A 243,793-nucleotide genomic window follows, 5' to 3' on the forward strand; every position below is an offset into this window, starting at 1 on the left:
TCCCAGGTATAGTCAAAGCTATGGGTTTTCCAGCAGTCATGTAGGGGTGTGAGAGCTGGACCATAAAGAAGGCGGAGTGCCAAAGAACTGATGCTTCCAAACTAATGTGATGGAGAAGACTCTTGAGAGTCCCTTGGACAGCAAAGAGATCAAACCAGTCAATCCTAAAGGACATCAACCCTGAATATTCATTGGAAGGACTGTTGCTGAAGCTCCAATACTTTGGCCACCTGATGCGAAGAGCCATCTCATTGGAAAAGACCCTGATGCTGGGAAAGATTGAGAGCAGAAGGAGAAGGGGACAAGAGGATGAGATGGTTGGATGGCATCACCAACTCAGTGGACAAGAGTTTGAGCAGACTCTGGAAGTTACCGAAGGACAGGGAAGACTTGGATGCTGCAGTCCATGGGGCCACAGAGTCGGACATAACTTAGCAACAGAACAACAGCAACAACCGCCAGGAACTAAGATCCCACATTCCATGGGGCAACTAAGCCTGTGCACTGCAGCTACCGAGCCCATGCACTCTGGAGCCCTTACGTCACAACCAGGACCCGATAGAGCCAAAAATACATAACTAAACCAGTTCCTCTCTTCATCTACCAGCAATGGAAGCCAAGCAGAAGGGCCTCCAGGCTGATGCTGGAGAACAAGCAGAGAAGGCCTTTTCTGCAGGATTCCCGTTCTCTGATTATGGGCCTCCCTCCCCTTCCTGTCTACCCCACCCCAGTTTTCTCAAAGGGCAATTAAGCCCCTCTCTCCTAACTGTCAGGGAGGCTGCAATTGTCATTCAGGTCTTTGAATTTCAGGTCTGCTTTCTCCTCCCTTGTTTGGCAATGAGTCCTTGTCTAATTGGAGTTTTACAGTCATCTATAATTAGGCCCCTTCAGTACTATTGAATAGGACCTATTTTGCCTTGTAATTGGAGGCCTCCATCCAGGTGTACACACATGGAAGCAGGCATAGGTGAGGGTAGAGAGTAAGGGGGCTGGTCAAAGGCACACAGGCCTATATACACATATGCATATACACATATATGCATATGCATAAATGTACATAAAAGCACACATATTCATACATGGGACTCTAGTTGGATACATGCATGGGGTGACTGGGGGTATGACAGACGCATGGCTGCCTCGTGTGCATATGCTTAGTTGGGTTCTATGGTACAAGGGAGACACTTGCTCTCTTTTAACTGTTCAGATGCACCTGCGAAAGGAAAGGGTGTGTGTGCAGAGAGTGCTAGCTGTGAGTATGTTAAGCAAGGGGAATAGGACATAGTATATTGTTGGTGAGCTCCTACTATCTCTTTCCAGTGAAGGAATTTATTTTTAATAGATAATACATGTACATGGACTTAAAAAGTGCAAAAGATACACAGTCAAAAGAGAGCTCCCTCCCACCGCTGCCCCCAGCTATCCAGTTCTCTTCCCCAAAGGTAATCTTCATTACTAGAAATATTCTATGCCAGCACAGTATATATTTACAACACTGATAGCTAAGAGGACACATTGTTCTGAACCTTGCTCTTTTCCTTTAAAAATAGATCTGCTGCCTGTTACTATTAACAATCTTGGTCAGTGTTCCACATCTATCTAGAGAGCTTTTTTTCCTATCTTTTTAGTACTACAGTGTTTTGTTTTCATACTATCATCACTAAATTAACAATACATTTGTGTAAGGACACAAATGAACTTATTTACAAAACAGAAATAGGCTCACAGACATAGAAAACAAACTTATGACTGTCAAAAGGGAAGTGGGGAGAAGAATAAATTAGGAGTTGGGGATTAACAGACACACTCTTCTATATGTAAAATAGGTAGCCAACAAGAACCTACTACATAGCACAGGAAACTCTACTCTTCTGTAATAACCTATAATGGAGGAGAAAGTAAAAAAGAATACATATATTTATACATATTAATATATATGTATAACTACTGTACACTTGAGAATTTAACATTATAAATCAACTATATTTCCATAAAAATAAAATAACTTAAATTGGGCAAAAAAGCATGGCCCATATTTTAAAGAAACAAACAACCAAAATGCTTGTGAAGTAAATATGTTTCTTTCCACTCAAAAAAAAAACAATTTTATTTCATCTTCCTCCTAAGGCAGCTTAGTTTGCTTCCTTTTCCTTAAACTGTATTTATTTATTTTGGGCTGCACTGGCCCTTCAGGGCTGCGTGTGGGCTTTTCTAGTTGCCGTGAGCAGGGGCTGCTCTCTAGTCGTGGTGCATGAGCTTCTCATGGCGGGGGCTTCTCTTGTTGAGACGCACAGGCTCTGGAGCAGGGATCGAACCCGTGTCCTCTGCATTGGCAGACAGATTCTCAACCACTGGACCACCAGGGAAGTCCACCTAGTTTGCTCTTAAGCTCACTCACCAGAGCAACTCAGGCAACTCTAGATTCTAAGAATCCAAGGCAGGAATTCCAAGGCGAGGCTGAGGAAGGGCAGCTCCCACACTCAGTGGCTTTCAAGCACGATAATAATTTCTTGTGATTTCTGTGAGTCTGGAATCAGGGAGCCGCCGCTTGGGTGGGTCTGCTCAGGATCTCTTGCGAGGCTGCCATCAAGATGCTGAGGTTGCACCAGAAGGCTCACGCCCATGTGGCAAGTTGATGCTGACTTACACCTGGAACCTTAGCTTCGCTCCATGTAGGTCTCTCCACAGTGCTGGCTGAGTGTCTACACTAGGTTTTTATTGCTTCATAGCAAACTGGATTACACTTGGATCCAAATTCTTACACTTGGATTAAAACAGCTCCCACTTATTCTCTTATGGTTCTATAGTCAAAAATCCAGGCAAATTGGACTGGGTCCTCTGCTAAAGTCTTGTAAGGCTAAAATCAAGGTTTCTGCATATCTGGGCTCCTATCTGGAGGCTCTGGGGAACAAGGGATGGGATTGATGGGAAAGCCCCTGAAGCTGGGAAAGATTGAGGGCAGGAGGAGACAGGGATAACAGAGGATGAGATGGTTGCACGGCATCACCTATTCAACGGACCTGAACTTGGGCAAACTCCGGGAGGTAGTAACAGACAGGGAGGCCTGGCATGCTGCAGTCCATGGGGTCACAGAGAGCTGAACACGACTTAGCCACTGAAAGACAACAACAAAGTAGATTTATGTCATCCCCGCCGACACCCCTGGCTCCTGAGGGATTTGTGTTTGAGGCCACAGAATTTGGTAATCCCTTAATCTTACACATAGGAAAACTGAAGTCCAGGACAGCTCAGTGACTCCTCAAGGAGGTACAGATAGTGGTGGAGGTCCTACATGACTTTCAGCCTCTTGAAGTCCTAGCTAAGCTTTTTCTGCAGAGGCTAACAGACCAAAGCCCACAGTCACACTTACCACTAGGTCCCGCCACTCCCCGCAGGTAAACCATTATAGCTGCTAACAAACAAGAAAAGTTCGTTTTTCCTTTTGGAGGAAGTTTTAACAAAAGGAAAAGGGAAGGAGCCCATGGTTTCTAGGCAAAGACTGGACAGAGACTTTTTTGCTTTGTCGAGAGCTGAGATTAAGACCTAAATGGCAAGAAATTTTTTAACTAAGTTAAAAATACAAAGAGAATGTCTCTCCCTCTTCTCAGGAAGGCCATTGTTTCCTAAAGCCAAACTCACCGCTCCAGAAGCACTCTTAAAATGTGACTGCTGTGGACTCAGAGGCGCCACCTGGTGGCTCGTCAACTCAAGATAAAGGAAACTGGAGTTGAATTAAGATGTTTGATCCAGGTAGGACTGATGCTGGATATGGAAAGCTCCCCACAAATGAAGGTGATATTACAGGTATCAAAAGGTTTTACTCGGGCTGAGGCCAAAGCCTCGGGGAGCTCAGAGGGTAGACCAGATTGAAATTCAGGACTTGAAAGCACCTCCCAGAGCATTAAAGAAACAGGCAACATGGAAGCAGAGTCTGGTATGGGTGAAAGAAGGAGGACAGGAAGTGATCAGGGTTTGAATTTCCCTACAGAAGATCCTGCAGGCATCTTCCTAGGAGTAGCCAGCCTCAGCATATTTCTCCAGGCTTTCCAGGTTATGAGAGAGAAAACCCATATACATCTTGCTTTTTCAAAATATTTTTACAAATATTGTTCCCTTTTAAAAGACATGTGTTGACTTTATTACAAGTTAATAACATAATCACAATAAAGGGTGTGAAGAAAAAAAAGTCACCCTAAGTAACTTTAGACAGTAATTTAAACTATATACTCTAAAGCTAAAGCAGAGAAGGCAATGGCAACCCACTCCAGTACTCTTGCCTGGAAAATCCCATGGACGGAGGAGCCTGGTAGGCTGCAGTCCATGGGATCGCTAAGAGTCGGACATGACTGAGCGACTTCACTTTCCCTTTTCACTTTCATGCATTGGAGAAGGAAATGGCAGCCCACTCCAGAGTTCTTGCCTGGAGAATCCCAGGGATGGGGGAGGCTGGTGGGCTGCCGTCTATGGGGTCGCACAGTCGGACACGACTGAAGCGACTTAGCAGCAGCAACTCTAAGGCTAAAGAGTACGTGGTATGGTACTCAAAGTTTGTTTTTCACACAGGTTGTAGGTTAGGAATTCTAAAATTGCTTTTTGTATAATTTAGGGTTGAGTAAATAAGTAAATATATTGTTATTAATAAGCACCAGGTTTTTGTACTGTCAGAGAAAGTAATCACAAATAGAAAGGGAAAAGGTATGAAATGAATGTTAAGTGTTGGAATGAGATGGGAGGTACCAGTAAAAAGTCATGTTTTTAATAGACAGACAGATGTGAAATAAGTAGAAGTGTGTGTATATCGCATGTGTGTATATTCCTAGCTCTGCCCACTGAGTGAAGAAACAACGACACTCTAGTAGCAGTAAGCCCCTAGTGTTCAGAACTTTATTTCTAAATATTATTCTTCAATAAAAAGGGATCAGGCCTACTTAAAGAGATGGAAGATGGTATGATTGGAGCAGGGGAAGTACAGAGTGAACATGGGACATCAGCAAGTAAGGAAGGACTCAAAAAATCATGGGGACATATTGAAATGACACAAGCTAACTTGATGGAGTTTCAAAATCTTGGATAATGTGGGCAACAAAGAAAGAAATGATAATAAGCAATTATAATCTACAGAAAAAAACACTATTCAAGAGTCCATATTAATATGAACAGATCACTGAATAAATAAATAGATAAATGGAGGAAATGGGACAGTTCTTTCTTACTATGCCCTCCAGTTAATAAACGTAGAAGAAAGGATGGAAATGGAGCATCACCAAGTGCAAGCACCATAGTAGTAACTGTTTCAAGGAAGCATCATCAATGGATGCTAAAATTTGCAGGTCAAAATATGACTGGGAGCAGGATATTTACATAGTCTCAAAGTATCTCTCCACAAGACGCTTATTATTATAATTACAGTCAGTCAGCCAGTTTTTTCAGTAATCTAAATAGGAGAGGGTGGCAGACTGGACAGAGAGAAACAGACAGATTTGAAAGATACTTAATAGCCTGAATCAATTTACTTTTCCCTAAGATATCAACACTATACATCTTTATTGAGATATAATTCACATACACACAACTGACCCATTTAAAGCGTATAATTTGGGACTTCCCTGGTGGTTCAGTGGCTGAGAGTCCACCTTGCGATGCAGGGGACATGGGTTTGATCCCTGGCCAGGGAACAAGATCCCACATGCCACAGGGCAACTAAGACCATGCACCACAACTACTGAGCCCAAGTGCCAGAACTGTTTCCATGTGCCACAGTGAAAGAGCCCACATGATGATGCAATGAAAGTTCCACATGTTGCAACTAAGACATGATGTTGCCAAGTAAAAAATAAATAAAATAAAAATGAAGTATAAAATTCAATGACTTTTAGAGATGTGCATCTAACACCACCATCAATTTTAGAACGTTTTTGTCATCCCATACGCTTTAGCAATCACTCCACATTTTTCCCCAGACCTTTTCCCTCAAACTCCTCCCTCAGTCCTAAGCAACCACCAGTCTTCTGTCTCTACAGATTTACATAGTCTGGATATTTCATATAAATAGAATTATATGTGGTCTTTTGTGACTGGCGTCTTTCACCTAGCACAATGTGCTCAAGGTTCATCTATGTTCTAGCACATCATTCCTTTTTATGGCTGAATAATATTCCATTGTGTGGACAGACCACGTTTTATTTACCCTTCATCAGTTGATGGGTGTTTGAGTTGTTGACACGTTGAGTTGTTGACACTTTCTAGCTATTATCAATAATACTGCTATGAATATTTGTGTACCGATTTTTGTGTAGCATATGTTTTCATTTCTCTTGGGTATATAAATAGCAGTGAAATTCCTGAGTTATATGGTAACTCTATGTTTACCTTTTTGAAGTACTGCTAGACTGCTTCCCAATGCAGCTGCACCATTTTATGAGAACTTCCTGGTGGTTCAGTGGTTAGGACTCAGTTTTTTCATTGCTGCAGGCCAGGTTCAATCCCTGGTCAGGGAACTAAGATCTTGTAAGCCTCAAGGCGTGGCCAAAAAAGAAACAAACTAAAACAAAGTGGCTGTACTATTTCACATTCACACCAGTGCATAAGGGTTCCAATTTTTCAATATCCTAGTCAATATGAAATGGTATCTTGTGGATTAAAGTGCATTTTTCTGATGGGTAATGGTGTTGAGCATCTTTCCATGTGCTTTTTGGGCATCTGTATATCTTCTCTGAAGACATGTCTATTTATATCTTTTCCATATATTTAAATTGGGCTATTTTTCTTTTTATCACTGAGTTGTTAAGAGTTCTTTACAAATTCTTGATACAAATCCCTCATCATATGTATGATTTGCAAAATCTCTTTCCTATTCTTTTGGTTGTTGGTTGTTTTTCATTTTCTCGATAATATCTTTTAACATGCAATAGCTTTTAATTTTGATGGTGTCCTGTTTGTCTACATTTCTCTTGCTGCTTTTGTTTTTGGTGTTATAGCTAAGAAACCACTGACCAAATCCAACTTCACAAAGATTTACACTATGTTTTCTTCTAAGAGTTTTACAGTTTAAGCAATTATATTTAGGACTTTGATCAATTTTGTGTTAATTTTTGTACATGGTGTGAATTAGGGGTCTAAATTCATTATTTTGTGTGAGTATCCAGTTGTCTGGGCTTCCCAGGTGGTGCTAGTAGTAAAGAACCCGCCTACCAATGCAGGAGACATAAGACATGTAGGTTCAATTCCTGGGTCGGGAAGATCCTCTGGAGAAGGTCATGGTAACCCACTCTAGCATTCTTGCCTTGAGAATCTCACGGACAGAGGAGCCTGGCAGGCTGTAGTCCATAGGGTCACAAAGAGTTGGACACGACTGAAGTGCCTTAGCATGCACGCATTCAGTTGTACACCTTGATGAAAGTTGAATAGGAATTGTTTTGGAGTCACTGTGAAGAAGAGTGGGAAATGGAATCTAGCAAAGTACCCTGGGTAACATTGTTGGTTAAGGATCAGTGTAGAAATGGTGGCATGCCAAAGAGTTTGAAAAGTAGGAAGATAGAAAAGAGGAGACCCAGGAAAGTGTGATGTCAGAGAATCCAAGGGAAGAAAAAGTTTTGGAGAGAAGAGAGACTCTAACAATGTCAAAATTCTCAAAGAGTTCAAGCAAAACAAGAACGGAGAATATTCATTGCATTTAGTGACTAGGTGGTCATTGGAAATAACCAGAGAGCAGTGTTAGTGACAGCAGGGTTCACACCAACCAGAGTCAGGAATGAAGGCAAGGAGGAAGCAGAGATGGCAAAAGTAGACAAGTTTTCAAAATACTTTGACAATGATGGATTGAGAGTCTAAAGTAGAGCAACTAGTATTTATCATGCATCTACCATGTGCCAAGGATTTTCGTAAATATTCTGTTATTTATTCTCTTCAACCACTCTATTACGTCAAGACTTCCTCTGTCTAGAGCATGTCCCTGTTAGATAACAGTCAGAGTAGAAATTATACCTCATTCTTGTTGTTCAACCCCTAAGTTGTGTCTAACTCTGAGGCTTTGTTGGTGAGAAGGTTGTTTTTGTTTAATCGCTAAGTCGTGTCGGACTCTTTGTGACCCCATGGACTGTAGCCCACCAGGCTCCTCTGTCTGTGTGGATTTCCAGGCAAGAATACTGGAGTGGGTTGCCATATCCTTCTCCAGGAGATCTTCCTAGATCGGGGATTGAATTCATGTCTCCTGCATTGACAGGTAAATTCTTTACCACTGAGCCACCAGGGAAGCCCCTAACTCATTCTCAGTGACCCATCTTCTTTCAAAGACATGTCTTCTTTAGAAAATGTCACAAAACATTTTTTTCATAATATATTCTAGAACTTTTCCATGATCAGTTTCATTATTGGTCTATACTTGGAAGGATCTTTCCTCTGCCATATTTGCCTATCTTTTGCTTTCTAGCATCAATTTCTTTTCCTAATTCTTTGGCCAGAACTGATACAGTTTCCATATTAAGTGGATTCAAGAATATGCTTCAGAAATACACAAGATCTAGACAAAACACCCTAGGCCCCGCTTTCTTCGCTTTCCATCCCCTGAAACTTCCACCTGCCCCCATTAGCTCAAAGAACACACATAGCACTTCACAGACAACTCTCACAAAAGCTCCTCAGCTGCTCCCTCCTAACGTTAAATACATTCATATGAAACCCAAACCGAGAGAATCTGGACAAATTCTGTTACTTGGTTTTATCCATTGCCTGTCTCCCCATTTCCGTGAGCTCCACTGCCTGGCTTTTAAATGGGGCCCACTCTGACTATTTTTAGGCATATGGGGCCAGGGCTGATTTTCTGAACTTGTTTTCAGCACAATAGGGCATTCTCACTTCAAACAAACAAACAAAAAAACCCATCATGCTTTCTTCACCTGCTCAAAGATGCAGCCCCACCATCCGCATCTCCCTAAAAGCTTTCTGCAGCCCACTAAAAATATCCAATGTTGACAGATGCAAGCTATCAATACAGAGACTCAAGATCCCAGGGTGAGAAGGGGCCAGAGGCGAAGTCTTGATAAACAGCTCAAATTGGCTCTTACTCCACAGGTGATGCCTAGTTTATCTGGGTAATTGTAAAGGGCATTTTACAGCAAATCAATTAAATGAAAATCTTTTAAATCCTTTTTAAATGGGGGACAAGGGGGAGGGTGGAAAGGGCCAACCTTTGTAAGCTAACAGGTGATTTTAATTGGAACCAGCAGTGTTATACCATGGTTTTGACCCATTCGGTAAAGGCAGAAAAAGAAATCAATAAATTTCCATCAGCATTTGCCCTCCTGGAGTCTTATAAGTAGAATGGAGACACGAACCCCAGTTAATGGCTTCATCAAGCACCTCACTGATTCTCTAACAGAATTAAATAGGTTGCAGGTCTCTCGCCATTGTCCTCTACCAGTGAGACTCAAAGACCCCAGCGGGCTGGGTGCTGCTCGGTGACACATCAGGGACCACCCTCCTCTTTATAAGCTCAGGCCCCCCATACCCTCTGCCAGGCCCAGTCATGGCAGAACCTGCTAAAGCAGCCCTGTGTCAGGGATGTGACATCAACATACTGACCCTTTATTAAAACCAAAATCCTGGAGCTCCAAATTTCACTCCTGGAAATATATCCATAGAGGATCTAACCGGTTGGACAGTTAGGGGCGTGACTTCAGTTACACATTAGCTGTGTAACCTTGGGTAAATTACTTAACCTCTCTAACCTGCTGTTTTCTCATCTTTATAATGATAAATATAATAAATATTCATTTATAATAATCATTATAAATAATGATACCAGTCCCTTACCTCACTGGCTTACCTCACAGGCTAAAATGTTAGGGAAAAATCCAAACGAACTTTTTGGCCAACTCAATACTTAAAAGTCCATGCAAAGATCTGAACAGGCAGAAAAATCAACACCGTCATCAATACACAGTAAGATTCACTATAATGAGACATGGCTTTACATCTATCAGATTGGCAAAACCCTCAAAGTTCGAGAGTATATTCTATTGATGAAGTGGTAGGGAAATAAGTACTCATTTGTTGTTATTGGGGGCTCAAAAAGGCATCACTATGTTATTAGAAGCAGATTTGTAAATATGTAGAAAAATATGTGCATTAACCCTTTGACCCAGAAATCTCACTACTAGGAATCTACCCTAAAGATACATTAGCAAACATTCCAAATGACTTACACAAAGTTAATCTCTGCAGAATTATTTGGTGGTGTTGTTTAGTCACTAAATCGTGTCCGACTCTTGTGATCCTGTGGACTGTAGCCTGCCAGGATCCTCTGTCCATGGGATTTCCCAGGCAAGAATACTGGAGTGGGTTGCCATTTCTTTCTCCAGGGGATCTTCCCGACCCAGGGATTGAACCCTTATCTCTTGCACTGCAGGTGAATTCTTTTACCGCTGAGCCACCAGGGAGGCCCTTGCAGTATTATATATCATTGCAAATGATCAGAAATGATTCAAATGTCCATTAATATCTAGTTAAATAAGTATGGTACATGCATGCAATGGAATACAGAGAAGCTGTAAAGAGTAATGAGATAGATCTGTATATGCTGACGTAGAGAGAGATTCAGGATATACCAAGTGAAAAAAACAAGATGTGGAACATATATATATATATATTAAAAAGAATGCTACCTTTTGTGTGAAAAAAACTTTCCATTTACAAATTCTGTTAGAAGAAGTTTTTTGAGGGGAGACAGTATTGCATAGTGTTTAATACTATGGATATTAAAGAGTTAGACTAGTCTTCTCATTTATAAAATGGGAATAAAGTGTATTACCTAAGATTCTGGGGCAGACTAAAATAAAAAAGTACATACAGCCATCCCACGGTATCTGTGAGAGACTGGTTCCAAGACCCCCGTAGGTACCAAAATTCATGGATGCTCAAGTCTCTTATGAGCTTCCCTGATGGCTCACTGGATAAACAATCTGCCTGCAGTGCAGGGGACACAGGAGACTCATGTTCAGTTCCTGAGTCGGGAAGATCCCCTGGAGAAGGAAACCGTAACCTACTCCAGTGCTCTTGCCTGGAAAGTCCCATGGACAGAGGGCTACAGTCCAAAGTGTCACAAAGAGTCGGACACAACTGATGACTAAGCAGAGCACAGCAAGTCCCTTATATAAAATAGCCTAGTACAGCAGGTCCTCCACACCGGGGATGCAGAATCTCTGGCAAGGAAGGGCTGACTCTAACAGTGTTTATCTTAGCTGGCAAACAGAAAGTGCTCAATAAATGTTTACTGCTAATAATAAACTGAGAACAGCTTTTAGCACAAGGACTTGCTCATCATTCATCTTTGTATCCTCAGCATATCCGAGGCGTTCAATAAATGTTCACTGAATGAGTCAGTATATCTGGGGGTTGGGGCGCACACACAAGGACTTCCAGCAATAGAGTCATTTGCTCAAGGTCACCAGGCCACATGGCCACTTCAAAGCAGAGCTTATCAATCTCTCCAGTGTGGGTTTTCCTTTAAGTTTCTTGCTTCCTGCGTGTTTAGATCGTACCTGACTGAGCATAAGTCTTGGGGAGAAAGATTCAATCAAGGTTCTAAGTCTGATTCTATTCCAGCCAGAGCTGAGCGTCTGTCTCTCCTTCTCCCTGGGCCTGCAACAATCTCGACAAATAGGCTTTTAAATTAAGTAGTGATTTGGAATGTAAGTGAGTGCATTTAAGATGATAAGAGACAGAGAGATCCTAATGGCTGAAATATTTGTCATATCACAAGTAAACGGAGTGTTTCGGGGAGTCACTAATATAACTAATTTCTCCAAACCCTCCTCTGCTCCGTGTAAGAAGATGAGGTCAGCACGGGTTGAGCCAGCCGCAGTGAGCAGCTGTCGGGGGACTGAAGAGAATACTGATGGATGGCTGATGGGGCCCGGACTGTTTTCCTTAGGAAACCAGAGCTCAATCGCTCAAATTAAGCTGCGGCTGCCCAACAACCAGCGGCAGGTTGCTGCAAATGAAAGGACGGGAGAATGATGGTGCAGCCCAGACAGCCGCCCCCAGAGAGCAGAGATGCTGATGGTTTGGGCTCAGCCATGTGCTGCGAGGTCTGAAGGAAAGGTGGAAATAATCTCATGCAACTCCTTCCTTCTCACTCACACCCCCTACTCCTTTTTTTTTTTTTTAATTTACGAACATTTTCTATTTCTTTTAATTTTACACACAGTATCAATAGTGTATAAGTGTCAAACCCAATCGCCCAATTCCTCCCACCCCCTCTTTTCCCCTTGGTATCCATATATTTGTTCTCTATGTCTGTGTCTCTGTTTCTGCCTTGCAAATAAGGTCATCTGTACCGTTTTTCTAGATTTCGCATATATGCATTAGTATACAATATTTTGGTTTTCTCTGACTTACTTCATTCTGTATGACAGATTCTAGGTCCATCCACATCTCTGCAAATGGTCCAATTTCGTCCCTTTTTATGGCTGAGTAATATTCCAGTGTGTGTGTGTGTGTGCGCGTGTGTGCGCTGAGTAATATTCCAGTGTGTGTGTGTGTGTGTGTACCATCCTGTTCTTGATTTTCCTCTGTTCTGCAAACCTCTTCTTGATTGCTCCCAGAGCCTGAGGTCTCAATACCTTCAAGATAGCCCATTTCAACAAGCATGTTCAGCAGAAACCAGCAGCATCCTTTACAGCAACCTTATTAACACTCTACTGTGTTGTCATGAACCCAAATGTGGACAGCCCTGGTCAGTTAGGCTTGGCGCTTGGAGTGTTTAGGATCTGAGCTCAGGTCTGAGTCAGGTCTTGACCCCACCACCGAATTTGCTGTCATATCATTAAGTAGGGACTGTGTTTCCTGACACTCTTCCAGTCTGTAAAAATGGGGATGACATCTGCCCCATGGACTTTCCCAACATGAAGGGTTGGAGAAGAGAAAAGACAGGGTCATTTCACCTGAGCCTCACATGAATGATGTGCTCCACATTTAGATCCTGACATTATCTCAAAATGAACATACATTCAACTGCAGAGAAATGCTGTCAAGAGGGAAATGTTCATCCTCCACTTTGAAACCGATGGGTAATTTCTGTGCCACCTTCTGTAGCACATTCTAGATTTTTAAAAATAAATTTTGTCTGGGCCAAGCACAGGGCATTGCATTTTTAAAAGCATTCATTTATTCTATGTTATAAAAATTTAAATATACCACAATTGTTATCATCTCAGTTTTTCATTTCTTAATATCTGCAGAGCCTAAAAAAAAAAGGAAATGGTTCAGGCTTCTAAAAGGCTCTGTCATACCTGCTTATAAAATTAGTGTTGTAGTCAAATAGGATTAAGAACGTAAAATTAGCTAGTTATGCAAAGGTCATATATATTATATGAGGTTTCTAGAAGAGTCACTCTTAGAAACAAAAAGTAGACTAGTATATCTATTTCCCCAGGGGCTGGAGGGAGTGGGAAACAGGGAGCTATTCCTTCATGGACGCAGAGTTTCAGTTTTGTAAAGTGGAAAATTTCTGCAGACTGGGTGCACAACATCGGGAATATACTTAACACTGCTGCACTGTACACTTCAAAATGGTTAAGATGGTAACATTTGTTATATGTATTTTATCCTAATTAAAAATATTTTAAACCTTAAAATCTTTTTAATGATTAATATAAATATTAGTTGTTGCTGCTACTATGAATACTAACAGTAATTATATACTCAGCCTCTCTTTAAATGCATCTTGGAGTATCCAATCTGCACAGTGCCAGACATCAGGCAAGGCCCTGGGGAACTTTTAACTATAGGTGGTAAATGAAGATAACATAGTACTTCTTGAGGTAGGTGACAGGAAGTTTATAAAAATGTAATATAAGTTAGCATCCACGTGTTGGAATGCTCATCAAATGAAATCCAGCCCAGAGTGGCAATCTGCCCTCCCTTCAGCATGGTAGCAGGAGAATGCTAGAATGTAGTCATTGTCCTAGACTCCAGTCTGGCCACTGCTGCTAGTCACAGCAACAGAGAGAAAATGGGTGAAAGCAGGAACTCAAGCCAGAAATCTTTGGTCCAAATCTTAGGTCTGAATTTACTATCTCCATGACTTCGGTTGGGGCTTCCCATGTGACATTAGTGGTGAGGAACTCGCCTGCAATGCAGGAGACATAATGAGATGCAGGTTTGATCCCTGAGTCAGGAAGATCCCCTGGAGGAGGGCACAGCAATCCACTCCAGTATTGCCTGGAGAATCCCATGGACAGAGGAGCCTGGCGGGCTACAGTCCATGGGGTCACAAAGAGTCGGACACGACTGAAGCAACTTAGCACACACACATGCACGCACACACCATCTTGGTCAAATTATCTAACCTGTCTGTATCTTGGTTTCCCACCTGAGGAAAGGGGGACTAACAATAGTACCTACCAGAGAATGTTGTTATGGTTTAAATGAGCTATTTATCAAAGAGTTCAAAACAATGTCTTCCATATAGTAAATACTATACATAAGCATTAAATGAAACTTTCTTGATAGTAGCTAAGTCAGGGTCCAGTGAAAAAACCAGAATCCACACTAGGGATTTCAATGGAAGGAATTTCCTGTAAGAAACTGGATAAATAGGTATCAGATAACAGACAAAGCTAAAAGGGGACTCTGAGGTAGCACAGATAATAACTTCAGTCACCTCATGCAAGGCTGGGACACAAAGGGAAAAGGAGGGGCTACTGAAGCCTACAGGCTTAGATGATTCCCCAATAAGCCCAGGACTGAGACCTCTGAGGAAGGGTCGCTGGGACTTCATGAGCTTGGAGGAGAGCCCTGTGGACCTGAGATTGAGATGTCCGGGGAGGCAGTGTCACCCAGTGCTGACAACCTCTGAAGGGCCATGATATTTGCTCTGGGAGGGCTGGAAAAAGCTAGATGCTAGAACCAATTGCTACTGTCACGGTGGAGAGCCACTGCTGGATGATGCTATCAGTAACAGTGAACCAGACTGCACATCCCTATCCTTCCTCCTGCTCTTCAGGCTCCCTTCCATGCCCCCTAACAGAACTTAACAGGAGAAATATGGTTTTCAGAGTCCCAGACCCTTCATCAAAAGGCAGAGTCTTAAAGGATGAGTTTGGCACTAGCAAAAATAACTTCATAACTGACATGCACGTATGCATATTCAGTCACTCAGTAGTGTCTGACTCTTTGCAACCCCATGGACTGTAGCCTGCCAGGCTCCTCTGTCCATGGGATTCTCCAGGCAAGAATATTGGAGTGGGTAGCCATTTCCTCCTCCAGGGGATCTTCCGAACCCAGGGATTGAACCTGTGTCTCTTATGTCTCTGCATTGGCAAGCAGATTCTTTACTACTGCGCCACGTGGGAAGTTCTCATAACTGATATAATAGCCCCCAAACTGCTTTCTGTTATTTCAACTCAGGAAGAGTGAACATCAACATTTTAGGAATCAGTGAACTAAAATGGACCGAAATGGGCAAATTTAATTCAGATGACCATTATATCTACTACTGTGGGAAAGAATCCTTTAGAAGAAATGGAGTAGCCCTCATAGTCAACGAAAGAGTCTGAAAGGCAGTATTTGGATGCAATCTCAAAATTGACAGAATGATCTCAGTTCGCTTCCAAGGCAAACCATTCAATATCACAGTAATCGAAGTCTGTGCCCCAAACACTAATGCCAAAGAAGCTTAAGTTGAACGGTTCTATGAAATCCTACAAGACCTTCTAGAACTAACACTCAAAAAAGGTGTTCTTTTCATCATAGGGGACTGGAATGCAAAAGTCGTAAGCCAAGAGATACCTGGAGTAATAGGCAAGTTTGGCCTTGGAGTACAAAATGAAGCAGGGCAAAGGCTAACAGAGTTTTGCAAAGAGAATGCACTGGTCATAGCAAACACCCTCTTCTAAGAACACAAGAAATGACTCGACACATAGACATTACCAGATGGTCAATACTGAAATCAGATTGATTATATTCTTTGCAGCTGAAGTTGGAGAAGTTCTATACAGTCAGCAAAAACAAGGCCAGGAGCTGACTGTGGCTCAGATCATGATTTCCTTATTGCAAAATTCAGACTTAAATCAAAGAAAGTAGGGAAAATCACTAGGCCATTCAGGTATGACCTAAATTAAATCCCTTATAATTATACCGTGAAAGTGACAAATTGATTTAAGGGATTAGATCTGATAGATAGAGTGAGTGCCTGAAGAACTATGGATGGAGGTTCATAATATTGTACAGGAGGCGGTGATCAAAACCATCCCCAAGAAAAAGAAATGCAAAAAGGCAAAATAGTTGTCTGAGGAGGCCTTACAAATAGCTGAGAAAGAAGAGAACTGAAAGGCAAAGGAGAAATGAATGCAGAGTTCCAAAGAAGAGCAAAGAGAGATAAGAAAACCTTCCTAGGTAAACAATGAAAAGAAATAGAGAAAAACAATAGAATGGGAAAGACTAGAGATCTCTTCAAGAAAATTAGAGATACCAAGGAAATATTTTATGCAAAGATGGGCACAATAAAGGACACAAACAGTATGGACCTAACAGAAGCAGAAGACATTTAGAAGAGATAGCAAGAATACACAGAAGAACTAAACAAAAAAAGATCTTAATGATCCAGATAACTACAATGGTGTGTTCACTCACCTAGAGCCAGACACCTTGGAGTGTGAAGTCAAGTGGGCCTTAGGAAGTATTACTATGAACAAAGCTAGGGGAGGTGATGGAATTCCAGTTGAGCTATTTCAAATCCTAAAAGATGCTGCTGCCAAAGTGCTGCACTCAATATGTCAGCAAATCTGGAAAACTCAGCAGTGGCCACAGGACTGGAAAAGGTCAGTTTTCATTCCAATCCCAAAGAAAGGCAATGCCAAAGAATGTTCAAACTACCCCATAAATTGCATTCATTTCACATGCTAGCAAAGTAATGCTCAAAATTCTCTAAGCTAGGCTTCAACAGTATGTGAACTGTGAACTTCCAGATGTTCAAGCTGGATTTAGAAAAGGCAGAGGAACCAGAGATCAAATTGCCAATATCCACTGGATCATATAAAAAGCAAGAGAATTCCAGAAAAACATCTACTTCTGTTTCATTGACTACACTAAAGCCTTTGACTGTGTGGATCACAACAAAGTGTGGAAAAATGTTAGAGATGGGAATACCAGACCACCTTACCTGCCTCCTGTGAAATCTGCATGCAGGTCAAGAAGCAACAGTTAGAACTGGACATGGAACAACACACTGGTTCAAAATTGGGAAAGGAGAATGTCAAGAGTATATCATGCAGAGTATATCATGCGAAGTTCCAGGCTGGATGAAGCACAAGATGGCATCAAGATTGCTGGGAGAAATATCAATAACCTCAGATATGCAGATGACACCACCCTTATGGCAGAAAGTGAACAGGAACTAAAGAGCCTCTTGATGAAGGTGAAAGAGGAGAGTGAAAAAGCTAGCTTAAAACTCAACATTCAGAAAACTAAGATCAGGGCATCCGGTCCCATCACTTCATGGCAAATAGATGGGGAAGCAGTGGAAACAGTGACAGACTTTATATTCTTGGGCTACAAAATCACTGCAGACAGTGACTTCAGCCATGAAATTAAAAGATGCTTGCTCCTTGGAAGAAAAGCTATGACCAACCTAGACTGAGCATTAAAAAGCAGAGATATCACTTTTCCAACAAAGGTCCATATAGTCAAAGCTATGGTTTTTCCAGTACTCATGTATGGATGTGAGAGTTGTACCATAAAGAAGACTGAGCATGGAAGAATTGATGCTTTCAAATTGTGGTGCTGGAGAAGACTCTTGAGAGTCACTTAGACAGCAAGGAGACCAAACCAATCAATCTTGGAGGAAATCAATCCTGAATATTCATCAGAAGGAATGATGCTGAAGCTGAAACTGCAATACTTTGGCCACCTGATGCAACGAGCAGACTCAGTGGAAAAGACCCTGATGCTGGAAAAGATGAGGGCAGAAGGAGAAGGGGACGACAGAGGATGAGATGGTTGGATGGCATGACTGACTCAATGGACATGAGTTTGAGCAAATTCTGGGAGATGGTTAAGGATAGGGAAGCCTGGTGTGCTGCAGTCCATGGGGTTGCAAAGAGTTAGACATGACTGAGCAAATGAACAACAACAGCTACAGATGCCAGTTCTGATCCTCAGAGTAACCCTGGAATATATTCACACTCGTCAACTATCAAGGGTATGTAGCCCACAGATTCAGTGCAATCCCTATCAAATTACCAATGACCTTTTTCAACAGAACTAGAACCAAAAAATATTTAACTTTTTAAGTTAAACACAAAAGACCCTGAATAGCCAAAGTGATCTTGAGAAAGAAAAATGGAGCTGGAGGAATCAGGCTCCCTGACTTCAGACCATACTATAAACCTACAGTATAAAACAGTATGGTACAGGCACAAAAACAGAAATACAGATTAATGGAACAGAACAGAAAGCCCAGAAATAAACACATGCATCTATGGTCAATTAATCTATGATAAAGGAGGCAAGAATATGCAATGGAGAAAAGACACACTCTTCAATAAGTGGTGCTGGGAGAACTGGACAGCTACATGTAAAAGAATGAAATTACAACATAGAGTCTCAACACCATACACAAAAATAAACTCAAAATGAATTTAAAACATAAATGTAAGACCATATACTATAAAACCCTTAGAGGAAAACATACTGGTAGAACACTTTTTGACATAATTCACAGCAAGATTTTTTTTGATCCATTTCCCAGAGTAATGGAAATTAAAACAAACGGGACCTAATTAAACTCAAAAGCCTTTGCACAGCAAAGGAAACCATCAACAAAATGAAAAGACAACCCACAGAGAGAAAATATTTGCAAATGATGTGACCAACAAGAGATTAATCTACAAAATTTACAAACAATTCACACAATTCAATATTATAAAACAACCCCCACACAAACAACCCAATCAAAAAATGGGCAGAAGTCCTAGTTAAGACATTTCTCCAAAGAAGACATACAGATGGTCAAGAGGCACGTGAAAAGATGCTCAACATCACTAATTATTAGAGAAATGCAAACCAAAACTACAGTGGGATATCACCTCATACCAGTCGATATGGCTATCATCAAAAAGTCTACAGATAACAAATACTGGAGAAGGTATGGAGAAATGGAACCCTCCTAAGCCATTAGTGGGAATGTAAATTGGTACAGCCACCATGGAGAACACTATGGAGGTTCGTTAAAAAGCTAAAAATAGAGCTACCATATGATCCTGCAATCCCACTCCTGGGCAAATATCTGGGGAGAGTCATGGTTCAAAAGGATACAGGCACTCCAATATGTTAGCAGCACTATTCAAATTAGAAAAGACATGGAAGATACCTAAATGTTCACCAACAGACGAATGGATAAAGATGCGGTATGGTACATATATACAATGGAATATTACTCAGCCATGAAAGAGAATAGAAATAATGCCATTTGCAGTAACATGAATGGCCCTGGAGATTATCATACTAAGTGAAGTAAGTCAGACAGAGAAAGACCAATATCATACACTACTACTTATATGTGGAAACTAATAAAACAAAATGATACAAATGAACTTATTTACAAAACAGAAACAGACTCTCAGACTTAGAAAACTAACTTATGGTTATCAAAAGAGAAAAGAGGTAGGTATAAATGGGGATTGAGTTTGGGACTGACATCTACATACTGCTATATTTAAAACACATAACCAATAAGGACCTACTGTATAGCACAGGAAACTCAGCTCAATATTGTATAATAACCTAAATGGGAAAAGAATCTGAAAAAGAAATATGTATAACTGAATCACTTTGTTGTACACATGAAATTCACATAACATTGTAAATCAACTGTAGTCCAATATAGAATAAAATTTTTTAAAAAATAAGTTTTTAAAAATTAAAAAAGAAGAGCAGGTAGCCTAGCCACCCCAAACTTTCCTTTTCCAGCCTAACAGAGCCTTACACTGATTTCTTCACTGTGGGCTCCTTAAAACAGAGAGTCTCTGGCTCATTTCTGTGCCCCCTTGCATGCAGCATAACACCACAAACACACCTGGTGCTTTCTCGGCATTGATGTGAGTTGTCAGATGGCTGTCAATGTTGGGAAATTCTTTGTATTGAGCCCAAACCAGCCTGTCCTCAAAGCAAGTGACCTGTGCAATTCAAGACACCACCTCTCCCACTTGAGGCTGTGGCATGATTACAGTTAGGACTCCCCAGAGAACTCTCCACCCCACCACACGGGGAGCCGGGAGCGGGGTTGGGAGGGAAATGCAGAGGGTGGGTGGGTGTGTCCTTTGCAACTTCTCCCATCACCTGGCCTAGCTGCCCTCTCCTCCTCAGGTCACCTGAGACCTCTAGAGCATTAGCTCATGGAGATCCTTGTAAGAGCAGTGAGCTTTCAGGAGGGATCAATCTTGGCCAATTGCAGGGATAGAGTCTTGCCTGGCACTGTTCATGGTAGACTCAGTACAGCATGAAGAGGAACCAAACCAGCCTGGGAGTCACCCGTGGTCATATTTCTGCCATTTCACTTCCTATGTGACCTTAGGCAAGCAACTTGGGCCTCACTTACGCAACAGAAAATTAGAGTCAATAATGGCACTGAACTCAGAGGGCTGTTACTATTCATGACACATAATAAATGTTCAATATATATTAGCTGTTTCTGAGCACTGGTTACTTGACATTGTACAGAGTGTCATTGGCTACCCTGTCATTTAAACCTTTACACACCTTGAGACTGGGTATATCACCTGCTTTTTACACTGAAAATAAAGTGGCCATGTAGACAAGAAGAGGCAGTGCTAGGGTTCTTGAATCCAGGGCTAACTTCAGAACCAGGGCTTAGGGATGGTACTGCCTCCTAAAGAGCACTGGGAAAATTGGTGGGAAGTTTTTGTTGCTGCTGTGATTGGAGGCACTGTGGCTTTCAGTGAGGAGCAGGGGGAAGTGGGGGTGGGGGTTTGATTCTTTGCAATACCAAGGTGGTCAGGTCTGTACATCAAAGAAATTTCCTTCCACATCCCCAGTGATTTCCGAATGTCTCCTGGATATTCACATAGGTGAAAAAGTTTTCTATGATGTTATACAAAAATAACACGAAGTCTTTTTTAATTTAAAAATAAACTGAATTTTTCCTGAATGTAAATACTGTGTAAAAGGAGAAGTGAAATGTCCTTGTTTCAGTTAGGACAATACAAAGATTTGGTTTCAGAAGAGCCTGTCTTGACAGCCATGCCAGTGATGTCTGAGGCATCAAAACAGTGGGCTGAATTCTGCTTTCACAGCGATTCTGCAGAAGGGGTGAGCACCCTACAGTTATGCCTTCCAGTTTAACTGAACATGAGCATCTGTCTATTAAAACACACATCAATTTATTGCAAACAGTTTTTCTTTCACTTTTTCAGATTTATAATTAGAGTATTAAATGGAATATTTTGGTTTCCTATGAATTTCATTCCAGAATAGTAAAGAGGATATTACAGAATATTTGTTATAAAAAAGAAATTCAAGCTCTAATTGGGTTAGTAACTCCACTGCATTGTAGTATAAGCTTTACAAAGACTGGGAGGATTTAAGTAATCAAGTCTCCACTCAAATTCACACCCTGTGTCTGAGCTCATGCAAGATTTTCCTTTTGTTCATTTCTAAGCCACACCTAGAAACTATGTCCCTTGATTCCACACACATACACTAGGTGCCTACCCCCAAAAAAGAGCATGTAGCAACTACCTCTAAGATAGGTATTAAGTGAGAAAACAGAATCTCCCAGAAGTCAGAAACAACTTTGGTACAACTTCTTAGAGGGAAATTATATTTTCAAGAAAAGCATTTTCAGGGACTTCCCTAGTGGTCCAGTGGCTGAAACCCCACACTCCCAATCCAGGGAGCCCAGGTTCAATCCCTGGTCAGGGAACTAGATCCCACATGTCGCAACTAAGACCCAGCTGAGCCAAATAAATAAATTAATTCAAAAAAAAGAAAAGAAAAGCACTTTCAGAAGGAAAACTTATTGAGGTTTGCACAGTGGGGGGGAACATGCTATGCAGACCCTAGAGCTCTGACTCTGCTGATTCCCAGGGAAGGAGGGTCTAGAAGGAGTGGCGGAGGAATGTGAAAATGAAGAAGCCACAGTCCGTACCTCAGAGGATCTCACTGTGGAGAAAGAGAGCCAGACACACAGACAGCTTCAAAATGTGTGCAAAGTGCTCTACTGAAGGTGCGGAATGATTAGGGAGTACTGAGTGGGGGAGCTACCCACTTTGCCCAGAAGAATCTGGAGAGGGAATATTTCAGCTTTTGAAAAATGAATAGAGCACCAGGTGGAGAGGAAGAAGGAAGCCATTCTAAGCCCACAGGTCCCATCTTGATGACTTCATTCTCTCTTGGCCTTACCTATGCCCATTTTCCCCAAGCTATCTCTGAAAACCACATCTTGCAACACTTCCTGCTTTTAGTTTCAGTCATTTCCTTTAAATTGAGAGCACCTGTGTTTCTTGCATTAGTCTTCTTCCTCCATCTTGGTCTCTGCTGGCAGTTTTACACTGGAAAGATTGCCATGCTCAAATTTACCCTTAATACAAGCATGATACCAAAACCCAAATCATTAAAGAATATCTATGAAAAACCCAAAGTTAGATGTCCATCAACAGATGAATGAATAAAGAAGTAGTGGAACATATACACAATGGAATATTACTTAGCTATGAAAAGGAACACATTTGAGTCAATTCTAATGAAGTGAATGAACCTAGAGCCTATTATACAGAGTGAAGTAAGTCATAAAGAGAAAGATAAATATTGTATATTAACACCATATATATGAAATCTAGAAAGATGGTACTGATGATCCTATTTGCAGGGCAGCAAAGGCGATGCAGACATAAAGGATAGGCTTTTGGACATGGGTGGGTGAAGGAGAGGGTGGAATGATTTGAGAGAGTACATTGAAACATACATATTACCATATGTAAAATAGATAGCCAGTGGGAATTTGCTGTATGATACAGAGAACCCAAATCTGGTGCTCTGTGACAACCCAGAGGGGTGGGATGGGGAGGGAGATTCAAGAGGAAGGGGATATATGTATATTTATGGCTGAATCATGTTGATATATGGCAGAAACCATCACAACACTGCAAAGTAATTACCCTCCAATTAAAAATAAAAGAAAACTAAAAAAAAACCCTCAAAGTTAGTATCATACTTAATGGTGAAATATTAAGTGCTTTCCTCCTAAGATCAGAAACAAGGCAGAGGATGTCCACTCTCACCATTCTATTCAACATTTTTTGTTGGTCTCAGCCAAAGCAATAAGGAAAGAAAAAGAAGTAAACTTTTCATACTGGAAAGGAAGAAATAAATCATCTTTCCTTGCAGATAACATGATCGATTATGGAAAAAAAAGCTTAAGAAACTCGGCAAAACCAGTACTGGAATTAATAAGTGAATTTAGCAAGATCACACAATATGTGGTCAACATTTGAGTTCCACTGTAGTCTTGCAAAGTAGAAGCAATTAATTGGAAAATGAAATTTTAAAACTATTCTATTTACAATAGCATTAAAAAATGTAAACACAAATCAATTTAACAAAAGGCAAAAGATTTTTTCATTCTAAACTACAAAACATTGCTGACAGAAATTAAAGAAGACCTAAATAAATGACAAGACACGCCATGTTCATGGATTGGTATTTAGTAATATTGTTTAGATATCAACTTTACCCAATTTAAACTATAGTCATTAAAATATCAAGATCCCCTGGAGATGGAAATGGCAAACCGCTCCAATAGTCTTCCTAGAAATCCCCATGGACAGAGGAGCCCGGCAGGCTACAGTCCACAGGGTTGCAAAGAGTTGAAGACCATTGAGTAGCTAAACAACAACAACAACATTAAAATATCAATTATAATATAAGAAGGTAATTTTTTTTAAGAAATGAGTTGATTTTTAAAATATACATGGAAAATAAAAAGATCTAGAAGAGTCAAAACAAACTTGAAAAAGAAGAACAAAGTTGGGGAACTCAGAGTGCCTGATTTGAAGACTTGCTATGGAGCTATAGTAATCAAACTTAAACACCAACTTAACCAAGCTTAACTGTTCCAATCATCTATCACCACATAACAGATCACCCTAAAACAGTAGCTTAAAACAATAACAATCATTGATTTGGCACATGGTTGACTGGGCTCAGCTGACCAATTCTCACTCAGGGGCTCTCTGAATGAAGATATAGTGGTTGATGGCTGGGGCTAAAGTCATCTCCAAGGCCTCTTTACTCACATGTCTGGTGCCCAGACTAGGACCATGCAATCCCTGGGGCTCCTCAAGCTTCTCTCATAGTGGTCTTTCCACATGGTGGACTCAGGATCAGACTTCCTACAGGGCAGCTGAAGAGTCTACAGTGAATGTCCAGAGAACTAGGTGGAAACAGCAGAAATTTAATAATCTAGACTTGGAAGTTACTCAGAGTTACCTGCTCCACCTTCTATCCATTAGAAGTCAGGATAGCCAGCCTGCATTCATGAAGAGAGGAATTAAGATTCAATATCTTGATAAAAGGAGTGCCCCCCCCAAAAAAAAACTGCAGACATGTTTTAAAACCACCACATAAACCAAATAAGGGCCTAAAATAAAAATCACTCTCAGCCTAAAAGAAAGTATGGTAGAAATAAGAAAGCATCTGATAAAATAATGAGAAATACCACCTGGGACTATTTGAGCTTCCTCAAGTTCCTGATGAGCTTCATCAGCAATGACAGGCAGGTAGAAGACAAGAACCTGGCTGAGAGAGGGACCTGTCCTGACCTCATACAAAGTATGGTCTTACTCAACTACATGAGGTCTTCACCTTTCTTGGACCTGGCTCTCTCTCATCCCCGGGCCTCTCCAACGTACTGCTCCACTGACTAGCGTGCCCTTCCTCTTTCCTGTGGCTACTTCTGACTTATTCTTCGGGTTCACTTTAGGCTTTTACCCCTCCAGGAAGCCTTCCCTGATCCCCAAGCCTGGGTCAAGGCCCCTCCTGTGGAGTGCCATAACATCTCCTCCTTTGCCTGTTTTCAAGGGCTCATTAGTGTTTTGTTGCTACTTATTTACGTATTGATACCTCTACCCGTTACTAGAGGTGAAGTTCCCTGAGGGCAGAAGGGAAGGTTGATGAACTTCAGTGTGGGCATGGAATTTTCCTGAGCTGTAACAGGTCTCAAAGCCACACAAGCAAGTGGCTGCTTTGTCCCACGACAGCGTGCACCACCTCCTCGCACAGGCAGACTAGAGCCAGGCCGAGCAGGTCTGACAAGTGATTAGCTCCGCTGTGTGAACAGCGGACAATGCAATCTGCTCAACCATGGCCTCCCCAAATCAGGAACTCCCCTTCCCAGCTCCTCTCTGAGAGTAGATCGACCTGCTTCGCACTAAAACCACAGACGCGATAATAGGAGGAAAAAAATAGGGTTGAGGGCAGGACAATTGGTGGCAACGAGATGAACACAGATTAATGATGCGGGCCTCGCCCTGGCTACCCCAGCCTGGGCTGGCGAAGGTTCATAGTTGATACCCATTAAAGAGCTTAATGAAATAATTATAATTCACACCCCAGAGTATCAAAGAATCAATACTGGGGAACTTTGGGCCACTCTGGGGGTGGCATCCCACCGGCTTCACAGTTCAGCACAGCGGGCAGAGCCGGTGGAAGTAAATGCAGTTGACACGGAAGTTACATTAAAAGAGGGCAATAATAGATTAAGAGCTGCCAGGATCCTGGCAACTGACCGTCAATATCCTTTATCCCCTACCTCGCCCCAATTCTGCCCCCTCCATGCACTATTAGTCCAAATCGATGGGCTGTCAATTGACATCACCAGCTCCAGCATTAATGCGAGCTCACAAAAGAAGCCCGGCCCTGTATTATCACTCCTCTCGCTTCCAAATTACCACATAATGCAGGCCACGGGCAGCTTGTGACATGTTAACACTATACACTATTTGTTGGGATTGGACTAAATATTTCATGGCTAAAGATTTCATCAGAGACTTGATGACAGAAATAAACTGCTGCCCACGGGGAAATCACTGGAAATAATAGAATTAGGCATTGTTGGAAAATCCAGAGGGACCAAGGGCTGGTAAAAGGATACAAGCGAACACTGTCCACAGCTGGTGGCCTGTGGTGGGCCTGCTTCTGAGAAAGAGACTGCAAAGAAAGGCCTTTTTGTTGGTCCCCCATAAGAACAGGTATTCAGATTTCAGCTGGTTTACTTTCTATTCTTGCGGTAAAGCTGGGGAGGGGATTCCTCTTCTGTGATGACCAGGAATGTGGTTGTCATGGGGTGAATTGTGTCCCCTTCACCCCAATTAAAAAAAAAAAGGTTAAAAGTCCTAATCCCCACAACCTCAGAATGTGACCTCTTTTGGAAATAGTCATTACAGAAGTAATTGGTTAAAATGAGGTCACTATGGTGGGTCCTAACCCAGTATGACTGCTGTCCTTATTTAAAAAAAAAAAAAGGAATTTGGACACAGTAACAGACATGCACAGAGGGAAAAAGATGTGAAGACATACAGGGAGAAGATAGTCATGTGACTGGACTGATGCATCTTTAAGCCCAAGGATGCAGGCAGCCATCAGAAACCAGAAGGGAGGAGCCGGACCACTCCCTCCCTGAGTACTCCGAGAGCATGGCACTGCCAACACCTTGATTTTTGACTGCTAGCCTCCAGAACTGTAACAATACATTTCTGTTGTCTATGTTTTTGGTACTTTGTAGGGGTTTTGGGGGGCAGGGAAGTAGGATTTATTGCTAGGCATGCATGAGTAAGGAGGGGACAGCTCAAGGATCTCATGAGTACAGGGCCTGCCATTTGTCCAGAGGACCACGACTGGGGATCTATTTGACCCCCAGCCATAGGGGAAGAACCACTCTTCTGCCACCATGTTTTCAAATTTATCTGCATTAAACTTTGAAGATCCCCACTTCTGGGGACCTTCTGGCGTCCAGGGAACTTAAACTTGGCCCTGCAGAGGGCCTCAGTCACATGCTTCTTGTTCTGCAGCTTGGCGCGGATGGACATCGTGACTTGGCCAACGTGGACCCTGGCCACTGTGCCTTGGAGCTTTCCGGAGGCACTGCACATACCTGTCTGGAGCCTGTCGGCTCCAGTACATGACAACACCTTGTTGATGAGGATGATGTGGAAGGATGGAGCGGCACTTGGATGTGAAAGCCACCTTTGGCACAGCTTTTCACCACTTTTTGTACTTGTTGGCACAAATATGGGCAGCCTCCAGGGCTTTGGAAGAGAGCTGCTCATACTCATCTGACCCCATGTGGCCACAGAGCAGGAACTCATCCAGTTTTGCCTTCCGCACCACATCAAAGATGCACATCTCAGCATTAGGGACACCTTGGCAGAAGCGACTTTGGGTACGGCTTGCTCTTACAATAACGGTAACACTAGGCGGGGCAGTGGCCCATGGTGACACCAGGATCTTCAACGACATGCAGAAGGGAGAGTTACAGATTTTTGATGTGGGTCATTTTAAAAATCTTTATTTAATTTGTTACAATATTGCTTCTGTTTTATGTTTTTGTTTTTGCTTTTCGGCCATGAGGCATGTGGGATCTTAGCTCCCTACCAGAGATCAAATCACACACCCTGCATTAGAAGGTGAAGTGTTAACCACTGCATTACCAGGAAAGTCCCCTAAGTTTTTGGTACATTGTTATGGCAGCCTTAGGAAATGTTAATATTATCTAACTAATAATAATACTAGCTCTTCTAACACTTACTCTATGAGTCAGGCACAGAGCTAAACACTCCACATACACTGGCTCATTTAATCCTCATAACAAGCCTAATGGTCGATTACTATAATCCCCATTTCATAGGTAAAGACACTTAGTTTCAGAAAGAGTAATTTGCCCAAGGTGACACACCCAGTAAATGGCAGAGCAGGTCCCAGACAGACACTTGAGAAACGCTAAATCGACAAAAAGATTTCTGGTAAATATTTGCAGTGTCTCTCAAGTGGTTGCTTGCTGCTTGCTTTTTCAGCCCACCAACTTAACTGTTTCAACTCATGGGTTTGGAATCTCTATCTGCTTGGTTTGAGAGTCCACAATGTCTCAAAGGGAAGTGTAGGCATTAGAAAACAATAGCACAGGACTTCCCTTGTGGTCTAGGTCCAGCAGTCAAGATTCTGCACTTCCGCTGCAGGGGGCGTGGGTTTGATCCCTGGTCAGGGAACCAAGATCCTGCATGCCACAGGTGTGGCCAAAAAACTGAAACAGCACAGGGCATTGGGGAAATGGGAGAGTATGGCAAAGGGGTCTAAACTTTCAGTCACAAGATAAGTAAGTTCAAGGATCTAATGTACAGCCCCATGATTATATTTAATAATATATGTACTGAATACTTAGAAATTGCTAAGAGAGTAAATCTGTTTTTTTTTTAATTGGAATATAACTGCTTTACAATACTGTTAGTTTTTGCTGTATAATGAAGTGAATCATCTCTATATATATCTACACCCCCTCCCTCTTGAGCCTCCCCACTAGGTCACTGCAGAGCACTGAATTGAGCTCCCTGTGCTATACAGAAGCTTTCTATTTTACACATGGTAGTATATATATATATTCCAATCCCAAAGAAAGGCAATGCCAAAGAATGCTTAAACTACTGCACAATTGCACTCATCTCACCCGCTAGCAAAGTAATGCTCAAAAATCTCCAAGCCAGGCTTCAACAGTACGTGAACCGTGAACTTCCAGATGTTCAAGCTGGATTTAGAAAAAGCAGAAGAACTAGAGATCAAATTGCCAACATCTGTTAGATCATCGAAAAAGCAAGCGAGTTTCAGAAAAACATCTACTTCTGCTTTATTGACTATGTCAAAGCCTTTGACTGTGTGGATCACGAAAAACTATGGAAAATTCTTCAAGAGATGGCAATACCAGACCACCTGACCTGCCTCCTGAGAAATCTGTGTGCAGGTCAGAAAGCAACAGTTAGAACTGGACATGGAAAAACATACTGGTTCCAAATCGGGAAAGGAGTACGTCAAGGCTCTATACTGACATCCTGCTTATTTAACTTATATGCAGAGTACATCATGAGAAACGCTGGGCTGGATGAAGCACAAGCTGGAATCAAGATTGCCAGGGGAAATATCAATAACCTCAGATATGCAGATAACACCACCTTTATGGCAGAAAGTGAAGAAGAACTAATGAGCCTCTTGATGAAAGTGAGAGAGAGAAAAAGTTGGCTTAAAGCTCAACATTCAGAAAACTAAGATCATGGCATCTGGTCCCATCACTTCATGGCAAATAGATGGGGAAGCAATGGAAACAGTGACAGACTTTATTTTGGGGGCTCTAAAATCACTGCAGATGGTGACTGCAGCCATGAAATTAAAAGACACTTGCTCCTTGGAAGGAAAGTTAGGACCAACCTAGCCAGTATATTAAAAAGCAGAGACATGACTTTGCCAACAAATGTCCATCTAGTCAAAGCTATGGTTTTTCTAGTAGTTATGTATGGATGATAAAGAAAGCTGAGTGCTAAAGAATTGATGCTTCTGAACTGTGGTATTGGAGAAGACTCTTGAGAGTCCCTTGGACTTCAAGGAGATCCAACCAGTCCATCCTAAAGGAAATCAGTCCTGAATATTCACTGGAAGGACTGATGCTGAAGCTGAAACTCCAATAGTTTGGCCACCTGATGAGAAGAACTGACTCATTGGAAAAGACCCTGATGCTGGGAAAGATTGAAGGCAGGAGAAGGGGACGACAGATGAGATGGCTGGATGGCATCACCAACTCAATGGACATGAGTTTGAGTAAACTCCGGGAGTTGGCCACGGACAGGGAGGCCTGGTGTGCTGCAGTACATGGGGTCGCAGAGTCGGATACAATTGAGCAATTGAACTGAGCTGAGTGTATATATGTCAATGTTACTCTCTCAATTCATCTTCCTCTACTTTTTCCCCCCAACCCATGTCCACATGTCCATTCAAGAGTAAATCTTAAATGTTCTCTCCATAAACAAAAAGGAAATGGCAATTATGTGAAGTGATGGAGGTGCTAACTAACCTTACTGTGGTAATCACTTCACAATATGAGTGTATCAAACCAACACGTTGCACCCCTTAAACTGACACAATATTATATGACAATTATGTCAGGAAAGCTGGGGGTAAAAAGAAAAACCAATGCACAGCCAACATTACTTGGTTCCTTGAGAGTAAAAATCTTATCTTCACATACATCCTTTCTTCCTCCCTCCCTCCCTCTCTCCCCCCACTTTGTGGAAGCCAGCTCTGTAACTTCTTTTCTAACCCCTCCCAAATTTTTAAGTGCTTTGTTGAAATACTATAATATCCGAACCACACAATTCATTAATTTGTCTATTTAGTGTGCAATTCAGTATTTTAATATATTCACAGAATTATACAACTATAGCCACAACTAATTAGAATGATTTCATCATCCCAAAACAAAACCCCATACCTGTCCGCAGTAACTCTGCATCTCTCCCCAACTGTCCTTTCCCCCAACGTTATGAAACCACCTATTTCTACTTTCTATCTCAAAAGATTTGCCTCTTCTGGACATTTCATATAATCAAGGATCATCTACGTGAGAGCATGTATCAATACTTCATTCCTTCTTATAGCTGAGTAATATTCCATTGTGTGGATATACTGTTTCATTTATCCATTCATTAGTTGATGGACATTTGGGTTATGGTCTTTTTTGAGGTATTGTAATACTGTGTGTGTATAAGTGCTTGTGTGGATGTATATTTTAATTTCTCTTGGGTACATAACTGGTAGAATGCCTGGGTCATATGTTAATTAATTCTAAGTTTAACTTTTGAGGAACTGCCAGACACATTTCCAAATGGGTTGCCACATTTTACATTCATATCAGCAGTGTATGAGGGTTCCAGTTCCTGTACATCCTTACCAACTGTTCCTGTCCAGACATCCTAGTGAGTATAAACTTCTCACTGAGGTTTTGATTTCCATTTCTCTGATTGCTAATGGTATCGAGCACCTTTCCCTGTGCTTATTAGCTATTTGTGTATCTTCTTTGGAGACATACCTATTTAGATCAGTTGTCCCTTGTAAACAGTGGTTTCTCTCTTTTGAGTTTACAAAAGTTTTTTAGTACATTTTGGATAGCAGTACTTTATTAGGTACAATAGAACCTGCTTGTAATGCAGGAAATGCCAGAGATATGGGTTCAATTCCTGGGTTGGGAAGATCCCCTGGAGGAGGGCATGGCAACCCAATCCAGTATTCTTGCCTAGAGAATCCCATGGACAGAGGAACCTGGTGGGCTACCGCCCATAGGTCATAGTCAGACATGACTGAAGCAAATGAGCACATACACACACAAGTATTTTCCCCAATTCTGTAGGTTGCCTTTTTTCACTTTATTGATGGGTGTCATTTTAAGCACATTTTTAATTTTTATGAAGTCCAATAAATCTATGTTTTCTTTTGTTGCTTGTTGTTTTGTGTCTAATCTAAGGTCAAGAAGATCCGTAGCCTTTTCCTTAGGGCCCTGGGGTTGGCTGCATCCTATGAACTATAGCCCAGCTTCTTAGGACAGGCCTCAGTCTTCCTGGCAAGCCCTGACTGTGCTCATACTGCTCAGCACACTCATTCCCCATATCACCCAGATCTCAGGGGCAATCTAAAGATACCAAGTGGTCCCTTAGGGCAAAGATTGACAGCTCTGTTACTGCCAACTCTCCTTTGGCTAGAGCTGCTCCAGGCTTGATCGTTTCCTCACCTCATGCAGCTCTAATTTGGCTCCCCAGCTCTGCAAGGAGCAACTGTAGCAAAGATCTGTAGGGAGCCTGAACCCAGCCAGCCTCTCACCACTCCAAGAGCCACGACCAAACCATCATAAAGCTCAAAGAGAACACATTCTACCACTCACCGCTTGGGTACCTGCCTCACCCCTTCTTATTCATTTGCTATTACACGTTTATGTAACGTGCCAGACATTATACGGGAGTGTGTGGATATTCTTACGTTCATTCATGAGCTTGAGTTTAGTGAGGAATTCAAACATTTCATACAGGTGCTGAGAGTCTAAGGAGTCAGAGTGATGAGGGAAATAACGTTAACAGCTTAAACTAGGAAAAATGGACCATGAAAGGATCAGGAGAGACTATTTTCTCTTCCCACGGAGACTCCCCTTTTTTCCCTTCATCCCTGCACATTTCAAAGCTCTGTGTCTGACCTACCTGTCTCAAGTACCCTAAAATCTCTACTTAAACCCATACACCCCATCAGAGCATCTGCTAAACTTACTCAGCTGGGAATGCTTTGCCTGGAACGTGAATGTGAACATCTGAGGCTGACTTCCTTCCTCAGCATTTGCTGTGCTTCCAGTTAGGCAACTTGTGAAACAAACAAAAAGCATAAACCTAAGTGAAAATGTTCCAGCGGCCTCCCTCAGCTGTCATTTTCTAAATTGCTTACTGCCATCTAGTGGATAAAGATGTCCTTACAGCCATACATAGACTAGGAAAGGAAAGGGAAGTCGCTCAGTCGTGTCCGACCCTTTGTGACCCCGTGGACTGTAGCCTACCAGGCTCCTCCGTCCATGGGATTCTCCAGGCAAGAATACTGGAGTGGTTTGCCATTTCCTTCTCCAGGGGATCTTGCCGACCCAGGGATCGAACCCAGGTCTCCCACACTGGAGGCAGACGCTTTAACCTCTGAGCCACCAGGGAAATACATAGACTAGTGAAAGGAAAACCCTCAAACCTTTCCAGTCTGTCCCACCAATCACTCCATTCCACCTGGTTGTTGTTCAGTTGCCCAGGAGTGTCTGACTCTCTGCAACCCCATTGATTGCAGCACGCCAGGACTCCCTCTCCCTCACCATCTCCATTCCATCTTAATAGAATTGAAAAGGCTATTTTTTCTATGAAGGTATATTGTAGAGCAATATTGTTGAATCAAATACTCAGTCCTGTTGGAGCAAAGCATTGTTTGCAGGCATCATTTTCTTTATAGTACATTTTAAGTACAAAAGACTGCAGTAATATTTTTGGGAGTAAATGTATGGCTGTGGCTTTTAAGACAAAAATTATTGTTTAGTAGTTCAGAAGTACAATTACTGTTACTCAACTACAGTAATAAAAATACATTTCTAAACACAACCATAGCATTATTAAGTGTTAGTAAGTCCAGCTGAAACAAGCATGTAACTTAAAAGTGGACATGGAGATTGAGGGACCCTGAACTTTTTGCTCTCTTCCCAAGTCAATGATGCCCTGTGCAAAATTTAAAAGCCAGGCATCCAGAGGCATGACTCTTCATAACCACATTACAATAATCCACACAGAAGTTGCTTTGGTCATCCTGAAGAGACTCACGCATGCACAGACAGACGACCCAACCATCCTACGGTTGTTAATAGATGATCAAATAAGGTAAGATTAAATGGAAACCACTTACCTTCATCTAAACTGAATGGAAAAAATGCTGTTCTTATGGCCGCCTTCTCCACATCTTTTCCTAAGCTGTAACACACAACCTTATTTATACACATTGCTAGTGTCTTCCCACAATAAGGATGCCACCATGTAACCGTCTTCATCCTGTGCATGGCAGTCTCTCCTGCTCCTTTAGACTTCTATAAGGCTGGAACACATTTTTACCAGCTTCTGCACCTACTGCTGTCAGGGCTTAGCCCACAGCACGAAGTTAAAACACACTAACACAAAGTGAAAGACAAAAATTGACTTCAGTCATTGGGTTTCTTAAAACCCCAAATTACTTCAACTTCCTGCAAAAGTCAAGTCTCCAAGTTTGAACACCAGATGGGCGAGGGGGGAAAACATCTGACAGTGAACTTTGTAAGTATCTGATGAACACTGGGACCAAAATCATTAAGTGCATGCCAAATCTGTTCAGTGGTATCTGACTCTTTGCAACCCTACAGACTGTAGCCCCTCAGATTCTCCAGGCAATACTGGAGTGGGTTGCCATGCCTTCCTCCAGACCTTCCTGACCCAGAGATTAAAGCTGTGTCTCTCCATCTCCTGCACTGGCAGGCAGATTACCACTAGTGCCACCTGGGTACATTAACTCCAACTTTACTCAGAAGATTACAAACTGATTAAAAAAAAAAATTCCTCAGTAAACGTGAAGCCCAGCTCTACATTGAGATGAGCCAGTGCCGCTACACTGGTATGCAAGAGCATACCAATTAAGTCGACCCAATACTTAAATGCCTGACTGGCTCTCCTCACCCAGCCTAAGTTTACTCCACCTCTCTGAACTTCTCAAGAGTCCTCATATGCATTCTTTTCAGACTAAATATAGAGAAATCAGTATAACTAGTAAATAGGTAATCCCTAGCTTCTGCCAGAGTTCTTGCCTGGAGAACCCCAGGGACGGGGGAGCCTGGTGGGCTGCCGTCTATGGGGTCGCACAGAGTCGGACACGACTGAAGCAACTTAGCAGCAGCAGCAGCTTCTGCCAAACCCTATTATACAAGCCCTGCCATGCATTATTTCTTACATGTGTGTAAGGGAAATAGTACATTTTATTTCAGTCTCATTGAAGAAACATGTATTTTGTTCAACTTGTAGTAATGGCTACCACCAATAACCTTTCACTGGGCTAGGTCTTGCGCTTCACTATCAATTTCATCTCCAAGTTTCTTGCCAAGTTCACAGACAAAAGTATTTCGAGTGATCAAAAAAAAAACCAAACCAAAAATAATCCAAAAATGCCCCATAGGGTTTGCACCAAACCCAGGTCACTTTTGACTTTCACTGTGGGCTCAAAACTTCCTGGAGCAATGTCAAACTTTAACACCTAAGTCACAAAATAGCCAATGTGATATGCACTCCTGTTGTTTTACTGAATTATCTTACTAAACTGTTTTACCAATGACAGCCTACTGGCTATACGCACTAACCTGAAAATAAAACTGTTTACTTAATGCAGAAACATTCTTTTGAACTCCAAACTGTGTTAGTTGGGTTACTCAAGAACCAAAAGCTACACAAGGTAGAACCTGAAGCAGCCTGGGATTACTGGTCACTCTGCTGAGCTAAAACTGACATAGACCACCATCCCTGGCCTAGTTTTTCCTAAATGACCACTAGGTGGCACACTGGTGTTAAGCAGGAATCATAAGCACATGGATGGTGCTAGTGGTTTGAGAACCCACCTGCCGATGCAGAGACCTAAGAGACATGGGCTCCATCCCTGGTCCAATAAGATACCCTAAGAAGGGCACTTGATAGTCAACCCGCTCCAGTACTCTTGCCTGGAGAACCCCATGGACAGAGGAACCTAATGGGACATAGTCCACGGGGTTGCAAAAGTGGAACATGTATTATCTCACAAAGATGACTTTACAGGCTTCACATTCCCAGATGCAAGAGCTTTGACCCATAGCCCAACATTCATTTGATTGTCAACTCAAGCTTAAACAGCCAAGGTATACTGAGATCTTTGTTCCCAAGAAAGCTTACCTAAAGGCAATCCAGTGTAATTAGGCTTGATAAGCACAACTGTTCAGAATCAGCTTCTGCCTCTCAAGTTCCTGAGTTAAGGTTGGCTATGATTTAAAATGAAATCAGAATTAGATGCCCAATTTCTTAAACTTGATTACATGATGGGCAAAGGCCCTCACTACGCCAGCCTTAACAGCCAGCTTCACAACACCCAACTCCTAAGCCTCTGCCAGTAGATTAACAGGGCTTCACAGTAAGATGGTCTAGTTGTACAGATTGTGACCTGTTATCCATTTCCTTGCCCAATTTTTGCCTCAATGTCTCCTGAACTGTTTCAACCACAAGGTTTACTGAATATTTGAGATGCCTGTTCCCAACCTATGACACTGCAAAGCATCAGTGTCTACAGTTCAAACCACATTAGTAGTAACATAGACTTAGCACTATGTAGTGCTGGAAATGTTTCCCACTTTACCTTAATTCAAAGCCTTTAAGCATTCACTTAGGTTGAACAATCTGACAACTAAGACACTGTTATAATACTTTGCCAGAGAAATAATTCCCAAAGCCAAACACTTTTACTACCCTTGTAAGCAGAGTCAGACAAGTTCATGGTGCCAATTTTAAATACAGTTTTATTTAAGACATTGCATTTTTCCACTTACAATACAGTGCTTGTAAAGTGCAATGTTTTTCCATGTGCACACACATTCCATGTTCAAGTATCAAGAATGCCCAGTTATTTACTATAGCAGCTCAACTTCATAACTGCCACGGGATTTGCTACAAATTTGGGTCCTTCCATGTTTTGTGTGGAACAATGCTGAACCTATGCTAGGCTGGCTTAATCAACCTCTTCAATGGTGGGCCCAGAGGAGGCACCACCTGATGGAGGAGCTCCACCACCAGGGAAGCCTCCAGGCATTCCTCCTGGCATTCCCCCGGGCATGCCTCCTGCACTCTGGTACAGCTTGGTAATGATGGGGTTGCAGACTTTTTCCAGCTCCTTCTGCTGATGTTCAAATTCTTCCTTCTCTGCAGTCTAAAGAGAAATAAAAAACATTCTATTACCATAAATTCTTTAAATGAAACATTAAGTTTGATGCAACCAACCTGACACTGTAACAAAACATTTAGGTTACACTGGAGGTCTTGGGTCACTCAGACATCCAAGGAAGGAATTGCCAACATCTAGTGTTCTGGTGGAAACCGCGAATGTTCTGGACCATTCATCATTGTGACCTCAATTTATAAAAGCAACCTAAGTTTTTGCTAAAGCCCTTAACACACAAAACCCCACACCCTCAAGTTTCAAGCAATAATTACAAACCTGGTTCTTATCCAGCCAGTTGATTATTTCATTACACTTGTCAAGAATCTTCTGTTTGTCTTCATCATTAATCTTGCCCTGAAGTTTCTCATCCTCAACAGTAGCTTTCATGTTGAAGGCATAGGATTCAAGTGAATTCTTTGAAGACACCTTATCCCGCTGCTTCTCATCTTCAGCTTTGTACTTCTCTGCTTCTTGAACCATGCGTTCAATGTCTTCCTTGCTCAAGCGGCCTGTAAGATTAACCAGTGTTTTAGGTGCCAAGAATAAACCCTGCAACTCCATTTAGTGATTAAGTGTGAAGTGTGATCTTTTAGCTAAATGCTTCTTAGGGAAGCTGAAACACTTAGGAAATAAAACCCAAACTCCAGCCTCAAAAAACCAGATCTCACTGCACACACAATATGTAGCCCAAACTCACCCTTGTCATTAGTGATGGTAATCTTGTTCTCTTTTCCTGTGCTCTTATCCACAGCAGAGACATTGAGAATGCCATTGGCATCAATATCAAAAGTGACTTCAATCTGAGGAACACCACGGGGGGCAGGAGGTATGCCTGTGAGTTCAAACTTGCCAAGCAGGTTGTTATCCTTGGTCATGGCACGCTCACCTTCATAAACCTATAGAAATCACATTCAAATTACAGAAGTACTACAAAAACAGAAAACTCAGTTTTTCTGCTAGCTTAAACTGGATAAGCTTGATTAGGCAAGACTGATCGCTCAGACATCCAAGGAAGGAGTTGGCCAACACAGGAATTCTGGTGGAAACTACGAATGGTTTTGGAATCCATCATCACAGCAGAACAAATCCTGCCCAATTTTATAGCAGCTCAAGCAACCCAAACTGAGCCAGCTTACCTGAATGAGCACACCAGGCTGGTTGTCAGAGTAGGTAGTGAAAGTCTGTGTCTGCTTGGTAGGAATGGTGGTATTGCGCTTGATGAGGACAGTCATGACTCCACCAGCAGTTTCAATTCCAAGGGAAAGAGGAGTGACATCCAACAGCAGCAAGTCTTGAACATTTTCAGATTTGTCTCCAGACAAAATGGCTGCCTGGACAGCTACATTAAAAAGGAAATAATTTTTTAAAGAAAACCACAGTTGAACTCATTATCTTACTAACAATTCTCAATCGCTCAGACATCCAAGGAAGTTTTGCCATCATTAGCTAAAGCTTTTGGTGGAAACTACGAATGTTTAAAATCATTCATCACAGCGAAATCTAACTTAGGCCTAACAGCTGTTTAACTAAAGAAATTACCTGCACCGTACGCAACAGCCTCATCGGGGTTGATGCTCTTATTCAGTTCTTTTCCGTTGAAGAAGTCCTGGAGAAGTTTCTGAATCTTGGGGATGCGAGTTGAGCCACCCACCAAGACAATATCATGGATCTGAGACTTGTCCAGCTTGGCATCCCGAAGGGCTTTCTCCACAGGGTCCAGGGTGCCACGGAACAAGTCAGCATTCAATTCTTCAAATCGAGCACGGGTAATAGAGGTATAAAAGTCAATTCCTTCATAGAGGGAATCAATCTCAATACTGGCCTGGGTGCTGGAAGAGAGTGTGCGCTTAGCACGCTCACAAGCAGTACGGAGGCGACGGACAGCCCTCTTGTTCTCACTGATATCCTTCTTGTGTTTGCGCTTGAACTCTGCAATAAAATGGTTGACCATGCGGTTGTCAAAGTCTTCTCCACCCAAGTGAGTATCTCCAGCTGTAGATTTGACCTCAAAGATTCCATCCTCAATAGTGAGGATTGATACATCAAAAGTGCCACCACCTAAATCAAAGATCAGCACATTTCTTTCTGCTCCAACCTGAAAGTCAAAATACAAATAATTTTTCATGTTTGTGATGGCTCAAATCAGTTTTGACTCAGACATACATAAATAAAACATGTATGTACCTTTTTGTCTAAACCATAAGCAATAGCAGCAGCAGTTGGCTCATTAATGATTCGAAGTACATTGAGACCAGCAATAGTTCCAGCATCTTTGGTAGCCTGACGCTGAGAGTCATTAAAGTACGCAGGTACTGTAACAACAGCATTGGTAACAGTCTAGCAACAAAAAAGATTAAAACTTAAGTTGGATATACAGAAATACATTTTCACCATTCCAGTTTTACTACTCATCCCTGAGTCAGCCAGAACCCCACATTATCAAGAAATTTGGTAACCGCCACATCCTCCTGCAGTACGGTGCTCACCTTCCCAAGGTAGGCTTCTGCGATTTCCTTCATCTTTGTCAGGACCATGGATGACACCTCCTCTGGATAAAAACTCTTTGTCTCTCCCTTGTATTCTACTTGAACCTTAGGCCTGCCAGCATCATTCACCACCATGAAGGGCCAATGTTTCATATCAGACTGGACAACAGCATCATCAAATCTCCGTCCAATAAGTCGTTTGGCGTCTATCAAAAATATCAAATACAAATTGTTACCTTGCATTTCATTATACAACATCTTTTCAGTAAGAACTTAAACCCACCATCCTACTGTCAAAGTTCATACAATTAAACAGATTCAACTTCTGAATGGCCACCATACTACATTTTAAAAGGATAATCAAGTTTCCTACAGCTTATCTTTTCTTCTTTTCAAGGATTTCACGGCCGCCTCACACTTTCACACTTAACAGCTTCTCAAATTACACACTGACTAAATCCCTCAAATTCACAACACAATTAAGGCTTACCAAAAACCGTGTTGGTGGGATTCATTGCGACTTGGTTCTTTGCAGCATCACCGATCAATCGTTCGGTATCAGTAAAGGCGACATAGCTTGGGGTGGTTCGGTTCCCCTGATCATTGGCAATTATTTCCACCTTTCCGTGCTGGAAGACACCCACACAAGAATAGGTGGTGCCAAGATCAATGCCAACTGCAGGTCCCTTAGACATGGTTGCTAAAGGGAAAAAAAAAAAACGTGGTTAAAAAAAGCGGATTAAACACTAAGACATTCACCAAGTCAACGCAACCTGGTATGACCACTCTGAAAATTATACTTAGCACCTCATTCAAGAAACTCGGCCCCTGTCAGAAATTATCACGCGGGAGGGTCACAGCAAGTGTGTGAAGTGCTGCAGTAACATTCCCTTGCCAACCAGCAAGGAGGGTCTGTTCTGCGGCATTGCTGATTGCTGAACACGTGGTCCCGTGCCCCGGGCTGAACCTTAGCCCTGCCCCCTACCCGTACTCAACACCGCAAGGCCTGCAAATGCCCTGAAGCCCCCTCCCCCATCTTGGGGGCTCGCCAATGATGACTTCCTTCTTTAAGAACACTGGGTCTTAAAACAAGGAAACAAGGAAACAGGGAGCCGCCGACTCTTAAGACGCTGGCTCCACGCCCTGTAGACGGATGCGGTCCCTTTCTCACCGCATGGCCTCCCACCCCGCCTTCCCTCCGTGCCCCGCTTCTCCGTCGCGACTGGACCCCTGAACTGCCGCCTCCCCTCGACAACAAAGCCCCCCAACCCAGGCAAAACAACTGCCACACACCCCCTGCCTGAGATGCTCAGAAAGCCCCGGGCCGCCGCAAATCCATGCAGCCTGCAGCGGCCTACATGCTCCCAAGAAACCGTTGAAGGCTAAAATACGTACGCCTTACTTACCAAAAACGCAGGCCCGGCTCTGCTGAAGGAGAAATCAGCAACTTGGAATGCTGCCGGCGCGTCCAATGAGACCGGTTTCCGCCCGCCACCCTGTCTCTTATACCCTGCCTCAGAACCTTCCAGAAGGGGCCCGCCCTTGCCGGTGCCCATCATATCTTCCTCAGCCAATGGGGGCGCGGCCACCTCCACAAGACCCAATGACGAACCCGGCTCTACCGCCCGGGCCTCCCTCTCCCAGCCGCAGCCCGCCCCTCCTCGCGATGACGCACTCACCGCAGCGTTCTGGAACTTTCATTCTCGCCCCCGCTCTCCGAATGGCCCCGGGGAAAGGGAGGGTGGGGCCGACGGAGCCCGCGCGCGGGAGTCCTCAGTCACCCCTGGCGGAGGGCTGCGGTGAGGAGGAAGGGCGCGTCTGCCGCTGCGCATGCGTCCTCAGAAAGCTCAGGCGGGAGGGACGGAAGGAGGGGGAGGAAGCGGGGCGGGCCAATCTGGAACCAGCCAATAACAGCAGCGCGACCCGCAATCCCGCTCATGCGGAACCCCGGGAGCTAGAGCGCAGGCCTGCGGGGAGGGGTCCGGCCGCGGGAGCCGGGCAGAGAAGACGGAAGTGGAGCGAGGACAAAATGGCGGCTAAGGTTGTGCCCCTCCCCCACCATTCTTTTGCCCGACTCCCACCCTGGCCTTATAGGTGATTTTCTAGGACCTCCCGGAGGCCACACACCCACATAGCCAGCGCGGCTCTAGTCTAGGGCTGACCCAGAGCGGCGGAGTCGGACGTTCCTACCCCAGGGCTGGAAGGGTAACTTGCCCAGTGGCACCGAGATCTAGGGATGGAAGGAGCCGGCCAGTCGCCGTGGTGGAAGGAAGGGAGGTTGGGGGTCTCGCCTCTGCGCAGGGTGCGACAGGTTAGCCGGGCAGGCCCCTAGCACTTCATTTCACGGAAGCTGGAGGCCGGCTGACCCCCACGCAGAGATTGGAGGGGTTCGACTTCTCAGCCACCGGGGTCGGATGCTGTGTCTGGACCCTCAGCGAAACAGATGGCCAAACTCGCTTTTTGGAGCGCTGATGCCTCCGCCGCCCCTAATCTCCCGCCGAAAATAGAGCTTCTTGGCTTGGCCCCTCCTCCACGCCCCTCGAGCCCCCGCACTTTTCAGTTTTGTTTTTTAAAAGAAAAACTAGGGAGTTCTTTCCTTGTAAATGATCCAGGCGTTAGGAACCTCGCTTCCGGTAGCCCCGTGTCCTTGTATTTAGACTGCCTGAGCCTCCTGTTCTCAGCAATATGAGGTAATCTATTTCCTGCCTTGACTTTCGTCAAAAACTAACCGAGCGACCTGGCAGAGAGGCCTTGAAAATGTTACTGAACGAGTGGAGTGCATAAAACAGGGTACCTAGAATTTCAAATTGTGGTGCATGGTGTGGTGTTTGGGGCCTTGTTAAGCCTTTCTCACCACGTTGAATGCGTTCCAGTGTGCTCTTTCAAACGGACTGTACTGTTCCTGTTTAGTAGATGAGTGAGCACAAACAGGTGAAAAGGGTTTTTTAAGACTACCTAGCAGAACTTTCAGTGGTGTGGCTGGAATTAGAAACGTCTCCAGACTTGAGAGAGGCTGACAGAAAGGGGTTACCTTGCCCTTGTCAAAGCCAGTAAAGCCTAGAGACATATTCGAATATTGGATCAAAGGATTTTCTTTCTGTATTTGCCTTCTGGAGGGAAATGTAGGCTTGAGTCCATGGAGGTACACACCTAATTTCTCCCCATTTTTCAAGGAGCTCGTTTTATATGATGCTTTCATGGGGTACAATGTGCTTTCATTTGTTATTTCATTTAATCATCAAGACAGTTCTATGAGACATAGCATTCATTCCTGTGTTAGGAGAGAAATGAGGTTCAGAGATGTAATTTGTGGGAAGCTAAACAGCTGGCTGAGTTCGAGTAGAGCCTAGCTCTTAATTCCAGATTCTTTGGTGTTTTTAAATTAGTAATTTCCTTCCTGGAAGCTCATGTAACTCAAACTGCAGAAACCGAAAGATGTGTGCTGAGGCAGCCTTTTTTCAATTTTCTTTATCATCTGCAGACTTCCTCTCCCCACCCAACTTACCAAGTACATTGTGAACCACACCCTACGTTTTGCAGGTTTTTAAACTCAGCTCTGAACTACCTACAATATATAAAGCAGTGGAAAATAGAACGAAGGCTCAAATCACGGGTTTGGGGAATTGCACCTAATAGCAGTGATTGCAGAAAGCTGAGCAGATAAGCTTCCTTTATGGTCTCTGGTCATTTTCAAAACATGTTCTAGGATTCAAAGACTCTTCTTTTTAACTAGAATGAGTCAGAGTTTATGTATTTAAAGTTCAGATTGTGATAAATGTCCTGTCTCCACCTCTTTTAAATACACAAGGTTTCAAGGGCTACAGTACTGGAGTCTGAACCCTAGGGCTTCTGGCTGGGGAAAAGGGTCATGATTTACATTTTTTGAGTTCCTGTCACAGGCCAAGCACTATTCTAAGGGCTTTGCATATATTACATCATTTAATTTCGTAACTTTTTTTTCCAGATTTATTTGAACCCCTTAGTGTGTACTTTTTTATTGGTACTTTACCTTGGGATGAAATATTACTTCATAAATACTATGTTATTTTGATTAAGTCCTTAAGGGCAGAAGCTGTCATGAACTTTGTCATCACTTTGTATGTCCAGGACTACTTAGTATCTTGCCTTGTGAGAAAAAAGTGCTTGATATATTTGTGACTAAAATCAATAAATAATACATCATATGCAGTCTGAGTTCTTTTCTTCACTTGGCAGCAAGCTAATAAATTTCCAGTGCAGATTATATGAGCTTCATCCTCTCCTATAGTGTCACCTTAACTTATTTATTTTTAAATTGCTGACACACATGCATCTGTAATAAATATTTGGTTTTTGTGATCAAACACAGTCCCACTGACAAGGCAACTTGAAGTTAAAATTGAAATATAAACAGCTTAACACCAGAAATCAAGCAAAGTTATGTTTTTTTGCAATGGCAGTTTTGAAATTCTTTTTATACAGTGTAACAAGAAAGGCATCACTTCTTTATTTTACAATTTTAAATTTAGTGTATATATATTTTATTGAAATGGCTATTCTCTAAACATCCACATCATTCCATCTGTATCTTCTTTCTACAAATACCTTTTCTTCTACCATCTATTTTATCCTTTTTTGTTCTATACTAAAGAATCAAATGTATTTGACTTACAAGGTTAATGGAATATGGTTTGACACCAGTAATGGTTCAAACTTTATTTTAAACCCAGAGCATGTCATATCTGAACCCAAAACCCTGACTGAAAGAGAAGCAAGCACACCATCACTATTAAGACTTCAGTGTCAAAAAAAAAAAAAAGACTTCAGTGTCTTATCTCAGAATCTTCAATTCCTAGAATTTCTGATTTCAGGTAATAATTTGTGGCATTTCTGTAGATCTCCAGTGTGAACAGATTTCCAAAATACGAATATTCAACTGGTATTTTAGTCTTCTAATAACTAACCTGTTTAAATAATCTAAACCTTTTCATGCAAAGGGGACTGACGCCTGCCTGCAGAGGCATAGGCAGGAAACCTTAGGTTCAAAGGTAATAAATAATAATAAGAGCAAATTGCTAGTGATGGCACTGCTGCAGCTGCCACAGAATACTTGGTTTGGCTCAGATACTCTTGGAATGAGAATTCTCTCAATTACACAGCAGAATTGATACGTCGCCTGGATACCACACGACCAGAAGAATAAGTTGGTGAAGTAAATAAATTTATATCTTACAAGGAAGCAGTGTTAGTATAAGAAGCATTCCAAATATGGTAACCCTCTTAAACTAACGGCAGACATTCTTTGCTTCCTCGGTGTCTCATTTCCCAACTTATTTTTGGTGGAGCTGTGCTGCTTGTGGGATCTTAGTTCCCTGACCAGGGATTGAACCAACACCCGTGGCAGTGAAAGCATAGAGCCCTAACCACTAGACTGCCAGGGAATTCCCCCCAACTTTTTTTTAGAGGAAGACAAAACTCGAAACGTTTAGTCAAGGGTAAAACCCGCTTCTTAAAGGACTTTAGAAATGCATTTGTACTATGTGATAATTAGATGTAAAACTGAAAACAAAAATGGGACAAAATCCTAGGTCAACTTTTCCCCTTTAAGCACTTGATTCCCATTTTAGAAACAGGGCTTTCATTGGGACTTTCCTGGTGGTCCAGTGGTTAAAGACTCCCTGCTCACAATGCAGGGGGTACAGGTTTGATCCCTGGTTGGGGAACTTAGATTCTCAAAACAAACAGGGATTTCATCACCACATTTAGCACTACTTTTCCTTTCTCATAGCCTGCTGCCTTTTTAACAAAAATTGTTCATTAATTAATTTATTTATTACTTTTGGCTGCCCCACTCACCTATCAGGACTGTAGTTCCCTGACCAGCGACTGAAACTGCACCCTTGGCAGTGAAAGCAAAGAGTCCTAACCACTGCCCTGCCAGGGACTTCTTGGCCTTTTAATAATAATAAACATTTTGCTCCACCAATGGTGACCTGTTGACATTTGCTTTAGAATCTTTGAAGAGCTATTTCAGGTTTGGTATTCTTGCCAAAGAATGAATTGTAGGATGAATTTGACTAGCAGAGTAGTCAAAATTATTAAAAAGGCAAGTTATTGTATTGGAGGCTGCTTTCTTTTTATTTCGCAGACACCTTTCTTCTCCCATGAGTCAGCTCTTGGGAGAGCTATCTTGGTGAATCATTTCCGCGAATCTTTCCAAGATGTCGACAATATTTAACAGGCACTAACCCAGATCCCCCCGCCACCCACTAGTTATCCTCACCATCTCTTCCCTAAATGTTCATTTCCTTTCCTTCCAGCCTAGAGCTAGGCTTCCTTACAGGCTAAACTGGGAAAGTACTGAATTTCTGTCTCAGCCTCTCAGGAGGGAATGGTATGATATCCATGCAGTGCCACCAGGAAATGTTGGCAATCCCTGATCTCTTTGATAATTTAAGGCCTAGAATCAACAAAAGTCCCACGTTCACATCCTTCTCCTGAAAGGAAAGAAATGGACGAAACTCCCTAGTTTGGTGCAATACTGAACTTCTGATGTCACTCCTTGACATACTAAGAGAAAACTGATCTAATCTCCCTTTCTAGTTTAGTCAGTCTTGAAATTCTGATTTCATATGTTCACAGAAAGAAAAGACTGTAATGGTTTGTTGGATGATCTTCCAGCATCCTGAAAAGACCTTTTCTCTCAAAGACTTACTTCTAAGGAGACTGTTAAATGTTAAAATACCTAGTTTTGTTGCTCCACAGATACCCAGCAGAAAGTCCTTAGAGACATCCACTTTGAGGGAAAAGCCACAATTATTCCAGCATATATTTCTGATATTTGTCAGTGGCCCTCTGAACATCAAAATGGAAAGTTATTCACAGTCCCTCATTACAAATTTTGAACTCCTTTTTTAGTTCTTTTATGGTTCAATATAAGTAGGAAGATTAATAGTGGATTGTTGGTGTTCAACCGGTAAATTGTGGAAAAATTCAATCATTTTCCATCTCCCACTATTTCAACTCCTCCTCTTGAAATTAATACCCAAACTTTGTGAGTAAATGAAGTCAAGTCAGGATAGAAGAGACGTGTTTCCTTTTTTGGAGTTTCTCATGGTGCAAATAGGTGTAATATAAGGCTGTAGGTTCTGCTTGACTCTGAATAATCATAATAATCCAGTAGGTTTGCAGAAATGCATAGAAAATTTATGAACAACACCTCGTTTCTTGACAATGGTGAGTCAACGTGCTGATACAAAACTGCCCAAGTGAGAAGTTCTAAGTGTGTTCACTTCCCCTTTCTCCAACTCTCACCACAGCTCCTGGTCCCCAAACACCCAGATTTGGGCCCCCATTTCCCCCCCACTCTGGTCTAAAGGCACAGTGAGGTGCCTTTTTGGAGATGATCAGCTTACATCCTTTTCCTCGTTTGGTGTCATGTAAGAAAAGTGTTCATTTTAATCTGTTCCGTGCAGTGGTCGCTGCTACTTAAATGACCCCTCGTTGGGCTCGAGGCGGATCGTGTGGCTGGTGACTGAGCGTTGATGACCAGAAGCGTCCTGACGCCTGGGAAAAGCCGGCGAGTCAAGTCCACTCTAACTCAGACAGTTTGGAAGTCTCTGCTCTGGCTGGGGATCGTGCTGGGGGTGTTTTCTGCTTTGGTCAGGGTAGCGTGGGGGGCTTTCTTTGGTTCAGAACCTTTAGCCTCGGGCCCCACCGGGCCGTAGCCGTGGGCGGCCAGCCCCGACCGCCGCGCCGCCTCGGCGCATGGGGTCCGCTGGCTGCGGGAGCCGCTGTTGGCGGTGGAGCGCGTGGAGGAGGAGCCGGAGCGAGAGCTTCGCGAGCCCGAAGAAGAGGAGCTGGGCTTCACCAGGCGGGCTTTCGGAGCTTCCGCATCTTCTCTGAAGAGGAAAAACACCAAAGATAGATTTTAGGATCACAGGATTGTGAAAGCTTCCGCTCTGGCTGCGGCTTTCGGAGGCTGCCCTAGCCATCAACTCCTCAAGCTGGAAACCTCGAGTTACCACTCAGGGAAATATGGACTCCCCTGCCTCCTGAGCCCTCGCGTGGGCCCAGGTGGGTGCACATCCCCAAGGTCAACCCTGTGACTGGAGGGTGGGGGGTGGGACAGGACACTCCCCACCGGATGTCCACACAGCACTCCCCTGTCTGTCTGCAGAAACTCAAGGCCCATGAATGGGCTAAGCCCATTCTTTATTGTATGGCTTTTATAAGTGGAAGGCAATCAGAAGTAATGTAAAGTTTATCTATTAAGTCTCTGTTCCAGATAGTTTCACAAGACAGTCAAGGTAAACCATCCTTCTGCCCCTGGGCTGCAAGTCCTTACCTACCAGAATAATCCTTGTAACAGATTCAAGGTTATGAGGAAATGGGACAGTTTTGTTGGCTGGTCATTATGGAGCTGGCCCTAGAAAGGTAGCCTAGGTGAGGAAGGGGATTCTGTGGGAGGTTTACCGAATTTCATTTGGTCTCTCTTCTTCCTCGTATCTCTTTTTGTCTTTCCGTCGAATCAACAGCCACACCAAGACGAAAATCAGCAGGGCTCCGGCCACCATACCTGTCACTGCTCCTGCAATCATGCCCACGCTCTGTACATCTGTTTTCTCAGAAATAAAGCAAAAGTAAAACCAAACATAAGCTACGCAATACATAGACTTAAAATACATAAAGCTCTGGATGAGTATTTCCAGATCTTCATGTCTGTCTCCCTGAGTTCCCCATTTACCCTCTCTGGGTGTGTATGACTGTCCCTCCTGATATCAATGGGAAGCAGGAGAGCCACCCTAAAATATGCCTGTTGACAATAGGATTATTTGCGGCTGATTAAGTCTTTCAACATTTATTATTTATTTGGCTGTGCTGGATCTTAGTTGCAGCATGCAGAATCAAGTAAATAGTTCCCTGACCAGGGATGGAACCTGTGCCCCCTGCATTGGGAGCACAGAGTCTTAGCCACTGGGCCTCCAGGGAAGTCCCTAAGCTGATTATTTTTGAACAACAGCAGACACTAGAGAAGTTCTGAAAACAGTAAAAGTTACCCTGTGTAAGGGAAATTTGCATTTATAAAGGAAACCTCCATTTGGTTCCCTCCTGGATAAAATAAATTTCTTCAGGGGGCCGTAAAATTCACACATACTTGTAGATTTAGTTAGCTGCAACTGTTGAATAGTCCTGGCAACTACTGAATTTATTTCAATGATAACCATGTCCTTCTGGAGATGAAACTTTTGACCATACTCTTACCTGCGATTAAAAATGTTTTACACTGAACCACAGTGCAGGGACAAAACCACATCAACACTCTGGGTACTTACATCGTACAGTCACTCGCACCACACAGCTCTCCTTCCCAGCCTCATTGCCCGCTGTGCACTGGTAGAGCCCAGAAGAGGACATGGTGAGATTCTGCAGCAGGACACGTCCAGGGTGGTTGTAGTCTACACAAGCAGAAAGATGACCATGATCCCCCAGTGACAGGTCTGTATTTATCATTTACTTTATTGTGTCACTGACCTAAGATCCTATGATACAGTTTGCTAAGGATGAGGTGATAGAACTGATCCAGAATGTGGGAAGAAAGGTGGTGAACATTCTTTTAAATTGCAGTGCACCCTCAAAAGTCACAAAAGATTCTGAACATTTAAGGGATACTGAACACAATAATTAGAATGGATTTATAGAGTACATTTATTCCTAATCTCCTTACCACTTTTATTTTTGCCATTTGGGGAAAGAAAAGACAGATATTTTTCTGTCCCTAATTAGGCGTGAAAAATAGAAACAGTGAGGTTCAGCAGTGTATTCAAGATCCTTGTGAGGTGCTGACAAAACCAGATTCAGAATTCACGAAGAGAGGACTGACTGTCCTGTTGTCTCCGTGGACCGGAAAAAAGATGACTTACCAATCTTAGATTTGGGAGGCAGACGTTCATCCTCTCCCCCCTTCTCCTGAACTCGCTGCCAGGAATACACAATGGGCTCTGTGCCAGAGGATGACTCACACTGCAAAGTCAGGTCACTTCCTTCTGTCAGTTCTCCTTCCAATTCACACTTGGGCTTTGACGGTCTCACTAGCAAACAAAAAAAAAAACTCAAAGATCCCCTGACACCCGTGAACAACATCCTGTTGACTTGTTTTTCCTCCATATGGTCAACTTTTGAGTGTGGGTTTAATACTCCTTTGTGACCTCTCCATGCTTTACATCTCACTCCCCAAAATATACCCACTTCCATCCCCTGCACACATACACACCCAATTCCAGCTGTTTCCAGTAGTGCTGATGTAATTTAGAGAGGTTGCCTCAGAAACTCCCTCATCACTTCTCAAAGAAAAAAATGTTTTGGTGTTTTTTTCTAATTTCTGGGGCCCTACTTGGACTTGGTGGGACTCACTGAGGGCCCAGGAATCTGCATTATTTGGGGGGGGCCATGCTGCCAGGCTTGTGGAATCTTAGTTCCCTGACCAGGATTGAACCTGTGCCCCCTGCAGTGGATGCTCGGAGTCCTAACCACTGGACCAATGGAGAATTTCCAAAAACCTTTTATAATCGAAATTTTAGGAAAGTTGAGTGTGATTTTACTTTATTTTTTAAAATATTTATATATTTGGCTGTGCTGGGTCTTAGTTGTGGCACATAGGATTTAGTTCCCTGACCAGGGATCAAAGCCAGGCCCCCGCACTGGGAGCAAGAAGTCTTAACCACTGGACCACCAGGAAAGTGCCAGTGTGATTTTATTAACACTGAAACAGGAACAGAAGTTCACGAACTTGGAAACAATTAAGAAGTTAGGAACTCTTGCTGTCACAAAACAAAGAAATGGATTTGAATCGGATCTGAGAGATTTGTTTCACTATGAGGATACTACTTAAACTTGAGAGGACATTTAACTTTTATAATGAGCTACCTCATACAGCTACCTCCTGTCTCTCTCACAGGAGACACAGGAGATGTAGGTTCGATTCCTGGGTCAGGAAGATCCTCTAGAGGAGGAAATGACAACCCACTCCAGTATTCTTGCTTGAAAAATCCCAAGGACAGAGGAGCCTGGCGAGTTACAGTGTGTGGGGTCACAAAGAATCAGGCACAACTGAATGACTAAGCACAGTACAACGAGCTACCATGGAAAATTGATTCTCTTCTTTCATTATGGCTAAAATACAAAATATACACACTTTTCCCCAGGGAACTGGACTAGATGATGTCTGTACAATACGCTGTATTGGGGGCTTCCCTGGTGGCTCAGTGGTAAAGAATTCTCCTGCCAATGCAAGAGGCATGGCTTCGATCCCTGATCCAGGAAGATCCCACATGCCTCGGATCAACACGCCATGTGCCACAACTACTGAGCCTGTGCTCTAGAACCCGGGAGCTGCAAGTACTGAAGCCCTCGTGCCCTAGAGCCCGTGCTCTATAGCAAAAGAAGCCACTGCAATGAGAAGGCCACACACCGAAACTAGAGAGTAGCCCCTATTCACTGCAACTGTGGAAAAATCCACACAGCAACAAAGACCCAGCACAGCCAAAAATAAATAAATGAAATTATTTTTTAAAAGTATGAAGTATTGAAGATATTTTGTACCACTGTGATGCATTTGCCTATCCCTTATTAATAAGATATAGGTACTTACTGGGGCACTCTGTCTTACCTAAAACTTTTAAGATGACATAGCTCCACACATAGCGCCCTGAATTCTTCACCTTGCAGGTGTACCGGCCCTCATCACTGGGCTTCAGAGGCTCAATCTGCAGGGAGGCATCTCCCGCCAGGAAATTGGAAGCGAAGGCCACTCGGCCCTTCTGTTCCTCAGTCAAGTTATTGTAGACGTGACGGCTGGAGTAAGTGATCACCTGTGGGACAGACAGAGGCAGAATCACGCTGTGTGGCTCTCAGCCTCCCCTCCTGCTGCAGGCAAGATGAGGAAAGGAAGTGGAGCAGAGCAGTCAAGGCTGGGGCTGAGTCCAGGAGACCTCTGCTCTAGACAAAATTAAATACACTGTGTTTGTCTAGGCCTTCCAGCTCTTGAGAATAACAGCACCTCATATTTGTGTAGCCTTTTAACTATAAAGTAGTAATTGTTCCATTAAATACTCAGAACGTTTCCATTTTAGAGGTAAGGAATTTTATTTTTATTTTAAAAATTTCCTGTGTATTTTTTTTATTGAAGTATAGTTCATTTACAATATCGTGTTCGTTTCAGGTAGTACAGCACAGTGATTCAGTGATTTTATATAATATATAAATTTAATATGTAGATTTATATTATATATATTCAGTGATTTTATATATATAATTATATATATTTTTAATATATAAGTGTGTGTGTGTGTGTGTGTTCGTTGCTTCAATCGTGTTTGACTCTGTGTGACCCTATGGACTGTAGCCTGCCAGGCTCCTCTGTCCATGGGGATTCTCCAGGCAAGAGTACTGGAGTGGGTTGCCATGCCCTCCTCCAGGTGGTCTTCCTGACCCAAGGATCGAACCCAGGTCTCTTATGTCTCCTGCATCGGCAGGCAGGTTTTTTACCACTAGCACCACCTGGGAAGCCCATATTTTATATATATAAAATATATATTTATATAACTTAATAAATATATATAATGTGGGCTTATATATAATATATATTTATATATATATTAAAAATCTCCTTCAGATTTCCCTATAGGTTATTACAAAATACTGAGTATAGTTCCCTGTGCAGTAAGGGATTTTAAATTTGAATTACAGACTCTAGTTCTCACAGTTGAGCCCAGGAAAGAAGAAAATGCACAGAATGGTCTCCAGAGTTGACTCAGGGAAATGGGAAGACTGGAAGCTAGGGAGGGGAGGAGTCTTACCCTTCCCCTGCATACCTTTCTTCCTCACTTTGCATTTCCTACCACTTGCACGTGATCTGGTCAAAGTACATACACTCCTTGTGCTAAGTGCTTTTACATTTAGTTTATTACTCACACAGTTTTTCCAAGCAAGCATTTTATCTGTCCCCATTTCACAGGCAGGTAGCAGAACCAGGGTTTGAACGTGGCCATCTGAAGCCATCCTGTTCACTGTTCTTGTTACCACGGTTACCTCTCCTTTCCCCACCTACATTCATTTCAGCTCATTAACTGCTCTTCTATAAAGTTTGGAAATGAAGGAGAAAAGGTGAAACAAAAAGATGTGTTTTGCCTTTACAAAAGTTCAGAGTCCAGCTGAAGTTAAGGAATAGAAGTTAATGTTACAGTCCAGGTCTGATACTGAGGGAATCATTGGTGACTTTCTTTCTTTTTGACTTCACTGTGGATTAGTAAGAGTAAGCTAGGCGGGAAGAAACTGTGTCTTTTCCTTCCATAAAATACACATGTGCTTCATGTCATTGTTTTCACTGCTAGGGAGACCCAAGTTTAGGTTTCCCCAACAGAAAAAAATAATCATGATTTTTCCTGAATTTTCATCTGCCTGCATCATGACCTGTACAAGGGCTTCCCTTGTAACTCAGTCAGTTAAGAGTCTGCCTGCAATTCAGGAGACCTGAGTTGGATTCCTGGGTCTGGAAGATTTCCCCTGGAAAAGGTAATGGCAGCCTACTCCAGTATTCTTGCCTGGAGAATCCTATGGACAGAGGAGTCTGGCAGGCTACAGTCTATGGGGTCGCAAGAGTCGGACATGACTGAGCGAAGAAGCACATAGCATCATGATCTGTAGTTCTTGAAACTTTTCCTGGTTCTGTTATCCTGGGTTGTTTTTATTGCTGTTTTGTGTTGGTTTTTTTAGGCCAAGCTGTGCAGCATGTGGGGTCTTAGGTCTCTGACCAGGGATCAAATCCATGCCCCCTGCATTGAGAGCACAAAATCTTAACCACTGTACCACCAGGGAAGTCCCCATCACCTCCTGCTAATCACAAAAACCATGCTGATCTTGTCTTCCAAGACTGATAACTTCAGTTATGCCCTTGCTGCCGCTCAGCAGTCATATTCCTAAACTTACTTGATTTAAACATCAGCAAACATTTATGGAATGACTGCTCCCCACCAGGTCAGGAGGAGGCTATTTAGATGAAGTAAAACTCTCTTCTGATCTTCAAGTAATTTATTATCTAGTGGGATTAACAAGGAGAGAAGTATACACATAGAAAAAGGAAAGACTAACTTGAAATAGTATCAAGAGAGAATGTTCCCAGAAAAGTCGGGGGCATTTGAGTTAGCCTTTGAAAGATGAGTAGGCCAAGTACGAGATGAGAGAAGCAAGGCAAAGGTTGCCAGAGGGAGCATTCCAGACACAGGGAACAGCCCTAAAAAAAAAAAAAAGCAAGCACATGGGAGTCCCCTAAGCACATTTCTGGCTTCAGCTGTTGCAAACTGTTTTCACTCTAAGCCCTGAACCCTGTTGTCAATCACATGACGCTCAGCAGCTCAGGAAATGCCTTCCTGAAAAGACTGGGAGCCATCCAATAAAATGGCCATAAATTCTCTCACCATTAAATTAGAATGTTTCAGCATCATCCATTTTGCCCTTACCACCTCTCTGAAAGAAAAAGTGTTTTCTCCTTTCTCGGTATATTCTTTTTCTTCACCAAATATTTACTGAGTGCCCACATCAGGTACTTTGCTAGGCTCTGGAAAACAATCACGAATAAAACATAGTTCCTACCCCAAGGGCCTCACAGTCTTTTGAGGGACAAAATTCGGGAGAATCAAGTAAGAGAAAATTAAGGTAATAGATAATATGACTTAAAATGTTTTCAGTATTTGATTTTGTCCCCTCACTTCAACCAATACAACTATTGTGATAATTCTGACATCCTTATCTCTAACACATTTTTTAAAAATATGTATTTTTATTTATTTATTTGGCTGTACCAGGTCTTAGTTGCAGCATGTGAACACTGAGCTGTGGCATGTGGGATCCAGTTCCCTGATTAGGGATCGAACCTGGGCCTCCTATATTGGGAGCGTGGAGCCTTAGCCACTGGACACTGGGAAGTCCAGATGTCAACATATTTTTGAGCTCCATTTTTATACTTCCAGCTGTCTGGCCACTATAGATGTCTGTCCTCTCCAAACTACCCTACATAATAATGTATTAATAAGCTTTTTGTTGTTGTTTAGTCACTCAGTCGTGTCCAACTCTTTGCAACCCCATGGACTATAGCCCACCAGGCTCTTCTGTCCATGGGGATTCTCCAGGCAAGAATACTGGAGTGGGTTTCCATTCTCCTCCAGGGGATCTTCCCGACTCGGGGATCGAACCCACGTCTCCTGCTTGGCAGGCAGATTCTTTACCGCTGAGCCCCCTGGGAAGCCCCAAATAATCCCTATTCATTATTTTAAACCCCAAGTTAATGTTAAATTTCCTTATGAAACCTTCCCTGATACAACACAAGCTTAGAATGGTCTCTGCTGTCATCCATAGCATGTCTTGGCACCATTTTTATGTGAGGAAAAATTGTGAAAGTCAAGATGTTGGGCAGACAGTTTGCTGGATCCCCTTTCTGTAATTCTGGGCATTGTCTGGGAGATCCTTCAGGCCATTCTGATTTTATTTATTTATTTAATTTAAAAATAATTGTATTATTTATTTAGTTTTGCCTGTGCTGGGTCTTTGTTGCTGGGTGGACTTTAACTCTAGTTGTGGAGAGTGAGGGCTGCCCTCTAGTTGCAGTGCGTGAATGCCTTCTCTTGATGCAGAGCACGGCCTCTAGGGTGGTCAGCCTTCAGTAGTTGTGGCTGTCGGGCTCTAGAGCACAGGCTCAGTAGTTGTGGCGCATGGGCTTAGTTGCCCCTCAGCATGTGGGATCTTTCCAGCCCAGGGGTCAAACTCATATCTCCTGCGTTGGCAGGTGGATTCTTTACCATTGAGCCACTAGGGAGGCCTCACACTGATTTTATATATGTCTGTTGTCCAGTTTTGCAACCCTGCAATCTTTTATTTAATAAACACTAATTGAAACATACTCTACACTTGGCATTATTCTAGAGATGATAACAATACAAAGAAATGAGTTTTATAATTTTGGGGACCAGGACATGCCATCTCCAAATACATCACTTTGCATATGCATAAGGATTAATTTCAGCTGAAGGCACTTGAGTTCCTGAAATCCCTTATCTGCCTAAAAGCAGAGCCTCCCCAAAGAATCTGAGTGTCCCTAAATCCCCTTTCCCAGGGCAACTCTAATCTTCCCTTCTGGGAGAGCAGAGGTGGACATCTCACCCAGACTGTGTCACAAACCAGCACATCTCCCATCTGTTCTAAGTGTCCATTTGCTCTTCCGTAAGTGCCCTTTCTACTCCTCCCTTCCCCTACTAAATTAGGTAAACATACAGAGCCCTAGTTCTAACCACCTCGTTGAGTTCCTCATCACTGGGTACGCCCAGGTGTTATTTACACAATACTGTTTGCTTTTTTCTTGTTTACCTGCCTTTTTTCAATCTAACTGACAGTACCCCAGCCTGAACACTTAGGTGAGTAGAGGGAAAAAGATATTTTTTCCTGCCCTAGTTTTCCCCGGTGCCTCAGCAGTAAAGAATTGACCCACAATGTGGGAGATGCCTGTTCAATCCCTGGGTGGGGAAGATCCCCTGGAGAAGGAAATGGCAACCCACTCCAGTATTCTTGCCTGGAGAATCCCATGAACAGAGGAGCCTGGCAAGCTACAGGCCTTGAGGTTGCAAAAGAGTCAGTCACACCTTAGTGACTAAACAACAACAGTTTTAAAGGACAACTTTTTCTTTTTTCAAAAAAAAAAAAAGTAAAATCATCATGCTCATATACAAAGAGAATAAACACATATCAAAAAGTTTAACTCATTCATTCATGATGGAACCAGAACGCTGTCACAAACAAGTTCAAAGGAGAATTAGACTAAAGAGATTTACATTCTCCTTTAACAAAATTCATTTGCATCTCTATAAACAGGAACCATCTGCATCCTATGGATAGGAAACTTGGCATCACTATCAGCATTGCACAAGGTAATTTCTATTTCTACAAAAGTTAATAAGTGAGGAAAATTAGACCCTAATTCATCTCCAGAAAACTTGGACTCTAAGCATAAAGCTGACGTTCAGGAGACACTTCCCTATGGTGTATTACAGGGAAGGGGCGAGTCCTCGGGCTTGGGCAGGGGGAAATGCACTTTAGTAGGACAGTGAAGGGAATCAGATCCCCTGAAGGCTGTTTCCTGCTTCGGGGCAGTCCCTGTCCCCCTACTGCTGCCTCCCTTAGGGCGTGGTCTCCAGGTTCAACTTGCTGAGTCTGTACATTAGAGAAACAGCACTGTGGGACTGTCTCCTTCTTGTTGGAATGAGGGTGGAGGGGGAATTGGGACAGCTTCATTAGGACAGCACCATTCAGCTTCTCCCTAAGGCTGAGGTGAACTCTGCAAAGACTTTTTAAAGCAAACTGGGAGAATTCCCTGGCGGTCCAGAGGGTAAGGCTCCAAGTTTCCACCGCAGAAGACATGGGTTTGATCCCTGCTTCGGGAACTAAGATCTTGCAAGCCAGCAGCGCAGCCAAAAAAACATAAAGCAAGTTGGCAAGCATGGCCAGTTAGAGAATATTTAGGAGAGTGAAGACAGGGTAGGAGGAAGAGGAGTTGTCATCCATTGGTAAGGCTGGGCCTGTGACTTGGTGAGTCACTGGTGAACTCAGAGTGACCACAGACCTGGAGGAGGCCATGGAGCAGTGGGGGCAGGGAAACTGCCTACAGGAGAGCTAATTCTCATTCTCATTCCAGTAGAGGCTGTCTCCTCACCCCACAACTTACCTCCTAGGGAGGGGTATCCTGAACACTGTCTTCAAGCTGAGGAACATTCTGTAAAGTACAGGAACTGTATGATTTCCATCAAAGGTCCGGTATTTACTCCCAGGCAGAGGTTTTATCTTGAATGCCTACATTCTTTTCAACAGAAGCTGCAAGCCATGGGGGAGGGGCAGAGGGCTTTAACTCTGGGAAGCTTGGGTTCAGATCTGAACTCTGAAATCCATCTTGGGCAAAGCCTTCACTGTTGAAAGTCTGAAAGGTTTAGAATCCAAGTTTTCTAGAGATGGAGGTCTAATTTTCCTCACGCATTAAAAGAACTATTGTAACAATCCTTACCTTACTGACCTCCCAGGCTTATAACAAGATTTAAATTTAAAAGACAGCTTTTGAGCAAGGGCACAGTTCCTTCTGACAATGATCATTTAGATTTATAGCACAAACTGGGTTTCCCTGGTGGCTCAGATGGTAAAGAATCTATCTGCAATGCAGGAGACACAGGTTCGATCCCTGGGTAAGGAAGATCCCCTAGAGAAGGAAACGGCATCCCACTCCAGTATTCTTGCCCGGGAAACCCCATGGACAGAAGAGCCTGGTGGAATACAGTCCATGGGGTCTCAAGAGTTGGCTACAACTCAGCGACTAACCCACCAGTGGTTAAGAATCTGCATGCCAATGCAGGGGACATGAGTTCAATCCCCAGTCCGGGAAGATTCCACATGTCTGGAAGCAACTAAGCCTGTATGTCACAACTACTCAGCCTGGGCTCTAGAGCCCAAGTGCTACAACTACTGAAGCCTGTGTGGCTAGAGCCTGTGGTCCACAACAAAGAAGCCACCGCAGTGAGAAGCCCATGCGTCACAGCAAAGAGTAACCCCAATCACCTCAACTAGAGAAAGCCTGCGTGCAGCCATGAATACCCAGCATAACCAAAAGTTAAAAAAAAAAATCTGATTCCTTATGATCCACTACTGAGTCCTAATTTTGAAAAACGCTATACCTGGGACAGTGATGGAGAGAGCTGGCTGGGAAGTCAGTAGTCTTCTGTATTCAAAAGGGAGCTCCTCCACGTGCTGCGTGCCTTGGTTCAGCTAATGCACTTTGCTAATCCCTAAGGTCCTCAGCTGTCACACGGGGACAAGCTACGTCACAGGATTTTGGGGGGAATGAGATAGTAAGCCCTCACGATCACTTTTATTAGATGGATTCTGGGTTCTAGGAAGCCCCTAAGGTTTCCAAGTTGTTCAGCCCATGCATTCTATTCATTTGATAGGGAAGCTCCCCTGGCTAAAAACCTCTACTGGTTCCCTCACCTGTGGTCTATATCAAGCTGTGGTCCACAGCTTGACCCTCTGAATGTGGCCCCTAAGGCCAGTGCAGCCTGGACCACATCTCAGCTTTGGCCCCTGCCCTCGGATCTCTGAATAGCCTAATCCCTAAACTCGAGTCCTGTGATTCTGAACAGTGTCCTCTGATGTGTCTTTGTCTTGGATCATAAAGTTTTCTCCTTCTGAAATGCCTTTCCTTTTATTTTCATCTAAACACCACCTCTACAGGTCTCAAGATCAAGCATGAGGGTCACCTTCTGCGTATACAGGCTTTTCTGGTGTATCGCTTTTCCCTCCCTTTCCTCTAATTCCTATCATATGTATGTATGGATGTATATGCTGCTGCTAAGTCGCTTCAGTCGTGTCCGACTCTGTGCGACACCATAGACGACAGCCCACCAGGCTCCCCCGTCCCTGGGATTCTCTAGGCAAGAACACTGGAGTGGGTTGCCATTTTCTTCTCCAATGCATGAAAGTGAAAAGTGAAAGGGAAGTCGCTCAGTCGTGTCCGACTCCTAGCGACCCCACGGACTGCAGCCCACCAGGCTCCTCCGCCCATGGGATTTTCCAGGCAAGAGTACTGGAGTGAGGTGCCATTGCCTTCTCCAATGTATGTGTGTGTATATATATATATGACATATAGGCTTCCCCAGTGGCTCAGCAGTAAAGAATCCACCTGCAATGCAGGGGCCATAGGCAACTTGAGTTCGATCCCTGGGTCGGGAAGATACCCTGGAGGAGGGTATGGCAACCCACTCCAGTGTTCTTGCCTGGAGAATCTCATGGACTGAGGAGCCTGGTGGGCTACAGTCCATAGGGTCACAAAGAGTCGGACATGACTGAAGCTAATGAGCACAATTATATATATGTATATATATCGGAGAAGGCAATGGCAACCCACTCCAGTACTCTTCCCTGGAAAATCCCATGGACGGAGGAGCCTGGTAGGCTGCAGTCCATGGGGTCGCTAGGAGTCGGACACGACTGAGCGGACACGACTGAGCGACTTCACTTTCATTTTCACTTTCATGCATTGGAGAAGGAAATGGCAACCCATTCCAGTATTCTTGCCTGGAGAATCCCAGGGACAGGGGAGCCTGGTAGGCTATAGTCCATGGGGTCGCACAGAGTTGGACACGACTGAAGTGACTTAGCATATATATATATATATATATGGATATATATATATCCATATCTCTGCAGCATATGGGATCTTCCACAACCGGGGCTTGAACCCATGCTCCCTGCAGTAGGAGCATTGATTCTTAACGACTGGACTACTGGGGAAGTTCCTGTCCTAATATTAAATGAAGAAAAAAGAGATAACTACAGGTAAATATTTAATATTTTTGGAAAGCAGAATGTATACAACTTCAAAATAATATAATTAAATGACCCTTTTTTAATATGAGAATTTCAAAACACTTCTGACAGGGTTGGGGTTCAGTGACAGCCTTGCAATTTGACTTTTTTTGTTGTTGGCTTTTTTTTTTTTCCAGACACACATTTTTTTTTCCCCAGACATACACTGAATAGCAGATGCTTGTGTGCCTCTCTGTTTTATTTTGTTTTTAATTCTAAGGAACGTAGTGCTGAGACTAAGCTGAGGGTCAATAGGAGTGTGATGGGGGAACAGTGAATATAAATCTAACCCTTCTGCAAACAAACAGATTAAATATATGAATTGCAGCTGTTGTGGGACTGTGTCTCATGACATTCCTGGTGTCCTGCTCCGGATGTGTTTTTAGGGAGACAAGGCAGGACAATTTGTTAGGACTCAGATGGAACAGATGGATCAGCTCAACCTTCTGGCAGTTGCTCGGCTGTGCCAGGTCCTATGTAGCAGTTGTGAAACTGCCCTGAAGGAGATGGATGTAAGTCCCTCTCTCTGTATTTTAGATCAAGATTTTTCTTGCTCAAAGCCAAAGAGAAAGGGGAAAGGGTGAAAGAGTGGCCAAGATAGTTGGCATTGGAAATTGAGCATCTCTGTCCTAATTTTTCCATCTGAAAAATACAGGGGAAAAGTGTGTATTGGGAGTTCCTGACTCTTCTTCTGAGCACTCTTTGGAAATTCAACCGAGTTTCCATCCTACAACCAGGAGGAATGCTCCAGAATCCTAGTGACCCTACTGTCTAGGCTGAAATTCAAATATTCCTGAGGCTGCCTACTCACCCCTAAATGTTTCCTGCATATCTGAGGGTCCTAGACAAGAGGGATACAATGTTTCTGCTCAGATTAAAGTGCAAAGCTGACCTTGGGATCTAGGTCATTGGCTAGCCTGTTTTAAGCACCTCATCCAGGTCTTTCCTGGCAGTTTAGTGGTTAGGACTTTGAGCTTCCACTGCAGGGGGCACGGGTTTGATCCCTCCCTGGGAAACTAAGATCCCATACACTGAGAGGCGTGATGGAAAGAAAAGAAAAACAAGCAACATGTCTATTCCAACCCTCCCTGTATTTTCTTTCTCAGTTCCCCTCACTCTCACTCCCAATACCCTGGTAATTAACCAGCTCAGGAAGCTCCCAGCCACCCACGACTGTACTTTAAGCCCTTATTGTATAGCTGGAAACTATTCAACTAATCTTGATTCTTCTACTTGAGTCCTCTTTAAATGAGTGTGCCTCACAGAGTGCCAGTGTTTGCTCTAAGATGCAAAGATGCCCTTTTCACTCTGAAAATCCTTCAAGAACACCATGACATCATAAGAAAAATTCTCAGCTCCGTGGTATGGTAGACAAGACCTTTCAGTTTCTGGTCCTGCAACCCCACAAGCTGAAACTTGCACTCTACCTGGATGTGCTGCTTAGAAGTTCCCAGAATGGGCCCGCCTGTGTCTTTGCTCTTGTGATTTCCTGAGGGCAGCGCCTTCTATAAACATGCAAATCAACTGTGCCTTCTTACCGGAAGCACACCTCGATCTCTCCCCAAGGACTCTCAGCCAGCGGCTCCTCATCTGCTTTCCTCTAGAACATTCTGCTTATCTCAGTCTTGATATGTATCTCTTCAAGTAGCTCCTTCATGAGAGAGTGTGTGTATTTTGGAAATCCAATATTTATTAAATTTAACTAAATCGATTTTATAAAATATTGATTTATTTACTTGGCGGCTTCGGGTTCTTAGTTTTAGCATGCAGCATTTCTTTAGTTGTGGCACTGGGGATCTTTAGTTGCAGCATGTGGGATCTAGTTCCCTGACCAGGAATGGAACCTGGGACCTCTGCCTTGGGAGGGCAGAGTCTTAGCCACTGGACCAACAGGGAAGTCCCAACTAAATTGATTTTTAATGTTTCAGAACTTCCAATAGCGCCAAGCTTTTTCCAGCATCAGGGTCTTTGTATAATTACTCTGCTGGAAAATTTTTCTCCCCATATTTTCCTTATTTCCTATATAGCAGCACTAATTTTCTAATTTCTAACTATTTATGAAGATAACACAGCTAGTGGTTAATAGTCTAGGTACCAATATCAGAGTGCCCAATTTCAAAAATGTGTGACTTTAAGCAATTTTCTCACTTTGTGTGTGTACATGCCTCAGTTCCTTATCTGTAAAATGGTACCAATAATCTTGGTTATGAGCAGTAAATTAAATGAGACAATATGTGCTAAACAGATTTGTGCCTGGCCTGCAGCTGGTATTTATTGCTCTGTACTTAAAATTTTTAAAAAAATTATTAAATGTCATTTTACTTTAAGTTCCTAGAAGGCAGAGATTCTGATTTTTTCTTCACTGCTATACCCCAGTGCCTACCATGGCATACAGTAAGTGCAAAATAAATTCATGCCATCTGGACTTCCCTAGCGGTTCAGTGGTTAAGATTTCAGGCTCCCACTGTAGGAGGCATGGGTTCAACCCTTGGTGGAGGAACTAAGATCCCTCATGCCACATGGCTCGGAAAAAAAAAAAATCATGCCATCTGAATTAGTGAATAAATGGCAATCCTTTCTTTAGAGCATTCACTGAAGATAAGTAGGGAACTATGCCTGCTTATTAGGATGAGGACAGAAGCTGTATCAGTGACCTTCTTTATTTTATTTAGTTTTTGGCTGCACCCCATGGCATCTTAGTTCCTGGCCCAGGGATTGAACCTGAAGCCCCTGCACTGGAAGGGGGAGTCTTAACCATTGGACCACCAGGCAAGTCCCTCAGTGGCCTTTTTAAATCAATCCTTATATTCAACTGGCTATAAAACCAAGTAACTTTTTTTTTTTCTTTAGTTTAAATGAAACAAACCACTTGGGTGAAAGTTAGATCAATAATGTCATTCTTGGATTTTTATTAGAGGAACATGGGCACTTATTTACTTCATTCAGAACTGAGAGTATCAGGTCTAGGATTGATTATGAAACTGTTGGAATAAACATGCTCAGGTTAAGGTGACCTTGCTCTGGAGAACAGACTGAGTCTCGAGATAGTGCACTAGGAGAAGAGTGACAAGCAGTATCAAAATAACAAGGTGATGCAGGCAGCTCTGTAAGCAAGTTCAATTCCAACTGTGATCTTGAATTTTATTTTCAGTGAAAACCTTAGCTTCCCTCTGCATAAACCACCTTATGAAATTAGTAGCATAGACACTGGAGAGGAAAGGACAACTTTATCCTTTATAGTAGGGAAAGAAGTAAAGTTCTGAAAAAGAAGGAAAGTCTAAAATCAGCTTCCGTAGGATGTAGTTTGTTTTTTTAACCACAAAACTTTCAACAAAGAGTTTTAAAAATAAGTCAATAGAAGGGAAGGGTGGAAAGAGGAATAGTTAGGGAATTTGGGATGGGCATGCATGCCCTGTTATATTTAAAATAGTTAACCAACAAGGACCTACTGTATAGCACAGGGAACTCTGCTCAATAGTCTGAAACAGCCTAATTTGGAAAAGAATTTGAAAAAGAATAGATACATGTGTATGGATAACTGAATCACTTCATTGTACACCTGAATCTAACACATTATTGTTAATCAACTATACTCCAATATGATATAAAAGTTTAAAAAACTATAAATTAATAAAACACTTGTGTAAAAAAGATACACCAAAATAAAAGCTAGCCTATGATGTTGGGGGGAAAAAAAAGTCAATGGGTAAAGGCTGTTAATTCAATCTCTGGATTGGGAAGATCCCCTGGAGTAGGAAATGGCAACCCACTTCATGGACAGAGGATTCTGGTGGGCTTCAGCCCAATGGGGTCATAAAGAGTTAATACAACTGAGCACGCACAAACATGCACAAAGGCTATTGAAGAATAGTTATGCCAGAAAACCTAGGTTGAGCCAAGGTACAGTGGTTGAGTGAAGCCAAGGCAGAAAGGATGGTAACAGTAGGTTACCTAGTTCTCATTCTCTAATGAATGTCATGCCAGGAGGTCATCAGGAGCAGAGTGTGACGAATCTGTTTATACCGCCAGTTCAGTTCAGTCATGTCCGACTCTTTGCAACCCCATGGACTGCAGCATGCCAGGCCTCCCTGTCCATCACCAGCTCCCAGAGCTTACTCAAACTCATGTCCATCGAGTCAGTGATGGCATCCAACCATATTATCCCCTGTCATCCCCTTCTCCTCCTGCCTTCACTCTTTCCCAGCATCAGGGTCTTTTCAAATGAGTCAGCTCTTCGCATCAGGTGGCCAAAGTATTGGAGTTTCAGCTTCAGCATCAGTCCTTCCAATGAATATTTAGGACTGATTTCCTTTAGGATGGACTGGTTGGATCTCCTTGCTGTCCAAGGGACTCTCAAGAGTCTTCCAGGTGTGGTTCTGGCCCACTAGACTAGGCGATCAAGCTACTGCATCCTCGAACCCTTCATAGGAAAGACGCCACTAGCATAGATTCTCTTCTTGGGCAAATGATAGATTCTTGTAGTTCTTGCTCACTCCCAAATAGAATTAGGGTTAGGGTTAGGTTTATACCACCAGAAGCTTATAAAAACCAATGGGCCACCCTGGTGACCCTTCCAAACCTCAGCACTGCAGACCCAGCGCCAGCTCCTTTATTTTCCAACTGTAGAATCAGTATCAGTTCTTGCTTGCCCCCAAACAGAATCTCTTATCCTCACAACCCAGTGCCCTTTCTTGTTATAGTATTGTCTCTAGAGTCTTCCAACTCTAAACCAGATGAAAAAGCAATTCTAGAACTTTCTTACACAATGAGAAAGATGCGGGACTAAGGCAAGGCGTGGGAAGACAAGGGAAAAGGAGGCAAGACTCCAGTCAGACACACACTCACCACTTTTTGGTTCCCTTCATTATCGGTTAGCAGCCATTCGATATCCAGGGTGTCTTTTTCTGGGAGCCCCAGTTGATGGTGACAGGGCAGAGTGACCTTTTCCTCTGCCACTTTCTTGATCTCAGTGTGAGTCCCCAAGGTTCCAACGTAGTAGGAAACTGGAAGAGGAAAACATCCAATGAGTCGTGCAGAAACTGGATGACAGTGTGCCGGAAACAAATACTACAACTAATAATTACTGGATGTTTCTGTGGGCAAGAGGCACATCAGGTGTTGGAGGAACCCTGGTCCAAAAGTACTGGAAGTCCCTGGTCTCACACTGGTTCCTACATTAACTGAATTCATCATATCTTCCATACCTGTCCCCCCCAATTACACTCCTGCTAATTCCCATCTTTCCAACCCTCCATGGTTTTTAGAAACAATGAAATCACTCAGGTCAAAAACAACTTTGTTTTTTGACCTTTCTCTCTCCTACTAGCAAAGGCTTCTGAAAGGATGGAAATGAACAAGGAGGACAGGATTAGCTTCCTCTCAGCACAGGCTCCGGATACGGTTCACTCCTCAGAGCCATCTTGAGGTCGGGCTGCCCTCACAGAACTCTCAGTAAGTGCAGCCGTTTCTCCGGAACAAGTGGGCTCTTGTGGCAGCCCCTGCTCCCTTAAGGGACACACAGTCTCCTTCTCCCCCAGCTTCCATCTTCATTCTCCATAGTTTCATATCATATGGCTGCAAAATAGGAAGCAGCACTTTCTACCCAAAGCAAAATTCCAAGTTACCACATTTGGATCCTGTCCCTTCATCTGTCCAATATTCCTTTGGCCAATAGGAATTCAGATCTACTTTCTTTAACTTTCATCTTTTTCCAGAAATGGTATTGTGTCAGTAACTTAATTTTTTAATGTTTTTGGCTGTGTAGCTTCTGGGATCTCAGTTCCCTGACCAGGAATGGAACCAAGGCCCCCAGCAGTGGAAGCGTGGAGTCCGAACCACTAGATCACCAGGAATCCCATCAACTTGCCCAGTATCACATAGCTAGAAGTGTCAGCGCAGGGCTCTACCCAGATCTGTCTCCCTGCGAAGCTCACCCTGCTAAACTACTGGTGCCCTTGGTTTTATGTGGCTTCCTGAGTGTCTGGTTCTCCCATTTGCCTCTAAGCACCTTGAGATTAAGTTCCATTACCACTGCATGCCCAGAGCTCTCAGTCAGGGTCTCACATGCTTCAGATGCTCAATAAATACGTATTGGATGGATTCGAATCTAACCCATGCACTGATTTTACCAATGACCAAACTGAAGTCTGGGGATAAAGGAGTTGGTCCAAGGTCCTACAATGCATTTAGTGGCAGAACTAACCCATATAAAACCCATCCTCCTTCAGTTCCCATAAAGCAGAGCCTGTACTAAGCTAAGCTTCTATGGAGGAGCTCTGGCTTCCATCTCTGATCGCTTTCCACTGGACAGGGCAGTGCTCAGATGAAGCACCCCTGGCAAAGCTAGAGAACCCAGCACCAACTCGGTGCATACAGTAGGCACTTACTATATATGGAATAAATAAACGCAAAGAATCAGCTAGGAAAGTTGCCAATTTGAGCCACTAGAGGGTATCAGAAGCTCAGAGTTGGTTGATGTCCTCAAAGGAAAGGAACACAGTGGTGGGTGGTGTGCTTTGCCAGAGCACCAAATTCTATTTATACGACACCCAGAATTAACACAGCAGTGCAGGGCCTGGCCACTCCATGCATCACAAATGGTTTTACCAAGGCAAGGAGCCTCAGGATCAGGGTGCATGCACCTCTAGTCTTCCCTGAACCTGAGGTCCCTAGAATCCCTGCAGAGTTCTCAGGTACTTCTGTGCTTTTTAACTCAAACTCCTGAAGTCTACGTGCAAAGTGCCTGGGCTCTCCTTACAACCTCCAGGCTTGGCAATGCTCATGGGGGCTGCTGAACATGTGTCTGCTGCCTGGCAAGAAGGGGCAATTCAACCCCCAGGGGCCAGCCTTGGGTTCCCTGGGCACTGAAGGGTTCACTTTCATTGAGACCTTGCTGCTGCTGCTGCTTAGTCATTCAGTCATGTCCAACTCTTTGCAACTCATGGACCAGAGCCCGCCAGGCTCCTCTGTCCATGGGATTTCCCAGGCAAGAATACTGGAGTGGGTTGCCATTTCCTTCTCCAGAGGATCTGCCAAACCTAGGGATCAAACTCGAATCTCCTGCTTGGCAGGCAGATTCTTTACCACTGAGTCACCTGGGAAGCCGGAGAAAGACTTGTTCAGTGGCTAAGTTGTGTCTGACTCTTTGTGACCCCATGGACTGCAGCATGCCAGGCTTCTCTGTTCTTCCCCATCTCCCAGAGTTTGCTCAAACTCATGTCCATTGACTCAGTGATGCCATCCAACCATCTCATCCTCTGTCGTCCCCATCTCCTCCTGCCCTCAATCTTTCCCAGCATCAGGGTCTTTTCCAATGAGCTGGCTCTTCGCATCACATGGCCAAAGTATTGGAGCTTCAGTTTCAGCATCAGTCTTTCCAATGAGCATTCAGGGTTGATTTCTTTTAGGATTGACTGGTTTGATCTCCTTACAGCTGAAGGGACTCTCAAGAGTCTTTGGCACCACAATTTGAAAGCATCAATTCTTTGGGGCTCAGCCTTCTTTATGGTTCAACTCTCACATCTGTACATGACTGCTGGAAAAACCATAGCTTTGACTATACAGACCTTTGTCAGTAAAGCGATGTCTCTGCTTTTTAATATGCTGTCTATGTTTGTCATAAAACATTCATAGTTGAAGTCTTTCTAAAAATGTTATGTCCAAAGAACTGGCATTGTTTTGGTGGTCAAATAGATGCCTTGGATGACCCTTTCATGGAGGCTTACTTAGTCCAAATAAGTGAGACCTATATTTTTCTTGCACTGACTTTCCCTCACATATTGAGGCCCAATTTTCGGATCAGACTGTCAGTTTGAGCAGATGTGGTAGGATTGAGAACCCTGGCTGAGTTTTTTAAGATGGCTCCCTCTTCTAAGGCCACTGGTAACCTAGCTTGTTTTTATGGATGCAAAAAGACAAATGGCCCAGGGTAACTTTTTCAAAAAATATATTTTTATTTATGTATGTATGTATGTATGTATGTATGTATTTTAACGGGTTTCCCAGGTGGTGCAGTGTAAACAATCCACCTGCCAATGCAGGAGATGCAAGAAACATGGGTTAAGAACCCTGTGTTGGGAAAATCCCTTGGAATAGGAAATGGCAACTCACTCCAGTACCCTTGCCTGGAGAATCCCATGGACAGAGGAGCCTGGTGGGCTACAGTACAAGCAGTCACAAAGAGTTGGACAGGACTGAGCACAGCACACAATTTATTTGGCTGTGCTGGGTCTTAGTTGTGGCCTTTGAACTCTTAGTTGTGACATGTGGGATCTGGTTTCCTGACCAGGGATCAAACCAAGGCCCCCTGCACTGGGAGGGCAGAGTCTTAGCCACTATTCCACCAAAGAAGTCCGCCCAGGGTAACTTTAAATAGAAACTAGGATCTGCATATAAAATATCTTATTTCTCTCTTATTTCCCTAGCAGAGAATTTTCTACTTCTCAAATATTTACTGAATGCCTATGAGGCACAAGTTGCCCAGAGTCTGCATGCTATTCCCTCTAAAGAATGGATCCTTTATTGCTGCCATCATTAACTCCGACACCCCACGTTCCCCCTAGGAGAGGCCATAGTGCTTTCTGGGTCATGTTTTAGAACTGAGTTGTTGGTTATCAGGCTGTGTAGGCATACTGTTTACAAGTAACATAGAGAGCCGTAGCAGTTACTGTCTGAAGTCACGTGCAGGAGCTGCTCCATTGCCACTATTTAATGTACAGTGGGGCACCTGTGAAGGGCGATGGAGGGGTGCAAGCACCTGCTTTCCACTCAGTGGTTACACTCTTTTCAATGGACCTGTTCAATTTCCTAAGTGGGAGGAACATTTCCTTGTGTTTTGCTTTACAGGGAATATTCAAGAAGGCCTCAGGAAAATCAAAATCATCAAATGTCATTCAGAAAAATAAAAAGGATTTTGGAATTTTTATTTTTTAAAATAATTTATTTTTAGCTGTGCTGAGTCTTCACTGCTTCACTCAGGCTTTCTCTAGTTGTGGAGAGAAATGGGGGCTACTCTCTAGTTGTGGTACGTGGCTTTCTCATTGCTGTGGCTTCTCGTTTCAGAGCACAGACTCAGTCTCTGTGTGGACTTCAGTAGTTGTGGCTCATGGGCTTAGCTTGTCCTTGGTATCAGGAATCTTCCAGGACCAGGGATCAAACCTGTGTCCCTTCATTGGTAGGTGGATTCTTATCCACTGTGCCACCAGGGAAGTCTGGATTTTGGAAATTTTAAACTTCTCTTATAGATCAAGAAGTCAAGGCTTGGAGAAAAGTGACTCACCCAAAGGCCTTCCAATTTCTAGACTAATATATATGTAAAATTCTGTAGGTGTAGGGGTGTGTGTGTGTGCGCGCGCGCAGGAATGTACCTTCCAGACTGTTTCTGGACACTGCATGCAGTTCAAGATATAATAGAAAGACCATGAGTTTGGAGTCAGATAGATGTGGTGTGGACTTAATTTGTTCTAAGACCAATTAATTCCCTGACTGCTCTGAGTCTTTTCTCTGTAAAATGAGTATAAAAACATCAATCATGAAAGACGATTGTCAGGATTATTAAGATGTATATAAAGTGTCTGACACTGGCACAGGATATACAGTACATACTCAACAAATGGTCATTATTAATAGTTGTACACACCGTGCGAAAGACAAGGAAAACGAGAAAAACATGCTAAGGAGATGAAGCAGAATTGTGAGGAGTTTGAAAGTCACTTTGCTAGATAACTTAATGTTTGGCCACATTTGTTCACTCTCTCTCCATATATATGTATGTATATATATAGACGGGCTTCCCAGGTGGCGCTAGTGGTAAAGAACCCAGCTGCCAATGCAGGGGATGCTGGAGACAAGGGTTTGATCCCTGGGTCGGGAAGATCCCCTGGAGAAGGGCACGGCAACCCTCTCCAGTATTCTTGCCTGGAGAATCCCATGGACAGAGGAGCCTGGTGGGTTACAGTCCATAGGATCTCAAAGAGTAGGACACGACTGAAGCGACTTAGCACGCACGCAGGCAGGCACACTAGTCTTTATTGTTTTGGTGGAGGGGAGGGGGGTGCTTCCCTGGTGGCTCAGATGGTGAAGAATCTGCTTGCAATGCAGGAGACCCGGATTCGATATATATATACAGATATATTTTGTCACATATTTTTGCTGCTATATTTCAACATCATGATCACATCCAGGAAAAGTAACCACATTGCGTGATTACTGGAAGATCAGTCATTTCTGACAAGAGTGGTTAAGGGAGACTCCGAGGAGTAAGTGGGACTAAGCTAGTTCTGGAGACAGACAGGTTTTTCCTGCAGACCCGAGGGAAGGCGGAGAGCGTCCCCAGTGGGGGAGCAGCTGCAGTAGACGCAGAGGCAGACCCTCCCCCACCCCATCAGCCCCTCAGGCGCCCTGGCTGTAAACCAGGGGAGCTTTCTATTTTGCCTTCCCAGCCCCATACTAGCCTGACCCCAGAATCTCTCCAGCCAATGGCCTTTATGAGGTCTTTGGAAAAGGAAAACCACATTCACTCTGAGCTGCTAAATGATTCATTTTGCTGTTTTCTCAGAGACAAATGTATATTTGATAGTTAGAAAAAGACTGGAGCTGAAGGAACACAGCTGTGGTTATCAGTGGAATTTCAGGCATCTGGGAATCAGTGTGGTGCCTTGTTATCTTTTCCCCCAAGGAGGTGAATATTTGTTCCAGAAATCCTAAAAATGAATGGTGTGGGTGCAAGGTGGCAGCCTTGGCTTCAGTGATGGTGGTGGCAGTGGGAGCCAGGGGGTGTATAGAGCTTCCTCCTGATTTCCAATCTGAGGGTTGGTTTTAGAGGAGGCGAAGGAAGGGAAAAGCAGGGAGAAAGATGGAATAAAGGAGGGGGGGGAAGAGAGGAGGAGGGGGAAGGGATGAGGGGGAGGGGGAGGAGGGGGAGCGGATGAGGGGGAGGGGAGGAGAGGGAGGGGGAAGAAGAAAGGGAGGGAGGGGAGGGGGGAGGGAGTCAGACTAGACAAAGAGGAGAAGAGAGGGGGAAAAGGGAGAGACGCTGATAGAACATAGTTGAAGAAGCTTCCAGACTAAACACAGGCTGATTAAAAACTATCAACTCACCTCCCTTCCCCTCTGTGAAAAACTGTCTCAATATGTACTTCATGTGTATTTACCCATATTAAAAAATCGTAAGGCGCTCTTCACCTATCAGGTAGAAAAGAGGTACAAAAGAGGATAACAGTTTCTCCTCCCTCCTCAAACCATTTGAAAGCTAATGATTAATAATACTTTACATTTATTTAGCAATCAACACTTAACTCAGCCTATTCAAATGCATTTTTTCATGTGAGCCCTAGGAGCACCTGAAAGCTCATGTTATCACCTCTGTTTCAGAGAAGAGAAATTGGAGGACCACACAGCTGAGGCCACATGGCTGATGGGTAGCCCTTCAGGGACATGGGCCCACCTCCAGTGTTTTCTAATCTCTTTTCTGAATCAAAGCTTCTGCCTTGAAATTGACTGGTTGGAAACGCAGAGGTCATGTTTATTAAATAAGGATGGCACAGAGCTAAGTAGCAGAACTAATCTGAGTAGACACATTAAGATATACAATTATCTGGGACTTCCCTGGTGGTCCAGTGGCTAAGACCCTGTGTGCCCAATGCAGGGGACCCGAGTTCAAAATCTGGTTAGGGAACTAGGTCCCACATGGCACAACTAGGAGCTCACATGCCACAGCCAAACATCCTGCAAATTAAGATAGAAGATTGTGCTGCAACTAAGACCTGGCACAGCCAATAAATAAATATATATTTTTAAAGATATAATTATCTTGCTAGCTGAGATTCTGAGGCAAAAGCAAGATGAAATTTAATAACAACAATTGTTAAAAGTTATAGCTAGGCAGAAGTACAGGGTTAGGAAAGACCTGGAGGACCTGGGGGGTTACAAGATTTATACTGACCAGTAGTATGATATAATTGCTGAAAAATCCCAAGGAGCTTGGGCTGCATTAAAAGAAGTTTAATGTCCTAAGGCATAACCACTTCATTGTTTTCTATCCTAGACACAGGAGCATATCCAGACATCTGTGTTCAGTTCTAGAAGCTGCACATGGGAGGGATGCTCACAACAAAGCTGCCATCCAGGGTTGTAACTGGGAGATGATGGGATCTAAAAAACATGTCATATGAGGAGTAGTTGACAATTATCGGTGAAAAGTTGGCAGGATGGAACTTACTGAATGTTGTTTCAGAGAGCAGAATTAGGTCCAGATGGTGTAATGGATTCAACCATAAAAGGATAAACTGGGAGATCTCCAACACCTCTTTCCAGTTCTGAAATGATATGATTCTCTGACAAAGGATTTATTCCATTTTGGTTTTATATATATATATATATATATATATATATATATATATATATATATATATATATATTGTTGTTTGTTTTTTATATTGAAGTATAGTGGGCTTCCCAGGTGGCTCAGTGGTAAAGAATCTGCCTGCCAAGCAGGAGGATTTGATCCCTGGGTTGGGAAGATCCCCTGGAGAAGAAAATGGTAACCCACTCCAGTATTCTTGCCTGGGAAATCCCACGGACAGAGAAGCCCGGCAGGGTACAGTCCATGGGGTCACAAAGAGTCGGACACGACTGAGTGACTAAACCACCACCACCACCAGAGTTGAATTGCAAGGTTGTGTTCATCACTGCTATACAGCAAAATGACTCAGTTATACACATATACATTTTTTCGTATTCTTTTCCATTATGGTTTATCACAGGATATTAAATACAGTTCCCTGTGCTATACAGTAGGCCCATATTGTTTATCCATACTTTGGCTTAATATGCTGATAGACTTTCTAACGGTTAATCCCTGCCTGATCGGAGAACAAGCTGTATCATTTAATGAATTTTCCATTCCTGGAGTCACTTGAGTGGGGGTGTATCAGGAGCTATGAAAGGAATTCTTCTATATGGATGTTAAACCCAATATTTCATGTTTCTCCTAACATTCTATGAATATTTATCTAGTACTTGGTATAGTCAAGATACAGATGTATATTATTCGCTGTCAGTACATTTTGTCATCATCAATCAGCTCTTACACAATTTATACAAATAGTCTAATTTTGTTCCATTGTATATTATTTTAAAGATCATTGAAGAGCTGTTTGATAGAACTAAAAGGAACTGGCCCCATGCAACTAGTTGTGGATATTTTAATCCACAAGGGGGCAGAATTTACTTAGGATTAGCCACGCCTCATATTAGTAAAACGGATTACTAACATTGATGAAGAATTATAGATTACCTTGGATTTAAGTACTTTGCTGCCATTTGTGGTTACATGCTAAATTTCAAACTGTATGCATTTAGTTTCCAGAGGTCATGGGAAAAAAATCCATTAAAGAAATAGAAACACTTTTTAAAATAACTTAAGGTCACTGGTTTAACTTTTTCCAGCTGAAATGGATGTTTATTTTGTCTGAGGCCAAAAAAACTTATTTTCATCGCAGAATTTCTTATGAAACAAATTGATTACTCAGGTGTTGTGAAGTGTCATCTGCAGAGAGTCAATAAAGAAAGGTAGGGACTTCCCTGGTGGTCCAGTGGTTAAGACTCTGAGCTTCCAATGCAGGGTGCCCAGGTTCCATCTCTGGTCAGGGAACTAGATCTCACATGCTGCAACTGAGTGTTCACATGCTGTAACTAAAGATCCTGCCTGCTGCAACAAAGATCAAAGATCCCAAGTGCTGCAACTAAGACCTGGTACAGCAAAATAAATAAATAGATGGCATCACCGACTCAATGCACATGAGTTTGAGCAAACTCAGGGAGATAGAAGATGACAGGGAAGCCTGGCGTGCTGCAGTCCATGGAGTTGCAAAGAGTTGGACATGATTGAGTGACTGAAAAACAACAAAAAAGAAAGGCAAAGAGTGAAGGAGTAAATATCCATTTGAGGTATTTTAGAGGGGAGGAATTAGCAGAAGAACCCTTAGGGTCCTTTTAATCTTGATGTTTAGCTTTTGTTCTAGGCCAGTAATTTACTGAATTACAAAACCCTAGAATGGGCTGGTTCTCTGTAATCTAGAATCTCAAACTTGAGAAGGCCCAGAAGATCATTTTGGTTATTATCTTACCTTCAGGTAAATTTCATATTTAAAACTAATCTGCTAAAACATATCAAATTGTTCATAGTCTCTTATTATCACTAAATCTGAAACCACAGCAAGACTGTTACATGATCTTGACAGGTCTGTTAGTGTGTGTGTATGCTCAGTTGTATCCGACTCTTTGTGACCCCATGGACTGTAGCTCACTAGGCTCCTCTGTCCAGGAGATTTCCCAGGCAAGAATCCTGGAGTGGGTTGCCATTTCCTTCTTCAGGGATTTTCCCAACCCAGGGATCGAATCTTCATCTCCTGCATTGGCAGGTGGATTCTTTACCACTAGCGCCACCTGGGAAGCCCACTCTAGTTTTAAAATATATTGAGTGACAAATTTGTACTATAATTTTGTTGGTTTCATGGCTCTTCTGTCTGTCCCTAGAGAGGGTAATGGAGGGTGAAACAGATGAAGTTCAGGACGGTCATCTTCTCTTTGTCATTAGTTTTGATGGGAAGGTGGAGGATGAAGGATAAAGTCAAAGGCTGAACTGAGGCTTTAACTTATCAGTGGATTTTAATTATCAACATAATCTCAAGTCTCCATTGCCATGAACCCCTAAAAATTGATTGCTACTCTCTCAATAGCCAGTCTGTATCTATTTTTAATTTCCCCTCTCTGGTTGAATCTCTGCTGAAGGTGATAAAAAATTTAGATTTAGAAAGCGACTTAGCATTTGGAATGAGATAGAAGCTATAAATAGGCATGTCAATGAAATAGGTTAGTTCTTGGAGTGTCAGCATCAAAGGCATACATTCTCATCTGATCTGCATATAGACATGGGCAGGCTTGTAGGGGTCTCTAGACAGGTTCGTGTATTTGTATGTTCCTGCATATGTGAACACAAATACACGCGTGGAACATGTACAAGCAAGCATACTACTGAGAACAGAATTCTGAGGAATAACTGGTGTCTGTCCGAGTCCAGAGCGATCCATTTAGACTGGGTTTGTAGCTTTCCCCTGACCTGGATAAACCATTACTCTTAGATAGCCAACCCCCAGGTGTAGGCCAGTGGTAGAGCTCACATGCTGTTTATGTGATATTAGTGACCAGTGTGTGAGACCTCACCAGGACTGAGGGTCCACAGTGATGATCTGATCTGTCAAACACTGAGGGCAGCTTGGCAACTCATTTCCTAAGCAGTCAGACTGCTGTTCCCAGTCTTTGGAATGTCATTACCTATCAATCAGAGATACTCAAAGTCCAACCTATTCTTCAGGCCCAAGTTAAATATTCAATAGTTCCTTTCCTTTTTTTAAAAAAAATGTTCTTGTTTTTGGCCATGCCCCATGCAGGATCTTAGTTACCTGACCAGGAATTGAACCCGTATCTGTGCCCCCTGCATTGGGAATGCAGAGTCTCAACCACTGGACCACCATATGAAGCCATCCCTGATCACCTTGGTGATCTTCCTCTTTTAAATTCCTAGAGCACATTCTGACCCTCACCTTCATATTGATCACACATTGCCTTGAGATAGATTTGTTGGATGCTTGTATTGTTGCTCTATTATTGGGATGTCTTCATAGACAAAAAGACAATGTCATTCATTTTTGTAGGCTGACACCACTTAGGGTGGGAACAGGAGGGCACCTCATATTCCTCGAACAACTATCCACTCCTAGTTACCACTGTCGACTTAAAAATATTCACAACCTAAAAACTGAGTGCGTGCATGCTCAGAGCCACCTGAGAAGCCCTTAAAAGTTGAGTTATGTTTTAATCTGTGGGAATTTTTAGGACTTCAAGCCCTGAAGACAGCATTACAAGTAACCCTGAGAGAATTGCTCTGAGGAGGCAGGGTAGGAGCCAGGTTATACAGAAGTTTTCCAGCAAAGGGCAGGTAGTCTGAACATCAAAAGATTATTGTTAATTAAAGAAAGCCAGTATCCCAAGTTAAGGAATTTGGTGCTTTTCTGTGTATAGGAAGATGCAAGAGTCTGGGCGCACTGAAATCATTCCTTTCATATGCATCTCAGCTTTCCTAGGCCAGTATCTCCTGTTTTCCACATCCTGAGCTCCGTTGGGGCTCACCCTGGGGCGTGGCCACAGCCTGCTGGCTGTTAGATTGCAGATATTATTCTCCTTCCTGAGTGCCCTGAGGGCTTACCAGCTCACACTGGAGGGAGGGAATCCCTGATGACTGTGACATCCTTGTTTATTGATATCGCAGGAAATATTTCATTTCTCACCCACCTCTTCATGCCAACTATTCTGTCAATGTTGCTGTTAGTTTGTGACACCCAGAATCTGAAGCATCCTGGATAAGGTGTTAAAGGAAATGCTATAGACATCAGTTGGAGCAGGAAATGGCAACCCACTCCAGTATTCTTGCCTGGGAAATCCCATGGACAGAGAAGCCTGGAGGGCTACAGTCCATGTGGTTGCAAACAGTCAGACACGGCTGAGTGACTAAGTGCAAGAATACTATCCTTGCTCAGAGTGGTGCCAGGCCCTGCTGCAAATGCTTTTGTGTTTGCTTGAAGAGAGACAGCATGGCATAATGAAAAGTGCATAGGTTTGGTCTGAATCAGTCAGTCAGTCAGTTCAGTCACTCAGTCATAACTGATTCTTTGCGACCCCATAGACTGAAGCATGTCAGGCTTCCCTGTTCATCATCAACTCCTGGAGTTTACTCAGACTCATGTCCATCGAGTCGGTGATGTCATCCAACCATCTCATCATCTGTCATCCCCCTCCTCCTCCTGCCTTCAATCTTTCCCAGCATCAGGGTCTTTTCCAATGAGTCGGTTCTTTGCAACAGGCGGCCAAAGTATTGAAGTTTCAGCTTCAGCATCAGCCCTTCCGATGACTATTCAGGACAGATTTCCTTTAGGATGGACTGGTTGGATCTCCTTGCTGTCCAAGGGACTCTCAAGAGTCTTCTCCAACACCACAGTTCAAAAGCATCAATTCTTTGGTGCTCAGCTTTCTTTATAGTCCAACTCTCACATCCATACATGACTACTGGAAAAACCATAGCTTTGACTAGACGGACCTCTATTGCCAAAGTAATGTCTCTGCTTTTTTAGTATGCTGTCTAGGTTGATCATAGCTTTTCTTCCAAGGAGCAAGCGTTTTTTTAAATTTCATGGCTGCAGTCACCATCTGCAATGATTTTGGAGCCCCTAAAGATAAAGTCTGTCACTGTTTCCATTGTTTCCCCATTTATTTGCCATGAAGTGATGGGACCGGATGCCATGGTCTTAGTTTTCTGAATATTGAATTTTAAGCCAACTTTTTCACTCTCCTTTTTCCCTTTCATCAAGATGCTCTTTATCTTATGATATACAATAATAAACAATTTGATATTAACAGACCTGTCAAGATTGTGTAACTGATTTTGCTGTGGTTTCAGTAGGCTTCTCAGGTGACTCAACTGGTAAAGAACCTGCCTGCCAATGGAGGATTGACAAGAGACAAAGGGTCCAGCCCATACTCAAGCATAAGGGAATACTAGGAGGCAGGAATTTGCAGGATAATCTTAGAGGCTGCCAACCACATCCTTTAATAAAAGTTTTAAAATTTATACATTAGCTTCTTCTGCCTCCCCACTCACAATGATAATCACTATCATAGAATTAAAAATACTTTCACAAGTTATTTTGGTAACCACAGTATCCCTAGGAGTTAGTTATGATATGAATTCTTTATTTTGTTTTACAGAAATGCAATGATAAGCTCAACAGTATGACTTTTATGTTTGCATAGCACTTTTTAGATTTCACAGTTCTTTCCCATATGTATTTTGAGTTTTGTTATGCAGAATAAGCGGAGAAGGCAATGGCACCCCACTCCAGTACTCTTGCCTGGAAAATCCCATGGACGGAGGAGCCTGGTAGGCTACAGTCCATGGGGTCACTAAGAGTCGGACATGACTGAGCGACTTCACTTTCACTTTTCCCTTTCATGCACTGGAGAAGGAAATGGCAACCCACTCCAGTATTCTTGCCTGGAGAATCCCAGGGACAGCGGAGCCTAGTGGGCTGCCATCTCTGGGGTCGCACAGAGTCGGACACGACTGAAGCGACTTAGCAGCAGCAGCAGCAGCAGCATGCAGAATAAGTAGTTTAGTATTAGCTTATCTTAAAATACCCTGCAAATTATAAAATGCTTTATAATATTAATAATAGTAACATTCATTGAGTGCTTACTATATGCCAGTTGATAAGGAATATATATATAATATATATGTGTGTATATATATATATACACATTATATGTAGTATATTTATATTCCAATAGTCATGTGAGACTTGGACCGTAAAGAAAGTTGAGTGCCAAAGAATTGATGCTTGCAAATTGTTATGCTGGACAAGACTCTTGAGAGTCCCTTCCACTGCAAGAAGATCAAACCAGTCAGTCCTAAAAGAAATCAACCCTGAATATTCATTGGAAGGACTGATGCTGAAGATCCAACACTTTGGCCACCTGATGTGAAGAGCTGAAAAGAAAGTGAAAGTGAAGTCACTCAGTCCTGTCCGACTCTTTGCGACCCCATGGACTGTAGTCCACCAGGCTCCTCCATTCATGGAGTTTTCCAGGCAAGAGTACTGGAGTGGGTTGCCATTTCCTTCTCCAGGGGATCTTCGTGACCCAGGGATCAATCCCAGGTCTCCTGCATTGCAGGCAGATGCTTTACTGTCTGAGCCACCAGGGAGATGTCTGATTGGAAAAGACCCTGATGCTGGGAAAGATTGAAGGGAAAAGGAGAAGGGAGCAGCAGAGGATGAGATGGTTAGATAGCAGCACCATTAATGGACATGAGTTTGAGCAAACTCTGGGAGATAGTGGAGGACAGGATAGCCTGGTGCGCTGCAGTCCAAGAGTCAGCCATGACTCAGTGACCGAACAACAACAAAATATGAATAAGTTCATTTAATCACTTAACCCTGTGAAACAGGGTTTACCTCATCTCAGGTTAGGTAATTTGCAAAGATCTCAGAGCTAATAATGTCAACTCAGTCTGACTTCAGACCGCCTATGCTCTACAAATGATATAAACTATATTCTTCATATCATTCTGGTAATACATTTTCCTGGAATAGGTCATGGAGAAATTTTTATAGAAGCTGTGCCATCCTAATGTCAAGGAGGAAAAAAAAAATTATCTTCACTTAGAACGTGAAAGATAGTAATTCCCCCAAACACTATTTGTATCTAACATTTAAGGATACAGTCTTTCTTCAAGAGGCTGATGCTACTGACCTATTAACATTTGGATAAACTGTCTTAATATACCCTTACTAATATGTTCATTCATTCATATCATTCATTTAACCCAGACTTTTTAAAAGGGTTTAAACATAATTAGCATATCAGATAAGTTCTTAAGGACTGCAGTAAGCTTTAATATGCTTCCTACATCAAATGTGTGAACAGACCTATAATCAGGCTTAGCTAATGCTTCACAAGAAACATCTCAGAGCTTCTCTTCTCCCAGAGACAGAAAATGGCAATTAGAAATCTGGACCTTGCTCTGTATGCTACTTAATGATGGTATGCAGCCAAATCAGCTACATCAGACTTCAGTTTATCATGTTAAGGTGGCAGGAAGAGACCCAGCATGGCAATTTGGCTCCCTGCACCCAGGATACATCCCTGCAGAAAATGGCAGGTCTCAGCAAGGGAGGATTTACAATGCCAAAGAATTTCCCCTAATTTTACTTCCTTCCTGTCACTTACCCACACCCAAATGACTCAAATGACTGCTTCATGTTCATTTATCCTTTCATTCAATCATGTATTTATTCCAATGACCTAATGATGAGTCTTTCCTTTGGCTCGCCAGAGGATTGTCTTCTAGAGAATTTTTGCGTGTTCATCATGCAGCAAATAGGTTCTGGCGGACCTCTCTTTATCCCTGCCTACTTCATGTTTACAGGAAAGATGTAGAGAACTGGAAATCACCCAAGGGCTTTTGGTGGTTCCCAAATCTAATTAATTACTGGCATTACTTAAGTGATTTTTTGATTCTAAACTTTTTGGAATAATGTGATATAAGCATATGGTAAAGATTCAAAGAGGACAAAATGGTCTACTGAGAAAGGTGTCTCCCCCACACCTGGCCCTCAGTTTCTCTCCTACAGGTAACACTTGCTACCAGTTCTTGTGCACTCAGCATCTCACACCTGACTCCTGGCTTGGCTGCTATGGAATATTAGGTTGGATGCAGTTTTCACTCAAATTCCAGAAGACATTGCTCCACTGACTTCTAGTTTCCAGAGTTACTGTTAAGAAGTCTGCTGCTGTTTAGTTGCTAAGTCTGATGCCAATTTTAATTTTGATCTTTCAAAAATGACCTCTTTTTTTCCCCCTCTGGATGTTTTTAGGATCCTATCTTCATCCCTGGAGTTGGAAACTTTGGCTAAGATGGGTTTGAGGTTGTAGGTCTTCCTCCCCCCTCAACCCCATTCATTTATGGCTAGTAATCTGAAAGCTCATTTCATTTAAATGTCAAGAAATGTTATTAGACTACTTAAATATACAATCATATAATTCCTTCCATTTTTACTTCTTCCTCTTTGTATGTAATATGTTAGATTTTGGATTTCCTGGGTTGATTCTCTCATTTTCTTATCTTTTTCTCATATTGTTTGAGTTGCTCAAGAGTTTTTGTTTTTTTGACTGCACAGCATGGTTTCTAGGATCTTAGTTTCTCACCAGGGATGGAATCTGCACCCCCTACAGTGGACCTTAATCCCTGGACCATCAGGGAACTACCCCCAAAGTTTTTTTTTTTTTCTCCCAAAGGATCTCTTAGATGTTGTCAAAATCAGCAATACAAATACTTTTAGTGCACACTCCTTTCTGGTTGTATAACTTTTAACAAGTTCCTCAGCCTCTCTGTGCCTCACTTTTCTCATCTATAAAATGGGGAAATAATCGTACCCCACTCATGGGCATTAAATGAGGATTAAAAGCATGTTATGAGGATTAAATTAGTTTAAATACATACCAGGTACAGAGTAAATGTTCAATAAATATTGCTATTATTATCATTCATCTGTTCCTTTTGCCTAATGTTCCATAATTTCTTCCCTTAGGATACTGATCATAGGGTTCCTTGCAGAGTCTCTGTTTCTGTTTGTTTTCCTCTTACTTTTCTCAAGTGTGCCATGTTGGAGGGAGAGAAACAAAAAAGTTCTTTGGAAGGATCGCGAGTGAGCAGGGCTTTTTACACCACAGATTTCTCTGTGCACTTTTTCATCCTGGGATTCCCAAATGTCAGTGTTCAGAGGCTTTTTCTCTGTAACTCTTCTCTTTCTCCGGAGAAGAATTCTCAAGTCACCCATCCATTAGTGGGAGGTGGGTAATGGCTGCCAGCGATCTCTAAGCTGTGGGGCCGGGGTGGGGGTGGGGGTGGGGGCCAGGGGAATCCCATTCAGAATGCAAATCCAACAGCCTCAGAGAAGAGGCATCCAGGCCTGGACTTTGGGAAGCCCCATGTTTCCAGTTTGACCCTTTGCTCTCTTCTGGGTCTGAAGTCTCCAGGTTTGGTCCTCCAAACTCCCTTCTCCTGTGGGGTGGGGTGAATTGGGGCTTTTCTGCAGAGGGTGTGGAAGGAGACACGTAGGTCTTTTAAAACAGATTGTCACTTGAGGCCCCAGCTTTAAGAACATGCCCCAGCTCATGTTTTTGCTGCACCTACAGACTGGCTTCAGCTCCTGAGCCTTTACTCTGTGAGCAGTGGGTTTCAGTCCCTGGGACATGGTGAAATCAGTTCTCTCCTCATCTGCTTCCCTTCATCCAAACGTTTGTCGACATTTCTCTTTCCCCTCAATTTCCTCCCATGTTCTCTAGTCCTTGGTGGATTTGCAGCCATTTTATTCCTTTACTTTCATTTTAATGGGATTTAAAAACACCTGTATTCAACTCAGTAAGTGACCGGGGGAGGAGAGCAGGCATTGTCTTCAATGTCCTAGATATTGTCTCTGCTGCATGTTTGAGAACAACTAACAACTTGATAACACCTGTGGCTTTTTATCCTCTCACTTCTCCTGTTCAACAGATAGTCATCTTTGCAAGGTGAGCCCCACAACTGTGACACTGTCCCATAGGACAGTCTTTCAGGACCAGAGCTATATGTTCTTGCCCTCAGGTCGCTCATGATGTCACAGCCCTGCTGGAAAGCATTTCTGATGCAACCTCCTTTGTTCAGCCCGATAGGAAAGGAGAAAGGACGTTTCTGTGGGGTTTCCATAGGACCGTGCCTGAGAGCAGGGTACTAGAATGATGTGAAACCAAGTCTCATCTGGAGTGAGGAAACTGCAATCACTTTGCCAGTTCTGACCTATGGAACCCATAGAGAAAAACTATGTGGGATTTTTTTTTTTTTAATGTCTTGTTTTCTCTCTCCTTCCTCTCTTCTCTTCTTCCTGTTCACCAGGAATATTGTATTTCAGCTATTTTGGCTCAGATTGGGGAAAAATGAATCAAGGTCTTCAGAATGCACTGAAGCGGTCCAGAAACCCTGGGGACCAAGCCATTCTGCCCAATGTAAATGAATCCCTGTTCTGCCCAGCACCCGCTTTCATCCACCCTCACCTCTTTTGCTGTGTTTGCAGCTTAGAAACCCTACAAAAGAGCAACATTTTCCTAGGAAAAATATTTGTTTAAATAAAGCTTTCATTTTCTCTGTGGTCTTTAAAAGCCACTGTGGTTCTTAGTCCCAGAATCAGCTTTTCTGGGCATATGACTGGCCTCCAGCTGTGATGTGAGGGCATGAACTCTACAGAACTCTAGCAGAGATCTGCAGATTTTTGTCTAGGAGAAATTGGTGGTGAGTCCTATGAGGAGCTGCGTGGGACATGCAAGCAGATTTCCTTGAATTGCTAGGTCCTGGATCAACAAGGGAACCAACAGTGTGAGCATGAATTATGTCCCCACTGCACCCTGGGATTCTGTGAGAAATATGAGAGGAGGATTAACACAGGATTCCTGATTCCTGCGCTCACGAAGGATCCAATACAGTTGTAAGTGGTGTGATAGAATGAGAATACTATGAGACAGTACAAAATGGGCAAATCCTGTGAAATTTCAGGAGCTCAGAGGAGACGGTAAAAACCCAGGGATGACAACAATCTGTGGAGGAAGTAATCCCGGTGGTCTGAGTGGTCACAGCATTTCAGTAGGTAGGATGGGTGACCAGTAGAGGGGAACTTTGCCAGGCAGACTGTTGGGAGTGGAGCTGGATGTTTGGGCAGGAATGACAAGATCTCTCAAGCTTGGGTTGCAAGGGAAAGACAAGAAGAGCAGTAAGGGGGAAGCAAGTCATTCGAGGTGAGATTCAGGAGACAGAAGCTTCTAGAGAAATACTATTTAAACGGGTCCTAAGAGAATAACTCTAATTTTTCTTTTGGTTGTTTTTAGTGTAACAATAGTCTTGGTTTTTTATGTACAGTTTTCCCACCTGACCTGATTTACCATTCTTTGAGATTAATCCAGAAGCAGATGGAGAATTAATTTTGTGAACGCCCCACTCTTCCAACCCCTCTTGAATCTCCAGGCTTTTCGTGGGTGGGCTGTAGTGTCACAGATGGGCTTCCCTGGTGGTGCAGATGATAAAGAATCTGCCTACAATGTAGGAGACCCAGGTTTGATCCCTGGGTCAGGAAGATCCCCGGAGAAGGGAATGGCAACCCATTCCAGTATTCTTGCCTGGAGTATTCCATGGACAGAGGAGCCTGGTGGGCTACACTCCATGGGGTTGCAAAGAATTGGACATGACTGAGTGACTAACACTTTCAATGTCACAGATGAGTAAATCTAGATAAAAAAGAATTTAGATATATTTCCTTCAGCACACAGGCCTATCTGGCAGCAGAAGCCTGAGGCATCCAGTCCCTACTTTTCTGGCTTGTGTCTCTGAGATTATCTAATAGGCATCTGTCCATGTCATGTTTTAGAATATCTGACCATGTCATTTCATGCACATCAGTCATTCATTAAATAACTACTTTCTGAGGACTTGCCAAGACACTTTTTGAGATGCTAGGGCTATAGCAGTGGACAGAATGGATATTCCCTTTTTGCTTCTCAAAAATATATGCACCTCTCTTGGGGTTCATGGACAGTGTGACAGGACCACATAGAATTATAGAATAACCACATGATCAGTATCTTCTTGGACTGTCATTTTACTAAATTGTAAGTAACTGAAAATAATCTCCTGCATTTTTAGAGTAGAAGATTAAATTCATATGCATTTTGGAGGAACTTTTTATTTTGCATTGGGGTATAACCAATTAATAATGTTGTGATAGTTTCAGGTGAACAGCGAAGGGGGTCAACCATACATGTACATGTATCCATTCTCCCCCAAACTCCCCTCACATCCAGGCTGCCACATAACACTGAGCAGAGTTCCCTGTGCTATATAGTAGGTTCTTGTTGGTTATCTGTTTTAAATATAGCAGTGTGTACATGACCATGCCAAATTCCCTGACCGTCCTCTCCCCCTGGCAACCATAAGTTCATTTTCTAAGTCTGTGAGTCTCCTTCTGTTTTGTATGTAAGTTCATTTGTATCATTTCTTTTTAGATTCCACATATAGGGGATGTCATATGATATTTCTCCTTCTCTGTCTGACTTACTTCACTCAGTATGACAATCTCTAGGTTCATTCATATTGCTGCAAATGGCCTTATTTCATTCTTTTTAATGGCTGAGTAATATTCCATTGTATATATGTGCCATGTCTTCTTTATCCATTCCTCTGTCAGTGGACATTTAGGCTGCTTCTGTGTCTTGGCTATTGTCAATAGTACTGCAGAAATTCATATGCATTTTTAAACTGAAGTAAGACTTTAAAGAAATGTCTCACATGTGACAGATTGTTCTGGGGTGTGTTCTCAAGTCCCCAGAGGTGCACATGCATGCTCCCCCACCTTCAGGAACTTTGGTGGAAACATTTGCAAGCACTGCCCTATGTGACAACCCGTAGGGGCCTTGTCCTGGCCTACAGGATCTTGTGAAGTTCAAGGTTCTCCAGGATCAGGTCCAAGTCCACTCTGCCTGTAACTTACACTCCTTGCTTCCTCTGCCTCTTCCTTCGGCAGGAGAGACTGTTACTTTCTTTTTTTTTTAATATATATATATTTTTTATGTGGACCATTTTTAAAGTCTTTATTGAATTTGTTACCATATTGTTTCTGTTGTTTATGTTCTGGATTTTTGGCCACATGCCTTGAGGCCATGCCTTGGGGATCTCAGCTCCCCAACCAGGGATGGAACCTGAACACCCTGTATTGGAAGATGAAATCATAATCACTGCCAGGGAAGTCCCAAGACTCGTTCCTAAATGCATTAATTACATATGGACACATATTCAGTACCCAACAGGCTCGGTGCTGGGGTAGGGGTCTGTACATGACAAAACACATTCTTGACCATGACCCACAAGAAGTTGCTCACACTTGGGAATTCCCTGGTGGTCCAGTGGTTAAGACTCCATGGCACACTGCCCCTGCCAGGGCCCTGGGTTCAATCCCTGGTTGGGGAACTAAGATCCTGCAAGCTGCATGCTGAGGGGGGAAAAAAAAAAGACAAAAGTTGCTTATACTCTATTGTCTCACCTCCCCTGTCTGCAAAACCTCTCTCCGTCTTTCATGGAAGCAGCCCAAGTAGGTGGCTTTGCCTCAACAGCATGGCTTTCTCTTATTCCCTTCCCTGTAGTACTCAACAGACACCTGTTAGAGTCTTTGTGTTGTGCCTATTTGCTCAGCTTTTTTCCCACTGGACATTAAGCTTCATAAGCAAGGACAGTTTTGCAATCATCTTTGTAGTCATACCATGCTTGTTACCAGTACTCAGTGAAAGGAAGCTGAACTAATTAAATTTTCACAAAGTGAAAGTGAAAGTCACTCAGTCATGTCCGACTCTTTGAGACCCCATTGACTATACAGTCCATGGAATTCTCCAGGCCAGAATACTGGAGTGGGTAGCCTTTCCCTTCTCCAGGGGATCTTCCAAACCCAGGGCTCGAACCCAGGTCTCCCACATTGCAGGCGGATTCTTTACCAGCTGAGCCACAAGGGAAGCCCTAAGTTTTCAGAGGGACATGCAAATTCTCTGGGAAGCTCATCTGAAGGAATTAACTAATTTATTCATCATCTACACATTCATTAATTACTTGCCAGCTTTCTACTATTGAGCCAGGTTTATGAAGATAGTAGTAAAAAAAACAGAATTAGTCTCTTCCCTCATGAAGCTTATAATTGTGTGATGAAGGCTCACAGAAATAAAAGAAAAATGCTTAATCATCAGTATTAAGTTATATAAAATGTGATCAATTAAATATAACTAAAATCTGTAAAATAAAGAGATGTTTTAAAGGAAAAGTATAGGAAACTATGAACATATATGATTCCATCTTGAAAAATTATACTTTGAGTACTTAATATTCCACACAATTATATTGTTTGGATTATAGCAGAATTCTTCTTCGTTTTAAAACTTTACCCTAATTTGTTCAAGCCCTCCCCCTTTTTAAAGGTTTTTCTTTTCTTTTTTTTCCCCCATACTTTAAACTTTTTATTTTACATTGGGGTATAGCCGATTAACAATGTTGTGGTAGTTTCAGGTGAACAGCGAAGGGACTCAGCCATACATATACATGTACCCATTCTCCTCTCAACCCCCCTCCCATCCAGGCTGCCACATCACATTGAGTAGAGTTCCATGTACATTCAAGCCTTTTGAACTGTATTTTTAGACTGTTCTGCATCTTGAGATAATGACTTCTTTTCTATTTTATATAGGGAAGGAGAGAATTGAAAGGAACAGTCTTTTTCACATTTAAAAACCAGAGCTAGGGCTTCCCTGGCAGTTCAGTGGTTAAGATTCTATACTTTTTGATCCCTGGTTGGGGAAGTTAAGCATGCAGCCAAAAAGGAAAAAAAAAAAAAAGAGCTAAACTTTCCTGGAGAGGAGAAGGAATGATAGTAATTCTACACAAACTCTTTCAGAAAGCAGAGAAGGAGAAAACACTTCCCAAAACGTTTTAAATATTACTGTGGTCCTGAAAACCAGAAAAAGGTATACATGGAAAAGAAAGAAAATCAGACCAGTATCCCCCAGCAGCATAGATGCAGTCAGCTCTTCACAAAATCAGATCATACAATAAATGCAAAGAATAATGCATCAGACCAAGTGCATTTTTTCCTTAGAACATAAGGTTGATTTAACATTAAAAATTAATCACAGCAAGCACCCATATGTATAGCCAAGGAGAAAAGAAATATCATTTCAGTAGATGAAAAAGAATTTTAACAAGTTCAACACCCACTTATGATAAAAAAAATTCTTGGGAAAACAGGAAAAAGGAAACTTCTTAAAAAATAAAAAGCAAGGGACTTTCCAGGTAGTCCAGTGGAAGACTCTGTGCTCCTAGTGCAGGGGCTAGGGTCAGGCAACTAGATCCCTCATGTTGCAACTAAAAAGATCCCACATGCAGCAGCAAAGACAGCACAGCCAAATAAAAAAACAAAGTAGAACTACAAGTTAAGTGAACATTACTTAAAAATTTAATAATCAATGACTTTTTTGCAAATAGAATCATAAAATGCAGAGGTAGGAGGAAACTTGTGGAACTTCTATGCTAACAGCTTATTTTATTGAGCACTTACTAAGAACTCTATGAACATTATTTTATTTAATCCTTAAAATTACTCTATAAAATAGTTTCAACTTTTATTCCCACTTTAGAGATGATGAAACTGAGGCTTGTAAAAATCAAATAAATTCCCTAAGGAAATACAACTAGTAAATGGCGCAGCCAATAATTGAACTATGATCTGTTGTTTGGAGTTAGTGGTCACTACTACTTCTCACTTAGACACATTACCTTATAAATTAGGCAACTGAGCATCAGGTCACACTGATTAAGGTTAATAGCAAATTTAGGACTAGAATTCAGGCTCTCTGACTCCTGGGGCACTATGTGTTACTTTCACATCTAATCCTCTCACCCCTGCCTTTTCAACAAAACATCCATTATTCCTCCTTGGGAGCTCCGGGCCCAAAATACTAGAGAAATATAATTTAGAGAGCCAAGGATTGCATTTCGTCTCCTGCTTTGTTTAGTATTCAAAACCACGAAGCCACATAGAAGACACTGCCTACTCTCAGAAAAGAGTCATCTTAAAGCAGGATTGAGTGGAACCCTCCCTTTATAGGAATGCAGATGGTGAGAAAGGAAATGTATTAAAGGGAAAAGGAGGCAAAGAAAGTTAGGGTGAGGGTAGAGGATGACCATGGTTTTCATGTCTTGGAGATTTGAAACTGGAGCCCAAGCAAAAGCATGCAGGCGAGGGACTTCCCTGGAGGTCCAGTGGTTAAGATTGTGCCCTGGCAATTCAGGGGGCCCAGTTTCGGTCCCTTTCAGGGAACTAGATCCCGCATACCACCACTAAGAGTTCACATAAAGCAACTTTTAAAAAAAAGGATCTTGAATCTCACACCACAACTAAGACTCAGTGTGCCAAAATAAATAAATATATATTTTAAAAGCTGCTTAAGAAAAAAGGAATGCAGGTGATGTAAGTGCCCCAGGAAACCTCAAACTGCCCTTTTGTGACAAAGATCAGTTCCTATCTTCCTACTCACACCCCCCAGGGCTTCTTAGAACCACTTGAGAGGTGCTGGGAAGTGGATCCAAGGGCATCAAGACTCTGGAGTTTTGCCCTGCCCTCTGGAAAGGTTTGGTAAAGTTAAAATGAAAAAATTCGCTGCAACTCGAGCAATGTTAAGTATGGACTGGACAGCGTAGAAGCAGGTCAGGAGGGAGAAGAACAGTGTGGGCCACTTCCTCTCACACAGGCTGAGGTCCCCTAAGGGATGTTCTCACCCAGACAGAAAGGAGCCCATCTTCCCTGGCTGGCACTCATCGTGACCGGCATCATTCCTGTGGCCTGCACCAGGTCGAGGAATGTGGAACAAGCATTTTGAATGATGAACATTGAGCTGTTGAAAATGGTTGCAGGAAAAACAAACTAGCTCAGGAGTCAGAAAATGTGCACAAATCTAAAGCTTGGTTGAAAGTTTTTCTAAACACATCATGGTACACATGTGTGTACCATCTTCACACAGAGACAAAAAAGTGGACCTAAGATCTGCAAAATCACTGTTTTTCTTCCCCAGGTGTATTTCAAAACTAATATATATCATTCCAAAGTAGGATGGAAGTACATGATTGTTTTTCCTTCCCCCAAATTAGTTCAATCATTTAGTTTTAGTTCCTTATTCTCCTTCCTCAATCATAAAAGGTACAGAAATTCCCTTGCTCCATCTGTTGCATTAAGAAATATTTCCCGGGGTTACTTCTCTGGTGGTCCAGTGGTTAAGAATCCACCTGCCAATGCAGGGAACATGGGTTTGATCCTTGGTCTGGCAACTAAGAACCCACAAGCCATGGGGCAACTCAGCCCGTGTGCCACAACTACTGAGCCCTCAAGCCCTAGAGCCCATGCTTTGCAACAAGAGAAGCCACCGCAGTGAGAAGCCTGCACACTGAAACTAGACAGTAGCCCCCATTCCCTGCAAACAGAGAAGGCTCAAGTGCAGCAAAAAAGATACAGCACAGTCATAAATAAATTTTTTTTTTTAAAGAAACATTTCCTAGGACTTCCCTGGTGGTCCAGAGGTTAAGACTCTGCACTTCCAATGTAAGGGGTGCAGGTTTGAGCCCCAGTCTGGAAACTAAGATCCTACATGTAGCACAGCACGTCGAAAAGATAAAAAAAAAAGAAAAGAAAAAGAAATATTTCCCAGTAGCCATAGAGGTTAAAAAATAAATAGGAAAAAGAATATTTTGAGGCATGGAGGAAATTCTTAACTTCTCTTAGTTTCATTTTGTGTCTAAGATTTATTGTTATTGTTTACTCACGAAGTTGTGTCCGAGTCTTCGTGACCCCATGGACTATATAGCCCACCAGGCTCCTCTGTTCATGGGATTTCCAAGGCAAGAATATTGGAGTGGGTTGCCATGTCCTTCTCCAGGGGACCTTCCTGACCCAGGGATCAAACTCAACATCTCCTGCCTTGGCAGGTGGATTCTTTACTGATGAGCTACCAGGGGAGCCTGTATTTAAGATTAGGAGCAAAACAAAACAAACAAAGGACAGTAACAACAAAACAAGCCTGCAACTTTCTCCCTCCAGAATCTTAAAATAATAAGTATAAAAACAGTGTGGAGAGTGGTCACCTGAGCAGGCTTAGGTCAGGTTCAGTCCTGATTCTGCCTTTTATTGATACTATGTGGCTTTAAGTTCCTTAAACTTGTCTAGACTTTGTTTTATAATCTGTAAATTATATAGTAGTAGTTCCTTTTCTTTAGGGTTTTTGTAAGGATTAAACAAAGGGACGCTTGTTTTAAAGCACATTGTATGAACTATGAACTATTATAAGGAGTACTAAAGTGGAAAGAAAGTAGTCATTCTAGGGAGAGCGAGGACATATACGTGAGCAACTTCTAAGGAAGGAGTGGAGCTAAGCACTGAGGCAGGGCCTCTGCTAGGACAAACAACATCTTTTTCGAGCAGATTGCAGAAAGATATGATTTATATCTTCCTCTGTGCTGATTCACTCTGATGCCAGGGCAATTTGACAGTTTGATGCAATCAAGCAGGCAGCAGTTCTTATTAAGGAACTCATCAAAGGAATTATTAGGGAATTGTCAAAGACAAATACTTCACGATCCCACTTATTTGTGGAATAGGGAAATCTTTTCGGAGGGTCGATGTGGAGAAGGCTATTTCCTAAATAACAGCTTCTCCAGTGTTTCCTATTTCTCTGTGCTCTCTGGTTATCACTGAGGACTAAGCAATGCCAGAGTTGTTGGGATGACCTGGAAATATGTTCAGGGTAAGATAAGAAATTTCCAAGAACTTAATCACAGAATTGACATGGATCTAGTGACTGGAAATGAGCTGGAAAAGTAAGATCAGGCCAGACCAGGAAAAGTTTGCCTGATTTACTAAGAAGACTAGAGTTTATCCTTGATGCATAGGTAATAGGGAGCCGTAAGTGTTTGTAAGCAGGGATGTTACATGCTCAAATTTATATTCTAGCATGAGAACTCTGTTTACCTGTGTGACAAATGGACTGCAAGGGGAGAGCTTTGTTCACGGAAGCCAGATGCGATAAATCCAGCAGTAGCAATAAATAAACTACTTTTGACCTCGTGATAATTTTCCTTTCTCCTATTTGCCTCGAGGCCAACAGAATGCCTGAGAAACGTGTCAAACATGCTTGTAATGTTTGTGCTGACATTATCTAAAGTAAAGTATTTCTATGGAAATACTGATATATAGAGTTGGTAAACTATATGTATGTAAGGTCAAGGCTAAGGACTGAAAGTTAATATCCCAAGAGGGAAGTACAGTGGGAAGAAAAAGAAAGAACCAAACTGAATGAGGACAAAAAACTGAATGAGGTGTCTGTCAAAGATATTTTTCAGGGACGCAGGCTGGATATTGAATTGTTTGAAGATGACTGCCCATCGGTTTTCATTTCCAGTGTAACAGTTCGTGGTTGGAACCTAGCTTATTACTTTTAAGCAATGCATCTGAAATGTAGGTCCAAAGTTTAACTGTAACTAGTGACTAGCCCTAAGTGGAATCTTACTTACGGGCTGTCTGGCTAATGACTTCTGGTTTTAGGTGTGACGGGCTGTCAACACAGACTGACAGGCTTTGTCTCCTCATTCCAAACTGGGTAAGTAAACCTCCCGTGCCTACTTCCCTGAGCCCGAGAGAAGTTCCCAGCAACTCTACTTTATCCTAGAGCATCAGGCTGGGATTGGTGAATTTGGAATGCTAGATTTTCCTTGCGGTCCCTTGTTTTAAAGTTCACCAAGTGGTATCAAATTCAGAGGAAGGGATCTCAGTGGGAGGAAGGGAGGGAGGCGGAAGTGAGGCAGGAGGAAGCCCGGCAGACCGGCAGGGTCCCAGAGGGGAGATGGCCATCTCCCAAGAATAAACAGTTTCACCAGAGGTTGCGCTGGGGACATCTGCTGGTTGTTTGCTTTGGACAGCGGTGGCCAAGAGGTCTCAGGGTTAGTGGTCCCCAGAGATCCCAAGCGGCCCTAATCAAGCAGCCTGGCTCCCTGAGCAGCTGCTGGAGCCTGCAGCGGGTCGCCTGGGGCAGCCCTGCGATTTCCAGAATTTCACAGAAGGGAGTTAGGCCAAGCCCCAGGGCAGCCACCCTCTAGGGGTTTGCTCCTCGCAAACAAAGAAATCAAAATCGGCTGGAGCTGCCGGGCTTCAGTTCTGGGATTGAACAGACCCTGAAGGAGCGCCCATCCAACCCTGCCTCAGCCTTACTCTGTCTGTTTCCACAGTCAGATGCTCTAAGGACCCTAGACCCCTCAATCTCCCAGCAGAAAAGCAGAAAGAGCAGTAAGTCGCTTTTCCCTTTAAAGAGAAAAAAAGTTATGAATGTAATTCCACTGCCACCTCCATCCGAAATGACCAGAAACACCCAGGCCCCGGGCCTCTGCTGGGAGCCTTCTCCTAGATTTCTCTACCTACAAGAGACCTCAATTTCCCCACAAAACAGAAAGGAGGTGTGAATTTTTGGTTTTTTTGATGGTGTGGGAGGGGGTGGTGAGGCATATTTATCAATATAGTATAAGATACACGGTAATCTTTTTAAATTTTAAGACTTCATGAAGTCCAAAGATTAATCCATAACTATAGTCTCATTTTAAAAAAAGGAAACCCTTCAAAGTCTCCCTCAAACCCTTTCTCCTTAATCCTCTCCCTCTCCCCCAAGTCATTCATAAAAGTTATTAATTTGGGGCCTTCCCTGATGGCTCAGTGGGTAAGAATTCACCTGCCAATGCAGGAGAAAGCGGTTTGGTCCCCGATCCAGAAAGATCCCACATGCCACGGAGCAACAAAGCCCGCACATCAACAAAGACCCAGCACAGCCAAAAATAGATAAATTTTTTAAAAAAGTTATTAATTTGGGAATCCCCTGGCAGTCCAGTAGTTAAAACTCCACCCCACTGCAGGTGGCGTGGGTTTGATCCCTGGTTGGGGAACTAAGACCCCACATGACATGCAGTACAGCCCCCAAAAAAGTTATTAATTTTAAGACTATTCTAGATTTCTTCTTTCAAGGCTGCTGTCCACATCTCATTGTTGTGGTCTCTGCAGATCCAGGGAGGGGCATGTCAAGAACCCAGCAGAGGCTTCTGACAACCTATTCCCTGTGTGCAGGCACAACTGAGTTCTAGTTCCTACTCCACAATTTTTTTTGCAAGCTGCTTAAGTGTTGTTGTTGCTCAGTCATTAAGTTGTATCTGACTCTTTGTGACTCCATGGACTGTAATATGCTAGGCTTCCCTGTCCTTACTATCTCCTGGAGTTTGTTCAAACTCATGCCCATTGAGGCAGTGATGCCATCCAACCATCTCATCTTCTTTTGCCCCCTTCTCCTCTTGCCCTCAATCTTTCCCAGCAAGCATCAGGGTCTTTTTCAATGAGTCAGCTCTTTGCATCAGGAGCCCAAAGCATCCATTCTTCTGCGCTTAGCCTACTTTGTGGTCCAGCTCTTACATCTGTACATGACTGCTGGAAAAACCATATTCTATATATTTAGGGCTAAATAAAACATCTACTTTCATATTTTCTATTGGACAGCATTGCTTTTCAGTAACATTAAGTTTGGGGACTTCCCTGGTGGTCCAGTGGCTAAGACTCCAAGCTTCCAATACAGGGAGCCCAGGATAGATCACTGGGTAGATCATAGGGCTTCCCTGGTAGCTCAGCTAGTAAAGAATCTGCTTGCAATACAGAAGACCCCAGTTCAATTCCTGAGTCGGGAAGATCCGCTAGAGCAGGGACAGGCTACCCACTCTAGTATTGTTGGGCTTCCCTGGTGGTTCAGCTGGTAAAGAATCCGCCTGCAAAGTAGAAGACTTGGGTTGGGAAGAGCCCCTGCAGAAGGGGACGGCTACCCACTGCAGTATTCTGGCCTGGAGAATTCCATGGACTGTACAGTCCATGGGGTTGCAGTGTCAGACACGACTGAGCGACTTTTGCTTTCATGGAACTAGGTCCCACATGCTGCAATTATGAGTTCTCATGATGCAACTAAGGGTCCCAAGAGCTGGACTTCCCTGGTGATGAAGTGAGCTGTGCTCCTGACCGTGTGATGAAGGACGACATGGAGCTTCCGCTTCTGAGCCCTAGTGAGCCTGATAAACGCCCCTGGAGGAGCACCTACTACATTGCCTTGTCACATTGCATATCCCCTCCTGCCTGACAATTCACACCTGCTGCCCTCCCAGGGGAAGAAGATTCCACAACCTTGGTTCTGGGCCAAGCTTAGGCAGCTCCCAGCTGCCTCAGCATCTTCTGCTCCTTAAATACATTCTCACCACCCTAGGGGAGGCTCTCAGCAGACCCCCAGCATTATTTTCTCTCAGTTCTAATAGTGAGGCTATAATTCTAGACATTCATAAAGGCACACATATCCCATAGAGGACTACAAGAGGGCAGTGGGAAAGGAGTACATCAAGGCTGTGTATTGTCACCTTGCTTATTTAACTTACATGCAAAATACATCATGCAAAATGCCGGGCTGGATGAAGCACAAGCTGGAATCAAGATGGCCAGGAGAAATATCAATAACCTCGGATATGCAGATGATGCCACCCTTAGGGTAGAAAGTGAAGAACTAAAGAGCCTCTTGATGAAAGTAAAAGAGGAGAGTGAAAAAGTTGGCTTAAAACTCAACATTCAGAAAACTAAAATCATGGCATCCGGTCCCATCACTTCATGGCAAATAGATGGGGAAACAATGGAAACAGTGACAGACTATTTTTTGGGCTCCAAAATCACCGCAGATGGTGACTGCAGCCATGAAATTAAAAGACACTTGCTCCTTTGTAAAAAAGCTATGGCCAACCTAGATAGCATATTAAAATGCAGAGACACCACTTTGCTGACAAAGGCCCATACAGTCAAGCTACGGATTTTTCCACTAGTCATGTACACATGTGAGAGTTGGACCATAAAGAAGGCTGAGCGCCAAAGAATTGGTGCTTTTGAACGGTGGTGTTGGAGAAGACTGTTGAGAGTCCCTTGGAGTGCAAGGAGATCAAATCAGTCAATCCTAAAGGAAATCAGTCCTGAATATTCATTGGAAGCACTGATGCTGAAACTGAAGGCCACCTGATGTGAACAGCTGACTCACTGGAAAAGATCCCGATGTTGGGAAAGACTGAGGGCAGGAGGAGAAGGGGATGACAGAGGATGAGATGGTTCGATCGTATCATCAACTCAATGGACATGAGTTTGAGCAATCTCTGGGAGATGGTGAAGGACAGGGAAGCCTGGCGTGCTGCAGTCCATGGGGTCACAAAGAGTAGGACATGACTGAGCGACTGAACAACAACAAGGTGTGGCTGTCTGGTACCTGTCTTTGTCATTTTCACAAGATCTATGTATTAAAACAAACTGATTTAGATCACACTTATAACCTGGGGATACAAAAAGGAAGGTCAGGCGTTCCAGTCCACTTGGACGTCTCAGTAGACACTGAGAGGAGAACAAGTCATGCTAAAGTGTTTGGGTCCTCCCTTCTCACCACATCCCCTTTCTTTCTTTTAATTAAAATATAGCTGATGTACAATAACATGCTAGTCATGTGTGTTACATAGTGATTTGACATTTGCATCCCCTATGAAATGACCACCATGGTAAGTCTACTAACCAGTGGTCCCCACATAAAGTTATTGTGATATTATTGATCATATTCCATATGCTGCATATTACATCCCTGTGGCTTATTTATTATATAACTAGAGGTTTGTACCTCTCACCACCTTTCTTTAAAAGTGGATATGTCCATTTAGTAGGTGTTCTGGGGGCTCCACTGAGATGCAGCTGGGGTGAGAGAAGGAGACAGGAGAAGAGGTCATCCAGGAGCTTGTGGGGAAGGACCCTGGAGCACTGGTGGGCTGAGACCTTGGAAAGGAAACTACTGATTTCTGCCTATAAATCTGTTCTTTGAAATAAGCTATTTCCCATCACTGGTGCCATCTCCCCAGCAATTCCGTACAAAAAAGTCCATACGTGAAAAAAGCTGATGCCTGCAGTGACCTAGTGTGCAAACCACTTTCTTGAAGTCTGTTGGTTTTACAGAGATGTCTGTTAGGTATATTACTGTTTACCTGCTTCAGAGCAGGCTGTTCTGGGGACACCTGTGAAGTCACTGACACTAGTCCTCAAGGCCCCTCGCCTTTGCTTTTTATGCTCTTTCCCTCCTCTGCGTTGGTGTCCCCACTGGGTCACTCTCATTCATTCATTCAAAAAGCGGTCACTGACCTTCTAACTACAGAAGACTTTTATTAGGTACTGAGTATGCCTGCAAAGATGAATAAAATACTGTCACTTTCCTGGAGGAACTCACGAGCTGGCGAGGGAGGAGATATATGAATATAATTATAGTGCAACACACTAAGCGCTTGTGAGAGACACACAGGAACAGAGCTGCACTTATGTTCCCTTGCTCCTACTTACCCAAGTCAGGGAGGAATCTGATCAGTTAATTCCTGCTGAGGTACAGAAGCCTGGTGAGAACCTAATGTGTTACCTTTCCCAAGGGCATTTTTGCTAATTTCATAGCATCTTCGTTCTTAGCTTGTTTGTTAATCAGAACCAACATAGTATGTCTGTTTAAATTTCTCCACTTCTGGTTACCACTCCCCTCATTCAGGCGTTCATCAACTTTACTCCTGTTCTGATTTCTAACCGTTCCCTGCCCCCTGCCTCTCCGCTCTCTAAAGCCTTCTTCACGGCCTGTCAGATTAATTTGCCCACAGCACAGTTCTGATTGTAGCCCTTACATCTGCTGGTCAAGCAATTTAAACTCTCACCACTTCAACTTACTCATTTGTAGGATGGTTGTAATGATGCCCTGCTGATTTCATTAAATATCTGTGGTGAGGAAATGGGATAATGTTTATGAAAAATCCTACTAATCATAAGAGGTTGTTCACATACATTATTATTGTTCTCATTTTACTATGCGGTTTAAAAGCCTTCAGTGGGAGACACACTCTCTGCAGCCCAGCCCTCCATACTTGAGTTTCAGCTTACATCCTCAAACTCTTCACCTCTCCTTTCCTACAAAATGGATGCTCCGATCTTACAAGGTCAGTGTAGTCACCATCCTCTGAGCAAATCTTCTTACAGCCCCATCTGGACCATTTCCCATGCTATTCCTCCCACCTGGAATGCCCTCTTCTCCATCAGACGCCCTCTACTTTCATCCAAGCCTTACTTTCCTTTCTAGCTGTCTCAGTCCCATCAACAGATGAATGGATAAAAAAGATGTGGTATATATATAGGCTTCCCAGGTGGCGCTAGTGGTAAAGAACTCACCTGCCAATGCAGGAGACATAAGAGATGTGGGTTCAATCCCTGAGTCAGGAAGATCCCCTGGAGGAGAGCATGGTAACCCACTCCAGTATTCTTGCCTGGAGAATCCCCATGGGCAGAGGAGCCTGGTAGGCTACTGTCCATAGGTTGCAAAGAGTCGGACACGACTGAAGCAACTGAGCACGTGCGTGCACGCACACGCGCGCGCACACACACGCACACACACACAATGGCATACTACTCAGCCATCAAAAATAATGAAATAATGCCATTTGCAGCAATATCGATGGACCTAGAGATTGACATACTGAGTGAATTAAGTCAGACAAAGACAACCATTCTACTTACATGTAGAATCTAAAAAAAAAATGATATGAATGAACCTATTTACAAAACAGAAGCAGACTCATAGACTTAGAGAACAAACTTATGGTTACCAGCAGGGAAGGAGAGGGAAGGGATAGTTAGGGAGTTTGGGATGGACACGTACACACTGCTATATTTAAAATGAATCATCAACAACGACCTACTGTATAGCACAGGGAACTCAGCTCAATGTTATGGATAACAATCTAAATGGGAAAAGAATTCGAAAAAGAATAGATAACATGTGTATGTATAACTGAATCTCTTTGGTGTACACCTGAAGCTAACAACATTGTTTATCACCTATAAACTCCAATATAAAATAAAAAGTTAAAAAAAATAAAAGCCTCTTCAAACCACTCAGGGTCATGGCAATTTCTCCATCCCCTGAGTTCCTTCCTGTAACAATACATACCTGGCATGTAGCACAGCTGCCTAATTGATAGACTTACATAACTTTTCACATGGATGTGAATTGTCCCCTCTTCTAAACTAGACATTCCCTCTTATGGGCTGAATTCTGTCCTACCCAATTCTATGCGGAGGTCCTAACTCTCAGTACCTCAGAATGTGAAGGTACTTAGAGATAAGGTCTTTACAGAGGTAACTGACTTAAAACAAGGTCATTAGGATGGGCCTTAATCCAATATTATAGGTGTCTTTTTAAGAAGACGAGGGGTCTTCCCTGGTGGTCCAGTGATTAAGAATCTGCTGCTGATACAGGGGATGTATACAGGTTCTATCTCTGGTCCTGGAATATCCCACATGCCCAATGGAGCAACTAAGCTGGTGCACCACAACTACTGAGGCTGTGTCTACACAACAAGAGAAGCCACCGCAATGAGAAGCCCATGCTCTGCAGCTAGAGAGCAGCCTCTGCTCGCTGCAGCTAGAGCAAGCCTGAATGCAGCAACGAAGACCTAAGCAGTCAAAAACAAATAAATAAATTTTTCAAAAAGAACCTAAAAAAATCAAACCAAAAGATAGATTACAGACTGTGTTGGGAGTTCCCAAGAGCATAAAAAAAAAGAAGAAAAAGAATAGAAGGTTAGAACCTAGATAGGCACAGAGGGAAGACCATATGAGGACAGATGGAGAAGATAGCCGTATGTAAGATAAGGAGAGATGCTTCAGAAGAACTCAATCCTGCAGATATCTTAGTCTTGGGCTTCCAGCTTTCCAGAACTGTGAGAATATAAATTTCTGTTGTTTTCATCACCCAGTATGTGGTACTTTGTTAGGACAGGCCTAGCACAATAATCCCATGATGGAGCCCCTGGAGGGCAGCCGCTTTTGATTTTCTCCAAAGCTCTAACTAGGGAATTATTTGCCAAGTACCTTGTCATTTTCCCCTTTTCCTCTGTCTTTCCCTCTGTATCTTTTCATGTTGTATATCACTTATGTCCCCACCAGATTGTGCATTCTGAAAGTTCGGGACCACGTCTTCTGTTACACATACTTAATAGGGTCCAATGAGGGACTTGGAACACAGAGGTTGTATAAGAAATGCCCGAAGGGGAAGCATGTTGAAAAAAGTGTTTTAGCCATCGGGCTGATACAGACTGCCCTCAAAGCAAGTTGACTGAGGACATTTGTTCTTTTTTCTAAAGGTTTTCTCTAGGAAACGAAATCTCTTGCCTTGAAACGCATCTGGCTGAGAGAGTACAGAGCAATGACATTAACTGTAATTGACATTAAAGCATCTCCCTGGACCAATGTTGATGGGGCTCCCAAGGTTTCTGGGCTCGTGTTGCAGGAAGCACTGACATTCAAGCTTGCCCATCGTCTGGAACACTGAACGCCTCTTCTCTCCCCAGGCACAGAGCTGCCTCCAGGGTTTCAGCAAATGAGAGCTTCAGCTATTTTCTCTTTACAGAGGAAGGCATAAGTGAAAACTTTTATCTGATCTTTTTCTCTGAAGTTCCTTTTTTTCTCCTGCCAGCTTTTCTCCTTTGAGTCCTATTGCCATGACCACATCTGTCCCCAGATATCTACCTCGTCCACTTAAAATTTTGGCCCAAGTATGGAAAATAGAATGTCCTCTCTCCTTATACCAGCTAATAAATCAGAGCAACATTCAAAAAGAACTTTATTGTGAACTAAAATAGGAGTGAACATATATGTTTATATATAATGCATACATGTAATAGCCTATATGTGCATGTGAGCATAATGATATTTATGAAGTATTTGTTTTTAAACAATTGGCCCACTTAAATTGCTCATAAGCACTATTGTTTCCACCTCTAGGCTGAGAAAATTCCTCTTTAATTCTTTGCTTTTTCTTCCTTTGGTTTTTTTCCTTTTCAGAAACAGTACTGGAATTAAACAGTTGTCATATACTGACCTTCTGGGCAAAAGTGGGTTCTGGGAATTCCCTGGCAATCCAGTGGTTAGGACTCCACACTTTTACTGCCGAGGGCCCAGGTTCAATCCCTGGTGGGGGACCTAAGATCCCAAAATCCTCGAGGTACGGCAGTGGGTCGCTGGCCCACCCCAGATGAATATGGAGCCCGTACGCTCCTCAGCTCCTCAGCTCTCACTCTGCGGCAGGACAGAGATCATGCAGACCCATGTCCCCCCACCCCTCCTCCACCCAGTGGTGCTGGGGATGATGCCACTGCTCTATCCTGACTTGACTTCTGTTTGTCAGTGAGAAGCTAGTTTCTCTTTGTGATTGGAGTGTGAACTGCTGATCTGAAGACAGAAAACTAGCTCCCTATCCAAAAGCTCTGACTAAATAGCCCTAGAACTTATAGGCATATGGGTTAGTGGGCCAGCCCTCCATGGAGGCCACACAAGCAATGGCCTGTTCAGGGTGTTAATGGGCCCACACTGGTGGGTTTGGAGGTCTTGCCCATTTGTGCTACTCATGGAACTGGAGCCTCGAGACGGTAGATATTTTATCCTGGATTTTTATCATATGTTAGTCTGAAAGGCACCACACTTCTTTTATCACATCAGATATCATGAAGTAGAGCATAGCACATCAGATAAATTAGGCAACAACCTAGATTTAGGGGATAATCATTGGTTTGGAATTTGGAGGTCCAGGTTTGAGTCCTAGTTCTATCATTAATCTAAATGACCTTTCATCTTTCTGGGCTTCTAAGATGAGAATGGCTTTGCTTTTCACTGACATTATCACAACTCACTGTGGAAACAATGATGGTCTCTCACTGATCAGAAGTTTTGATGGGCAGTTATATATGCCTTTGATGAATTTAATGGATATGAATTATGTAGTTAGTGTAATTTGGAGGGATCAAAAGTATCCCAAATATGGGTCTCACTGGGAGAAAGACAATAGAAAGAACTTTGGTGGTTAAAAAAGTTGGGGATTATTAGATAGATGATACAGAAATCCTCCTAACTCTGAAATTCTAGAATCCTGATTGTGTCTGTATTGTCATTGTACAAGAAAAGTATGTGAAACCTGGGCAAGTGAAAGTGGGAATAGCAAGGTGGTGAGAGACTAAAGAAGATTGGGGAGGGAAAGCATATTTAGTTGATGATCATGATTTATGACTCAGCAAATCTATTCTTTCATTTAGTACAATCCTCCTATGAGGAAAGTATTATTAGCCTGTTGATAGAGAAAGACTCAGAGAGGTTTAGTGTTTGCAGAACTCACAAGTGTGGAGCTAGGATTTGACTTTAGCTCCAAGTCTGTGGGTTTTAAAAACATATGTCCTTTTTTTGATACCATCTCATCATGTCTTTTCATTCAGAGACATGGCAGCCAGCCTCCCTGCTCTGGCCCTCAGTGACTGGCCTCCTGGGCAGTCACATGTCTCTGTATAGTTTCTTCATACATTGAATAGACCCAGTCTTTTTAAGCAACAGGGTTTTGCAGAAATGATGGTGTGTGACTTCTGAGAGTGGGTCATTAACACACTGTGACTTCTATCTTGCTTTCTTGGATTGCTCTCTCTCAGCAACACAGGCATCATGGCATGAGGATGATAAAGCAGTGCATGGAAAAGCCCACAAGGGGAGAAACTAAGCCTTCTGCCTACAACCAGCATCATGTAAATATGCCATCCTGGAAGCTATTGTGGACTGAAGGTTTGTGTCCCCCAGATTCACACAGTGAAGCCCTAACTCCCCTCACAGCTTGGCCATATTTGGAGATGAAACCTCTAAGGAAGTAATTAAGGTTAAGTGAGGTCACAGGGTGGGGGTGGGGGGCTAATGATTAGTGTCCTTATAAGAAGAGAACCAGAGAGCATGCACACCACATCTCCCTCCCTCTCTCTCCATCTCCCCCTCTCTCCCTCCCTGTACCCATGTACCAAAGAAAGGCCATGTGAAGTCATAGTAAGGAGCTGCCATCTGCAAGCAAGGAAGAGAGCCTTCAGAAGAAATCCATTTGCTGGCACCTTGATCATGAATTTCCAGCCTCCAGAATTGCAAAAAAATAAATGTGTTTCTTAGCCAAAATATCATGCCACTCAGTCTGTGATATTTTGTTATCACATTAGCCTGAGCTAACTCATACCAAAGAAGCAGATCGATCCTTCAGCCCCAGCCAAGCCTTCAGATGACTGTAGCCTCAGCTTGACTGCAAACTCAGGGTCCCAAGCCAGAACCAGCTGGTGAGCCTCTTCTGAATCCCTTACCCACAGAAACCGTGAAATAAGAAATGTGTGTTGTTTTAAGTCACTTAATTGGAGGGCGGATGCTTCTATATGCAGCAATAGTGACTGATGCAAGAAGTGAGGGAGAGGGCTGTTTAGGGCCAGGCAGTATCCGAAGGGTATTTTGCATAACTGAAGGAAAGATGCATCATTTGTGAGATTTCACCTGTGGGACAGAGCCAAGCTATGTTTCATCCCCCAGGCGAACTCTTAGACTAGACTTCCTCAGACTTCCTGGGCAGTCCAGTGGTTGGGGCTCTGAGCTTCCAGTGTAAGAGGTACAGATCTGATTCCTGGTGAGAGAACTAAGGGGCTTCCCAGCTGACTCAGTGGTAAAGAATCTGCCTGCCAATCATCTCCCAAAAGATGCTTCCTTCCTCCCAGAAATACTTGCTAAGCATTCCCAGCAGCAGTGCATATGGGTTATCGCATATGGCTCCAGGGGAAATCTCCTCAAATATCACTACTTGGACACTCTCTTTCCTGATCTCTGTCTTTTATTTTGCTAACAAATTATTCTGGTTAATATTTCTATTGAATGCTGAAGCTTATGACCAAGTTAATGTTTAAGAGTTTTAGGAGTGGGACTTCCCTGATAGTTCAGTGGTGAAGAATCCACCTACCAATGCAGGGAACAGGTGTTCAATCCTTGGTCTGGGGGAAGATCCCACATGTCACAGAGCAACTAAGCCTGTGTACCACAACTACTGAGCTGGTGCTCTAGGGCCTGTGATTTGCAACTACTGTAGAGCTCATGCACTACAACTAGAGAAAGCCTGTGTACAGCAACGAAGACCCAGTGCAGCCAGGAGAATGTTGGAATCACAGATGTTAAATACCTTGGACCAATTTATCAGCAGGCTCCTTATTCTAAAATAAAATTAAGAGGAACTGGGAGAGGAGGTCACAATGTCTGAGAAGGTTTAGGACAGCAGGCCTAACCTTAAATAATCCTAGCTCAGGAGAATCCAGGAACATTAGAGCTAGGATGTCTCAGAAATGTCCCAGAACAAGCTCTCTTTCTCAGGATAAAGAAGAAACGAAGGCCCAGCGGCTGAGTCACTTGCCCGAGTGTACATGATGTGTGTGTGAATGATGGAGCAGAGCCTGGAGCTTTTGGATTCAGTGCAGACTGTCCTATCTCGGGGTTGGGGAGAGAGCACCAAGACGCTGCTTCTTCTGCAGGGGATCCTGACCTCTCCCAGCTCTGCACTACTTCCTTCCCCGCAGCCATTTCTTCATTAAATGATTTTTTTCCCTGCTCCTTCCTACGTGGCCCCTTCTACACAGACAGCCCTCTTCCCAGGCCTGCTCTGGCAGGTTTCCATCACTCAGCCCACTTGAAAGCACCCTCTGCCGCTTTGCTAGAGCTCTGAACCCAGCCAGGCTTTATCAGGTAGGAAGGTGGGGGAAGGGAGAGTGCCCTCGGTGACGGGGTGAGGCAACGAGGGCTCTAATATCGATCAGCCACCAAAGATCTGCCCTGGTATCTTAGGCAAGTCACGTACTGCTTCTCACCCTTGGAGTGCCCTTCCAATTACAGCCCGCTGCCCCATCAATCAGAGAGAGCTGTCCCTTTTAATGAGTGAGCTAGCTAACTCTCAGCATGCCTACATAATGGAATGCTGCAGTCTTAATAAAATGCCTCTCTCCTGGAGGAGACTAAGAGCGAGAACAATGGTAGAGAATTCAGACACTCTGGACGCTGCTGGAAATCAGTCTTGGGGACTTGAGGGACAGTGCCAGCTCAGCCTGCCTATTTTGGTAAGACCCAGGCTCCTAGCTGGGCCTCACCATCTCCCTTTTTAAAAGGCACTATTCATTATTCTCATATATGTTATGCCATTAGGCATATGATTTTAGTTTTGCAAGAAAGCACAAAGCCAATAGAGTACCTGAATATTTCAGTCTCTAAAACCAGGATTAGGGCTTCCCTGGTGGCCCAGTGGTAAAGAATCTGCCTGCCAATGTAGGAGATGTGGGTTCGAACCCTGGCTCAGGAAGATCCCCTGGAGAAGGAAATGGCAACCCACTCCAGTACTCTTGCCTGGGAAACCGTATGGACAGAGGAGTCTGGAGGACTACAGTGCATGGGGTCACAAAAGAGTCGGACATGACTTAGCGACTGAACAACAAAATCAAGGTTAGTTTCACTCTTGTCCTCATACTGTGCAATGTCGAACACAGGGGCTTTGGAGCTAGACAGACCTGGATTCAAAATTGGCTTTACCACTTCCTGGCTGTTGGACCTGAACAAGTTACTTCCCTCTCTGAGCCCCATGCTGTTTCCATCTACCAGGTGTGGGGCTAGTAATCCACAGCCCCTGGGGTAGTTGTGAGGGTCACAGTAAGATCATCACAAAAAGGGCTTCACAGTGTATGGCATAGAGAAAATGTTCAGTGAGTATTAGCTATGACTATTGCTATCTGTATTTAATTCTCTGAGCTCCTTTATGTGCCAGGAGTTACACTAGTCACTGGGGATTCAAATATAAAAGACAGTTGTTCCCTCAAGAAGTTCATGAAGTAGTTGCGACGCAAGCCTGGTTCTAAGACATTTGTAATACGTGAAGGAACAAAGATCTGTCAAAGCATTAAAGAAATGAATGTGCTGAAATATGGATGGGTGTGTGTTGTTTTAAAAAATGATTACAACAGTGTCCAGAAAGCCCAGCACGACTGAAGCTGAAGCTCCAATACTTTGGCCACCTGATGGGAAGAGCCTACTCATTGGAAAAGACCCTGATGCTGGGAAAGATTGAAGGCAAAAGGAGAATCGGGCAGCAGAGGATGAGATGGTTAGATAGCATCACCAACTCAATGGACATGAATTTGAACAACCTCAGGGAAATAGCGGAGGAAAGGAGGAGTCTGGCATGATGCAGTTCATGGGGTCGCAAACAGTCGGACACGACTTAGCGACTGAATAACAGCAACAAGAAAGCCCAGCAAAAACCCAGTCTCTCCTGATAAGTTTTTAACAGGTACTTTCAACAAGAAGATAAATATCTGGCTACAAGCCTTCCAGAAAGTTCTCCTACCAGACACCCCATGGGCCACTGTGCAGATAGAGCTGCATGCCCCACCTCATGGAGTGAGCCTGGGCAGGAGAGGGACGAGAGGGGAGACACAGAGATGCAGTGGGGGAGAGCAGTAAATGGTGTCCCTGCTGTCTCACTGGGGCCCCCACTCTGCAGGCAGCAAATGACATGGGGATCATCTGAGTGTGCGTCACATCTGAACGGGAGCATGAGAACATAGGATGCTGGAATGGATGCTCAACATTTGCAGGCTGCCCCTGTTTTAACTTACACTAGCTTCTCTTCTGCTTCAATCTTGACACAACTGTCTCATGCTTATCAGAGTAGGGGCTGTCAGCTGACGTGACAAGGCAGTGAGGTAAAGGGCTGTGTTGGGGACATGTAAGGTGGGGGGGTGCGGTGTGGGGACCCCTGAGGAGGGATGGGATGCCCCGAGTCTGTGAGGAGGAGCAGGTGTTTCCATAATTCTCTGAAAATACTCTCAATTAATAATCGTTATTCCAAAAAATTATCTTCAATTTCTAGCCCAAAGGGGAAAAAATGAGGAATTCATCCCTTTTTTTTCTTAAACTTACCACACTTGTTTGTTATTAAGACCACCTGCCCTAATGAATGATTTTATAACAAGCTATAAATGTTCTGAGAACCACAAAGCAGACGCTGGTGATAAGAATTCATTTCGACAGTCCAGCTATACCCTCATGAACTTAATTTTTCCTTGCCTGCGAAGGTAAATAAATACTGACATTTTGGGAAGGACAGTCCTTAGAAGCAGATTTTGCTGAGTGGCTTCTCTATAGGTTTTTATAATTTCCTAAGTGGTGGCTCAGGGCTTCCCAGGTGGCTCAGCGGCAAAGAATCTGCCTGCCAATGTAGGAGATGTGGGTTCGATCCTTGGGTCAGGAAGATCCCCTGGAGAAGGAAATGGCAACTCACTCCAGTATTCTTGCCAGGGAAATCCCAAGGACCGAGCAGCCTGGTGGGCTACAGTCCATGGGGTCAAAAAGAGAGACATGATTTAGCGACTAAGCAACAACAACAACAAAGTTCTGGCTCACATGACACTGACTGTTTATTTTAAGGGAAAATCAGAGCACAGCAGATATGCAACGCCAGAACCTAGTGAACGGGGGGCTGAATGGTGTTGAGTTATTTGGGATGGTTTGGGTCAGAGACAGGGCTTTGACGTACTGATTTCCCAGTGCAGAGAATGGCGGGGACCTGCTGTGGTTCTCCTGTTTAGAAGCCTCCTCGCCTTATAAACACTTTGGGCATGAATGCTTCAAGAAGTTGACAAAGAGCTTGCCAACTTTGTATGGCAAATACAAAGTTGTATTTGCGTTCAAATACTGTGAGCTTGCCTGTATCAATTGGTTGAGACAGGTAACTTGAGGTTTCTTGGCTTTCCTATGACAGCGATATTGAAAAGGGGCAGGATAAGGCTGCTACTCACTCAAAGGTCTGTTTGGAGGGCAAACATGGTGCCCAGCCCTGGGCTCTGCCTGATGGAATTTGTAAGGGAAGTAGCTGAAGACCTTGGTCTCTAACTGAAAGTGACATATTATCTATTTGGGAAGTAAGGATTAAGCTGGATGGAGCAAAGAATATATATATATATATATATATATATATATATATATATAAATTTTTTTTAACTTAATTGGGATCTTCAAAAATTTATTTATTTTTGGCTGTGCTGGGTCTTCGTTGCTGTGCACAGGCTTTCTTTAGTTGCAGTGAGTGAGAGCTACTCTCTAGTTGTGGTACATGGGCTTCTCATTGCAATGGTTTCTAAGGCACAGGCTCAGTAGTTGTGGCATACGGGCTTAGTTGTCCCATGGCATGTGGGATCTTCCAAACACCAGGGATCAAACTTGTATGCCTTGCACTGGCAGGCAGGTTCTTAACCACTGGACCATCAGAGAAGTCCTGGAGCAAAGAATTTAATCCACTGGTGGTAGCTTAGTCAATAAGTCGTGTCCGACTCTTGAGACCCCATGGACTGTAGCCTGCCAGGCTCCTTTGTCCATGAGATTCTCCAGGCAAGAATACTCGAGTGGGTTGTCATTTCCTTCTCCAGGGGATCTTCCCAACCCAGGGATAGAACCTGGGTCTCCTGCATTGCAGGCAGATTCTTTACCGACTGAGCTATGAGGGAAGCCCTTAATTCAGTAAATATTTACAAAGTCCCTACCATGTGCTAAACCAGTCACACTCAATTCATAAGAGGTTCTGTGGTTTCTTTTCTTTTCTTTGTTCTCTTTTGCGGAATCTCAGTTTCCTGACCAGGGATTGAACCCACACGCTGTCAGTGGGAAAGTGTCTTAACCGCTGGACCGCCAGGAAAGTCCTTGTGGTTTCTTTTCTTTAGATACACAATGATTGGGCCTCACCTGTAGAGCAGTGGTTCAAGAGTCATTTTCAGAGCAGCATCAACATTGTCTGGGGACTTGTTACAAACACAAATTCTTGGTCCCATTCCCACAGTCTCTGGGGCCCAGCAACCTGCATTTTAACAAGTCCTCCAGGTGCTTATCTCTCTCTCTCACACACACACACAAAGAATCTGAGACCTGTCTGATTCAATAGGTTTGATGTGGGATGTGGGGGACAGATGCGTTTTGCACATTTAGGGGGACAGATGTGCAAAAGGGCCAGAGGTAGGAAGGAGTGGGAAGAGCAGACAGCAGCCTGCTCTTTTCTCGGCCCTGAAGTAAGCACTCATTTATTCATTTAACACATATTTCCTGAATGTCTACTCTTGCAGCTGATTATTTATGAATTCTAGCTCACCAATTTCCAAACATGGACATGGAACAACAGACTGGTTCCAAATAGGAAAAGGAGTACATCAAGGCTGTATATTGTCACCCTGCTTATTTAACTTATATGCAGAGTACATCATGAGAAATGCTGGGCTGGATGAAGCACAAGCTGGAATCAAGATTGCCAGGAGAAATATCAATAACCTCAGATATGCAGATGACACCACCCTTATGGCAGAACGTGAAGAACTAAAGAGCTTCTTGATGAAAGCGAGAGAGGAGAGTGAAAAAGCTGGCTTAAAACTCAACATTCAGAAAACTAAGATCATGGAATCTGGTCCCATCACTTCATGGCAAATAGATAGGGAAACAATGGAAACAGTGACAGACTTTATCTTTGGGGGCTCCAAAATCACTGCAGATGGTGACGGCAGCCATGAAATTAAAAGACGCTTTCTCCTTGGAAGGACAGCTATAACCAACCTAGACAACATATTAAAAAGCAGAGACCTTTTGCCAACAAAGGTCCGTCTAGTCAAAGCTATGGTTTTTCCAGTAGTCATGTATGGATGTGAGAGTTGGACTATAAAGAAAGCTGAGCACCGAAGAATTAATGTTTTTGAACCGTGGTGTTGGAAAAGACTCTTGAAAGTTCCTTGGACTGCAAGGAGATCCGACCAGTCCATCCTAAAGGAAATCAGTCCTGAATATTCATTGGAAGGACTGATGCTGAAGCTGAAATCCCAATACTTTGGCCACCCGATGTGAAGAACTGACTCACTGGAAAAGACCCTGATGCTGGGAAAGACTGAAAGTAGGAGGAGAAGGGGACGGCAGAGGATGAGATGGTTGGATGGCATCATCAACTCAATGGACATGAGTTTGAGTAAGCTCCAGGAGTTGGTGATGGACAGGCAAGCCTGGTGTGCTGCAGTCCATGGGGTTGCAAAGAGTCAGACATGACTGAGCGACTGAAATGAACTGAACTGAATTTCCAAACAGGATTTGAGGTGGTTTACCACCATGAAAACATATCTAACACAGGAGCATAAATAATGCAAATAGAACAGAGTCCCATTAAAAGGAACTGGGAAACAGATCTCTCAGGCACTGGGATGAGAGGATTGAGGGCGGCTGGGAGCAAGGCCCTGTGAGAGACGCTGTGAGGTTTGTTGAGAGAGATGGGGGACCCCACCAGGGAAGATGAAAGTGCATTTATTTATTCATTTATGGCCACACGGTATGTGGGATCTTAGTTTCCAACCACAGGTCAAACCTGTGCCCCCTGCAGTGGAAGTGTGGAGTCTTAACCACTGGACCACCCGGGAGGTCCCATAAATGACCATATTTGAGCCCAGAGTTGTAGCACTTTCTAGATCATTTCAAGCTGGGGAAGTGGGTGTCTGTGTGCCTTGAAGGAGGGAGCGGGTTTGGGGGCTGAGATTAAAGCCACAGTTAGAAGAGGGAAGGGGCACTAGTGGGAGGAAGAGAATCCACCAAGTCCCTGAGGCAAAGAAGCGGTGGAGAGAAGGAGTAGGAGAAATCAATGGGAATCCTGAGATTTCTCACACCAAAGAGGCAGAGGTTAAATTCAAGAGGGTCTTCACTGCAGCTGGAGAAATCTGTGTTCCACTTGCTAGTGAGTCATGGAAGGCATTTGGAGGGGAGCAGACTGGGGGTAGTCATAACTTGAGAAGGTGAGTTTTGAAGAAGCACATGGGATGGGGGTGGAAGTAGCATGTATGGGATGGGAGACCACTGAAGAGGCTGGGTCTAACCTAGAGGAGGGGAGGAGGGCCCGAGCAAGAGAAGGGAAGGTCACTGACAGAGAGGCTTTGAGATTATAGCAGACAGCTCGCTACTCAAAGTGTGGTCCAGGGACCTGCAGCACCAGCATCAACAGGAGCCTGTTAAAAAGGGAGGACCTTAGACCCGAGTCTGACCGCTACAGAGTCAGAATCTGCTTTTTCTCTAATTAAAAAAAAAAGAAGAAGAATCCTCATTTCAACAAGAGCTCCAGGTGATCTGCATGCATAGCAATGTTAGAGAAGAATGGGTATTTTGTCTCCTTAGGGAGGTTTATTACTAGGTATTTTATTCTTTTTGACGCTATGGTAGATGGGATTGTTTCCTTGACTTCTCTTTCTGGCCTTTCATTGTCAGTGTAGAGCTACCATATGGTCCATCAATCCCACTCCCGGGTGTACATCCAGAAAAGATGAAAACTCTTAATTCAAAAAGATGTATGCACCCCAGTGTTCATTGCAGCACTGTTTATAATAGCCAGGATGTGGATGCAACCTAAATGTCCATCAACAGAGGAATGGAAAAAAAAGATGTGAGATATATGTATACACACACACATTAGAATATTACTCAGCCATAAAAAAGATCAAAATAATGCCATTTGCAACTACCTGGAAGGACTTAGAGATTGTCATACTAAATGAAGTAAGTCAGACAAAGACAAATATTGCTTATATGTGGAATCTAAAAAAGGGTACAAATAAACCTATATACAAAACAGAAATAGAGTTACAGATGTAGAAAACAAACTATGGGTACCAGATGGTAAGAGGAGGGAGGGATAAACTGGGAGATTGGGACTGACATATACTCACTGCTATATACAAAGCAGATAAGGAACGAGGACCTACTGTATAGCACAGGGAACTCTACTCAATACTCTGTAATGACCTATATGGGAAAAAAATCTAAAAAAGAGTGGATATATGTATATGTATAACTGAAATACTTTGCTGTACACTTGAAACTAACAGAACATTGTAAATCAACTATACTCCAACCAGATTTTTAAAAATAAAGCTTTTTGTGACTGCCAGATTGAGAAGTAACTGGCAGAAGGTCTGGTGAGGTGCTGCCCATGAGAATGGAGGCTATATTAGCAGAAGATGGTATCAGCCATGAAAAGGAAAAAAAAAAAAAACAGGTTATGAGGACCCAGCAACTTCCTAAATACGGGAAGTAGGAGAAGGAGAAGATTTGACAATAACACCAGATGTTCTGAGGGCTGGACCGTAAAGGGTTGAGGGTAGAGTTAGAATCAGTTTCCATTAAGACTGAGTGGACCAGACTACTAACTAGCTGTGGGTTCCAGGGCCCATAGCTAGAAGGATATGTCAGGAACCAGAGTATTTGCTTAATTTTTGTACACTACAAATCATTGTATGGTGGAGCCACTTAAATCATATTTTTATAAAATTTTCTTTGTAAAATGGAGAGATAACAATATTGCCCAGATATAAATTTTATATGAAAAATCCACATTAATTCACCAAATACTTGCTAACAAGAACAATAATAGTGATGATGATAACAGTAATATATATTCCCGTTTATTAAGTGCTCACTCTGTTGCATGGACAGTACTAAGTCATTTACTTCTAGGCAAATCAATAGTAACATGCCAACCAAAAACTTCCCTTAATTGCTATAGACTTTTATCCCCCTTTGTACCATATAATTAATCTGTTTATTCATCTGTTTCCCCCATCTGACCTTCATAATTTTTGCCTTTTAACACAGTGCCTCACAGTGAACTCATTTATTTTTTTTTAAATAAATGAAAAATCAATTGAGTGAGAATAGCTATTTGTACAATGCTTTGGTTTAATGTTTTGGCATATACTAATGTATCTGCCTCAGACAGGAAGACACAAACTTAGTCAGTCTCCTGTTCCCAGTATTGAACCAGTGTCAGGCATATTGCAATGACTCAATAAACTTGGATGAATGAATGAATTTGTAGTTTGCACTAAAAAAGATTTTTAGAATGTGATAACAAACTCCTCAATTTAATAAAAACAGGACCTCAGAATCCTTGGATTTGAAGCTAACCAAAGAATGTTGTAACATAACCAAGTATGTTTTCATTTAGCCAAGGAATAAAGGATGTCATCACAGAAAGGTCATGATCTTTACAAAGTTCCAGAAAAAGAACCAGAAGAATGAAACTGTGACAGTGTCATTCCACAGTGTGCAGGGGACAGGCTGTTTTGATAAGAACAGGCACCTCTTCAGACTGGAGATAGCATCTCAGATCCTTCAGCCTGATGGAAGGATTCTAATACTCACTGCAGCCACTTCTGGTCTGTCATCTGGCCTCCTGAGCACGTGTACCTCCTACACTCTCTATGGGAGTGTCCTGAACAAGAAACTAACTTTCAGCTGCTAAAAAGCCCTGACAGAGTATTAAGAAGTTTGAATCCCAGCTCCATCATATGGTAAGCCTGAAACCTTGACTAAGTTACTTGGCCTCTATGATAGTCTTAGAAGGGCTTCCCAGGTGGCAAAGTGATCAAGAATCCACCCGCCAATGCAGAAGATGCAGAAGACTCAGGTTGGATGCCTAGATCAGGAAGATCCCCTGGAGGAGGGCATGGCAACCCACTCCAGTATTCTTGCCTGGAAAATTCCAGAGACAGGGGAGCTCAGCAGTCTACAGTCCATGGGGTCACAGAGAGTCAGACATGACTGAGCCTGCATGGAACACAGGCAAAAAGCCTTAGTTTCTTCATTTGTGAAATATGATTAAAACTTACCTCTCAAGGTTCAGTTCAGTTGCTCAGTCATGTCCGACTCTTTGCCACCCCATGGACTGCAGCATGCCAGGCTTCCCTGTCCATCACCAACTCCTGGAGCTTACTCAAACTCATGTTCATTAAGTCAGTGATGCCATCCAACCATTGCATCCTCTGTCATCCCCTTCTCCTCCAGCCTTCAATCCTTCCCAGCATCAGGGTCTTTTCCAGTGAGTCAGTTCTTCACATTGGGTGGCCAAAGTATTGGGATTTCAGCTTCAGCATCAGTCCTTCCAATGAATATTCAGGACTGATTTCCTTTAGGATAAACTGGCTGGATCTCCTTGCAGTCTAAGGGACTCTCAAGAGTCTTCTCCAACATCACAGTTCAAAAGGATCAGTTCTTCGGCACTCAGCTTTCTTTATAATCCAACTCTCAAATCCATACATGACTACTGGAAAAACCATAGCTTTGACTAGACGGACCTTTATTGGCAAAGTAATGTCTTTGCTTTTTAATATGGTGTCTAGGTTGGTCATAGCTTTCCTTCCAAAGAGCAAGCATCTTTTAATTTCATGGCTGCTGTCACCATCTGCAGTGATTTTGGAACCCCCAAAATAAAGTCTGTCACTGTTTCCATTGTTTCCCCATCTATTTGCCATGAAGTGATGGGATCAGATGCTATGATCTTAGTTTTCTGAATGTTGGATTTTAAGCCAACTTTTTCACTCTCCTTTTTCACTTTCATCAACAGGCTCTTTAGTTCTTCTTCACTTTCTGCCATAAGGGTGGTGTCATCTGCATATGTGAGCTTATTGATACTTCTCCCGGGAATCTTGATTCCAGCTTGTCCTTCATCCAGCCCAGCATTTCTCATGATGTATTCTGCATATAAGTTAAATAAGCAGGGTGACAATACACAGCCTTGACATACTCCTTTCCCGATTTGGAACCAGTCTGTTGTTCCATGTCCAGTTCTAACTGTTGCTTCTTGATCTGCAGATTTCTCAGGAGGCAAGTCAGGTGGTCTGGTATTTGCATCTCTTCAAGAATTTTCCACAGGTTGTTGTGATCCACACAGTCAAAGGCTTTGGCATAGTCAATAAAGCAGAAATAGATGTTTTTCTGGGACTCTCTTGCTTTTTCGATGATCCAATGGATGTTGGCAATTTGATCTCTGGTTCCTCTGCCTTTTCTAAAACCAGCTTGAACATCTGGAAGTTCACGGTTCACATATTGTTGAAGCCTGGCTTGGAGAATTTTGAGCATTACTTTACTAGAGTGTGAGATGAGTGTAATTGTGCGGTAGTTTGAATACTCTTTGGCATTGCCTTTCTTTGGGATTGGAATTAAAACTGACCTTTTCCAGTCTGTGGCCACTACAGAGTTTTCCAAATTTGCTGGCATATTGAGTGCAGCACTTTAACAGCATCATCTTTTAGGATTTGAAATAGCTCAACTGGAATTCCATTACCTCCACTAGCTTTGTTTGTAGTGATCTTTCTGAGGGCCCACTTGACTTCATTATAGACACTAAAAAATTAATTAGTGTAGGGACTTCTCTGGTGGTTCAGCGGCTAAGACTCCGAGCTCCCAAAGCAGGGAGCCCAGGTTTGATCCCTGTTCAGGTAACTAGATTCTGCATGCTGCAACTAAAAGAAGATTGAAGATCCCACATGTTGCAGCTAAGACCTGGTACAGCCAAATAAATAAATAAAATAAATATTAAAAAAATTTTTAAATAAATAAGCATGGGGTCTACCTAAGACCCATGTAATCTAGTGCCCTTTCTGAAGCAGACACCATGGAAATCACAGCAATAGAAGTCACAGGTTACCAACCAGACTAGACTGTGGACACTGTCAAGCCATCTTTCTCTTTCTTGAGCAATGTTAAAGGTGCCCTACTCTCAATATTATTAAAAAAAAAAAAAAAAACATCTTAAATTACATTTTAAGGGAAAATCAGAGAAAACTTCAAGGGGCGTAGGGACTGAACTTCCTACCACAAAACCATATGGGCTTGTCCTATATCAAAATTCTCTAGGGACTTCCCTGGAGGCCTAGACTCTGCATTTCGAACACAGGGAGTGTGGGTTTGATCCCTGGTCAGGGAACTAAGATCCCACATGCCGCCAAGCACAGCCAAAACAAACAAACAAAACACTTCTCTAAAATCCATGATTTGTGGCCTCAATCCATCCAAACCCGTCCACCTCTCAACTCTCTTTCAGCACTGGCTTGCCCTTACATCTCAGGCCTAAGGTGGAGCAGCCGAGGCCAGGTTCTGGGAACGTGTAGCATGTGGAGGTAGGCAGGTGTCCGTAGTGACACCCACCCCCCACCCGCACCCCACCCCCACCTTCCCTAGGCCAGGTGCCTCTCCTCCAGCTTCATCATTTTTGCCCAACCCCAGGGCTTCACTCGCTTCAGAGGGATTGACTATAAATGGTCATCACGGGGAAGCAGCCAGAATGCCAAGAGCTACAAGCCTGACAGAGCTAGTGTATCAGCCTGACAGCTTCAATAGCCCAGAGTCCACACGGAATCCCAAACAGCCCTTGTTTCTTCCTCCCCAACCACAGGCCTTCTGCCTGCCTCCGTGGCCTTGTTTAAATAAGATGAGGGCAAGCTGTGTTTGGACCAGAAGGCTGGGGACCTTTCCCCAGTGTTGGAGGACAGGTCAGCAAGTCAGGGCTCAGACTGAATGCAAACTGCTCTCCTGCTTTGAGGCCCTCTGACCTCTAGAAACTGGGCACCATAGGAGTTCCCTCATCTCAGGAGCAAAGGAGAGGCATTTCTATGACCAGCATCAATGACTTGGGTCTGTGTGTGGTCACAATTACAGAAAAATGACCATCTCCTGGGCACAATGCTGGGCTTGGTGGAGTGATACCTGCAGAGCAGGGGCACACAGTTAGTACTCAGTAAGTGAGTGCTCTTATTATCAATAATCTTGCAGGTCATTCTACAAAGGTGAATTATTATTTACTACTATCTCTTCTTTTTTTCCTTTTGGTAGCTGAGGAAACAGACCTTTAGAGACGTTCAAAAACTCATTCCAGGTTTCATCACATTCAAGTCAGAAAGAAGGAGTGTAAAGTCAGACATGGTGCTGTACCCTCCCTTCTGGGCCACCTCTTACCGTGGTGACAAGGAGATGACCACGGATTATAGCCCAGTCATCTCTTTACTCTGATGTTGAGGTGTGATTTGAAATTAACGACCCCTAAGGATTCTTCCAGTGTTACCTGCTGTGACTTCAAGTTGAAGATCTCAGAGCCAGGAAAGCGCCTCCCTACCTGTGAAGCCTGCCTCCCTCCCCATCCAGAAGAGTCTGCTATGGATGGGCAGGCTGATCGTGGTCCATGAGAAGCAGATGCAGAGCCTGGGCTCTCTTAGGCCCAAGGAAGAAAGACGGATAGATGACTAGGGTGAAAGATGCCTCAGAAAGCAGGATGCCTGTTCTTAGCCTCACTGGGGCCATCAGGTCAGCAAAGGGAGTGGGACTGGAGAAACCTCGTCCAAAGAATCTGAGCTGACAGAGTTATGTGGCAATATGGATGGGAGGGGAGTTTGGGGGAGAATGGATACAGGTATATGTATGGCTGAGTCCCTTCTCTGTTCACCTGAAACTATCACAACATTGTTAATCGGCTATACTCTAATAGAAAATAAAAAGCTTAAAAAAAAGAGAAGAGGATGAAAGAGATTAGAAGTAAAAGCCCTAAAATAGGAAAACAAAGTGAAAACACGAACCTAACTGTATATCAAGTTAGAGACACAAGCAAACACTCAAAAAATTGTTTTCCACATAGTTTTTTGACTTTTCGTATTTAGTGGAATACATTGTGTGAAAAAACAGAGTTTAAATAAATCTTAACAGTAGTCTACTTATTGGTAATAATACTGGTAATTTTATTTTGAAATTGTGTTTATCAAATAATTACATTTAATACTATCACATAGTAAGATACTTCATGTAAGAGAAAAAAATCCAAAAAAAGAATCTCAGCTGAAAATGCTGTCAGAGGTTGGAAATCTGCTACCAAAATGTCCCCCTCCTACTTTGTCCACCACCCTCCTCTAGTCCTCTACAGCATGTGTGTGCTTTCTATGCAGAGCAAGCTGCAGAAGCAGAGTCATACATTTGGCCAGGGCAGAGCTGCAGCAGTTCCACACCCTGCAGCTGGGCAGAAAGCACTGAGGGACAGCCACCCACTCCAGGCTCTCCCCATATACAGAGGGATTCCACTGACTTCACTCCCTGGCTTTTCTCTGAAAGCCCTTCTTCCCTTCCAGACTTGGAAACAACTGTGGTAGTCAGGCTAGTTACTTCGGAATGAGAGGACGTTATTCCTGGGAGTCTGTGAATTGGAGCTGCTTTCTCCCTGCCATTCCGATTGCCCTGCAAGGCCCCTGGGTGTGGGGGGACGCAATCAGCTGTCCCCACGCGGTAGTCAGTTCCCTTCCCAACTCCATCCTTCTCCTGTCAAAATTCACCTCCTCCAAGAAGCTCTGAGGTTGGATGGAGCCAGACTTCCTTCCTGGGAGTTTACAGGCTTCTCACACTGCTGATTATCTTCTCCATTTTCATCTCTCTGCGGTTGTACTGTGTCTCAGCTTTCTGGTTTCTGATTTTCCTTTTCTTTTTTGCATATTCCATTAGACTGGGGGCCATTTAAGGACAAAAAGCCCCAAGTGTCTTTACTACTGCAGCCCTACATTTTGCAACATCCAGGCTGGGCTATCCTGCAGGCATTTTGTGGGTTCACTTTGGCGTCTAGTGTCCAGGATCTGTGTTGAGAGAGGAACAGCAGGGAAACCCCTGGTCTTTAGAGATTCTGGACCACCACAAGGAGGGGAGGGGCCGAACAGAGCTGGTCTCCCAAAGGACCAAATGTCTATTTTTGCACCCCGAAAATGAGCTGTAGTGCTCCTTCTGGAGAATAGCCACACCACAGTGGGCTCCAGGAGTCAGCTGGGCTCAGAAGACACAGGAGGAGGTGCAAAGAGGGAGAGATTTCACTTTGGCTGTGAGGGCCTCTGGGACTCCCAGGGAAGGCCTCATATATATTTATGTGAACTTAAGATGCTAATGAGTGTTGTGGAGCCAAGAGCCCTGCTGGGTTCTGTGAGCAATTGGCCTCACTCTCAGCACAGTCTTCTTCATCTGAGGGCCTTTAGGTTTAAACTGTAGATCTGGGTTTGGAAGTGCAGCTGACATGGAAATCCACCCGGCTATAGCAGAATCATAGTGGACTGGAGAGAAGGGGAGAGCCCTCCATCCTGCTTATTCGGACAATTTGCTGAAGCTTGCGTCTGGCAAAGGTTCCCTTGTCCACCCTGAAGTCTCCAAGAAGGACAGCGTCCAACCCCTATTACACAGGGAAGTATCTCCCCTCTTCTGAAGCCATCCTCCTATCCCAAACATTAATCTACTCCAGTGATGGCAAACTGTGCAAATTTTCTGGCTAACTTAAGTCTGTTTGCCTGCAATAGAATGAAAGTCAGTTCACCACCATCTTACACAGATTGTCTCCTTGGCTTTCAATCACACAAGCCAGACTTTCAGAGAGTTGGACCATAAAGAAGGTTGAGCACCAAAGAATTAATGCTTTTGAACTATGCTGCTGGAGAAGACTCCTGAGAGTCCCTTGGACAGCAAGGAGATCAAACCAATCAATCCTAAAAGAAATCAGTCCTGAATATTCATTGGAAGGACTTTTGCTGAAGCTGAAGCTCCACTACTTTGGCCACCTGATGCGAAGAACTGACTCATTAGAAAAGACCCTAATGCTGGGAAAGACTGAAGGTGGGAGGAGAAGGGGACAACAGAGGATGAGATGGTTGGATGGCATCACCAACTCAATGGACATGAGTTTGAACAAACTCCGGGAGATAGTGAAGGACAGGAAAGACTGGCATGCTGTAGTCCATGGGGTCACAAAGACTGAGCGACTGGACATGACTGAGCAACTGAACAACAATCTCTTGGCTTTAGGACTCCCTGCTGCCTCCTCTGGTCTAGCTCAGTCCAACCAGTTTCTTTATCTATCCACCACCAGACAAGTACTCTGTGCCAGGCATCAGGCATACCAAGATAAATGAGTCTCAGACTTCATCCTCACAGTCATATGGTCTTATATGGGGAGGAAGTTGAAGGGGCAGCAAGGGATATTAAAATATATTTATTATGATAAATTATATTTGCTAAAACAGAGCTATGGGCAAAGTCTTTGGGAGCGGAGCCAACAGCAACCAGCTCTGCTTGGGATTCATGGGTAAGATTTCCCAGAGGGGCTCACTTCTGAGCTTGTGGTTCAAAGCAAGTAAGGCTTTCCTAGGCAGAGGAGGGAAAAGGGTGTTCTATGCAGAGGGAAGACCACGCTTGAGGCCAGAAGATCTGAGAGTCTGGCCTGTGTGGTTGAACAGCAAACCATACAAAGGAGTTTGGACCAACCTTCCAGTCTAAAGGCAACAGGTAGCCAGAGCCTGTATTGGACCAAAAGTATTAACTTGATCAGCTTGGATTCAGAGAAGAAAACCCTGGAGACAGTACAGACTGGGCTGGGAATCTAGTGGAAAGGGGTGGGGGTAGAGGGACAGTTGGGAGGTTCCTATAGTTACTCAAGCAAAGGAGAAGCCTTTTACAGACAAGTAGCACTTAGATATTTCAGTAATTTTAAAAGCAACATTTCAAGAAAATAGAAGTTATATATACTTATTATACAAAATTGGAAAACAGGGACAAAAATAACCCCCAAAAACTGAAGATCGGTAAAATTTCCTTTCAGTCTTTTATATACGTGTGTGTGTGTGTGTGTGTATTGGAGAGGGAAATGGCAAACCACTCCGGTTTTCTTGCCTGGGAAACTCCACTGACAGAGTCTGAGCTTGGTGGGCTACAGTCTGTGGGTCGCAAAGACATGACTTAGTGACTGAGCACACATATGTATATACATATATGTATGTATGTGTACACACACAGAGAATTTACTATATACATAGTTCTGGAGTCTTTTTACTTTTTATATCACGAGCATTTATCCAAGTCCTGAAAGTGCTCTGTAACCTATTTTACTAACAGCATTGTATTTCAACTGTATGGATCCATGAATTTTAATTTAATTAGTCACTTTCCTATTCTGGGATGTTTAGTTTGTGTCAGTGTTTTAACTGCAGTGAACATCTTCATACGTTGAATACATTCTAATACATAAACTTTTGGTCATTCTATTTGATTATCTCTTTAGCATAGGTTCCTAACAATGGAAGTGTTGGTCCCAGGTTATGAATGGCTTTAAAATTCCTTTAAACTGCTCTTTAAAATGGTTTGTGCTATCAGCACTCCACTAATTATGCATGAGCATCGCCCCCTTGGGTGCAGACCAGGAGTCCACTCCGTCTTTATCATTTCCTCAAAGTCATCACTCCTTTCCCAGACCTCCCCAGAGGAATGATCAGTCAGAGCAGACATGGTTTGCTTTAACCTCTTAGAAAAAACTCATTTCTGAGGCAGGATGGTTGGACTAGGCTTCTCCCAAAGCGAAGTGAATGTCACCCCTGCTGGAAAGATTAGAACTGGCATTAGAGGGACTTCCTTGGTGGTCCAGGGGTTAAGAATTCACCTTCCAATGCAGGGGACATAGGTTCAATCCCTGGTCAGGGAACAAAGATCCCACATGCAGCATGGCAACTACTGAGCCTGAGCACTCTGGAGTCGCGAGCCCGTGAGCCACAGCTAGAGAGAAGCCTGCTTGCTGCAACAAAAGACCCCTTGTGCTGTAAATGAGACCAAGGGAAGCCAAATAAATAACTATAGATAAATACATAAATATTTTAAAAAAGAAGAAGAACTGGCATTAGAGCATGAACAACTGTCCATGACCCACGATTGCTTTTCCTATGGCTGGAGCACTGCAAAGCCTGGATTTACAGGAGAGTCCCTGGACTTGTCCATTTATTCCTGAAGTGTTCTCATGCTGGTCAGAGTAGGAACTTGCTTCTATTTGTAAAGCACTGTCTGGTGTGAGTGTCTTCGTGGACATGTGAAGAAGTGGGCGGACATGTCTGTTTGCACATGCCAGATGGAAGTCTGTACCTAATAGCCACCAGGGATGACTGCAGAGCGCCTGGCTCATTATAAGCATTTCAGTGCCTATGAGCTCATCTTGGTGTAGTTAAGGGAGAAGAGCACAGGCTTTGCAATAAGATATCTACTGGGCTGTGGCTTTGGCCAAGTTGCTGAATCTCTAAGATCTTAATCTCCTCCTTTGTAAAGTGGGACTTGTTCAGTTGCTCAGTCATTCAGTTGCTACTCTTTGTGACCCCATGGACTGCAGCACACCAGGCTTCCCTGTTCTCCACCATCTCCCGGAGCTTGTTCAAACTCACATCCATTGAGTCAGTGATGCCATCCAACCATTTCATCCTCTTCGTCCCCTTCTCCTTCTGCTGTCAATCTTTCCCAGCATCAGGGTCTTTTCTAATGATTGGGTATCCTCATTTTGCAGATAAGGAAACTGAGACTCAGGAAAAAGTGACTTACCCAAGATTCACAGAGCTGATAGAAAATGGAGTTATTGCTCTCCAGGGCTCCCCACCCCCCACCAGAGTTTAAACATTCCAGCCCCATGAGTCTAAGCATACATGACGTAGAGGCTAGGACTCACCCTTCAGGTTAAGTTCTTCATACATTTACGTAAATGCTCTTTCTACTGCGTGTGCTTCCTCATGTTTCCCTCCAAATCTGGTTCTTTGGGACTAAGAAGTAGTTTGAAATTTTTTTTGTGGCATCCTATCTATAATATGAAGTTTCAACTGCATCCTTCTTTCCTATTCAGGGAAGCAAGGTGGTTGAGGGGAAGGAAGGGCACAGGTTTGCCTGGACTCAAACCACATGCTATCCTGAATCTGGCTCCTTTTCCATCTGGATATTAAAACACTATCTCCCAAAACATAGTATTTCATGTCTAGGCCTGACATTGGGTTTTCTTGAGCTGATTTGTTAAGCACTGGAAAAATAAACAACAGTGCCTCCCACTCGCTTCCTCCTTTTGAAGATGTGTCTGATCTCTGGGGAGACTTAGCAATGGATGACCTTGCTGGCTGCCCATCTGAAGAAGGGCCTTCTGTCTAGAGGCAGTGTCCACAGTGAGTGCTCAGTGGTGTCCAACTCTGTGACCCCATGGACTGTAGCCTGCCAGGCTCCTCTGTCCATAGGATTTCCCAGGCAAGAATATTGGAATGGGTTGCCATTTCCTCCTGCAGAGGATCTTCCCAACCAGGAATCAAACCCGCATCTCTTATGGGGGGATTTGCAGGAAGATTCTTTATCACTGAGCCAGCTGGGAAGCCCCCACCCATGCAGTGTCCTAAGGTCCTTTATATTCTCTTTCAATTTCAGGCCTCCTTTAATCCAGAAATTAGGAAACACTTAGGAATTTTTTTACATGGCTGTTTAAGAGTTATTTAATTCATACCCTGTTACTCAACCCAGCATTTTTTCCTTTGGCTTCAGCCATCTGGTTTGTGTTCGTTATGAAACATGATAGCGGAATATTAAGCTTTTCAAACTACAGGCAGGGAAAGGGAGAAAAGGACCTATCTTGCAAAAGTGGTAGCTTTTCCTTCATCTTTCATGACCCAAAAATGTAGTTGGAAGCATTTTATCTTTGGCTGGATGGCGAATTACTTGGGTCATCGCATTTGTCAATAAAAGCTGCAAGCTTGCAAGTCTCGGTTGCAACTGGGAACAGAACTCTCTGGGTTCCACGTCTCAAAGAAAATGTCAGAGGAAGGTCTTTGTGATCTGGATCCTATTGCAAGAGTTTACCCTGAGAGATCTTGTCCTGGCCTCTGCACCAGGCAGAAGCTTGAGGGTTCATAGGAGTTTGACTCCTAGGGCTGTAAGTTACCTCTAAAAGTTCTCTCAGCTAGTGATTTCTGAACTCTCGGGTATAAACTGGTGCTGCGGGCCCATGACGAAATTTTCCTTTCGTAGGGAAGGAAAAATGTAAATGATATAATATGTATGGTGTCAAACAAGATGAAAGTAAAATATTTAGAATGGCGCCTAGCATACTGTTAGCACTCAGTAAATGTTAGCTGAGATAGACAGCTGTACAAGCATAGCTGTCAACTATCTTTTTGTTTCTATTATTGTTGCTGTTGCCATTTCTTTTTAGGAGTAATTGTAAAAGGATGATAGTGTACATTTTTGTATAACGTCAATAATCAGCAATATTTTAAAAGTGGACACCTGATTTTATGCATTAATCATTTTCTAAAAAATTATTTATTTATTTGGCTACCACGGGTCTTAGCTCCACTGTGCGGGATCCTTTCTTGTGGCGCTTGGACTCTCTAGTTGTGGCACATGGGCTTAGTTGCTCCACAGCATATGGGATCTTAGTTCCCTGACCAGGGACTGAACGCACGTCCCCTGCACTGCAAGGCAGATTCTTAATTACCGGACCACTAGGGAAGTCCCCAAATTTATTTTTGAAATTTCACTGATCCCTGAAATCTAAAAGTCTGGAAACCATAATCTAGTCATGCCTATTCTTCAAATTAAATTTTGCCTAATCCATGAATGAATTCCTTTCCAGTGACCTAAGGCACCTAATCACTTGGGTCTTTCCCTATCTATCTCTGGATGGGGAATCGGACTAGTGGCCCACAGTACCAGGACTCTGTAGACTTCTTTCCAAATGGGATCCTAGTTGCTGAGCCCCCTGACCCCCATCCCCTTGCTCAGAACTATTCTCTCCCACTTCAGCTACCTATTGGAACCACGGGGTTGGGAGCCACATCTCCCTGGAGACAGCCTCACCAGCTATGGCAGTCTTTGGACAGCAGTCACATAAGTAACAGCAGTACATTTCCTTCTGTGAGCCAAGCCTGTCAAGCTAAGCTTCACCTTTGCTGAGAATTAACAGAGTATGCAAAGACAGTGTGTGTATCTTTCTGGCTCTATTTATATCACCTGAGTGAGAATCACATTTGGGGTGTAATATACTGATACTCCACGTGTGTCATCTGGTGTGAGAGACACTGGGATAACGCTAGGCTCAGCTCTAAGTCCTGTACAAGCACAGCTCTTCCCTGAGGTTAAGGACAAGGTGAGCCATTCATTCATTTGTTCAACAACTACCATGTGTACTACACTGCATGGGATGCAAAGACAGATCAAACCAGGACCATACCTGAGAAAGCATACAACCCAGAAAATGAATAATTATATTTCAAAGGGTAGAAGGAGATCGGTGATATATGGATAGTTTCTGGGAGTTTAGAGCAGACAGAGATGGCTTCAACCAGAAGGGGAACGTGGAAGGTCTTAGAGTGAAGAGGGATTTAGGCCATTCATCTATCCTACAGCAAGACTCGGCAATCAGCCCTTCAATCAGAATCCACAAGACTTAGGGTCCCTTTAACGCAGTGTGTATTTAGGGATGGGACTTCGGGAGGCAAGGGTGAGGAAAGAGGGGCAGCGGGAAGATGGCAAGTGGACACTGGCCCAATGCCTCTTATCTCCTGGGTATCCTCTTGGGAGACTCGGATGGGCCACCAAGTCTAAGGATAAAGTAATTTATCCTTACTGAATCCAAAACCCTGCAAAGACAGGCCGCTGAACTGGAGGACCAGCCATGTTGGGTTCCATTTTACTTGATTTTTCAACGCCAAGAACTTGATAGTTAACTTACTCTCGAAAGGTTCACAGGAATCCAGAGAAGCCAAACAGGGCTGGAGCCATGGGCTCTGGCCTCAAGGTCAAAATAAGTCAGAAAACTGTCAAGTAGCACAAACATCTAGAAGCAGAGGGAGGCTGGAGATCTGTCCCACAGATCTGGACAACAGCTGACCTTAGGTCTAAGGCTACCTCAAGACTTTCCAGGGATTGGAGATGGTTGACACCCTTCCTGAGTCCTTATACTGGACCCTCCATTAAGTTCAGAACCCTCAACATTCATTACTAGGGATGCCATCCTTTTGGATTTATGACGTATATTTAAAATATCTTGATTGTGGTGATGGTTTCATGGGTATATTTATATGCCAAAACCTAACAAATTATATACCTTAAACAGACGCAGTTTATTATACATCAATTACATCTCAATAAAGCTGTTTTTTTTTTTTTTTTAAGTACTTAGAATTGGTGTGAAGGTGGCTCAACAGTAAAGAACCTGCCTACCAATATAGGAGATGCAGGTTTGATCCCTGGGTTGGGAAGATCCCCTGGAGAAGGAAATGGCAACCCGCTGCAGTATTCTTGCCTGGGAAATCCCATGGACAGAGGAGCCTGGCGGGCTATAGTCCATGGGGTTGCAAAGAGTCAGACATGACTTAGTGATTACACAAAAACAACCTTCTCACCAACAAAGCCCTCAATAACTCAAGTCCCTCCTCCCCGCAGATTCAGTTCCCCCTGAAGATCTATTTAGTGTGAGGTTATTCAGTAAGGGAGGCCACGACTGACAACACAATAGTTACGATGGGAGAAATTCCAAGTTTGCATCATTTCTCATCTGATTCCCATTGTTCTCCTTCCACCCCAACATTTTTCTCATTTTCAGTCTACAAAGCCCAGGCTCAAATCCTCACTTTCTGTCACTTACTAATTAAATGACTTTGGACAAATTACTTTTCTTAGTTCCAGTATTTTGCTCATCTATAAAATGGAGATGTCTTAGGGTTTTTACGGAAATGAATTCAGTCTCCATATTGGGTGCCTAGCTCACAGCATGGCTTCAATTAATGAAAAATGAAAGTGTTAGTCACTCAGTCACGTCCGACTCTTTGTGACCCCATGGACTGTAGCCTGCCAGGCTCATCTGTCCATGGAATTCTCCTGGCAAGAATACTCGAGAGGGTTGCCATGCCCGCCTCCAGGGGATCTTCCCAACCCAGGGTCAAACCCAGGTCTCCTGCATTGAAAGTGGATTCTTTATCATCTGAGCCACCAGGGAATTTGGTTGCAATAACTGGGGAGAAAGACTAAAGAAAACAGGAGTATTTAGTTTGTAAAATGGAAAAGCAAGATAGGAGACAACCATGAAAGAATGTTCTTCAACTATCTATTGGGCTTTGGGATAGAATAAGGATGGGCAGCTATGACATAATAGCAATGACATTAGCTGTCTTGAGCTTAGTCCCTTAATCTCTTCCTGAGTCTCAGTGTTCCTATACAAAAGGGGGATTTATCACTACACACTTCGGGCTGTGCTTATAATATTATACAAGGTGACGTGTATGTGAAAATGTCTAGCACAGTACCCATCACAAATAAATGTTTTTAAAACATCACTTTACAAACTGGCGGGCCCTTCCCTTTTAAGGCCATTATGGCTTTTCCTAATCTTTGTAGCCTCGGTGGGTGACATTTTCCTGGAAAAGTGACTCCAGCTCACAGCGTAAAGTCCCTCCCAGGGTAAGAGCTGTCCTAGAGTGGACAGGACTTTGCAGGTCCTGAGTACCCTGTGGTGTGTTCCACTGGAGGATGGATGACCATCTTCCAGAAGGGACTTCTGCTGGGTGGGAAGGGGAACAGATGGACGCATAAAAGTCTTCAGGAACTGAATCCTCTGTGTCAGGAAGACAGGAACGGGGAAGGCAGGGGAAGGGTAGAGGCAGCCCCGAATGAGCTGATGTTCCTTGTAATAAACAGTATATCGGCAAACTCGAGAACAGCCAGAGAAAACTTGAAAAACCCAAGATAGCAGCACTTTCTGTCCTGGGCATGACAGTTCTTATTTTGAGAGACAAGAGTGGTCTCCCAGAATTTCCAAACCTCCTTTGAGCACGTACACTCAGGGTGCTGAAGTGTGTGATCTCCACATACCCCTTCTTCCCCCATGCCCTCTGCCTCGGGAGAGAAAGAAGCCCAGCTGCAATCAGGTACCCTGGTCATGATCAGCAGGGGGCACAGGCCATCATCATGGGCCCCTCTGCAATCTCTAATTCAGGTGACTATGTTCTCTGCAAAGAGTCTTTGAAGATGTGTACATGCTTTAAAATCCTTAGCATTTCTGAGTTGCTTGAAGCGCTTTGGGCTAGAAGCCAGGATACTGGCTGGCTATGAACTGGCTACATGATCTAAGGAAAGCCACCTGACCTTTCTGAGCCTCAGTTTCTCTCCCTCCATCTCTCCCTTCCTTCCTGAAAGGTATTTTCCATGGACCAGCAGCACCGGCTGGAAACTTGCTGGAGACATGGAATCTCAGGTCCCCATCCCAGACCTGCTAAATCAGATCTTGCATTTTAATAAGATCCCCAGGTGATTCATAAGCACCTTAACGTCTGAGAAGCACTGGCTTAGGTGACTGAATAGCACATGAACTTACGGCACCAGCTCTGCAGTCAGACTGCCTGGGTTCAAACCCAGGCTTCATGGTTCAGTAGCTGTGTAACCTTCAGCAAGGATTTCACCTCTATAATGATCCACGCCCTCCTCTGTAAAAGGGATCCTAATAGTATCTACATAGTAGAGTTGTCATGAGGATTAAATGATTAATGAAATAATATATACAAAGAGCTCTGTACAAACAAGGGCTCATTACATAACTTTTTTTCATTTATAAAATGTCTCAGTTGCTATGCACACCATAGAGGGTAAAAAGCAGACGTGTTTATTCATCTCTTTCCTGAGCATCTACCTCTGTGTAGATGCACTGTGGGGATCCAGAAGCTGGCATACAAAGTCCAGACTCTTGTGGAAACAGACAAGAGACAAGGGGTTGAGCAGCAGTAAAAAGAAGACTTCAGATTGTGATAAATGTTAGGAAGAAAATATAGCAGGGTAATGTGATGTGACCAGACCGAGGCTGGGTGCAGCTCAGGAAGGGTCTCACGGAGGTAATGTTTGTTACTGAAAACTGTAAGGCAAGAGGCTTTAAAGACCAGGGAAAGAACGCACCAGGTGAGGAAGACACGTGCAAAGGTCCTGGGACTGAAGCGGCTTCGGCATCTTCAGGGCAGACTGTGTGGGTCTATTCTTGTGCCGGGGAAAGCAGTGGGGGCAGAGCTGGGGGCTTGGGGAGCAGGGAGACCTGGGCGGGGGCGGGGCACAGGTAAGGCATCAGCTCACACTGTGTGGGAAGGACGGCAAGGGATCACTGGGGTCTGCAGTCTCCCGCTAAGGAACCCTGCAAAGCCCACCTGCTGCAGAGCTGGAAGGACCTGGAACTTCTCCCCTCCAACCTCGGCTTGTGCAGGGTGACAACCGAGACCCAGAGAGTGAGGTAGATGCCCAAGGTCCTTCTCCGCACTGCCTGAGGTAGGTCCCCAAACTGGCCTGAGAGCTTCGAGCATGTGTTATTTCCAGAACGAGGCTGAGTATTCACATGCTTCCCCATGTGTCCTCCCCGCCCCCTCCATGCCCCAGCTGTGCGTCTCCTCCCACCTTTTCACCCACCCTCTGACGCAACGTCTTCACCTCACATGACACATACTCTTGCTCCACCATTAGCTGAAGTAAGATCTTACACCTTAATGACTCTCTTTTTCCAAAACCCACATTTCACTTCCTGTCTCTGCCAAACATTTTGGCCTTTAACCACATTCTGTCTGACCTCTCTCACCATTTCCTTTTCCCTCTGTCAGTCTGGTCCCCCGACCGGAACGTCAATGAGCAAGTAACCTAGGACCCAGGAGTTGCTTCATAATGGAAATGTGAATCCTCTGATAAAATCCACCCACAGTCAAGCCCTTGGAGATCCCAGGGAAAACAACACACATAGACAAAACTAGTTACAAAACCACCCTGGGTCAGAGACATCTCTCCCTATTACAAGAAAAGTGATGGTTTGATTTCTCAGTGTCAGGGTGGGATTAAAATCACAGTAAAGGGACTTCCTTGGTGGCCCAGTGGTTTAGAATCCGCCTGCCAGCGCACACGACGTGGATTCTATCCCTGGTCCAGGAAGATTTCATGTGTCCGTGGGTCACAACTTCTGAGTCCATGCTCTAGAGTCCGTGCTCTGCAATAAGAAGCCACTGCAATGAGAAGCCCTTGAACCACAACTAGAGAGTTGCCCCCTGCTCACCACAACTAGAGAAAGCCTGCATGCAGCAACGAAGACGCAGCATAGCCAAAAAAAACACTTTTTTTTTTTTACAATTTAAAATCACAGCAGAAATCAGCTTTGTCTGAAGCAGCTCTAATTGAGGGGATGAACACATCCATCTCTAGGCCTGCCTGTCACCCGCTCCTTTGGGCTGCTCTTATTTCAGAGTCCCTGCTGGGCATGTGACTTGGAGCAGAGAGAAAGTAGACAAATGTGGGTTATGCTTCTTTTACTTTGAGGCTGCCCCACCACCCTAGACATGCAAGTATATTTTCCTACCTTGCCTTGTGCCTGTAATTTTCACAAGTAACAGTCAGGTCTGAGAGCAAAAAGACTAACAGAAGATGACACGCCGCCATCACTCAGAGGACAGAACACCTGCTTTGACCTGGGTTCACTCTGCGATAAGCCCAGACCTACAGGAGCTGGTGAAGCATGGAGGAGTTGGCCAACCACCTCCTCACTGAGCACAGGTTCACAATGACTCCTATTTACATCCCAGTGAACTGCTTGCCGTGAAGGGCTGGGTAACCACTGCCAGCTTGCTTGCAAAGTTGGGTCAGGTTCCTGCAGCAAGAAGCAGGCATCAGACGGGAAATCCTATAGTTGAAGGGCACTGCTTGCATAGGCTTGCACTGTTCCTTCAACTACTAATCATGGAAGTCTACTCCTCAACAACAATGGGTCTATTAGACGCTCTGTGTTCTCACTTCCCATGTCCCCAGGGCCCAGGGACATAGGCCGCTGTAGCCCTGCGCACACCCTGGGTAATTTGCTGTCAGCCACTGCCTGCTCCAGCCTCACCCCAATAAAAGGGAAGGAGATCCAGGAAACTTCAGAACCTTTACAACATCATCATTCCAAGGACAGATGCAAAAGCTTAACCACGATTCACTCAGGCCCACATAACACCAAGACACCCTCCAGCCTCTCACCCCCATGGGGTCAAATCTGGGACCCTGAATTCTTTTCCCCTCAGCCTTTAAACCTACATCTTATATGTCAATGGGCATCACCTGAGGTTTCAGCAGGTGATGGTGCTAGGTCAGGGAACTAAGGTGCGTGTCTTCCATTCCCAGTTCCTGCCAAAGGTGCCTGATGTCCCGCTCTGGAGCTTCTCAGATGTTTCTGATACTCTGTGGGAATCTTGAAGATTCTTGTTCAGTGGGTCCAGGCGGGACCTGAGATGTGACACTTCTAGCAAGCTCCCTGTGTTACCCCTGCCGCTTGTCTGAGGGTCACACCTGGAATGCTGACATAGTCTACAGCTTGGGTGACCAACCAAATGGTTTTGTTCAGGACTGTCCTGATTTTAGCACTGAAAATCCTGTATTCCAAGTTCTAAGAATCTCCCTCCAGTCCTGGGCAAATCAGGACAGTTGGTCACTGTACCTATTAGACAAACCTCAAGTCCTCCCAGGGCAGAGAGCAGTCACAACAGGCAATGATCTTTCAAAGGAAGCTCATTCACTGCCCGCTCCACGAGCTGGCAAAGAGACAGCAGAGGTGGGAACGTGTGAGGGGCCCTGCTCAGTGCTGGGGGGTGTCGCACCATGGATAGGGGTTCTCATGGTCCAGTGGAGGAGGGGGATGAGCAATCATTTGAGAGTTGGAAGACCTGCCTTCTCCTTTTGATTCTGCTAGTAATTAGCTACGTAACACCAGGAAAATGTCTTAACCTCTCTGATCCTTTTCGATTAAATGGAGACTGACAATACCTGTCTCACAGAGCTATCATGAAGATTATATGGGCTAACATACACATAAGCCCTAAGCCTGGAAATAATGCTTTTTTAAATCCCAACAACACATTCTATAATCACTGACTTGTGTTTCCTCTGCTCGCCCTACCTCAGATACCCCAGTGGAGTTAGTGATGTGCAGGGTGAATCCACCAGGACAGAGGAGAAGGGAGAAAAAGGAAGAGGACCTTTGACTCCATGTGACAGGTGACACAGGAAAAATGAGCTTTACAGAGGACACGCCTGCTCTTCGTGTGTGTGTGTGTGTGTGTGTGTGTGTGTGTCTAAGTCTTTGTCTGTGTGTATCTGTCTCTGTGTGAATGTCTGTTTCTCTGTCCTTGTCCTTCTGTCTCTGTTTTTTTTTTCTGTCTCTTTCTGTCTCTCTTGTTTCTTTCTTTGTCTTTCTGTCTTTTCTCTGTTTTTCTGTCTCACTCTCTTGTTTATCTCTCTCCATCTCTCTCTTCCTCTCACTACCTGCCAGAGCTGAGAGCAGCCATACTGAGTCCAGAGCAGGAAGGGCAGAGTGAGGGCAAGGTCAGACTCAGGTGGCAGGTGTGTGAGAGACGGTCATCTGGATCCCTCAGGGCTTGGGAAGCTGCAGGTCTCCAGGAACAGGGAGAGAGGCGGTGGAGCGGAGACAGAGGCTGTGAAGAGGGGGTCCTGTTTCTAGCTCTCCTCCTTTGAGGGTGACAGGTCAAGAGGCGGGAGCCCGTACTTTGCCATTGGCTGAAGGGCCGGGGGATGGACCTCCAGCCAAGGAAAGCAGATGGAGACCAGGCCTCCGCTGGACACCCAGCCTCTACCCACCTGGCCCAGGAATCCATTCTGAGTGGGAATTCTAGGTCTGCAGAAATCTGGGACACAAAAGCCTTCTTGAATAGGGAGGGAATCACACTCTTTGCTCTCTTTGCTGTTCAGGTCAGTGGAAAAAAACAAGACATTTTCCTTCCCACCTTGAGGTTTTCCTTTCCTCCCAAATTTAAACAGGAAATACAATTCAACATGTCGAGTGTGGGTGTTGAGCTCACTGGATCTAATTTTGGTCAGGACGAAAGTGGAGGATGCAGGGCCCTGCAGCTGCTTCTCAGGCCAGATTCTCAAAGACCAGGTGGTGGCCACTCAGTCCCTGAGTGGTCTCCCATCTGCGTGTCCCCACAGGTGTGTCATCCATCTGTCTCTCCCCTCCCATCTTTCCCAGGTCAGTGCTGAAGCAGGAGGCAAAGTCAGATCCAGTCTGTACAGCTTTGCAGCCTAAGTCAGAACACTTGACCTCTTCACTCTCAATCTTCCGACCCAAAATAGGGATGATGATAATACCAGCCTCACGTGTTGCTATGAGGTTACCAGAAATTTCTTGTATGAAAGTCCCTAGCATGATGCCTGCTACATAGCAGGTGCTCAATAAAACACTGCCTGAGCGTGAAAGCAGAAATGAGCCAGCCTGTGTTTGCCCAGGCTGGATAGCTCAAGTGGGCATGGGCCTCGGGGAGCTTGTGTTGGGCAGGGCAGAGCCAGTCCCCCGTGATCTGACTTCAGTGGACAGTAAGCAGAGTGGGCATTTCTTGCCCGGGACTGAGTAACACAAAAAATTACTCTCCCAGAGCAGTTACAGAAACTGCGGTGCAGATGGAGTCTATGCACCTCCTGGGGTCATGGGGCAGGGTGACATTCCCCAAAGGACATCTGGGGACTCATCTGCCGGATGGAGGGGCAGCGGTGGTCGGAGCCCTGAAGGCCGGCCCTGCTGGCCTGGTGTTGGCTGATTTAAAGCAAACCTTCCAATCCCCCTGGGCTGAGCCTCTCCCAGTAGGGACAGTCACTTATTAGCTTATTATGTACTGAGCAGGATGATAAATTCTTTGTATGCACTGACTCATTTAATTCTCACAACAAACCTATGCATTATTAGATGTGATCACTGGTGAGAAAACCAAGGTCAGGAAGGGGCAATGCCCAAGCTCACATGGTTATAGAGAGGCCCAGCTAGGACCCCGGGGCCGGGTGCTCACAGAAGCGGCTGCCCTGCCAGTCCACATGGCTGTCCCTGTGCCTGACCCGACTATCCCCTTGAAGAGTGATTGGAAATAATTGGAACTGTCACTGGAAGTAATGAGAAGTGACAGAAGCTGGGTTGGAAGGCTTATTGCTTCGAGTCGGAATGATCCCCACAAACCCAAGCCTAAATTTAAACAATGAAGTCGCAAAGCTATCCCCCTCTCCAGGATTTGACACCCCTTCAACCCCCAACACCCCAAGAAGAAAAGTAAGGATATGTCAGGGGCTTAGGACTGTTCAATACAAATGGATTTCTTCTGGAACAAAAAATTCCTTCTTGGCTTGATCCTATTCGCTTTCCATGTGGACAAATGCTATTAAAACCTCAGGTGAACAGACTATCATTCTTAACTAAGAGATCCAAATTCACTGATGTATTTCTCTCTCTTTTTCTTTTCTTTTGAATGTCCTATGAGGGACAGGGAACCAGAGGCAGCTATGGAACTGGCAGGCTGTGATGGAGAATGACCCATAACTTTCAATAGGCGAGGATTTCGGGAGGTCCGATCCCTCCAGGAAGCACTGGGCTGAATGCCAAGGACACACACTGAATCCATCCCTTCTGACGGTGATGGGGGTGATCCATCAACCCACCAGCTGTTTACCTAGCACCAGCTCCACTAACGTACAGTGCTGCGGGCGACTGGTGAACATCAGCCACCAGCGAACATCAGCCACCAGCGAACATCAGCCACCAGCCTGAAGATCCACATGGGAAGATACCGCCCACCCCATAAGACAGCACAGGATGGAGTTGCTTCCTCCCTGGGACACCGAGAAACCCTGGTACTTTCCTCAATGACAGCACTTGTTTATGACAGCACTCAATGACAGTCTTGTTTATGACTGTGTTGCCCCACTGGGCTGACTTCTTAGATGGTGGGAACTGCATTTCGTATCACTGGCACCTGGGAGTCTAGCACAGAGCCTGAACTGTAGAAGGAGGACCCCCCTTTTTCTATGCCTTCCTCTTCCGCCTGCTCCTCTTTCATCTCCCCTGTTGTAATGGCCTGAACTCTTCAGATCCCCTTCCTGCCTGGCTTCAGAAAAAGCTCCCATATTCCACACTGGCGTCTGAAGACGGTTGCCCTTGTTCACTTCTCAGTGTGGTCACAAAGGCAATGGCTTCTCCCTTGCCTCCCTCAAAGACAAAGCAGACCTCAGTCTTATCACCAGCAGACTCTGGCTGGTGCTCCACACCACTGTCACTAGCAAAATCAAGACTGTTTGATTTCAGCCTTCTGAGGCTGGCTGGCTGGCACTGGTCTATACCGTGCCAAAGGAAACACACTTTTACTTTCCCAGAATCTAGACGGTTAAGAAGCTCAGATAACCAGAATTTTTTTTTTCTTTCCTTTTTGGTACAGTCTGCATTCTTCTTTAGGGAGGGGAAACAAAGAAGTCAAAACTGCTGAAAAGAGGAATTTAACTAGAAAAGGCAATATATAGGGCAAGTCATAGCCAAACGTACACCATCATCACCCAGTCTCAGTACCAACAAGGAGCTTGAGCTCACGCATCTGACTCAAAAGCACAGCAAGGTCTCTACAACAGTGACCTTGAGGACTAGGAGAGTATTCTGATTCATTAGCATATGTAACTTCATTCATCTGCATACGTAACCTTTATATGTCATATGCAGTAATTCTGGATCATAAACAATAAACATTAACCCAAACATTTCTTAACCATCTGAATGGAGTACAGGGTAGGGGGTGATAATGTTCTAACTGAACCTTCCACCGTGGGATTTATGGTTTAGAATTCTTTAAACTAAGCCTTGCTTCAACCTGACCCTCTCTTCTTGGAACACAGAAGCCTTGACTTCAGAATAACTATGTGCCTCCTGAAAATTGGAAAGCAAATCGTTTTTGGAATCTAAAATGCTTGCTTAGTGTCCTGGATCAGCTGTTTACTAAGACAGTAATCTTTTTTTTTTTTTAATAAATTTATTTATTTTAGTTGGGGGCTAATTACTTTACAATATTGTAGTAGTTTTTGCCATACATTGACAGGAATCAGCCATGGGTTTACATGTGTTCCCCTTCCTGGACCCCCCCACCCACCTCCCTCCCCATCCTATCCCTCTGGGTCATCCCATTGCCCCAGCCCTGAGCATTTGTCTCATGCATCGAACATGGAATGGTGTTCTGTTTCACATATGATAATATACATGTTTCAATGCTATTCTCCTAGAATGTAAGACAGTAATCTTGAGAAACTCACTTTATTTCTCTAGACCTTAGTTTATTTATTTGTGAAGTGGAATAATGATGACATTTACCCTCAACAAGTGATTTGATAATGAGATAAGGTATGTAAACTGTGGAACTCTGTACAAATGTAGCAATAAATTCTGCTGTCATAACAATCCCACCCACATAGTCTTCTCTCAGGTACTATGAGGGAGCTAAAAATATACAACTTATATTTCAAAACCCAACCACAAGTTCAAATCCACGCAGGGAAACCATTAAGCTACACACTTAGTGGGTATACTTTATCATATGTAAATTATGCCTCAATTTTAAGAACTGAAGGAAATGCTTAATTTCTGTAAACAGTTCTATAAACAGACCTGCTACTCAGAAGTCTACCCTGGGTATCCACACTTGGGGTTGTTTTATAGGTAACTCTGGTCAGAATGCGGCCTTTTGATGAGTATTTCAGGTACTAAACTTCCAGGGCAGAGGTCTGTGGCCATCTACCCTGACGTTGAATGATGCTGCCTCGCTAGCAGCACCTCAGGGCAGACCCAGGGTGGAATTACAACTGCTCTCTTCACATCAAGCAGACAGCCCTTCTGGATTCACAATCATACGCTACTAATTCCTATGAGTGGACAATGCCTGAAAAAAAAGAAATCAAACAAGCATGGTAACACCCATGTGTTCTGACCACAACCATGTCTGGACCAGCTGACAAATTCTCAGAATTATAAAACAAACCAGAGAATGTTAGTGGTATAAGGAAACTTAGAGATAACCTGAGTCTAGTAACCTCATTTCACAGAGAAAGAAACTGAGGCTCAGAATGGTAGTGACTTGCCCAGAATAAACCAGCGAAACCATGAAGTTGCAGCTAGAGCTACTGATTTCCTGCTCGATTCCTTGAAGGCACACCTGCATCTTTAGGACTTCGGGTATAATCCCTTCCCCCCCACCCCTGAATACACCAGACATTATACAAGGCAATGCAGAAGTTTCCAAGATTTCCAGTTAAGATGGTTAAATTGAAATGCTATGACATCTGCCCTATTTTTCAGGCAATTTCTCAACATAGAAACCAAATGGCAATTATTCAGTGCTTAGCTCATTTAAATGGAGCATCTGAAGAGCAACTGTGATCTTGGAGCTCAACTAATGAGCTAAAGTGGAGAGGGAGAGATTTTCTACCTCGAGAATGTGTGCTAGGATAGATTTTGGAATTAAGGAGTCTTGTCTTGGCCCTTCTATTAAGCTACTTGTTTAAGTTTAGCCATATCTCTCTGAACTTTGAGTCTTTCTTCATCACAAAAGAAGGGGTGGGTTTAGATCAAGGATTTAGTTGGGTTCCAAGGAACAGTATTAGGAGGTCACTGAAAACCTAGAAGTTACTGGAAAATTTGATGTGTAAATGTCTTTTTCTAAGAAGTGGATTCAGGGTTTTCATTGGATTCTCAGAGGGGCCTGGGATTCAAAATTTTAAGAACCACTGCACTGATTTAGACAGTGTCTTATCTTTTCTCCATGTCTGATAATCTTTGACTCTACCTTTTAAAAATGTCTGTCTAGTTCATCATCATTAGTTATATTTATGAAATATACTCATGCATACTTTGCCCAATGGAGCACAAGACAAAAATTGAATGCGACAAGATATGAGCCTACTGGGAACATATCTGTATTATGACCATCCCCATTAATGTGGGAAGACGAGGGAAGGACATGGAAGCCTACTGAGACCGATCATCAAGCCATGGGCCAGTAGGCTGCTCAAGCACTCCTCACACTCATTGTCTCAGAAGCAAAGCTCCTTCCCCATCCTGGCAAAAGTTTCAATGAAATCTATCGTTAATTTGGTGCTAACAGGATTTCCGTGGTGGTCCAGTGGTTAAGAATCCACCTGCCAATCCAGGGGACACAAGTTCGATCCCTGCTCTGATGATTCTACATGCTGCGGGGCAATGGAGCCCGTGAGCCACGACGACTGAGCCCGAGCGCTCTCTAGCCCGTGTTCCACAACAAGAGAGGCCACTGAGACGGGAAGCCCGAGCACCACAACTAGAGGAAGGCTACTCACAGCAACAAAGACCCAGTGCAGCTAAAAATTATTAATTAATTAATGAGAAATAGAAGAAAAAAAATTTTAAGTCTATTAAAAAAAATCTGGTACTAGCGATACAACCAGTTTGTATAACAGATGTATTGTCTGGTCCCTGTCCATGTAATGTTCTATGTATAATTTTTATACATAATTAAAATAAAACGGTACAGGTTGTATTGCCTTAATGGACAAGGAAGCACAAAAGCAAACAGTTAAAACTAGGCTCCTCACAGCTGTGTTGTTCCACAGACAAAGAGTAATCATATTCCAAATCTTTCACTTCTCTTGACCTTAAGTGTTCCAAATGTTTCAAAAATCCAACTATTCTAACAGATAGTTTCCACTCTCTCAGTTTATGCAAGGTACTGAAAGCGATACCCAGATGAATGAGGCATGGAGCTTCCGCTCTAAGCATTCAGATCACTATAATACAAAGCAGCACAACAGAAAGGCTGTTGAGATTCAAGGAAGGAAAGAAAGTATATTCTGTTGGCAAAATCATGGATGGGTGTATGGAGGAAGTGGTATTTGACGTGAGACTTAAAGGGTGAACAGGATTTTGATCTGAAGTCAACAATCTGTAGGGGTGGAGAGTCAGAGGGCCTTTTTGGTGGAGGAATTATCATAAACAAAAGCAGAGAGCCAGAAAGAAGCATGGGGCATAATGTGAATACAGGAAGCATTCCAGGTTTATTGAAGAGCTGCGTGTGTGTGTGTGTGTGTGTTAGGGGGGGTGAGTTGTGAATGATACTGTGTAATATCTTTAACATGAGAATGAAGCGTTTGTACTTGACATTATAGGCAACGGAGACTACTCCAGGTTTATGGAAGAGCAGAGCAAGATCAAGGAATCAGAGAAAATTTGAATTTAAAATCCCCCCACCCCCATTCTACAGTCAAGGGAGTCAGAACAAGAACCCAGAAAGCTTGCCAGATTCCTAATCCAAATTCTTTGCCTTATAACAGCTGTTTCATGAGATTACTGGGGTAGCAGTGTGTAGGATGAAGAAGAGAGAGCTCAAGCAGGAGGCCACGTGGCTGCTATTACAGGAGTCTAGGAAGAAGTTCAGATAGGATAATGAGACCTGAGCAACAAGGGAGAGGGAAGGGTGGTGGGCAGAGGAGGACCTGGGCGAGCCCACGAAATCCCCCTTCTTTCTCCTTCAAGGAGATCAGAGCACTTCTTGTTCGTTCACATCAGAGAGGTGGGACATTTAATTTCACTCACTCGTGGGTCTAGAAAGGAAGGAGTCATTAGGTCCATGCTTGTTCAGATTATGAATGCTTAGCCCTTTGGACTCCCCTTCAATACTGTACTTTCTCCAGACAAAAAAGGCTAGAAATCACACTAGCAGTGGCCAGAAGCCACCCCAGAACTGTTCCTTTCAGGGATCAGAAATGATTTTAGGATTCAGGCAACTCTGAGGGCTTTCCTCCTGGCTTTACTCGAGTGCCTGCCCAGGCATCCCAGGGCTCAAAACCCCAGCTTTACAATGTTGTGTTGGTTTCTGCCAACATGAATCAGCCATAAGTATATATATGTCCCCTTCCTCTTGAGCCTCCCTCCTACCACCCACCCCCCACCACCATACCACCCCTCTAGGTTGTCCCTCTGTGACTTCATACTTGAACAGTTTATTTAATTTGAGATCTGGGATGTCATGAGTCTGTGCACTTCTGACAAAGGCATAGACATGGCGAAAGCTTAATAGTAGGCAATCATCCTGCTCTCAGGTGACCAGTAGATGAGCACCAGTCATGCACAATTCTAAGTCAGCTGCCTGCGCGCTCTCTCCTACACGGCCTTTGGTATATAAAGACCGAACCCCCATCCTCCCAATAAAAGACATCACGAAGAGAGACAACTTCTATGAGAAAGAGCGTCAACCCAACAGATGATATTCTCACCAGAGGAATGATTACACACAGTTGGCACTCAATAAAAAAGGGCCAGGGAATCAACAGTATCTTTTGATCCATGTCTTAGTCTGTTTTCTCCTTCTCATGAACCAAGAGGCAGACCATCATCAAAGCCGGCTGATTTCAACTGACCATGTGGGCCAAAGTCACTTTCCATCAGAAACTGTGCCCAAAGAGGGCTGGAGTAGAGCAGGGACTCAAACACCCTTGTTTTATTTCCCTTCCCAAGGCTCCTCCCACGGGCAGGATCACGCTGACATGTCCTGCTCCATGAAAAGGGCTGAACAGGATCTCACTGAAGAAAACATCTTCAAGAGTCCTTCTGTGGAGCTGGAAGGCTGTATTCATGGCAGGTTACTGAGCAAACAACCTACATTCAAATCCCGTCTCTGTGAATCAGAAGCTTACGGCTTTGAGTGAGTTATTATATTTGACCTCTTTACATCTTGTTTTCTTCATCTGTAAAATGGGGATCATAATAGTGGGTGGCCAATAAGGCTGGTGTGAAGAATAAATAAGTTAACAAGATGGCCCATGTAACGTGTTCAGCATAATAAGTACTCAGTGAATTTCAGCTGTTTTGAATACGACTGCTCTGACGTTTGAGCCTACTGACTTCTGGTGATTGGTGGCTTAGGGGTAGAGGCCACTAAAGGTGACAAAGGTGCCATCCAGATATGCCAGCTGTGCCCAGGAGTGATATTGCAATACTTGGCTGGTATTTAAAAGAGATGAGAAAAATCATGGCTCCTTACATGCCCTACTTGAGCAATAGTTCAGGTTAATCCACCTCTTTTATTCTCTTAACCTGGGTGATGGGTTATTGTTGGCCTGAGGCTGGCCTAGCCAGTTTGTAAGGTTCCAAAAAGAGAGAGCCCTAGACACCTATTTCAGAGGGACTTTTTAGTGCCTCTTCGCTTTGGTTTGGGGGGTTTTCTACCCATTAGGCCCCAAGCAAACTCCTGGTGTTTAAGGCTGTCAGAGATAGAAGGGATTTATGAACTGTCTGGTTTGCTTGTTTTGGAGCTAAGGGAACCGAAGGCCTGGGTAGTGGGTACGTGTTCCGAGGCCAACCAGCTGGTCAGTTCAAAACCGGGGGGCCATTCTCCCTTGGTTTGGTCTCCAGGGCAGCACTCACGCTCCACACCTGCTGGCTCTCTGGCTTTCTGACCTCCGGCTCACTTTTGGTCCTGGGTCAGGTGTAGCCCACGCTTCCTTGGTGCCTGTGGTGACTTTTCTTCAGCTCCCCAGCCACCTTCCCTGCCCGGGTGCATCCCATTGTCAGCTCTTGCCCATACATCCTCGAAGGGCACACTGTCAGCTCTTGCCCATACATCCTCGATGGGCACTGTCTTGTAGACCTGCCTGCTTCCTGCCTGGGGTGAGCCGGTGCCTGAGGGCCTCCCAGGCCTCAGGAGTCCTGCCTGGGTGACACCTGGAAGGGGCAGCAGGCAGCACTTCTCTGCTTCCCTCTTTACCCTCCTGTGCTCCATTTTTCTTCAGGTCTTGCTCGGCCTCCCTCAGTCTTGTTCTGCCTCACTATCCTCCTTTTTTCTCCTGCTCTCAGCCCTTTCCCTTCCCCTCTCTTCCTCCCAGGCTCTCCGCACCTTCCCGGTCCTCCTGGTGCTCGGCCCTTTCCCCTCTCCGGCTGTCCTCTCCCCCCTCCTCCCCTACTCCTTTTCGTTTACCCTCCAACACATCTGTTTCTAATCTGCGCCCTCCAGGCGCCTGCTTGAAACGAAAAAGCTCCCCCCGCCCCCCCTCAGGAACCTGGCACAAAACATTCCTGAATAAACCTTCCCTCCCCTAATTCTCTAGTTTCCCCAGATACCCCTGAAACCAAATACCGCCCCCCAAAGGACCCTCCACACCGAGCGGTTCGCTGCCCAGCTCCACCGGGAAACCCCCCACCCCAAAGCCTGCTCCAGGCCCAGATGTTCGATGGCCGACCGGGCGGCCCTCCGCTGCCAGATGTGCTCAGAGTGGCCCGGGAGGCGGGCACAGAGGCGCCCGGCTCACTCTGGGGCCGCGGGGACGAACGTTCGGAGCCCGCGTCGCCGCCCGGGTGCGGGACAGTGTGTGCCCGGGGCCACTCGCCCTCCCGCCCTCCCCAGGCACTCACCTAGCCCCAGCAGGACGAAGAGGGTCATCCCGAAGCCCGGGCGCGGGCTCCTCCCCGCTCCGCCGCTGCCTGGCTCCGGTGGCGGCGGGGCGCAGCAGAGCGCAGCCGACGGACCTCTGGCGAGCTGGGCGCGGCGACTTGGGGTGCGCGCGGGGCGGCTGCAGCCATGTGCCGGCGCGGGAACGGCCCCGCGCCCAGCTCCGGGGTCCCCGCGCCCCGCGCAGAAGGGCTTCCAGTGCTCGCCCCACCAGTTTGCAACCGGACGGGAGCGGGGACCCGGGTCAGCGAGGAAAAGACGACACGGAAAAACGCTACCGCTTCGTGGAACACTTTTCCCTGTTTGGAAAGAAAAAGGAGTGAAGAAAGAGAGAGGGGAAAAAAAAAAAAAGAGTGAGCTGGAACCACATGGTTGCCTCCCACCGGCAGCCCCTCCCTCGCTCGCTCACTCGCTCGCTCGCTGCTCCCTCCCTCCCAGCGCTCGGGGCGCGCGGGGCGCCGGCCGGGCAGCCGCGGGGGTCGGCGGGGGTCGGCCCGGGGCGGGGCGCTCTGTTGGCGGCCGCGGGGAGGAGAGTGCATGCGGCCGCGCGGGGGCCGGTGTGGGATCGACCCTGTAGGAGAGAACCGGGGACACTTGGGCCACGAGCGAGGATGAGGCCTTGTCAGTCTCCTCGGTCTGCGTCCTCACTTCGTCCTTATCTCTCCTTATTCTCTCGCGCATCCTTTTCTCGCTCACACATACTCTGGCTTCCGCACAAGTCTGCGCTGTCTCAGCTTCCATCTCTCTCCATTTCTCCCGCGTTTGCATTCTCCTTGCCTCTCCCACCTCCTCGCTCCTCTCCCTTCCTTCCTCACTCTTTCTCCTCTCCTCACCCCTCCCTGCCACGTTGAGTCGGGGTGAAACTCCACCGTCCCGGACGGCTCAGCCTGAAACTGACGGTCGGGGCTGTCAAGTGCGGGTCTGGTTGCGCGCTCCTGACTTCCCTGTCTTCCCCTCGGCCTTTGGCCCTCGCTCTTTCACTCTCGGCGATGATCCCAGAAGCCCACCCTAGGATCGGGCCGAGCTAAGCGGATGGGGGTTCAGAACTCGGTGCAAAGGGGTCCGTTGGGACGCCCGGTGCAGACCACCCTGCACGTGGCCCCGGGCAAAAGAGGTATCACCCTGTTTCAGAAAAGAAGGCAGAGGACACGGATTACCTTCTCTGTGCGAGGGACCCCGTCAAGGAAGCCCTGGGGTGGCCGCGGCGCGCTCCCAGGTGCCTGGGGCTCTGCCCACCAGGACCCCCGGCGGCGGGAGGAGACCGCAGTGACTGGCACACTCAGGTCTCAATGGCACTGGGGCTCTGAGAAAGCCTAGACTTGCACTCTCTGGTCCCCGGCCTCTGGATGTCCCTGGGGAGGTGGCAGCTCCTTCAACTGTAGGAGGCACGACCTCACCCATGCCCGCTGAGTGGGGCTGGGGCCAGCCTCCCGCGGGCGGCGGCGTCTGCCCTGTGCGCGGGAGAGGTTCACCCCTGGGCCTGGCAGGCTGCTCCATCACACTTCAACCAGTTCTCTCTCCCCGCGCCTTTAGAAGCCAGATGTATAGTCCTCCTTAAGTAGCTAGTCTTTTCCGATTGCCATGAGCCAACCCCATTTCATAGATGAGGAGAGCACAGGCCTGGAGAGGTTATGGCGCTCCCACCAGGTCTTTCAGAAGGGAAGGCGGAAGCGAGGGCTGCTCTTGGGGCTTTGGGATCAGCTGTGAGAGTTTCGCCAGTAAAATTCTAGCATTCTCCACCCTCTCTTTCCTCATCCATCCCTTACCGCCCCCCCCACCTTCTTCAATAAGTATTTATTATGCATCTACTCTGTGGCAGATGCTTTTTTAGGCGTTGAGCACACAAAGTGAGTAGAACTTGGCTATTGACATTTTTTAAACATCTGGAATTAGTATATCTTGGCACCAACTATGGACAAGGAAGCATATTAATTTATCTTTTTATTAATTCTTATGATAATGCTAAAGGATAGGCAATTTTTATTCCATTTTAAAGAGGAGGAAGGACTTTCCTGGTGGTCCAGTGGCTAACGACTCCACACTCCCAATGCAGGCGACCCAGGTTCAATCCCTGGTTAGGGAACTAGATCCCACTTGCCTCAGCTAAGAGTTGGCATGCTGCAACTAAAGATACAACATGCTGCAACCAAGACCCAGCACAGCCAAAGAAATACATACATAAATAAAATATTTAAAGCTGAGGAAACTATAACCTAGAGAGGTTGATTATCTTGCCGCAGGTCCCAAAATATTAAAACTCTTCTATTCCAATATTACAGAGAAGGCAGTGGCACCCCACTCCAGTACTCTTGCCTGGAAAATCCCATGGAGGGAGAAGCCTGGTAGGCTACAGTCCATGGGGTCGCTAAGAGTCGGACACGACTGAGCGACTTCACTTTCACTTTTCCCTTTCATGCACTGGAGAAGGAAATGGCAACCAACTCCAGTATTCTTGCCTGGAGAATCCCAGGGATGGCGGAGCCCGGTGGGCTGCCGTCTGTGGGGTCGAACAGGGTCAGACATGACTGAAGCGACTTAGCAGCAGCATTCCAATATTAATCTTCTAATATGTTATTTTATATTAAAAATAAAATATTTAAAAACTTTCTATTTTTGTTCTCCATTTTATAGTTCTTGTATAATAGGAAAAAACACTCATAAATATAATTCACAAATGAATGTGTTGAAAAAATGTTAGTTCTCTTTAAGGCTGAGGAAGGTAGGAAGGTGACTTATAGAGAAAGTGACTTTTTGTCTTTCTGTCTTGAAATTTTATTTAATATTTTGATATATTTTCAGATATATGAAAACTGCAAAAATAGTACAAAGATTCTTGATACACTTCATCCAGATTTCTTTTATTTCTTTATATTTATACTTTTTGTTTCTTTATAAAGGAGATATTTTTGTAAGTTTTAAAGCCCCACCTCTATTCCTTCACTGCTGGTGGCCTTTCTGATGAACTCCTGACACCATGTATTGCATGAGGGCTGGTGTGCACATAAAGACAGATGTATGTGGGTGCAGGCAGACGTGTGTTTAAACTTACATTGCTCAAGCTGAAGATAACAAAACGCCTTCAGCTCTAAGCTGTTAGTCAGTTGGTACCATAGGAAATGGGGCTTCCCTGGTGGCTCAGTGGGCTTCCCAGGTGGCACTAAGTAGTAAAGAACGTGCCTGCCAATGCAGGAGACATAAAAGAAGAGGGTTCGTTCAATTCCTGGGTCAGGAAGGGGGCCATGGCAACCCATTCCAGTATTCTTGCCTGGAGAATCCCATGGACAGAGGAGCCTGGCGGGCTACAGTTCTTGGGGTCGCAAAGAGTCGGACATGACTTAGCAACTAAACAACAACAAAGCATAGGAAATGCCAATTTCTAATGATTTTTGCTGAAACTGGGTCATAAACATTCAGTTTCTCCAGGTCTAAAGTCTTAGAACCAGTCTGTATTGGGCATCTGCTCCTTGAGGAGAGTCCTCAGGTCTTTGGAAATGACTATTTCTGGATCTGAAGCCTCCTATCTGTTGCCTGGGAGCAGAGTGCCCCGGAATGGCTCCATAACTCAGAAACACATAGCCTACCTATGCTGTGTTCACAATGATTGGGCTGGGTGCCATGAAGATCTGAAGAGGTACACAGCAGTCCTTACCCTAAATGGACCTCTCAGTCCAGTGAGAGAGGAAGCATCAACAAGTGAAATGTTTCCACAACAAACACGAAAGTTATGTAGTTAAGGGCCGGAATAAATTATCCTGACAACATGAAACACTGGGAATTCCAGGAAGGGAGGGAGCACTGTGGGCTTGGGTGGGTGTGAAGGTTCCCTGGGAGGACACTTCTTGAGCCAGGCCTTGGGGGATGGAGAGAATTTCACTAGATGAGAGGACCTGGGGAGGATCAATGCAGGGCAGGGGCACTCCTGAATGAAAACATGGAGTTAGGAGTAGCTGGGGTATATTCAGGTGGCATTGAATGGTATGAAATCCCTGAAATGAAAAATTGGTGGTGCAAAATGCTTTGGAACAATTAGCCTGAAGCAAAATTGTGACGAGTCCTGAATGTGACGCAAAGGACTGGACTCTAGAACTTGCTCTGCAACTTCTCCAGGCTCCCTGGAAAAAATTTAGTAAAAATGACTTTGATGGAAATCGTATTTTAGGAGATATAAATTGGCAGTGCCCAGAGGTGATGCTACAGGCTGGCCAAGGGTGGAAAACTTTAGTATCCTTTTTTATCCAACAGGCTCTCTACCCCCATGCTTTAATATAAACAATTACATTTTCTCAACATTTTGTAAAGTGATATGCATGCACAGCTTCAAGACAAGTCCCTTACCCTCCCCATTCCATGTGGAGCCAGAGAGCCACCCTAAATCTCTTCTCCATAGGAATTCTAGAGCCACTGCAGGGTGTGCATGAAACAATGAAGAAAAATCTGAAGAAGAGAAATCGGTTAGAACCTACTGCGTTAAATGGGGAGATGAGGTGAGGGTGGTGAGACAAACAGAAGATATTTGGGAGAAAGATAAGCCAGATTAAATATCCAGTGGTTGTTGTGGTTGGGAGAGGGAGTACAGGACAAGAGACACCAAAGATAAGTGATCTATTACGTTGTTATACATGCTAAGATTAAAGCTATAATTATGGGCCTTCTATTATATTCCAGGGATTATGTGTCATCAATAAGCCTCACTATAACATATTAAAATGAGTATACCAATCACTAATTGAGTGATTAAGTAAATTGCATCTCATTCCATGGTTAGTAAATGATTGAGCCAGGATTTAAAGTTAGAAGATGGAAAGCCCTCACTGACTTTTGATGATAATTGTTCCTACGGAGTCAAGTAAGTTAATTTGTCAGGAAGGGAAAAATCAATTTAACTTGAGACACCATAACTCATAGAAAATGATAAACCACATCTATCCATTCATCCATCTGTTCATCCACTTTGCTATTTTTAGTTTGAATCAATAATTCAGTAAATCCTTGTTAAGTACCTACTCAGTGCCAAGCATTGGGAAGTCAGTAGTGAACAAAGCAAAAGTTGTCCTCACCCTTGAGAAGCATATGGTGGGTTAAGGAAGATGGACAACAAAGAAGCAATCACAAACCAGAGTGAGAAATACTCTGAAGGGTGTAGAACTGATGGCAGGACCCTGTACCTGGTGTAGGAGACATCAAGGTAGCCGCCCTGAGCAGGAGGGGAAGGGGATCTGTGCTGTTTTCTCATCTTGCAGGACACCTGGGAACCAGGGACCATGTCTTCTCATCCCTTTGTATTACAGTATCTACCTGTGCCCTGCTTTCTTAGAGGAAGATACGTTTCCAAAGGCATTTAGGACCAGGTAGCTGACAGATAATGAATGCAAGGAGCTGCTTGCTGCATGGCAGACAGTTTGGGTTCTCTGTGGCTTTGAATAGGTCACTTGATGTCACGGAGCCATTTTCTCTTTTCCTGATGTTGTAATGGGGAAGAAATGAGATTCTGATGAAGGTGTCTCACACAGTATATAACACATAGGAGACTCAGTAAATACTCATTCCAACTAAAATTTGAGTTCATAGAATTACATTCTCTGCAGTAAAAAAACAAACAAACACAAAAAACCAGCTCTTGTCTCATTTTCTTTTTCTCTTAAAACAAGGTTATCTTCACATATTCTTTCCTGTCCCACAGGGACATCACTTCTTGCCTCGGCTGTTGAGTGCGCTGGTTTTCTGTATGGCTGGATGGAAAGAGGCCCCAGGTGGCTGTCAGGATCTTGACTGGGCAGCCCTTTCTGAGGCTGTGTCTGAGGAGCCCTGTGTGCTGATGGAGGCTAAGGAATGAGGGGTTCTCCTGAGGTAGAGGAAGCAGCTGTTCTCCCCACCGACAGGGGAGAGGTGAGAATAGTGTGCCCTGCTCTATCACACACTGTGAGACCACAGTCCCCAGCTTTGATCTGTGTGGTCAGCTGAGAAGGTGGGGTTTTGGTGGGGGCCAGGTTTCCTGCAGGACATTTGTCAGTGAAGAAATGACCCCTGCCTCCCCTCACCTACCAGGACCTCGGAGGCATAGGTCTGTCCCTCCACCCCACTGGGGTTTTTAGATGCCCTCAGAAGAGTCAAGAAACAAGATGAAAAACAGAGAAGGTCAATGTAGTTGCTGATCCTAAGAAGTTGGAATCCTGGCTCTCCACACCACCTTCTTCCGAGGTCAGCTAGATCTGGGATTTCCCAGCTCCTCACCACATCCTACTTTCAATTCCTGCTAAAGTGGTGCCCTCAGGGATGAAGTTCAGAGTTTGGAAGAAGATAGGCTGATTTTGAATTCCTGCAGCTCTCCTTACTGTGTCTAACTTGGGCAAGTTTCTTAACTTCCCTTGACCTCTATGACTTCGGGTCATCTATGAGAGTTCTCATACAATGATTACATGAAACTATGCAGAGAAAGCAGGCTTCCCTGGTGGCTCAGATGGTAAAGAGTCTGCCTGCAATGCAGGAGATCTGGGTTCGATCCCTGGGTCGGCAAAATTCCCTGGAGAAAGGAATGACAACCCACTCCAGTATTCTTGCTTGGAGAATCCCATGGACAGAGGAGCCTGGTGGGCTACAGTCCATGGGGTCACAAAGAGTCAGACATGACTGAGCTACTAGCACACACACACATGTACAGAGAAAGCACCTAATACAGGGCACACTGCTGCTCAGCACACGGCAGCTCCCTCTATGTTCCCTCTTAATTACAAACCAGGTCTGCAGGGGCTGCTGTCACTGCTCAAAGAAGGGGAGAAAGAGCATCTCTTCCCTCTAAGGGTGATTTGAAGTGACTGCCTTATAAACACACAGCAAAAGGAGTAGTCAAAATATTTCTGTGCTGTCTCCCTTTCTCATTCCCCATCTCTGTGATGAGATGAAATTCCAAAGGTTTTCTTTGGTTAATAATACTCAGAACTACCCACAAGACAAGCTGTCCAAAGGAAGTCTATGAGAGAGGAATGAGGTTAAGCATTAAATTTCAGATCATTTGATCACAAAGACGAGCAGAAGCATCTGATCTAACATCCTTATTTCACTGAAAAGAGCTCAAGCTCAGAGAGGATAAGGGACCTGCCTAATGCCACACAGCCAGCTGGTGGCACAGAAGTGACCAGAACTTCAGTCTGATTTCTGAAGTTCAGTGCTCTGGCCACGTCTCCTGCGGGTCTGCTCTGGTCGTCAACTGGGCAGGTGAGCAGACCCATGCCTGGCTTCATTTTGCAGCCGGACAGAGACCTAGGTGATTTCCCAGAGAATCCAGCAGCATGCTTTCCTCTGTAACATGTAAACACAGGGCAGAGAGCACAAACGGCCAAGCCAGAAGACAGAAATCGTTCCTATCTTCCTAGCTGGGGATGGGGCACTCGCTATCCCCAGCTGCACGAGCTCTCCCGTGCTTTCCACTCATCCAGCCCTAACGGAAGTGTTCCAGCCGTGAGCCCGCATTCGTTCCACCTCTGTGCAGCTGCTGTCTCTGCTATCAAGCTGGATGGGTCTTCTGAGTTCCTTTCGGTCAAGCTTCCTCACTTTGTCGACTGCGACCCAACCCGGGGGGCGGGGGGGCCTGTCTCAGAGACATACTCAAGTTGGAGGCAGAGCCAAGCTGGAGACCGGTTGCCTAGAGACCAGCCCATTGTCTTTCCAGCAGTGTGGACGATGCTCACCCAGAGTGGCTCGGCCTCCTCCTGAAAGGTCAGGAATGAACACAGAAAAGTGCGTGGTATCTGCTGGCAGAAACATGTGTGACAGGGCCCCGGGAAGAGCTGGGATTTTTTTTTTTTTCTAGTAATGGATGAGGCTGTCAAAGCCATCAAATAAAACTGAGGACAATATACCCAAAGCCTGTGTACGCCACTGGTGTCCTGTGAGGAGCTCCTATGTTTGTAGGTTGAGGTGCTGGGAGCTATGAGCAGCTGTTTGCAGCTGCTCAGTGACAAGACTGGTGTCTGCAGTGGCCAGGCTGAGGGGCCAGCGGGGACGAGCACCATCCCCCGTCTTCCTGACCACAGCATTTGCACAGCTTCATGACACAAACTCAGCTCTCTGTCTTGTGTTGTCTTGCATCTCCCCTGACCATACTATTCCCACGAAGCTGGGAGAGGTATAGGATAGCTGTGTCCTGAAACCGTGGGCCTGGAGGCAGTGCAGAGTGGTGGACAGAGCAAGAAGTGTGACATCAGGAGACCAGCTCTGAGCCCTTCCTGGCACTGTCGCTTACTTAGTTATCTTGAGCAAGTTATTTAACCTCTCTGAGTCTCAGTTTTTCATCTGAAGAAAATACACATGCTAGAATATTGTAAATTTCTAAGTTTTTTTTATGAAGGTGAGGGAAGTATTAGGAGTGTAAATGGTCAGAACTGACATGACCTGATTGGAGCTGGTCATTTCTTCTCTGTTTCCCCTGTTTCTCGGCCAGAATAAAAAAATCGATGAATCTAGGAGTGTTTCATGTGCACCCATGGCAGACATAGCATGGCCTGCAGAAGAAACAGAAGGGGCAAAGGACTCAAGGTGGAGGGTGGGGCCCTCGGGTGGGGCCCTCCCCTCTCACTTCCAGGAGGACGTGTCAAGCACAAGGACAGGGCTGACAGACCCTGTGCACTGGCTGCCTAGCCCATGCCCTATATATATCCACCACAGAGGCAGAAAAATCAACGCCTGTGCAGCCTACACAGAGCATTTCCTCCAAAGTTCTTTAAAGGTAACACTCTAACTCATCCCTCTGACAGGAGCATGTGTACATGCTACGTCTCTTCAGTAGTGTCTCTTTGTGACCCCATGGACCATAGCCCACCAGGCTCCTCTGTCCATGGGATTTCCCAGGCAAGAATACTGGAGTGGGGTGCCATTTCCTTCTCCAGGGCTTCTTCCCAACTGAGAGATCGAACCCTCATCTCCTGCTTGGCAGGCAAATTCTTTACCACTGGGCCACCAGGGAAGCCCACATACTCACTGGGATGACATATCAAAACAACAAGAAAACATCAAGTGTTGGTAAGGATGTGGAGAGAGGAAGACCCTTGTGCACTACTGGTGGGGATGTGCGGCCGCTGTGGGAAACAACATGTTCAGTTCAGTCAGTTCAGCCACTCAGTCGTGTCTGACTCTTCGCGACCCCACGAACCACAGCACGCCAGGCCTCCCTGCCCATCACCAACTCCCGGAGTCCACCCAAACCCATGTCCATCGAGTCGGTGATGCCATCCAGCCATCTCATCCTCTGTCGTCCCCTTCTCCTCCTGCCCTCAATCCTTCCCAGCATCAGGGTCTTTTCAAATGAATCAGCTCTTCGCATGAGGTGGCCAAAGTATTGGAATTTCAGCTTCAGCATCAGTCCTTCCAGTGAACACCCAGGACCGATCTCCTTTAGGATGGACTCGTTGGATCTCCTTGCAGTCCAAGGGACTCTCAAGAGTCTTCTCCAACACCACAGTTCAAAAGCATCAATTCTTTGGCACTTTCCAACGCCTCAAAAAATGAAACGTAGAATTGCCATATGACTCAGCAATTCCACTTCTAGGTATATACTCAAAGGAACTGCAGGTAGGGACTCAAAAAGATATCTGTACACCCATATTTATAACAACATCATTTACAATAGCCAAAAGGTGGAAACAACCCAAATGTCTGTCCACAGATGTATAAATACACAAAATGTGACATATCCACACATGGAATATTATTCAGCCTTAAAATGGAAGGAAATTCTGACACACGCTATAACATGCATAAACCTTGAGGACATTGTACTGAGTGACAAGAACTAGCCACAAAAGGATAAATGCTGAATGACTCCACTTACATGAAGTATGTATAGTAGTCAAAGTCATAGAGACATAAGTAGAATGGTGAATTCAGGGGTAGGGTAGAGAGGGGGAATGAGGAGTTGTGTTCACAGATATAGAGTTTAAGTTTTGCGAGATGAAGAGTTCTAGAGATGGACAGTGGTGATGGTTGAACAGCAATGTGAGTGTACTTAATGCCACTGAACTGTATGTTTCAAAACGGTTAAGTTGATAAATTTTATGTTATGTGTATTTTAACACAATTTAAAAATTCACTCATCTAAAACATCACTTACTTTGAAAAAAAAAATCTGCTCCTGGGACTTCCCTGGTGGTCCAGTGATTAAGAACCCACTTTTCAATGCAGGGGACAAGGGTTTGATCCCTGGTCAGGGAACTAAGATTCCACAAGCTTCGGGGCAACTAAGCCCATGCACCACAATGAAAGATCCTGAGTGCCACAATTAAGACCCAACCGAGCCAAATAAATAAATACTTAAAAAAAAAAAAAATCTGCTCCTAAGCTGTCCATATCAAATGTGACCTAGTTTATCTTTCAGAGATCATTGTGGTCTGATTCAAAGAGCTAAATCTTGAGTCAGAAAGTTTATATTCACATCTCAAATCTGCTGCTTGTTAGCTGCTTGACCTTGTTCTTACTGAGCCTCAATTTCCTGTCTTTGGTTGAAAATAATAATAATATCAACTTTGACTCCTTCACTGGGCAGATGTGTAGATTCAATGAGATGATTTATGTGAATGTGCCTAGCAAACCACAGAACACTAAACAAATACAGAAGATTTTTTTGAGAGAATAATGAGGTTTTCTCTGGGATCTACTGTAATATTTTCCAACATTTCTTGCCAAGAAGTTTCTTCAATCACACCTAAATTCCTTCTACCACAGCTTTGGCCAGCCTGGAAATCGCCTTTCTGTTAGGACGTCTCCAAATCCTACGTTTAGAGATTCTTACATCTGGCAGGTGTCGAAGAGGACAGCAGGAACCACAAGCAGAACCGTGTGGAACCACTCACTTTTGGGGCCAAGGACAGAATTCTTCTTTAGGTCTGGTTTGGTTTGCGAATTCCTGGCTGTCATAGCAACCCCCAAAGTAAAGGAGGACTGCTCAGCGTCATCTCTGACTGCGGCCTGGGCTGGGAATGTGCTCAGGTTGGCCAAGTAAACAGTGTTCACTGCTAACCACTCTGTGCCTCTCCCTCTGGGCCCAGGGACTGGCGAGGCAGGGAGCTCGCCATCTTCAAGCCCTCTGGACGCACAGCTTCCCTCCTGGTGTCCTGCTGGTGCTGCCAGATCCAGAGTGGGGAGTGAGTTTCCAGAAGAGGCCCCTGGGAAGTGGAATGGCTCCACTGTGGAAGCAAAGTTCTGCTGCCCCTGAAGATGTACCAAGATGCCCTGGGGAGGGGGTGGCGGATGGCACCTCCGTAGTACTTCAAGTGACAACATTAAATTCACAGTGGGTGACCTACTCAACCAAGGCTCTTTGCCCCAAGACTAATGCTGGAGACCTAAAAATGCTGAAGATCTAAAAAATGTAATTGGCTTCACAATATGAAAAGAAGACCCTGAAAACAAAATTAGTAAGTACCTCACTAAATCTATGGAGATGTTATGATGCCTTTTTCTTTAATTGTTAGATTTATTATCACAAGATTTTTACCTATTCGAAAACAAGTTGCAGTTTTTCATTATTGGCAGAATTCCTGATTATATGTGCAGTGATCACCAAGAAATCAAAAGGAAAATTATAAAAATACTGCAATATTTTTATAGTTAGAAAAGTTAAGAGTTCATATACACGCAGCTTATGGGATCTTAGTTCCCTGACCAGGAATCGGACTCCTTGTCCTTGGGAGGGGAGGTGCATAGTCCTAACCACTGGACCACCAGGGATGTCCCTCAAGTATATTTTAATATGCTTAGTATGATGTGGTGTGGGGCTGAAAGGCCTGGTAAGACCATGAAATTTTTATAAGTTTGTTTCTCTCTCTCACTCTCTCTTTTTCCTTTCCTTCTCTTCCTTTCTCCCTCATCTCTCTCTCCCCTTCCTCCCTCTCTTTTTCCCTTCCTCTTTCCTGCCCTCCTTCTCTCTCTCTTTCCTCCCTCCCTCCCTCTCTCTCATTCTCTCTTTTTCTATTTCTCTCTCTCTGGGTGCAGCATCACTGCTGCCTGAAGCTGAAGCAACAATAAAACAGTGGAGAACCCCATGCACTCAGAGAGCATGTATGCTGGTGGCAGGAACCTGGCCACAGTGCTATCTATCTGGTCCTCTGGGACTATCGGTCCACTTGTAAAATGAGGTAATACCAGTAATACCAGTTGCTTCCAAGAGTTCTGATGAAAATTAAATTACGTTAGTAAAAGTGTTTTGTTAAATCTGGTTGGTGTTATTACTAATAGTCATACCCACCTGTTCCAGAAAAACATCTATTTCTGCTTTATTGACTATGCCAAAGCCTTTGACTGTGTGGATCACAATGAACTGTGGAAAATTCTGAAAGAGATGGGAATACCAGACCATCTGACCTGTCTCTTGAGAAACCTGTATGCAGGTCAGGAAGCAACAGTTAGAACTGGACATGGAACAACAGACTGGTTCCAAATAGGAAAAGGAGTACGTCAAGGCTGTATATTGTCACCCTGCTTGTTTAACTTATATGCAGAGAAACGCTGAGAAACGTTAAATGAGAAACGTTCATGAGAAACGCTGGGCTGGAAGAAACACAAGCTGTAATCAAGATTGCCGGGAGAAATATCAATAACCTCAGATATGCGGATGACACCACCCTTATGGCAGAAAGTGAAGAAGAACTAACGAGCCTCTTGATGAAGGTGAAAGAGGAGAGTGAAAAAGTTGGCTTAAAGCTCAACGTTCAGAAAACTAAGATCATGGCATCTGGTCCCATCACTTCATGGCAAATAGATGGGGAAACAGTGGAAACAGTGTCAGACTTTATTTTTGGGGGCTCCAAAATCACTGCTGATGGTGATTGCAGCCATGAAATTAAAAGACGCTTATTCCTTGGAAGGAAGGTTATGGCCAACCTAGATAGCATATTTAAAAGCAGAGACATTACTTTGCCAACAAAAGTCCGTCTAGTCAAGGCTATGGTTTTTCCAGTGGTCATGTATGGATGTGAGAGTTGGACGGTGAAGAAAGCTGAGCACCGAAGAATTGATGCTTTTGAACTGTGGTGTTGGAGAAGACTCTTGAGAGTCCCTTGGACTGCAAGGAGATCCAATCAATCCATCCTAAAAGAGATCAATCCTGGGTGTTCATTGGAAGGTCTGATGTTGAAGCTGAAACTCCAATACTTTGGCCACCTCATGCGAAGGGTTGACTCATTGGAAAAGACCCTAATGCTGGGTAGGATTGGGGGCGGGAGGAGAAGGGGACGACAGAGGGTGAGATGGTTGGATGGCATCATCGACTCGATGGACATGGGTTTGGGTAGACTCCGGGAGTTGGTGATGGACAGAGAGGCCTGGTGTGCTGCAATTCATGGGGTCGCAAAGAGTCAGACATGACTGAGCGACTGAACTGAACTGATACCCACCTGTGCCTCACTAGTCATCACACAAACATTAATATGCCCTCCATCCTCACTAGAACGTTACTATTGTAAGCTGTGCAGAAACTATGTCTATGTCTAGTTCTTTCTGTGCCCAGATGAGAACAGTATCCTGTTTAAATGTCAGTGTCATTAACCCTGTTTGAGTATGCTGCTGCTCCACCCCTGGATGATACTCAAGAGTACCATGGAGGCACTAACTAACTCTGGAGAGCTTCTGCTATGTCAAGTCTCCTCTCTAGCTGTGGAGTTATCCAAAGGGTTCAGCGACTCTTGGAGGAGGATCCAGGGCAACTGGGGGGCAACTAGGGGCCCAGAGCAGTAGCTGCTTAAACTGACCAATCAGAGCGGAAATATTCCAGCATCTAATATCGCATAGGTAATATTAAGTGTACCACCTGAAGATCAACCTTTTTTCTTCCCATGCAATCTATTATTAATTTATTCTGTGAATACTTAGAATTTTTTAGCAACTATTTCGCGCAAAGCATCAGGTTAGAGGGACTTCCCTGTTGGTCCAGTGCTTAAAACTTTACCTTTCAGTGCAGGGGATGTTAGTTCAATTCCCTGGTCCGGGAGCTAAGATCCCATGTGTCTTGAAGCCAAACCCCACGTCCCCCCCAAAAAAAACCCATAAAACAGAAGCATTAGGTTAGACAAAGGGGAGGATATAAAAAGAGTAGAGAGGGACTTCCCTGGTGGTCCAATGGCTAAGTCCAATGGCACTCCCAGTGCATGGGGCCCTGGGTTAGATCCCTGGTCGGGGAACTAGATCCCACATGACACAACTAAAGATCCTGCCACAATGCCACAATGAAGATCAAAGATCCTTTGCACTGCAGCTAATACCTAGTGCAGCCAAATAAATAAATTAATTAAATGAATATTTTAAAAACGAGGGAAGAGGCTGATTCATGTTGATATATGGCAGAAACCAACACTACACTGTAAAGCAATTATCCTTCAATTAAAAACAAATAAATTTAAAAGAAAAAGAGGGAAGAAACACACCCTAAAGCAATGTATAGTCTTGTGGGAAAAAAAAAAAAAAGCTATGGCATATAATCAGATAATCTCAGGAAGAACAGGGCATGATAAGTGTCCTAAGGAAAGTGTACTCGTCTTGGGAATTAGGAGTGTGGCGTCTCCCATCTGGCTGGTGATCATGGAAGTCTTCATGGAGAAGGTGACTTTTGAGTTCAGGCCTTGAAGGATGGGTGACATTTTCATACACGAGAAAGAAGTGGGTGGAAGTCCAGATGAAGGAAATGGCAAGCGCAGAGGCTCAGAGTATCTGAATGGGAGTGATTCTGAAGGATCCATGAACGATAATGTTTTATGGGAGCATAAGAAACGGGGGTGGATAAGGGTGGAGTTGGGCCAAATCACTGAGAAAATGTCTAAGCTTTATTCAGGAAGCAAAAGAAGCTGTTGAAGGTTTATGATCTTGAGAACACCAAAGTCTCAATGAAGTCTCTTAGGAAGAGTGGTTGGGTTTTGCTGTGAACACCTTAAAGGGTGGAGGTGGGACTGGAAGTGATGGAGGTGGGAGAGGGCATTGGGACCAACTGGAGGTGGAGAGTTCACCTCTAGGGCATTCAGTGTTCCAGGTGAGAGGTAAAGAGGGCTGAGCTGGGACAGACGCCATGTGCCCAGAAGGAAGAGATGATGAATGTAAATTTTTTTTACAATCTTTATTGAATTTGTTGCAATATTGCTTCTGTTTTATGTTTTGGCCAGAAAGCATGTGGGATCTTAGCCCCCCAGCCAGGGGTAGAACCAGCACCCCCTGAATTATAAGGGGTAACCACTGGGCTACCAGGGTAGTCCCATGAATGTAAACTTTTGAAAAGAGTAATGATTTGTGATTGATTAGAGAGCGCATGAAGGATGGGGAGGGATGGAAAGAAGCAGTCATAGTGTGGATTTGCCTGGGAGACAAGAAAAATTATGATTCTAAGGCTAGAAAAACACAGAAGCCAGGAGAGAAAGCTGGTTGAGAAAGCAGAGCCTAGTGAACTCATATACACTGAGTTTGAGGAACTTTTAGCACACCTGGTGGGATGGTCACAGTGTTCCAGCCTGAATTTGGATTACTAGTTACCTACATCAGGAAGGGGCCACTAGGCAGAACCAGAGCTGCCCACTGGGACTAGACAGCTAAAAGACAGTGAAAATGAATGAACAAACAAGGTGGTTAAGGGAGTACTGAGATCTCCAGGCACCATCAGGGCAAACAGTAAGGTAACAGAGGGGTCCACAGTGGAGCAGCAGGTTGCATCAAACTGTTAGAGCTAAGATCTTCCAGCTCACACTGCAGCCCCACCAGCGTGATGCTAAGTGCTGGCCTGGTGCAGTGATTCCTGCATCGGGTGATGTAGCAGAGGGGAGCTTTTTAAATGATGTATTTCTACCTCTCCAACCCCAAGGTGATGGGGGTGGAGCCTGGAAGTCTGTATTTTTAGATTTCACTTTGGATTCTAGTTCTCAGGCATTAGTCAAGTGAAGAGTGGTAGCTCTCATCTCTGCTCAGAATTGGTCTTAGTTGCTCCTGGGGATGCTGATCCTGTAGGTGAGGGGTCCTGGTCTTCCCTCTCCCTTCCCATTTTCCTCCCTCTCTCCTTCCCCACTTGGAGAAACTTCTCCTCAGATTTGCAAGAGGTCTGCAAAGAGGTAAAGTCAGAACCCTGCCAGGGAGCCCTCTGCAGAGTCAATAGTGGAATCTGTGCTCAGGGTTTTGTTGTACTTTAGTTACTAAGTCGTGTCTGACTTTTTGTGACCCCATGGACTGGAGCCCACCAGGCTCCTCTGTCTGTGGGATTTCCCAGGCAAGAGTACTGGAGTGGGTTGCCATTTCCTCCTCCAGGGGATCTTCCCAACCCAAGGATTGAATCCTTGTTTCCTGCTTGGCAGGTGGATTCTTTGCCACTGAGCCACCTGGGAAGCCTGTGCTCCTGGACCAGCCACCAAAGGATGAAACAAAGAATGAGAAAGACAATATAAGCACCACAAGGGCAGGGATTTCTCAAAAAATCTCTTACAGAAAATTTCCAACCTAAAAAAAAAAATAGAGAGGACAGTGTGAAGATCTCCCACATTCCTGATACCTAATTTCAACAGTTAGCTGCAGCAGTTAATCCTTTTTACCTATTTCATTTTTGCCTGGCTCCCCAGCTTCCACCATTTTGAAGCAAATGGGAAAAGATATTTTATGTGCTCTTCTGAACTATTTTGTAATCCACCAGCCCCTTTGATGGTAATAAAAATAAGCTCTGAGGGAAGAAGGGATCAAAGAAGAGTCATCAGCTTACCCCTAATTCCCCTTTGAGACACAAAGAGGCACTCATTAATTTAGTCACCAAGTCTCTGAGCAAAACATGCCGCTTCTAATGAAGAGAAACGCATAGCATGCGAGCCAGTTAGAAGCGCTGCGGTCTGAGTTGACCCGAGTCCCTTCTGCATTCAGCAGTCTGGTCCTAATCGTCAACAAATAATAATTCTGCCCCAGGGAGTGAGGCTCCAGAGAGCAGAAATATGTGCATGGTAGAAGAGGTTCACTGCAGGTGGGAGGCATTGAGTGTGGGTGGTCTCCAAGTCACAGGTTTCAGACCGCTTGTTCCTCGCATGGCAATAAATCTTTGTTCTGAATCTCCAGCACCGCCCCCCTCTCCTGCCTCTTCCCCTTCTAGGGCTCCACTTCCACACCCAATGATGCAGCAGAGAAATTAAAGGAGTCAAAAGAATGAGGAATTTTGGACCAAATCAAGTAGTCACAAATCTCCCTAAACCAGTTGGTCCTCCGAGAGTCAAGAAGGCTTCAGGTGGGGCTCATGGGTGGTGGGAGTCTTTGCAAAGAGGAAGGCCTGCAGAGAAGGCTGGAGTGGAATTTCTGCTTATGGCAGGCCCTCTACTTGGCCCTTTCCCAAGTTCTGGTTCCTTAAGTGCCCAAGAGGACCTCAGTCAAGTGTGGAAGCTTCTGTGCAGTAGTCTTTATCCCTGAGATGTCACGAACCATATCATTGTTGTTTAGTTGCTCAGTCGGGTCCAGCTCTTTGCAATCCATGGACTGCAGCACGCCAGCCTTCCTGTCCTTCTCTATCTCCCGAAGTTTGCTCAAATTCATGTCCATTGAGTCAGTGATGCTATCTAACCATCTCATCTCTGTCGCCGCCTTCTCCCCTTGCCCTCAGTTTTTCCCAGCGTCAGGGTCTTTTCCAATGAGTTGACTCTTCTCATCAGGTGGCCAAAGTATTGGAGCTTCAGCTTCAGCATCAGTCCTTCTAATGAATATTCAGGGTTGATTTCATTTAGGATTGGCTGGTTTGATCTCTTTACTGTCCAAGGGACCCTCAAGAAGCTTCTCCAGCCCCACAATTCAAAAGCATCAATTCTTCAGTGTTAACCTTCTTTATGGTCTAACTCTCACACATCCATACATGACTAATGAAACTTATCACAGTAAGGTGCTAATAGGATGGTGTTTTCAGACTAGGATACGTAAGCCTCTTGACTAGGATACTCAACCATAGAATAAACATGGAACATCTTGGTGTAAATCAGTTTTATCAAAGATCTTTTCCTAGGGGCAGGGGTGGTGGTGGTCTTCTTCTTCTTCTTTTTAAGCAGGATGCTTTTTTTTTTTTTTTAAGACCTATCTTTTATTTATTTAAAGTCTTTGTTGAATTTGTTACAATATTGCTTCTGTTTCATGCTTTGGTTCTCTGGCCACTTAGGCATGTGGGATCCCAGCTTCCCAACCAGGGATCGAACCCACACCCAACTGCATTGAAAGGCAAAGGCTTAACTACTGAACCACCAGGGAAGTCCCTATTCTTAATATTAAAATAATCCTGGGAACCTGATGGAATAGAATGTAAAATTTTCATGAATTTACGAAGAAAACACAAAAGTTTTAAAGAACTGTCCCAATTGTAGTGGCCTATTTAGAGAGTTATTTTCTTCCTTCTGTTTTTAGAGGCATTTGGGGGAAATGTTGATAGAAGTCACCCTGATGTTTCTTGGGATAGGTGAGTTATGATGATGTTGCAACGTGTGCCCATTGGACCTGTCGGCTCTCATCTCCCGTCAGCCTGTGAGGCTGGCGGTTTTGTGGTCTCCTGGGATGGTCTCACCCTTTCCTTTCTCTGAGCCTTTGTCCAAACTGTCACTTATGTATGGGATAACCTTCCACCTCCTGACAACCACATGACATCTCTTCCTCTCCTTATATTGCTATTCAAGGTCATTTTTTCCAGAACGCTTTCCCTGATGAAGTTAAGAGAACTGACTCTCAAAATATAACTTGAAAGAAGTGCCAGGTTGGGATGACACAACCCCATCCTAATACTAAATATTTATATCGTTTTGTATAGGACTTAGTGTGGAAAATTGACACACACACACACATCTTATTTAATAATCATCACAACCCTATCTTGTAGGAGAATCACGTTTTTAGAAGTTATGCAATGGCAGCTCTATATTCCGAGCTCTTTCCATCATATCACACCACTGAAGTCACTTTGTTCCACAATCTGCTGGCTAACAGCACATACTGGGTCTGTTTGTGCATTGACATTTATGCATTATAGGTGCATCTGTTCATTTTTGTCTTGTCATTCTTCATACCCAGTAAAATCTTTTAACATTGTATTTGCTAATTTTTAAAAATAGACAATACATCCACTTGGTTCAAATTCAAAAAGTTAATAGTATATATTATGAAGATTTTACCTTCTACTGCTGTCCCAGACACCCAGTTTTCCTCCCCAAAGTCAACTTGTATAACTTCCAGTATACTATCAACTGTATTTATATATTCTTTTTTGGTTTTTCAATAAACAGTAGGCTATTCTACACTGTCTTGCAACTTGCTTTAAGGGCTCCCTCGCTGTTGTTTATAGCTACATACTATTCCACTGGATAAATATACCATAATTATTTAGCTATTCTCTTATTAATATTTATTTAGATGGTTTCCAGTCTTTTGATACAATAGGCAATGATGCAGTGAGTAACTATACACATATATAATTTCGTATGACTAAGTAGGATGAATTCCTAGAAGTGAAATTGGTTGGTCAAAAGATAGACACGTTTATTATTTTTGAAGTTTTTGAGGAATTACTTTCCTTACGGAGAGCTGTAGCAATTTCCACCCCTGCCAGTGATATATGAGAGTGCTTGCCAACACGAAAGCAGGGTTGTGAAAACTTTGAACTTTAAGAGGGGAGATAGTATCTCATTGTAGTTTTTACTTGTCTTTTTTTTTTAGTATTACTGAGGTGAAGCATTTTTTCACATATTTGAGAATATATGTACACTGTTTTGGCAGAACTGTGTGTTCATATCCTGTCAGTTTTGTTATTGGTTTGTTAGTCTAAGATAAAAGTTGCAAATATTTTCCCTAGGTTATTTTTTTTAACTTTGTTTATGATGATTTTTAACAGTTGGATTTTTTATTTGATGTTATTGAGTTTGTCACTATTTTCTTCTATGGCTTCTAGTGTTGTATCACAGTTAGAAAGGACTTTCTCTACTGGGATTATAAAAGAACTTTCCAAGGTTTCTTTTGATAAGTTTACAATCCCATGTTTCACATATAAATCTCTGACTCATTTGGAGATTATTCTAGTGTTATGGTTTCATCTTAATCGTTTCCCTAAATGGTTATCTTATCATCCCTAAGCCATCCATTCCATAATCTCTTTCTCTACGTAAACGTCAGTGGGTATTAGTGATTCCAACTTGATTATATACCAATTTGCCATATGTATTTGTGGTTCTTAAAAAATTTTTCTATTTCAAGATCTGTCTATTCATTGCATGAGTATTACATGATTTATATTAATGTAACTTTAGAATATATTTAGTATCTGTCAAGGTTTGCACTCCCATTAAATTTCACTTAAAACATTTTAAGGATATTCTTGCATATTTATTTTCCATATCAAGCCTAGAATCAGTGTGACTGGTTAAAAACAACTTGGTATTTCAATGACAGTGCATTAAATTTATAGATATAGGTGGCTCAGTGGTAAAGAATTCACCTGCCAATGCAGGAGACACAAGAGACATTAGGTTCGATCCCTGGGTGGGGAAGATCCCCTGGAGGAGGAAAGGGCAACCCACTCCAGCATTCTTGCGTGGAAAAGTCCATGGACAGAGGAGCCTGGTGAGCTACAGTCGATAGGGTCACATACAGTCCAAGAGTCAGACAAGACTGAGCACGCATGCACACATGCAAGAAAGAATTAATGTCTTAACGCTCTGACAGACAAAGAGCATGGTGAGCCTTTTCACTTACCCAGTTTCCCAGTCAGTTTAGTTTCAGCATTTTAATGTTTTATTCATCTTGTGTATTATTAAGTTTATTCCCTTATTTTTTAAAAAAACTGTTATAAAATAGATATTTTATCAGATGTTTGTTATTTGTATAGATGAAAGGTACTGATTTCTGTGTATAACTGTGTATGAGCCAGCCTACTGAATTTTCTTAACTCAAACTCCTCACACCAAGCGCCAAAAATAGCTAGTTGGTGTCTGAGTGACCCTTCCTGTGCCTTCTTGGGAGCTGAGGCTTCTTAGGGTTTAGTTACTGTTGGTGTTAGGGCAGAAACAGAGAATTGATTTCACTTATCTTTCCAGGATGAAGAGTGGATTGCTTATAATTTCTTGACAGACTGATTCATTCTCAAGGACTTTTTAAAAATGATGGTTAAAAGCCTGCACATCTTTCCTGTGCCTTGCCACCATCACCAGGCTGCAGGCACACACACGTGCATACCTCCTATCACGCTTCAGACTCAGCCACTTCCCAGGTAAAATGCCCCTGTGATTAATAATGTATTTCCCTAGAAGCCAGGGGTTCTCCTAGAACCATTTTGCTTTGATATTTTAATTACAGTTTAAGTGACTTCTCTATACTGAACACCCTTAGAAAGAAACCCCAGGAATTACCATCATCCACTTTGTTACAATTCTTGTGTTTGTTTCCGGCTTTACTGAGCTAATATTGACATACAACAGTGTACATTTAAGGTGTACAATGTGATGATTAGGTATATATATATTGCAAAATGATGACCACAATAAAGTTAATCAACATTTCCATCCCCTCATATAATTAAGATCTGAGTGTTTATGTGAGGTGATAACATTTAAGACCTACTCTTTTAACAATTTTAAATATATAATAATGCTAATTACAATCACCATGCTATGCATTAGATCCCCAAACCTTACCTTATCGCTGGAATTTCTCCCCTTCGACCAACATCTCCTCTATTCCCCCACCCTCCAGCTCCTAGCAACCACTATTCTACTCTGTTTCTGAGTCTGGCTTCTTTGACAGTTGTCTTTTAGTGCCAGGTTTAGGACTTCCCAATGGTCTGCAGAGACCTGCCTGGATAAAAAAGCTTGGAAGAGATGCCTTTCCCTTTATCTTACAACCTGATGTAATTTTCTGGGCAGTGACCAGGCAAGAAAGGTGATCGTCCCCCATCAGGAAGCCAGCCAGGATAAGAGCAGGGAGGGACAGGCCACTGCACAACGTGATGGAAGTTTCCCACAGGGACCATTTTAGGGGGGCAGAGACACTGCAGCTCTAAAATCAGGGTTTTTTTCTAAAATCCACAATATTAGTGATGACTTTTTTAAGATTCCAGTTTTAGGATCTCAGTTTAGAGTCTTTGGAATTCAGCTGGAACACTGAAGCGTTAAAAGAAATCCTAGCATTTGACCTAAATACCCATAGGAAGCCCTCTTTCTGGCAATGTTTAACACCTCAAAATGAAAATACATGAGCTTATTGGGGTTGCTAGAAAAGGGTACAGCAGTTTTTCACACTTCTATTGCCAGCAAGACAACACTTTAATTTCAGCCCCTAACTTTTTCTGCCCTGGAGGCAGAGGTGGTTACTTGCTGGGGCTCTGGGACCTCCATTCTGCCTGCTTATTTGGTGGGTATTAGCATGAAAAAACACAAGAGTACTCTGACTTCTTATTATTTTTTTCAATGATGCTGTTAGAATCTGGCATTCAGAATTTCCTGGTGGTCTGGTGGTTAAGAACCCACCTGCCAATGCAGGAGACACAGTTCAATCCCTGGTCCAGGAAGATCCCACATGCCTCGGGGCAACTAAAGCCCATGTGCCACAACTACTGAGCCTGTGGACCTAGAGACTGTGCTGTGGAGCAGCGATCCAAAAGAGAGGCCACCACAACGAGAAACCCTTGTACCGCAACAAGGAGTAGCTTCTGCTTGTCGCAACTAGAGAAAGCCCACGGGCACAACGAAGACCTAGAAAGTAAAGTGAAAGTATTAATCACTCAGTCGTGTCCGCCTCTTTGCAACCCCATGGACTGTAGCATGCCAGGCTCCTTTGTCAATGGAATTTCCCAAGCAAGAATACTGGAGTGGGTTGCCATTTCCTTCTTCAGGGGATCTTCCCAACCTGGGGACTGAAACCAGGTCTCCCGCGTTGCAGGCAGACTCTACCGTCTGAGCCACCAGGGAAGCAGCAACGAATACTCAGAGCAGCCATAAATAAATGAAAATAAAAAAAAAAAAGAATCTGGGCTTCATACTGCAGCATCAGGGAGGAAAGTTAGACACAAGGTCTGAAGGCCTCTGTCCATCACTTTCTCTTACATATTTTTTGTTACAAGTCTAACTAAAAGAAAAAAAGAAATCTAAGTTTCAAAGTTCAAGTTAAGCTCCCTCAAGTCTATGACCTGATTTTCTTCAGCTTGAATCTTATTAGCTCCTGGATATGGAATTTTTAGTTCTTTTCTATGGCTTCTTGAGCCACAGCGCTGTGTCACACTCAAGGTGGGAACCTGTTTTCATCCACTGACTGCTGCAAAAAAAATACCATGACAACTAGTCCACCTGTTGAGCTCAGTTCAGTCACTCAGTCATGTACGACTCTTTGCAACCCCATGGACTGCAGCACACCTGGCTTCTCTGTCCATCATCAACTCCCAGGGCCTACTCAAACTCATGTCCATAGAGTCGCTGATGCCATCCAACCATCTCATCCTCTGTCGTCCCCTTCTCCTCCCACCTTCAATCTTTCCCAGAATCAGGGTCTTTTCCAGTCAGTCAGTTCTTTGCATCATGTGGACAAAGTATTGGAGTTTCAGCTTCAGCATCAGTCCTTCCAATGAATATTCAGGGCTGATTTCCTTTAGAATTGACTGGTTTGATCTCCTTGCTGTCCAAGGGACTCTCAAGAGTCTTCTCCAACACCACAGTTCAAAAGCATCAATTCTTCAGCGCTCAGCTTTCTTTATAGCCCAACTCTCACATCCATACATGACTACTGGAAAAACCATAGCTTTTACTAGACAGACCTTTGTTGGCAAAGTAATGTCTCTGCTTTTTAATATGCTGTCTAGTTTGATCATAGCTTTTCTTCCAAGGAGCAAGTGTCATTTAATTTCATGGTTGCAGTCACCATCTGCAGTGATTTTGGAACCCCCCAAAATAAAGTCTCTCACTGAGCTATTTCAAATTCTAAAAGATGATGCTGTTAAAGTGCTGCACTCAATATGCCAGCAAATCTGGAAAAGTCACCATTGGCCACAGGACTGGAAAAGGTCAGTTTTCATTCTAGTCCCAAAGAAAGGCAATGCCAAAGAATGTTCAAACTACTGCACAATTGCTCTCATCTCACACACTAGCAAAGTAATGCTCAAAATTCTTCAAGCCAGGCTTCAAAAGTACATGAACCACAAACTTCCAGATGTTCAAGATGGATTTAGAAAAGGCAGAGGAACCAGAGATCAAATTGCCAACATCTGCTGGATCAACAGAAAAGCAAAAGATTCCAGGAAAACATTTACTTCTGCTTTATTGACTACACCAAAGCCTTTGAATGTGTGGATCATAACAAATTGTGGAAAATTCTTCAAGAGATGGGAATACCAGACCACCTGACCTGTCTCCTGAGAAATCTGTATGCAGGTCAAGAAGCAACAGTTAGAACTGGACATGGAACAACAGATTGGTTCCAGTCTGAAATATATACGTCAAGGCTGTATATGGTCACCCTGCTTATTTAACTTATATACAGAGTACATCATGCGAAATGCTGGACTGGATGAAGCACAAGCTAGAATCAAGATTGCCAGGAGAAATATCAATAACCTCAGATATGCAGATGACACCACCCTTATGGCACCCTCCCAGTTATCGTAACAGTGTAATCCTAGTCAAATTATCTAACCAAAGATTTCTGGCCCTCTCTTTTTTCTGAGTTTATTTGCCTCAGCGCTCTGAGACATCCAGGTCACGCCTTTCTGTTAATATTCTTCTGGACCAGAATGTTAGAATGTGAAGTAAGAAGGCAGAAAGCCAGCTGGAGCAGCCGGAGAGTTCAGCAGGGTCTCTGGCCCGGAGCAAGGGCGCCCCTGCTTTTAACTGCTTCTCAGACACTCCCTTCTCCTGGGCCTCTGTGCTTTGCTGGCTGCTCCTCTGGATCAGCCTGGTTTCACCCATTTCCTTCTTGCCTGCCTGCTGCCCCATCCTCTGAGCTGGTTGCCTGGCTCCTGTCCTCTAGCCAATCCCAGTATAACCGGACCTGTGGACCTTGATACTTAAAACTAAAACCCATGACCACTCTTCAGGGTGCCCTGAGAATACACAGCCCATGAGGTGCAGGGTGCTGGTGAGACAAAGATGAAATGAGATGCACCCTAGCCATTAAGAACACACAGAGGCGCTGCCCTCAGCTGAGTCTGGCCTTTATCTAAAAAGTGAACTCAGTTCATGGCTCCTGTCTCTAAAGAAACCTCACTCACAATTTAAAGAAGGCCTGGAAGAGAGGAGAGGAAGATGGCTGACATCTTATGAAGCAGCCTCTATGTATAAGGTGCAGCAAAACTAGACACACCTTTGTCAAAACAGCTACTGAAGGAGGACTGATAGTTTCCTTTCCCTGCCTTCTCTGGTCCTAGAATCCTCTCAGCTCACTTCCTGATCCTCATTTATAATTATACACGGTCTTGAAGTGCATTTGGGTACCATGCTGTGTGGAAAAGAGCCTGGTCCTAGGAAAAGGGAGCCTTGGGTTCTGACCCAAGCCATCCACTCATGTGTGACCTCAGGCAAATGCCTCTCCTGTCCTATGGGATTAATTTCTTTGAGAAGTTTCCCTCCCTATCTCATCATATACTGTGAAAAATCACTATGCATCTATATGTATGTTTGTAGATATATGCATACAAAAATGCACACATATAATAAAGTATTGTTGCTGTTAGTTAGTTGCTAGGTAGTGTCCAACTCTTTTGCGATCCCATGGACGGTAGTCCGCCAGGCTCCTCTGCCCATGGGATTTCCCAGGCAAGAATACTGGCATGGGTTGCCATTTCCTTCTCCAGGGGATCTTCCCGAGCGAGGGATCAAACCTGGCAGACAGGTTCTTGACCACTGAGCCACCAGGAAAGTCCATAATAAAATATAAGTGCCTTTAAATTTTTAGCAATACATCCTTTACTATTTATTGAGCACCCCTTATATGTTAGCAACTGCTAAGTCTTTTGTATATGCTACCTTAAAGATCTTCATAATGTTCTTGCACTGTGGGCGATGGCAACCTCTCCCCCTCTATCACCATATAACAGATTAGGAAACTGAAGCCTAGGGAAGCAAAGAAATTTACTTAGGTTCAGAGAGAATGCTTCCTGTGTATAGCAGCCAGCTCTGTGATACATACAACAGGCTCTGGGTAATGATTCAACAGCAATAATAATGCTTTCCTGTCTGGATATGTACTTCCTATGGCACCATCTCCCTGTATCTGGAACACTGCCTCTAACTTTAACACAGAAGGTCAAGTCCCTGGATACCTTGAATCTACTGTCTGCGGCTCAAACTGCCTTGGGCTTCATTCGTATCTTGTAGTGGAGGTGAGTGATGGGAAGCATTTGATGGTGGGAAGGAGAACCTGATGGCAGTCTCCTCCCAAGTTTTTGCAGAAGCTCCTAATATTGTGTTAATGGAATCCTTGTGTGCACCAGGCTACCTAAGTGCAAAAGTCACTTAAAAATACAGTTATGATGTGAATTATCTTTCCAGAAGTGAAAATCTGCACCAAGGTAGAAGTATCTGCTAGGAGATGGCTGGTGTTAGAAACCACACACCGCCAACCCCATGTTGCCCAGGGTCCTGCGAGGCCTTCATTCGTTGGTAAAGAGATGGCACTCATGAGCAACACGAGTTAGGGGAAGGCTTCCAGTGGTCTGATGTCCTGAGCCCCTTTTGGATTGCCTCATCACCCGGCATTCACAAACACTCCCATCACCACTTCTTATCCTTCCTTTCTCTACACTCCATGTCCCAGCAAGTGAACTTTTCTCTGTTCCAAGTACATGCCCAGGCTTTCCCACTTTTTTTGCTTTTGCTCAAATTCTTTGCTCCATCTGGAATGCCCTTCTGTCTCCTTCTTTGCCAAATTTCTAAATATTACTAATTCTTAAGGCCTGTGCAAAGTCCTTTTCCTCCTTGAAGTCTTCTCTAATTTGTTCTGCTGGGGATGGTCATTGCATTCTCCATTTCTTCTTGATGGAAGATTCTTTCTTTTTACAGACATATGCTTCCTGAAGGCTAAGTACCTATCAGGTTTATCTTTGTATTCTCAGCCTATAACATGTGACTTTGTCTGTAATAGCCATTTATTCATTTACTCAATAAATGAATGAACGAATGGTAACAGAATGTTGAATTGCATACAGAGCTACGTTGAAAGATGTGCCGGGAGAATTGTATTTGTTAATTTAACAAGCACCTTCTAGATTTAAGGTCCTCTTACAAGATTTTTTTAAAGGTTTATTTAATTTATTTATTCTTGGTTGTGCTGGGGCTTCGTTGCTGCGAGTGGGCTTTTTTCTAATTGCAGAGAGCAGGGATCACCCTTTGTTGCGGTGCTTGGGCTTCTCCTTGCAGTAGCTTCTCTTGTTGCAGCGCATAGGCTCTAGGCACGTGACCTCAGTAGTCGTGGTTCGCAGGCTCTAGAGCGTCGGCTCAGTAGTTGTGGTGCACGGGCTCAGTTGCTCCGTGGCTTTTGAGATCTTCCCTGACCAGGGGTCAAATCTGTGTCTCCTGCACTGGCAGATGGATTCTTAACTACTAGACCACCAGGGTAGTCCCCTTCCAAGATATTACAAAATTTATTCTGTTTTAGAATTTGTAGTCTCTAACAAATATGAATAACAAAGGAAAGATCTCACAGTCTCCCAAGGGAAACATATTAAACCAAAGTCCAAAATAAATTCATGTTATGTGATGGATGAAGGAGGGAAGGGCAATTGTGAGAGAGGCTGCAATTAGGGAAAAGAGTTCCAAAGTCTAACAAAAGGAGGGAATAAAGAATGACTAAAAGAAAGTGAATTTTGAAAACACAAGTTGGCACCATGAGGAACATACACTTGTGCTCTAAGACCCTTCATGGTAGTAGAATGTGTTTTGTAGACCATCCACTGCAGCCTACAAACAACAACTGAAAAAAAATACCTTGAGCTACATGTTGGGACTATAAAGAACAAAATGGCATATCTCCAGGGACTTCCCTGGTGGTTCAGTAGTTAAGAACCTGCCTTTCAATGCAGGGGGATGTGTGTTTCATCCCTGGTCAGGGAACTACGATCCCACATGTCTCAGGGCAACTAGAGAGCACGCTCTCAGCAACTAGAGAAAGCCCATGCGCTGCGAAGAAGACCCAGCACAGCCAAATAATTTTTTTTAACAGCATATCCCCTGACTTTGGGAAGCCAGAGCACAAATAAGAGCTCCGATGAGGGTCCTAAAAAAGTTTGAGGATGCTCTGGGAGGATGCAAGGTAGGCAGGGAGGCAAGTAGGTAAGGGGTGTTTCACAGAGGAGATGGCTCTCCAACAAGGTCTGAGGAAGCAGCATGATGTGAGGGTTCAGGATACAAACTCAAGAGTTAGTCTGCTCAGGCAGGAGTCAGACTGCTTCAGCTGGAATCATGACCCACTTGTGTAATTCTGATATGCAACTAAACCTTAGTTTCCCCCTCTGTAAAATGAGATAATTATATTACCTGTACCACAGAGTTGGGTTTCCCAGGTGGCTCAGTGGTAAAAAACCCACCTGTCAATGCAGGAGACTCACTCCAGTATTCTTGCCTGGGAAATCTCATGGACAGAGGAGCCTGGTGGGCTTCAGTCCATTGGGTCACAAAGACTGGGACACCACTGAGTGACTAAACAACAACAACCACAGACTTATGATGAAGATTAAATAAGAAAATCCCTAGACCCAGACTGATTGTTCATTCAAGATTTAAGTGAAAGTGCCTGCTGGTTCACTCAGGGGTTATTTTTGTTTTGTTGTCTCTTAAACTTGTAGCCCTAGAAGTTGGCATCCAATGGAAGGTTTGGCTGGCTAAGCACAAATTTTCTCTAAAAAATATCGAAATTGGGTTAAGTGATTTTGCAGGCAGCTAATCACAGATTCCCGAATTGGCACTTACATAAAATGAAAGTTTAAGCAGCCTATGTCTTGACATGAACAGGCTTATTTTTTGGCACACTACTGGATGAGGGGAAAGAGAGAGTGAGGGTCTTTATTCAGGTATGGGGACTCTATCAATTTGGCAGGTTGGTTTCGTGCAGGGAGGACAAGGGACTCCTGAGAGCATTCTACCCTATGGCATTATTGGAGAGTGGATGAATTTTTTTCTTCTTGTATTTTTTTTCTTTATAGAGATCACTGGCACCCTATTGCAATGAAAGTGTCTGACTTCTTATTGTAGCACTGACTCGGGGTTAAGTGAGCAGTGGACCATTAAAACTCAGGAGAAAGCAGTACGTCTCTAATTTCTGCCTTCAGCAAAAATTGCTTTGATACAGACTTTATGATAACAGCTATGCAAAATCATGCCCACATAAACAGTAGGAACACAAGTAGTTAGAGATTAGAGATAATTAAATTTGTTTCTTAAAGGGGAAGGAATGTCTTTTCATTTAGTACTAATCTCTTGTCACAAATGAACATTTTTTATTCCATTGCTATGTTTTTCTTCTTTCATCAAGACAAAAGGAGAGAGAAAGGACCAGAAAACAGCAAGAAAGGGAGGAAGCGGTAAAAGGGACATGAAGGGGAGACTGGAAGGAGGAGTGGAGAGAGAAAGGAGGTAAAGACAAAGAGAGAAAAAAATATTTGGAAACAGGGGTTGGGCCTCAGAGTAGCTGTGCTGTCTGAACAGCGTTAAGCAGGGCCAAAAAACAAAACGTTCATTCAAAAGTTTCCCTCCATCATTTTGGGAGACCATTTGGAAGAGCACTGGGAGACCTTTATTTAGTTCAGGTATTCTTTATACTTAACCCAGTTTATCCCATTGCAAATACCATCAGATCCAAACACTATAGTCTTTACTAACTTTTTGCACTGAGTAAATCTCACCTCCCAGGTAGATTGCAGTATCCTGCAGGTAAGGTCCAGGACCCTATATTTCACTTGCATTCCGTCTGCAGTGTTTCACAGCTCCGTCCGCATGCACTCAGACGGCAGGGTAAACAGAGGAGGTACCTCAGTTGAAGGCATCGCCCTCTGTGCCCACCAAACACCAGTCACTCCACCTAGGGAAGCTCTTTGTCCATGACGCACAGCATCCCTGGCACAGAGGGAACTTTCAGCAAACACTTTTGCCTGGCTTGACCTTCCCATTTCCTGCCAACCTGTGGCCTTTATCTTCTTCCAAATGTGAAAAGCACTTTCTTTTGGAAACTCTCCCAGACATCAATATATATTAATAAATATTCTTTACACTACAATTAGTTTACTTTTAATTTTACCTGCATCTGCATGTTCCTATTGAATTGTCTGTGTTCTGATGAACCATTATTTATGGACACTGAAATTTGAATTTCATATAACTTGCACCTGACACAAAATATTCATTTGATTTTCCCCAACTATATAAAAATATAAAACCCATTCTTAACTTGCTGCTGCTGCTGCTGCTAAGTCACTTCAGTCATGTCCGACTCTGTGCGACCCCATGGGCTGCAGCCTACCAGGCTCCTCTGTCCATGGGGTTTTCCAGGCAAGAGTACTGGAATGGGGTGCCATTGCCTTCTCCGATTCTTAACTTGGGCTCAACAAAAATAGGTGAGAAGCAGGGTTTGTCTTGCAGCCTTTGTTTGCTGAAACCTGTATTAAATTATCAATCATATTTACATTCCCTTCCAAGAAATGGTTAAATTTTATATTGCTTCAGAGCTACTGGAAAAACTCAGCATTATTACTGTTTTTCCTTTTTTGAATTGATACTGTTGACAATGACAATGTTAGTCGCTCAGTCATGTCTGACTCTTTGCGACCTCATGGACTGTGGCCCACCAGGCTCCTCTGCCCATGGAATTCTCCAGGCAACAATACTCTGGTGAGTTGCCACTCTCTTCTCCAGGGCCTCTTCACGACCCAGGGATCGAACCCAAGTCTCCTGCATTGCAGGCAGATTCTTCACTATCAGAGCTACCAGAGATCCAAATCCCAAGAAACTTGTAAGTCAAGGGTGGAAAAGATTGAAATGAGTCTGTCTACATCAGCAGCACAGCATATCAAGCAATCAAGCGCTACGAGCAGGATGATCAGTAAGTAGAGTCTTGTGCCGGCTGAATTTTGAGTTGGCACTCTTGCCTCAGGCTGCTTACTCCCCTTACAGGTTATCATCCAGGCTTCTTCACAGCTCCATTTTTGGCATGAGTGCCTTCACAAAGACACAGGATCAAACTCTCTCCACGTCACCTTGAAAGATCTCTGTTCTCTTTCTCCCGTCTCCAGAGGAGATCTTTTTCTCTGCCTCCTCTACTCCTGGGCAGCCCCTTCCTCTGGGACCTTGTTTCATCTGTTGTCTCTGCCTCTCCTACCTTCTACCACCCTTCCTGCACTGGATCCTTCCCTCAGCATAGGTGTATGCTGCTTTCATTTCTCTTATTTAAAAGAATTCCTCCCTCCCTTCCCGCCTCCTCTCCAAGCTCACCACTCCCTCCCCTTCTCTGCACTTCCAGGCATTTTGGAAGCTGGCCCATGCTCAGCGGTTTACTCCTCTGCTTCTGTAACTAGGAATCTTATTCATCCTTGTTTTCATTTATTTATTTCAAAGTAAAAGTTGTCTTACTGATTTTTCTTCTGCTCATAAAAGCAGTATATTTTGATTTAAAAGTTCACTCAAGGGCTTCCCTGGTGGCTCAGTGGTGAAGAATCCACCTGCCAATGCAGGAGACACAGTTTGATCCCTGGTCTAGGGAAATCCCATATGCCGTGAAGTCACTAAGCCCATGCGCCACAACTATTGAACCTGTGCTCTAGAACCCGGGAGCTGCAACTATTGAAGCCTGAGTGCCCTAGTGCCCATGCTCCACAACAAGAGAAGTCACTGCAACGCAACTAGAGAGTAGCCCCCGCTTGCCAAAACTAGACAAAAAAGCCTGAGCAGCCATGAAGATCCAGCACAGCCAAAAACAAATAAAATAAATATTAAAAAGTTCATTCAATATATAAAGAAACTCAAATTAAAAATAACAAAAACCACGGGTCTCCCTGGTGGTCCGGTGATTAAGACTCTGCACTTCCATCGTAGGGGACACGGGCTTGACCCCTGGTTGGGGAACTAAGATCCCACATGCCTCAGGGTGTGGCCAAAAATTTAAAAAATAATAACAATAGCCAGTAACTCCAAAATTCAGAAACAGGGGCTATATGCCTTGCTGGGCTCCTCTCCAATAGCTGTTTTCCTATATCTTCCCTCCTGCCAAAGTTTGGTATCTACCTCACCCCACACCTGACCAGTGACATATCTAGTCTTGTTCAAACTTTTTGGTCTCTGAACCCCTTTACACTCATAAAGATTACTGAAAGCCCAAAGAGCTTCAGTTTAATAGGCTATGGCTGAATTTTACTGTTCAGTTCTGTTCAGTTCAGTCGCTCAGTCATGTCCAACTCCCCGCGACCTCATGGACTGCAGCACACCTGGCTTCCCTGTCCATCATCAACTCCCAGAGCTTACTCAAACTCATGTCCATAGAGTCGCTGATGCCATCCAACCATCTCATCCTCTGTCGTCCCCTTCTCCTCCCGCCTTCAATCTTTCCCAGCATCAGGGTCTTTTCAAATCAGTCAGCTCTTCACATCAGGTGGCCAAAGTATTGGAGTTTCAGCTTCAGCATCAGTCCTTCCAATGAATATTCAAGACTGATTTCCTTTAGGACTGACTGGTTGGATCTCCTTGCAGTCCAAGGGACTCTCAAGAGCCTTCTCCAACACCACAGTTTAAAAGCATCAATTCTTTGGCGCTCAGCTTTCTTTATAGCCCAAGTCTCACATCCATACATGACTACTGGAAAAACCATAGCTTTGACTAGATGGACTTTGTTGGCAAAGTAATGTCTCTGCTCTTTAATATGCTATCCAAGTTGATCATTGCTTTTCTTCCAAGAAACAAGCGTCTTTTAATTTCATGGCTGCAGTCACCATCTGCAGTGATTTTGGAGCCCCCAAAAATAAAGTCTGTCACTGTTTCCATTACTGTATTAGATGTTAAAATAGAATTTCAAATATTTACTAATCCATATAAGAATAACAATAATAAACCTGTTGTAGGTTAACACATAACATTTTTTATGAGAAATAATATATTTTCCAAAACAAAAAATATTTGGTGAGAAATGTGGCATTGTTTTGCATTTTAGCAAATCTTTTAGTGTCTGGTTTAATCGACAGCTGAACTTTCATATCTGCTTCTGCATTCAATCTGTTGTGATATGTTGTTCTGCTTAAAAAACTGTATGAAACGTGGTCTCACAGATAGCTGGTTAGAAAAGGGAGGGGTACTTCAATATTATTTTTATATAATTGTTGACACTCTGATTTGCTATTACATCAAAACTCAAAAAGTAGGAAGGATATAGGAAAAAAATAATGGGGACATCCCTGGTGGTCCAGTGGTTAAGAATCTGTCTTGCAATGCAAGGGATGTGGGTTCAATCCCTGGTTGGGGAACCACATGCTGTGGAGAACTAAGCCTGCTCATCACAACTAATGAGGCCCATGCAACACAACAAAGGATCCTGTGTGACGCAGCGAGATCCCATGTGCTGCAGCCAAACAAATACTTTCAAAAAACAGAAAGAAAAGAAAATAGTGGTCACCACTGGGGAGGGGGAAGGAGGGAGAGAGAAAATAAGGGCAGGGAATGAGGAGGTACAAACTACTATGTATAAAATAATCTACAAGTACATACTGTACAGCACAGGGAATATAGCCAACATTTTATAATAACTATAAATGGAGTATAACCTTTCAGAATTCTGAATCACTATGTTGTACACCTGAAACATATTGTACATCAACTGTATCTCAATTTAAAAAAGAAAAAATAGAAATAGAAAAAACTCTGAAAAGGTATTAGTTTCACATCTATAAATCTTTTGTACTTTCTGTACACCTGTAAGGTAATGAGAATAAAAGGCAAAAAAAAAATCTTAGTAGTATTATGAACATAGTTTGACCTCACAGACCCATCTGATAGGAGTCAGGGTCCCTGGAGCACACTTTGAGAACCACTGGTCTGATTTAGAATGGACATGTGACCCAATTCAGACAAAGCAGAAGTGAAGGGAATTCTTCAATCATTTTGGAAAAGTTTCCTCAAAGATAAAAGGTTTCCCAAGAAGACAGAGCTACGATGCTTCTGCTGGTTAGTGTCATGTTCTGTGTTTGTCTCGGCTTTTCCAGGGGAGGTGCCTGAGGACGCCAGCACAGAAGCGATACCAGAACCAACCTGCAGTTACCTTGACTCAGGACTGAGAGCACGTGAAATTAACTTTACTTAAGGAAAAAGAGCAGGAGGGAACCTTTGGGAGACATCCTTCCAGATTTTCTTCTAAATGTTTATGCATGTATGTTGATATTAATCTCTGTATTCCTGGCACTTAGCTCAGTGAATTACCTGCTACATCTCAGTGCCTAATGAATGTCCTTTCAAGGAATAAATCAATGAACACGTGGTGTTTATTGACTAACAATAATTTTCTCTCACTCTGTTCTTTGAGAGAATGAAGAAAAGCAGATCCCTCTAAGAAGGACATGTTTCCTGGCTGCTATGAGACATACTTAAACAGATATCAGAGAAGAAGGCTGTTTTCTCCATTTCTGGATACTAAACACCCTACCTCCCCAGCATTTTGAATTCTAAAGGAATTCAGGCGTTTGCCTAACACAACCTGAAGATTTGGTACTTTGTGCTACTATAGTGATTTATAGTTTACAAAGTGCTTTCGTGATTATTTCAGTCAAGTTATGTAGTCAAGTTATGATTTAGTGCTATTAACCTTCCTACACTGTTGGTGGAAACGTAAATCGGTATAGCACTATGGAGAACAGTATGGAAGTTCCTTAAAAACCTAAAAATAGAATTACCGTATGATACAGCAACCCCACTCCTGGGCATATACCCAGAGAAAACCATAATTCAAAAAGATACATGACCCCAATGTTCACTGTTGCACTGTTTACAATAGCCAGGACATGGAAGCAACCTGAATGTCCATCAACAGAAGAACAGACAGAGATGTGGTATACATACATGGTGGAATATTACTCAGCCATAAAAAGAATGAAATAATGCCATTTACAGCAACATGGATGGACCTAGAGATTATCATACTAAGTGATGTAAGTCAGAAAAAGATAAATATCATATGATATCATTCATATATGGAATTTAATTTTTTTTAAAATGATACAAATGAACTTTTAAAAAACAGATTCACGGATTTTGAAAACAAACTTATGGTTATCAAAGGGGGAATGTGGGCGGGGAGAGATAAATTCGGAGTTTGGGATTAACATATACACACTGTGCATGCTAAGTCGCTTAAGTCGTGTCCAACTCTTTGCAACCCTATGGACTACAGCCTGCCAAGTTCCTTTGTTCATGGAAATTTTCCAAGCAAGAATACTGGAGTGGGTTGCTATGCCCTCCTCCAGAGGATCTTCCGGACTCAGGGATTGAACTCATGTCTCTTATGTCTTTTACACTACGGGCAGATTCTTTACCTCTGAGCCACCAGGGAAGCCCCATACACACACACTAAATATAAAATAGATGACCAACAAGGACCCACTATGCAACACAGGGAACTCTACTCAATATTCTATAATAATCTACATGGGTAAAGCACCTGAAAAAGAATGAATACACGTGAATGCATCACTGAATCACTTTGCTACACACCTAAAACTAACACAGCATTATAAATCAACTATACTCCAATAAAATTTAAAACTAGAATTAAAAAATGTAGAAACTGGCAATTCACTATACGAATAATGGCAAATTGAAGAATGTATTGATTCTTTTCTTCCCTCTTATTAACAAATGAGAACACATAAAAAATTTACATGATATAGAAAGGGCATCTTATAAGCAAAAAAAGAAAAAGATGAAGAAACGTAGTCCATGAAAGGTTGAGTGGTTCACAGTTAGACTAGAACTGCAAGCCCAGTGTTCTTCGAGTTTGAGCACTTTGAAACTCTGTCAACGGCTATGTTATCGTGGGCATCTGTCTGACCACACTGGGTGGGCAGGGAAGACATGCAAGGAAAACTGGCCTTTGTCTCAAGCCCCAGTGCCTGGAAAACCGAGAACCTGTCAGGTGAGCCAGAGTGGCCCTGTGATCTGCCATGGCTGAATGGCACTAAAATGACAAACCTTTGTTTTGAATGACTTTACCTGGAGGTGATCTCTTCCGCTAGGATGACTGTGACATTAAAAATGGACGAGGCCAGGGACATTTCTCACCCGGAGCTCAATGGGAACTGGCAAGTGTCAGATTTGAAATTTCTCACTGCAACTCACAAGCTTCTGCTGACCTGAACTTGAAGGCTCCAACCTGGAAACAATCCAGAATTAAATGTTGACAACTAACTCTGGGAGAGGAAGTACGTAAACTTTCCTGCCTAAGCAGTAGCAAAGAGACTTGGGGTTTTACCTTCACTGTGGACAGGTGGAAAATAACCTAGCCAACGCCCAAGCTCATCTGCTCATCTTGCCCCTGCCACTATTCCATTATGTGACTCTAGGCAGATGGCTTACCCTCTCCAGAACTAAGTTTCTATATTTATTTTTTAAATATTTATTTATTTATTTGGCAACATTTGGTATTAGTTGGAGTGAGCCAGATCTTCGATCTTCACTGAGGCATGTGGGATCTAGTTCCCTGATCAGGGACTGACCCTGGGCTCCCTGCATTGAGAGTGCAGAGTCTTAGTCACAGCACCACCAGGGAAGTCCCGGTATTTTTAAGAAGATAAGAATTAGATGGTCTCAAAGGAGATAGCATCTGAAGGCATAAGGATTATCTACATGAACTAAAGTCCATTTCTTTAAAGAGAAAAATACTTACTCACATAGTAAAAAATGAATTGTGGGACACACATACATATTTGAAAAGTTTATAATCTCATAGATGAGATATGTTGGTATAGTTGAAAACAGTAATTCATACCTGTTGCCTTGGTTCTTACCTAAGCACCAGATCACTTGTCTGGTCCCACACCAGGCTCTCAGCATCATGTCTGGACCTGATCTATACACACAAATGCTTCTCAATGAATGAGTGTGAATAAGAGTGCCCAGGCTTTATCTCTTGTGGGATGCATGTGTGCATGCTAAGTCACTTCAGTCATGTCCAACTCTTTGCGACCCCACCAGGCTCCTCTGTCCATGGGATTCTCCAGGCAAGAATACTGGAGTAGGTTGCCATGCCCTACTCCAGGGGATCTTACCAATCCAGGGATCAAACCCATGTTTCCTGTGTCTCCTGTATTGCAGATGGATTCTTTACCTCTGAGCCACCGGCAAAGCCCCATCTGCTGTGGGCTAGCCTGGTGTAATAGAAAAAGACCTGGAGTCCAATACACTTGGTTTCAATTCCCAGCTGTATGACCTTGGGCATGATCTCTGTTACTTCTTCTGTCAAATGGGATTGTTGTGAGAAGAGAAGATCATTGGTGTGAGTTCTTTGGAGCAGACCTGATCCCAAGGCAGGTGCCAGGGCATGGTATCCGCTATCTGTAACATGGGACAGTTAAGGCAAGCACACTGGAGTTTTGGAGAGCTGCTGCTGCTGCTGCTGCTAAGCTGCTTCAGTCGTGTCCGACTCTGTGCGACCCCATAGACGGCAGCCCACCAGGCTCTGCTGTCTCTGGGATTCTCCAGGCAAGAACACTGGAGTGGGTTGCCATTTCCTTCTCCAATGCATGAAAGTGAAAAGTGAAAGTGAAGTTGCTCAGTCGTCCAACTCTCAGTGACCCCATGGACTGCAGCCTACCAGGCTCCCCCGTCCGTGGGATTTTCCAGGCAAGAGTACTGGAGTGGGGTGCCATTGCCTTCTCCAGTTTTGGAGAGCAGAGGAGGTGTAATTATTTCATGCTGGGGTGATCAGGCCAGGATTCCTAGGGAGGAGTATTTAGGTGTGACTTGGAAAGAGTGTCCCCCAGTTTGATAGGTCAAAAAGGGATACAAGTGAAGGACAGCAAAGGCCAGGAAGCAGGAAGGTGTAGTGAACATTGAGGACCTAGAAAGGAGGATGGTTTGTCTCGACAAAGAAGCTACTGAAAATGGAAGCAGGGGCCAGGTTTTTTAGGGTTCCAGGTGACACAATATTTGGACTTTATTCTAGGGAAAATGGGGAGCCTGTGGAGGTTTTGAGCAGAGTTGTGACAGATTTAAGGAGCTACATTTCGGGGAGGTTGGCAGTCTAGTGGTTACGAATCCACCTTCTAATGCAGAGGATACAGGTTCAACCCCTGGTTAGGGAACTAAGATCCCACATGCCGTGGGGCATGGCCAAAAAAAAAGGAAGAAGCAACACTTTTTATCAGGCAAGTAGTGGAAGTTACCCATAGCTACAACTCAGAGAAAAGTGAAAGTGAAAGTCGCTCAGTCGTGTCTGACTCTTTGCAACCCCATGGACTGTATATTCCATGGAATTCTCCAGGCCAGAATACTGGAGTGGATAGCCTTTCCCTTTTCCAGGGGATCTTCCCAACCCAGGGATCAAACCCAGGTCTCCCGCATTGCAGGTGGATTCTTTACCAGCTGAGCCACAAGGGAAGCCCACAACGCAGAGAAAAGATGGGTACAAATTTCAAAGATAGACTCTGAAGTGGGAGTCACTGTAATCAATCTACACTGCTGTCACACCTGATACGCTCGGTAATACCAATCTTTAATAAAAATCTTGGAGAGGGAGATTGGCGTCATCTTGGGTTAGGTGGGGTAAGACAAGACAATTTAGGATACATTTTCGGGAGGAGGGAGATTTATAGAAGGATTTCTGGCTCTCACTGCTGTGGAATTTAAATAGATTAGTCATGTTACGATCTTGAATGTGGAACTATACTCAAGCGTCTTCAGGGACCCAGGGTGACAAGACAACTTGATTTCACTGAAAAAGCAGCATGTTCTTTGACCCTGAGTAACACTGATGTTGAATTACAATCCCTGAATGCAGGTTAAGAAAGATGTGAAAAAAAAGGAAAACGAAGGCATGAGGAAAGAGGAGAGAAAGGGAGGAAACAAGAGGAACGTTATGGAGAGAAAAGAAAGAAAAAAGTGGGGCAGATCTAGGACGGACACGAGGTCTGCTCACAGCGGTCAAGCCTAGCACTGCCCAAGGCGCCTGAGCTGACGGAGCAGAGACACGAGGCTGAAAGACTATAGTCAGTTTCATCTTTTTGGCTGTAAACAATTCACGTGGAAAATGTTGGATGTGACTTCACTGGCTCAGTTTAGAGGGAGGAGATCTAGTCATCAATCTTGGAACTTTTTCACTTCTGGGGATTGTTACCCATGTCAGATCCATCTGGACATTTCTAGGGTTTTGTTTTTTCTTTTTTTTCCAAAGCCTTTGCCAAGAAAGGATATTTAACACATTTAGTTGTAAGAAAGTAGGACACAGAGGGAAGAAATTGGGTGTTAGTATCAATTTCTTCCGTTTTCATAAAGCCCAAGAGTTCTTATGGGATCCTTAGGTCTGTTAAATAATTTACTTCTCAGTCATTCATTCTTTTATTCAACAGCTATTTAACAAGGACTTTGTGTGTGTGTGTGTGTGTGCGTGCGCGCACACATGCGCACACACTAAGTCGCTTCTGTCACATCCAACTCTTTTTGACCCCGGGGACTGTAGCCTACCAGGCTCCTCTGTCCATGGGATTCTCTAGGCAAGAATCCTGGAGTGGGTTGCCATTTCCTTCTCCAGGGGATCTTCCCAACCCAGGGATCAAACCTGCCTCTCTTAAGTCTCCTGCATTGACAGGTGGCTCTTTACCAGTAGCACCACCTGGGAAGCCCTAGGCACTATACTGGTTACTGTTGGGCTTCTAGCAGGATCACCTAGACCCTGAAGATGAGCTCATGCCCTGGACCACAGAACAGAGAAGATATTGCAAGACATTCCCGTAGTTATGCTTCTGGTAACAAAAAGCAAACAAAACAAACAAGAAACAAAGCTCACTGTCATGAGTTCCCCTTACGGTGCCCTGCAATTCTGCTTGTCTCCGTTTTCTCCTGGTACCACGTATCCTCTGTTCTTAAAAGTACCTCTGGGAACTTCCCTGGTGGTACAGTGGTTAAGAATCGACCCTGCAATGCAGGGGACGTGGGTTCAATCTCTGGTTGGAGAACTCAGAGCTCATGTGCTATGGGGGCAACTAAGCCTGTGCACCACAACTACAAAGTCCGTGTGCCACAACCTGAGACACTGCGTGATGCAACTAAAATGCCTGACACAGCCAAATAATAAATAAACATTTTTTAAAAAGTACTTCTATTTGAAAGTAGCTGCTGGATTAAATAATCCCATTCATTTAGTTTTCAGTCTTAAACCATGATTTTCTTTTTCTTTCACGCCATCTTTATAACTTTTATTTACAATGGTTGCTGGACATTAACACCTTCCTAGGAGCCAGGCCTTTTATTTTCATTATCTTTAAGCCTCACAACAGCCTCTTGAAAGAAATGGAGACTCAGCTGGGTTTCATTACTTGCCTAGAAAGCACAGCTAAAGAGCAGTCAAGTCAGGCTTCCTCTGACTTCCAAGACTCTTTTCCAGACACAGTATGGCCTCCCAACCCCCACCTGTGAGTTATTTCCCCCTGCTCTTGCCCTTGCCAAGGAAGCAAAGAATTTTAGTCAAGAGCCTGTGCCCCTTGGTTTTCTATTAATAAATGTTTGATTAGTTCTAAATGAGCTGTCACCATGCCTTGGAGTAAGAATTACAAGCAGCTCCATAAGCTGATTGTAAATTTACAGCCACGTGACTCAAGTGGTTACTGTGACAACAGCTGAGGAGGAAGAATATTTGATTATGGAGACAGGGAGGAAGGGGACCAGAGGGTCTAGGGGAAGAGTCAGGCATTCTTGGCCTGATGAAGGCTTCAGAACCAAGAAACAGTCTTTGTTCTGCCTCTTCAGGTTTTTTAAAAAAAAGTTTTAAATAATATCTTCTTAACTTGAAACTCCTTATTGCATAGAAAAATGGTACGACTTGTGTTTCTCTAGTTTACTTGGGAAATGGGAATATTAAAGTGTGAACTCCAATCATCTATGAAAAATTTTTGCCTGAGGATCTTGGCTCAGATCTGCAAGCATAAGGCACTTAAATAATTTTCCTGATGAGTATCTTGAGGTTGTCTCCCTGAATTAAGTTTCTGAAGCTCACTCCCAAGGCTTCCTTGCCTGTGTGGGCAGGGTCCTGACACGTGGTAGGTGTGAGAAAGGCTGGGGTGCAGCCTGGGAATGGCAGTGCCAGCGCCTGGTCACCCTCCTGGGACTCAACAAGTGGCTCCAGCCACGAGGCTTCGGTCAAATCACTTGACCTCTTTGCACTTTGCCAACCTCACTGATAAAACGACAGCGATGTCCTCTACCTCTGGGGTCCTGGTACATGTGACAGTCCAGGTGTGGCACCTGGACTGTGGATGCCTGGTGTGAAAGAGGAAGAGGGTCCCCCCCTCCTCCACTGATGCTACCTTTAGGGACCCCGGGGTGGGGAGTGGGGAGGGTGGATGTGCAGGATCATAAACCAGTGCCCCTTCCCACACGAATTCACCCTGTGTGGCGGGGGCTGGGCTGGAGAAGGGGATGAAGGCTGGACCTCAGTTCCCCCTAGTGGACCCCCCCCAGAGCCCCACCCCCACCGCACCGCCAACCCATGTAGTCCCCATGTTAATCAGGCAGGGTTTGTAGACTGTTCTTAGTATTTTTCACTGCATTTTGGCAGTCAGCTTTGTTATCTGTTATCCATATTATTTTCCGAATGTTCATTAATACTCAAGGAGACAGATGAGACTGAAAGCACCTAAGAGTTCATATTGTCACCAGCAAAGCCCATTCACAATTTTCAGGAAGTAAAAGTAGAATCTGCGTAATAAAGTCTAACCTTTTTCTTTTCCTTTGTGCTCAGTCTAATTCCACTAGTCCAGAGCGGGGTACTTCAGACCAGAATTCCTCCTGAGAAAGGCTGACACCTCAGCCTGGTGGGCCGTGTGCAAAAGCAGCTGCACGAGGCACCACGCGGGATTCAAGGCGGCAGCGGCAGGCCGTGTGCAGAGACCCTGTTTCGGGCACTGGGACCAGGAGCGTGCGCAGCTCAGCTGCTCGGTCCGTCAAGAACCCCGCCCCTCCCTGCTGAGAGGACCTTATAAAGCAGCCCCGCCCTCCACCTGGGTGCATGTGCTTTAGAGTAGCCAGCTGCAAACCTTTGTGGCACCAAGGACCGGCTTCACAGAAGACAATTTTTCCATGGACTAGGGGCAAGGGGATGGTTTCAGGATGACTCAAGTGCATTACATTTATTGTGCACTTTATTTCTATTAGTGTTATATCAGATCCACCTTAAATCATCAGGCATTAGATCCCAGAGGTTGGGGACCCCTACTCTAGAGCCAAGCTGGCACCTCTCCATACTCTGTTGAGAGAAGAAAGCTTTCCTTTGCTTCCAAACTGAACTCAGTCTCACTCTATTAGCTTGGACAACGTGGGGCTAGAGGACCCTGGCTGGGGCCTGATTTGAGAGGATCCGTAACAAAGTTGCTACCAACAAAAGGAACATACTGCCTCACCTGTTTGCATTTCCTTTTTGAGAAGATGGCAGCCAAGGATGCTAAGTTTCAAGCACTTAGTTTGAAAACTAAGTGCTGGTTTGGGAATAAGAGTGTGTTGGGGGGCGGGGGCGGGGGATTGTACAAGCAGCTGTGGTCAGTAAAACATCACCTGCAGGCCAAGGTATCCGAATGTTCCAGATCTGCCTAGAGAAGTAGGTGTGGTGGCAGAGCTCAAGGTCTGGAGTCAGGAAACCCTGTTCTGACCCTCATTCCTCCGTGATCATGGGTCAGGTCTTCAAAGTCCTATTCCTTCATTTTAAAAATGTGGGTTATGATCTCTCTCCTATGTAAGTTACAGAGCTTTGAGGTTCAACAAGGTAATTCAAGGAAAAGTCCTGTGAATTCTGCAAAGCACTCTATCTGTGGAAATGGCTGTTTCTCCTCTCAGTGGGTTTGTTAGGTTTGTGGGGGCAAAAAAGCAGGGTTTGGGGCTGGCCTGTTGTGGGAGCAGGGACCTGAGCTTTACCTCTTCACTTTAATGTCATAACTTCTGTATGGACGTGGGCCTGGCTGGGGGCCATGTGCTTTGGGGCAGCACCTGCTGGACCCTGATGGGCACACTTTGGAGTCACCCTGCCTTGCAGATAATGCTTGGCTGCCCTTGGTGATGAAGTCTGGGGCATCCTTTGCCATTAGCCTGTGGGGACAATCTTTGCATTTCTTGTTCTGCCCAAAGACTGCATACTTGTTGAAACCTATCATATCGAGCACTTAGATTCAATGAAAATTCCCAGAAAACAACCTTAGGGGAACCTCACCTGAACTCTCAAACTCTCTTTTGTCTTCTGCACCCCAATATGCGCATGTGTTCACAAAGCTGAACCATTACCACAAACCCTTATTTGTAGGACAAATAACAATCGAGTTACATAGAAAGTGATTAATAGTTCATTTTCATAAAGTCTGGCTGCATCCAACACTGAGATGCCAAGAATCTATGACTTCACTTTCTTTTTTTTTTCTGACGCAATCCTAAAATGCACGACTGGGCACAGTTCCACTGGGAAACTAAATAAATCAAGAAGACAGAGTTGCCTGTGAGATGCTGAGAATTTAGAATTCAAGATAGCTCCAACTTTGATTTGCTCTTCTTTTTCTTAATGGATGTTCTCTTTAGTTTTCATGGATTTGTGAAATACATATTATTTGTGGTTGAATCTACCAGTTTTTCCTGTAAAGCAAGGAAAATTTATTTTTATTTTAGGAAAACAGAAGCCTAGAGAAGGTAACTGGCTTGAGGCTCCCCAAAACACATCTGTTCATATATTTTTATTAACATTTTTATTTTGTATTGGAGTATAGCCTATTAACAATGTAGTAGTTTCAGGTAGACAGCAAAGGAAATCAGTCATGCTTATACATGTTTCCATTCTCCCCTAAACTCCCCTCCCATCCAGACTGCCATATGACATCAGGCAGACTTCCCTGTGCTGTACAGTGGGTCCTTGTTGGTCATCCATTTTAAATATAGCAGTGTGCACATGTCCATCCCGAACTCCCTAACTATCCCTCCTCCATCTTCCTCAGCAAAAATAAGTTCATTCTCTGTTTCTGTTTTGTAAATAAATTCCTTTTTATCATTTCTTTTTAGATTCTGAATATAAGAGATGTTATACATATTTCTCCTTCTCTGTCCACTCAGTATGAAAATCTCTATGTCATTCATGTTGCTGCAAATGGCCTTATTTCATTCTTTTAAATGTCTGAGTAATATCCCATTGTATATATGTGCCACATCTTTATCCATTCCTCTGTTGATAGACATTTAGGTTGCTTGCATGTCTTGGCTATCGTAAACAGTGCTGCAATGAACACTGGGGTGCATGTACCCTTTCAGAACAAAATCCAACTGTGTAACCAATGGAATATCATTATCAATGAAATGCACAAGCCAACAGTGAGGTAGAAGTCAGCAAATGTTTGGCCATCTTCTTTCACTGCCTTTCTTCTGGAACCAGTGAATGGGCTGATTAAGTTGTGATGTTAAAAGCCTGGATCTGGCATTCTCTCATGAGGGGGACTTAGCTCCTGGACTTAGCTCCTGGCAAGTGCAATTATAAGTAGAGATGTTGATTTAAATGTTAGCTTTGAGGACTTCCCTGGTGGTCCAGTGGCTAAGAATATCTCTTGCAATGCAGGGGATGCCAGCTTGATCCACAGTCAGGGAACTAAGATCCTACATGCTGTGGAGCAACTAAGCCTGCTAGCCACAACTAAAGAATCCGTGCACCACAATAAAAGATCCCATGTGCCACAACTAAGATCTGATGCCGTCAAATTAAAAAAAAAAAAAAAAAAAGATGTTAGCCTTGGAATAAGAGAAATGCAAACCATTTTTTTTGAACTCCAACTTAAGAAACACTCTGATAATATAGGAACCCTTATACAGAACATCCAAGTATGAATGGGAATGCAATAATGAATTGTTCTTTTTCACAAGGATCTGAGAATGAGAAACAAGGCACTAGGAAAAGAGTCTAAGTCAGGGGACCTGGAAGAAATCTTTGGATACAAGTGGTCTGATTTAAGTGGTGGGTTGGAAGTTCAGCCTCTGTCCTGCATTTAAATTTTTCTTTTCTTTTGAACTTCACTGTATGGGCCCCGCATTGTGCTGAGTCAGTGCGTGCCCTGCCCAGAGCAAGGTTTCACCTGAGCTGCAGCAGCTCACAGAAGCCTCCCCGTGAAGCTCCCCATGGCTCCGGCCACTCCAGTACCACACTAGAAGGCCCCTGTGTTCACATGGGGATTGAGCCTGATCAGTTGCTGGAACCATCTCGTAGGAAAGGTTGCCCGGTTAGAGGGACTTTGAGTATTTGGTAACTGAACATTTTTGCACTGATTTCTGAACCAATGTTTCTCAACTGGGAGCAATTTTGCCCCCTAGAGGACATGTGACCATGTCTGGAGACATTTTGGTTGTCACAACTGGAGATGCTGCTGGCATCTAGTGGGTAGAGGCCAGGGATGCTTCTAAACATACTCTGATGCACAGAAGAGTCCCCCACAGGAATGACTGGGCCCCGAATCTCAATAGCGTCAAGTTTGAGAAACCCTGTCCTGGACCAAGTGAATATTACATCCTTTCTAGTTTATTTTTTACTTTTTAGCGATGCCCTGTGGCAGGTGGGATCTTAGTTCGCTGAGCAAAAATTGAACCTGGGCCCCTTGTATTAGAAGTGCTGAGTTTTAACCACTGAACCATCAGGGAAGTTCCATTGTTACTGTTCAGTTGCTAAGTCATGTCCAACTCTCTTGCAATCCCATGTATGGGCTGTAGCCCACAAGGCTCCTCTGTCCATGGGATTTTCCAGGCAAGAATACTGGAGTGGGTTGCCATTTTCTTCTCCAGGAAATGTTCCCAACCCAGGGGTCAAACCCATGTCTCCTGCATCGGCAGGTGAATTCTTTCCTACAGAGTCACCTGGAAAGTCCAAAGTCCCATTACATCTTTTTTTAAAACAAGCAAAGTGTAGTAGGATTACAGTGCAGTCCCTACCATGCTGGTTTTAGCCTTGTAAAAGAAGACCTGCCTACCTTTTTATGATAATCTTGCTTTATAAAGAACAACCAGAGAACCTGAGTGACGTAAAACAATAAACTTTGACTTTTGTTCATGAGGCTGGTGGTCAGTGGTGCAATTCTGCTAATCTGGGCCATGCCTGGCTGACCTTGATGAGCCCACTGAGGTCTCTGCAGTCCGTTGCTGGTTTGGCTGGCAGCTGGCTGGTTTAGGATGGTTGGTGAGCTGTGGACTGGGATGACTGGACCACACAGTGTTATCATCCAGGAGGCTAGCCCAGGCTTTTCACGTGTCCGCGGCAAAGTTTGAGAGAGAAAGAGAAAAAAACACGCGAGGTCTCCAGGTCAAGGGTTGGAACTGGCGCATCACTTCTGACGTACACCATTGGCCAAAGCAAGTTCCAAGATTCAAAGCTTGAGAAATAGACTCTGCTTTCTATGAGAAGAGCTGCAAAGTCAATCGCAAAGGGCTGGGATGTAGGGAGGAGTGAAAAATTTCAGACATTTTTGCAACCAATCTACCACACACTTCTCCAATTCTAATGTACATGTATGCATCACAGTTTGGTCGAGCAGTACCTTCTCCAGGACGCCTTACCTAACCCCTCCCCTGTCCTCCCATGGTACCTGGAATGATAGCTCTTGTAGCTCTCCTCATACTGTGACACGGGCCAGCTGCCACTCCATTCAAGCTATCTTGGGATCCCTGCCCTCAAGCAACCATGAATAAGCATGTGGTTTCCTATCTCTGTATATGTCCTAAATGGTTTTTTTTAAATTAATTAATTATTTTTTTGATTGCGCTGAGTCTTGGTTGCTGCGTGCAGGCTTTCTCTAGTTGCAGTGGGCAGGGAGTACTCTTCTTTGTGGTTCCCAAGCTCTAGAGCACAGGCTCAGTAGATGTGGCACACAGCCTTAGCTGCCCCCTAGATTATGGAATCTTCCCAGAGCAGGGATCGGATCCGTGTCCCCTGCATTGACAGGTGGATCCTCGACCACTGGACCACCAGGGAAGCCCTGTCTTAAATGTTTCCTGGATCTGGCTGTAAAGCCTGAGTTAAAGAGCTTGAATTAAGGAGTGAGAATGCCTCTGCTCCAGTCCTGCCTTTGCCTCTTCCTATGTCAAGCCAAGGGCTTCCCTAGTGGCTCAGTTGGTAAAGAATCTGCCTGCAATGTAGGAGAACCAGGTTCCATCTCTGGGTCAGGAAGATCCCCTGGAGGAGGAAATGGCAACTCATTCCAGTGCTTTTGCCTGGAGAACTCCACGGACAGAGGAGCTGGGCCGGCTGCAGTCCATGAGATTGCAAAGAGTCAGACACGACTTTGTGACTAACTTTCTTTTTCTTTTTCATGTCAAGCCAAGAAAGTTAATTAATCTATTTCTGATCTACAAAAATTACTCTATTTTTTTTACAGCGGGGACAAAACATCATCATGTCCAGGGGCTTGGGAGGACAAAAGGAGATGATATAGGACAAAGGCTTGGAAGAGTCATACAGCACTCCTCAGTAAAGGTAGCTTTTTTGATTATGGATGTCTCTTTCACCATTTTGACCTCGTTGGTAGAGAACTGTGACTTCATTTATGAACTCATCCCTTACACATAAATGGGGCATCACCGCACTCCTCCTCACACAGGAAGTGAAATGTCTATGTCACCAGCCAATTGGCTCCTAGGAGGCAGAATTCATTTTGCTTCTCTGGATGGAACTGCATTCCTTCAGTTGCTGGCAGAGTTGATTATCTTCTCCTCCAGAGGTCAATGGAGCTGAGAAAGTCAACTCGCCTCCAGGGATATACTGTGCTCCCAGTGGGGAAGGAGTCCTACGCATCATGTTCCTGCACCGCTGACTCATCCTGGGGAGGTTGGAGGACTGCTAGGTCCCTATAGATCACAGGGATAATGGAGACGGCCGTGTGGGTGGAGGTTTCAGCAAGCTCCGGGGCTGAATCCTGTGTTTCTGGAACATTTTGGGAACTGTTAAAATAAGACACATACAATTTCAGACAGTCTTTTAAATGGAAGTTTAAAAACAGCTGCTTCTGCCATGGGCTGAGTGTGTGGATTTTATAACCGTAAAAAAATTAGAAGCTTGCCTCATGCATAATCCACTGACTCAGTCCTGGGAGTTGCAATGCCCCTCACAGGGTGCTTGTGTCTGTCACTGTTAATATCCCACAAATTGGCTCTGGTGTCTCTCACTTGGTGGATCTCTGCAGAAATGGAATCTGGTGGGAGGGTGATGTCACCAGCTTCTCCCACCTCCCCAGGCTGCCGAGTCAGGTGGCTCCTCCCTGGCTTTGAAATTATTCTCCTTTGTAAAAGGCTTCAGGTTAGAACTGAACACTTCTGACATACTCGCAAGAGACTTCTCAGTGGCTGGAAGAAGTCTGACTGTGGAAGGAGAAATTGGGGCAAACCCAGCCAAACTAAAGTTTGCATCTTGCTGGGCTATCTCAGGAAATTTACTGAAACAGGACCTTTAGGAATCACCTATGTCCATACTAATATTTTTAGTCTCTAAAATGCTTTTGTGTTGTTTAGTCAGAAGATGATAATTTAGCACTGATTATCCTGGCTTTGGGGCTTCCCAGCTGGCACTAGAGGTAAAGAACCTGCCTGCCAACGCAGGAGACGTGGGTTCGATCCCTGGGTCAGGAAGATCCCCTGGAGGAGGGCATGGCAACCCACTCCAGTATTGCCTGGAGAGTCTCTTGGACAGAGGAGCCTGGTGGGCTACAGTCCATAGGATCTCCAAGAGTAGAATACAACTGAAGCAACTTAGCCTGCCTGCATGCATCCTGGTTTTTAATTTTTTTGGCCAAATTGCACAGCATGTGGGACCTTAGTTCCCTGACCAGGGATGGAACCTTTGTCCCCTGTATTGGAAGCCCAGTGTCTTAACCCCTGGTCTGCCAGCGAAGTCCCTATTCTGGCTTTTAAAGTATATTTGAACATTTCCATGTGAGCTGGTCTTGCTTTCAAAGTAAGTATTTAGTTTTTTGAAGTCATTTTAAATTTGTCCTGTTTTTTTTTTCTACACTCCCTAGCATCAAGCTGGACACATATTGCTTGATTCCTACAGATCAGTTCTCACAAACTAGTAGCCACAGATTTGATTCATTTGATTATTTTTGTTTTTTGTGTTGCCTGAGTGCAACATTGTAAAAGGCAATATACATGGAGGATGTACTTAAGCAGCAGACAGGGTATTAGGTGACCCGGCTTTCATATGTTTCTGTGCCTTCATTAGGAATTTGAGTTTCCACCACTGCTTGAGGCTCATGTGCTTGGAAGGGTCCCTCCACCTCCATCCACCATCTAAGCTCTGCTCTTACTTCGTAACTCGAGTTCCTCCTCCTCCTTGAGGACCTCCTGATGTGACATCCGCAAGGGTCTCTCCCGCACTGAGCTCCACCAGCACCTGCCCTCAAGGAACTTAATTCCTTCACTAGTACATACACCCTGGTGTTTTTGCTCTTCTCTGTAGGTATTTGTCCTCTCTTGCCAAACACATTCTAGATCCTTTTCAAGCAAGTTCTTATACCACTTGGCAGCCCAACTGGTGTCTTCTACAGTGCACGTATGTGCTCAGTCACTATGTCACGTCAGACTCTTTGCCTGCCAGGCTCCTTTGTCCATGGGATTCTCCAGGCAAGAATACTAGAGGGGGTGCTATTTCACAGAGTAGGTGCCAAATATGTGTTTGTAGGCAACTGAGATGGATATTCTCAGAGACAGTTATTTTTTAATTTCAAAAATATTTTTACTTATTTATTTGACTGCACCGGGTCTTAATTGCAGCATGTGGGATCTTTAGTTGCAGCATGTAAATTCTTAGCTGTGGCATGTGGGATTTAGTTCCCAGACCAGGGATGGAACCCAGGCCCGCTGCATTGGGAGCATGGAGTTCTAGCCATTGGACTAACAGGAAAGTCCCAAGATAGTTACTTTTAATGGGTATTGTTCTGGGAGACTTGACTAATCTTATGGCCACAATGCTTGTGCCCAAATCTCCATTTCATGTTTGATTGTAATCATATCTCTTTTTACTTTTTGTCCTTTATAAGCATTTAAAGATAGGTTAAGTCTCTGAGACACATCCAAACTTTGGTGCTTCCCTTTACCTTCTCCAAAGACTCTGTTTGTTAAGCATCTGTCTGCTTTTTCTGAAGCTAGCTAGATGTTTTCCTGAATTAGTTCAAGCACAGGAGACAGACTTCAGCAAGGATGGTATTAGACACATTCAGTAGTGTCATGCTACTTAAGAGAAAATTATTCAGCACCTACTCTGTGCACTGCATTGAGTAAACGTGACTGGAAATTCACGACTTTTTAAGGAGCTTTCAGTCTAGCTGGAGAGATACTATATACATGCATGAAATATATATAAAACCCAAGACCCTATGTGCAGGACTAAAGTCAGTAAGTGCTGTGAACTCCAAGGAGGGCAATGTCTCTAAAGAGAAAGCAGAAGGTTTCAGGAGAAGGCAGATTAGTTCTGGGCCTTGAGCATACATAGAATTTGTAGATGTGAAATTGAGCTGGGAAGATACACCAAAAGAAGGGGGGAAATTCGTAGTGAGAAGTGTTAGAGTCACAAATAATCCAACACTTACTATCAAACCACAGATTTCTGAATCTTATTCCTTATTTGAAAAAGACCTTGTGGCACTCTCATTGGGATTCAACGAAGTATTAAAAATGTCTGTGTAGCACCTAATGCATAATAGGTGATCAGTAATTGCGTGTTTGCTTTATAGCAACTGTCAAAAGTGACCAAAGAGGGATTTCCCTGGTGGTCAAGCGGCTAAGTCTCTGCACTCCCAATGCAGGAGGTTCAGGTTCCATTCCTGGCCAGGAAACTAGATCCCACACGCCTCAGCTAAGATCAAGGATCCTATGTACTGCAACGAAGACCCGGCACAGCCAGATGAATAAATACATTTTTTAAAAGTAGGCAAAGCAAGTGTGCAGTCCAAGAGAAAGGACTGTCTAATTGACACACAAGGGAGTGGTGACATGTGATGGGGAAGTTAGGTGCCCTGCAGGTCACCTGGGGAGAGCTGAGATGTCTGGGTGAGGGTCTGTGCTTTAAGCAGTCGGCTGCTATGCACAGGGCAGCACTGGTGATTTTTTAGCAGATTTTGCAAGTTCCTAATTTGGAAAGTACACATGCAGAGGCACCGGAAGTCGTGGGTGGCGGGAGAGGGCTGAGTCCGATCCACTCATTATGCTCATGCAAGTGAGGTTTTGTCTCCAATAATGTGCGAAAGGTTTAGGTCAAAGCAAGACTTCTAAAATACGGATAGCCTGAAATACTAAAATCCTGAGATCTAAAATGATCTAAGTCTGAAATACTAAATTTAAAATACTGACAACCCATGAGGACCTTGCCACCACTCTCCAGAGCCAGGAATTCTGAGTAATTCTTCTCTGAATCATTCAACTGCTTTGTATTCCAGAAACTCAACCGGCATGATAGCGATTCTCTAATTTTGCCAAGTTGGAATCAATTCTAGGCAAGAGGACTGATGAACAGCTTAAGTTTTCCCTGGCTCAACAGCTCTTAAATAAGTAATATATTTTCTATATATTATTTATATTTGTAGCTATTGTTCATAAGCTGGTCAGGCCTGCCCAACCGTTTTGCCAGTGTTGTGTGGCTGTGATTCTAAGAGTAACATTGAAATGTCATTATTTTCCTGAACAAAACTGAACAGCTAATAAGCCTTTTAGGTGAAAGGAGAGGAAGAGAAATAAGGGAAGCATTTTATAGTTTCTACTCATTCTGATATTTTAATTTCTTGTTCTCCATCTTAAACAATAACCCCACTCTGTTTATAGAGCAGAGGAAATTCATGATTTTTACCTTTGTTCAAGTTTTAAAAAAATAGCCATTTGGGGCTTCCTTGGTGGCTCAGATAGTAAAGAGTCTGCCTGCAATGCAGGATCCTGGGGTTCGATCCTTGAGTTGGGAAGATATCCTAGAAAAGGGGGCTACTTCTCACCACCCACTCCAGTATTCTTGCCTGGAGAATTCCATGGACAGAGGAGTCTGGTGGGGTACAGTCCATCGGGTCACAAAAAGTCAGATACAACTGAGCGGCTAAAACTTTCACTTTTTTCTCCCTTTTGGATTACTAGAGGGAAAAAGTGGAAAGAGGCACAGTTAGGGAATTTGGGATGGATGTATACACACTGCTATATTTAAAACAAGGACCTACTGTGTAGCATAGGGAACTCTGCTTAAAGTCATGTGGCAGCCTGGATGGGAGGGAAGTTTAGGGGAGAAAGGGTACATGTATATGTATGACTGAGTCCCTTTGCTGTCCACCTGAAACTAACACAACATTGTTAACCAGCTACACCCCCATATAAAATAAAAAGCTTAAAAAAAAAGTAGCCATTTGGCCCAAACAGTATGACAAACCAAGTGGCAAAAAAGGAGAAATAAGCCTTATAATCAGAAGGTGTATTTGAATTGAAGTCTGGGTTGAAAAATCGCTAATTAGTATGAAGAGTCTAGCAGAGTCATCAGAAGGCTCTTCACAACCAGTTGATCAGAGCGGTTTCAGATCATTCTACTGCCAAGAAGTTCCCCACCTGGTCCTTTCTGTAGAAGGCCATGCCTTCCTAACCTAAGAATTAAACACAAGTAGGTGCAAAGGATGTTTACCAAGCTGCAATATTGTTGTATGACACTTAACATCCAAGGAGCACGGCATTATCCTATCAGAGGACAACAAATGCATCCACTTGAAAAGTCCAGAGGGGACTTAACTCTTGACTTATTTTATGTCACTCCAAGAGATTCTGAAATAACTCTGTACAGGCAGATTTATCTTGGATGCACTTAAGTGTGGATCATGTAAACAAGGCTCGATGTCTTTAATGAAAGCCCTAGTCAAAGTTGGGTGGATTGATTAATAAGAGTCTATCGTGTACCCAGCCTGTGCTGAGTACTGAGGATATGAAAACAAGTAGTCCACAATTCCTGCTTAGGAGTTGAGGCAGTCACGAGGCACACACACCAGAGCAAACATTTTCTCAAGGCAGCCTACGCAAATACTAGATGAGTGGTACAGTCAGTGCTATTGTGTTTCCAGTGGGAAGCTTGGCAGCATTTAGAGGCAGATCAGTTCAGTTCAGTTCAGTCGCTCAGTCGTGTCCGACTCTTTGCAACCGCATGAGCCACAGCACTCCAGGCCTCCCTGTCCATCACCAACTCCCAGAGTTTACTCAAACTCATGTCCATTGAGTCGGTGATGCCATCCAACCATCTCATCCTCTGTGGTCCCCTTCTCCTCCTGCCCTCAAACTTTCCCAGCATCACAGTCTTTTCAGATGATACTCTGTATCAATTTGACTGGGGCTGCAGGCTCAGACAGGAGTTGAGCATGGGGTTTATAGCTGAATAGTGAGGGGCTTTGACAGCCAGGAGCACTTCAGCTTTGCAGGCAGCTAAGAGCCATGGCCATCACCGACTTGATGGACATGAGTTTGGGTAAACTCCGGGAGTTGGTGATGGACAGGGAGGCCTGGCGTGCTGCGATTCATGGGGTTGCAAAGAGTCGGACACGACTGAGCGACTGAACTGAACTGAAGAGCCATGGAAAGACTTTGACCTGCAGCATCAGAGTGCCTTTAATTTAGGAAGATAAACCTGGTAGCGGTGTGTTGGGTAAATCAGAGTCACGAGCAACAAGTCCACAGGAGAGCTGGAATGGCTTAGATGGCAGCTGGCAGAGAATAAGCCGGGACGGGGCTAGAAAAAGACAAATGAGTGGAATCATGACGAAAGAAGCAGTCTTTGTATTTGCTTCCTTCCTGGTTGGATCAAAGTTACTGTCTTAGCTCAGGCTGTTATAACAAGATGCTGTGGACCCAGAGCTTAAACGACAAACATTCATTTCTCACAGTTCCGAAGATGGGGAAGTCCAAGATCAAGGTGCCAGCAGATGCTCTGTCTGATGGGGACGTGCTCCGTGATTTGCAGATGGCTGTCTTCTCACTGTATCCTCACTTGGCTGAAAGAAAAATAATTTCTCTTGTGTTTCTTTTTATGCAGACACTGATTCCATTCATAAGAACTCCACCTTCATGACCTAATTCCCTCCCAAAGACCCCACCTCCAAATACCATCACAATGAGGGGTCGGGATTTTAACATGTGAATTTTGAAGGATATAAACATTCAGTCCATAACAGTTACCATAATTATAATACTACTGATTTAATTGCAAGTTTCTTGAAAGTAATGTCTTGCTTGCACAGCGGGTTCTGTTGGTTGAATTAAATTGTGTATAACCTAATACACAATTATGCTGAAATCAATGCTGAAATCGGATTTTTTCAGACTGATTATGCTATTAATAAAAATCTGTCTAGCTGCTCTCTAAGACATACCAACTATTAGTCTGTTTTGGATGTCAAGATTATTTCATGCAAACAGTCTATTTCCCGACAGTGCATTACTTTGAATAGAAATAGTCCCACCCCACGCCCTGCAAAACACACACAATCAAAAGTCTCAGAATCAGAAATGCTTATTATTTGCTAAATAAAACAGAAAGGAAATGTGTAAGGAAGCAAACACTTTATTTTAGGCAGAAACCTAAAAACTCTGAAGGGTGTTAATCAATTACTTGGGCATTTAAGCATTTCATCACATTTTGCTTTTCTACTTTTTTAATTCATCAAGCCTCCAGCTTGGGGATTTCTGATCTATAAAAAACTTTTTTTTTTTTAATGTAAAAAGCTTTTTAACAAACATCACCAACAACCTTTTATATGAATACCACTTCTCCTCAGAATGCAAAAATATAAACTATTTTTTATTCTGATTAATGTATAGTGTTCTGTTCTCTGAAGCTGACTGCAGTGCCTACTTTATCTAAGCATCACAGAGTTCTTTGCTTAGTCAGGCCATCTCTTCCAAGAGCTGTGTATTTTGGGGCACTGGGGCAACCTCAGGTCCACCGCTGATACTATTTGTATCTTCCTACACTGTCTGCTTTTTCACTTTTGCTCACAAGCTGAATATTTTTACACTTTTGTTCATTTTGGATCATTCACTTTTCATATGAGAAGTAGAATTCTCAGCATAATCTTTGAAACCAGATTACATCTTGGCTCTAATACTTGGTGGGTGCATGACCTTGATTAATTATCTCTGGAGCCTTTGTTTCCTTATTTGAAGGTGGGGATAATGAACCCTACTTTCAAAGAATTTGTGCACATCAAATAAAATGAGACAATGAAGGTAGAGCATACAGTAATATTAGTAAACATTAGTTTCTTTCCCTTATTTGGTGGGTATTTCTTCCTGAGCATTCTAGTGCTTCAGGATGATGTGTAGTGAATAGAGACAGACAAACCCCTCTGTGCTCTGTTAACAATAACAGTGGTTCTCAAAGTGTGGTCCCCCAACCAGCAGCATAGTCATCCACTTCAGTCCTACTAAATCAGGAACTCCAGGGTGGGGTCCGGCAAATAGTGTTGTAAAAACTTCCCAGGTGCTTCTTTTTTCTTTTTTCATTTTTGCTGGAGTATATTCGCTTTATACTGTTGTGTTAGTTTCTACTGTATAGCAAAGTGAATCAGCTGTAAGTGAAAGTGTCAGCCGCTCAGTCATGTTCAACTCTTTGCCACCCCATGGACTGTAGCCCACCAGGCTCCTCTGTCCATGGAATTCTCCAGGCAAGAATACTGGAGTGGTTAGCCATTCCCTTCTCCAGGGGATCTTTCCAACCCAGGGATAGAACGTGGGTCTCCTGCATTGCAGGCAGAGTCTTTACTGTCTGAGCCACCAGGGAATCAGCTATATGTATATATACAGCCCCTCTGTTTTGGACTTCTTTCCCATTCAGATCACCACAGAGCACCGAGTAGAGCTCGCTGTGCTGTGCAGCAGGTTCTCATCTATTTCATGCGTAGTATCAATAGTGTATAGATGTCAGTCCTGGTCTCCCAGTTCATCCCACCCTCCTCCCAGGTGATTCTGAGGCACACTGACATTTGAGATCTATTGATCCTAGATAAAGGCCAGGATGGTGTGTGTGGGGGTTAACCAGGGAAAAGGTGGGTATGTGTACGTGCACGTGAGTGTGTGTGGCTGGCGGGGTGCTGGAATGTCAACCTTCATTATTTACAAATACAGTTCAAGGAAATAAGTCATGGAGGTGGATCCGGAGAGTAACTAAATCATGTAGATGTGGTCTTCTGTGTCTGGTCACGTTATTTGTTTCTGCTCTTTGTCAAGCTAGGTCTTGAGCACCAGGGGATTAGGAGTAAATAGAGCTTGAGTCCTGTGTCCTGTTGAGATCTTGAGATGGTCCCGAATCCTGGCCTCAGAGTCACAGCTCTAGTGCCTCCAGATGGGCCCCACTGTCTTGGAGGAGTGGGGGACCTGTCTTCCCTTGGGAGCAGTCACTGAGTTGTCACTGGAATAAGCAGACCACTCTCTAGTCAGAATTTTTTTTTTCTTAGTGTAGGTCATTTTGCCACCTTCCTATGGCGCTGAACCAGGCCTCATTTGAGTTTTGCACATGACAGGCAGGAAGGTTGTGTGTGTGTGTGTTGCTCAGTTGTGTCCGACTCTTTGCCACCCCACGGACAGTAGCCCGCCAGGCACCTCTGTCCATGGGATTCTTCACGCAAGAATACTGGAGTGGATTGCCATTCCCTTCTCCAGAGGATCTCCCCTACCCTGGGATTGAACCCAGGTCTCCTGAATTGCAGGCAGATTCTTTCCCGTTTGTGGTTGAGCTGACCCTAAATGCTGTTAGTGTCACATGAGAAGCTACTTCTTAAAATGGTCACAGTTCTCACCCTTTGGTATTTTGTGTTTAAATGATAGCAAAACAGTCACATACACTAATCCCTGTCTAGAGATCTGTCTCCCTTCTCTCCCATAGAATTACACTCGGGTCCGTCTGCGGAGTCTGCAATCGGTTGGCCTCTGCCCCCTTGTGGACATTCGGTCTCACTGCATCCTGCCCGGAGCCTGTCACTTCCCTAAGGTCACCGGAGAACAGTCTAAGGTTTGCCTTCCTATTCTTTGTCGTTTCTCCTGTCTTGAGCTTCTGTAGCCATGTGACTTTTCATTTAGCCAATGCCGATTTGGGGAGATACAAACGTTATGATCAGAAGCATCTCATCGCTGTTGTGTGGATCAGGTGCTCATTGCTAGGGATGTGTGATGTTTGGAACAACTGGTGGGTTTCTGTGAATACATCTGCTGCATCTCATGCTTGAGGTTCTTAATAATACACATTTAAAAACTCATATTTTATTTTATTTTATTTATTTTTTTTTTTTATAAATTTATTTATTTTAGTTGGGGGCTAATTACTTTACAATATTGTAATAGTTTTTGCCATACATTGACAAGAATCAGCCATGGGTTTACATGTGTTCCCCTTCCCGAACCCCCCACCCACCTCCCTCCCCCTCTCATCCTTCTGGATCATCCCATTGCCCCGGCCCTGAGCCCTTGTCACATGCATCGAACATGGAATGGTGCTCTGTTTCACATATGACAATACACATGTCTCAATGCCATTCTCCCAGAACGTCCCACCCTCACCTTCTCCCTCAGAGTCCATAAAATTGTTCCATGCATCTGTGTCTCTTATTCTGTCTCGCATATAGGGTTATCATTACCATCTTTCAGATTCCATATATATGCATTAGTATACTGTATTGTTGTTTTTCTTTCTGGCTTACTTCACTCTGTATAATGGGCTCCAGTTTCATCCATCTCAGTAGAACCGGTTCAAATGTATTTTTTTTAATGGCTGAGTAATATTCCATTGTATATATGTACCACAGCTTCCTTATCCATTCATCTGCTGATGGACATCTAGGTTGCTTCCATGTCCTGGCTATTGTAAACAGTGCTGCGATGAACATTGGGGTACACGCGTCTCTTTCAATTCTGGTAAAAACTCATATTTTAAAATAGAAGTATTTTAAAATTTTATATTGGTAATATGTTTGCTTTAGAAAAATTAAAAATGACACCCTCACTTCTATCACTTAGATAGATGTTGTGCTGGTTATCATTCCATATACCTCTCCTACCCCAAATCTCTACTTTCTCACCTTTCTCTTCCCTGATTCCTCTTTAATTCTACTCATTTCTTCCACAGACAAGAAAATAGAGAGAGAAGAGGAGGGGAGATTAGACAGGAACAGTGAGCAATGCTGACTTTGTGTCCTGCACTTTTCTGACTGGGATGGGCTGTAGCCATCACGAAGTGACTCAATGCCCCTCCTGGTTCAGCCTGGTCATTTCGTACCACCTAAGACACACAGCCCCTCTTCCTCCTTTTTTTGATCTCTTCTTTACTATCAATTCCATCTGCAGGGTCAAATCTCCCTTTCCTTTGGCTCTTAACATCCTTCTTCATTTTCAGTATCAGAGAAAGGAAAGGAAATTCGTTGTCTGAGTATTATTGGCTGGGCTGAGAATGCTTTCTAGGTTCCTATCTGGGAGCTTCCACAGCCTTCTGTGAGCCTGTTCATATTTTTCTTGCTGGTTAATAAAGGCTCTTAGAGTTACTAACGCTAGGTCTGCCATCAAAGTTAAAAATTGTTTTTATTCATTCACTCACTCATTCACCCAACAAACATTTAGTACTTAAGATGTGTCAGAGGTGGTTCTAGATTTTGGGAATTCAGTGACTTTAAAAGGATCGCTGAGGTCTCTGCTCTCATGGAGGGAAGAGAAACATGAAAGCAAATAAATAGTTTAATATTTTGGTGAGTATCTTGCAGAAAACAAGAGGTGATGGGGGAGGCTGTTACTTATCTGAGTAGGTGACATTTACTTCAGGAACTAACAATGAGAAGAAATTAGGAAAATCTTCTGGGCAGAAGAAACAGCAAGTGCAAATACTCAATCATCTGAGTAGGCTTCTTGCACCCGAGGACCTAAATGAAGGTTGCTGGGGGTTGTAGCAGAGAAAACAAGAGGGATGAAGAGGTAGGAAGGCCAAGGTAAATTTGGTTCTCAGCCTAGATATGAGGCTTTGAACAAGGTTCAAAGCCAGAGGACTGGAGAAGAGAAAATGGGTTTGACAAATTTATCTTTGAGAGGCAGAATGAGCTGAACTTGTTAATAATTGAAGTAAGGGGTGAGGCAGAGAGTGGGCCCCAGGCTTCTCATGAGCGCAACAGCGTGGGTGGTGGGTTCCATGACGATCCCACTAATCAGGATCTTATCCAAATTCCCACAAGGAGCAGGAGCAGGTTGCATGTGTGTGTGTGGGGGAAGACAGAAGAGCATTTTCCCCACTACACGTGCTAAGGCCCCAGCACAATAGGGCACAACTAGCCTATTTCAGGTCTGCGTTTTCATTTCGAACTGAAGAGAGGCACCTCCCTACCCCCCATTCCGGCTGATCAGAGGGCTCAAACTGAAACAAGGAAGGAAAGGACTTTATTCCTAAGAGACTGAAAACTCCCTCATCTAGATCACTATAACCTATCCACCTGCATCTGTAACTAGTAGATTCATAGGTAGCTACACGGGGTTGCAAAAAGTCAGACATGACTTAGTGACTAAACAACAACTAGCTGGCATAACTGGAGTTACTGAGAAGAATCATTAACCATCACGAGAAAAATAAATCCCTGCAAATCAACACTTGCCATTTTTAACCACCCCTCTTGGTGGTTTTGATGTCAAAACCCTTGTTTGTTTCCCCCAAGTGGTACCTCAAAGTCAGCAGTACTTGCATAAGGTACTGCTCACTAAGTACCTGCTCACTAAGACCTTGCATGTTCTTGGTTTCTTCTCATCACCAGGGAGGATGGCCGGCTAGTCCTTTGAGTTGTCCCAGGTGTGAATTTCCTTTATTACCTTGTGATCTATCATCTTTTTAAGTTTGACCTTGCCAAACACTCCAAATTCAAGGAAAATTAATTCAGGTGTTTTTGTGTGATGCATTTAGATATTAGAAAAAGAAGTAAAAACTTTATTTGGAAAATAATATGGAGTTTTTCCCCAAAGCTTTCTCACACTGATAATCTCATCGACTGTATAAAAACTCTGTGAGGTATAGTAACAGAAGGCCCATCTTCCTGATGTGAAAACTGAGGCCCAGGGAGGCTGGACTTGCCTGGGGTCACCAAGTGAGTCAGGAGGAACAGGGGCAGACATGTATATCACCAGGCAGACTGCCAAACGCCTTCCCTGATACCATCTCCTTTTGAGTAGTTCCAACAGTCATCACACCAACTTCACTTTGTAGATGAAGAAATCAAACCTCAAACGTGACTTGCCAGAGACCAGGCAACTGTAAGTAGTTATTCTGATGCCTACTGGTGAACTGCAACTCAGCTGTACATTAACCACCCCAAGTTACAGCAGACCCCACAAGTTAAAGGCAAGGCCCAAAACAAGATTGCCCCCTCTTAGATGTCAGCTGCAAGGGGGAGCCCCAAGCCACCCATACTTCTGATCAACCAGCTACAAACCTGGGGGATTCCAATTACCTCCCTCAGGTTTGATAATTTGTTAGAATGACCCCAAAAACTCAGGAAAATTCTATGCTTCGTCGTTTAGTAGCTGTGTCGTGTCGGACTCTTTGCGACCACACGAACTGCAGCACGCCAGGCTTCCCTGTCTTTCACTATCTCCCGTGGTTGCTCAAACTCATGTTCATTGAGTCGGTGATGCCATCCAACCATCTCATCCTCTGTCTTCCCCTTCTCCTCTTGCCTTCAATCTTTCCCAGCACCAGGGTCTTTTCCAATGAGTTGGCTCTTATCATCAGGTGGCCAAAGTATTGGAGCTTCAGCTTCAGCCATCAGTCCTTCCAATGAATATTCAGGGTTGATTTCCCTTAGGATGGACTGGTTGGATCTCCTTGCTGTCCAAGGGACTCTCAAGAATCTTCTCCAGCACCACAATTCGAAAGCATCAGTTCTTCATGCTTACAACTGTAGTTTTATTCTAAACGTTATGAATCAGGATCAGCCATGCAAAAAGACACAGAGGGTGAGGTGTGGAGGGTCCTGAATGCAGAGCTTCTGTGTCCTCCCCCGTGGAATCAGAGCATGTAACCCCCCGGCACTGCCAGGAAGCTCACTGAGCGTGTCTGGAACTTATGTTGGGGCTTCATCACTTGGGCGTGGTTGATAACTTACTCTCCAGCCCCCCACTGCTCCCCAGGCTCAATGTCCCAATCCTCTAGTCACGTGGTTGGTCTTTCTAGTAACCAGTCTCCATCCTGACCCATCTCATCATTAGAAATTCAGGTGTGACCAAAGGGCTCATGAATAACAGACACTACTATCACTCGGGCAATTCCAAGCATTTAAGCAGCTCCATCCCATGGAGAAGGAAATAGCAACCCACTTCAGTATTCTTGCCTAGAGACTTCTATGGACAGAGCAGCCTGGCAGGCTACAGTCCATGGGGTCACAGAGTTGGACACAACTACACTTTCACTTTCTTTCAAGTGTTCACGTGCCACAACTAAAAAGAACCTGCATACCACAACTAAGACCTAGTGCAGCCAAATAAATAAAAATAAATAATAATATTTTTTTAAAAAGTTTCATCCCAGGAACCTGGGACAAAGACCAGACAAATTCTTTGTTATACAACAGTACCAGAGATTGGTTTTGACTCCGTGTCTGCAGAATTCAGGTCGAAGGCTTTCCCCGCTGCCCCACACCAGACCCCAGCACCTGGCCCCCACCTGGTTTTCTGGCTGTGCATTTAGGAGTGAGAAATCATGATGTATTCTGACCTCCCAAGACCTGGAGAGAGGCCACAGGTTTTTGAAAACCACACCCATCCTTCTGTTTTGCCCACCTGAAACCTGACCAAACTCATAACCCAACCACCACGTTTCTAAAGTGACAAAGCTGAAGCAGGAAGGATGCTGGCACTCACCCTGCTCCTCTCCAGTCTCAGCAGAGAGCTTGTCTTTGGGACTGGACAGTGCAGGGCTTCGGGAAGCAAGCCAGTTGGGAGGTGCCAGTAGAGACCACGATGGAGAGGTCTGCATTTATCCTTAATCTGCATTTTAAAGAAAAACCCTCCATCCCACACAGCTCTCTGCCCTAGGCAGCTGTTTCAAAATGTGCAAGCCAAAATGGAATGGTGGATGAGAAGTGATTTCAGAGCAATAGAATCCAGGGTATGCGGGCTGCCAAAGGACAGTGTGTCCACTTTCATTATTAGTGCAAAGCTCTGGTGCCTTTCAGTGACCAGGGGAAAGGATTCTCATTTACTACACATCTACCACGTGGCATGCAATGTGCGAGGCATCTACAGATGCCACACATCATGTAACCCTTACAATTCTGTGGAGTGTTCCTAATCACGCTAATTTAATAGAGAAACGGGTCCTAAGAGATTAAAGAACTCACCCAAAGATATGCAGTTAGGAAGAGGCAAATCTATGATTCAAACCCCAGTTCAGTTCCAAGACCCATTCTTTTACCTATACTAGGCTGCCTCCAGGAGCTGGTCATAGTTGGGAAAATGTTACCATCATTTCTGTTGGCTTGCTCCTTTATTAAGGATTATTTTTGTACAAATCAGTAATTAAACTGTGAGCCTCAGAAAACCTGTAATTTTGAAAGCCCAGGGCAGCAGAACAAAGCTCAGCAAAGAAAAGCTTCATTTACATTAACCCAGCTGGGAGATTACTCAGGTCATTTCTCTGAAAGCCCTCTGACCTTCCTCCGAGTAGTTTAAACATTCGGCTGGTTTCAATTCTTAATCCACTGCTAACTCAGGCCTCTGGTGCAGAACAAATGCCCTATTAACAATAAAAGTCGCAATCACATAAAAGGCTCGCTGTGGGATTATAAGAGCAGCCCTATTTCCAGTTTTTATTTTACTTCCTCTTACTGGCCTCTGTTGATACACGTGGTAACCTCTCTACTGGGCTAGACAAGCAGGAGGCTAGAGCCCGCACTAGCTCAGCGCTAGTGCCACCTTGTGGCCAGTCTAGGTGTCTGCAGGTCCTCCTGGCATTTCAGATAAAAGGGTGGTGGTGGTCATTATAAGCTTCCCTAGTAGCCCACTCCAGTGTTCTTGCCTGGAGAATCCCATGGACAGAGGAGCCTGGCAGGCTACAATCCATGGGGTCGCGAGAGTCGGACACGACTTAGCAACTAAAGAGAGAGAGAGAGTAGCTCAGTTGGTAAAGAATCCTCCTGCAATGCAGGAGACCCAGGTTCGATTTCTGGGTCCGGAAGATCCGCTGGAGAAGGGATAGCCTACCCACTCCAGTATTCTTGGGTTTCCCTTGTGACTCAGCTGGTAAAGAATCCTCCCGCAACGTGGGAGAGTTGGGTGGGGAAGATCGCCTGGAAAAGGGAAAGGCTACCCACTCCAGTATTCTGGCCTGGAGAATTCCATGGACTGTATAGTCCATGGGGTCGCAAAGAGTCGGACATGACTGAGCGACTTTCACTTCACTTTCAATGAATAAATTAGGTTTACTTCTTACTATCATATTCTTATGATAGTAAAAAATAAAACTGATTTGGTCTCTGCCTTCTCCCGGTCCTCAAACAGGTGTTTTCACAATAGCACAGGAGATGCTTGTGTGGGGAAGGCGGTGAATGAGGCAGCCACCTACTTATAAAACTGCAAGATTCTAAGTTACTGTGATGACTGATTCTTGAATGTGGACAGCTGTGTTCGTTTTGACCTCATGCGGTACAGCACAAAGATGCATTGGCCTGATTCTTTCATTCTTTCAGATCCCTGGTCCCACTGATACCTAGATGTAAACCCCATCAATGCACAGGTGGCAGCGCCTCCTTCATCTTCAGGTCCACAGTCTACACCCGAGCCCAGGAAGAAAATGAGAGGGCTCAGTGTATCCCAGACCATTTTCACAACTGATTTTTATTTCCTTCTCAAGGCGCTTCTCAGCCTTGCTATATATTTGGAGAAATTACTTGGCCTTTCTGAGCATCAGTTTTCCTCATCTGTAAAATGGACATAATTATGTTTGCTTTGCTGAATGATAGTAAGAAATAATCCTAATTGTGGAAACAAATGAAGATCGTCCAAATGAGAACCAACAGAGCTTGCTACAGTGGGGGAGCCAGACACCATCAGTGAATTTGCAGAGACGCATAAGCAGACAGAGAGTGGGAAAGCTTTACAATTAAGAAAGGGGAACACATCCTGTGTGCTCTCCTTAGAGGTTGTTGCTATGGGGAAGCTGGAGGCGGGCTGACTAGAAGCAGGGGGCATCTGATGTGACTGGTTCAGAGAGTATATTTGGCTTTTTTGGCTTAGTTCTATGTTGGAAGCGGAGGCAAAAGTTAGGGAAGCTGGCAGTCAGTGACCGAATCCTGACCATTTTGGTCCATTACTGCAGAGACTATGATTTGGTTTCCTGTGCCGGTTGCTGCAGACGCTGTGGGTAGGAATTCTGCTGTCACATGTAGTCTGGCCACTGTCCTATATATTCAGTCTTTCATGATGCATTTAAGGCTTGTCACATGGTGAATGACATGCACAGATATTCAGTGAACGGCGATCATTAGTATTACAGTTCGCCTTGGTCAGAGGTGACTCTAAAGTAGTAACTGAGCTGGACTTCAGCGTCAGCTTCCCAGCTGCTGTTCTCTCTGTTCTAGTCAGGGTTGGATCAGGAAAGCGGAAACTGTACTGCTTATTTTAACAAAGATAATTCAACATGGTAAATGGGTTACAGGAAGAGAAGACAGGGAAAGTTAAAGGAGGACAATGAGGTAATACAGACAGAGCTACTGCAGGAAACAACTGCTGCCCTTCCGGCTGCAGGAACAATTAGAGACTGAAGCTATTGGAACTCAGAAGCCCAGAGGATGGGCTTCTCGGAGCAGAGCCCAGACCTCCCACGAGGGCCATGCTGCTCCTGTTACTGGGTCCAAGTTCGCTCTGCTTGCCGCACAACAGGCCAATGAATCCGAGAGATGAGGGACTGAGTCAAGGAAGAGACTTTAATCAGGGACCCAGATGATTGAGAAGATGGCAGGCTAGTGCCTCAAAATAACCATCTTATTGGGGTCTGGATGCCAGGTTCTTTTATAGACCAGAGATGGTGGGAGATGAGGAAGCAAAGTAAAAAGGCCATTAATCTTGCAAACATCTCCTAGAATGGCAAGCCTCAAGCATGGGATGTGTTAATTTCTTCCTTTCTACCATCCACAGGTGGACAGGGTCTTGAACAAAGGCTCTTTAGTTTAACAGTCAGGCAGAGAGGCAGGAATCTCTGAGGCAGGCCATTCTAGAAACAAAGGCAACAAAAAGCAAATCAAAGAAACAGTTCCAACATGGAGTCGAAAACTGGCTTCTTCTCTGCCGGTGCTGGCACCTCAGAAGCCCCAAAGAGGGGCTGAAGGAAGGGGACCCAGATGGTCGAGCAGCAGACTGGTACAGGCATGCCTGAGGGGTCACCATAAGCCTGGTTCAGGGAAACTGGAAGATCCTTGGAAGATGGAACCAGTTGTTTCTTGTGAGAAAATATCTCCTGCCATATTAATAAACAAGAAATGTCACAGCCATCAGCGATTTCTGGCCTCCAAATGTGAATGCGAGCTCCCCAATCTGCAATCCGGCAGATGCTACCACCGGCTACAGTGATTGCTGAGAACTGGGGGATTGCAGGAAGCAAGGTGAACAGGAAAGGGGACTGGCCCCAGATAGCTGAGATGCATATGAAAGGAATGAATTCAGTTATCCCAGAGGCTTGCATCTTCCCAAGCATAGAATGCTATATTCCTTAACTTGATACTTGATCTTTGATGTTCAGACCGCCTTCTCCCTTTGTTGCAAACTTGCTGCAAGCATGACTTCCCCACTGCCTCCTTGGAGTAATTTTCTCAGAGCTACCGAGATGCTGTCTCCCCGGCTCAGAGTCCTAAGCAGTCCACCAAATAAAATAACTCTCCACTTTCAGGTTGTGACTATATATTTTAGCCAACATTCTGAAACCAACTATGGGTGCAGGGTGAAGAAGCATGGTTGCAGTGACACTGGTGAGCCAACAAGAAGGAGCTCGGGGGCATCCTCTGTCCCTCTCCTCCTTCTCATTCCTGAACCAAGAACTTCCCATTCCTTTCCTTAGCAGAGTCAGGAGAGGAGGGGGTATGGGAGTTAGAGTCCAAACTAGTGTTTCCATTCTACAAAGTTAGACTCTTCCCTGAGATTATTGGGATGGAGACCTGGCTCGTTCTTTAGGGAAGGCTGGGCCCTGGCTATACTTTCATCTGGGGGCAACTACCAGAAATAGTACCAGTCATGATGAATGTCAAAATGAATCAAATATGGTCCTTTCCCTAAAGGAGTTCATATATTGGTATATATACCAACCAGTGTAACCTAATGTGAACATAAAGTTGATGGTCTCATGAAATCACTAATACCTAGCTCTGTCTGTGGAGGTCTCAGAAGACATTCCAGAGGAGGTGGCATTTGACTTGAGCCATGGAATAGAAGTTGGCCAGAAGGGTGAAGGAGTGAGAGGATATTCTAGGCAGAGGCCAGCGCCTGTGGACGGCCTGGAGGTAGGCACACGAGAACACCCATTTGGAGATCTGTAAGGGGGTGTGTAAGGCTGGGGCAGAGGGCTGAAGACAGGGTGAGGAGGATGGAGCTCAGGGATGATGAGCCTGCATCATCTGGCTCCCAAAGGGCCTGAGACGACCCTACAGAGATGGGGGGCATGGGTGGGGAGGGACATGACCCAGCCCACAGTTACATAGATCATTCTAGCAGCTGTGTGGAGGGAAGATAGGGAAAGGGAGCTGGCGAGATTTCAGGCAGAAAAGTTACTTAAAGGTTGTGTCGTAATACTCATTGGTGGCTTTCAAGATGCATAAGAGACCTTCTGGATCCCTCCCAAGCTCAAGACTGATTCAAAGCAGTGAACATAAATAAACACAAGCAGGGGGATTGTGCCTAAGCTTTGCAGATAACTCCTACCCGGCAGAGGCACCTTGTTAGACATGCCAGGACCACATTCCAAGGACTGATGAAGCATCCAGGGGACTGAGTGGAGGTGGTGGAGGGAAGCCAGGCTGGGCAGGAGGAGACTGCACATTCTGGATGCACTAGGTCATCAGTGCATCTGGCTGGACACCACTCCTGAGGTGACTGATAGCTGGTACAGACTTTGAGGCAGAGCAATGATTTGATCTTGAACTTTTTGATGAAGGTGAAAGGGAAAGTTAAAAGGCTGACCTGAAACTCAACATTAAGAAAACTAAGATTATGGCATTAGGTCCCATCATTTCATGGCAAATAGATTGGGAAAAAGTGGAAGCAGTGACAGATTTCATTTTCTTTTGGGCTTTCTTTTCCATCTTCTTGGGCTCCAAAATCACTGCGGATGGTGACTGCAACCACGAAATTAAAAGACGCTTGCTCCTTGGAAGGAAAGCCATGATCAACTAAGACAGTGTATTAAAAAGCAGAGGCATCACTTTGTTAACAAAGTTCATATAGTCAAAGCAATGGGTTTTCCAGTAGTCATATACAGATGAGAGAGTTGGACCATAAAGAAGGCTGAGCACTGAAGAACTGATACTTTCGAATTGTGGTGCTGGAGAAGTCTCTTGAGAGTCCCTTGGACGATAAGGAGATCAAACCAGTCAATTCTAAAGGAAATCAACCCTGAATATTCACTGGAAGGACTGATGATGAAGCTGAAGCTCCAATACTTTGGCCATTTGATGAGAAGAGCCAGCTCACTGGAAAAGACTCTGATGCTGGGAAAGATTGAGGGCAGGAGAAGAAGTAGGTGGCAGAGGATGAGATGGTTGGAGAGCATCATTGACTCAATGGACATGAATTTGGCAAACTCTGAAAGACAGTGGAGGACAGGGAAGACATGCCTGCTGCAGTCCATGGAGTCACAAAGAGTAGGACACCACTTTGCAACTGAACAACAACAAATGACTTAATCAGAGGCTGTGCCTCAGGAGTATTAGAGGGGAGCTGTATGTAGGAAGGATTCAGGTAAGAAAGGAGTCCTGTCATAATACTGCATTCAGACCAGTGATGACAAAGATCAGAATCAGCTTAGTAGCTTTGGGAATGGAGAGGGTGGATCAACTTTGGGAGAGAGACTTATGGGAACTGATGAGGAAATGGGTAAGTAGGAATCAAAATGCTCCCAATTTCTTTATTCCCATGAATGAGAGGGATATAGAAATTGGGAAGGCAGGAGAAGGAATAATTGCAGTGCCAAGCTGTTGGTATCTGAATATCGGATTGCCTTTTCCAGTTGTATGCACGTCACTGGTGGTGTTCTGTGATGGAGCCAAACTCATCACTTGTGACTTAGATGAGGGTTATAGAGCAACAGGTGAGGGACCCATGGAAAAATGAGGCATAAGTCTCCAAGAACAGTTTGATTTCTGGTAATAATTTTTGTTGCAACCATAATCATAATAGCACTCCATTTATTTTATATTCCTGTTTGAAAGTGTTCCATTAGGCCAGTTTCATGGAGGATACAGTGAAATTGGTCTACTAATTCACTCCTGGTAGTACTGTGAGTACAACACTTTAGAAAGCAATATGGTAATGTGCGTAAATCCTACTGCTGGGAATTTACCCTAAGGAAATGCATGTTTGTAAAGTAAAAGCTGAGAACCCAGAGAAGTTCATTACAGTGTTGCTATGCTAATCAAAAATAGAGAAAACATAAAAATCCTATGGAAGGAAATGGTTTGGTAATTGATGCTATGAGGAGTCAATGAAATATCGTGAGCCTATTAAGATGCAAACTGCAATTATACTGATGGGGGAAATGTGTAAACAAGTTTGATATGATAAGTAGGAGTAGAGAGAGCAGAGTACAAAACTCTTTGTATGCTGTAATGTAACTGAATTTGTGTGTGGGTGTGGATAAAGCCTGGAAAGTAACTGGAAGCAATAAAAGTAGGTATTTCTGTAAATAGCATGAGCTCAGGGGTCAGAATGCTGGGCTCATATCTCATGATTCGCTAGCCTGTGATACCATGGGTGAATGTCTTTACTTTCTCTTAGGTTCAGTTCCTTACCTACAAACTGTGGGTAACAAATGGGTATAATAAAAATACCCATCTCGAGGAACTGAAAGCATCCAAATGAGATGATTCACATAAAAGCTCAATAAATGTGCCTGTTACATGGGTGATTTCTATTTTAAATATATTATAAGTAGATTACATCAATATCTTAAAAAATGCACAAGTGATAGATCATCGCTCTCTGTAATGGAGTTAAATAGACCCACATGGAATTAAACAAAACATTGAGAAGACAATGTTAGGGGCTGGGTTCTCCATGTTGTCTCTGTGATTTTGTTTCTGTTTTGTCTTTGCATTATAACCCTACTTGACGTGGGGCCAAGTCTGAGAGTGAAATAAAAATAATACCAAAAAAATAGCAAAGAAATTCTTACTCAGTGCCTTAGCTGGGACTCTTAGCTGCTTTCCTGTCCCCACCGTTTGAAGTACAGATTTAAATAGCTTAATCTTATCCACCTTCCCTCCCAAATGGTAGATGTTCATGGATCAGTCAGACAGCTGCAAAGTGGACAGGGCGGGGGCTTCCTTGGTGGTTCAGTGGTGAAGAATCCACATGCCAACGTAGGAGACACAGGTTCAATCCCTGGTCCAGGAAGATCCCACATGCCGAGGAGCAACTAGGCCCACGTACCACAACTATTGAGCCTGTGCTCTAGAGCCCTGGAACCACAGCTACTGAGCCTACGTGCTGCAACTATTGAAGCTTGCACACCTAGAGGCCGTGCTCCACAACAAGAGACACCATCACTGTGAGAAGCCCACAGTGCAACTGGAGAGTAGCCCCAGCTTGCTGCAATTAGAGAAAGCCTGCTTAGCAACGAAGACCCAGCTCAGCCAAAAATAAATAAACAAAATTATTTTTTAAAAAGTGGACAGGGGGAAGGTACAGGAGGAAGGCACAGGCCAGGAAGGGGCTGCTTGTGAACTAGGTTACTGCCATATGAGGTGTGTGTCACTGGGCAGGAAGAAGAGATGGGCAGTCATTTCTGAGAACCAACAGGCTGTCACCAAATGACACACGTGCAGTCGTGGCTTCACTGGGGCTTCAGTAATTGGTACTATCTCTCTTCTCTTCCATTTATTCTGTAAGAAGTATGTTCAGAGGTGCCTACAAAGAGAGTCAGAACAAACATTCCTTGTCATGTGATCACCCTCTTCTGTGCCCAACTTTAAAGAAAAGGAGAGTTTAGCTGATTCCTCTTCGGTGCTAGTGTTTCTCTTACTAGCACAACAGATGTTACACTCCTATAGTGTAGACCCTGCCTCATCTTCAGCTGTACATCAGTGACTGCTTTGAGTACAACCTAGGGATTAATACTCGGCTCTAAAAATGACCCAAGAGCTCCAACTGCATCATGAATAAAAGGTTGCTATTTCTCAGCATCAAGTTTCAGTGAGAACTGGCTGGACAAACCCCCAGGACACCAGATCTGTGCAGGCAGAAGCCGCAGGAGCCCAGGCACCTGCTGCTCCCTGAACACTTCTGACAGCAGCAAGCCTGGAGATCCACACCTGGCAATTACACTACTCAGACTCATTGTTCAAAAATATCACCCATGTTCACAGAGTTGTTCGCCATGCATCATTTTAATAGCAAAGGGTTGGAAACCAAACAAGTGTCTATAAGTAGGGGATTGAGTAAATGACTTATGGACAACAATAATAAGCAAAAAATTATCTTTACACTGCTATGGAAGGATATTCTAGATTCATAGGTTAGTTAAACAATAATAGGTTGGGATTTTCCCTGGTGGCTCAGTGGTAACGAATCTGCCTACCAATGTAGCAGACACGGGTTTGATCCCTGATCTGGGAAGATCCCACACGGAGCAACTACTGAGCCTGTTCTCTAGAGCCCAGAGGCCGCAACTACTGAAGCCCACTCGTCCTAGAACCTGTGCTCTGCAATACGAGAAGCCATCACAATGAGTAGCCCGTGCACTGCAACTGGAAAAAGCCTTCACAGCAACGAAGATCCAGCACAGCCAAAAATAAATAAATAAATAAAATTATATATATCTCTCTATATATAAAGAGGTTGGGAGACTTCTGATAAAATATGGTACGTTAAACACTTATACTAGTGCTACTCTGTCCTGAACTAAAATGACAGCAAGAGTATGAAAATGCAGAAAACCACAATGTGAAAGACAGTAGGAAAGGAAATAGAATAAGGTTTTGAAAAGTGGAAAGTTGCTAGGTTAGGTGTAGGTTCACATACTGTGTGTGTTAGTTGCACAGTCATGTCTGACTCTTTGCAATCCTATGGACTGTAGCCCGCCAGTCTCCTCTGTCCACAGACTTCTCCAGCCAAGAATACTGGAATGGGTTGCCATTTCCTCCTCCAGGGGATCTTCCTGGCTCAGGGTTCGAACCCGGGTCTCCTGCACTGCAGGCAGATTCTTTTACCATCTGAGCCACCAGGGAAAGCTGCTGGCTGATTTCATATACTAGGTCAAGCTGAATTTTAAATTCTTAGGAGGAGGAGCCCAGAAGTTAGGACATTCGTGCCATGGAGCTCCAGAATGGGGTAGAAATGGGCAGCATATGGTACTCCTAGGGTGGGTGTCCAGGGTGATCTATAAAGTGGAGAATTTGTTGAAACTCTATATAAAAAGAAGGTAGACTCCAGGTTCTCACTTTCACTCAGCCCTGCAAGTGAATTCCCGTTTTCCAAACAGCAAAAGCCCTAAAGGCTTACTTTCTGAAGAGGTTAAACCAGAGCCATTCTCGAATTAGGGGTACCAGGCAAAGCAGAGGCAGGAGAATCATCCTGAGAACCAGGATTCACCAACATAGTGAGATTCCCTGACCCCCTTCTTTCACTTACCCCCAGACTGCTGAAGGCCAGTGTTACCTTCAGGGTGGGATATTGGAAGAGTCCTCTCTCAGAAATGGAGATACTCAAGGGCCAAGATCCACTGATACTTACTGGTGGTGGTTCCCAGTGAAGCAGCCCAGAAAGAGTATCCTCCAGAGTCAACAAGTCCACCCCTTTCCCACAGAGCCTCCCAATCGGTTTTTCTGTGCTTCACTCTTTTTTTTGATGGGGTGGTCAGTCTGCACCACGCAGTTTGTGGGATCTTAGTTCTCTGACCAGGGACTGAACCCAGGCCTTCAGCAGTGAAAGCATGGAGTTCTAAACACTAGACCCCAGGAAATTCCCTGGGCTTCACTTTAAAGTGTGAACACCCCTGGCAGGGCTCACCAGAGATTTTAGGAAAGCTTCTAACCTGAAAGGCAGAAACCAAAACAAACATGGGAGAATAATATAGAAGTCTGGTTCACTGTTCAGCAAAGATGTACCCTTTCTCCCTTCCACTGAGGACCAATGTACAACCCAGTTCTAATGTGCTGGATTTGGTCGTGTGCTTTGCTTGGACCAATGAGATATTTGTGGATGTGACATGAAGAAAAGAGTGAAATGAGACTTTATGCAGAGGAAGTGTGAGTGGGGGATCTTGAGCTTTGCTGTCAACAGGAGGACATATCCCTGGTGAGCTGGTTGGTCCCAGAAGACTGAGAAACATACAGAGCAGAGACACAGAAGTCATCCCACAGGCCTGCCATAGGAAGATTCATGAGTGAGAAATAAATGATTATTACTAATAACCAATGAGTTTGAGGATGACCCATTATGTGACAGGGCTTCCCAGGTGGAGCTAGTGGTAAAGAACCTGCCTGCCAATGCAGGAAACGTAAGAGATACAGGTTCGATCCCTGGGGCAGAAAGATCCCCTGGAGGAGGGCATGGCAACCCACTCTAGCATTCTTGCCTGGAGAATCCCAGGCAAGACAGAGGAGCCTGGTGGGCTTCACTCCATTGGTTCGCAAAGAGTCGGATACGACTGAAGCAACTGAGCATACACGCACATATCTGAATAACAGGCACTGTAGAAAGAAAAAACTGAAAGAAAGAAATGATCAAACAAAAGTCAAGAAAATTCTCCAGAAACGCAGGCCATGAGTTTCTATACTGAGAGGGCCCGCCTCTCAGTATTATACCAGAGGGTCTGGTATAATTAGAGAAAGAAGACCCACACCAAAGTACAACAGAGTAAATTTTCAAAACACTGGGGTCAAAGAGAACATTGTAAAAGTTCCCTGATGGAAAAAAAACAGGTCACATACAAAGGATAAGAAATCAGATTGGCACTGGAATTCTCAATACCAGTAACACTGGGATAGAAGACACTAGGGCAATGCTTTAAAATTAGAAAGGAAAATTCTTTCCACTTATAATTCTATATTAAGGAAAACTGTCAGGCATATCATGGTTGGAAAAAGGTTGGAAAGAGGTACGCAAGTTCCAGTTGCCCAAGATCTCCAAAATTTTTTATCACATGCACCTCTCTTGGAAAGCTACTGGAAGATGTTCTCCAACAAAATAAGGAAATAAACCAAGACAGAGACAGACATGGAATCTTGTAAGCAGGGGATACAACATAGAGAGAAGAAGGACATTTCCAGGATTGTAGTGAAAGGAGATTTCAGATTCCATTATGCTGGCCTTGCAGCAGATCTAGAGAACAACCAGGATGGAGGGGTGGGGGGCGGCACATCATTAAGAAGCCCAGGCAACTGATGCATTATGTGACAGAAGTGGATAGAATGAGAGGACATTTATACTGCTGAGTTTAGGGATGAATTAGTACAAGGTAGATAAAACTATGCAAATGAAGAACCAATATTATTGAGACTGAGAAAAACAAAAAATGTACAAGAGAAATGAAAGCATAGCATAGTGCCCTGCAAGGCAGTGCGAGCAATAATTGCACAGCCATTACAGCATGAATATCGTACTGTCATCTAAGCATGATTGTAACTGTATTTTGTTTAGCTATAGAACAAAGAGAAAGGAAGAGGAGGGCAGGGGAAGTGTATAAGATGACCAGACGCTCCCTTTCTCTGTGGAAAACCAATAGAAAATATCTAAAACTGGATATCAAAAAGCAAAAACACAGGGAAGTTATCTAGAAACATGGAAACAAATAGCTGAAAGATGTACACTGAATGGCTTTGGGAAGTGAGACCTGGGGAGTTGAGGGAAGTAAGATAGGAAACTGCTGGTTTCCATTACAAGCCTTGTACAACAATTTGACTCTTTAAACTACAAATAAGTGATTAAAATGTTAAAATTTTAAGTCAAAAGTGAAAAAATTAATTAAAATATAATTAAATAAAAAATATTGAATTAACAAGGCAACCTGTCTATATGTGTTTATTTATATACCACATTGTGTATGGTTATACATAGGTAATATATAAGTATATGTAATACAAGCTCTTTTAAAACAGGTAAGCATGAATATTTATGTATACATGTATGCATGCATGCTCAGTTGTGTCCAACTCTGTGACCCCATGTACTGTAGCCCACCACCAGGCTCCTCTGTCCATGGGATTCTCCAGGCAAGAATATTGGAGCGGGTTGCCATTTCCTCCTCCAGGGGATCTTTCCAACCCAGAGATTGAACTCACATCTTATGCACTGGCAGGCGGGTTCTTTACCACTAAGCCACCTAGGAAGCCCAAATAGATTGATAGGTAATTAGAAAAAACATAAGGATAAATCAGGCTAAATATACCTCCATGCTGTTACTAGTTGACAGCTCAGTGGGTTTTTTTGTTTATTTTTTACTTTCTACAGGAAATTTTATACCACAATTACTTTCGTATACAGGAAAAATTAAAACTCAGAAAAACTTGAGGTGAGAAAATGTGTCTCCTCATCTACACTTCATCTGTCTCAGACAGTGGATGGTCCAAGCAATCTTGGGTGTCTGTCCTGCCTCCTCATACTCACATCTAAGACTTAACACATGGAATTTTTTTTATCCCATTTTGACTAGAGCCTAATTCTGGTTTGATCTCAGGAATACCATGAGTTTCAATTTCTCACCTCCACTTCATTTAATAAATACTTTGGAAGAGAACTCTGCAGCTTGGTGAAGCATTTCCAGTTCAAAGTTGTACTTCTAATGAGGCATTCTATGGTATGTATCATTGAAGTGAAAGTGTTAGTCACTCAGTTGTGTCCAACTCTTTGCGACCCCATGGACTGTAGCCTGCCAGGCTACTCTGTCCATGGAATTCTCCAGGCAAGAATACTGGAGTGGGGAGCCATTCCCTTCTCCAGGGGATTTTCCTGACCCAGGGATCGAACCTGGGTCTCCCACATTGCAGGCCAATTCTTTATGGCTTTATAATACGTAGAATTTCTAGTTACAGAGCTTCTACAACTAATGGTTCCCAATATGAGATATTTTACTTCCGAAAGAGTTACATTATTTTGTACCCATCACAATACTACCGGTTTAGGCAAGAATCATTAGTGGATGCTTAAAATCACTGAGAGTACAATTTGGGAGGAACAGGATACTCATGCAATCTCAGAGAATCACATCACAGGTTATTAAGTACAAAGAGAAAGGGAAATTTTTGATGTGGGCATGTCTGGCAGACAATGACTTAACCAAATGATTCAACCTCACATCACCAATAATGAGACCAAGAGCGTCATCTGCCTCCTGCCGCCATGCACTAGAACACAGCATCCCATAGAATGTGTTCCTGTTAAAAATGTTTAATCTGAATGTAAATTGAGGAGACAGACACATCCAAACTGAGGAACATCGTATAAAATAACTAGACCAAGAGCTCTGAGAAATGGAACATTTCCTGCCATATCAGTAAACAAGGATGTCACCATCATCAGTGATTGCAGCCCACCAACGTGAGCCACTGAGCCCTAAGGGCACTCAGGAAGGAGAATGCCTCCTGTCTAATAGCCATCACTCTACAGGCACTCCCTACAGTGAGCCCTAAGGAAAGGAAGCTCAGGATGTGAAAACAGGGTACTGGCTCTAGATAGATGAGGTGCATATGAAAGGAATGATTTCAGTGAGCCCAGCCTCTCACATCTTCCTGTACATAGAAAAGCACTAAATTCCTTAACTTAGGATATCTGGAGTAGATAACCATTCCCTTCTCCAGGGAATCCTCCCAACCCAGTTATTGCACCTAGGTCTCCCGTATCACAGGAAGATTCTTCACCATCTGAGTCACCAGGGAAGCCTTTGGTTTTCTTTAATTAACAATAACAATAATGTTTTGACATTCAGACCACCTGCCCTTTGTTGCAAAACTTCTATATAACCTGGCTTCTCTCCCCCCACCACCAGCAGTTTTCTCAGGGTTACTTGAGATGCTACTTCCTGGGTTTAAATCCTAAAAATTTCTGCTGAATAAAACATAACTCTCATGGCTATTTTTTGTTGACAGCTTCAAAACATCAATGTCATGAAAGGCATAAAGAAGCTGAGGAAATTTCCAGATTAAAGATGACCAGAGACATGACCACAAAATACATGATTCTAGACTGGATTTTGGACTTGAAAAGAAAGAAAAAGCTGAAAGTACGTTATTAGGACAATAGGAAAACTTTGAATACAGACTGTATATTGGATCACAGCCTTCTATCAATGAAAATTTCTTAAGGATGATCATTTTAATATGGCTACAGAGGAGAATGCCCTTAGGTTTTTAGAAAAATGCTTAAATATTGCTAGAAAAAAAAACTGCTACATGACTATCCTCACTTATTTGTTTAAAACAATACAGAATAATACAGAGCAAAAAGTGTAAACTCATTCAATGTTACTTCAGCAACAATACATTGCCAATTACTGTTGTAGGCACTGGGGATAAAAATGGAGCACAAACGTGCCAGATGTCTGCTTTCATCAACTTGTATTGATAGAAAGCTGTGATCCAATATACAGGAGGAGAAAAAAGCAACCACAATAAGTAGTGTGAAATGGAGTATTTTCCTGCCATATCAGTAAACAAGGATGTCACAGCCATCAGTTATTTCAGACCTCCAAATGTGAATTTCTGAGCCCAGAGGGCAACCAAAAGGGAAGACAATGCCTGCAATCCAGCAGCTGTCAGCTGCCACCACTCCCTATGGCAAGCGAGGAACTAAAGATGTAAGAAAATCAGGAAGCAAGATACTGGCCCCACATAGCTGAGTTCATATGAAAGAAATGATTTTCAGTAAACCAGATGCTTGCATCTTTCCATACGTAGAAGGATACACATTCCTTGAGATATCTGGTTTTCCTTAATTAACAACACTCTTTGATTTTCAGACGACCTGTCCCCCTTTGTTGCAGACTTCTATGTAACCCAACTCCTTCCCTCACCTCCTCAGAGCAGTTTCTCAGGGCTACTTGAGACGCTGCTTCCCAGGCTTGAAGTCCTAAGAATTTCCCCACAACTCTCTACTTTCAGGTTGTGACTATATTTTTAAGTCGACAGTGGTAATGTGGTAGGCTACCTAGATACCCACTTCAGGACCGAGACACGCATCCTACCCAGTTCTGGTTCACACCGCCACTTTCTGGTTCAGTCCTTTGGGAATTGCTCTTGCCTGCAGGGAATTGCCTGGTCCAAGGTTCTATCTCCCCAGTTGGAGGCAGCTCACATCCAGGGATGTGTCTAAATGGAGCTTCAGCAGCCCACATCCCAGCTTAGGAGAACTCGGAAGAACCATCCCAGCTTGGAGCTGCCTGGAACTGCTTCTCTCATTCTCTCATAGGTTTTGTTTCTGAGATCACATCTGCATTAACCAACCTCCTGCACTCAAACTGCTCTCTTGGAGTCTATTTCCTGAAGAACCTGACCCAAGATGCTAACCAAACTACTCTGCAGAATGTAAGCCTGAGAATACAAGTATGGAGTGACATAGGGCCAGGTAAGGACCAAGTGGAGTCAGTCTTGATATCTCAGGTGGAGCCTTGGCCCAATCTGGTGACGAGAAACCATATTCCTGAAAACAAAACAAAAAATAATTTTGCTCCAGTTATAACCTATCTAATCTTATGTCCCTTCCTGGCCTCTGCATCATTTTCAAATTAGAAATATTTGGCTAAAGTCATTGGGCTGTCTTTTCACTTCATTTTTAAGAATTTTTGCTTGCTTGGAAAGAGAAAGCCAGAGACAGATTCTCAGATTCAAGCTTAAGGAACACACAAAAAAGCAAGTCTTCCTTGACCACCCTCCCCCAACCTCTCCTCCTCCTCTATTTTTAAATGAGAGGACAAAGCAGGCTAGCCTTGGCAAGTGGTTATCGACAATGGGTTGGCAAAAGTACCACCCACCTACCTTCACTCTGTTTATGGCTTTTGATCTTAAAAAAAGCCAATTAGGCATTGTGAGTGCTGAATTCTGGCAGGTCCCACTCTCTCTCCATCTCCATAATGACCGGGCCTGGGGGGCTGGAGAGGAACTGTAGAGTCACTTGTATGGGAAGACATCCCTCTCCTTAGATAAGGTTATTATACCTTGTGACAGTTACAGGCAGAAGAAAACCACGGTGCTGATAACTGTGTGGTAGATTTGGTGCTCTGCGTCAGCACTGCTGGGTATGTTGCCTCTTGACACCACATTCACTTTGGTGGAAAGAAAGCTCTAGATGTGCTGTCCCACATGGGTTCTCAGTCCCCTAGCAGTGCTCTCCTCAGCACTGATACCGAGATAAGTTTTCTTGTTGTTGTTGTTCAGTAGCTTAGTCGTGTCCAACTCTTTGCGACCCCGTGGACTGCAGCACACCAGGCTTCCCTGTCCTTCACTATTTCCCAGAGTTTGCTCAAACTCATGTCCATCGAGTTGGTGATGCCATCCAACCATCTTATTCTCTGTTGTCCCTTTTCCTCCTGCCCTCAATCTTTCCCAGCATCAGGGTCTTTTCCAGCGAGTCAGCTCTTTGCAGTAGGTGGCCAAAGTACTGGAGCTTCAGCATCAATCCTTCCAATGAATATTCAGGGTTGATTTCCTTCAGGATTGACTGGTTTGATCTCCTTGCTGTCCAAGGGTTTGGAGGCTGGCAACTACCTTTTTGATACATACCTGCAGAAAAGGGCAGCAGCATTTCAATTCAGTGTATTTGGAAGAATTAAGGCATCCCGATGGGCAAATTAGTATCTATCACCTTCAGGTTGGTAATGGTTTTCTTCTAAGATGAGCGTGGTAACTTGGGAATGAGAGGCTTGCCTGGAACCCCAGCCAGGTTTTCTGAGTGACAGATTCACATTTCCCAGGAAAGCCATTCAGAGCCCATTCCCTTTTCTGCCACATGAGCAAAGTGTTCCTGGAAGTTCTTGATCACGAAGACAAGCCGAGGCTTAGAGGGGATCGTTCTGGAAATGACTCTCCTGTAGGCACTGCAGTGTGTGTCACATGGGTGTTTAGGCAGCAGAACTCCAGAATTAGACCCTCCGGAGGGGATGTGGCTTTTTGCTGTCTTCTCGAGGAGCCGTCCAGGGTGGTTCTGTATCCTCCATCAGAGTGCCTTAAAACTGGCCCTGGTTGCTCTTCATTTTGTCAGGATAGGAAAATAATGCAGTGAGATGATCTGAAAATTTTCTAAATATGACTGCAAATCTCCTTCATTGGTGTTTGTTTTTTTTTTTAATAAATATTTATCTATTTATTTGGCTGCATCAGGTCTTTGTTGCGACACGGGATCTTCGATCTTCTCTGGGGCATGCGAGATCTTCCTGTTGCAGCAAGCAGAGTCTTTTCAGTTGCGGCACCTGAGATCTAGCTCCCTCACCAGGGATTAAACCCAGGGCCCCTGCATGGGAGCAGAAGGTCTTAATCACTGGACCACTAGGAAATGTCCTAGTGTAGTTAAGTGAGAAACTCCAAATAGTTAGGACTCAGAGCACTGCAGGCATGATCGCAGGGATGTAAACACTGGGATATTTTCTTACTCTCTTTAAGTACACAAGAAATTCTCATCTGTTTGAGGCATATTAAAGTTTTATCCAGTTTGAAGGCAGAGGAGGTGTTAAATGATTTTTTTAAATTGTGGTAAAAACACATAATATAAAATTTACCATTTTATCTATTTTTAAGTGTACACTAGTAAGTACATTCACACTCTCAGGCAACCAATCTCCAGAACTTTTTCATCTTGCAAAACAGAAGCTCTGTACCCATTAAGCAACAATTTCCCATTGCTCCCTCCCCTAGACTCTGGAAACCACCATTCTATTTTTTTGTCTATGAATTTGACTACTCTAGGTACCTCATATAACTGGAATCATAAAATATTTGTGTCTTTTTGTGACCGGCTCATTTTACCTGGGGGCGTCCCAGGTGGCTCAGCAGTATAAAATCCATCTCCCAATGCAGGAGACATGGGTTTGATCCCTGGGTCAGGAATACCCCCTGAAGCAGGAAATGGCAACCTGCTTCTGTATCTGGGGTCGCAAGAGAGTCAGACATGACTCGGTGACTAAACAACAACAACACTTCATGTAGCACAACATCTTCAAGGTTCATCCAGGCTGTAGCATGACACACCATGATTTTTAAGTCTCTTCCCAAATGACTGAGTAGTGGAGGAGGTAGTACTGGTCACCTCAACAGCAGAACCCAGGGTCTGAGATGGATCGTAAGAGTTTGCTTTCCTCTAAGGGACAGAAACTCTCAGCGTAACACTCATGTGCTTGTCACTTGGATAACACCTGAATTATTAGAGGATGAATAGTCTCTGAATGGTTTCTTAGATTTACCTGGACAGGTAAGGAAAATACAGACCCACAGGTACCAATATGATGGAAAGCCAAAGGAAAAGCATTTCCACTGACATTTTAATTATTCTCAATCTCTTCCTAGGATAGAGAAGACTTTTGTCAAATCCAGAAAACTTCAAATGAGCATTGAGTTCAGGGTAGTGCCTGAAATAAGTTTAAATCTTCAAATCATAACAGATTTTAAAGATAATTTTATTTATTTATTCACTTTTGGTTGCACCGGGTCTTCGTCGCTGTGCAGGCTCTTCTCTAGCTGTGGCGGGCAGTGAGGGGTCAGGGGGTGGCTACTCTCTAGTAGCAGTGCAAAGGCTTCTCATTACGATGGCTTCTCTTGTGGCAGAGCATGGGCTCTAGGGTGCACAGGCTTCAGTAGTTGCAGTGCTCAGGCTCTACAGCACAGGCTCAGTAACTGTGGTGCATGGGCTTAAGTTGCTCTGTGGCACGTGGGATCTTCCCGGACAAGGGATGGAAACCGTGTGTCTGCATTGGCAGGCAGATTCTTTACCACTGAGCCTCCAGGGAGGCCCCACAGTGGGTTTTAATTCCTTTGTACATTTGCTTGAAATGTTTTGGTCAGTACCTCTCAAAGTCTTCCTTGAGCCCTGTTGTCTGCAGAGATCTGCCCTCCTTTGACTTGCCTTAGTAAACTCCTCACTAGTTTGTGGTTCTCCTGGGTGGGCTGTAAGGGCAGGAATCAAACACTGTGCTTCTTTTTTCCTCCTCCATCGTTCTCTTTTCAGGTGATAAACACAGTTTTTGTTAAATGACTGACTGACTGAATGGATAAATAACTAATACAAATTGTAAACTGCCTTAACAGTGCATTGAGCACGTGAACTTGGGTTCAACAACACTAATAGGGCAGAAATATTACAAACAACAACAACCATTCCCTCTCCCCTCAAAAAAAATCCTTGTAAATCTACTGTATTTTCCACTTGGAGAATCCAGACAAACTCAGCAATTTTTTATGCCTACTACATGCGTGCTTAGTCGTTCAGTCATGTCCAATTCTGCAACCTCATGGACTGTAGTCCGCCAGGCTCCTCTGTCCATGGGATTTTTCAGACAAGAATACTGGAATGAATAGTCATTCCCTCCTCCAGGGGATCTTCCTGACCCAGGGATCGAAACCACGTCTCCTGTGTCTCCTGCATTGCAGGTGGATTCTTTACCTGCTGAGCCATCAGGGAAGCTGCTTTATATCTATTAGTGCACACTTATTGTGGGCCTATAACTGGGCAGGCACCATTCTAGAAGATGTTACATCAAGAGTAGGCACAGAAATCTCCTGTCACCTGTCTGGCACGACCAAGAGCAATTAGCATCATGATCCTCCTTTCAGTTTCCAGGATAAAGTCAGGGCCCTGGAAGAGATGTCAAAATAGAGGAGAATGTGGGGGACAGGCAGGGAACAGAGAGCAGACTTAAGGAGAACGGACTTTCAGGTGCTCAGTCACAGCCCAATGATATAGTCTGTCCAGAAGAAAACCCATGAGAAAAGTTAGGAAACCTTTTGCAGAAAACTCTGGGCACCATATAGGCTAGTGATGGGCTGGCAGTGAGAGCTTCCTCTCTTTAGAATTGATAATCCCAGGTCCCTTCTCAAGTGTAGCAGACAGAATGGGGAGTGATGCCATGTGAAAAGCACTAGATGGGGATGCAGAGGAGGGGTGACATTGAGCTTAACTCATTTTGAAGAGTGACTTAGGGAGGGGAGTTTGGGGAAGAATGGATACATGTGTATGTATGGCCGAGTCCCTTCACCGTTTGTCTGAAGCTATCACAACATTGTTTGTTAATCGGCTATACCCCAATACGAAATAAGAAGTTTTTAAAAAAGAAAAGAAAAGAAAGGCAAAAAAAAAAAAAAGAGTATGGGGGCATTCAGGGCAGAAAATCTTAGGACTTCCTGGTGGTCCAGTGGTTAGGACTTCGAGTTTCAAATGCAAGGTCCTTGGGTTTGATCCCTGGCGGAGGACACGCTTCGCCACCAAGGAAGGAAAAAAAATCTTAATAGCAGGAGCAGTACTTGAGATTTAGTGATACAGTTTGATTAATTTTTAATTATCTTAGCTGTGGCATGTGGTATCTTCAGCCTTCATTGTGGCATATCGGATCTTCAGCTTTGGGGATCTATAGCATGTGGGATCTAGTTCCCTGACCAGTGATTGAACCTAGGCCCCCTGCATTGGGATTGGGAGTTTGGAGTCTTAGCCACTGGACCACCAGGGAGGTCATTAGTGATATAGTTTTAAAAATTCCTCTGCAACAAATGACCCTGTGCAGGAAAAACCTCACATCCCAGCAATAGCCAATCTTTTTAGGTTAAGGGCAAGGACGAGCTGAGCTGTGACTGCACTATTTTATAATTCTCCCCTTATTCCCTCGCATTTCAAACACTGCACCACTATCTTCTTCCTACCTCCAGATCTAGTACATTTCCTCCTCCACGCTTTACAGCGTGGGGTGGAAGAACCTTAGCTTTAATGAAGCAGGGCAAAGGCTAATAGAGTTTTGCCAAGAGAACGCACTGGTCATAGCAAACATCCTCTTTCAACAACACAAGAGAAGACTCTACACGTGGAAATCACCAGATGGCCAACACCGAAATCAGACTGATTATATTCTTTGCAGTCAAAGATGGAGAAGCTCTATACAGTCAGCAAAAACAAGACAGGGAGCTGACTGGCTCAGATCATGAACTCCTTATTGCCAAATTCAAACTTAAATTGAAGAAAGTGGGGAAAACCACTAAACCATTCAGGTATGACCTAAATCAAATACCTTATGATTATACAGTGCAAGTGACAAATAGATTTAAGGGACTAGATCTGATAGAGTGCCTGATGAACTATGGACGGAGGTTCGTGACACTGTACAGGAGACAGGGATCAAGACCATCCCCAGGAAAAAGAAATGCAAAAAAGCAAAATGGCTGTCTGAGGAGGCCTTACAAATAGCTGTGAAAAGAAGAGAAGTGAAAAGCAAAGGAGAAAAGGAAACATATACCCATTTGAATGCAGAGTTCTAAAAAATAGCAAGGAGAAATAAGAAAGCCTTTCTCAGAGAACAATGCAAAGAAATAGAGGAAAACAATAGAATGGGAAAGACTAGAGATTTCTTCAAGAAAATTAGAGATATCAAGGGAACATTTCATGCAAAGATGGGCTCGATAAAGGACAGAAATGGTATGGACCTGACAGAAGCAGAAGATATTAAGAGGAGGTGGAACGAATACACAGAAAAACTGTACAAAAAAAGATCTTCACAACCCAGTTAATCAAGATGGTGTGATCACTCACCTAGAGCCAGACATCCTGGAATGTGAAGTCAAGTGGGCCTTAGCAAGCATCACTACAAACAAAGCTAGTGAAGGTGATGGAATTCCAGTTGAGCTATTTCAAATCCTAAAAGATGATGCTGTGAAAGTGCTGCACTCAATATGCCAGCAAATTTGGAAAACTCAGCAGTGGCCACAGGACTGGAAAAGGTCAGTTTTCATTCCAATCCCAAAGAAAGGCAATGCCAAAGAATGCTCAAACTACTGCACAATTGCACTCATCTCACACGCTAGTAAAGTAACGCTTAAAATTCTCTAAGCCAGGCTTCAGCAATATGTGAACCATGAACTTCCAGATGTTCAAGCTGGTTTTAGAAAAGGCAGAGGAACCAGAGATCAAATTGCAAACATTTGCTGGATCATCGAAAAAGCAAGAGAATTCCAGAAAAACATCTATTTCTGCTTTATTGACTATGCCAAAGCCTTTGACTGTGTGGATCACAATAAACTATGGAAAGTTCTGAAAGAGATGGGAATACCAGACCACCTGACCTGCTTCTTGAAAACCCTGTATGCAGGTCAGGAAGCAACAGTTAGAACTGGACATGGAACAGACCGGTTCCAAATAGGAAAAGGAGTATGTCAAGGCTGTATATTGTCACCCTGCTTATTTAACTTATATGCAGAGTACCTCATGAGAAATGCTGGGCTGGAAGAAGCACAAGCTGGAATCAAGACTGCTGGGAGAAATATCAATAACCTCAGATACGCAGATGACACCACTCTTATAGCAGAAAGCAAAGAGGAACTAAAGAGCCTCTTGATGAAAGTGAAAGAGGAGAGTGAAAAAGTTGGCTTAAAGCTCAACATTCAGAAAACAAAGATCATGGCATCTGGTCCCATCACTTCATGGGAAATTGATGGGAAACAGTGGAAACAGTGTCAGACTTTATTTTTGGGGGCACCAAAATCACTGCAGATGGTGACTGCAGCCATGAAATTAAAAGACGCTTACTCCTTGGAAGGAAAGTTATGACCAATCTAGAAAGCATATTAAAAAGTAGAGACATTACTTTGCCAACAAAGGTCCATCTAGTCAAGGCTATGGTTTTTCCAATGGTCATGTATGGATGTGCGAGTTCGACTGTAAAGAAAGCTGAGCGCCAAAGAATTCATGCTTTTGAACTGTGGTGTTGGTGAAGACTCATGGGAGTCCCTTGGACTGCAAGGAGATCCAACCAGTCCGTCCTAAAGGAGATCAGTCCTGAATATTCATTGGAAGGACTGATGTTGAAGCTGAAACTCCAATACTTTGGCCACCTGATGCGAAGAGCTGATTCATTTGAAAAGACCCTGATGCTGGGAAAGATTGAGGGCAGGAGGAGAAGGGGATGACAGAGGATGAGGTGGTTGGATGGCATCACCGACTCAATGGACATGGGTTTGGGTGGGCTCCGGAAGTTGGTGTTGGACAGGGAGGCCTGGCTTGCTGCAGCTCATGGGGTCGCAAAGAGTCAGACACGACTGAGTAACTGAACTGAACTGAACTGAACTGAACTGAAGCTGGGTCAGTATGCTGGCCTTGGCATTTATATTAGCTTGTAATTTTGAGCAAGTTGTTTCACTTCTGCAGGTCTCATTTTTCTTACTTGTAAACTGGAACTAATACAACTCACAGGCTTGCTGCCATAATGAAGTGAGATGCTGTTGTTCAGTCCCTTGGTTGTCTCTGATTCTTTGCAACCCCATGGACTGCAGCACACCAGGCTTCCCTGTCCTTCACCATCTCCCAGAGTTTGCTCAAACTCATGTCCATTGAGTTGATGATGCCATCCAACCATCTCATCCTCTGTTGCCCCTTTCTCCTCCTGCCCTCAATCTTTCCCAGCATCGGAGTCTTTTCCAACGAGTTGGCTCTTCTCATTGGTGGCCGAAGTATTGGAGCTCAGCTTCAACATCAGTCCTTCCAATGAATATTCAGGGTTTATTTCCTTTAGGATTGACTAGTTTGATCTCCTTGCTGTCCAAGGGACTCTCAAGAGTCTCCTCCAGCACTACAGTTTGAAAGTATCAATTCTTCAGTGCTCTGCCTTCTTTATGGTCCAACTCTCATATCCCTACATTGACTACTGGAAAAGTGAGGTGGTGCATGTGGAAAATCTTGCTCTTAAAAAGCTACTGAAGCTGTATAGCACCGGGAACTCTACTTGATACTTGTAATATCCTACATGGGAAAAGTATCTAAAAAAAGAGTGGTTATTTGTGTATGTATCACTGATTCACTTTGCTGTACACCCGAAATGAACACAACATTGTAAATCAACTATACTCCAGTAAAAATTTTTACAAAAAGAAAATGGAAAAAAAAGCCACTCAATATATTACTGTCCATACCTCCTACATTCCCAAAAAAGCAAACTAGGATAAAGAACGGGCTATCCTCTGCACACAGGAGGGACACACAGACATGACGCCACTCAGAGCAATGCCACTCTGTGAGGCTGAAATTTGCTGGAGACCAATTAACCAACCTTTAGTTATCTTTTAAACATTTACTTGCTTTAATTTTTAAAATTAAAAAATTTTTTATTATCAAAATATAGTTGATGTACAATATTGTGCCAATCTCTGTCATACAGCAAAGTGACACAGTTTTACACACATATACACTCTGTTTTTAAACTATTCATTTCCACTATGGTTTATCCCAGGAGACTAGATATAGTTCCCTGTGCTATACAGTAGGATATTTATTCATTCTAAATGTTATAGTTTGTATCTACCAATCCCAAATTCCAGGTCCATCCCTCTCCCGGCCCGTGCCCTGCTTGGCAACCATAAATCTGATTTCTGTGTCTGAGTCTGTTTCTGTTGTTTGTTTCATTTTTTTTACCATACGACGCGGCTTGCGGGATCTTAATTTCCTGACCAGGGAGGAAACCCAAGCCCCCTGCAGGGAAGTGTGCAGTCTTAACCACTGGACCACCAGGGAACACCCGGTTTCTGTTTTGTATATTATTTACCTGCTTTTCTAAAAGGTAAATTAGAATAGAAAACCCAACACTACGCCAGTATATAAATATATATATACATGGATATTGGGGTCAAATATAGATGTATTGATGTAAATGAATAAAATAGGGAGAGAAAAGAGTTTTATTTGAGCCAAACTGAAGGCTACAGCCCAGTAGGCAACCTCTCAGATAACTAGGAGGAACTGCTCCAGAGAAGCATGGTTTTGGACACAGTTTCACATCTTGTTAGAACAAAGAACATCAAACAATTCAGAGATACATCCCTTCAAGGTTTCAAAAAAAAATAAAAATGTTCAGCCTGTACACAGAGAGGCAGTATGGCTTTGGCACCTGGGCAGGGTGTCCTATCATCACAGGAGCACCAGCATGGGTGTCCGCAAAGGGAACCGTTTAATCTTTATTTTTAACATGGACATTTTTTACTTCTGGTCAATGTACCCTTTTCTTTAATAATTAAAGCAGGTATACAATGTGTGTTTGATAAGCCATAAACAAACTGATTTAGTTAGCATAAAATTCAAGTTAACTTATGTATAACCCAGACTGACTTTCTCATATCTCAATCTGTGAACATTTCTTTCATCAGATGGACATTTGAGATTGAAGTAGTGCTGAAGTTTAATTAGAAATTAAGATGAGATTTCTCTGATCAGTGGTCCTTGGGTTCCCAGACTTAGTGTGAAAAATATGATTCTATTCACAGACGTTGGATCAGCTTGCCTGCCTCCATCACCACCCCCTGCCCCAATCCATTCCATCCCACACATCACTCTCTATTCATCTTCCTCTGTGCTTCACCCTCTTCCTCTCCTGCTAAAAATCCTCAGTTCCAATGGGATACACACCCGAGTTCCTCACCACAGCTAATGTTATATCATGGCACATTACCAGATTCTCAATTTAGCACACACAATCCTTCATGCCAAAAACCTTCCTCCCTCTTCTCCATTTATATGTCATCAAAACCTTCCTTGCTTGGTCCCTGAATGGTGTTTCCATCAGGCGGCACCCTGAAACTCCTTTGCTACTGAAATCAAATGGGGATGATTGTCCTTATCTTTGTGTTTGCATCTGGTTTCCCCAACTAAATAATAAATTTCTAAACTGCAGAAATTTTTTCTGTTCTAGACATACATTTGCATCCTCAGTGACTTGCATACTGTGTGCATAGCACCATTTTGTGACAATAAAAAGAGGATCTGTGTGCAGCTTTTTAAGAATCTCATCAATTACACATAAAGTTTCACGTGCACTGACGTTTAACTCACACAAAGGAAGGGGAGAAAGGCAAGGATAGAATGTAATTGTGACCAGTATTTAGAGCTAAGAATCTGATCAGTGTATCCAGGGTTTGTTGAAAATCTCCTGTTACCATGTGCTTGTCAGGATTCTTCTGTGATAGTGTAACAGTGCAGCAAACTTTCAGCAACACTGCAAGGGATACCGCCTACTTGGTTTTGCCCATAGTGAGTTACAGAACCTTGTCTGAAAGAACCCACCTTCACAGAGATATATAACTCTCTCTATACACACACACACACACACACACACACACACACACAACTCTCTCTCTCTCTCTCTCTCTCTCTATATATATATATATATATATATATATATTTGTTGTTGTCTAGTCACTAAGTTGTGTCCAACTCTTTTGCAACCCCATGGACTGTAGCCTGCTGGGCTCCCCTGCCCATGGGATTTCCCAAGCAAGAATACTGTATACTCTAGTGGGCTGCCATTTCTTTATCCAGGGGATCTTTCTGATCCAGGGATCAAACACACGTCTCCTGCATTACAGGCAGATTCTTTACCGCTGAGCCACCAGAGAAGCCCCGTGTATATATATATATATATCATTTCCCTGGTAGCTCAGACGGTAAAGAATCTGCCTGCAATGCAGGAGGCCCAGGTTCGGTTTCTGGGTCAGGAAGATCCCCTGGAGAAGGAAATGGCAACTCACTTCAGTATTCTTGCCTGGAAAATTCCATGGACTGAGAAGACTGGCAGGCTACAGTCCATGGAGTTGCAAAGAGTTGGACTCAACTGAGCGACTAACACATACACACACACATATATATATATGGACTGGATGAATTCTAGTTGAGCAATTTCAAATCCTAAAAGATGATGCTGTTAAAGTGCTGCACTCAATATGCCAGCAAATTTGGAAAACTCAGCAGTGGCCATAGGACTGGGAAAGGTCAGTTTTCATTCCAATTCCAAAGAAAGGCAATGCCAAAGAATGTTCAAACCACTGCACAACTGCACTCATCTCACATGCTAGCAAAGTAATGTTCAAAATTCACCAAGCCAGCTTCAATGGTACGTGAACTGTGAACTTCCAGATGTTCAAGCTGGGTTTAGAAAAGGCAGAGGAACCAGAGATCAAATTGCCAACATCTGCTGGATCATCAAACAGGAAAGAGAGTTCCAGAAAAACATCTACTTTTGCTTTCTGAAGCCTTTGACTGTTGTGGATCACAACAAACTGTGAAAAATTCTTCAAGAGATGGGAATACCAGGCCACCTTACCTGCCTCCTGAGAAATCTGTAAGCAGGTCAAGAAGCAACAGTTAGAACTGGAAATGGAACAACAGACTGGTTCCAAATTGGGAAAAGAGTACATCAAGGCTGTATGTTGTCACCCTGCTTATTTAACTTATATGCAGAGTACATCATGAGAAATGCTGGGCTGGATGAAGCACAAGCTGGAATCAAGATTGCTGGGAGAAATATCAATAACCTCAGATATGCAGATGACACCATCCTTATGGCAGAAAGTGAAGAAGAACTAAAGAGCCTCTTGATGAAAGTGAAAAAGGAGAGTGAAAAAGTTGGCTTAAAACTCAACATTCAGAAAACTAAGATCATGGCATCCGGTCCCATCACTTCATAGCAAATAAATGGTGAAACAATGGAAACAGTGACAGACTTTATTTTCTTGGGCTCCAGATCACTGCAGATGGTGACTGCAGCTGTGAAATTAAAAGACTCTTGCTTCTTGGAAGAAAAGCTATGACCAACCTAGACAGCATATTAAAAAAGTAGAGACATTACATTGTGAACAGTTCAGTTCAGTTGCTCAGTTGTGTCTGACTCTTTGTGACCCCATGGACTGCAGCATGCCAGACCTCCCTGTCCATCAACAACTCCCAGAGTTTACTCAAACTCATGTGCATTGAGTCAGTGATGCCATCCAACCATCTCACCCTCTGTTGTCCCTTTCTCCTCCTGCCCTCAATCTTTCCCAGCATCAGGGTCTTTCCCAATGAGTCAGTTCTTTGCCTCAGGTGGCCAAAGTATTGGAGTTTCAGCTTCAACATCAGTCCTTCCAATGAATATTCAGGACTGATTTCCTTTAGGATGGACTGGTTGGATCTCCTTGCTGTCCAAGGGACTCTCAAGAGTCTTCTCCAACACCACAGTTCAAAAGCATCAATTCTTTGGTGCTCAGCTTTCTTTATAGTCCAACTCTCACATTTATACATGACTACTGGCAAAATCATAGCTTTGACTAGACAGACCTTTGTTGGCAAAGTAATGTCTCTGCTTTTTAATATGTTGTCTAGGTTGGTCACAACTTTTCTTCCAAGGAGCAAGTGTCTTTTAATTTCTTTTATATTCTTATTTTCATATTAAGTCTTCAAAGTCCTGTGTATTTTTTCCATTCAGCCAGTGGGTGCTAGAGCCAGCTCACACACTTTGTCGACAAAGGTCCATAAAGTCAAAGCTATGGTTTTTCCAGTAGTCATGTGAGAGTTGGACTATAAAAAAAAGCTGAGTGCTGAAGAATTTATGCTTTTGAACTGTGGTGTTGGAGAAGACTATTGAGAGTCCCTTGGACTGCAAGGAGATCCAACCAGTCCATCCTAAAGGAAATCAGTCCTGAATATTCATTGGAAGGACTGATGCTGAAGCTGAAACTCCAATACTTTGGCCACCTGAGGCAAAGAACTGACTCATTGGGAAAGACCCTGATGCTGGGAAAGACTGAAGGCAGGAGAAGAAAGGGATGACAGAGGGTGAGATGGTTGGATGGCATCACCGACTTAATGGACATGAGTTTGAGTAAGTTCCAGGAGTTGTTGATGGACAGGGAAGCCTGGTGTGCTGCAGTCCATGGGGTCGCAAAGAGTCGGACACGACTGAGAAGTTGAACTGAACTGATGGATCAGATGAAAAGAAAGAAAGGAGTTGACCCACACCTTGAGATGAGAATTCTATATGATTTTCTTTATAGCTAATTTAGTCATATATAGATACAACTGTAAATACTAGAATGTACAAAAGATTCTGAAATTGAATTCCAGTTCCTCTATTCTGAGGAAATGGTGAGGCTCAGTGTGGTCCAGGGAGCCACTTTGGCTGGATTTGTTCTCTTTGCTGGCTTGCTTTTCCAAGTTCTCTCAGCATTATTCTGTGGTTTCGTGCCATTCTTTGTTGGGGCTGCAGCTTCTTTCTTTTGAGATGTAACTAGTATATTCTGAATCCTGGATGCACAGGGGATCTGAACCTATGGTTGGTCACCAGGGTTGATCAAGCTAATTTGACTGACAGGCAGGCATCCTATCATTCTTTACCACTGCACACACCTCTTTCCTGACACTATGACACTAACTATTCAAGATGACTGTCCTTTAGAAAATGGCTGTTCAGTTATAGGCTCTTAATCTTGGCTCCTTAAATTCTATATATTCATTTTAAATATAATCTATGCCTGCAAAAGGCTTTACTTCCAGCCACTGTGGTTGGCAAGATACCAGCTACCTACTTTGCTGGTTAGCCCAGAAAAGGAATTTTTTCTGTAACCTGAGTCTTACTTCATATCTTAGATCTTAATAATCTTCAGGATAATTTTCATTATGTTGCCAAAACTCAGCCTCTGTTCACTGGTGCCAGTAGAAACATGGAGACAGAATTTTGGGTGAAGCAAAAAAGAGTAGCCTTTTTTGCTTTGCCAGGCAAACAGGGCTAGAGCAGGCTAGCGCCCTCAAGACTGTGTGACCTACCCTGGAGGGGGTAGTGAGGAGTTTTAGAGTGTTCAAGGAGCAGGGCATGATCAGGTCGTGGACAGTTCTCAGATTGGTTGGCATCAAGGTGAGAGTTCAAGCATTGTCAACCTTCTGGTTTCAGCCAGTCTAGGGTCTATGTCCTGTGGTCTGCAGTTTTCATCTGCAAGGGGTTTGCCTCCTGTAAAAATAACTTAGGAATGTGTGTCAGGCCTTTCCCTATATTTTTCAGGGAACTGGGAGTTTGGTGATTCTGCTACGTGGCAGAATTATAGTCTAAACTGTTACCAGCTCCCCAGCCCAACAGCTATTCTTGTTTCAACATCTTCACATTTCCCAATCATTAACTCTTACCTTTTACTTCAAAAGACAACAACACAGGGGTTTGTACATGGTTTCGATTATCTTCCTTGCCATCATGATAGGCATGGGAGAAAAAGATATTTTTCTCTCTTTGACAAGTAGAGTTGTTTCACCCATAGCTTGCTGCTGTTGTTCAGTCACTAAGTCATGTCCAACTCTGCAACCCCATGAACTGCAGCACATCAGGCTCCTCTGTCCTCCACTATCTCCCAGAGTTTGCTCAAATTCATGTTTAATTGAGTTGGTGATGCTGTCTAACCATCTCATCCTCTGCTTCCCCCTTCTACTTTTGCCTTCAATCTTTCCCAGCATCAGGGTCTTTTCAATGAGTCAGCTCTTTGCTGAGGTGGCCAAAGAACTGGAGCTTCAGTTTCATGTATAGCTTACCTTCTGAAAAATGCTTCCCCTTTTGGTGCATACTGATCCCTGTGGCTCCCCTCCCCCTTACTTTCTAGGTCAGACCTTCTTTAATCCCCACAAACTCAGCATTAAACCCAGTCTCCTGACAGTGGTAGATCAGAGCTGTAACTGCCTCATGTGGGCTCCAATAGCACAATCTTATATTTACAGAACTAACATGAGAAACTCAGAATCATACAAAATAAAGACAACTAAGTACTACACTATAGGGAATAGACTCTGCAGTAAGGGCAGGAAGACAAGAGAAAATTATAAGAGCTGAAGTAATGGGGAAAATTTTCAAAAGCAGTGGACTTTGGAACTTATTCCAACTGGCAAAGCTATGAAAAAATATAGGTGTCCTATAAAATACGTGCTATTGGCATGGCAAAGACTAGATACAGAAAACATTGTAGGTTGAATAGCCTGCAGATCAGGAATGCATGGAATAGCAACTATTAAAAAAGAATGACAACTGTATGTTCAGCTTTGCAATGATCGTCAGGGAAGACAATCACTGTAAACTGCAAGATTCAGCAGAGTGTATGTAAAATACAGATAAAGGCTTCCCTGGTGGCTCAGATGGCAAAGAATCTACCTGCAATGCAGGACACTCAGGTTCAATCCCTGGGTTGGAAAGATCCAGGTAACATATACTAACTTTTATCTAAAAAAGGGTGTATAATACATGTATATATGTATTTGCTTATATTTAAAATAAAAAGCAATGCAAGGACAAACAAGCAAGTAAAAAGTAATGCTTAACCTTAGGGTGATGGAGGAGACAGGAATAAAAACTAGATTTCTCTGAATGTACCTATATTAGTGATTGATTGCTACATAATAAATGATTCCCAAAATGCAGTGGATTAAAACAGCAATAAATTTTTATTATCTCACATGAGTCTGGAGGGTCAGGAAGCCAGGAGAGACTTAGCTGGCTGGTTCTGGCTCTGGGTAGCTCATGTGATTGTAGTCAAGATGTTGGCCTGTGTTTCAGTCACCCAAAGGCTTGCCTGGGTGAGAGGACCCATCTGTACAGTGGTTCCCTCACATGGTTGCTGGCAGGAGGCCTCTGTTCCTCACCACATGGATCTCCTCTCTCCACAGGCTGCTTGAGCATCCTCCTGATATGACAGCTGGCTTCCTCCAGCACAAACTATCCAAAAGAGCAGAGGAAACCACCATACCTTTTGTGGCTTAGTCTTGGGAGTCACATACAGCTATTTGTGCCTTATTTCATTTGTTAGAAGCAAGATACTGAATCTAACCTACACTCAAGGGGAGGGAATTAGGATCCATCTTTGCAAGTGTGTGTTAAAGAGTTTATGTACATATTTAAAATCATCACAGTATCTAATCTTATACATTTGAGTTTGGAATCAATATATATATATAAAATGTTTTTAATAATCATGAAAGTAAATTGAGCAACATTAAATAAGGAAACTACAATTCCTAAACATTGAGAGCAAACAAACCTAAACATATATCAAGTTGACGGTTTAAAAACAGAGATAGTAATTACTTCAATTATTTTAAAACTGAATAATTTGACTATACAGTCCAAGAAGAATATATCAAAAAGATAAAAAGAATTATAAAGAAATCTTCAGCTGTTTTCAGTAATTGTAATATTATTATTCTTAAACTATCAAGCATATTTCAGAATGTATATTATCCATATATATTTCACTAGTATATACACTATTAGTGTCATTCCAAAACTATTATTTGTGTGTGTATACCAGGATATATTAAACAAATAATTATGTTAATATATTTAGAATCCAAACATTTGAGCAGAAGAGGAGAGATAAAAATATAAAACTGAATGAGTCCAGTAGAAAATTCTATAACCTTAAATTTGATTTGAATAATTAATAAGATCTTACATTATATTTTCTTTTAAAAAACATATTTCTTTGCTCTGTTCACTGAAAAGGTCTAGAAGTCATGAATAACCACAAAATAATGAATATCTCTACACCTAGACTGTGTTCTCCAAATAGAATTTCCAACAAGGGAAATCATGCCTCCTTGTATTACTGATTTCGAGGCTGAGACAGGAAATATCAGTGAGAGCCTTGAAACACTGTTGAACTGGAAGGCAAAGCTGTCACAGACCACAGGGATTATGTCAGAAAAATCCAGGAGCCATTTCAATAATCTCCCACTGGCCAAATATGGGATAAGTGAACATAAATAGCAATAATAATTATAGTAATAATAACTACTACAGTGCCACATTGACTATATTAAAATCCTTGAGTTCAAAATGATACTTTAAAAAGTAAATAAATAAAACTAAGTTATCCCCTTTGGAAGATGTCGAGGAACCAGAACTAATTACTGTGAAAACTGTTAAAGAAGAAAACTGAAGGGAAAGAAACAAGTATTTATTCTGCTTTTCCTGTTTACATGGCAGCTCAGGAATTCCAGCTAAAATAATTTGAGCCAAAGAAATGCTATAGTTAGAATATAACCACTTTGCAATCCCTGATGAAAAATGGATCCAATTTGGAGCTAGAGATTAAAGTTCACAGAGAGGGCAGTTGGGAAGAGATGATGGATGTAAATTTCAGGACAGCTGAACCAAGCAGGAGTCCAGGAAGATGGATGGATATCCAGAAGTGTTCTTATCTCTGCCTTTGCTGGCATGGTGTCCTGCAGAAGCAGGGCCTTTGTCATGGGGCCAACACACACACACATGTACACACACACACACACACACACACATGCCCAAGTGGTAGAGCCCCTGAAAGAGTGCTGGATGGGCTGGTGGAGCAGTTGCAAGTGTGGCTGCCATCTCCCAGTGATGTGGGGAGCCCACAGCCAAGTCACGTGCATGCACTACAACCAGACTGCTTCACCTCTCACTGTACCCAACTATCTCACTGTGGCCCCTCCTAACCACAAACACACAGAAAAAGGGAATTCTCAAAATCTAGTCCCTCCTGGCTGCGCCAACATGTTGCAAAACTACCAGAAACATCAGTGGTTGCTAAAACCAGGAGGTGAGAAACTGATGGGGAGCCATGTAATAACAGCACACCCTAAATCCACCGATGAAAGTTAACATCATAAAAACAGAAACACCGCAGGTCTCATGCCTCCTGTTGTGATGCATCAGGAAGTACTCAACCTGACCACAAAATATTCTTACCAAAAAGTCAAACTCGAATCTGACCTAGCCTCAGGACCCAGTTGTCACCAGCAAAGTCCATTCACAATTCCTGGGAAGTAAAAATAAAATCTGGGTAATAAAATAAAAGCAAGCCCAGATGGTGCAGTGGTAAAGAGTCCACCTATCAATGCAGGTGACACAACAGATGTGGGTTTGATCCCTGGGTTGGGATGATCCCCTGGAGGGAAAAATGGCAAACCACTCCAGTATTCTTACCTGGAGAATTCCACGGACAGAGGAGCCTGGTGGGCTACAGTCTGGGGGGGGGGGGGTTGTAAAGAATTGGACACGACTGAACACGCATTCCCAAATAAAATAAAGTCTAACCTTTTCTTTTCCTTTGTGTTTGATCTAGTTCCACGTGTTCACAGGGTGCTGTCAGAGTCCTCACACCTGGCACTTCGGACCAGAGCTCCTTGCAGAAAATGGCGGCATGGACACCGCCACCTCAGCGGGACCAGCCCTGTGCAGAAGTTGCCCACAGACACTCAAGATGGCGGCTGTGAACCGTGTGCAGAGACGTTGCAGGCGGCGCTGTCATGTGAAGCGTGAGCCGCACAGCTGTGCCCGCCCCTCCCAGAACTCCGCCCCCTCAACCCTCTAGGGCAGCTCCGCCCACCACCTGTCTGGGAAGTCTGTGCTCCAGAGCATAAGCTTATACCTCTCCCTTCTCAAAGAATAAATCTTTCCTTTGCTTCTGAATTGAACTCAGTCTCACTCTATTGACTCAAATGAGACCAGGCAGGACTCTTGCTGGGACCCAACTCAGGATGGTCAGTAATACAGTGGCCTGTTTACAGGAAATACAGGGGAAGGAGGAAAATATTAAATATTAATGACAGCACAGGGATGCAGTGCACCAAAACCAAAATATGACAGATTCTGCAGAACTCTTATACTCAGCTTCTTCAACTAATAAATTGTAAGGAAGACAATAAGGGTATAGAGGAGTCATAGATAAAGCGACTTGAGAGACAGATCAACTAAAAACAATGAATGAAACCTGTTTAAATCTTGATTCAAACAAACCAACTTTAAGCTGTTTTTTATTTATTTATTTGCATTGGAAGCTGTGAATTTACTTATTTGGTAAATACCTGTTGAGCACCTACTCCATGCCAGGTACAAGGATACACAGTGAACAAAACAAAAAACTTCCCCGCCATCACAGCATCTGTGATTTAGTGTCTCACTACAGAAGGGCTGCCCTGGTGGCTTTGTCGGTAAAGAATCGGGATGGGAGACGCTTGTATACCTGTGGCTGATTCATGTCCGTGGCAAAAACAGCCACAATATTGGAAAGTAATTTAGTGATTATATATTTATTTATTTTTGACTGACCTGGGTCTTTGTTGCTGCATGGGCTTTCTCTAGTTGCAGAGAGCAGGGGCTACTCTTCATTGTGGTGGCTTCTCTTGTCGTAGAAGATGGGCTGTAGAACACATGGGCTTCCGTAGTTGTGGCTCACAGGCTTAGAGCATGGGCTCAGCAGTTGTGGTGCACAGGGGCTTAGTTGCTCTGTGGCGTGTGGAATCTTTATGGACCAGGGATCGAACCCACGTCCCCTGCACTGTCAGGCAGATTCCCATCCACTGTATCACCAGGGAAGTCCCAAACAAGCCAATTTTAAATGTATAAATATACAGGCCTACCCTTTTTATTGTGCTTCCCTTTATGGTACTTTACAGTTACTGCGTTTTTTACAAATTGAAGGTTTAAGGCAACTCTGTGGTCGAGCAAATTTATTGGCACCATTTTTCCAACAGCATTTGCTCATTTCATGTCTCACTTTGGTAATTCTAGAGGTATTTCAAAACTCTCATTACTATTAAATTTATTGTGGTGATCTGTGAGAGTGATCTTTGACAGTACTATTATGATTGTTTTGTGGTGCCACAAACCATGTTCACGTAATGCAGCATTTTTTTTTTGGTCACATTGCACAGCATGCAGGATTTTAGTTCCCTGACCAGGGATTGAACCCTCATCCCCTGCATTGGAAGTGCAGAGTCCTAACCACTGGACCACCAAGGAAGTCTCAACATGGCAAACTTTATTAATAAATGTCATGTGTGTTCTGCCTGCTCCACACATTGGTCCTCTTTTTGGGCCTCCCTATCCCCTGAGGCAAAACAATACTGAACTAGACCAATTAATGGCCTTCAAGTGTTCAAATGAAAGGAAGAGTTGCACTTCTCTCACTTTAAATCAGAAGCTGGAAATGATTAATGAGGAAGACATGTCGAAAGCTGAGATAGGCCTAAAGCTAGGCCTGTTGCCCCAAATGGTTAGTCAAGCTGTGAATGCAGAAGAAAAGTTCTTTAAGGAAATTAAAAGTGCTTATGCAGTGAACACATGAATAATATATTGACATATATCATTGACATAATGATATAATGACAACTATAGTGCTGATTTGCAGAAAGTTTCAGTGGTCTGGATAGAAGATCATACCAGTTACAACTGTCCCTTGAACTAAAGCCTCATCTAGAATAAGCAAGGCTCTAATGCTCTTTAATTCTATGAAGACTGAGAGAGGTGAAGAAGCTTCAGAAGAAAAGTTTGAAGCCAGCAAAGCTTGGTTCAAAGGTTTAAATAAAGAAGCCATCTCCATAACATAAACATGCAAGGTGAAGTAGAAAGTGCTGATGTTGAAGCTGCTGTAAGATATCCAGAAGATTTACTGAAGATAATTCATGAGGGTAGCTATACTACTTAACAGATTTTCAGTGTAGACAGTCTTCTGTTGGAATAAGATGCTATCTAGGACTTTCACAGCTACAGAGAAGTCAACGCCTGGCTTCAAAGTGGCAAAGGACAGGCAGACTCTCTTGTTCAGGGCTAATGCAGATGGCAACTTTAAGTTGAAGCCAGTGCTCATTTACCATTCTGAAAATCCTAGGGCTCTTAAGAATTGCCCTAAATCTACTCTGCCTGTGCTCTATAAATAGAGCAACAAAGCCTGGATGACACCACATCTGTATAAAAGATGGTTTACTGAATATTTTAAGTAAGTCCACTGTTGAGAGCTGCTGCTCAGAAAAGAAGTTTCCTTACAAAACATCACTGCTCTTCGACAATGTATGTGGTCATCCAAGAGCTCTGATGGGAGGATGTACAATAAGATTAATGTTGTTTTCATGCCTTGTAACACAACATCCGTTCTACAGCCTGTAGATCAAGGGGTAATTTCAGCTTTCAAGTATCATTATTTAAGAAATAAATCTCAAGAGATCAAGATGGCAGAGGAGTAGGTGGACCTGGATTACATCTCTCTCCACTGATACATCAGGAATACACCTTCAGACACAGAAGTGCATACAGAACACCAGCTGAGAGCAGATAGGAGTACCTGACCAGAGGAAAAGAATATATAGGCCCATGCAAAACTCGGTAGGATGAAGCAACTAGGGGGGAAAACAAGACTGTTAGTAGGACGGGACCTGCTCTCGTCGGGTGGAGGAACTGAAGTAGGAGTCCAATCCCCACATCGGGGCAATTGTCTGAGTCAGAGGAGAAACATTTAAAGCTGAGAGTGAAACCGCTGAGCTGTGGCAGCCTAAATGGAATGAGAATCAGACAGTCCTTGCCACAGCCATACATAACCCAGGCAGGGATGCAGGTCCCCTGGAAGGTGCAGAGGCTGGGAGCTGGAGTTTAGGGATTGTGGAGCAATCCAAGGGTGCAGGCTGCTGTTGACTGCAGAGAGATGGATCAAGGGGATGTGAGGGAAGAGACTGTGGTGGGAAATGCCTGTGGAAGAAAGCCAGGCAGCCATGGAAGCAAGGCAATACTGCTGAATCACACGTACGGGGGTGGAGCCATCACCATAGCCTCTCTCCCCAGACACACCAGCATCACAGCTGAACAATAGAGGCTGGGACTTCCCCAGTGGCTCAGACAGTAAAAGCGTCTGCCTACAACGCAGGAGACCCGGGTTCGATCCCTGGGTTGGGAAGATCTCCTGGAGAAGGAAACAGCACCCCACTCCAGTACTCTTGCCTGGAAAATCCCATGGACGGAGGAGTCTGGTAGGCTATAGTCCATGGGGTCGCAAAGAGTCGGACACGACTGTGCAACTTCACGTCACTTCACATCAAATGCCTGATGCACTGAACTACAGAGCAACAGACATAAAAAATAGACTTATGGACATGGGGAGAGGGGAGGAGAGGGTGAGATGGATGGGAAGAGTAACATGGAAACTTACATTATCATTTGTAAAATAGATAGCCAACGGGAATTTGCTGTATAGCTCAGGAAACTCAAATCGGGGCTCTATATCAAACTAGAGGGGTGGGATGGGGAGGGAGATGGGAGGGAGGTTCAAAAGGGAGGGGATATATGTATACCTATGGCTGATTCATGTTGAGGTTTGACAAAAAACAACAAAAGTATGTAAAGCAATTATCTTTCAATAAAAAAATAAATTAAAAAGAAAAAAAGAAATAAATTTCATAAGGCTACTGCTGCCTTAGGTAGTGATTTCTTGGATAGATCTCAGTTCAGTTCAGTTGCTCAGTCTTGTCTGACTCTTTGCCACACCATGAACCGCAGCACGCCAGGCCTCCCTGTTCATCACCAACTCCTGGAGTTTACTCAAACTCATGTCCATTGAGTCAGTGATGCTATCCAACCATCTCATCCTCTGTTGTCCCCTTCTCCTCCTGCCTTCACTCTTTCCCAGCATCAGGGTCTTTTCCAATGATTCAGTTCTTCGCATCATGTGGCCAAAGTATTGGAGTTTCAGCTTCAACATCAGTCCTTCCAATGAATATTCAGGACTGATTTCCTTTAGGATGGACTGGTTGGATCTCCTTGCAGTCCAAGGGACTCTCAAATCTTCTCCAATACCATAGTTCAAAAGCATTAATTCTTCGGCACTCAGCTTTCTTTATAGTCCAACTCTCACATCCATATATGACTACTGGAAAAACCATAGCCTTGACTAGATGGACCTTTGTTGACAAAGTAATGTCTCTGCTTTTTAATATGCTGTTTAGGTTGGTCATAACTTTTCTCCCAAGGAGTAAGCGTCTTTTAATTTCATGGCTGCAATCACCATCTGCAGTGATTTTGGAGCCCCCCAAAATAGTCTGCCACTGTTTCCCCATCTATTTCCCATGAAGTGATGGGACTGGATGCCATGATCTTTGTTTTCTGAATGTTGAGTTTTAAGCCAACTTTTTCACTCTCCTCTTTCACTTTCTTCAAGAGGCTCTTTAGTTCTTCTTCACTTTCTGCCATGAGGGTGGTATCATCTGCATATCTGAGGTTATTGATATTTTTCCTGGCAATCTTGATTCCAGCTTTTGCTTCATCCAGCCCAGTGTTTCTCATGATGTACTCTGCATATAAGTTAAATAAGCAGGGTGACTTACTTGATGTACTTGATGTACTTGAGTACTTGATATACTCCTTTTCCTATTTGGAACCAGTCTGTTGTTCCATGTCCAATTCTGTTGCTTCCTGACCTGCATACAAATTTCTCAAGAGGCAGTTCAGATGGTCTGATATTCCCATCTCTTTCAGAATTTTCCACAGTTTATTGTGATCTAAACAGTCAAAGGCTTTGGCATAGTCAATAAAGAAGAAGTAGATGTTTTTCTGGAATTCTCTTACTTTTTCGATGCCAATGGATGTTGGCAATTTGATCTCTGGTTCCTCTGCCTTTTCTAAAACCAGCTTGAACATCTAGAAATTTATGGTTCACGTACTGTTGAAGCCTGGCTTGGAGAATTTTGAGCATTACTTTGCTAGCATGTGAGATTGAGATGAGTGCAATTGTACAGTAGTTTGAGCATTCTTTGGCATTGCCTTTCTTAGGGATTGGAATGAAAACTGACCTTTCCCAGTCCTGTGGCCACTGCTGAGTTTTTCAAATTTGCTGGCATATTGAATGCAACACTTTCACAGCATTATCTTTTAGGATGGATAAATCTGGGCAAAGTAAATCATAAATCTTCTGGAAAGGATTCACCATTTTAAATGCCATGAAGAACACTCATGATTCTTGAGACGAGGTCAAAATATCAACATCAAGAGGAATTTGGAAGAAGTGGATTCTAACTCTGCCCGTCCCTGGGATTCTCCAGGCAAGAACACTGGAGTGGGTTGTCATTTCCTTCTCCAATGCTTGAAAGTGAAAAGTGAAAGTGAGGTCACTCAGTAGAGTCCGACTCTTTGCGACCCCATGGACTGCAGCCTACCAGGCTCCTCCGTCCATGGGATTTTCCAGGCAAGAGTGCTGGAGTGGGGTGCCATTGCCTTCTCCAGTACTGGCAAATGACCCAGTTAGTATTAGAACATATGCCTGTCCTTCAGGAGGCCACCCGGACTGAAAGTCAAGGTCCTTAGGGAGACACTCCTAGCCAGAACCTAACCTCCACCTTGGGAGAGGACTGGAAATAGAGCTGCCTACACAGCACAGCACTAAATCAGGAAAAAGTCTGAAAGTCAGAAAGAAAAGTTTAGACTCAAGTCGAGTATTCTATGTATACACTTGCTTTTCCTTTTAGGTGATGCAAAACACTCAACTCTCCTACATTTAAAATTAACAAAACTGAAGCAGAAATAGATACAGAGGACAAACTGGCGGTCACCAGAGGGGATAGGGTGGGGGATGGGCAAGATAGGTGAAGGAGATTGCACTTCAAGTCATAAAATAAATAAGTCAGAGGAATAAAGTGTGTACATAGGAAATCTAGTCCATAAACTTGTAACAACTCTGTATGGTAATAGATGAACTTACCTAGTGATCATTTTGTAATATTTAAAAACATCAAATCTTGGGATTTCCCTCATGGTCCACTGGTTAAGACTCCGTGCTCCCAATGCAGGGGGCTCTGGCTGGATCCCTGGTTGAGGAACTAAGATCCCACATGCTGCATGGTGCAACCAAAATAAATAAATAAAATAAAGAGATGCCATCCTGAAAAAAAAAATATTATTAAAAAAATAAAATCTCTATGTTGTATACCTGAAACTAATATAATATTGCAAGTCAATTATATATTTCAATAGAAAAGTTAAAATAAATAAAAAATAAAATTAAGAGATCATACAATTTTCTTAAACAAAT

The 243,793-nt window shown here is 43.8% G+C and overlaps 2 protein-coding genes, 1 long non-coding RNA gene, 4 other non-coding genes and 1 pseudogene across 19 annotated transcripts; 1 reads left to right on the forward strand and 7 right to left on the reverse strand.

Annotated features, from left to right (window-relative positions):
* Positions 1 to 26,869: 26,869 nt before the first annotated feature.
* Positions 26,870 to 33,578, reverse strand: LOC145526226 (large ribosomal subunit protein uL16-like; annotated as a pseudogene).
* Positions 33,579 to 36,146: 2,568 nt separating this feature from the next.
* On the reverse strand, positions 36,147 to 40,911 carry HSPA8 (heat shock protein family A (Hsp70) member 8). Of its 6 annotated transcripts, none has more exons than XM_081541397.1 (9): positions 40,751 to 40,911; positions 39,562 to 39,771; positions 39,072 to 39,277; positions 38,770 to 38,922; positions 38,125 to 38,680; positions 37,722 to 37,924; positions 37,283 to 37,481; positions 36,862 to 37,094; positions 36,147 to 36,573 (listed from the first exon to the last, which is right to left on the reverse strand). In XM_081541397.1, exons 1-9 carry the CDS (start codon positions 40,770 to 40,772, stop codon positions 36,376 to 36,378), a joined length of 1,980 nt encoding a protein of 659 aa, XP_081397523.1. In that variant the 5' UTR covers positions 40,773 to 40,911; the 3' UTR covers positions 36,147 to 36,375. The 6 variants fall into 6 exon arrangements, with proteins under 6 accessions (XP_081397523.1, XP_081397526.1, XP_081397522.1 ...); XM_081541400.1 differs by having other exon boundaries at positions 36,858 to 37,094; XM_081541396.1 differs by having other exon boundaries at positions 38,125 to 38,673; positions 38,760 to 38,922.
* Positions 36,689 to 36,772, reverse strand: LOC145527990 (small nucleolar RNA SNORD14). The gene has a single exon (XR_014070070.1). It is a non-coding gene; the product is annotated as a small nucleolar RNA SNORD14 (small nucleolar RNA).
* LOC145527989 (small nucleolar RNA SNORD14) lies at positions 37,996 to 38,082 on the reverse strand. Its single transcript, XR_014070069.1, has one exon. It is a non-coding gene; the product is annotated as a small nucleolar RNA SNORD14 (small nucleolar RNA).
* Positions 40,912 to 41,027: 116 nt separating the features above from the next.
* Positions 41,028 to 47,703, forward strand: LOC145526227 (uncharacterized). The gene is made up of 3 exons (XR_014068780.1): positions 41,028 to 41,112; positions 46,526 to 47,126; positions 47,588 to 47,703. It is a non-coding gene; the product is annotated as an uncharacterized LOC145526227 (long non-coding RNA).
* On the reverse strand, positions 43,479 to 237,251 carry CLMP (CXADR like cell adhesion molecule). 8 transcript variants are annotated; one of them, XM_081541409.1, is made up of 11 exons: positions 237,040 to 237,200; positions 236,692 to 236,761; positions 194,697 to 194,806; positions 176,817 to 176,976; positions 140,619 to 140,954; positions 64,347 to 64,504; positions 50,719 to 50,920; positions 48,974 to 49,141; positions 48,386 to 48,508; positions 47,526 to 47,667; positions 43,479 to 46,951 (listed from the first exon to the last, which is right to left on the reverse strand). In XM_081541409.1, exons 5-11 carry the CDS (start codon positions 140,644 to 140,646, stop codon positions 46,651 to 46,653), a joined length of 1,122 nt encoding a protein of 373 aa, XP_081397535.1. In that variant the 5' UTR covers positions 140,647 to 140,954; positions 176,817 to 176,976; positions 194,697 to 194,806; positions 236,692 to 236,761; positions 237,040 to 237,200; the 3' UTR covers positions 43,479 to 46,650. The 8 variants fall into 8 exon arrangements, with proteins under 8 accessions (XP_081397535.1, XP_081397531.1, XP_081397533.1 ...); XM_081541405.1 differs by lacking the exon at positions 236,692 to 236,761 and having other exon boundaries at positions 237,040 to 237,251; XM_081541407.1 differs by lacking the exons at positions 176,817 to 176,976; positions 236,692 to 236,761 and having other exon boundaries at positions 237,040 to 237,251.
* On the reverse strand, positions 61,325 to 61,397 carry TRNAG-CCC (transfer RNA glycine (anticodon CCC)). The gene has a single exon. It is a non-coding gene; the product is annotated as a tRNA-Gly (tRNA).
* A 1,422-nt stretch (positions 237,252 to 238,673) lies between the features above and the next one.
* On the reverse strand, positions 238,674 to 238,746 carry TRNAG-UCC (transfer RNA glycine (anticodon UCC)). The gene has a single exon. It is a non-coding gene; the product is annotated as a tRNA-Gly (tRNA).
* Positions 238,747 to 243,793: the final 5,047 nt, after the last annotated feature.

This window comes from Giraffa tippelskirchi, chromosome 11, assembly GCF_054371585.1.
Source record: "Giraffa tippelskirchi isolate mGirTip1 chromosome 11, T2T-mGirTip1v1.2.pri, whole genome shotgun sequence".
NCBI lineage: Eukaryota > Metazoa > Chordata > Mammalia > Artiodactyla > Giraffidae > Giraffa > Giraffa tippelskirchi.

Excerpts from the sequence above, each read along its gene's own strand:
- HSPA8 (XM_081541396.1), bottom strand. The coding sequence starts at position 40,772 with ATGAAAGTTCCAGAACGCTGCG. Across the intron at positions 38,923-39,071 it reads CAGAAGCCTACCTTGGGAAG|ACTGTTACCAATGCTGTTGT; the intron begins GTGAGCACCGTA and ends TTTTGTTGCTAG. Across the intron at positions 38,674-38,759 it reads AGACAAAAAGGTACATACAT|CAGAAAGAAATGTGCTGATC; the intron begins GTTTTATTTATG and ends TTCAGGTTGGAG.
- CLMP (XM_081541411.1), bottom strand. The coding sequence starts at position 71,078 with ATGTGTCTACTCAGATTAGTTCTGCTACTTA. Across the intron at positions 64,505-71,047 it reads CAGATTAGTTCTGCTACTTA|TTTCCTACTACGTTGGAACC; the intron begins GCTCTGTGCCAT and ends TTCCTCTTCCAG. Across the intron at positions 49,142-50,718 it reads TGTCATCTTAAAAGTTTTAG|TGAGACCGTCAAAGCCCAAG; the intron begins GTAAGACAGAGT and ends TTTGTTTGCTAG.